Genomic DNA, 288358 nt, shown 5'->3' with positions numbered 1-288358 from the left:
ACATGTTCTTACATTAGTTACCAAGTTATATTAATGATAAAACTGGTTGCATGGCTTCTACATTGCTAATTATGCATCAATTTGAAAATAAGCTTTCTGTTGACTTTTTAGGATTAACTTTGACCCGACAATTGACCTAGTTAGAGTGGGAATCAGAGGGTACCCTTTTAAGGGTTTATTACCCACATAATTACCAACTCATAGGTATTTTTAATTCGAGATTTGACTGGACAAGTTATGAGTAATCTCGAAGTCAAATCTTAATTACGACGGTTTGACTTTAAGCTAATTATCTAAGCTAAACTGAATTAGAGAAGGTTAAGGACACTTACAATAGTCCTAATTACGACTAGTGACTTGTGGGAAGAGTGCTTGAGCTCCAAAATACTCCAGAAGTGAGTTTGTGAAGTTTTGCAAATGAATGAACAAAGTGTTGCAACAAGAGGGTTGCTTATATAGCAAAATTGATGCAACAAGATGATGCCAAATAACTCTATGTATGGATTTAGATCATCACAACTGTCCCTAGTGCATGAAAATCCATTTGCACAGCCCCTGGTCTGACATCTGCAGGTATAATCTGTCGCTGCCATGCCCACGCGGGCCGCGTAGCCCCATAGGACCATCTTACGCGGGCCGCCTGGCTCTCCAGAACCAGCCAAACAAGTTTCATTAATTGCAATTCAGCCCCTGGTCCTTTTAAGCGTTGTTTTAAGTCCTGTTCTTGCGTTTTTGGCCCTCTAACCTTACTTTTAAGGGTTCCAAGGGATTATCAAACACCGTTAAGTCATTGGTTAAATTTGTGATCACCCGTAAGGCCTTAAATTTCAACGTTGACGCTTTTAACCCCTCGTTTACGAATATTGCCATAACTTTCTCATACTTTATCGAAACCTTGTGAAATTTTTATCACTTATTCTCGTGAGTATAATTAATCATTACAAATCTTCGGGTTTGCTAAAAGGTCACTCAGAGGTATAATTTAAACATGTTGACACATTTAACCCCTGTAGTTTGTAATTCCTCACTTTCTTTCACAATTAGCTTCGTATGATCCATGATTTATTCGTTTAAGGGTATAAACATCATGTAGGGTTATTTTAAAGTATATTTATCCATTGTTGACATTTTGAACCCTCTTATTCACATAGTTTCCTTGTTTGTCAACTTTAGTCCCTCCAAAGTAATCTTTTACACGTTTAAAGCTCATGACATGTGTCGATACTTTATTGGACATAAATTTACGAGGTGTTACATCCTCACCCCCTTAAAAGAAATCTCGAACTCGAGATTTACTGAAATAACTGAGGGTACTTTTCTTTCATTGTGGATTCTACCTCCCATGTGTACTCGGGACCTCTGTGGGCATCCCATTTAACCTTTACAATAGGCACATGCTTCCTCCGAAGCTTTTTAACCTGTCGATCCTCGATCAACAAAGGTTTTTCCACGAATTTCAAGCTCTCATCTATGTGCAAATCTGTATGTGGTATGACTAGCGATTCATCGGCTAGACATTTCTTCAGATTGCAGATGTGGAATACGTTGTGAATACCTTTGAGCTCTTCAGGTAAGTTTAACTTATAAGCCACTGTTCCTACACATTCGATGATCTCGAATGGTCTTATATACCTTGGGCTTAACTTACCTTTGTTACCAAATCGCATCACCCCCTTCTAGGGTGATACTTTAAGCAAGACTTTATCACCAACCTCAAACTTTAGAGGTTTTCGCCTTTTATCAGCATAACTTTTCTGCCTATCTCTTGCAGCTTTCAGGTGGTCACGAATCTGGACAATCTTGTCCATCGTTTCAAAGACTATTCCAGGTCCTGATAGTTGAGCTTCTCCTACTTCTGCCCAACAAATAGACGTTCTGCACTTTCTACCATATAATGCCTCAAAAGGTGCAGCCTGAATGCTCGTATGGTAGCTATTGTTATAGGAGAACTGTCACACCCCGATATTTCCACGTATTACCGGTGTGCCTGGTGGGGAGTATCATGACGTACTTGATATCATCATAGTCAAACAACACAAATTATAAATGCACAGCGGAAGCAAAAAGATAGATTCATTTCAACCAAATAGAATGTAATATTAAGTATCACAAAGTGGCTGAAACAGATCCACAGGCGGAACAAATAAAAAGGAAAACTATTCAACAGACTTTGACATCTAGAGCTTGCGAGACTTGATTATTGATGCCTGGAGTAGCCAGCCTATTACGTATAGTACCTGCACTTAGCCTTTTTGGAAAATACGTCAGTTTACATTGGTAAATACAACTTATCTGGCTCATTTTGAAAATGTTTAGAAAATTGATTTGAATGCACTTAGGCAATAATATCTTTTATAACTTGGGACAATTATTTAAAAATAATCTTGTATACAGTTTTACTTATTTATCGTCCATCAGGGCCGGTTGGTAGGGCCGATCTAGATTAACTGACACGCCACAGGTATAATACCCACAAGACTGATTCCTTTAAGTGGGCTACCATTTTTTACATATGCAGCTGTCAGGTGTACGCCTACACCCCGTACTTAGGTCGTGGCCATTTCTTTGAATGATGCCAAGGATATCCGGGACATGGTCATTTAACCCCCAAAGGCCATACACCATAAAATACATATTAAATGGGTCACGCAAATACATTAATCACAATCTGATTTAAATGACTACACACACCCGACCAAGCGGTACTTTTATAGTACCGTATCCCAAGCCCGTATAGGGAAAATAAGTTAAGAGTATTTACCTGAGCAAAGTATAAATCAAATACACCAAGTGCACGTAGCTTTTACTGGGCTCCTAATCTGGAACAAAGGTTTTTAATAACCTATTAGAATCCTAACGGGTCTCTAATTAAGCCTAGACTTACACCGGTTAGTTTTAAAAAAAGGAAGACACGGTTCAAACGCATGATAAAGCGAAGATCGGTTTAGAATGTGGTTTTGACCCGACAAGCTTGCATGCTTGTTTAATATGGGTAACTTAAACACATTCTGGATTTTGAGACAAAAACGATATGGTTTGACCCGTTTCGGCTAATATATGCAAACTAGTTACATAAGCCGATCCGAATGCGAAAAGTGCGTAACGAGTAACCATAAGAGTCATATACAAGTTTCCTAAGTTAATATGCCTTAAATATGTTGTGATATCAGTAAGATATCTTCTATTATGCCCCATATGAATTTTAACTCAAATTATGCCCCGTAAGGGCATTTTGGTCATTTAAAAGGTTATAAAAGAGTTTAAATATAATTCTGAGTTTTGGATCTGACGTACTCAGTAAAATACTTAATTTACTTAGTTATATCAGTAGGGTATAACCTATATGTGCAATTTATCATTTCTAACCATTCTATGCACCGAAATGGCATTTTGGTAATTTCACTTAAGGTTTAAAGGACAAATCTGGAAATCTGAGTTTTAAACTTTTACTTACTGTTAGAATATAAAATTTTACTTAAAATATCAGTAGGTATCAAGTCTTTTGTATCCATAATATGGTTTTAGTACATACTATGCGTTAAAAATACTTAAAAACGCTTAAAAGGCGGTTTGAGTTATTTCCGGGTTCTTAAAGGAAAGCTGATATTTTTACTATTCCAGAAGGCTTAAAATATTCTATTTATCATATTAGATTAGTATAAAAAGGTTTGGTATCAAAAGGTTTGGTAAAAGTCATTTTATAACCTAAAAGGGTAAAACCGACAACTACTGAATTAAGCATAGAACTCTAGGTTATGATCAGCCTAAAAATAAATAAAAATCTCCAAAAATCCCAAAATATTATTTTATATCAGTGGGTAAAAAGTTTGGTATAAAAATTTGGGTTTAGATAGGCTATATGCTAATTACGCCATTTAATTACTAAAAAGCTTTTTAATTACGCTATTGAGCGTAACTCTTAATCTAGACCTCAAACTGATGTCAAATTCTAGGTACAAGTTTATAAATCAGTACTTAAGGTTTCTACTCTTTTACATTTTCAAAATTCACGTTTTAAGGTCATAAGGGCATAATAGTCAACATTTAGGCATTTAACGGAAATATGCATATAAATCGGATAACTAATGAACCAAGTTGTATAATCACAGAGGGTTATACTTATAGGTAACTTGGTCCTATTAAGGCTCTAAGGCATTCCTAAATCATGCTTAAACGGGCCAGAACTGAAAGTCAAAGCAGAACTCAAACTATGCGACTTTCGGTCCCGAACCGAGCCTAAACTGAAAATTGTCGAGTTGAACATGTTTAGACATGTTCTTACATTAGTTACCAAGTTATATTAATGATAAAACAGGTTGCATAGCTTCTACATTGCTAATTATGCATTAATTTGAAAATAAGCTTTCTGTTGACTTTTTAAGATTAACTTTGACTCGACAATTGACCTAGTTAGAACGGGAATCAGAGGGTGCCCTTTTAAGGGTTTATTGCCCACATAATTACCAACTCATAGGTACTTTCAATTTGAATTTTGACTGGAGAATTTAAGATTAATGACGAAATCAAATCTTAATTATGACGGTTTGACTTTACGCTAATAAACTAAGCAAAACTGAATTAAAGGAGGTTAATGATACTTACTGAAGTCCCAAGCACGACTAGAGATCACTAGGAAGGGTGCTTGAGCTCCGGGAACCTCCAAGAAGTGAGTTATGAAACTTTCAAGTGAATGCGCAAATGAAGAACCCAACTCATGGCCTTTATATAGGTGTTTTGATGCAAGAAGATCATGCCAAGCAAGTCTATAGATGTTATGGGATCATTCCAAGTGTCCCTAGGCCCTATAAAACCATCAAACAAGCCCCTTGAATCGAAAAATGGTAAGTTAAGTCGGTTAAACTGGCTGTAACAGGCAACTGTGATGAAATTCTGTATCTGGCAGTGCCAGGCGGCCCGCGTAAGGGTCCTGCCTGGGCTTACGCGGCCCGTGTGAGGCCTGGGTCCAGGTAAACAACTTTCAAATATTGCACATTTGGTCCCTGGTCCTTCCAAACTTGATTTCCACATGGTTTCTTGCACTTTTAACCCCCAAACTTGACTTTTAAGGACCCCAAGTCATAAACCAACTTTGTTAAGTCCCCGGTTATTCATACGATCACCGAAAAGTCTCAAATTTCAACGTTGACGCTTTTAACCCCTCGCATACGAATATTGTCATAACTTTCTCATACGATAACGAAACTTTGTGAAATTTTTATCACACATTCTCATGAGTATAATTAATCATTACAAAGCTTCGGGTTTGTTAAAAGGTCACTCAGAGGTATACTTTAAACTTTTGACACATTTAACCCCTGTAGTTTGTAATTCCTCACTTTCTTTCACAATTAGCTTCGTATGATCCATGATTTATTCGTTTAAGGGTATAAACATCATGTAGGTTTATTGTGAATTATATTTATCCATTGTTGACATTTTGAACCCTTTTTATACACACAGATTCCCTGTTTGTCAACTTTAGTCCCTCTAAATCAATCCTTTACACGTTTTAAGTCCATGACACGTGTCAATACATTATTGGACATAAATTTTAGAGGTGTTACATCCTTGCCCCCTTAAAAGAAATCTCGACCTCGAGATTTACTGAAACAAATGAGGGTACTTTTCTTTCATTGTGGATTCTACCTCCCACGTGTACTCGGGACCTCTGCGGGCATCCCACTTAACGTTTACAATAGGCACATGCTTCCTTCGAAGCTTCTTTACCTGTCGATCCTCATATGACACAGGTTTCTCCACAAATTTCAAGCTCTCATCTATGTGCACATCAGTATGCGACATGACTAGCGATTCATCTGCTAGACATTTCTTCAGAATGCAGATGTGGAATACATTGTGAATACCACTGAGCTCTTCAGGTAAGTTTAACTTGTAAGCCACTGATCCAACACATTCGATGATCTCGAATGGACCTATATACCTCAAGCTTAACCTACCTTTCTTAGCAAATCACATCACTCCCTTCCAGGGTGACACTTTGAGTAGAACCTTATCTCCGACCTCAAACTTTAGAGGTTTTCGCCTTTTATCAGCATAACTTTTCTGCCTATCCCTGGCAGCTTTCAGGCGGTCACGAATCTGGACAATCTTTTCTGTCATTTCAAGGACGATGTCAGGTCCTGATAATTGAGTTTCCCCTACTTCTGCCCAACAAATAGGCGTTCTGCATTTCCTACCATATAATGCCTCAAAAGGCGCAGCCTGAATACTTGTATGGTAGCTATTGTTATAGGAGAACTCAATCAATGGCAGGTGGTTATCCCAATTACCACCTAAGTCAATCACACATGCACGAAACATGTCTTCCAAGTTTGGATGGTATGCTCACTCTGTCCATCTGTCTGAGGATGGTAAGCCGTACTAAAATTTAAGCGCGTGCCCAAAGACTGTTGGAAACTTTTCCAAAAATGTGATGTGTATCTAGTATCTCTGTCCGAGATAATTGACACTGGTACGCCATGTAGAGATACAATCTTATCTACGTACAATTGGGCTAACATGTCGGAGCTATAAGTCTCCTTAATGGGTAGGAAATGTGCTGACTTAGTCAGTCTATCTAGTATTACCCATATAGTGTCATTTCCTTTCTTTGTCTTTGGCAACTTGGTGATTAAATCCATTGTTACCATCTCCCACTTCCAGGTGGGGAGCTCAGGCTGTTGTAGCAAACCTAAAGGCTTCTGATGTTCAGCTTTGACTTGCGCGCATGTCAAACATTTAGCTACATAGGCAGCTAAAGACTTCTTCAAGCCTATCCACCAATAATTTGCCTTCAGATCCTGGTACATCTTATCAGCTCCAGGATGAACGGACTATTTAGAACTGTTGGCTTCCTGGAGGATGACATCCCGAAGTCCTCCATAAACTGGAACCCATATACGTCCATTTAACCTTAGAATTTCGTCCTTTCCATAGGATAACTGTTCTTCAGTTACTCCTAGCTTTTCCTCAGGATAGTTAGCTTCTAGCACAGCTTGCTTCTGCGCAACTAACAACCTTTCATTCAAACTGTTCTTTATCTCAATGCTCTTGGCATTGATTCTTATAGGCTTCACTCTTTCCTTCCTACCTAGGGCATCAGCAACCACATTTGCCTTGCCTGGATGGTATCTTATCTCACAGTCATAATCATTTAGAGTTTCCATCCACCTTCGCTGCCTCATGTTCAAGTCCTTCTGATTGAACAAATGTTGAAGGCTTTTGTGATCAGAAAACGTCAGCACAGGAGCGTTGCTTAACTTCTGCTTCAGAATGTCGAAAGACTCTTGCTGCTTAGGCCCCCAATCAAACTTACTATTCTTGCGGGTGAGAAGAGTCAGGGGTGCTGCATTTCTTGAGAAGTTTTCGATAAATCGCCTATAGTATCCTGCCAGTCCTAGAAAGCTGCGAATCTCCGTAGGCGTCTTCGGCTCTTGCCAGTTCATGACAGCTTCAACCTTAGCGGGATCTACTTGGATACCACGCTCACTAACCACATGTCCAAGAAATTGGACTTCACGAAGCCAAAATTCACACTTCGAGACCTTGGCATAAAGCTTCTCCTGCTGAAGTAGTTTCAGAATACATCGAAGGTGCTTCTCGTGGTCATCTTGATTCTTTGAATAAATCAGAATGTCGTCGATGAAGATGATGACAAATTTATCTAGATAAGGCTTGCAGACGCGATTCATGAGATCCATGAACGTTGCTGGTGCATTAGTGAGCCCAAAAGGCATGACTAGGAACTCGTAATGACCATAGCGAGTCCTAAATGCAGTCTTGTGTACATCTTCATCTCTAACCTTCAACTGATGATAGCCTGACCTCAAGTCGATCTTAGAGAAATAAGTTGCTCCTTGCAGTTGATCGAACAGATCGTCGATCCTGGGCAAAGGATACCTATTCTTGATAGTGACCTTATTAAGCTCATGGTAATCGATACATAAACGCATCGATCCATCCTTTTTCTTGACAAACAAGATTGGCACTCCCCAAGGAGACAAACTAGTTCTAATAAAACCTTTGGCTAACAAATCATCTAGTTGCGTCCTCAATTCCTTCATCTCTGTTGGTGCCAACCTATAAGGCGCTCTTGCGACGGGCGCTGCTCCAGCGATGATGTCGATTCTGAATTCTACTTGCCTATCTGGTGGTAAACCAGGTAGTTCTTCAGGAACTACTTCAGGGTATTCAGAAATGACTGGAATATCTTCAACCTTGGGCTTCTGCTCATCAATAGTCACTTGTGCCATATAAATGACACAACCCTTCTTCAGACACCTAGATGCCTTGAGCATAGACACTTGCTCAGGTAGTCCATACTGGGTATCTCCCTGAATGGTAAGTGACTGACAAGATGGAGTCTTGACCACCACTTGCTTCTTGTTGCAGACGATCTGTGCTTGGTTATTAGATAACCAATCCATGCCTATAACTATATCGAAACCGGCTAACTTCAAACGAAGCAAGGACAAAGGAAAAGAGTGGTTCCTAATGGATATAACACATCCATCTAACACGGTCGAGGCGGTTTCTATGGTACCGTCAGCTAATTCAGCCTCATATTTCACACTTAAGGTTCTAACAGGTAGGTTTAACAACTTACAGAACTTATCATCAACAAAAGACTTATCTGCTCCAGAATCAAATAGCACTCTTGCATAAACATCATTAATGAGGAAGGTACCTGTGATCACGTTGTCATCCTGGATAGCCTCCTGTGCGTTCATCTGGAAGACCCTAGCATTGGTCTTCTTGGCTTCCTCAGGCTTCTTGGCGTATTTAGGGCAATTGGTCTTAATGTGCCCTTTCTCATTGCAGTTGTAACATGTGGCATCTTTAATCTTTTTGCAATCAATAGTCTTATGCTCCTTAGACTTGCATAACCCACATGCAGGTGATCCTAATTGAGACTTGGTCTCAAGCTTGCATTTTCCAAAGTGGCGTTTTTGGCAAGTTGAGCACTTTGGCTTTTCCTCTGATCGCTGATTGCCTTTGTTAGACCCAGACTTTTTCTTGTGGTCCGGATTACCTTTGTGCTTCTTCTCAGATCTTCGTGAGGTATCATCCTCACGCTTCCTCTTACTCTCTTCAGAGTTCTTGAGCGATCTTAGCCTGACCGCATCTAAAGTGAGGGATAAAGATAGATCAGCTGCTGATCTAAAAGTAGCAGGTCTTGAAGCCTTAACACTGGCTTTGATTTCTGGGGCTAAACCCCCAATGAAGCAAGCAATCCTCTTGGGTTCTAGTGTCACAAGGTAAGGAACCAGTCTAGACATGGTGTTGAAGCTTGTAAGATAGGCTTGGCAATCTAGGTTTTTCATGACCAACGATAGGAAATCAGACTCAATCCTTTCAACCTCATGCTGCGGGCAATAATTCTCTTTAATGAGAGCAACGAACTGATCCCATGACATATTGTAGAGTGGGATCTTCCCAGCAGCTTGAATAAGAGACTTTCACCAAGCTAATGCCTCTCCCTTGAATGATTGGGACACAAACTTCACTATATCCCTTTCAGCACAACCGCTGATATCAACAACAGTGTCCACTTCATCTAACCAAGTCATACAATCAATTGCCCCTTTCTCCCCAGTGAAATCCCGGGGTTTGCAGGAAATAAAGTACTTATAAGTACAGGACTTGGTACGCGGTCCATCATCAAACACTATCCTTTTAGATGGAACACTGTGTTGGTTTGAGGAATGTTGAACATCCTCTTTCTTGGGTTCATCTTTCTTAGAGGGTGGCTTGCTGTGAGCTGCAGAATGAGTTTTAGGGACAGACTTAGAGTGGGGTACTGAAGAGGTCCTACTATGCGTCCCACTAATCTCCCTAAATTACTTATCTACAGCTTTAGATACAGTTATATCAATCAGTGTACGCAGCTCTCCTCTGGTTATATTAATCCTATCATCATCGTGGTTTTCCAGGGAATGACTGTTTACTTCTTTTGACCTAGCCATGTAGCTCTAATTGCTACATAAAATCAAACAAGGACAAGGTTTATACAGAAGCTTATACAGCAATTTGATGATTTATTAACCATCGTTTTAAGAACCATTTTAGTTAAATATATAATTATTCAGGATCTTTATCATAAATCCTAAGTTATAAGTTAGTAATAGCACAAAATGCCTAGTCACGTAGACAGATTTAATTTATAAACCAGGATTTTACAGAATCGAGGTATTAAGGTGTGAATCAAAGTTCATTAACTTTTCTTGACAGGGAGTTGTAGGCTACCACTGTCTTTAGTCCTAGAGGACATTAATTATAGCCCGTGGGCACTTCATCCTTAAGGGATGATTATATAAATAAGGGAATTTAGAATAACTTAATTTAAGAATGACTTATGTGATTTTATCAAATCACATTTGTCAAGCATGTTAACATATCAGATGTTAATAAGGGTTCGAATCTTTCGAATAGGTTTTTCCTTCTTAGCCATGTCTGCAACGACATTTAGGCTAGGTTTTACCTTTAAGATTCTTTTTAATATTTAACGCAGAACAATCCTAAATTGAGATGTTAACAAGGATCTGAAACTAATTGAGGAACTACCATCTTGGCCCTGTCTTTAGGTGACACATGGCTAGGTCTTGTCCTTTTTAGATTTTGCCATTTTATTATAATGGTAGATATTATAATAGGAATGTTATTTTAAATATAACTGTTCCATTAAAATTTAGACAAGTATATGGTTGCCCTAAACGGGACTTCTAACAGAAATGACTCGCCCATGCAAGGGCTAATCAGAAAAATAACAAAGGAAGCAAATAAAGGACAAAAACGAATCAGGAGTAGTCCTAAGTTCTCTGTCTAGACTCAAGAATGTGTAATTGTGTAACTGAGATTAAACACAAAAGGCTAATGTTTAATTCACTCAGTGTTGGCTCTGATACCAACCTGTCACACCCCGATATTTCACGTATTACCGGTAGGCCCGGTGGGGAGTATCGTGACGTAGTTGATATCATCATAGTCAAACAACACAAATTATAAATGCACAGCGGAAGCAAAAAGATAGATAGATTCATTTCAACCAAATAGAATGTAATATTAAGTATCACAAAGTGGCTGAAACAGATCCACAGGCGGATCAAATAAAAAGGAAAACTATTCAACAGACTTTGACATCTAGAGCTTGCGAGACTTGATTATTGATGCCTGGAGTAGCCAGCCTATTACGTATAGTACCTGCACTTAGCCTTTTTGGAAAATACGTCAGTTTACACTGGTAAATACAACTTAACTGACTCATTTTGAAAATGTTTAGAAAATTGATTTGAATGCACTTAGGCAATAATATCATTCATAACTTGGGACAATTATTTAAAAATAATCTTGTATACAGTTTTACTTATTTGTCGTCCATCAGGGCCGGTTGGTAGGGCCGGTCTAGATTAACTGACACGCCACAGGTATAATACCCACAAGGCTGATTCCTTTAAGTGGGCTACCAGTTTTTACATATGCAGCTGTCAGGTGTACGCCTACACCCCGTGCTTAGGTCGTGGCCATTTCTTTGAATGATGCCAAGGATATCCGGGACATGGTCATTTAACCCCCAAAGGCCATACACCAAATAATACATATTAAACGGGTCACGCAAATACATTAATCACAATCTGATTTAAATGACTACACACACCCGACCAAGCGGTACTTTTATAGTACCGTATCCCAAGCCCGTATAGGGAAAATAAGTTAAGAGTATTTACCTGAGCAAAGTATAAATCAAATACAGCAAGTGCACACAACTTTTACTGGGCTCCTAATCTGGAACGAATGTTTTTAATAACCTATTAGAATCCTAACAGGTCTTTAATTAAGCCTAGACTTAGACCGGTTAGTTTTCAAAAGGAAGACACGGTTCAAACGCATGATAAAGCGAAGACCGGTTTAGAATGTGGTTTTGACCCGACAAGCTTGCATGCTTGTTTAATATGGGTAACTTAAACACATTCTGGATTTTGAGACAAAAACGATATGGTTTGACCCGTTTCGGCTAATATATGCAAACTAGTTACATAAGCCGATCCGAACGCGAAAAGTGCGTAACGAGTGACCATAAGAGTCATATGCAAGTTTCCTAAGTTAATATGCCTTAAATATGTTGTGATATCAGTAAGATATCTTCTATTATGCCCCATATGAATTTAAACTCAAATTATGCCCCGTAAGGGCATTTTGGTCATTTAAAAGGTTATAAAAGAGTTTAAATATCATTCTGAGTTTCGGATCTGACGTACTCAGTAAAAATACTTGATTTACAAAGTTATATTAGTAGGGTATAACCTATATGTGCAATTTATTATTTGTAACCATTCTATGCACCGAAAGGGCATTTTGTTAATTTCACCTAAGGTTTAAAGGTCAAATCTTGAAATCTGAGTTTTAAACTTTTATTACTGTTAGAATATAAAAGTTTACTTAAAATATCAGTAGGTATCAAGTCTTACATATCAAATATGGTTTTAGTACATACTATGCGTTAAAAATGCTTAAAAACGCTTAAAAAGGCAGTTTGAGCTATTTCCGGGTTCTTAAAGGAAAGCTGATATTTTTACTATTCCAGAAGGCTTAAAATATTCTATTTATCATATTAGATCAGTAGAAAAAGGTTTGGTAAAACTTATTTTATAGCCTAAAAGGGTAAAATCGACAATTACCGAATTAAGCTTAGAACTCTAGGTTATGATCAGCCTAAAAATAAATAAAAATCTCCAAAAATCCCAAAATATTATTTTTTATCAGTGGGTAAAAAGTTTGGTATAAAAATTTGGGTTTAGATAGGCTATATGCTAATTACGCCATTTAATTACTAAAAAGCTTTTTAATTACGCTATTGAGCGTAACTCTTAATCTAGACCTCAAACTGATGTCAAATTCTAGGTACAAGTTTATAAATCAGTACTTAAGGTTTCTACTCTTTTACATTTTCAAAATTCATGTTTTAAGGTCATAAGGGCATAATAGTCAACATTTAGGCATTTAACGGAAATATGCATATAAATCGGATAACTAATGAACCAAGTTGTATAATCACAGAGGGTTATACTTATAGGTAACTTGGTCCTATTAAGGCTCTAAGGCATTCATAAATCATGCTTAAACGGGTCAGAACTGAAAGTCAAAGCAGAAGTCAAACTATGCGACTTTCGGTCCCGAACCAAGCCTAAACTGAAAATTGTCGAGTTGAACATGTTTAGACATGTTCTTACATTAATTACCAAGTTATATTAATGATAAAACCGGTTTCATAGCTTCTACATTGCTAATTATGCATTAATTTGAAAATAAGCTTTCTGTTGACTTTTTAAGATTAACTTTGACTCGACAATTGACCTAGTTAGAGTGGGAATCAGAGGGTGCCCTTTTAAGGGTTTATTGCCCACATAATTACCAACTCATAGGTACTTTCAATTTAAATTTTGACTGGAGAATTTAAGATTAATGACGAAGTCAAATCTTAATTACGACGGTTTGACTTTACGCTAATAAACTAAGCAAAACTGAATTAAAGGAGGTTAATGATACTTACTGAAGTCCTAAGCACGACTACAGATCACTAGGAAGGGTGCTTGAGCTCCAGGAACCTCCAAGAAGTGAGTTATGAAACTTTCAAGTGAATGAGCAAATGAAGAACCCAACTCATGGCCTTTATATAGGTGTTTTGATGCAAGAAGATCATGCCAAGCAAGTCTATAGATGTTATGGGATCATTCCAAGTGTCCCTAGGCCCTTTAAAATAGGCACATGCTTCCTTCGAAGCTTCTTTACCTGTCGATCCTCAATTGACACAGGTTTCTCCACAAATTTCAAGCTCTCATCTATGTGCACATCAGTATGCGGTATGACTAGCGATTCATCTACTAGACATTTCTTCAGATTGTAGATGTGGAAAACATTGTGAATACCACTGAGCTCTTTAGGTAAGTTTAACTTGTAAGCCACTGATCCAACACATTCGATGATCTCGAATGGACCTATATACCTTGGGCTTAACTTACCTTTCTTACCAAATCGCATCACTCCCTTCCAGGGTGACACTTTGAGCAGAACCTTATCTCCGACTTCAAACTTTAGAGGTTTTCGCCTTTTATCAGCATAACTTTTTTGCCTATTCCTGGCAGCTTTCAGGCGGTCACGAATCTGGACAATCTTGTCCGTCGTTTCAAAGACGATGTCAGGTCCTGATAATTGAGTTTCCTCTACTTCTGCCCAACAAATAGGCGTTCTGCATTTCCTACCATATAATGCCTCAAAAGGCGTAGCCTGAATGCTTGTATGGTAGCTATTGTTATAGGAAAACTCGATCAATGGCAGGTGGTTATCCCAATTACCACCTAAGTCAATCACACATGCACGAAGCATGTCTTCCAAAGTTTGGATGGTACGCTCACTCTGCCCATCCGTCTGAGGATGGTAAGCCGTACTAAAATTTAAGCGCGTCCCAAAGACTGTTGGAAACTTTTCCAAAAATGTGATGTGTATCTAGTATCTCTGTCCGAGATAATTGACACTGGTATGCCATGCAGACATACAATCTTATCTACGTACAATTGGGCTAACATGTCGGAGCTATAAGTCTCCTTAATGGGTTGGAAATGTGCTGACTTAGTCAGTCTATCTACTATTACCCATATAGTATCATTTCCTTTCTTTGTCTTTGGCAACTTGGTGATGAAATCCATTGTTACCATCTCCCACTTCCAGGTGGGGAGCTCAGGCTGTTGTAGCAAACTTGACGGCTTCTGATGTTCAGCTTTGACTTGCGCACATGTCAAACATTTAGCTACATAGGCAGCTATAGACTTCTTCAAGCCTATCCACCAATAATTTGTCTTCAGATCTTGGTACAACTTATCAGCTCCAGGATGAACAGAATATTTAGAACTGTGGGCTTCCTGGAGGATAACAGCCCGAAGTCCTCCATAAACTGGAACCCATATTCGTCCATTTAACCTTAGGATTCCGTCCTTGCCATAGGATAACTGTTCTTCAGTTACTCATAGCTTTTCATCAGGATAGTTAGCTTCCAATACAGCTTCCTTCTGCGCAGCTAACAACCTTTCATTCAAACTATTCTTTATCGCAATGCTCTTGGCGTTGATTCTTATAGGCTTCACTCTCTCTTTTCTACTTAAGGCATCGGCGACTACATTCGCCTTGCCTGGATGGTATCTATAACAACCCTCGGTAAAACCGACATCCTCATAATATTTCTGACACCCTAATATATCTTAAAATATATCAATATGTCTTTATATGCACCCCGTATGTGAAAAACCGAGCCCAAAGTAGATTATATATATATAGTAAATTAAAAACAATAAAAATTAAGTTGAGGCGGGCCGCATGGGACCTCACCTCAATATAACGCGGGCCGCGCAAGGATGTAACCAGACTTCTCTTAAACCATAAGTTCATGCGGGCCGCGTACAAGTTTGGTTAAGTTTAAGCGGGCCGCGAGTGTCCAGAATTGTGGCATAGCCCGGTGCGGCCACGTGTCCGATGCGTGTCGAGCCTATATGGTGACCGGACCAAGCTACGCCGTTGACCCAGGTTGACGCGGGCCGCGTAAGAGTTAGCCTGTTCTTTACGCGGGCCGCGTGGAGACGCGATTACAGCCCTATATAAGAAGGCAACGGGCTTTCAGTTTCCGTCGTTCATTTCCTTTCTTTCTTTCTTAAATTTCTATAGTGGCGTTACTATACCCGGGCATTATACCCCCTAAAATAGCGAGATTCTGCTACGATGTAAGTATTATAACCCCTGGAGACGTATTAGATACGCTGCCCGATTGATCTAGGGTTCCGTAACGGCTGTCGTGGTTCTGCCCGACGTAGTCGTTGGAATGCCGTCTCGGGGAGAGTATTACTAATGTTAAAATGGGTTATTATACTAACACACGTGCATTTGTGTAATTTATAGATTATCTCCAGGAAACCCTTAAGAAAAACCTAAAACAGCAATGTGAGTTGATTCACTTTTTGTAAACCTTTTTGTTTACTGTTTTTAACAAAACCTCACTTAATTAAATATATACAAAGCAGTTATTGAGTATTTGTAAAGAATACAATTATAGTGGGTATGTTGGGGTTTTGTATACAAAATTGGTTACTGGCGTGGTAACATCCCATAAGTTGAGTATGACCGTACCACTGATGTTAATTGTGATGTCTTGGATACAAATGTAATTGCGGATGTGCCCTCAATACTGCAAATTGGTTTTTACTTAAACTTGATTAAACTGGGAATCACTCACCAGTATTTTCCACTGACAAAATGTTTTAAAAACGCGTTTCAGGTAACAATATGTGAAAGCCAAATGGAAGCCAGCTGGACAGCACTGGAGGCTTGGAAAAGTGGCAAATAAAGTTACCTGAAAATAAAACAGATGTTTTTATTAAATAAATAGGATTTATTCCTATGAAATGTGTGTATTGAAAACTTGGGTTTTACCCATATGTTTAATGTTATAAATCATGGTGGTTTACTCTGATTAAAATATTTCCCAACTACGGTCCTGATGAAAATTTCCGCTGCCAAATTGGATAAATAAATGTGATACCACCGAAACTGGCTCACGGCCGCCCGTTCCCGGGAGATAGGGATCGGGGGCTGTGACAGAAGGTGGTATCAGAGCTATGCCACTGATTCAGCCACAGAAGTGTTCTGCTGACATCAAAATTCAAAGTGTTAGGAAATAAATTATGGAAATACGTGTATGATTGTATTTCTTGCTCCGTGTTATCTGACTATTTGTTAGTTTACAGTATGAGTGACCAAGGACCTTCTGACGCTTATCGTCAACTATCTGGTTCGCCTAGGAGCGAAGGCACCTCCTCTTCTCAGCCTGCCCTCTCAGGGTATTCTACTGACACAGAAGAAGGAATCTTTGTGTTTAAGGCTCAGTCTGAAGAGCCATTTCCTCAGAAAAAGAGGGGATGGTTCAGTAGGGGAGCGCACGAGCGTAGGAAAATAATGAAAAAGTTGCAGGAACAGCGAGTGTTAGCCGCAGCAAAAAGAGAGACTGATGCTTATAATCAGGATATGCTCAATAGGGGTATCGCTATTATCCATATTTTAGCAACCACTGCTGCTGACCCAAACCTGGAACAAATGCTAGCACCACAACCACAAAATCCTGACCAACCCATGGAAGTAGAAGACCAGATAGAAATGCCTGATTTCAACCCGGAGGAGATACCTAGGGTACCTGCACCTGATCCTCTAGACCCAAACAACTACGACCCCTGGTGGGACGATGTTAGGGACTACGTGCAACAAAACCCAATACAGGAAAATGTGCCAATGCCCAACTTAGGAGCTTACCCAGGGTTAGATCCTCAAGATCCCTATAACATTAGTGATGCATATGTTAGGGAAATTTTAGAGAATCCATACCCGTACCAGGCCCCTATGCCTCCGTATCAGGAACCCGTACCCCAGTTTCCAAACCCGGTCCTAGAACCTGCACCCCCAATGAGTGCAGAAAATGTCCAAGAACTTAGGACTTTTGGGGAGGAAATTTTAGAAAGCAGTGATCGTATGCGACAGGTGGGAGAACGCCTCGTATGGAAATACGATGAGCGTAATATGGATTTTTGGATGAATCCATATCAGTGAAGGTGATGGCAGGAACGGTAGTAGTAATAATAATAATAATAATAAAATATATGTGTGTATGTGTTAGAAAAAAAAACAATACGGATGCCTACTATTAATATTGTAGCTTTACATTCCAGTCAGTATTGTAATTTAAATTTCAGTACTAGTGTGTAATGATGCATACTATATAAATAGAGTAAAAGTCGCAATGCTCGACGCTTTTGGTCAAAAGTGCGTGACATGTGATTGGCTATATTCAAATATTTTTGTGATATTAATATTTGGTAAATTGTTTAAAATTCAGATGGCCGACGAGGGAAATCAAGATAATCTGAATAACGATAACCAGAGTAACATTAACGTGGTTAATGAGAATCCGGACAACACTAACAATGGAAACCAAATGGATAATAGTGCCGTTCAACATATAGTGGCACAAGGAATTATAGATGCAATGCCATTTATTATTCAAACGGTTCAAGAAGCGAATAATAAAAGTAAGCATAGCAGTAAGCGACCAAGTGAACCGGAACACAGCGTGAACAATGGACCCGTACTTCAAGCGCCCATTCCCAAAAGAAGAAGAACCATGCCATATGGTTGTTCTTACAAAGAATTCTGGTCCTGTAAACCAATAGAATTCTCGGGCAATGAAGGACCTATTGCAGCCTTACGCTGGATAGAGAAAACTGAGGCTGTTCTAAAAATAAGCAAATGTGCTGAAGAAGATAAGATAATGTTTGCTTCAAATCTGTTTAAAAATGCAGCCTTAGAATGGTGGAACAGTATCCTCCAGACAAAAGGAAGTGATAGGATTTATAACATGGAATGGGAGGAATTTAAGAACATGGTAGAAAGGAAATTCTGCCCTCCCAATGAAAAGGAACAGATAGCAAATAAGTTTCTAAATCTTAGAATGACCGGGGTAGACAGTAAGGGTTACACTACCACATTCTTTGAATATGCTAGGATAGTACCTACCCTTGCATCACCTGAACCGGTATTAATCTCCCGTTATATCTGGGGATTAATTGGAGAGATTAGACATGTAGTCAAGGCAGCTAGACCCCAAACTATAGAAGAAGCTGTAGAACTAGCCAATACCTTGACAGATGAGTTAATCCGTACTAGAGAAGAAGACCAGAGGAGAAACCTAACCCAAAGGCTTACTCAAGAATTCCGTTCTGGGAATTCCAATCGTAGGAATGTAGGTTCTACCTCTGTACCATACTGCAAAGCCTGCAGAAAGAAGCATTCTGGAAGATGCTCTACTTACTGTAATTTTTGCAAGGCCCCAGGACACAAGGAAGAGAATTGCAAGAAGAAATCCAGTAATGGAATGTGTTTCAATTGTGGAGAAAAAGGTCACATTAGGACAAACTGTCCGAAATTGGCTCCAGCTGCAACCAACAAAAATCCTAAAAATGCTAGAGCATTCGTGCTAACTGTAGACGAAGCTAGACTAATTCCGGACGTCATTGCTGGTACGTTTTTAGTTAATGATATTTTTGCTAAAGTATTATTTGACTCTGGTGCCAACCAAAGTTTTATTAATACATCATTTTGCAAACTCCTAAATCAATCATTAACTAAACTACCACAAGAATGTCTAGTAGAAATCGCAAATGGAGAAACCGTTAGAATTTCTGAAATCTTGCAGGGAGCAAGAATAGAAATTGTTAATCAAAAATTTATTGCAAACCTTTACCCAATGAATCTGGTAGGATTTGATGTCGTGTTAGGAATGGATTGGTTAATAGCCAATAAAGCAAATATCTTATGTGATCAAAAGGTAATACAGATAAAATCACCAAGAGGTGAAAAGATCATAATCAAAGGAGATAAGCCATCTAGATCCACTAAATTCAACTCTGTGATGAAAACTGCAAGTTATATAAGGAAAGGATCTATAGTGTATTTGATTTCTATAATCACTAACACTAAAGGAAAAGAGTTAAAAGACATTCCAGTAGTGTCCCAATTTTCAGATGTCTTTCCAGAAGAATTGCCAGGACTACCATCGGACAGGGAAGTTGAATTCAAAATTCACCTATTACCAGGGACAGCACCGATTGCCAAAGCACCTTACCGTTTGGCACCCGCTGAAATGCAAGAACTGAAGAAACAACTAGACGAATTGTTGGAGAAAGGATTCATACAGCCAAGCTCATCGCCATGGGGAGCACCGATTTTATTTGTTAAAAAGAAGGACGGATCAATGCGTATGTGCATTGACTACCGTGAATTGAACAAAGTCACGATTAAGAATCGGTATCCATTACCGAGGATCGATGATTTGTTTGATCAACTTCAAGGAGCTCGATTTTTCTCTAAAATCGATTTAAGATCAGGATATCATCAACTAAAGGTACAGGAAGAGGACATTCCTAAAACCGCATTCAGAACAAGGTATGGTCATTATGAATTTACGGTCATGTCATTTGGTTTAACCAATGCCCCAGCCGCATTTATGGACATGATGAACCAAATATGTAAGCCATATTTGGATAAATTCATAATTGTCTTCATAGATGATATTCTAATTTACTCTAAAAGTAAAGAAGAGCATGCAAAGCATTTGCAATTACTTTTAAGTTTATTGAGAAAAGAAAAGCTTTATGCTAAATTTTCAAAGTGTGAGTTTTGGTTAGAACAAGTACAATTCCTCGGACATTTAGTTAACCATGAAGGAATTCATGTAGATCCAACAAAGATCGAGGCAATTACCAAATGGAAAACCCCAGAGTCACCAACTGAAGTTAGAAGTTTCTTAGGATTGGCCGGTTATTATAGAAGATTTATCCAAGATTTTTCTAGAATAGCCATTCCTTTAACTAAGTTAACCTGTAAATCTGTTAAGTTTGAATGGGGACCAAAACAAGAAGAAGCATTTAGAATCCTTAAGCAAAGATTAACCCATACACCCATACTAGCGTTACCAGAAGGAACTGAAGACTTTGTAGTCTTTTGTGACGCTTCTAAGTTAGGTAATGGATGCGTATTAATGCAACGCCAAAAGGTTATAGCTTATGCATCTAGACAGCTTAAGAGTCATGAAGAAAATTACTCGACCCATGATTTGGAATTAGGAGCCATAATTTTTGCCCTTAAGATTTGGAGACATTATCTATATGGTAGTAAGTTTACCATATTCACGGATCATAAGAGTTTAAGATATGTCTTTGAGCAAAAAGAGTTGAATATGAGACAGAGACTCTGGATGGAATTACTTAGTGATTATGATTGTGATATCCAGTATCATGCAGGAAAAGCCAATGTGGTGGCTGATGCTTTAAGTCGAAAGTATCACGAAAAGCCAAAAAGGGTACGTTCTCTTAAATTAAATCTACAAGTAGATTTAAACAATCAGATTAGAAAAGCACAAGAATCAGTAATCAAGGAGGATACTGAAAAATTAAAAGGAATGATTAAGGAATTAGAACAAGGAACAGATGGAATTTGGAGGTTCCATCAAAAGAGAATGTGGATACCTAAATTAGGAAATTTACATCACCGTATATTAGAAGAAGCTCATAAGTCTAAATATACGATGCATCCAGGAAGTGATAAAATGTACCAGGATTTAAGGAAAAATTTTTGGTGGATAGGAATGAAAAAGGATGTAGCAGCTTATGTTTCTAAATGTTTAACTTGCTCACAAGTTAAAGCTGAACATCAGAAACCCTCAGGATTGTTACAACAATTAGAAATACCAGTTTGGAAATGGGAATTGATAACAATGGATTTTGTTACCAAATTGCCTAAAACAAAGAAAGGTAATGATACAATCTGGGTGATTGTAGATAGGTTAACCAAGTCAGCTCATTTCTTACCAATGAAGGAAACCTTTAGTATGGAACAATTAGCCAAATTATATGTAAATGAAATCGTTTCTTTACATGGCATTCCTTTATCAATTGTTTCTGATAGGGATAGCCGTTTTACCTCTCATTTTTGGTCAAGTTTCCAAAAAGCAATGGGAACTAGGTTAAATCTAAGCACAGCTTATCATCCTCAAACAGACGGGCAAAGCGAAAGAATAATTCAGACAATGGAGGACATGCTTAGAGCTTGTGTAATTGATTTTGGAGGTAACTGGGACGAACACTTACCTTTAATAGAATTTTCTTATAATAACAGGACATGCTCTGCACCATTCGAAGCACTTTATGGACGAAAGTGCAGAACCCCAGTCTGTTGGGCAGAAATTGGGGAAAAACAATTATCTGGACCCGAGATAGTACAAGAAACAACTGATAAAATCATTCAAGTCAAGGAACGACTGAAAACAGCACGTGATCGACAGAAGAGTTATGCCGATAACAGACGCAAACCATTAGAATTTCAAGTAGGAGATAAAGTATTATTGAAAGTCTCTCCCTGGAAAGGAGTGGTAAGATTCATCAAAAGAGGAAAGCTAAGTCCCAGGTATATTGGACCTTTCAAAATTCTTAAAAGAATAGGACCTGTAGCCTATCAGCTACAACTGCCAGAGGAAATGGTAGGAATACATGATGTATTTCATGTATCTAATCTCAAAAAGTGCCTAACTGATAAATCACTCGTAGTACCTCTCAAGGATATAGAGGTTAATGAACAACTCAAATTTGTAGAGAAGCCTCTACAGATTGAAGATAGAAAAATTAAAAATCTCAAGCATAAGAGATTAGTTCTGGTCAAAGTGAAATGGGACTCCAAAAGAGGACCTGAATACACGTGGGAACTTGAATCAGAAATGCAAAAGAAATATCCACACTTGTTCCAGTAGATCTCGAGGACGAGCTCTAAAACAAGGTGGGGAAGATATAACAACCCTCGCTAAAACCGACATCCTCATAATATTTCTGACACCCTAATATATCTTAAAATATATCAGTATGTCTTTATATGCACCCCGTATGTGAAAAACCGAGCCCAAAGTAGATTATATATATATATAGTAAATTAAAAACAATAAAAATTAAGTTGAGGCGGGCCGCATGGGACCTCACCTCAATATAACGCGGGCCGCGCAAGGATGTAACCAGACTTCTCTTAAACGATAAGTTCATGCGGGCCGCGTACAAGTTTGGTTAAGTTTAAGCGGGCCGCAAGTGTCCAGAATTGTGGCATAGCCCGGTGCGGCCACGTGTCCGATGCGTGTCGAGCCTATATGGTGACCGGACCAAGCTACGCCGTTGACCCAAGTTGACGCGGGCCGCGTAAGGGTTGGCCTGTTCTTTACGCGGGCCGCGTGGAGACGCGATTACAGCCCTATATAAGAAGGCAACGGGCTTTCAGTTTCTGTCGTTCATTTCCTTTCTTTCTTTCTTAAATTTCTATAGTGGCGTTACTATACCCGGGCATTATACCCCCTAAAATAGCGAGATTCTGCTACGATGTAAGTATTATAACCCCTGGAGACGTATTAGATACGCTGCTCGATTGATCTAGGGTTCCGTAACGGCTGTCGTGGTTCTGCCCGACGTAGTCGTTGGAATGCCGTCTCGGGGAGAGTATTACTAATGTTAAAATGGGTTATTATACTAACACACGTGCATTTGTGTAATTTATAGATTATCTCCAGGAAACCCTTACGAAAAACCTAAAATAGCAATGTGAGTTGATTCACTTTTTGTAAACCTTTTTGTTTACTGTTTTTAACAAAACCTCACTTAATTAAATATATACAAAGCAGTTATTGAGTATTTGTAAAGAATACAATTATAGTGGGTATGTTGGGGTTTTGTATACAAAATTGGTTACTGGCGTGGTAACATCCCATAAGTTGAGTATGACCGTACCACTGATGTTAATTGTGATGTCTTGGATACAAATATAATTGCGGATGTGCCCTCAATACTGCAAATTGGTTTTTACTTAAACTTGATTAAACTGGGAATCACTCACCAGTATTTTCCACTGACAAAATGTTTTAAAAACGCGTTTCAGGTAACAATATGTGAAAGCCAAATGGAAGCCAGCTGGACAGCACTGGAGGCTTGGAAAAGTGGCAAATAAAGTTACCTGAAAATAAAACAGATGTTTTTATTAAATAAATAGGATTTATTCCTATGAAATGTGTGTATTGAAAACTTGGGTTTTACCCATATGTTTAATGTTATAAATCATGGTGGTTTACTCTGACTAATATTTCCTAACTACGGTCCTGATGAAAATTTCCGCTGCCAAATTGGATAAATAAATGTGATACCACCGAAACTGGCTCACGGCCGCCCGTTCCCGGGAGATAGGGATTGGGGGTTGTGACAGTATCTTATCTCACAATCATAATCGTTCAAAGTTTCCATCCATCGTCGCTGCCTCATGTTGAAGTCCTTCTGATTAAACAAGTGTTGAAGGCTCTTGTGATCAGAATAGATCACACACTTGGTTCCATACAAATAATGCCTCCATAGTTTTAGTGCAAATACAACGGCACCCAGCTCCAACTCATGGGTGGTGTAATTCTCCTCGTGCACCTTTAACTGACGTGAAGCATAGGCAATAACTTTGCCTTTCTGCATAAGCACACAACCCAAACCGGTGTGTGATGCATCACAATATACTACAAACTCATAAATCCCATCTGGCAAAGTCAATACAGGAGCATTGCTCAACTTCTGCTTCAAAATATCGAAGGATTCTTGCTGCTTAGCCCCCAGTCAAATTTGCTATTCTTGCGAGTGAGTAAAGTCAGGGGTGCTGCAATTCTTGAGAAGTTTTCAATAAATCGCCTGTAGTATCCTGCCAGTCCCAGAAAACTGCGAATCTCCGTAGGCGTCTTTGGCTCTTGCCAGTTCATAACAGCTTCAACCTTAGCGGGATCTACTTGGATACCACGCTCACTAACAACATGTCCAAGAAATTGGACTTCACGAAGCCAAAATTCACACTTTGAAAATTTGGCATAGAGCTTTTCTTGATGAAGCAGTTTCAGAATGCAACGGAGATGCTTCTCGTGGTCAGCTTGGCTCTTCGAGTAAATGAGAATGTCATCGATGAAGACAATGACAAATTTATCCTAATAAGGCTTGCAGACGCGATTCATGAGATCCATGAATGCGGCATGTGCATTAGTGAGCCCAAAAGGCATCACTAGGAACTCGTAATGACCATAACGAGTCCTAAATGCAGTCTTGTGTACATCTTCGTATTTAGCCTTCAATTGATGATAGCCTAACCTCAAGTCGATCTTAGAAAAGTAACTTGCCCCTTGTAGCTGATCAAACAGATCGTCGATCCTGGGCAAAGGATACCTATTCTTGATAGTAACCTTATTAAGCTCACGGTAATCGATGCACAGACGCATCGACCCATCTTTCTTCTTGATAAATAGGATTGGCGCTCCCCAAGGAGACGAACTGGGTCTAATGAAACCTTTGGCTAGAAAATCATCTAGTTGTGTCCTCAATTCCTTCATCTCTGTTGGTGCCAACCTATAAGGTGCTCTCGCAACAGGCGCTGCTCCAGGGATGATGTCAATTCTGAATTCTACTTGCCTATCTGGTGGTAAACCAGGTAGTTCTTCAGGAAATACTTCAGGGTATTCAGAAATGACTGGAATATCTTCAACCTTGGGCTTCTGCTCATCAATAGTCACCTGTGCCATATAAATGACACAACCCTTCTTCAGACACCTAGATGCCTTGAGCATAGACACTTGCTCAGGTAATCCATACCGGGTATCTCCTTGAATGGTAAGTGACTCACCAGATGGAGTCTTGACCACCACTTGATTTTTGTTGCAAACGATCTGGGCTTGGTTATTAGATAACCAATCCATGCCTAAAACTATGTCAAAACCGGCTAGCTTCAAAGGAAGTAAGGACAAAGGAAAAGATTGGTTCCTAATGGATATCACACATCCATGTAACACGATTGATGCGTTTTCTATGGTTCCATCGGCTAATTCAACCTCATACTTCACACTTAAGGCATTAACAGGCAATTTCAACAGTTCACAAAACTTATTATCTACAAAAGACTTATCTGCTCCAGAATCAAATAACACTCTTGCATAGACGTCATTAATTAGGAAGGTACCTGTTATCACATTGTCGTTCTGGATAGCCTCCTGTGCGTTCATCTGAAAGACCCTGGAATTGGTCTTTTTCCCTTCCTCCGTCTTCTTCGCAAACTTCGGGCAATTGGACTTAATGTGCCCTTTCTCGTTGCAATTGTAGCACGTTGCATCTTTTATCTTCTTGCAATCGAGAATCTTGTGTTCAGAAGATTTGCAAATCCCACATGTCCTTGGCTGCGACTGGGATTTCAACTCATATCTGCACTTCCCGAAATGGTGTTTCTTGCAGATTTTACACTTGGGCTTATCACCTGACTGATGCCCATCTTTCTTAGATCCAGAACCCTTTTTGTGCTCAGAATTTCCCTTGTGTTTCTTATTCGAATGCCGTGAGTTGTCATCCTCACGCTTTCTCTTTTCAGCATCTGTGTTCCTCAGCGATCACTGCCTGACCGCGTCCAGTGTGAGGGACAATGATATATCTCCTACAGACCGAAAAGTAGTTGGTCTTGAGGCCTTCACACTTGCCTTAATTTCTGGGGCTAAACCCCCAATGAAACGAGCTATCCTCTTGTGTTCCGGTGTTACAAGATAAGGAACCAATCTTGACATTGTATTGAAACTCGTAAGGTAAGCTTGGCAATCCAGGTTTTTCATAACCAACGACAGGAAATCGGACTCAATCTTTTCAACCTCATGCTGAGGGCAGTAGTTCTCCTTGATGAGAGTAACAAATTGATCCCATGTCATATTGTACAATGGAATCTTCCCGGTAGCTTGAATCAACGACCTCCACCAGGCTAGGGCCTCACCCTTGAAAGACTGAGATACAAACTTTACAATATCTCTTTCAGCACAACCACTAATATCTACCATAGTGTCCATCTCATCCAACCATGTCATGCAATCCACTACCCCTTTCTCCCCAGTGAAATCCCGGGGTTTGCAAGAAACAAAGTATTTATAGGTACAGGACTTGGCACGTGGTTCATTATCAAACACTATTCTTTTGGATGGAACACTGTGTTGGTTTGAGGAATGTTGAACATCCTCTTTCTTAGGCTTAGGTTGGGTAGAGGGTGGTTTGCTGTGGGCTTCATAATGAGTTTTAGGAACAGATTTAGAGGGCGGTCTGGATAGAGTCCTACTTTGAGTCCCACTAGATTCACTATACTGCCGCTCCATAGCTTTTGTAACAGCATTATCTATTAATGCTTGCAGTTCTGCTTCGGTCACATGTATTTTAGTGTTTTCATGGTTTTCCACCGGATAACTGTTTACCTCTTCTGACCTAGTCATGTAGCTTTAATTGCTACATAAAAGCAATAATTGACAAAGTTTATTTAGAAGGTTTTACAGCATTTTATAATTTTATTAACCATGGTTTTTAATAGCCATTTTGGTTAATTTATTAATTATTTATATAGATTTCATGACCTTTATTACAATTCTTTATTACAATTTAATAATAGCACAAAAGCCTAGTCACTTAGACAGTTTTAATTTATAACCAGGATTTTCACAGAATCGAGGTATTAAGGTTTGAATCAAAGTTCATTACCTTTTCTCGACAGGGAGTTGTAGGCTACTACTGTCTTTAGACCAAAAGGACATTAATTATAGCCCGTGGGCACTTCATCCTTAAGGGATGGTTATATAATAAGGGAAATTGAAATATCCCAATTTAAAGATGACTTATGTGATTTTATCGAATCACAGTTTGCCAAGAACGTTAACATGCTTTCAGATGTTAACAAGAATTGAAATCTTTTGTGTAGGTTTTACCATCTTGGCCATGTCTGCAATGACATATAGACTAGGTTTTACCTTTAAGATTCTTTTAATATTTAACGCAGAACAGTCCTAAATTGAGATGTTAGTATGGATCTGAATCTAATAATGGAACTACCACCTTGGCCCTGTCTTAAGATGACACATGGTTAGGTCTTGTCCTTTTTAGATTTTGCCATTTTATTATAATGGTAGATCTTTTAATAGGAATGTTACTTTCCTTTATTTTATGTTTATGCATATAATTAACAACAAATATGAAAATTTAAATTAAACCATTCCATTAATAAAATTTAAACAAGTACAAATTTTGCCCTAAACGGGACTTCTACTAAAATAACATTCCCACATAGGGGCTGAGTACAGAAACAAATGTCCACGCAGGGACATGATTACAACAAATTAAAATAAACAAGGATTTTCAATAATCCCTCTTCTTGGACTTCCCCTTGATTAGGCTTGCTAAACCTTTGAAGAAGCCTTGACGTTCCCTGCGGTCTCTTTGAACCTCTCGCTCAACTTGGTCCAATCTATCGAGAATCTCTTGTTGGCGTTCCAGCGGGATCAGTTGCGGCTGCGGCGGCTGCTGATGCAGAGGTTGAGGAGGTGGCGGGTGCTGGTACACATAAGGTGGGTACCCAGTGGTCCAAGGACCACCATAGGGCCCTTCAGGATGAAGAGCGTTGTAGTCCGACGCTGCCTGATAAGGATCAACATCCGCATAGTTGTAGTTGGTGTGGGCCGGCTTCTCAAATGGGTTATACGCCGCTGATCCGGCGTATACAGGGATTGGGTTACCAAAACCCGATGGTGGCGCTACAGGTGCAGAGTTTACCTCCGAGATTGGGTTTAAAGGTCCCCCCATCTGTGGTTCTTCTTCTTGGAGTGGCAGGTAGTGGCTGCCACTTGATGGTTGAGGAGTGCTGATACGCACTCCTCCTCGCACGAACATCCGTGCGTTTGATCTTCGTTGCCTCGGTGGCTCCTGAGGCGGCTGATGTACTGGTGGTGGTGGCGGTGGAGTAACTTCCACAAAGCGAGAATCCTCAGAAGGATCCTGCTGCTGCTGTTGTTGGTGGTACGGAGACGAGTGCTCGGGGGGGGGGGGGGGGGGGGGGTAAAATACCATTCAATCTGGTTGAACCTCGCCTGATAGCTATCCGGACCGCGGTAAGGCGATCCATGAAAGGAGGACCCATCAGAGATCTCGATGGGATGGTTTGGGGTCCCGATTGCAAGCTCGACGGGATCCGTGTCCTCGTCCATATGCATGGCATGATCTCCCGAGAAGTGGTCTTCGGGTCCTAGTGGGTTAAAACCCACGGGTTCTTCAATACAATTTTCCGGGTTGAACCGGCTCTGAAAGACAGGAGTGGGGTCATTGAATGAATGGTGCGAATTCGATCGCTGAAGAGGTATGCATGAAGGTTGGGGGTTGTTGGGCTCATTTTCTGATTGTGGCCCAAAGGAGTGGTGGTAAGAAGGCGATGAGCTTAGAGAGACGGATCGCCTCCATGGTTCAATGTAAGTCCTCCAAGGTTCTTGGGGACTGGTGCTCATGGTAATTCATGGTGTGCGTCGGTGGGAAGGTCCGGCCTCGCGATCATGGCACGTCATTGGGGCCTTGCCTCTACCTCTTCTGAATCGTGGCGGCATGTTGAACCTGTCAATATAAATAAAGATAACAGCAAGAAATATATATAAAATGAAAGGCAAAAATAAAACAAAACAGAATTTGTCCTATGTTATTTGTCTAGACTCGAGGATCGAGGAATGTGCAATTTGTGTAACGGAGATTAAACACAAAAGGCTAGTGTTTAATTCACTCAGTGTTGGCTCTGATACCAACCTGTCACACCCCGATAATTCCACATATTACCGGTTGGCCTGGTGGGGAGTATCGTGACGTAGTTGATATCATCATAGTCAAATAGCACAATTTAAAATGCACAGCGGAAGCAAAGGATAAATTTATTTCAACTGAATAAATTGTAATATTAAGTATCACAAGATAATTGAAACAGATCCACATGCGGATCGAATAAAAAGGAAACTTTTTCACAGACTTTAGGCATCTAAGCTTGCGAGACTTCTATTTGATGCTAGGAGAGACCGGCCTATTCCGATTAGTACCTGCACTTAGCCTTTTTGGGAAAATACGTCAGTTTACACTAGTAAATACAATTTAACTGACTCATTTTGAAAATGTTTAAAATTGATTTGAATGCACATGGCACAAAAGATTTTTATAACTTGAGATAATTATTTATATATAAACTTGTAAAAGAATTACATGTTTCTTATACGTTCAATAGCCCGGGCTGAACACCGGGTTAAAGATTAATTGACACACCACATGATATAGTCCCGCGGCGAGTTATTCTCGAAACCGTCGGTTATATCTTTTTATTTATAAATGCACTGGCGGGTGTACGCCTACACCCGCGTGCTAAGGTCGTGGCTATTTCTGTGAATGATGTCAAGGATATCCGGGACATGGTCATTAACCCCCCCCCCCCAAAGGCTTTAAGCAACAAAACAATTTAAACGGGTCATTTCAATAAATTAACCATCATACGATTAAAGATTCAATGCCCGACCAAGCGGTATTTTATATACCGTACCCCAAGCCCGTATAAGGGAAAACAAGTTAAAAGTATTTACCTTTGCAAGTAATAATCACAATAAGCAAGTGCACGTAGCTTTTACCGGGTCTCCTATTCTGGAACGAAGGCTTATAATAACCTATGAGATTCCTAACGGGTCTTTAAATAAGCCTAAACTTAGACCAGTTAGTTTTAAAGAAAGATACGGTTCAAACGCATGATTAAGCGAAGACCGGAATAGAATGTGATTTACACCCGACAAGTTTGGAGACTTGTATAATATGGGTAAACTAAACACATTCTGGATTTTGAGACAAAAACGATAAGGTTTGACCCGTTTTGGTCAATTTACGCAAACTAGTTACATAAACTGAACCGAACGCGAATAATGCGTAACGGGTAACCAAAAGAGTCATATACATGTTTCCTAAGTTAATATGACTTAAATATGTTGTGACATCAGTAAGATATCTTCTATTATGCCCAAAATGGTTTTAAACTCAAACTATTCCCCGTAAGGATATTTTGGTCATTTTAAAGGTTATAAAAGAGTTTAAATAGTAATCTGAATTACAGGTCTGATTTAATCAGTAAATATACTTAATTTAATAAGTTATAACAGTAGGGTATCATATATATGTGAAATTTATTAATTATAACCATACAATGCACCATAGGGGCATTTTGGTAATTTCACATAAGCCTAAAAGGTCAAAACTGGAAATCTGAGTTTAAAACTTTTGTTTACTGTTAAAATATAACAATTTACTGAAAATACCAGTAGGCATCAAACCTTATATGTTTAAAATAGTTTTAATACATACTATGCCTTAAAAACGCTTAAAAAGGTGATTTGGAGGCATTTCCAGGTTTTTAAAGGAAAGCTGATATTTTTATTATTCCAGAAGGCTCAAAATATTTTATTTATCATATTAGATCAGTAGAAAAAGGTTTGGTATCATAAGGATTTGTAAAACTCATTTTATAGGCTAAAAGGGCAAAACCGACAATAACCGAATTAAGCTTAGAACTCTATGTTATGCTCAGCCTAAAAATAAATAAAAATCTTCAAAAATCCCAAAATATTATTTTATATCAATAGGTAAAAAGATTGATATTAAAAATTGGGTTTAGATAAGTTATATGCTAATTATGCCATTTAATTACTAAAAAAGCTTCTTATTTACGCTAATGAGCATAACTCCTAATCTAGACCTCAAACTGATGTCAAATTTTAGGGACAAATCTATAAATCAGAAATGAAGGTTTCTACTCCTTTACTTTTTCAAAAATCACATTTTAAGGTGAAAAGGGCATAATAGTCAACATTTAAGTAATTAACGGAAACATGCATATGAATCGAATAACTAATGAACCAAGTTGTATAATCATAGAGGGTTATACTAACATGTAACCTGGTCCTAGTAAGGCTCTAAGGCATTTCTAAACTATGCTTAAACGGATCAGAACTGAAAGTCAAAGCAGAAGTCAAATTATGCGACTTTCGGTTCCGAACCGGGCCTAAACTGAAAATTTTCGGGGTGATCATGTTTAGACATGTTCTTACATTAATTACCAAGTAATATTAATGATAAAACAGGTTGCATGGCTTCTACATTGCTAATTATGCATCAATTTGAAAATAAGCTTTCTGTTGACTTTTTAGGATTAACTTTAACCCGACAATTGACCTAGTTAGAGTGGGAATCAGAGGGTACCCTTTTAAGGGTTTGTTACCCACATAATTACCAACTCATAGGTATTTTTAATTCGAGATTTGACTGGACAAATTATGAGTAATCTCGAAGTCAAACCTTAATTATGACGGTTTGACTTTAAGCTAATTATCTAAGCTAAACTGAATTAGAGAAGGTTAAGGACACTTACAATAGTCCTAATTACGACTAGTGACTTGTGGGAAGAGTGCTTAAGCTCCAAAATACTCCATAAGTGAGTTTGTGAAGTTTTGCAAATGAATGAACAAAGTGTTGCAACAAGAGGGTTGCTTATATAGCAAAATTGATGCAACAAGATGATGCCAAATAACTCCATGCATTGATTCAGATTATCACAACTGTCCCTAGTGCATGAAAATCCATTTGCACAGCCCCTGGTATCATTTTACAGGCTCCAAAGTCGGTTATAGACCTGAAAATGACATCTGCCGGTATAATTTGTCACTGGCATGCCCACGCGGGCCGCGTAGCCCCATAGGACCATCTTACGCGGGCAGCCTGGCTCTCCAGAACCAGCCAAACAAGTTTCATTAATTGCAATTCAGCCCCTGGTCCTTTTAAGCGTGGTTTTAAGTCTTGTTCTTGCATTTTTGGCCCTCTAACCTTACTTTTAAGGGTTCCAAGGGATTATCAAACACCGTTAAGTCCTTGGTTAACTTTGTGATCACCCGTAAGGCCTTAAATTTAAACGTTGACGCTTTTAACCCCTCGTATACGAATATTGCCATAACTTTCTCATACTTTATCGAAACCTTGTGAAATTTTTATCACTTATTCTCGTGAGTATAATTAATCATTAGAAAGCTTCGGGTTTGCTAAAAGGTCACTCAGAGGTATACTTTAAACATGTTGACACATTTAACCCCTGTAGTTTGTAATTCCTCACTTTCTTTCACAATTAGCTTCGTATGATCCATGATTTATTCGTTTAAGGGCATAAACATCATGTAGGGTTATTTTAAAGTATATTTATCCATTGTTGACATTTTGAACCCTCTTATTCACATAGTTTCCTTGTTTGTCAACTTTAGTCCCTCCAAAGTAATCTTTTACACGTTTAAAGCTCATGAAATGTGTCGATACTTTATTGGACATAAATTTACGAGGTGTTACAATATCTATAAAATCCTCATAAAGCAAGCTCAGCATGTTAGCATTCAAAACGGTAGTACAACAATTTCTAGGAAGTCAACCAAGCAATCACTTACAGCAACATCATCAATTCATGCTGAATTAATAGCCCTATATGATACTGGTCGAGAATGCGTGTGGTTGAGATCAATGATTAATCATATACAAGAAGTATGTGGATTAGAACAAATGAAGATGGACCCCACGACTATCTCTGAAGACAATGCTGCTTGCATAGCTCAAATCAGAGAAGGCTACATCAAAGGCGACAAAACAAAGCATGTCTCACCAAAGTACTTCTCAACATATGACTTGCAAAAAGAAGGAGGAATCGATGTTTGTCAGATCAAGTCAAGTGAAAATCTAGCAGACCTGTTCACAAAATCTTTACCTAGAAGCAATTTCGAGCAGTTAACACATAAGATCAGGCTTTGTAGATTAAAAGATGTTAGTTAAATTGGGGGGGGGATTGTGTACGCTATACTCTTTTCCTTAACTAACTTTTGTCCAGCTAAGCTTTCTTAGCCAGGTTTTTAACAAGGTAGCATAATTGGTCTAACAATATCAGCTTAACTCATAGGCCCTGAAGTATTGATTTAACATCATCCTAAAGCATGTTGTTAATAGTGTATAATGAACAATAATTTATATGTAAGGGGGAGTGTTATAAAACAGATATACAAATCTCCTTCTGAAGAAACACAGTACTAATCTTAGAGTTAATTAGTTTGGTTTATGTTTCTACCATTGTAACACCTCGAAAATGCATGTCCAATGAGATAAAGACAGGTGTCATGTAAGTCAAACGCGTCAGGAACCCGGATCAGATAAGGAAGTATGATAGGATTTCAAAAGGGTGTCATGTTATTAAAATACCTCTGAACGACCCGAGGGCGACATGTTATTAAAACACCTCTGAGCGATCCAAATTATAAATCCCAAGATCCTTAAATCATTTTGATAAACATCTGATATATTTGCCGGTTGTTTCTAAATAAATACAATTCCATCTTTTATATGGGAATTGGGTCATTAGGAATGTTACTACAAAATCCTGATTTAATTCTTGTTCAAAAGAAGTGGAAAATAGTTATCAAGGCATGTCCAACCTTTATGAGAATCCAAGATGAATTCTTGAGAATTCCGTCATTTCAAACCTTGCCATAAGGATCCAAAGTGAGAATGTTCATGCAAGGCATGCAAAAGCCTGCCCATATGGTCCCCTACAGCAGTAAAAGCCTGAAGATTCGACACTACACTTTTGCATGGTCAAGATTTGGAAGTTTGCAAGATTTTGGCTTCTGGCCATCGGTTACGGACCGTATGGCTTTAAGCTTACGGTCCACAAGGTGCACACCTGGGCGCATCAGACCAGGGTCAGTTACAGACTGTATCCGTATAAGCTTACGGTCCGCAAGGGGTGAATACGGACCACAAGACATTTTGCTTACGGTCCGTAAGGCTGTCGCTGGCAGCAAGTTTTGGACAGCTGCCTGTCTTTCAGGTTGCACCGCCTTATTAGCATGGTTTTCGAAATCAGGGGCATGATAGGCAGTATATAGCATCTTAGGGACACCTGGGTTGATCTTGTAACCATCATAGACTACTTTGGCATGATCATAAGCAATGGGGTTCACTATATAAGGAGTAGAAGTGGTGAATATTGGACTTGCTCACTTGCAAAATATTTCAAGCACTCTCTGGAGCTCTCTTGACAGCAACCACCTTCTCCTAGGATCTCTAAGCATAATTAGGACTCTTGTAAGTGTCCTTAATCCCTTATTAGTTCAGTTTAGCTTAGTATTTAGCTAAAAGTCAAACCATCGTAATTAAGGTTTGACTTCGAGATTAAACAATAATTACTCAGTCAAATCTCTAATTAAAAATACCATTGAGTAGGTAATTATGGGGGTAATAAACCCTTAAAAGGGTATTTGCAGATTCCCACTCTAACTATGTTAATTGTCGAGTCAAAGCTTACCTTAAAAAGTCAACAGAATGCTTAATTCCAAATTAATACATAATTAGCAATGTAGGATACATGCAACCTGTTTGATCATTAATATAACTTGGTAATTAATGTAAGAACATGTCCCAACATGTTCAACTCGACAATTTTCAGTTTAGGCTCGGTTTGGAACCGAAAGTCGCAGCATAGTTTGACTTCTGCTTTAACTTTCAATTATGACCCGTTTAAGCCAAATTTAGGATTGCCTTAGAGCTTCTTTTGGACCTATTGACATGTTAGTATAACCCTCTGTGATTATACAATTTGGTTCATTAGATATCCTATTCACATGCATGTTTCCGTTAAATGCTTATATGTTGACCATTATGCCCAAATGACCATAAAATATGATTTTTGAAAATGTAAAAGGGTAGACACCTTAGCTAGTGATTTATAAGCTTGCACCTAAAATTTGAGATCAGTTTGGGGTATAGATTAAGAGTTATGCTCATTAGCGTAATTAGAAGCTTCTTTAGTAATTAAATAGCGTAAATTGCATATAGCCTATCTAAACCCAAATTTTTATACAAAGCTTTGTACCTACTGATATAAAATAATATTTTGGGATTTTTAAAGATTTTTATTCAATTTTTGGCTGAGCATAACTTAGTGTTCTAAGCTTAATTCGGCTAATGCCGGTTTTGCCTTTTGGGCTATAAAATGAGTTTTATAAATCCTATTGACCCCAAACCGTTTTCTACTGATCTAATATATTAAATAAAGTATTTTGAGCCTTCTGGAATTTTAAAAATATCAACTTTCTATACCAATCCCGGAAATGGCTCCAAATCGCCTTCTTAAGCGTTTTTAACGCATAAGTATGTACTAGAACCTTTTTAAGCATATAGGGTTGAAACCTACTGATGTATTCAGTAAATTTTTATATTCTAACAGTAGGCAAATATTTTAAACTCAGAATTCCAGTTTTGACCTTTTAGGCCTATGTGAAATTACCAAAATGCCCCTACGGAGCATAGTATGGTTATAAGTAATAAATTTCACATATGTATGATACCCTACTGTTATAACTTATTAAATTAAGTATATTTACTGATTTAATCAGACCTGTAACCCAGGTTATTATGTAAACTCTTTTACACCCTTTAAAATGAACAAAATGCCCTTATGAGGCATAGTTTGGGTTTAAAACCATTTGGGGCATAATGGAAGGTATCTTACTGATATCACAACATGTTTAATGCATATTAACTTAGGAAACTTGTATATGACTCTTATGGTTACTCGTTACGCACTTTACGCGTTCGGATCGGCTTAGGTAACTAGTTTACCCATTTTAGCCGAAACAAGTCAAACCATATCATTTCTGCCTCAAACTCCAGAATGTGATTAAGTTACCCATATTAAACAAGTATGCAAGCTTGTCGGGTCAAAACCACATTCTAAAACGGTCTTCACCTTATCATGCGTTTAAACCGTAATCTCCATTTAAAACTAACCGGTCTAAGCTTAGGCTATATTAAAGGACCCGTTAGGATTCTAATAGGTTATTAAAAACCTTCATTTCCAGATATAGGAGCCCAGTAAAAGCTATCTGTACTTGCTGATTTGATACGACTGGGATTAAATTTATATTTAGCTCAAGTAAATACTTTTAACTTATTTTCCCTTATACGAGCTTGGGGTACGGTATATAAAATACCGCTTGGTCGGGGAATTGACCTTAACCAGTTGGTGGTTAAGTGTTGTCAAAATGACCCGTTTGAAAATGTTGTTTTGTTTGTTTAACGCCTTTGGGAGTTTAATGACCATGTCCCGGATATCCTTGGCATCATTCAAAGAATGGCCACGACCTTAGCACACGGGTGTAGGCGTACACCCGTAGTGCTTTCAAATCAATAAGGTATAATCATCGGTACGAGAGAAGTCTCACGACGGAATTATACCAAGTGGTGTGTCTGTTAATCTTTAACCCGGCACGACCCGAACAACTGAACGCATACAAACATGTAATTCTTTTACAAGATTATAAGCAAATAATTATTCCAAGTTATAAAAAGTTTTGTGCCGCGAGCATTCAAATCAATTTTTAAACCTTTTCAAAATGAGTCAGTTAAATTGTATTTACCAGTGTAAACTGACGTATTTTCCAAAAAGGCTAAGTGCAGGTACTACCCGTAATAGGCTGGCCACTTCTTTGCATCAGTAAAAGTCTCGCAAGCTTCGGATGCATGAAGTTTGTTGAATAAAAGTTTCCTCTTTGTTTTGATCCGCCTATGGATCTATTTCAAGTGTTTGTGATACTTGATATTACAATTTTATTCGGTTCAAATAAATCTATCTTTTGCTTCCGCTGTGCATTTATATTTTGTATTGTTTGACTATGACGATATCAACTACGTCACGGAACCCCCACTGGGCCCACCGGTGTCACACCACCAAAATCCCACACGCGGAGTACTACCGCTTGGGAGCGTGACTGACCAGGATCAAGCCATCAATCATATCAAACATAGTATTTAATAATAAAAGTAGATAAAGTAAATCATCACGACATGATTGATGTTCAAAACCAAGCTTTGTTTAAGTAGCGGAAGCATAATAATGAAAACCCAAAATAAGTTCAAATATCATAAGTGTTCAATTAGCATTCACGATCCATATGCCCACAACGACCTGCTCCTCCTTGTGCAAGCTCCGTTAGTACCTAAGGTCCTGCAAAGCATGCAGCAGAGAGTCAACAACTAGTTGAGCGAGTTCACAGAAAGTAAATGCGTAACAGTAAGTTCATGAGTATCAAGTGGCTCTACTGGGCCAATATAGGTTTCTATTGGTGGGGGCTTCCCAAATATTAATCAACTAGACTATGCGTAACCATATGTGTTCTTCACAACCGAGAACAGTAATACGTACAAGTTCACGCAGGATTTACGTAAGTATCCTTCACAACCGAGGATAGGGTACGTGGGGGTTTACGTAGGTTTTACGTAAGTGCCTGACACAACCGAGGCAGTAGTAATTATCTGTTCACGCAGGCTTTACGTGAGTATCCTCCACAACCGAGGATAGCGAGTAACTTAGTTATACGTAGGTTTTACGTATGTGTCCTGCACAACCGAGGACGATGGTTTGGTTGTCTAGTAACAGTGTCCGTATGAATCTATTCAACCTTATCCTTATCCATCCCATTCCCAACACCCCGGGAATCCCATGCCTTGGTAAGAGTGTGAACTCACCTTGGGTTGCTCGGCAGATACACACTAAAGGGTTCTTGAACTAAAGTGGTCAACCACGTCCTATCAGGGTTACCATACAAGTCAGGTTTTGACTCAAGTAATGCACATTGGTTTCACATATGTTAACACAGTACGAACACGTGAATATCATGGTAAACACATAACAGTCAAACAACGTATTCAATTTGTGCGAGTAAAATAGCCTAATAGAAATCGACCCAACATGTTGTGCGATCCACAACATGTTGTGCGATCCGCATAGTCCCGGCCCAACTAGCATAAGTGAACGATACAACATATTCGGCCCAAATGTTAAGTTAACACTTCTTGTGCGATCCGACTAATACCCAGCCCAATATCTCATTCGGCCCAGACAGGTTTGGCCCAAAAGTGTGATCCGTCAATGGTGAGCCTTGTGCGACCAGGCTGCGCTTGTGCGACTGAAAGCAAGTCCGCGGCCCAGACAGTACTCAAGCCCAACAGATGATACGACTGGGCCTTTGCTTGTGCGATTCACACAAGCCCATCCAGACTTGTGCGACTAGAACGGCTTGTGCGAGCAGACTTCCTTGTGCGAACTGACTTCTTGTACAATCAAGAAGTCTTGTGCGATCCAGCTCGTGGTCCAATTAATCACTCCGTAAAACAAGCAATCAGTTACAATTTTAAATGAATTCCTTTTGACCAATACCACTAGTTTCCATAATCATGATTATAACTCCACAACATTAACAGTTTCTAATTCTATCATGATCGATCAAACATGGCTCTTACACATAATCCCTATGAACCCTAATCAAAGCATGAGCACAAATCTAATGAATCACATGAACAAGCACCCGATTATTTCCTCATAACCCAATTTACTAGCACCACAGTAAGTTAATCAACACGAATCCATCGAACAAAATAATGAACCAACATCCAAATCAACCCGATTCATACCATAGCCGATTACATGCATCTATTCGATTTTTATATTAACATATATCCGATTACATAAGTATACTATCGATTACTTTTACCCGATCACAAGCATCATACAACAAATTGGTCATGATAGCCTATGATGTCTAATCGGTTTTTAGATTATCATCATGCAACTCAATTCACAAGAACATCATCACATAAACACATCGATCATAGCATCATCAACAATGAACCACAACATAATACTAACCGATTACAAGAAGCTTGATCCGATCAAGGGAATGTCTTCGAGAGGTGAAGATGATGGCCGTCGAGTTTGAGAGGGATGAGGGAACTAGGGTTTGCAAACTTGTGTGTAGAGTGTATTTGGTAACAAATGGGATATGGTTACAATTCCCTAATGTTAATCGGTTAAGGAAGGATGGGCCGAACCCACCACTTGGGCCGCCCCATGGTTCAATTACAAGTGTACAAGTGGTGTAGCCCGAACGGCTTGTGCGATCGGGTGTAGTGTTGTGCGATCGGATCAAGTTGTGCGTTTAATACAAACATGCAATACATACACACATGCACATAAAAGCATCTAATAAATCAAGATTCACATAAATCACAACACGTTCAAATTCGTTATATACAATACAAAGACGGGTTCGAAATACGAGTTGTCACATTATCCCCAACTAAAAAGAAATTTCGTCCCGAAATTTGGTATGCACTCACTGAGGAAGCTAGGTAAGTGTCACACCCCGACCACGTAAAACATCAAATCGTGGCGGAAACGTCGGGGAGTGTTGTAACAGAATTATTGTTTCACAACCATGGCATTTAAAGTTATATTTTATTTATCAATAAAAGAGGTACATTGTCTTGAAATAACTGAAACATAGAGTACATAACATGTTTTAATTAGACTAGCTTCATTTTAAAGTCACTAAGGCCCAAGTCCACCCTAGCGTATCACGATCAAGCTATGCATTAGCTCCTGAAACACATGTGAAAATAAAGTACGTTAGCATAAAAATGCCAGTGAGTAACATAGGTTTTGTGAAAATAGGATTCATGACTTAGGTTTTAGAAAAGGGTTGTTTAACAAAGTCAGTCATGATCCTTGTAACATGTTTTGTTTTATAAACTATTTGAAAAGCGATGATAAAGTAGATGATATGTGAAAAAGTAATGTAAGGTTTAAATGAATAACTAAGTAAAATGAGTTTGTATATATATATCGAACAGTGTTGTAAAACAATGTCTTGTGAAAAATATGTTATTTGTAAGAACAATGATTAAGTCCAAGTTGAATGACTTAAATAAACCACCCAATGAAAGTTGCCCATGTCTAAACCATTTGCCCAATGTTATTGTGAAAACCATGTCAAAATGTATATATATCAATATCAACATTGTCTATGTCAAATATCAATCATGTAATGTGTAATCAAAATGTCAATGTATGGTTAGTGAAATATGTATCAACTAAACCATAGGAAAAATGCACAAAACAGTGTATTGAAGTAAAACATGGTGTAAATCAACGCTATGTTTTGTGGAAAAATGCATGCTATAATGAATACAGACATTTATGCGGTATTGTGAAAATGCATACATCCAAGCCTTGCAACTGTGGTGATAAACCTTTAAACAAATTAAAGGTCTATCTGTCTAAATGTTTTAATCGAATTCGGTCATTCCTTCCAATCCAAACATACCCAGGATTTCAGGAATGGGAGTTGTCAATTCCTATGGTACCATTACCTACTAACGAGCGGCGTGATCAATGTTAATGAATGTATATTGTCCCACTTAAACAAACCAAATGTCATACCCAAAATGTAAGCATGAAAATGTCATGTAAAACAAATGCACTAAGTATGATGAACATACATAGCGTGAAAATGTCATGTAAAATAAATGCACTAAGTATGATGAACATACATAGCGTGAAAATGTCATGTAAAATAAATGCACTAAGTATGCGCTAAACGAACATACGTAGCATAAAATGTCATGTAAATCGAAGTATTTAATGAACATAGCAAGTGTATGATGAGAAAACATGAAAGCACGAAAGTAACAAGTAGGCACATGTGTTTCACCCCAAAATGTTTGAAAAACAGTAAAAGAGGGGACTATGTACTCACTTGAGATTGCTTAGAAGTCGTAGAACAACCACCAAGCAATGCTAGAAGATCACGGAATCAAACAGCACCTATAAAGGCACCTACATTAATAAACGGACCTATCGGAGGATCGGGTAGTACGAGGGTTCGCAAACCAAATAAGTGTGGGAACTTATGTAATATGGTTTGACAAAGCCTACATACTAAAACGAAACTTATCCTAAGTGCTTTTGACCCGTTACGACCCGCTTAGGTAGCTTATGCTACTTTAACGCGTCGTTTGCGTAAAACGCGCTTGAAACGCCTAACTAGCCCTATGACAAGCAAGATATGCCTTAACACACTTAATATTGTTGCTAAATCAGTTTAGGTGTCAAAATTTATGTTACATAAGTTTAAAATGAATTTTAGTGTAAAAAGGGCATTTTGGTAATTTACCTAAAGCATAAGAACCACTTGTCATACAACTACCCAAATGGCGTGACCATAAGGTATAACCTTGAAAGGTTATTCCCTATACACTATGGTCACCTAATGTGTTTGGTCGGATCCTAATGATCGACCAAATGGGTCGGGTTCGTAAGTATAAGCGATTGATTAGATCGCTTACCCTTACGACCCTAAACAAGCACAAAACTAAAAGCGACGAGCTAAACATGCTAGAACATGTTTAGAAAACAGGTTTTGGTATTAAAACAAACGGTTTTAATACCCTAAAGTAGTTTGGTTACAAAATGCGCAAGAAAACGCATTTTGACCGAAACTACGACTCGTCCCTAAGCCTAGATAACGTGGTAATCAGTAGGTATAGTCGCTAGGGACTATAACCAACGTGATTACGCTCACGTTATGAAGTTCAAACGAACTTCGCATTGACCATAAACTGGTCAATGCAGAAAGTCAAACAAAGTTTGACTTTCGGACTCGAAAAGCAATAAAAGAACGAAAGAATACTTACAACGGGTCCCCGCAAGATTGAATTCCGAGTACTCTCAGGTATGAAGTGTCAAAGCACCCCAACTTAGAGAGCAACCTCAGAATTCAAGTGTGAGGGAAATGGGCAAGACATGGAGGGGTATATATAGGATTTGGTGAACCGTTAAGATTGTTCCTCGCAAAGCGTGCTTCGATCTTGGCCATCCATGTGTACCCATAGTTTTTAAAAACCATTTGAGCCCATTATTTCAGTCCCCTGATTTGAAAATACCATTTGCAATGGGTTTAGAGGTGCAAGACAGCTGCATATTGTAACACCCCGTGTTTTCCAAAAGTCAAAGTCAAAGTCAAGTGTTGACTGTTATTGGAATTAAAGATTAATAAAGATTAATTTCATTTTAGTTTCATTTTGATTTTCGTATTATTTGGAGTAAGTGTTGTATAATTAAACTAATCGACCGATAATCGAACTGTGAATCAACGGCCGACTGTGAATGGTAGGAAGTAACAACGCAATAAAGCTAGTCAATCAATAATCAAGCTAATCAAATCAATCATCAAACTCAAGTGTGGGGATTTTAGTACTTTTATACGTGTGTGTGTGCCTTATGTGTTATTTGTGCATGTTTACTTTTATGTTAAAATGTATGGTGAATCAATCAAATCAATCAAGACTCGAAGGTGAATCAAACTCAATCGAAACCGACTTTGGAAACAAGTTGTAAGGATGCTTGTATGTTAGATATAGTAGTTGGGACTAAAAGTAATTTGATTAGGAATTCTATCATCCTCAGATTATCATTCATCGAACTCGAAATATCGAAAATCGTCGCGAAACACTCAAAATCAGGCAAGCCGTTCGAACAGGGCAACCTGATCGAACAGGCTAGCCGATCGAACAGGGCAACCTGATCGAACAGGCTAGCCGATCGAACAGGACTGTTCGATCGGACAGCTACTCGATCAGGAATGCTGTTCGATCAGCTGACCTTTCCTCTTTTGGAAGCCTATAAATAGGGCTGTCTTTGTCATACTTTCCACTTTTGGAAAAGCTCTGACCGACCAGCCTCTTCTTCTCACTAAATCCAAGATTTCTCTCAAACCTGTAAGTATTTCACTCTAATCTTTGTACGTTTTTGTTCATTAATCGATTCTCCATCTTTCTATCTTTCAAAATCTGGATTTCATCCATGAAATCACCAAGATCTAGGCGTTCTTGAGTGATGTCATCATGGTGTTCTTGGTGTTCATCAAGAACATCATGTTTTTGACTTCATTCAGCCATGAATAAGCTAGATCTAACCGATTTCCACATCAATAACCTAAAATCTTCCAAGGATCTTAACATTTCACGGTGGAAAAGGATTGGAAGATGGGTTTTCATCTATCTTTCAACTCTTTTACACTCAAGCCGGTGAAAACGAGCTTGAACCGATTCATAAATCAATCTAAACAAACACAGAGTTCAAGATTCGGGTTCTACCGAGAGATGTACCGATTCCGGGTTAAACGTTAAGCTTAGGTTCCAAACCGTCTCTGACCGGGTTTGGGTGATTCCTGCTCGAGTCAGTAGGCCAAGTAGGGACTTCAGCTTTGTGGTTCAACTCGTAGTCAAAATATCTCTAAAACATCAACAATTAACGGGAATAACCAAGTGTCAGGTGAAAGGTTAACCAAATCGAGAAGCTGGCCGAACGGCTAGGCTGTTCGATCGAACAGCCCAACCGAACGACTATGCCAGCCGATCGGCTAGGCTAACCGATCGACCAGCACTTAGTCCCACAAACTCATAAAGTGTAGTATTGACAAGGGTCCTGTTCGATCGATCGAGCCACTCGATTGTAAACATTACTGCTCGAATCATGAGATACTATACTTCAACACTTAGACTTTTCAAAACATTGGAATGTCACCCGATCGAACATGCCAGCCGATCGAGTGACATACTTGAAAACAACGAAGTGCTAACCGATCGGTTGGGCTAACCGATCGAATAGCTGTTCGATCGGCCAACTTGAAAGGTAGTACAAACCATCATACACAAACACATCCTTCACATCAAAGGAAGAAACAATCCACTTGAAAGAACCAGCCGATCGAGCCAGCCGGCCGATCGAATGGATGTTCGAACGGATTTTCAAACCAATCGAACAGCCCACTCGATCGAACTGCTGTCCGATCGAATGGCCTACTCGATCCAAGTAACATTGTTTACCTTTTTCGCGTTACTCATCGTTGTGTTATCGAACTATTCAGGCTAATCTGTTCTCAGTGCTCCCTTCAATCCATAATCAATCACTGTGAGTATACTCGATCCCTTTTTGCTTTCAGCACTTTTGGGTGTTACATACGTAATCTACCAAATTCACAAACAACTCAAACTATTTGAACGCTAACCTACTTGCATGTATTACTTGTCTAAATGATTGCTGTTTATTATGTTTACACGTGGAGTGCTATCTACCTGCTTTAGCAACGTAGTACTATAGTTTGGACTCAGCACCCGTTCACACGGGGGTTGCTAAGGACAATTACCTGCATGGATTACGGTGGTAATCATGTATTGCGAACTGTCTCGGACAGTCAACCCGAAGTCATTGGTATCGATGGTCCCATGTTGATAATTTACATGCATCGTTTGCCCTTGTGTACGTGCTTGGTTATGCGTAAACTATTCGAACTCTATATGCTATATCAAACTTGTGTACTCACCTTTACATTATATGTATTGACTTTTATTTTAACGTATGTGACAGGTGTTTAAGCTACTAGCGTGCTAGGGAAGCGAGGCAATAATAAACTTCTAGGAGCCTGTGACCTTAGGACAGTGTCCACGTACCTGTTCCAGGGCCATAATTATCTGTAGATCTTGCACTGGCACCTGTAGTCAGTAAGATCCGCAGTAGTCGTCTAGGGGTCTTAAAACAATATTTACATTTGGTCTGTAATAATTAAGAATTTGAGTTGTCGGAACAGTTCCCATATTGTTTGGTTGATTTCTATGATAACTTGTTGTTATTTGGGACACGGTATGGGACGTGTTATATAACTGAATTGTATGATAGTTGTTGTGGAAACTTCTGAACAATCTGTTTCGCTCAGTGCCGCGCCCCGATGATTCCGCCATCGGTTGGGGTGTGACAGATTGGTATCAGAGCCATAACTATAGGGAATTAGGTTAGACACGATCTAGTCCGGATCGTTGTCTTAGAGACCTAGACTATAGTTAGGAACCAAGAGACCAAGTTTATGTGCTTATTTTATGTTGTTTCCTTCTATTCTATCATTACATCCGAACTCCGAGCCAAATTTTGTAATTTGGACGGGATTAGGAGTGAAATCCGCAAATTCCTGCCTGAAAATACAAAATTTTGCCAATTATTTTGTGCGATTTTCTAACAAAACGGGGGAAAGATATACCAAATTCGGGGCTGAAACCCATGAATTGATGAAAACTTCCTCTAAATTTTCTTAAAACAAGGAAGAAATTGCTAAGCTAGGGGTGAAACCCTAACCTTGGCAGTTTTTCCAATTTTATTTTATCTCGCCAAGGCAATTGACGGACTCCAACGACCTGAACTCATGAATATGGCCTAGAATGCGCATGCATAATGCCCAAGAATCGAGGCAGAAACATGTCCCCTAGAGTCAAAAGTGACGACAAGTCAACTGCGAATAGTTAAATTGCCATGGTTAGTCAAAGTCTAGTAGCCGCAGACAATCCATTTTCCGATTTGAGTGTTGCTTTGTTGATTTTATATGATCTACCTGTTTACGTGCTTTAAGATTTGTTGATTGCTCCATTTGCTATCAATCAGCGTGACTTTTGTTGCTACCCTATCTTGATTCAAATCTCTGGAGATGTGATCTCAACGAAACCAGTGTGCTAGACTACGCTATACGACTAAGTTAGACGATACAGTGTGATACTATCCGATATGCAAACAAACGACACTCGACATGTGGACATAGGTCTCTGTTTTCTGACTGCTTCTGTGATAAAATTTCGTACGTGTTTAGGAAATTAAGTGCTCTAATTGCTTAATTGCTTAGGTGCTCTAATTGCTTCTGTGCTTATGTGTCTCTGTGATTATGTGTTTATGTGTTTATATGTGTTACGTGACGTGAGATGCGACGTGATTCTAAGCTTTAGTAAACTAAGACGTGCGAGATTCGAATTCGTTATGTTGAGCCCTATGGCGATGTCTATTGCAGACCATGTCGTCATCATCAAGGCCTCGTCAACGTCTTACTCGTCGGGAGAAGAGAGATCGTCGTCTTGCTGCTATCCTCTCTAAAACAGTAGCAAAGGCTGTGAGTGAAGTATTCGAGAACGCAAGCAAGTCATCTGAGGAATCCCGAACCCTCACGCCCAAAGACTCCAACAAAGCTACTTTTAGCTTCAAACAATTCAAGGCATGTGGGCCAAAAGAGTTTACCGGTGAAGATGGCCCTACGGCTCTGTTTCATTGGTTTGACTCTGTGGAAGTTACCCTTCGTCAAAGCGGATGCCCAGATCACCTCCGTACTCTCAATGCTACCGGTGTCTTCCAGTCACGAGCTTTGGACTGGTGGACCGCAGAAAGGAACAAGCGCGGGAACGACGCTGCATACGAGCTGACGTGGAAGGAGTTGAAATCGATCATGATGGACGAGTTCTGTCCTCCCCACGAACGCCAAAAGTTGGAGGATGAGTTCTGGAGTATCAAGCAAAAGGAGGGAGACAATGCTGGTCTCACTGCCCGTTTCAAGCAGTTGAGCATTATCTGCCCAGACCAGGTCAAGACTCCTGACATGACCATCAAGAAATACATCCGTGCTCTTCCGGATTGTGTTGCAGATTTTGTTCACGCCGCCAAACCCGCAACGATCGAGGAAACCTACCTACTCGCTGCTGAGATTAACGACAAGCGAGTTAAGGCTGGTGTCTGGGATAAACAAACCAAGTCCTTGCATCAAGTTACTGCCGCATCAACCGATAACACCACTGCCCAAGCCTCCAAGTCCTCGAGAAGAAGAAAGAAGAACAAGAGTTGTGCTGCTGCAACCAATGCTACTCCTCTTCAGTCAGTACCGCCACAACAGCAACAACCACAGCGCACTGCGCCAGTGATCAATGCGCCGCCAGCAAAGCGTGCGTACACCGGCCCCCACCCACTCTGTGCTACATGTTCTTATCATCACCCGGTGGGTGTGGCCTGCCGATTCTGCGCTCACTGTAACGTCTACGGGCATTTCACTGCGAGTTGTCGCTATGGTCCCCGTCAAGCTCAAGCTCAAGCTGCTGTTAACCAGGCTCTACTCCCTGCTCCTCAAGCTCCTCAAGCTGCACAGGCCCCAACAAACAATGTTCGGACCTGCTTCGCATGTGGTGACCCTAACCACTTCGCAAACCGGTGCCCGAACAGGGTGGTGAAACAAGAAGCTCAACAACCCCAGCAACAACAACAACAGCCTCAACAACAAGCCGCTCACGCCAGAACTTTCAACATCAACGCACGTCAGGCTCAAGCTGACAACAACGTGGTCAATGGTACGTTCCTTGTGAATGGTATATATGCATCATGTTTGTTTGATACTGGAGCCGATAACTGCTTTGTGTCATTTGAATTTGAGAAGCTCCTTAGACGTAAGCGCTCTTATCTTTCGACACCCTTCGAAGTAGAAGTCGCTACCGGAAGAACCATTGCTGTCAATTCTGTGCTCCGTGATTGTACTCTCAAGCTCAACAATCATATATTCCCGATTAACCTCATTCCAATGCAGCTCGGAAGTTTCGATGTTATAGTAGGCATGGACTTTCTTCGTGAAAACCATGCTGAAGTTGTGTGTGCTGATAAGATGATTCGTTTTGTGCTAGCTAGTGGTGATATTCTATGTGTTTATGGTGAAACTACTGCGAAAGATCTCAAACTCATGTCCTGTCTTCAAGCTCGCAAATATCTCCGCAAGGAATATCGAGCCTTCCTGGCCAACATTGTTGTTGCAGAGACGGACAAGAAAAAGAAAGTTGAAGTCAAAGATGTCCCTGTTGTCCGAGAATTTCCTCAGGTGTTCCCTGATGATCTTCCTGGATTACCTCCAAGTCGTGATATCGACTTTCGAATCGACCTTATTCCAGGAGCCAACCCAGTGGCAAAAGCTCCGTATCGACTCGCTCCATCTGAGATGCGAGAACTCTCGAACCAACTCCAAGAGTTACTTGAAAAAGGCTTCATTCGCCCGAGCACTTCTCCATGGGGCGCGCCAGTCCTTTTCGTCAAAAAGAAGGACGGGTCGTTCCGAATGTGCATCGATTACCGAGAATTGAACAAGCTGACCATCAAGAACCGATACCCCTTACCCAGAATCGATGACCTGTTTGACCAACTACAAGGTGCTCAGTGTTTCTCCAAGATTGATCTACGTTCAGGCTACCATCAGTTGCGGATTCAAGAGGAAGATATACCCAAAACCGCCTTTCGAACCAGATACGGCCACTACGAATTTGTTGTCATGCCTTTTGGTTTGACCAACGCACCCGCGGTCTTTATGGATCTGATGAATCGCGTGTGTAAACCGTTCTTAGACCGTTTTGTCATTGTATTTATCGACGATGTCCTGATCTATTCCAGATCGAGGGCCGAACATGCGCAGCATTTGCGATTGGTTCTCGAGTTGCTTCAGGGAAACCAACTCTACGCCAAATTCTCCAAGTGTGAGTTCTGGTTGGAGGAGGTCCAATTTCTGGGTCATATCGTGAATAGTCGGGGTATACACGTTGATCCTGCAAAGATTGAGGCAGTCAAGGGATGGGTTACGCCAAAGAATCCGTCAGAAGTTCGCTCCTTTCTCGGATTAGCTGGTTACTACCGGCGATTCATCGAAGGATTCTCAAAGATTGCTGTACCGCTTACCTCCCTTACTCATAAAGACAAGCCTTTTGTGTGGGGAACCGCACAGGAGACTGCCTTCCAAACCCTCAAACACATGCTGTGCCATGCACCAGTTCTTACACTGCCGGACGGAAGCGATGACTTCGTTGTCTATTGTGATGCTTCAAACCTTGGACTTGGCTGTGTTCTCATGCAACGAGACAAGGTTATAGCTTACGCATCTCGACAGCTCAAAATCCACGAGAAGAACTATACAACCCATGACCTTGAGCTAGGCGCAGTTGTCTTTGCCTTAAAGATTTGGCGACACTACCTGTATGGTACAAAGTGTACGATCTTCACCGATCACAAGAGCCTACAACATATCTTTAACCAGAGGGAACTCAATATGCGTCAACGCCGATGGTTAGAACTCCTCAACGATTACGACTGTGAGATCCGTTATCACCCAGGCAAGGCGAATGTAGTTGCAGACGCCCTCAGCAGAAAGAATTACGTGATAGGTGTTCGAAACATCCAGGCTCAGTATAACCTCGAAGCTCTCATCCGCGAAGCACAACACGCATGCTTCAACGAGCGTACGTTGAAGAAAGAACGAATCTATCACGATGGAACTCAGCTCGTGAGCAAAGCCAACGGGATATTTTATTATCTGGACCGAATCTGGGTTCCGAGGAGGACAGATTTGCGAAAGATTATCATGAACGAAGCCCACAAATCCCGATATTCCATTCATCCCGGTGCGGACAAAATGTACCAGGACCTTCGCTACAAGTACTGGTGGCCTGGGATGAAAAGGGATATTGCTCTATATGTTGGTAGCTGTTTAACTTGTGCAAGAGTCAAGGCTGAACACCAAAGACCTTCAGGCTTACTCGAACAACCGCCGATACCCGTATGGAAGTGGGAAAGTATAGCTATGGATTTCATAACTAAGCTTCCGACCACGCCATCAGGTCACGACAGTATTTGGGTTATAGTCGACCGTCTAACCAAATCAGCCCACTTTCTGCCAATACGAGAAGACTATAAGGTGGCCAAACTAGCCCAAATCTACACCGACGAGATCATTAAGAATCATGGTACGCCTCGAGACATCATTTCGGATCGCGATGCTCGGTTTACATCGAGATTGTGGGAAACTTTTCAAGCAGCTCTAGGTACGACGCTGAATTTGAGTATCGCATTCCACCCGCAAACCGACGGGCAGACTGAAAGAACGATTCGTACTATTGAAGACATGCTCCGTGCGTGTGTTATTGATTTTGGTGGTAGTTGGAGCAAACACCTACCGTTGGTCGAATTTTCGTACAATAATAGCTATCACTCCAGCATCGAAATGGCACCTTTCGAAGCCTTGTATGGTAGGAGATGTCGCTCGCCTATTGTATGGCACGAGGTCGGTCATTCACAATTGACTGGGCCCGAGATTCTACAAGAAACGACTGACAAGATCCACCAAATAAGGGAAAATTTGGTAAAGGCCCGGGACAGACAAAAGATGTACGCCGATAAACGACGCAGGCCCCGCGAATTTGCAGTTGGCGACTACGTGCTCCTAAAGGTATCGCCTTGGAAGGGAGTAGTCCGATTCGGCAAAAGAGGGAAACTTGCGCCTCGATTTGTTGGACCTTTTAAGATTCTGGAAAGGATCGGTAAAGTTGCCTACAAACTCGAATTACCGGAGGAACTCAGCAATGTCCACCCGACTTTCCATATATCAAACCTTCGAAAATGTGTAGCCGACCACGACTCTATAATACCACTCGACGATCTTCAGGTCAATGAGACTCTACACTTCGTGGAAAAGCCTGTCGAAATCATGGACCGACAGACCAAGCAACTCAGACGCTCTCGCATTCCTATTGTAAAAGTACGATGGGAAGGCAAACGAGGCGCGGAGTTCACTTGGGAACTCGAAAGTGACATGAAGGCCAAGTACCCGCAGTTGTTCAGATAGATCTGAAGCATCAAATAGGTAAAATCACACGGCGATGTACGGTTCTCGGCCTAATTTCGGGACGAAATTCCCTAAAGGAGGGGAGACTGTAACACCCCGTGTTTTCCAAAAGTCAAAGTCAAAGTCAAGTGTTGACTGTTATTGGAATTAAAGATTAATAAAGATTAATTTCATTTTAGTTTCATTTTGATTTTCGTATTATTTGGAGTAAGTGTTGTATAATTAAACTAATCGACCGATAATCGAACTGTGAATCAACGGCCGACTGTGAATGGTAGGAAGTAACAACGCAATAAAGCTAGTCAATCAATAATCAAGCTAATCAAATCAATCATCAAACTCAACTGTGGGGATTTTAGTACTTTTATACGTGTGTGTGTGCCTTATGTGTTATTTGTGCATGTTTACTTTTATGTTAAAATGTATGGTGAATCAATCAAATCAATCAAGACTCGAAGGTGAATCAAACTCAATCGAAACCGACTTTGGAAACAAGTTGTAAGGATGCTTGTATGTTAGATATAGTAGTTGGGACTAAAAGTAATTTGATTAGGAATTCTATCATCCTCAGATTATCATTCATCGAACTCGAAATATCGAAAATCGTCGCGAAACACTCAAAATCAGGCAAGCCGTTCGAACAGGGCAACCTGATCGAACAGGCTAGCCGATCGAACAGGGCAACCTGATCGAACAGGCTAGCCGATCGAACAGGACTGTTCGATCGGACAGCTACTCGATCAGGAATGCTGTTCGATCAGCTGACCTTTCCTCTTTTGGAAGCCTATAAATAGGGCTGTCTTTGTCATACTTTCCACTTTTGGAAAAGATCTGACCGACCAGCCTCTTCTTCTCACTAAATCCAAGATTTCTCTCAAACCTGTAAGTATTTCACTCTAATCTTTGTACGTTTTTGTTCATTAATCGATTCTCCATCTTTCTATCTTTCAAAATCTGGATTTCATCCATGAAATCACCAAGATCTAGGCGTTCTTGAGTGATGTCATCATGGTGTTCATCAAGAACATCATGTTTTTGACTTCATTCAGCCATGAATAAGCTAGATCTAACCGATTTCCACATCAATAACCTAAAATCTTCCAAGGATCTTAACATTTCACGGTGGAAAAGGATTGGAAGATGGGTTTTCATCTATCTTTCAACTCTTTTACACTCAAGCCGGTGAAAACGAGCTTGAACCGATTCATAAATCAATCTAAACAAACACAGAGTTCAAGATTCGGGTTCTACCGAGAGATGTACCGATTCCGGGTTAAACGTTAAGCTTAGGTTCCAAACCGTCTCTGACCGGGTTTGGGTGATTCCTGCTCGAGTCAGTAGGCCAAGTAGGGACTTCAGCTTTGTGGTTCAACTCGTAGTCAAAATATCTCTAAAACATCAACAATTAACGGGAATAACCAAGTGTCAGGTGAAAGGTTAACCAAATCGAGAAGCTGGCCGAACGGCTAGGCTGTTCGATCGAACAGCCCAACCGAACGACTATGCCAGCCGATCGGCTAGGCTAACCGATCGACCAGCACTTAGTCCCACAAACTCATAAAGTGTAGTATTGACAAGGGTCCTGTTCGATCGATCGAGCCACTCGATTGTAAACATTACTGCTCGAATCATGAGATACTATACTTCAACACTTAGACTTTTCAAAACATTGGAATGTCACCCGATCGAACATGCCAGCCGATCGAGTGACATACTTGAAAACAACGAAGTGCTAACCGATCGGTTGGGCTAACCGATCGAATAGCTGTTCGATCGGCCAACTTGAAAGGTAGTACAAACCATCATACACAAACACATCCTTCACATCAAAGGAAGAAACAATCCACTTGAAAGAACCAGCCGATCGAGCCAGCCGGCCGATCGAATGGATGTTCGAACGGATTTTCAAACCAATCGAACAGCCCACTCGATCGAACTGCTGTCCGATCGAATGGCCTACTCGATCCAAGTAACATTGTTTACCTTTTTCGCGTTACTCATCGTTGTGTTATCGAACTATTCAGGCTAATCTGTTCTCAGTGCTCCCTTCAATCCATAATCAATCACTGTGAGTATACTCGATCCCTTTTTGCTTTCAGCACTTTTGGGTGTTACATACGTAATCTACCAAATTCACAAACAACTCAAACTATTTGAACGCTAACCTACTTGCATGTATTACTTGTCTAAATGATTGCTGTTTATTATGTTTACACGTGGAGTGCTATCTACCTGCTTTAGCAACGTAGTACTATAGTTTGGACTCAGCACCCGTTCACACGGGGGTTGCTAAGGACAATTACCTGCATGGATTACGGTGGTAATCATGTATTGCGAACTGTCTCGGACAGTCAACCCGAAGTCATTGGTATCGATGGTCCCATGTTGATAATTTACATGCATCGTTTGCCCTTGTGTACGTGCTTGGTTATGCGTAAACTATTCGAACTCTATATGCTATATCAAACTTGTGTACTCACCTTTACATTATATGTATTGACTTTTATTTTAACGTATGTGACAGGTGTTTAAGCTACTAGCGTGCTAGGGAAGCGAGGCAATAATAAACTTCTAGGAGCCTGTGACCTTAGGACAGTGTCCACGTACCTATTCCAGGGCCATAATTATCTGTAGATCTTGCACTGGCACCTGTAGTCAGTAAGATCCGCAGTAGTCGTCTAGGGGTCTTAAAACAATATTTACATTTGGTCTGTAATAATTAAGAATTTGAGTTGTCGGAACAGTTCCCATATTGTTTGGTTGATTTCTATGATAACTTGTTGTTATTTGGGACACGGTATGGGACGTGTTATATAACTGAATTGTATGATAGTTGTTGTGGAAACTTCTGAACAATCTGTTTCGCTCAGTGCCGCGCCCCGATGATTCCGCCATCGGTTGGGGTGTGACACATATAGCTGTTTTCAACAATTTTTCGTATCTGGGGACCTCACGCGGCCCGCCTAAAGTTTGGGGGAATCCTTACGCGCCCCGCCTGAGCAAACTTTGACAGATTTGTCAGTTTTGGTCCCTGCAGCTTAGAAACATGCGTTTTGGCCCATTTTTGACACGTTTAAGCCCCGTTAACCTCATTTCAAGGCTCTAAAATGAAGTTAAAGTATAGGGGACTCAAAACATGCTCAAAAATATCTCGGATGTCAGTTCGTTTGGTCGTACGATCGCGATGTTCGCTTAATTACGACGGAATGCGCATAAGCGCGAAAAACGATCCAAATTGTGCGACGAATGGATTTTTCTCATGCCAAACATTAAAACATAATATTTTAATGCTTACATAAATTTTTGGTTGTCCGGAAGTAATCAGAACGTAAGATATGCGCGAAAGTGCAAACTTATGCACTTTTTGACACTTTTAGTCCCTGAATGAGCATAAAGTTTATTTTAGCACACCGAACCCCTCAAAGCCTATTTCTAAGCTATGTATAGGATATTTAAGGTGTGTTTAACTTATGATCATGTTCCGGAATGTTCGTTACAGTTCAAATCGGCATACTTTCGCAGTTTGTCAATTTTAGTCCCTGTAAGCGAATTAACTGAATTTTGCCATACCAAAGCCTTCGAAACTTATTTCTAAGTTATGTAAAGGTTATTTAAGGTATGTTAAGCATAAATTGATGTTCCGGAGTATTTGTTGCATATAACTGATTACGTTTTCGTACCAGTTTGCATATAATCCTCCAGAAAGCAATATAGAGTTTGAAATCGAATAAAAGCCAAAACATGAAAAACATTAAACATGAATAAACAAATATTGGGATCAAATAACTTTATTTCATTGATAACTGAACTGTTTACAATGATTACAAGCACAAATGTCACAGTCTCCCCTACTTGTGGGAATTTCGTCCCGAAATTCGTTTAGAGGAAACTCGTGGGAATAGATGTGGATACTTCGCCTTCATTTGATCTTCACGTTCCCAAGTAAACTCAGGTCCACGTTTAGATTCCCAGCGAACTTTAACCAACGGAATGCGCTTGCGTTTAAGCCATTTGACTTCACGATCCATAATTTCCACAGGTTTCTCAACAAAATGTAGTGTTTTATCAACACGAATTTCGTCAAGTGGTATGTGGAGGTTCTCATCAGCTAAACACTTTTTGAGGTTGGATACGTGAAAGGTTGGATGAACATTTCCAAGTTCAGGAGGCAATTGAAGTCTGTAGGCTACCTTACCGATTCTTTCGACGATCTGGAATGGTCCAACGTATCTAGGTGCAAGTTTTCCTTTCTTTCCAAATCTGATCACACCTTTCCAAGGTGAGACCTTAAGTAATACTCGATCACCGACTTGAAAATCCAAGGGCTTGCGTTTTCGGTCCGCGTAACTCTTTTGACGGCTTCGAGCTGCCTGTAAGTTATCACGACTTTTCTTAACCTTATCAGTTGTCTCCAGAATGAGGTCAGGTCCAGTAATCTGAGCCTCACCTATCTCATTCCAGCAGACTGGTGAACGACATTTTCGACCATAGAGAGCCTCGAAAGGAGCCATGTTGATGCTGGAGTGATAACTGTTGTTGTAGGAGAATTCAATCAATGGAAGATGTGAATCCCAACTACCACCGAAGTCGATCACACAAGCTCTAAGCATATCCTCCAAAGTCTGGATTGTTCTTTCAGTTTGGCCATCAGTTTGTGGATGATAGGCTGTGCTCAGATTGAGTTGGGTCCCCATAGCAGATTGCATGGTTCTCCAAAATCGAGAAGAGAAACGAGCATCCCTGTCCGAAATAATGTTCAAAGGAACACCATGTCGAGATACAATTTCATCCACGTAGATTTTAGCCAAATCATCAGCAGAAAAATCCTCACGGATTGGCAAGAAATGCGCTGATTTAGTAAGACGATCAACAATTACCCAGATGGCGTCATGTCCTTTCTTAGTGCGCGGAAGTTTAGTAATGAGATCCATAGTGATGTTTTCCCATTTCCAAACTGGAATCTCTGGTTGCTCCAAAAGACCATAAGGATGCTGGTGTTCGGCCTTAACCTTAAGACAAGTAAGGCATTTTGAAACGTATAAGGCAATGTCTTTCTTCATACCAGGCCACCAATACTGAGTACGAAGATCCTTATACATTTTGTCTCAGCCAGGATGGATAGAATAACGAGATTTATGGGCCTCATCCATAAGCAAAGTACGAAGATCATCTTGGCTTGGGACCCACAAACGGTCCATGAAATAATACGACCCATCTTCCTTTAGAACAAGATCAGGCTTAATGTGATAGGGTAATTCCTTACCCATCAAGTCTTGTGAAACACAAGCATGCTGAGCCTGAGAAATGCGCGCTTGGATATCGGATCGAGCTTGGATAGCAGTTTGATCACGAATACAATGAAGCATAGTACGTTCCTTATGACTTAATGCGTCAGCCACGACATTCGCTTTACCAGGATGGTAGCGAATTTCGCAATCATAGTCGTTTAGGAGTTCGACCCATCGTCTTTGCCTCATGTTGAGTTCTTTTTGATTAAAGATGTGCTGGAGACTTTTGTGGTCAGTGAAAACCACGCATTTTGTACCGTACAAATAGTGTCTCCATATTTTGAGAGCAAAGACAACTGCACCCAACTCAAGATCATGAGTGGTGTAGTTTCTCTCATGTACCTTCAATTGTCTAGATGCGTAGGCTATGACTTTCTTCCTTTGCATTAGAACACAGCCAAGACCCAATTTCGATGCATCACAGTAGACAACAAAATCATCGTTGCCTTCAGGCAAAGTCAGAATAGGTGCATTACAAAGCTTCTGCTTCAAGGTCTGAAACGCTTCTTCTTGCTTAGAACCCCATTCAAAGGGTTTGTTTTTCTGAGTTAGAGCAGTTAGGGGAACTGCAATCTTCGAGAAGTTTTTAATGAAGCGGCGGTAGTAACCCGCAAGACCAAGAAAAGAACGAACCTCAGTAGGAGTAGTTGGCGTATCCCAATCCTTAATCGCACTGATCTTGGAGGGATCTACATGTATACCTTGTTCGTTGACAATATGTCCCAAAAATTGAACTTCCTTAAGCCAAAATTCGCACTTGGAGAATTTGGCAAAAAGTTGTTCTTTCTTTAGGAGTTCCAGAGTAAGACGAAGATGTTGCTCGTGATCAGCTCGCGTCTTAGAATAAATCAAGATATCATCAATGAAAACGATGATGAACTTATCTAAATAAGGCTTGCAGACCCTATTCATCAAGTCCATGAAAACAGCAGGAGCATTGGTCAAACCGAATGGCATGACTGTGAACTCATAATGCCCATATCGAGTGCGGAATGCTGTTTTGGGAATATCCTCTTCATGCACACGAAGTTGATGATACCCAGAACGAAGATCAATCTTCGAAAAGCAAGTAGCACCCTGTAATTGGTCAAAGAGATCATCAATGCGAGGTAGCGGATATCGATTCTTGATGGTAAGCTTATTCAGCTCACGATAATCGATACACATTCTGAAGGATCCATCCTTCTTCTTGACAAAGAGAACGGGAGCACCCCAAGGAGAAAAGCTAGGACGGATAAAACCTTTGTCAGAAAGCTCCTGAAGCTGCTTAGATAGCTCTTGCATCTCAGATGGTGCAAGGCGATACGGAGCTTTGGCAATAGGATTTGCACCAGGTACGAGATCGATATGGAACTCGACTTGGCGTGCTGGGGGTAGACCAGGTAATTCTTCAGGAAACAGCTCCGGATAATCCCGAACAACAGGGATATCTTGAATAGACTTACCTTGGTCTTTATCTGCCGTAACATGTGCCAAGAAGGCCACATAGTTCTTTCACAGATACTTTCGAGCTTGAGAACAAGACATAAGCTTGAGGCTACTAACAGGTTTGTCACCACGAACCTGAAGGATCTCACCTGACGGGAGCGGCACACGAACGATCTTCTCAAAACAAACCACCTCTGCGCGATGCTTGGCTAACCAATCCATACCCACAATAATGTCGAAACTCCCAAGACGCATAGGCGTGAGGTCGATAGGAAAAAGATGGTTGCTAAGGTTTAATTGACAGTTGCGAAGAATGGAATTAAGAACAATGGGTTCACCATTCGCAACTTCAACAGTTAAAGGCTTACCTAGTTTTGTTCTAGACACGCGAAGCAATGGTTCGAAAGATAAAGACACAAAACTTTTATCGGCCCCTGAATCAAAAAGAATAGACGCAGGTTGATTATTAACTAAGAACGTACCGTTCACCACCTCGTTGTCTGCCTGCGCCTCAACAGCATTCATATTGAAAGCTCGTCCACGAGCCTGAGCCTGAACTGGATTTGCATTAACCAGCCTTGGACACTGGTTTCGATAATGAGTCAGGTCTCCACAATTAAAGCATGAGCCGGGAGGGTAGTGAGGTCGTGCAGCTTGCTGTTGAACAGGTGGTTGAGCTACCTGATTTCGAGCAAAACGACAAACTTCTGCAAGATGACCCGACTTCCCACAGCTGGTACAGAAACGACACGGGAGTTGTTGCTGATGATGACTATTGCACCTATTGCACAAAGGTGCATTCCCTTCATACCGCTTCTTCGCGGGAGGCTGCGCTGGCTGATTGGGAGCTGCCTGGTTCTGTTGGGCAGTGATGGCAAAATTTTGGGAAGCCTTTCGCTTCCTAGAGCCCCTTGATGAGCCAGAATCCTTCCCCTTCTTACCTTTCTTGCTATCCTTCTTGTCAGAATCCTGCTTCTTACCCTTGTCACCCTTCATATGCAATTTACCCTTTCTGACCTGCGATTCTGTCAATGTCGCAGCTAACTCAATGGCCTGACGGACAGTGGTAGGCTTACTCCCAGTAACGATGTCTTGCACAGAATCAGGTAGACCATCGATGTATCTTTCGATAGCCTTGTCAAGTGGGGTGACCATTGTTGGGCATAGCAAACTCAACTCTTCATATCTATCAGTATACGCCCGGTGCTCACCACTAACCTGTTTCAGATCGTCAAACTCCCTTTCCAACTTTCGCAATTCATGACGAGGACAGAACTCACTCATCATGAGAGTCCTTAACTCAGCCCACGTTTGTGCTAAAGCGACTTCAGCACCACGATCTCTCATAACCCCGTTCCACCATGTCAACGCCCTCTTCTGAAAGACACTTGAAGCAAACTCGACCTTGCGATTATCAGGACACTGAACATGACGAAAAGTATTCTCAATGCTCTCAAACCATTGAAGAAGCCCAGTTGCTCCTTCGGTACCACTGAACTTAAGTGGTTTAGCCGAATTGAAACTCTTAAACTTACAAGGAGCGTTCTGATTGACGTTTGCTTGGTTAAACTGAGCAATAAGATTCGGGAACGCCGCAGCCATATGTTGTGCGATGATTTCCGCCAGTTCGGCATTGGGTAGCTGATTTTCGCGTCGAGGAGGCATGCTAAAGAAAAGAGGAAAACACGAGAGGAAACGAGTGAGATGATTAGATGAAAAGAACGAGATGAAACAAAATCAACAAAGCAAGGATGGTGGTCATTTGTCTGTATCACAAAGCAAACAAATGACGCACAGTGACTAATCAAAGTAAATGGGTCCATAAACAATGCTTAACGAAGACATGCTCGCCTATAAGTGAACACTCACCCCAAGAGTTCCCAGGTAAGAGTGACTGGTCCGATTATGTGGATTTGTACGAACACTCTAGCCTTAGACAGAAAACCCAGGGTACAGGCATTCACCCTTCCAGTTTGCACGTGTTCACATCATTTAGACCCAAACTTTGACGGGATTTTGAAAACTCGAAAGGCACAAGGCCAAAAGAATCATTAAAGCAAATGATAAATTTCAAAAATCAATTTGAAAAGTCAAAAGGGTTCAAAACAATAAAATAGATCATTTGAAAAATAGAGGATTGTTTTTCAAAAATCGTTTTAGAAATCTGGGTTCTTGTTTTGATGATCACCTAAGGATAGGTGAAGTGCATGTTTTAAAATCTAAACACAAGACAACTTGTGTTGGGGTCCTAGAAAGGTTATAGTCTAGGTCAAAGCATTACTAATAACCTAATTCCCTATAACCATTGGCTCTGATACCAACTCTTCTGTCACACCCCGACCACGTAAAACATCAAATCGTGGCGGAAACGTCGGGGAGTGTTGTAACAGAATTATTGTTTCACAACCATGGCATTTAAAGTTATATTTTATTTATCAATAAAAGAGGTACATTGTCTTGAAATAACTGAAACATAGAGTACATAACATGTTTTAATTAGACTAGCTTCATTTTAAAGTCACTAAGGCCCAAGTCCACCCTAGCGTATCACGATCAAGCTATGCATTAGCTCCTGAAACACATGTGAAAATAAAGTACGTTAGCATAAAAATGCCAGTGAGTAACATAGGTTTTGTGAAAATAGGATTCATGACTTAGGTTTTAGAAAAGGGTTGTTTAACAAAGTCAGTCATGATCCTTGTAACATGTTTTGTTTTATAAACTATTTGAAAAGCGATGATAAAGTAGATGATATGTGAAAAAGTAATGTAAGGTTTAAATGAATAACTAAGTAAAATGAGTTTGTATATATATATCGAACAGTGTTGTAAAACAATGTCTTGTGAAAAATATGTTATTTGTAAGAACAATGATTAAGTCCAAGTTGAATGACTTAAATAAACCACCCAATGAAAGTTGCCCATGTCTAAACCATTTGCCCAATGTTATTGTGAAAACCATGTCAAAATGTATATATATCAATATCAACATTGTCTATGTCAAATATCAATCATGTAATGTGTAATCAAAATGTCAATGTATGGTTAGTGAAATATGTATCAACTAAACCATAGGAAAAATGCACAAAACAGTGTATTGAAGTAAAACATGGTGTAAATCAACGCTATGTTTTGTGGAAAAATGCATGCTATAATGAATACAGACATTTATGCGGTATTGTGAAAATGCATACATCCAAGCCTTGCAACTGTGGTGATAAACCTTTAAACAAATTAAAGGTCTATCTGTCTAAATGTTTTAATCGAATTCGGTCATTCCTTCCAATCCAAACATACCCAGGATTTCAGGAATGGGAGTTGTCAATTCCTATGGTACCATTACCTACTAACGAGCGGCGTGATCAATGTTAATGAATGTATATTGTCCCACTTAAACAAACCAAATGTCATACCCAAAATGTAAGCATGAAAATGTCATGTAAAACAAATGCACTAAGTATGATGAACATACATAGCGTGAAAATGTCATGTAAAATAAATGCACTAAGTATGATGAACATACATAGCGGGAAAATGTCATGTAAAATAAATGCACTAAGTATGCGCTAAACGAACATACGTAGCATAAAATGTCATGTAAATCGAAGTATTTAATGAACATAGCAAGTGTATGATGAGAAAACATGAAAGCACGAAAGTAACAAGTAGGCACATGTGTTTCACCCCAAAATGTTTGAAAAACAGTAAAAGAGGGGACTATGTACTCACTTGAGATTGCTTAGAAGTCGTAGAACAACCACCAAGCAATGCTAGAAGATCACGGAATCAAACAGCACCTATAAAGGCACCTACATTAATAAACGGACCTATCGGAGGATCGGGTAGTACGAGGGTTCGCAAACCAAATAAGTGTGGGAACTTATGTAATATGGTTTGACAAAGCCTACATACTAAAACGAAACTTATCCTAAGTGCTTTTGACCCGTTACGACCCGCTTAGGTAGCTTATGCTACTTTAACGCGTCGTTTGCGTAAAACGCGCTTGAAACGCCTAACTAGCCCTATGACAAGCAAGATATGCCTTAACACACTTAATATTGTTGCTAAATCAGTTTAGGTGTCAAAATTTATGTTACATAAGTTTAAAATGAATTTTAGTGTAAAAAGGGCATTTTGGTAATTTACCTAAAGCATAAGAACCACTTGTCATACAACTACCCAAATGGCGTGACCATAAGGTATAACCTTGAAAGGTTATTCCCTATACACTATGGTCACCTAATGTGTTTGGTCGGATCCTAATGATCGACCAAATGGGTCGGGTTCGTAAGTATAAGCGATTGATTAGATCGCTTACCCTTACGACCCTAAACAAGCACAAAACTAAAAGCGACGAGCTAAACATGCTAGAACATGTTTAGAAAACAGGTTTTGGTATTAAAACAAACGGTTTTAATACCCTAAAGTAGTTTGGTTACAAAATGCGCAAGAAAACGCATTTTGACCGAAACTACGACTCGTCCCTAAGCCTAGATAACGTGGTAATCAGTAGGTATAGTCGCTAGGGACTATAACCAACGTGATTACGCTCACGTTATGAAGTTCAAACGAACTTCGCATTGACCATAAACTGGTCAATGCAGAAAGTCAAACAAAGTTTGACTTTCGGACTCGAAAAGCAATAAAAGAACGAAAGAATACTTACAACGGGTCCCCGCAAGATTGAATTCCGAGTACTCTCAGGTATGAAGTGTCAAAGCACCCCAACTTAGAGAGCAACCTCAGAATTCAAGTGTGAGGGAAATGGGCAAGACATGGAGGGGTATATATAGGATTTGGTGAACCGTTAAGATTGTTCCTCGCAAAGCGTGCTTCGATCTTGGCCATCCATGTGTACCCATAGTTTTTAAAAACCATTTGAGCCCATTATTTCAGTCCCCTGATTTGAAAATACCATTTGCAATGGGTTTAGAGGTGCAAGACAGCTGCATATAGCTGTTTTCAACAATTTTTCGTATCTGGGGACCTCACGCGGCCCGCCTAAAGTTTGGGGGAATCCTTACGCGCCCCGCCTGAGCAAACTTTGACAGATTTGTCAGTTTTGGTCCCTGCAGCTTAGAAACATGCGTTTTGGCCCATTTTTGACACGTTTAAGCCCCGTTAACCTCATTTCAAGGCTCTAAAATGAAGTTAAAGTATAGGGGACTCAAAACATGCTCAAAAATATCTCGGATGTCAGTTCGTTTGGTCGTACGATCGCGATGTTCGCTTAATTACGACGGAATGCGCATAAGCGCGAAAAACGATCCAAATTGTGCGACGAATGGATTTTTCTCATGCCAAACATTAAAACATAATATTTTAATGCTTACATAAATTTTTGGATGTCCGGAAGTAATCAGAACGTAAGATATGCGCGAAAGTGCAAACTTATGCACTTTTTGACACTTTTAGTCCCTGAATGAGCATAAAGTTTATTTTAGCACACCGAACCCCTCAAAGCCTATTTCTAAGCTATGTATAGGATATTTAAGGTGTGTTTAACTTATGATCATGTTCCGGAATGTTCGTTACAGTTCAAATCGGCATACTTTCGCAGTTTGTCAATTTTAGTCCCTGTAAGCGAATTAACTGAATTTTGCCATACCAAAGCCTTCGAAACTTATTTCTAAGTTATGTAAAGGTTATTTAAGGTATGTTAAGCATAAATTGATGTTCCGGAGTATTTGTTGCATATAACTGATTACGTTTTCGTACCAGTTTGCATATAATCCTCCAGAAAGCAATATAGAGTTTGAAATCGAATAAAAGCCAAAACATGAAAAACATTAAACATGAATAAACAAATATTGGGATCAAATAACTTTATTTCATTGATAACTGAACTGTTTACAATGATTACAAGCACAAATGTCACAGTAAGTTCAATCGTTCACTGGTTTTCCTGGGGTGTCACATCCTCCCCCCGTTGATCTGGAATTTCGTCCCGAAATTCCGAAGTAGTAGCTTCAGCCTCAGTAGTGGTTGCATTGGTTCCGAATAACCGGGGGTACTTTTCTGTCATCCTGTCTTCGCGTTCCCAGGTGTACTCTGGGCCACGTTTGGAGTTCCAACGTACTCGAACAAGAGGGATTCTCTTGTTTTTGAGAACCTTCACATCCCGGTCCGTAATTTCAACTGGTTCCTCGACGAACTGCAACCGCTCGTCGATAGTGAGTTCTTTGAAAGGAATGATAAGGGTCTCATCTGATAGGCACTTCTTCAGATTCGACACGTGAAAGACGTTGTGAACTGCACCGAGTTCAGCTGGTAGGTTCAACTTGTAGGCTACTTTGCCAATCTTTTCTATGATTTCAAATGGTCCGACGTACCGCGGATTTAGTTTGCCCCGTTTGCCAAAACGAACCACACCCTTCCAGGGTGAGACTTTTAGTAAAACCCGGTCCCCGACCTGAAATTCCAATGGCTTTCTACGCTTATCCGCGTAGGCTTTCTGACGGTCGCGTGCTGCCGCCATGCGTTGTCGTATCTGTGATATCTTTTCTGTGGCGTCCACTACAATCTCTGGACCCGTGATCTGACTATCCCCCACCTCTGCCCAACAGAGAGGTGACCGGCATTTACGCCCGTACAATGCCTCGAATGGAGCGGCTTGAATGCTGGTGTGATAACTATTATTGTATGAGAACTCCACCAAAGGGAGGTGCTTTTCCCAGCCGTTGCCGAAATCAATAACGCATGCCCGAAGCATGTCTTCAAGTGTTTGAATCGTTCGCTCAGACTGTCCATCCGTCTGAGGATGATACGCTGTGCTCATATCTAATCGTGAGCCGAAAGATTTGTGCATCGCTTGCCATAGTTCTGACGTGAATCGTGCATCGCGATCCGAAATGATGGATGTGGGCACCTCGTGCCTCGAAACAACTTCTTTAAGATATACGTCTGCGAGAGTGGAGAACTTATCCTTTTCCTTTATGGCCAGGAAGTGTGCACACTTGGTGAGTCGATCCACGATCACCCATATCGTATCATTTCCCCGCTGGGATCTAGGTAGGCCTGTAACAAAATCCATGGAAATTTCTTCCCATTTCCATTGCGGTATCTTGGGTTGCTGAAGTAGGCTCGCTGGTTTCTGGTATTCAACCTTGACTCTTGCACAGGTCAAGCACTTGCCGACATAAGTAGCGATGTGGGCCTTCATGCTAGGCCACCAGTATGTAGTCCTGATATCGTGGTACATTTTATCCGACCCTGGGTGTACCGAGTAGCGAGACTTGTGTGCTTCGTCCATTACAAGTTCGCGTAGGCCGCCATAAAGTGGAACCCAAATACGCCCCGTTACATAGTAGGCGCCGTCTGTATTCTGTTCCATTCGTTGTCGTGAGCCGCGTAAGGCTTCAGCTTTGACATTTTCGGGTTTCAATGCTTCTACCTGAGCATCTCGTATTTGTGCAGGAAGACTAGACTGAATCGTAAGCTGTAGCGCTCGCACGCGCCGTGGTAGAGTGTCTTTCCGACTGAGGGCATCAGCCACAACATTGGCCTTGCCTGGATGGTACTTGATAGCGCATTCGTAATCATTCAGTAATTCAACCCATCGCCGTTGACGCATGTTCAAATCCTTCTGCTTAAGGATATGCTCGAGACTCCTGTGATCGGTGTAAATCGTGCACCTGGTACCGTACAGGTAGTGTCGCCATATCTTAAGCGCGAAAACAACAGCTCCCAGCTCTAAATCGTGCGTCGTGTAGTTCCGTTCGTGAATCTTGAGTTGACGTGAAGCGTAAGCAATAACCTTGTCGCGCTGCATTAACACACATCCAAGACCCTGAATGGATGCATCACAATATACTACGAAATCGTCCGTGCCCTCTGGCAATGAGAGGATAGGTGCACTGCAAAGTCTATCCTTTAAGTGCTGAAAAGCAGTCTCCTGGGCTCCCCCCAGCGATAGGTGACACCCTTCTGGGTCAGTAGCGTAAGCGGCTGAGCAATCTTTGAAAAGTCTTTAATAAACCGTCTGTAGTAACCCGCCAAACCCAAAAATTGGCGTATTTCCGTTGGCGTACGTGGTGCATGCCAGTTTCTGATCGAGTCTACCTTGGATGGATCGACATGGATCCCATCCTTGTTCACTACATGGCCTAGAAAGTGGACTTCACGAAGCCAGAAGTCGCATTTCGAAAACTTAGCGTACAGCTGTTCCTTCCGTAGGAGTTCCAAAATAAGACGTAAGTGCTGCTCGTGTTCCTCCTGACTCTTGGAGTAAATCAGAATGTCGTCGATGAAGACAATGACAAAGTTGTCAAGATAGGGTTTGCACACCCTGTTCATGAGGTCCATAAATACGGCAGGTGCGTTCGTTAACCCGAACAGCATGACAAGAAATTCGTAGTGGCCATAACGAGTTCTGAATGCAGTTTTGGAGACGTCCTCCTCCCGGACTCTCAGCTGATGATAACCAGACCTCAAGTCTATCTTGGAATAGTAGCACGACCCTATGGGTGCTGTCCAGATCTATAGGCAATGAGGCCGGTAGGGAACGCCTGACCAGCGTGGATAAGGTTACAATCCTGAACTAAGTACAGCTTCTAGACCTTACCATTAACTAACACTACGACACGTTGGGTGTTTAAGGGAGTTGGTGTATGTTTTATCATTCGACTAACTTCAAGGACATATGATTGGTATTCACACCCGAATCAAACAATATAGTAACATAGAAGTCGACAAGAAGGAACTTACTCATTATTACGTTAAGATCGTCCCTTGCATCACCCTGACCCATCCCGATCACACGGCCATGGGCGTCACTGTTGCCATTGATTCCCCCGTTGCTAACCCCATTGTCGTTCCTGCTTCCCTGGTCGTGGTTCTGATTCTGGTTCAACTGAGGACAATCGCGTTTAAAATGACCTTCAGTCCCACACTGGAAACATCCCCCGTTTCCACGCTATGGATGCTGCTGTGTGTTCTGTGGAGCTGGTAGTTGCAGTTGCTGGTTCTGTGAGGATTGAGGCGGTCGTTGTGGTTCTTGAGTTACAGGACGTGAGCTTCGACAATCCTTAGCTTCATGACCAATCTTGAGACATCTCTGACATCGTTCCTTGCGACACCGTCCACTGTGGTGTCTGTTGCACCTGTTACATAGCGGGTGAATTCCCCGATATCCACCCTGCCCCTGGTTGTCTGAAGAGTGCTGACTGGGACTCTGATAACTGTCAGTCTTTCGCTGCTGAACCTGTGACTGAACTGAAGCTGATCCCTTGCTGAAATCCCCATCCCATTTTCTTTTGTTGTCACTGGGAGTAGCAGAAGCAGTGACAGCAGTAGTGGTAGCACTGATGCGTTTTGGCAGCTTGTTCTGATCCACTGCCTGATCTGTGAGACGATGAGCAAGACGAGTGACTTGCTGGATAGTACCAAGGTTGACTGCGGTCAAATGACTCTGAATTTCGGGCACCAGACCCCTGAGATACAGTTCGATGCGTTTGGTGGGAGGGTCTACCATAGTAGGACAAAATGTGGCTAATTCATTCGATCTCTTCGTATAAGCTTCAATTTCAGACCCCACCATCTGTAGGTTGAGGAACTCTACCTCTAGTTTGTGGATGTCCTCTTGACTGCAAAACTCTTCCTTAATTAGTTCCTTGAACTCGTTCCAGGGAGTGGCGTTAGCAGCTGCCAGCCCTAACATCTGAACCTGTGCTTCCCACCAGGTTAATGCAGCACCTTCGAGTGTTCTAGTAGCAAACTTTACTCTACGAGACTCAGGGCAATCATGCACCTCGAAGTCAGTTTCGAGCCTTTCGAACCAATGGAGGAGTCCAACCGCTCCCTCCGTGCCGCTGAAGGTTCTTGGAAGGCAGTCCATGAAATTCTTGAAAGTGTAGGCAGGTGGCTGCGCGTGTTGACCTCCTGCTTGTGCGGCTGCAAGTGCCGCAGCAACTTGAGCTTGAACGAGAGCCTCTAGCTGGGCTTGAGTCATGTTAATATGTCCAGCCATGATCTTCATAGCAGATGTAACGTAAGTGAGAGTGGTTCGCGAATAGGATGATGACAGAAAAGCGTAAGCACGTAGGTGTTCTCATGTAATAAAGTCATGTGTATCTAAACGTAATGCGAGCAAAGTTCTATATAGTTCTAGCATACAGGCAATAAACATAAACCTTATTACCTAGGATGTCGAGTCTTGCACGTGGAGCGAAGCGTCGTTGTGGATCGTTGAGAGCACTGTTCTGGTTATAGTCTGGTTTTAATAAAAACGTTTCCCCATATTAAAACAAAGTTCTCTATAACCAACGGCTCTGATACCAATCTGTCACACCACCAAAATCCCACACGCGGAGTACTACCGCTTGGGAGCGTGACTGACCAGGATCAAGCCATCAATCATATCAAACATAGTATTTAATAATAAAAGTAGATAAAGTAAATCATCACGACAAGATTGATGTTCAAAACCAAGCTTTGTTTAAGTAGCGGAAGCATAATAATGAAAACCCAAAATAAGTTCAAATATCATAAGTGTTCAATTAGCATTCACGATCCATATGCCCACAACGACCTGCTCCTCCTTGTGTAAGCTCCGTTAGTACCTAAGGTCCTGCAAGGCATGCAGCAGAGAGTCAACAACTAGTTGAGCGAGTTCACAGAAAGTAAATGCGTAACAGTAAGTTCATGAGTATCAAGTGGCTCTACTAGGCTAATATAGGTTTCTATTGGTGGGGGCTTCCCAAATATTAATCCACTAGACTATGCGTAACCATATGTGTTCTTCACAACCGAGAACAGTAATACGTACAAGTTCACGCTGGATTTACGTAAGTATCCTTCACAACCGAGGATAGGGTACGTGGGGGTTTACGTAGATTTTACGTAAGTGCCTGACACAACCGAGGCAGTAGTAATTATCCGTTCACGCAGGCTTTACGTGAGTATCCTCCACAACCGAGGATATCGAGTAACTTAGTTATACGTAGGTTTTACGTATGTGTCCTGCACAACCGAGGACGATGGTTTGGTAGTCTAGTAACAGTGTCCGTATGAATCTATTCAACCTTATCCTTATCGATCCCATTCCAAACACCCCGGGAATCCCATGCCTTGGTAAGAGTGTGAACTCACCTTGGGTTGCTCGGCAGATACACACTAAAGGGTTCTTGAACTAAAGTGGTCAACCACGTCCTATCAGGGTTACCATACAAGTCAGGTTTTGACTCAAGTAATGCACATTGGTTTCACATATGTTAACACAGTACGAACATGTGAATATCATGGTAAACACATAACAGTCAAACAACGTATTCAATTTGTGCGAGTAAAATAGCCTAATACAAATCGACCCAACATGTTGTGCGATCCACAACATGTTGTGCGATCCGCATAGTCCCGACCCAACTAGCATAAGTGAACGATACAACATATTCGGCCCAAATGTTAAGTTAACACTTCTTGTGCGATCCGACTAATACCCAGCCCAATATCTCATTCGGCCCAGACAGGTTTGGCCCAAAAGTGTGATCCGTCAATGGTGAGCCTTGTGCGACCAGGCTGCGCTTGTGCGACTGAAAGCAAGTCCGTGGCCCAGACAGTACTCAAGCCCAACAGATGATACGACTGGGCCTTTGCTTGTGCGATTCACACAAGCCCATCCAGACTTGTGCGACTAGAACGGCTTGTGCGAGCAGACTTCCTTGTGCGAACTGACTTCTTGTACAATCAAGAAGTCTTGTGCGATCCAGCTCGTGGTCCAATTAATCACTCCGTAAAACAAGCAATCAGTTACAATTTTAAATGAATTCCTTTTGACCAATACCACTAGTTTCCATAATCATGATTATAACTCCACAACATTAACAGTTTCTAATTCTATCATGATCGATCAAACATGGCTCTTACACATAATCCCTATGAACCCTAATCAAAGCATGATCACAAATCTAATGAATCACATGAACAAGCACCCGATTATTTCCTCATAACCCAATTTACTAGCACCACAGTAAGTTAATCAACACGAATCCATCGAACAAAATAATGAACCAACATCCAAATCAACCCGATTCATACCATAGCCGATTACATGCATCTATTCGATTTTTATATTAACATATATCCGATTACATAAGTATACTATCGATTACTTTTACCCGATCACAAGCATCATACAACAAATTGGTCATGATAGCCTATGATGTCTAATCGGTTTTTAGATTATCATCATGCAACTCAATTCACAAGAACATCATCACATAAACACATCGATCATAGCATCATCAACAATGAACCACAACATAATACTAACCGATTACAAGAAGCTTGATCCGATCAAGGGAATGTCTTCGAGAGGTGAAGATGATGGCCGTCGAGTTTTAGAGGGATGAGGGAACTAGGGTTTGCAAACTTGTGTGTAGAGTGTATTTGGTAACAAATGGGATATGGTTACAATTCCCTAATGTTAATCGGTTAAGGAAGGATGGGCCGAACCCACCACTTGGGCCGCCCCATGGTTCAATTACAAGTGTACAAGTGGTGCAGCCCGAACGGCTTGTGCGATCGGGTGTAGTGTTGTGCGATCGGATCAAGTTGTGCGTTTAATACAAACATGCATACACACATGCACATAAAAGCATCTAATAAATCAAGATTCACATAAATCACAACACGTTCACATTCGTTATATACAATACAAAGACGGGTTCGAAATACGAGTTGTCACAACCGGTGACACGTGGAAAATAGGGGTGTGACAGGTTGGTATTAAAGCCAACACTGAGTGAATTAAACACTAGCCTTCTATGTTTAATCTCAGTTAAATAAATGCACATTCCTCGAGTTCCGAGTCTAGACAAAGAACATAGGACAAACTCTGTTTCGTTTTGTCTTTTTGGTCTTTATATTATTATATATTTGTTGTTGTATCTTTGCTTATGTTTGCAGGTTAAGAATGCCGCCAAGGTTTTTGAGAGGAAGAGGCAAGGGCCCAGTAACGGGCCATGACCATGAAGCCGGGCCTTCTCACCGGCGTACCCCATGTATCACCATGATCACTAGCCCTCAGGAGCCGTTGAGGGTTTACGTTGAACCCGGGAGGCGATCAGTCTCCTTAAGTTACTCATCGTCCTATTTACATTCTTTCGGGCCACAATCCGAAAACGAGCCCGACAACCCTCCGCATTCCTTCTGTTGGTGCATATTTGTAACAACAGCTGAGATTTGGTCTTTGGATATCTTGTAATTAGTTAAACGATAAACGGTTAGCGGGTTTAGCTTTGTATTAGTGAAATTATAGAGTTTGGGCTAAACTAAACCCAATTGGATGTAGGGGGGACGATTTGGGACTTGCCCATGTAGGAAACCCTAGTCCAACTTGTAAACCTTGTGTTATATAAATAAGGTTAGGCTTTAGGGTTTAGGTTAATCAGTTAATCAGCCAAAACAGTTACTAGAGAGAATTCGTGAGAGCTTATACTGCTTGGACGAAATTAGGGTTTGTTAGGGTTTGGATTGATTGTAATACCTTGTGATTGATAATCAATAGAAACCCAGTTTGAAAGTGATTGCTGATTTCTGTTCCTACACGTTTTCTGCTTATTCTGATCAAGAGGATTCCGCACTCTTGATTGGAAAGACGATTCTGTGAAGATCCATACACATCAAGGGGACCTACAATTGGTATCAGAGCATTAGGCTCTTGAAAAGGCTCGGTTCAGAATTGTGATTGACAAAAACCTGAAGAATTTCGAAAATTGTGAAAGTGAAAAATTAGGGTTTTCGATTTTATTGAGTTTTGATAATATTTCTGCAAAATTTGTGGCTGTTTTGAACTTACTGTGTTCTTAGTTATGCTGATTTGCAGGTTTTCAGGATTGTTCGGGTTGTTTGGTTGACAAATTCGGCTGAACAGATTTGAAGATTCGAAGATTGTTCTTCGTGTTCTTCATAATTTTCGAAAAAAATGGACTGATTTGCTGTTTCGATTTTGTAGGAAATTGTTACAAAATCTTGGAAAATCTCAGAAATTTGAAACAGATTAAGTTTCCATTTTTTTTCTGGACCAGCGAATTTGCAGCATCAGCAAATTTAACAAAATTTGCTGACTGATCAGCGAATTTGAGACCCTATATCTCGGTGACCGGTGAACTTAAATCCAAAGGCGACTTTGGTAGCCGTATAATTTTCCACAGCGCAATTATAACAGTTTTCAGCGACTTTACAGTCGTCGTAATAGCGAAATTGACTGATCAGCGAAGTTGAACTTTTCAGCGAAATAGGCTAGCAAAATTAACCATTTTGACCAGCGAAATTAATCTGCTCCCAGCGAATTTAGGGCAGCGAAATTAATAGCATACCCAGCGAATTTATCAGCAAACTTAAAAGTGGTGGAATTTTTTCTGGCAAGCGTCGATAAAATTTCAGTGTTTTGCAAATAGAATTTGATCCGTAGCTCGTTTGACAGAACCGTTTGCGCCGTTAGATTCGTTGCATTTTTAGGACAAAAAAAAAATCCCGAAATCGGTTTTTGATATTATATATCATTGGATTCGTCTTTTCGAGACGATTCTAACGGTGTAATTTGGTAATCACAGTTTTCGGAAAATTTTGTACGGTTTTCTCAGTCTGCAACGTTAAAATGTCGAACATGGCCAACTTGAATGCTCCTAAGATGATGAAGGTGGAGAACTATCTTACTTGGAAGAACAGCTTCAAATCCTTTATTAAATCTCAGGATGCACGCATGTGGATATGTATTGAAGATGGGTACATAAACCCAGTACATGATTTTGAGGGCAGACCACGTAGAACAGACTACGTAAACATGCAAGAGGCTGATAAAAAGATGTATGAGGCTGAAAAGAGAGCCTTAGCTGCTATCAAGATGTCCTTACCTGATGGCATCAAGCATACCTTTAATAAGTACACTAACTCAAAGGATATGTGGGATGCATTACAAAGGCGATATCAGGGAAATGAGAGTGCTACTCAGGCATTCATGGCAGAGATAGTGCCAGTAGATGTGGCTGAAACTACTGTGAGTGATGCTGAATCTGAAGTGAATAATGCTGAGGCAAAAGTGGACGCTGAAGTAGAGAAGGAGAGTGAAGCTGAAAAGGTTGTTGCTGATGAAACTACAGAATTTCATGAGGAAGAGGTAAAATCTAATTCTGTGTGTTTGAGGTGTCGTGAACTACAGGGTGAGGTTGACAGATTGTCTACACAAAATCAAAGTCTGGTAAGCGAAATGTTGAGCATAAAAGAGTCAAATTTTTTCGCTAAAAGAAACGAAACTTCATACTTGAAGAAGATAAAAGGGTATGAAAGTGAAATTGAAGCTTTAACATGCAAATTAAATGAAAAGCTTCAAGTAATAGACTTAGCTCATGAAATGATGGCTGAGAAAACAAAAGAGATTTCTGATAAATGCAAAGAGTTGTCAGATGCACAACTCAAAATTGTTGAACTTGAACAGAAATTAAGTCAATTCAGAGATTCGTCTTTTGTTATTAAACACATGATGGGTAGGTTAAAGAAAAGTAATGACAAGACCACTGTGGGCTTCCAGGGATTTAATGAAGTCCCACCTCCTCTTAGTCATGACTATTCTTTCCTCCCTGATGAAGATGAGCTAGCAGACTATATGTCAACCGCACCAAGTAGTTTCGCATCTACATCAAGTCAAGGTGAGGGGTCTGAGAGTGATGATGCTAAGAAGAACAATAACAAGGAATCTTTGAAAAAGAAAAATTCACCTCCTAAGAGCAAAAATCAAACTTTTGTTAAAAAGATTAGTTTTGTTCAAGGAAGTGATATGAAAAATGAAACCGCTGTTATTGAAAAAGAATCAAATGTAGAGTTTGCAAAAAAATAAGAGCATAGAAAAATCTGAAATTAAGCAAACTGAACAAAATTCTTCCAAGGCATCATCACCATCTGACAAGGGATCTACCTCAGAGACTCCTGCTAAGAAGTCTTTGAAAAGAAGATCGTGCTTCAGGTGTCACATAAAGGGACATGTAGCTAGCTGCTGTCCTAACAAAAATAGTGAAGCACAAATGAGTGACAAACAGAGAGGGAAATTACCAGAGAAGAGTGGTGATAGTGAGGAGAAAGGTTCAAATTCTCCAAAGAAATCTGCTCATAAGCAACCAGAGAAAGTTGTTGTTGGTGTAGATAAGGCTGGAACAGGAACTCCACAAGTTCCACGTTTTCAAAGAAATCAACAAAGATTTCAGCCTAGATCTCCACTAGGCAGATACCAGAGACCTAGAAGCAGTTCACCTAGAATGAACATTATTAATTCAAATAATTTCAGAGGTCAAAGTCAATATCAAAATCGATACCAAAATTATGGTGGTCGAAATTTTTATAACAATGGCTTTAGAAATTACCACAATAATGCTTCTTGGAATCAAAATTCAAGGTTTCAAAATCAGAATTTCCAAAGGTCAAATAATCCAAATGTACATAGGAACCCTCAGGACCAAAGACCTAGTGGAAATCAAAATCAAATTCCAACAGGTCTGAGATCCAAGACTCCAATTAGGAGTAATGGATATTGGATGGATGTTCAAATAGTTGGTGAATTTGGACGACCCAAGACGATTAAGGCTTGGGTCCCCCAATCTAACTAATTTCTTAAGTTAGTGTGTGCAGGAGCTGCTAAGGAGGATTATCAACTTATGTTGATAGTGGCTGCTTCAGGCACATGACGGGGGGTGTGAGATTGATGATTTATATATATATTAAATGATTTAATTTGAAGTTCAAAGTGTTGAGTCGACACAGAAGATAACCTGCCAGATCTTTATACTAAAGCATTTGACAGGGCTCGCTTTGAACACTTAGTCTAACTCAACGGGATGAGGAATCCTGAATAACTGGTTTTTCATAAGAATTTTTGTAAATAGTTTATTGCTTTTTCTAAAAAAAAATCAAAAATAAAAAAAAAATTGAAAAATCAAAAACATAAAAAAATAGAAAATCCAAAATGAGTTATCACTGTGTGAAAAAGGAGAAATGATAGTTTATCAGCAAGTTAGACTGTCACACTGAACTTGAACCTCAATTGCTTAAGTGTGATAGCAGCTTCATTATATGATGTACCAGTAGGCAAAAAGCATGAAATAATCAACTTACCAATGTGATATAAACTTAAATGAACTGAATATGAGTGGGGAACACATCAGTGGTGTATGGTTTAAGGACCTTAATTCTTGCGTTGATAGATTGCCAAAATCTGAAGTTTTGGGTCTTTATACTGTTATTTCATCTGGGATATCTTGGATGTCTGTCTGTTAAGAACTAAAATTGTACATGACCCCAGGAAAGAAAGTCACTTGGAATTAGCTCATTTCTATTTGAATGTCTGTATGTGTCCCGATACACACAATTTTGATCTGATTCTGAAATCTTCTCTGAAAAAAGTCGTGTACCTCCTCTGCTGCATCCAGATATATGCTGACCTGGAGGTGCTAGGCAACGACAGCTTCTGCTGCATCCAGATACATGCTGACCTAGCTGTACGTTGTCGCGCTATAGATCTAATACACCCGAAAGAGGCCCTCAAGTGCCCAAAAGAAACCCAAGAAACCTATATCAAACTGAGAAAATCTCATTTGATCTGTATATTATACCATCCCTACTAAAGATCTATTCTGTTCTCTTCTCAACCTATTCCCAGTTAAGATTTCAGAACTCTGGATTGGACTTGTGAAATATGTGGTAGGGAAGATACTTGCATGATAGAGTGTGTTGTTTATATTTCCAGGATTTGATTTGTATTTATTTGGGTGTTCATAGTTAAGCAATCAAAACATGATAAAACAGATTATATGCAGACCTAGACACAGTAAGGATATCATAAAGTATGACATCAGTATACTCACCTACTACGATGAATCTTTGTGCATACCTTGATCGTGGGGGTATATCCTGAAGTGGGACACGCTCGTATTTTAGAAAATAAAATTACCTTAACGTATCATATGGTAATGGTACTTGAAATGTTCATGCATTTTGTTTAAGAGGACAAACATATTGGTAATCGTCTTGAACTGTTTTTCACGAGAAATTACATAAAGAATTATCTAATAGTGTGAAACAGTTTGATTGTGCTGATATGATCTTCTTACCAGTGATTCTCACAAAAATAGAGTGTTTATTGTTTTCGTTATTTACTTGCTTTCAGAAAAATATAAAAATCCAAAAATAGTGTCATTTTCTGTTTCAAATTCTTAATGTACGGAAAACTGTTATTATTGAAGGAATTGTTACTGATAGGGGGAGACGGTGTTAGAAAGTGAGTTCAAAATTTTCAATCAGGCAGGTTCTTATGTGTTGGATAAAAAGTTTTGCGTGTTGGTGAATTTGAAAATGATTAATCTGTTATACAGTTTAACTAATCTCTTGAAAAATAATAATTTATTTAACTTATGTTGAAAAATTCTTATGGTTTCTCGAGATGTTTGTTTTATAGTATACAGATTGAAGCGGTATGTTGCTGAGAAGTTGCTGTGAAGTGTGAAGATGAGAGTTTGATTGGATGCGTGGTAGAACCTCCTTTCTATATTGCAGACAAAGTTGAAGAGTTTGAAGATTGCTGTGCAAATGCTAAACTAGAGTTTACTCGAGTGCTAACGTGTTGAAGATTTGGTGATTGGATGCATCAGCTTAGGGGGAGTCTGTTGCTGACAGAAGCTATTGAAGCTGAAGCTATCCAAAGACCAAAGACAGTGCAAGATTACTTGAAGATTGCAAGAAGACTGAAGACAAAGTTTTGACTGAAGACAAAGTTTTTATGAAGCTATTGTCAAGGGGGAGTTTGTTGGTGCATATTTGTGACAATAGCTTAGATTTGGTCTTTGGATATCTTGTAATTAGTTAAATGATAAACGGTTAGCGGGTTTAGCTTTGTATTAGTGAAATTATAGAGTTTGGGCTAAACTAAACCCAATTGGATGTAGGGGGACGATTGGGGACTTGCCCATGTAGGAAACCCTAGTCCAACTTGTAAACCTTGTGTTATATAAACAAGGTTAGGCTTTAGGGTTTAGGTTAATCAGTTGATTAGCCAAAACAATATTTAAGAGAGTATTTTCGTGAGAGACTAGGTCTTGGACGAAATTAGGGTTGTTAGGGATCTTGATTGATTGTAATCAGTTTGATAGATAATCAATAAAGATCCGGATTGAAAGTGATTTCTGTTTCTACACGATTTCTGCTATAATCTGATCTAGAGGATTCCGCACTCTAGGTTAGATTGAAAATTCTGTGAAGATCCATACACATCAAGGGGACCTACACCTTCATACCGTTGCAGCGGTCAAACTCACACCATTCTTTTGGTGACCCTACCCCCGCATTCCAAAGCCGGTTCAACCCGGATAATTTTATTCAAGAACCCGTGGGTTTTAACCCACTAGGACCCGAGGATCACTTCTCGGGTGAAAATGACATGGATGAAGATGCGGATCCCATGGAACCTGCAGCCAGGACCCCGAACCACCCCATCGAAATCTCCGATGGGTCATCTTTTCATGGATCACCTTACCGTGGTCCTGACAGCTACGAGGTGAGGTTCAGGCAGATTGACTGGTATTTTACTCCCTCTCACCACTCGTCTGCATACCAGCAGCAGCAGCAGCAGGATACTTCCGAGGATTCTCGATTTGTGGCAGTCACTCCGCCACCACCACCACCAGTGGAACAGCAACTGCTTCCGGAACCACCGAGGCGGAGAAGGTCAAACGCACGGATGTCCGTGCGAGGAGGAGTCCGCATCAGCACTCCTCAGCCCTCGAGTGACAGTCATTATCTGCCACTCCAAGAAGAAGAAGACCCGCAGATGGGGTGTCACACCCCGACCACGTAAAACATCAAATCGTGGCGTTATTTAAATCACTTCAGTATAGACATATTACATTTTACACAAATAACATATTCTTTACAAGACATTGTTTTACAAAACAGTTTATTTTATCCAACTCATTTTATTTGGTTATTTCTTTAACCATACTCCTTTCTTTTATATAAATCTGATTTCTTATCGAGTTTTCATATGATTTATAACAGAAAACACTTAACAAGATTCATGACTAATTTTTATTAAACCTTTCTTCTAAAACCCCAGTCATGAATCCTATTTTCACAAAACCTATGTATCTCACAGGCATTTTTATGCTGACGTACCTATTTTCACATGTGTTTTCAGGAGCTGTCGCTTAGGATGATGATCGTGACACTAGGGCGGACCTGTGCCTTAGAGACTTAAAATAAAGATAGAACTAGTTTAATTATGTTCTGAACTCTTTATTTCCTGTTTTGAGACAATGTAACACTCTTGTTTGATAAATAAAATGTAACTTTAATTTCCATGGTTGTGAAACAATAATTATGTTACAACACTCCCCGACGTTTCCGCCACGATTTGATGTTTTACGTGGTCGGGGTGTGACATGGGGGGTCCATCAAACCCCATCCCAGAGATCAACTCTGCGCCTATGGCGCCACCATTGGGTTTTGATAACCCAATTCCTGCTTACGCCGGTTCGGCGGCGTATAACCCTTTTGAGCAACCGGCTCATACCCGGTACGACTATGCCAATGTGGACCCATACTAGGAGGCATGGGACTACAATGCTCGTCACCGAGAGGGACCCTATGGTGGTCTTTGGACCACTGGTTACCCAACTTATGGGTACCAGCATCCACCACCTCCTCAACCTCTGTATCAGCCGCCGCAGCCGCAGCTAATCCCGCCGGAACGTCAACAAGAGGTCCTCGATAGATTGGACCAATGTGAACGGGAGATTCAAACCGAGCGCAGTAACACTTGAGGGTTCTTCAAGGGGTTGTCAGACCTGATCAAAGGGAAGTCCAAGAGAAGGGGTCATTGAAGACCTTTGTTGTTTATTTTATTTAATTGCAATCAAGTCCCTGCGCGGACTTTTTGTTTCTGTACTCAGCCCCTGCGTGGGCTTGTCTTTTAGTATTCTGACCCTGCGAGGGTACGTCTTTTAGTTAACCCCTGCGTGGGTTTGTTTTGTTGTTGTTTCGCCCCTGCGTGGGCATGGTATTTTTGTAGAAGTCCCGTTTAGGGCAAAAATGTACTTGTTGAATTAATTATGAGATGTTAAATTTTATTCTTTTCATTTTACTTGTTATTAATTATGTGCATAAAACATAAAAAATAAATGAAAATAAATTTATAATTAAAAGATCTACCATTATATATTAAAGTGGCAAAATCTAAAAAGGACAAGACCTAGCCATGTGTCATTTTAGGACAAGGCCAAGATGGTATCTCCATAACTAGATTTAGATATAGAATTAGCATCTCAACTTAGGATTGTTCTGCGTTTATTATTAAAAGAGAATCTTAGGGGTAATACCTAGCCACGTGTCATTGTAGACATGGCTAAAATGGTAGAACCTGTCCAAAAGATTCCAAATTTTGTTAACATCTGTAAGTATGTTACCATGCTGGGCAAATTGTGATGCAGTAAAAAATCACACAGGCCATCTTTAAAATGGGTTAATTTATTTTCCCTGAAATTAATGACCATCCCTTAAGGATGAAGTGTCTACGGGTAATAATTAACGTCTTCTGGGACTAAGAGACAGTAGAAGTCTGCAACTCACTGTCTAGAAGGGGTTTTGAACCGCGATTCAGACCCAAATACCTCGATTCTGTGAAAATCCTGGTTATAAATTAAAACCGTCCTTGGGACTAGACTTTTATGCTAATATTAAAACGTGATATAGGATTATAATAAAGGTCCTGCATAAATAAATGAATAGCAAATTGACCAGAAATGGCTAATTAAAACCATGGTTAATAAAATTATAAAACACTGTAAAAGCTACTAAATAAAACCTTGCCCATTATTTCTATATGTAGCATTTGAAGCTACATGGCTGGGTCGGACGAGGTGAACAGTCGTCCGGTGGAAAACCACGAGAATGCTAAAATACAGGTTACTGGCGCGAAACTGCAAGCATTAGTTGACAATGTTGTTGCAAAGGCTAAGGAACGCCAGTATAGTGATTATAGTGAGACCCGAAGTAGGACCCTATCTACCCCGCATTCCAAGCCTAAGACCCATTCTGAGGCTCACAGCAAACCACCACCTACCCCACCTAAGTCTAAGAAAAATGAGTCTAAGAAAGATGATGACAGACATTCCTCCAACGAAAACAACATTCCATCCAAAAGGATTGTATTTGATGATAAGCCTCGTGCCAAAGGTTGCACATACAAGTACTTTGTTTCATGTAAACCCCGAGATTTTACTGAGGAGAAAGAGGCGGTCGATTGCATGACTTGGTTGGATGAGATTGACACAGTGGTAGATATAAGTGGTTGTGCTGAAAAAGACATTGTGAAGTTTGTGTCACAGTCTTTCAAGGGTGAAGCCCTAGCATGGTGGAGATCGTTGATTCAAGCCACCGGAAAGGTACATTTGTGCAACATGTCTTGGGAACAATTTGTTACCCTTATCAAGGAAAACTACTGCCCTCAGCATGAGGTTGAAAAGATAGAGTCTGATTTTCTATTGCTGGTTATGAAGAACCTGGATTGCCAGGCTTATCTCACGAGCTTCAATACTATGTCAAGGTTAGTTCCTTACCTTGTGACACCTGAACCTAAGAGGATAGCCCGTTTTATTGGGGGTCTGGCCCCAGAAATAAAAGCAAGTGTCAAGGCCTCTCGACCCGCTACATTCAGATTAGCAGCTGACATATCTCTGTCCCTCACGCTGGACGTAGTTAGATAGAAATCGCTGAGAATTGCGGATGCCGAGTAAAGGAAACGCGAAGATGACGGTTCACGACGCTCAGATAAGAAGCACAAGGGAAACAACGACCACAAGAAAGGGTCGGGATCCAAGAAAGGTGATCAACAGACGGGTGATAAACCCAAATGTAAGGTTTGCAAGAAGCACCATTTTGGGAGGTGCATGTATGAGTCGAAGTCCCAGTCCCAGCCGAAAGCGTGTGGGATTTGCAAGTCATTAGACCACAAGGCATTGGATTGTAAGAATATCAAGGATGCTACGTGCTATAACTGTAATGAAAAGGGGCATCTTAGGACCAACTGCCCAAAGCTTGCAAAGAAGGCTGAGGAGGGAAAGAAGACCAATGCTAGGGTCTTCCGTATGGATGCAAAGGAAGCTGTTCAGGATGATAATGTCAAAACAGGTACCTTCCTCGTAAACGATATCTATGCAAGGATACTTTTTGATTCTGGAGCAGATAAATCCTTTGTAGATAATAAGTTTTGTGAGTTGCTGAAACTGCCTGTCAAAACTTTAAGTGTGAAATATGAAGTTGAATTAGCTAATGGAACCATAGAAATCGTTTCGACTGTATTAGATGGATGTGTCATATCCATTAGGAACCACTCTGTTCCTTTGTCCTTCTTACCTTTTAAGCTAGCAGGCTTTGATATAGTGATAGGTATGGATTGGTTGTCATATAACCAAGCCCAGATTGTGTGCAACAAGAGGCAAGTAGTAATCAAGACTCCATCTGGTGAGCCACTCACCATTCAGGGAGATACTCAACATGGATTGCCTGAGCAAGTGGCTATACTCAAGGCATCCAGATGTCTGAAAAAGGGTTGTGTCATTTATATGGCACAGGTAACCATTGACGAGAAGAAGCCCAGGATAGAAGATATTCCCATCATTTCTGAATACCCTAAAGTTTTCCCGGAGGAACTACCCGGTTTGCCACCAGATAGGCAAGTGGAATTCAGAATTGACATCATCCCCGGAGCTGCACCTGTTGCAAGAGCGCCTTATAGATTAGCACCAACAGAGATGAAGGAATTGAGGACGCAGCTAGATGATTTGCTAGCCAAAGGTTTTATTAGACCTAGTTCGTCTCCATGGGGAGCGCCAATCTTGTTCGTCAAGAAGAAAGATGGTTCGATGCGTTTATGCATCGATTACCGTGAGCTCAATAAAGTCACTATCAAGAATAGGTATCATTTGCCCAGGATCGACGATCTATTTCATCAGCTTCAAGGAACAAGCTACTTTTCCAAGATTGATCTAAGGTCAGGCTATCATCAATTGAAGGTCAAGGATGAAGATGTACACAAAACTGCGTTTAGGACTCGTTATGGTCATTACGAGTTCCTAGTGATGCCTTTTGGGCTCACTAACGCACCTGCCGCATTCATGGACCTCATGAATCGCGTCTGTAAGCCTTATCTAGACAAATTTGTCATCGTCTTCATTGACGACATTCTCATCTACTCGAAGAACCAAGCTGACCACAAGAAGCATCTCCGTTGCATTCTGAAACTGCTTCATCAAGAAAAGCTCTATGCCAAATTTTCTAAGTGTGAGTTCTGGCTTCGTGAAGTCCAGTTCCTTGGGCATGTTGTTAGTGAGCGTGGTATCTAAGTAGATCCCGCTAAGATTGAAGCTATCATGAACTGGCAAGAGCCGAAGACGCCTACGGAGATTCGCAGTTTCTTAGGATTGGCAGGATACTACAGACGCTTTATCGAGAACTTCTCAAGAATTGCAGCACCCCTGACTCTCCTCACTCGCAAGAATAGCAAATTTGATTGGGGACCTAAGCAGCAAGAATCCTTCGATATTTTGATGCAGAAGTTGGGCAACGCTCCAGTGCTGACGTTACCTGAAGGAATTGATGAGTTTGTAGTTTATTGTGATGCATCACACACCGGGATGGAGTGTGTACTTATGCAAAGAGGCAAGGTCATTGCCTATGCTTCATGCCAGTTAAAGGTGCACGAGAAGAACTACACCACTCATGACTTGGAGCTGGGTGCCGTTGTATTTGCACTAAAACTGTGGAGGCATTATCTGTATGGAACTAAGTGTGTGATCTATTCTGATCACAAAAGCCTTCAGCATCTGTTCAATCAGAAGGATTTGAACATGAGGCAGCGACGCTGGATGGAAACTTTGAATGATTATGATTGTGAGATAAGATATCATCCAGGCAAGGCCAACGTAGTCGCAGATGCCTTAAGTAGAAAAGAAAGAGTAAAGCCGATAAGAATCAATGCCAAGAGCATTTAGATCAAGAATAGTTTGAATGAAAGATTGTTAGCTGCACAGAAAGAAGTCGTTTTAGAAGCTAACTACCCTGACGAAAAGTTATGAGTAACTGAAGAACAGTTATCCTATGGCCAGGACGGAATCCTAAGATTAAATGGAAGAATATGGGTCCCTGTTTATGGGGGACTTCGGGATGTCATCCATCAGGAAGCCCACAGTTCCAAATATTCCGTTCATCCTGGAGCTGATAAGATGTACCAGGATTTAAAGGCCAACTATTGGTGGATAGGCTTGAAGAAGTCTATAGCTGCTTATGTAGCTAAATGTTTGACGTGCGCACAAGTTAAAGCTGAACATCAAAAGCCGTCAGGTTTGCTACAACAGCCTGAAATTCCCACTTGGAAATGGGAAATGGTGACGGTGGATTTCATCACCAAGCTGCCAAAGACAAAGAAGGGAAATGATACTATATGGGTGATAGTAGATAGACTGACTAAGTCAGCACATTTCCTACCCGTTAAGGAAACTTACAGTTCTGACATGTTAGCCCAATTGTACGTTGATAAGATTGTGTCTCTACATGGAGTACCAGTGGCTATTATCTCAAACAGAGATACCATATACACGTCACACTTTTGGAAAAGTTTCCAACAGCCTTTGGGCACGTGCTTAAACTTCAGTACGGCTTACCATCCTCAGACGGATGGGCAGAATGAGCGTACCATACAAACTTTGGAAGACATGCTTCGTGCATGTGTAATTGATTTAGGTGGTAGTTGGGATAAGCATCTGCCATTGGTCGAGTTCTCCTATAATAATAGCTATCATACCAGCATTCAGGCTGCGCCTTTTGAGGCATTATATGGTAGGAAGTGCAGAATGCCCATCTGTTGGGCAGAAGTAGGAGACGCTCAATTATCAGGTCCTGATATAGTCTTTGAGACAACGGACAAGATTGTCCAGATCCGTGACCGCCTAAAAGCTGCCCAGGATAGGCAGAAGAGCTATGCTCATAAAAGGAGAAAACCTCTCAAGTTTGAGGTTGGTGATAAAGTTCTGCTAAAGGTATCACCCTGGAAAGGGGTGATGCGATTTGGTAAAAAAAGGTAAGTTAAGCCCGAGGTATATAGGACCATTTGAGATGATCGAATGTGTAGGAGCAGTAGCTTATAAGTTAAACTTACCTGAAGAGCTCAGTGGTATTCACAACGTATTCCACATCTGCAATCTGAAGAAATGTCTAGCTGATGAATCACTAGTCATACCACACACGGATGTGCACATAGATGAGAGCTTGAAATTTGTGGAAAAACTTGTTTCAATTGAGGATCGGCAGGTGAAGAAGCTTCGAAGGAAGCATGTGCCTATTGTCAAGGTAAAATGGGATGCCCGCAGAGGTCCTGAATATACGTGGGAGTTAGAATCCACCATGAAGGAGAAATACCCTCATTTGTTCTAGAAAATCTCGAGGTCGAGATTTCTTTTAAGGGGGTGAGGATGTAACACCTCAAAAGTTCATGTCCAATGAGATAAGACACGTGTCATGTAAGTCAAACGTGTCAGGAACCCGGATCAGATAAGGAAGTACGGTATGATTTGAAAAGGGCGTCATGTTATTAAAATACCTCTGAACGACCCAAGGGCGACATGTTATTAAAACACCTCTGAGCGACCCAAATTATAAATCCCAAGATCCTTAAATCATTTTGATAAACATCTGATATATTAGCCGGTTGTTTCTAAATAAATAAAATTCCATCTTTTATATGGGAATTGGGTCATTGGGAATGTTACTACAAAATCCTGATTTAATTCTTGTTCAAAAGAAGTGGAAAATAGTTATCAAGGCATGTCCAACCTTTATGAGAATCCAAGATGAATTCTTGAGAATTCCGTCATTTCAAACCTTGCCATAAGGTTCCAAAGTGAGAATGTTCATGCAAGGCATGCAAAAGCCTGCCCATATGGTCCCCTATAGCAGTAAAAGCCTGAGGATTCGACACTACACTTTTGCATGGTCAAGATTTGGAAGTTTGCAAGATTTTTGGCTTCTGGCCATCGGTTACGGACCGTATGCCTTTAAGCTTACGGTCCGCAAGGTGCATACCTGGGTGCATCAGACCAGGGTCGGTTACGGACCGTATCCGTATAAGCTTACGGTCCGCAAGGGGTGAATACGGACCGCAAGGCATTTTGCATACGGTCCGTAAGGCTGTCGCTGGCAGCAAGTTTTGGACAGCTGCCTGTCTTTCAGGTTGCACCGCCTTATTAGCATGGTTTTCGAAATCAGGGGCATGATAGGCAGTATATAGCATCTTAGGGACAACTAGGTTGATCTTGTAACCATCATAGACTACTTTGGCATGATCATAAGCAATGCGGTTCACTATATAAAGAGTAGAAGTGGTGAACATTGGACTTGCTCACTTGAAAAATATTTCAAGCACTCTTTGGAGCTCTCTGGACAGCAACCACCTTCTCCTAGGATCCCTAAGCATAATTAGGACTCTTGTAAGTGTCCTTAATCCCTTATTAATTCAGTTTAGCTTAGTATTTAGCTAAAAGTCAAACCATCGTAATTAAGGTTTGACTTCGAGATTAAATAATAATTACTTAGTCAAATCTCTAATTAAAAATACCTTTGATTAGGTAATTATGGGGGTAATAAACCCTTAAAAGGGTATTTGTAGATTCCCACTCTAACTATGTTAATTGTCAAGTCAAAGCTTACCTTAAAAAGTCAATAGAATGCTTAATTCCAAATTAATACATAATTAGCAATGTAGGATACATGCAACCTGTTTGATCATTAAAATAACTTGGTAATTAATGTAAGAACATGTCCCAACATGTTCAACTTGACAATTTTCAGTTTAGGCTCGGTTTGGAACCGAAAGTCGCATAGTTTGACTTCTGCTTTGACTTTCAGTTCTGACCCGTTTAAGCCAAGTTTAGGATTTCCTTAGAGCTTCTTTTGGACCTATTGACATGTTAGTATAACCCTCTGTGATTATACAATTTGGTTCATTAGATATCCTATTCACATGCATGTTTCCGTTAAATGCTTATATGTTGACCATTATGCCCAAATGACCTTAAAATATGATTTTTGAAAATGTAAAAGGGTAGACACCTTAGCTACTGATTTATAAGCTTGCACCTAAAATTTGAGATCAGTTTGAGGTATAGACTAAGAGTTATGCTCATTAGCGTAATTAGAAGCTTCTTTAGTAATTAAATAGCGTAAATTGCATATAGCCTATCTAAACCCAAATTTTTATACAAAGCTTTGTACCTACTAATATAAAATAATATTTTAGGATTTTTAAAGATTTTTATTCAATTTTAGGCTGAGCATAACTTAGTGTTCTAAGCTTAATTCGGCTAATGTCGGTTTTGCCTTTTGGGCTATAAAATGAGTTTTATAAATCCTATTGACCCCAAACCTTTTTCTACTGATCTAATATATTAAATAAAGTATTTTGAGCCTTCTAGAATTTTAAAAATATCAGCTTTCTATACCAAACCCGGAAATGGCTCTAAATCGCCTTTTTAAGCGTTTTTAACACATAAGTATGTACTAGAACCTTTTTAAGCATATAGGGTTGAAACCTACTGATGTATTTAGTAAAATTTTATATTCTAACAGTAGGCAAATATTTTAAACTCAGAATTCCAGTTTTGACCTTTTAGGCCCATGTGAAATTACCAAAATGCCCCTACGGAGCATAGTATGGTTATAAGTAATAAATTTCACATATGTATGATACCCTACTGTTATAACTTATTAATTTAAGTATATTTACTGATTTAATCAGAACTGTAACCCAGGTTATTATGTAAACTCTTTTACACCCTTTAAAATGAACAAAATGCCCTTATGAGGCATAGTTTGGGTTTAAAACCATTTGGGGCATAATGGAAGGTATCTTGCTCATATAACAACATGTTTAAGGCATATTAACTTAGGAAACTTGTATATGACTCTTATGGTTACTCGTTACGCACTTTACGCGTTCGGATCGGCTTAGGTAACTAATTTACCCATTTTAGCCGAAACAAGTCAAACCATATCATTTCTGTCTCAAACTCCAGAATGTGATTAAGTTACCCATATTAAACAAGTATGCAAGCTTGTCGGGTCAAAACCACATTCTAAAATGGTCTTCGCCTTATCATGCGTTTAAACCGTAATCTCCATTTAAAACTAACCGGTCTAAGCTTAGGCTAAATTAAAGGACCCGTTAGGATTCTAATAGGTTATTAAAAACCTTCATTTCCAGATATAGGAGCCCAGTAAAAGCTATCTGTACTTGCTGATTTGATACGGCTGGGATTAAATTTATATTTAGCTCAGGTAAATACTTTTAACTTATTTTCCCTTATACGGGCTTGGGGTACGGTATATAAAATACCGCTTGGTCGGGGAATTGACCTTAACTACTTGGTGGTTAAGTGTTGTCAAAATGACCCGTTTGAAAATGTTGTTTTGTTTGTTTAACGCCTTTGGGAGTTTAATGACCATGTCCCGGATATCATTGGCATCATTCAAAGAATGGCCACGACCTTTGCACACGGGTGTAGGCGTACACCCATAGTGCATTCAAATCAATAAGGTATAATCATCGGTACGAGAGAAGTCTCGCGGCGGAATTATACTAAGTGGTGTGTCTATTAATCTTTAACCCGGCACAACCCGGACAACTGAACGCATACAAACATGTAATTCTTTTACAAGATTATAAGCAAATATATTCCAAGTTATAAAAAGTTTTGTGCCGCGGGCATTCAAATCAATTTTTAAACCCTTTCAAAATGAGTCAGTTAAACTGTATTTACCAGTGTAAACTGACGTATTTTCCAAAAAGGCTAAGTGCAGGTACTACGCGTAATAGGCTGGCCACTTCTTTGAATCAGTAAAAGTCTCGCAAGCTTAGGATGCATGAAGTCTGTTGAATAAAAGTTTCCTCTTTGTTTTGATCCGCCTGTGGATCTATTTCAAGTGTTTATGATACTTGATATTACAATTTTATTCGGTTGAAATAAATCTATCTTTTGCTTCCGCTGTGCATTTATATTTTGTATTGTTTGACTATGACGATATCAACTACGTCAGGGAATCCCCACCGGGCCCACCAGTGACACGTGGAAAATAGGGGTGTGACGACCATGAAGGTTAATCTTCTTATAACTTCCTGAGCTCCTTAATGATCCGATAATCCTGCAAAACAGAACACCATTAGCTCGTTAAGAGGGGAATATAGGGGTTTCCCTCTTAACCAGACTCCGGCGTGAGAATAAGTAACTGTTTTAAGGAGATAATTATGTGTTAAGAGTGAGAGTAGAGTGAATTGAATGGTTTAACCTGTGAATGAAGGTTCCTATTTAAAGCCGGAGAGGTGTAAGAGGAGATGGGTTGATGGGCCTTGGGCCGAAAGGCGACAACTTAGAGGATATGCTCTTTGTCTCACTGGTGTCGACCGTTAGTGTCTTCTAGAAGTTCTCCGGTGCTAGCGCACCATGATTGGAGCCACGTGTCACTGTTGTCGACCTTGTTGTCCCTCTGCCATCAGCAGGTAAGTGGAGATCGTAGGACAGGTGTCGCCGTCCCCTGATTGGTACCACATAGGCGTTCTTATGTACTCTCAGTCTCCTGCACGTCAGACGATCGTGGAGCACGATTGAGCACAGCCTGGAGGACGCGGATTGGCCCTTTGCTTCTGTCACTTGTACCTTGTGTACCCTCTGAAGTGTCCTGCGCCATAGCCCTACGCGACCCTTGCTGAACACGTAACTAGACCGCGTAGGGTATGGATGGTTGAAGGCTCTTATTCAGAATGTTAAGTATAAAATTGATGCTCTTTCTTATTTAGACTTCGGGCGAGGTCAGTCCTTGTTGAAGTAACCCGCGCGAGCCTAGGATTGAACATCTTGCTGAGTAAGGAGTATGGTCTCCCGCGTGACCTGTAGGGAGGTTCGCGCGGCTTTTTGGGACCATACCCCTTCAAGTCCCCCCAGTCCAGTGCTGCACCACGTGCGAAGTAAGTGGTTGCAGCTCTAGACTTAGAAAAACGAAAGTGCTAGTTATGAAAAATCCTTGCTTGGTCCTGTTAGACGGTGCGCGTGTAATTGTTTGTCCGTTACTACGGCGCGACTACCAGATTTGGCTGATGATGACTCACTGCTTTTAAGGGTAGGCGCACATGGATATTGAGTAATTATCAATGCCGCGTGGACTGGCTAACTTCTGCATGAAGTTTGTAGTAACTTTGAGCGGGAAAAACCTCGAATTTTGAATTCTGACAGGTTGGTGCAAATGTCGTTGAGGGCGACGTTTGAGTTGACTGCTGACACGGTTATGATGATGCTGTTCCTGACGGTTCGGCTTTCCGTCAGGCGAGTGAGGCCCACACGCGCGTGGTAACCGTCACTCCGGGATTCTCGCCTTACGTGGCGTCTTCTGATAGGCTACGCGTGCGGTGAATTCGGCACGTTTACCCATCGCATTAAATGTGTTGGTGCAGTTGTCTGTCGACTACATCTTAGTTCGAGTCTTTGGTTAGGGCTGTTTGTATCATGCACGGAAATCGAGAAATCATGTGTTAGAAAAGGTTTCGCTTATGTGTCATAGATCTAGATTCGCTTATGTGTCAGTGTCTTAGATCCGCTTATTCGTACAGATGTAGGTTCGCTTATATGGACATGTCCATATAAGCGAACCACCCAACCCTATATATAGGGTCACATAAGCGAAACTGGTAGGTGTGAAGTTGTGTAACGGCGAAGCCCTGCCGAATCGTCTCCAGAGCTTGTAAATTGTTATCTAGTGCAATAAACAGAGACAAATTAGTGAAATCAAGCTAAACAAAGACATAATCAATGAATTCCGCCTCTGATTCTGTCTGAGCACTCTTCTGATCGACTCGTCAGGTCGTCTAACGATCCTACATGTGGTATCAGAGCTTAGGAGGAAGAGTTCTTACCGTTTAGCTCGTTTTTCGCTCAAAATTCTGATTTCTACACCTTCTTTTATCAGTTCAAGAAGTTTTACTAGTTAAAATTGGACCAAAATTTCACAGATTGTGCGTTAGTGGACATAGACAAACCCTGGAAAGTTTTGGACTTAAATTCGGACTAAAAATGGATCAAATCAGCTTCGGACTTGGTTTCGCTTATTCGAACACCTGATAGTTTCGCTTATTTGACCATATAGTTTCGCTTCTGTGTCAAGAAATTGAGAGGTTCCGCTCCAAATTACCTGATTGTTCCGCTTTTGTATCAACAAAATCCAGGGGTTTCGCTTGTAAAGTTTCGCTTCAAGGGTCAATTTGGGAGTTTCGCTCGAGTGGTTCCGCTCATAAGATCATTAAGTGCTTTCGCTTATTTGAACAAGGAAACGGTTCCGCTTTAGTGAACATCCAAGATCACAGTTTCGCTTGTAGTGACATCTGAAGTTTCGCTCTTGTGACAACTCACAGTTCCGCTTATTTGAACATTACTAGATCCGCTCCAAGTGCACATCTTGCAGTTTCGCTTTTAAGACACTTGTTGATTTTTTTAAAAAAAAAAAGTTGTTGGATTGATAAAAAATGGAAATGGTATTTGATGAACAAGTGAACAATGATCTTAAAAGGTTAAACGATTGGTATCGAGGATATCTCAGTAATTCTTATCAGAAATTGCCCAAAGAGGTTTGGAGTAAACGTTTCAAATGTTTTCTTAGTAAGAAAGATGAAAAATTGGATGATTTGGAAAAACGTTTTGATCGTTTGATTGACTATTTGAAGGAAAATCAAATAGTCGTAAAAGAAGCTGATATGGTATCAAAGTTTGCTAATGGATTATCAGCTGAATGGGATGATTGTTTGAAAAATTTTGAGAGAAGATTGTAGTTTTTCAAAATTATCTCTGAATAAATTCATTAGAAAACTTAAAAATTACGATTATGAAAATTATCAAAAGAAGAGAGATGTGTTGGATAAGATAAAAATGAATTTGGAAGATTTGAATTTAGATGTAATAAATGAAATAAACAAAAGAATCAATGTTTGTTGGGCAGCAAAAAGAAATTTGATATATGATATGAAAAGAGGTTGTTATATTGATAATAATGAAAATCCTATTGATTTCGTTACAATCTTTGGTGCAGGTACATATAAGATAGAGAAAGAACAAGTTCCAAAGGTTGAAGAATCTGTGAAGAATGAAATTTCAAATTTTGAATCAGTGTGCTTCAAATGTGACAACTTTAAGACTAACAATGACAAACTCGTGAAAGATGCGGAAAGTTTGGCATTGGAGATCAAGAATTTGAACAATGAGAAGCAAACTGATGAAAAACAGATTCTGGTTTTGCAGGGAAATTGTGAGATACTGAAAGTTGAAAATGACAAACTGTTAAGGAATTTGAACAGTTTGACATTGGAAAACCAAAAATTGAAAGAAAATACAAAAGTTTTTGAAGAGAAGATTGATGTGTGCGAGGTGTTATATATTTTTGATGTATATTTTAAGCCCTTTTTACACTTTTAGCCAAGTTTTAAATTTATAAAACACGATATTTACTAACACTAAACACACATATGGACAAGTGCACCCATCGTGGACGTAGTATAGTGTTGGTAAGATACCGAGGTCGTCCAAAGACACAAGAGCTTTTAGTACCGGTTTATCCTCAACGTCTAATCAAATGAAAATGTTAGAAAAGGTTTTTAAACTAAAAAAAATAAAAACTAACTAAATGCTGAAAAATAAAATAAAATAAAAACAGATAGACAAGATGAATCACTTGGATCCGACTCGTGTATTAGTATAACCTTTGATTATTTTCGCACTTTTGCACTTGTTTAAGAGATTATCTTAGTTATTGTAGTAGGCCCCTCTTTTGAAGGCGACGTTACCCTCAACCCAGTAGTTTGAGTCAGCAAGGATACAATCCTAAAGGGTTGGATTATTGGAAGATAATGAATTAAGTTATTAATGCAAATTATGGTAGGCCCCGTTTTTGGCGGTGACGTTACCCTCGACTAAGTAGTCTGAGTCAGCAGGGATACAGTCCTAAATAGCCGGGTTATAGTATTAATAGTAGTTAACTTATGAGGGGGTCAAAGATTTGGATCCCCGCCATCCAATACCTATGGGCATTGAAGGAGATCCTACTAAATTTGACCCAGGTCCCTTGCAGGACCTCTAAACGCTGAACAAGGGCAAGACCCTTACCAAACAGTTCCCTTAACCCCCGACCAGGTAGCCAACATACCTCCATATAGACCGTGGAGATATGAATGGTGAAAATCTTTTATTTTATATAGACAGTAAAATAATGCCAAGACACCACGGACGAACGATAAGGAAAGATCACCTTCAACATAAGCAACTAGTTATTAAAGTCATTAATACAAAACCAAATAAAAAGTGCAAAAGATTGAAAATAAAAAGTATTAAACTAAACACTTGTCTTCACCAAGTGATGTAAGAGACTTAGGCAAACATGGCCTTGATTGTCAAGAACTCTTACGATCAATCTTGGATCCCGAGACGACTCACACACTCTATGATGGACAATGGATGATGGTGGTGGATGATGGTTTGTGATGGTGGTGGGTGGTGGATGAAGTGTGAGAGAGGTGGTGTGCCAAGGGATCAGTTGCAATGAAACCAAGCACTCCTATTTATAGGCTGAACAGAAGGCTGGGCATGGCCCCGTGTCCGCTGGACACGCCCCCGTGCCTGTCTGACACTCTCTCTCTTCATTAATTGTAATTCGCAATTACAATTAATGCGCCTGTTGTACTTTCGCCACGCCCCCGTGTCCGCTGGACACGGCCCCGTGGTGGGCAATAGAAGCTTCTACATGTTTGTCTTTTCTGCTGCTTCTTGGGCACGGCCCCGTGCTGGCTGAGCACGGGGCGTGTTCAGTCTTCTGCCTTCTCTATTTTGCTTGGGAGGATGTTGTTGAGGGGTCGGGCAATCCACTTATGTTCCTTTTCTTGTATTTATGTTAGATTTAGCTGTCTTTTTGCTTCTTTTGTGAATTTGAGCTCATTTAATCCTGAAAATACAAAAGGAAGACAAAAACACTCTTTTTCCAACATTAGCACTTAAGAAGGGTTAGTTTTATGCCTCATTTGATGTAATTTATATGTTGCATTTTACACACATCAAAGATTAAAAGCCTTGAAATTGAAAAATTAAAAACTGAGAAAGAATTTCAAAGTCAATTAAAAATTCTTGAAGATGGGAGAGATGTGTTTAGCAAAAATAACATCGAAAAGCAAAAATTGATAAATTCCCATCTTCAGGAAATTATTAAACTTGAAAAAGAAGGTGAAAGTGCTCAAAAGAAAATCAAAGAGTTAGAAAAAGACTTTGAAAGCAACAAGAAATCCTCAGAAAATGAAGATTTCTGGATAAAGCTTGAGAACAAAAACTTGAAAGCAAATGAAACGAAATTTCAAGAACAGATAAAAGTTTTGGAAAATGAAAAGTCTGTTCTTGAAAACATGAGAAATGAGAATGAAAAATCAATCAAGTCTCATCTTGAAAGAATATCTCAGCTTGAAAATGAAGCTGAAAATTCAAGAAACAAGATCGATGAACTTGAGAAGAAATTGATAGGTTTTGTGACTGCATCAGACAGTTTGAATTTTCCATGTCCGGAACCAATCAATTCTGTTCCAATAAGTGACGATGTCACAAACTTTAACAACGTCAAAGTTGAAGATTGCGATGAGAAATCTGATGATGAAAAAGAAAAATTTCAGAAAACTGTTCTACAATCGACTGAAAAGGGAGAATGTTCTAAGCAAAAACCTTTGAAGAAGAAAGTGGAACAGAAACAAAAATTAAAAAATGAGAAAAATGGCTCAAAAAGATAATAAAAGTTCATCAGATCGATTATCCAAGCGCAATGAAAAATTACAAAAAGTAAAAAATGAAAACTCAAAAATTGTTGGCAATAAGTGGTGCAGGTCGGACCACAGTGCTCAAAAGCCAAATCCAGCAAACATGAGGAAGGAATATCACCAAGCCAGACAATGCTATAATCTGAGCGTTTGGTATGAAGGTGGTACATGGTACGATAACAGAGTGTGTTACGGATGCGGTTATCAAGGACACATTGTTAATTACTGCCAGAGACGGAATTATGAGACAGGAAGATGCTTTAATTGTCAAAATAAAGGTCACATTGCCAGAGATTGCCCAAGGAGATCGAATGAAAGATTGAGGGCTAAGTCTCATAAATTGGCAAAGATTCCAGTCAAAGTCAAGCCCCATGAACAGAAGGTTTTAAAACCTAAAGTTCAAGAACAGACAATTCAAGAAAAGAAAGTTAAACTTTCACAGGGGCAGAAAGACAGACTGAGGAAAAAGAGGAAGAAGGCGAGAGAGTATCTCGAGAAGATTTTGTCCTCGGGTTCATCTGGTGGATCAAATAAGAGTTCTGATGAATCGACTCCCTCAAATGCAAAGTCAAGCCAGGCGAATTCATCGGATACAAATCTGAGGACGAAAGAGGAAAAGAAGAAGATGAAATGTGTCGGCGATGAATCTGGCTCATTTAAGTCAGATAAGCCACACTCAGGCAATGATTCTGGTTCGTCAAAGCCAGAGGAGCCATTGGTTGAGGTAAAAAAGGAGAATTCAGGTTTAGCAATGGATGATGTAAACTTTCCACCATTGTTGAACAAGAATTCGAAATCACCCAAGGACCGTCAGGCTTGGGTGAATCTGTTTAAATAGAAAAACCTGACTTGCCGGAGTTCCCAGGTTGGTAAAAGTGGAACATGAATCGGCACATTTCTTGAGAAATTTCACTCTGGTGATTTTTCGCCTTACATGTGGTAAATCTGGGACATTAAGTTGTACTTGATTTTCTACAAATGTTGTTTGAGATTTAAAACTGGAATTGTAAAATCTGTCATGTGGATGAAGAAAACAATATGATGAAGTGACCCCGAACCTACAAATGTTTGGTAAACAAACTAATTTTTCTGGAAAAACCATTTTGATTAAAATAAACTTAAGTGTTTTGAAATCATTATGGGAAAATAGTTTGTTGTGAGGGGGAGTTCTGATTGTTTACGCCAAGTGGATGGCGAATTGAAGCGATTCGATATCATGTTTGTTTCAAATTTTCCTAGAAAATCAAAATTGAAACATATTTTGATTTTAGGGGGAGTAAAAATTTTAAAAAAATTAGAAAATTTGAAAATGTCAAAAACATTGAAAAATTAAAAAAATGAGTTTTAGTGCGAATAAGGGGAAATGATAGTACATCAGCTAGACTGGCACAGTACGCTAAAGATTTGTAATGTATAAATGCAATTAAGCAGTCTTGCTAAAGATGTGTCGGTAGGTTTTCACAGAATTAGTAGATCAGTCTGGGATATAAACATAAATTTCACTTTCGTCTACGTGGGGAACATCTCAAGGATATATAGGTAACCCCTGAAATCCTGTTTGAAGGGTCCCGTATTCTGAGATACTAGGTCTTTATGCTTAGTGATATCTGGGGTATTATCCCGGGACTTCTGCTGTATGGAAGTACTGACCTAGTCCCCGGATAATGCTTTCCGTAGAAAGCTTGAAATATAGCTTCGCCCTCAGCATGCTGATGAAACAATAAAATTGATAGTCGCTGCTTTTGAAATCAAAAAGATCCTCTAAAGGGGACCCACCAAAAGTCGAAGCCGTCATCTCTCTGCGTATACGGAAGTATCGATCTGAGCTCTCACGGCCCTCGCATTTATCCCCTTAACAGATATCAGTTGTGGTATACTCACCTGTAAGACTGAATACTGGGGTCTGGATACGGGAGTATATACTGAGGTGGGACACATGTAGAGGTTTAAGTTCTAAAACACTAATTTTGTATCCCGAACAGGTTGAACATTTTGTGAGAATTCAAGTGGATCAATATATCGACAATCAATGCGAACTGTTTAAAAGCTTAAAATGAAATAACAGCTTAACGGTGCTAGTGTCTTGTCAACAGCTGATATGATCCTCTTGCACGAACTCACAAAAATATGTTTGTATATATTTCATTCCTGCATTTTAATTGTTGTTATTGCTTTCATGTTTCATATTTTGAAAAATCCAAAAAGATTTTCGACAACTGATGTTGGAGAACTGATATTCAAGATCTCAAAGGTTAAACATGATGAACAGAGGTTTGGTTAAATTGGTTTGAAATAGTTAATCAGATTTTGGAAAGTTTAATAGGTTTTAAATGTGAAAAATTCTTGAATATTCTTAAATGATTAGTTGATTCATTAAGTTGAATCATAATTCTGTTTGTTTGTGATAGAGTGTTTGAGTTGTGCAGGTTTCTGATCCTGTTGCTACGAAAAGCCAGGAGATACTTCAGAACCTGAGAAGAAGTTTAAACTGATAAAGCCAGGAGTTGATTTCAATGGTGATAACGAATTCCAGACGGTGATCCCAGCATGATGATAGGGGGAGTCTGATGAAAGTTAGAGCCAAAGAAAGATTCAAGTACATAATTCCAGGAAGAGTTCCTGAAGAAGACCGATTAAGAGTGAAGAGCTGTCATGATTGAAGACTCTCACTGAAGATTCCGTCAACATTCAAGGGGGAGTATGTTGGTGCAGTTGTCTGTCGACTACATCTTAGATCGAGTCTTAGGTTAGGGTTGTTTGTATCATGCACGGAAATCGAGAAATCATGTGTTAGAAAAGGTTTCGCTTATGTGTCATAGATCTAGATTCGCTTATGTGTCAATGTCTTAGGTCCGCTTATTCGTACACATGTAGGTCCGCTTATATGGACATGTCCATATAAGCGAACCACCCAACCCAATATATAGGGTCACATAAGCGAAACTGGTAGGTGTGAAGTTGTGTAACGGCGAAGCCCTGCCGAATCGTCTCCAGAGCTTGTAAATTGTTATCTAGTGCAATAAACAGAGACAAATTAGTGAAATCAAGCTAAACAAAGACAGAATCAATGAATTCCGCCTCTGATTCTGTCTGAGCACTCTTCTGATCGATTCGTGAGGTCGTCTAACGATCCTACAAAATGCGATGGGTATATATATCCGATGGGGGGGTAAGAGAAGATCACATTCCTTCTTCTGTTGCTATCTTCTCTTTATTTGTCTTCGAATTTCATTTGAATCTTCAAATCTTTGAAGAACACAGTAGCAGATCTTCCAAGTTCGAAGATCTTCAAGCTTTTCATAAAATATTTCAAGTTCCTAGTTGAATATCAATGGCTGAAGAGAATCCTCAAGAAGAAAACCCAGGTGAGGAAGGTCCCCTTCGTGTCCTGAAGTGGGATCTGGGTTTATTTGAGCAGATTACGAGGGGATTCCGGTTTCCACTGGAGTGGGACGCTCGATACCCCGGCCAGAACCAGACGGCCGCCGATGCACCGCCGGGGTATATTACCCTCTTTGAGGACTTCTTCTTACAGGGCAACTTCCGGTTGCCGGCGACGAACTTCATGGCCCATATACTTCAGTATTATGGGTTTCATATTTCACGGATGAGTCCACCTGGAATGGTGAGGGTGCGACACTTTGAATTTTTATGTCGGGCCCATGATATAGAGCTCACAGTGGAGAAATTCCGGGTGTTATATCAGCTTATCAGAAACAAGGGGTTCTATTCCTTCGGTAATCGGGGAGCTGCTAAAAAAATCTTGTTAAATCCACCCAAGAGTTTCCATGACTGGAAACAAAAGTTCTTCTTCATTCGCGAGGAGGTGATGCCCATTGCAATGATCTTTCGTGAGCCGGACACGATTGAGAAGGTTGAACTGGCGATTCCGAAGAAAGAAAACTGGTATGTGAAGCTTACTCCCACGCCCAATCGCGTCTTTGGTGAAAATGTTCTGATGGCGGCGCAAATGAGTGATCAATGGCCAGAGGATAGCATTGAAGTGCCAGTGTTGAAGTTTCAAGATAGAGGTTAGTTACTTCTCTGATTATTTTCCTTTTTGTAATTTTCTGTGCTTAAGTTGATAATTTCGATTGTAGAAGCGCATCTTTGGCAAGCTGCTTTCCTCACCTTCGGTGGGTCTATGAGCTCGCGCCCGCTGGAGTCAGGGGAGCCATTTTGATATAAACGAATCAAAGGGAACTTCTTGAATCCTCCTGCTGGATCTTTTGCCAATCCACCAACGGCAACCGAAGGTGCGCATATACCTAACCCCAGGCCCTTGCAAGCTGTGACTTCTGCTGGGAAAGAGATTCTTTATCTTTCAGCGAGGAGTCCGTTGGGTCTTCAAATGGGGAGCTAAGTTCCTGGTCTAACATCTTTCCAGGTGTGTTGGGCGACTTTGGGATTGATCTAGAGGAGAAGAAGAAAAAGCCAAAGAAGAAGAAAATCATTACCATCGATGCTGAGGTGACCAGCAAGAAAGGTGGGAGTAGTCGCGCGGCTGCTGGTGCTGCTGATAAAGGTACTCTACGCTTTTGTCAGAGTAACTTAGAAGATTACGTTGTCCTCAGTGATTCACTTGAAGGTTTGTCATGTATAGGCGAGAAGAAAACTATTGCCGCTAGTTCGAAGAGTTCAGGTAGCGCAGGTTCTCGGAACCCAGATGCTGGCGCTACTCCCTCTTCCATCGCGGTTGATAACGACGAGGAGGAAGAAGAAGAGGAGGAAGAGCCTGTTGAAAAGTTGATAAGCATGAAGAGAAGTAGAGATGAGACCACAGCTGGTGCTTCCGTGGCGCAGAAGGCTAGTGGAGTCCCCATAATCGGGAAGCAGAGCAATCTGCGCGCCTTCTATAAATTTTCTCCCGGTTAGTTTCTTGACTACCTTGTTCTTTGTTGCCACCTCTTTTTAACACTTGGTTTCTGCAGAGGCCAAAAAGAAGACCCCTGAAAAGAAGGGTGTTGTATTTAAAGACCCTCAAAAGCCGGTGCTGAAAAAGATAAAGGTTACAATCAAGCCTTTCAAGACTGCTGGGTTGGAGGCTGAGAAGGAGAAAAAGAAGGCTGGTGAGAAGCCTGTTGACAAGGTTGTAGAGACGGAGAAGGAGAAAAAGAAGGCTGCTGAAAAGCCTGCTGACGATCCTAAGGAGAGCGGGGCCGCTGCTACAACTACTCATGAGAAAGCGCTGGGTCCGGAGGTCGTCCATATCACGGGGCTTGACCAACCCCTTCATGAGAAAAGGAAAGAACCTGAGGTTGAGAAACCGACCAAGCCTGCGCAGGCTGATGCCCCTGTTCAGACTGTTCAAGTAACTTCCACTACTGGGGGATCAGGCTCTACTGTTCATAAGGAAAAAACCGCTGCTGCAGGTGGTGCGAGCTCTGGTGGCGCTGGAGGGTCTATGCCACAATCTCCCATCGGCCCTAATGATACTGTGGGCGACATTTATTATAAGACTTATACCGAGGCTCGCGGCGATGCTCCCCACCGAGCTCCATGGGGTTTGATGCAGAAGGACACTTTCTTTGAGTTCGCTCCTTGCCGCGACTGGTTCTTGAATTCCTTCCCTCCAGGGGAAGTTAACCGGCAAAGGGAACGAACTCATGATGCCTTGTACCATGCTTATGTGGTCGGGGAAGCCAACACCCGCGCCGCTAACCATCAAATTGTGCGCGAGTAGCGTACGATGGTGAAAGAGCAGGCGGACTGGGAAAAGTATCGTGAGCGCCTGGTGAGGCAAGTTAAAGATTATGAGAAGGCTAAGGCTGCATTTGCCGAAGAGAAGGCTAAGTTTGAGTCTGATAAGAAGTCAGAGGAGTGGGGCCGTGAAGGCCTTAGTAGTAAACTTCGAGATGCTGAAGATCTTTTGGCGAAGGAGCGCGCGGAGTAGAAGAAGATATGTGAAAAAGACAATCAACGCATGTATGCCGCGCGCTCTAAAATCACGGATCTTGAGGCTCAAGTTACTGAACTGATAGCAAGGGTTGACGAGGTTCAAGCTGATAGAGAACGTGTTGAGGTTTGATCAGTGTTAACACTTCTTCCCTTTATGCTTTTTGCATGTTAAATTATATAGGTCTGTCTTTTCCTCTGCAGGCGGAGTTGAAGGCGCAGGTATCCAGTAAGGATAAGGACCTGGCGACTAAAGACGTTGAGATTGCAGAGTTGAAACGTCGTTTGGAAGAGCAAACCGACAAGAGTGAGTCCTTAGAAATTGATCTTGAGGCCGAACGAGTGAAAGCTGCTACTGCTGAGGAGGCTAAGCAGAAAGCTAAGGAGGCACGAGACATAAGTACATCTGCCCTCAATGTAGCGCTGTAACACCTCGAAATTTTCGTCAAATAAATAACGACACGTGTCACATACGACAAAAGCATTATAAACTCGGATTTTAGTTAAAGATGTATGGAAGGATTTTTGAACATGTCGACATATTAATTTATACCTCTGAACGACTTCGTTATAAATCCCAAGACCCTAACATGATTAATAAACATCTGAATATACCTTTAAATCCGGTGATTTTCTATTTAATAATGGATTCCAAATTGCAAGAATGGATCCTCTGAAATAATGCTCGATAAAACTTTCGTGTAAGATTTCCATCATTGTGCAAACCAGTAATATTGCAAGATAGGGTAACACAACTGATCAAGCATGGGTTAAAGGCCTCATACTGACAAATTCTGGCTCAAAATCATACTATGCAAGTTGATTGTTCAAAGATTGAAAGGTTAAATTTTTTTGCCTTCTGGTAAAGGCTTACGGACCGTAAAGGTCCTGCCTTATGGTCCGTAAGGAGTGCCCAGCGACAGCAAGTTGGCTGTTGGCAGTTATAAACGTTTAACCGACTTAGTAAGATATTTTCAGCAGCATGGGCGACCCCTAACAATTCCTAGGCACTAGGAAACACTTGTAATGATCTGGGATCCATACTAGACTTGCTTGTCATGATCATGATGGATTAAGAAAGCTATAAAAGGCCCTTGAGTTGCAACATTGTGTTCACTCATTTCTTCTGCATTTCTGGAGCTTCCTGGAGCTTAAGAGCAGACCCTAAGCCTTCCTAAATGTGCATAGGACTTCAGTAAGTATGCTTAACCTTTCTTAGTTAAGTTTTTACTTAGTTTTAGCTTAAAAGTCAAACCGTCGTAATTAACGGTTGACTTAACGATTAATCTTTAATGGTCCAGTGATTAATTGAATCAAAGGTAGTTATAAGTTGGTAATCACGTGGGCATTAAACCCTCAAAAGGGCACCCTCTGATTCCCACTCTAACTAGATCAAATGTCGGGTCAAAGTTGTTTAGAAAAAAGTCAACAGAATGCTAATTTATGAATAAACACATAAGTAACAATGTAGAAGGCATGCAACCTATTTTATCATTCATTTAACTTGGTAATAAGTATAAGAACTGGTCTAAGCTTGTTTGATCCGACAATTTTCTGTTTTGACCCGGTTCGGAACCGTTTTCGTAGAGTATAGAAATGCCTTAGGACTCCCTTAGGACCAGGTTACATGATACTATAACCCTCTGTGACTGGTTCGTTGATTGTCCGAGTCGTTTGCACATTTCCGTTAAATGCTTAAAAGTTGACCATAATGCCCTTTTGATCATAAAACGAGAATTTTGGGAATGTGAGAGGACAGTAATCTTTGCTACTGATTTATAAACATGTCCCTGAAATTTTGTGTCAATTAGAGGTCTAGAATAGGAGTTATGCTAAATAGCGCATTTAAGAAATCTTTTGTTAATTAAACGGCGCACTAGCGTAAAGCCTATCTAAAGCCCAATTTCGACACCAAGACTTTTACAAACTGATGTAATATAATATTTTGAGATTTTTAAAGATTTTTAATTATTTTTAACCAGCTCATAACCTGAGGTTATGACCTTGATTCGGTAAATACCGATTATACCCTTTTTGGTTAAAAAAAGAGTTCTACATAGTATTTTGACACCAAACCAATTGCTACTGATTTTATATAATAAATAAAGTATTTTGAACTTTATAACCTGATCAGAAAACTCAGATTTCCTGTATAACCCGGAAATCGCTTAAAACGACTTTATACGCGTATTAAACGTTTAGTTTGGGTCTGTAACCATTTTGTCACATGAGACTTAACACCAACTGATTTACCCTGATAAAATAAGTTATTTTACTGGTTTATTCAGACCCGAATCACAAGAGTTTAATTAATCTCTTTTATAATCTTTAAAATGACCAAAATACCCCTACAGGGCGTATTATGAGATTAAACTCGTTTTGGGCATAATGGAAGGTATCCTACTGATATCACAACATATTTAGGGTATATTAACTTAGGAAACCTGTAAGTAACTCTCATGGTTACCCGTTACGCTTCCTACGCGTTCGGTTAGGTTTATGTAACTAGTTTACATAAATTAGCCGAAACGGGTCAAACCTTATCGTTTTTATCTCAAAATCCAGAAGGTGTTTAGTTCACCCATATTATTCAAGTCTTTAAACTTGTCGGGACTACAACACATTCTATTCCGGTCTTCGCCTAATCGTGCGTTTGAACCGTATCTTTCGTTAAAACTAACCGGTCTAAGCTTAGGCTTAATTAAAGACCCGTTAGGATTCTAATAGGTTATTATAAACCTTCGTTCCAGAATAGGAGACACGGTAAAAGCTACACGCACTTGCTATTTGTGATTGATACTTGCAAAGGTAAATACTTTTAACTTAATTTCCCTTATACGGGCTTGGGGTATGGTATATAAAATACCGCTTGGTCCGGCATTGAATCTTTAATCAATTAGAGATTAAATCATTGATATGCTCTGTCTTGAAATGTTTTGTTTGCTTAAAGCCTTTGGGGGGTTAATGACCATGTCCCGGATATCCTTGGCATCATCTTACGAGATGGCCACGACCCGAGCGTGGGGTGTAGGTGTACACCCATCAGTGCATAAATGAATAAATAAAGTTGCGTGTCTATTGATCTTTAACCCGGTCTACGGATCGGGCTATTGAACGCATGAGAAACATGTAATTCGTTTACATTATTATATTCAAATAATTATCCCATGTTATAAAAGTTTGTGCCACGTGCATTCAAATCAATTTTATTAAACCTTTCAAACTGAGTCGGTTGAATGTATTTACCAGTGTAAACTGACGTATTTTTTTAAAAAGGTTAAGTGCAGGTACTACGCGAACTAGGCTGGCTTTCTCCTAGCATCCACAATAAGTCTCGCTAGCTTGGATGTCAAAACTGTTGAACAATGTTTCATATTTATTTTTGATCCCCTGCGGATTACTTTCAACTGTTGTGATACTTGATATTACAATTCATTAAAGTTGAAATATATCTATCTTTTGCTTCTGCTATGCATTTAAATATTGTGTTGTTTGACTATAATGTTACCAACTACATCACGGTAATCCCCCACCGGGCCCACCGGTGAAACGTGTAAATATCGGGGCGTGACAGGTTGGTATCAGAGCCAACGTTGAGTGAATTAAACACTATCCTTACGTGTTTAATCTCAATGACACAATTGCACATACTCGAGTCTAGACAAGAACTTAGGACGAATTCAAATTGTTGTTTTAGTTTGTCCTTTATTGTTTGTTATTTATCTCAATTGTTTAAGCAGGAAATATGCCACCGAGAATCAGAAGAGGAGGAAGAGGCAAAGGGCCAATCACTACCCACAACGATCACGAGGCCGGGCCTTCTCACCTGCGAGCTCCTTCCACTATGATGAGTGCCGAACCTCAGAGAAACAGGAGGAACCTTTTTGAGCCCGCTAGACGGTCTATCTCACACAGTTCAACACCTTCTTACCGTCACTCTTTTGGGCCGCACTCGGAAAACAAGCCCGATAACCCTCAACCTTCGTACATACCTCTTCAGGGTCGCACCGTTCCTTTGGCGACCCTACTCCTGTCTTTCAGGGCCGGTTTAACCCAGCAAACTTTATCCAAGAACCAGTGGGTTTTAACCCTCTTGGACCAGAGGACCATTTCTCAGAAGACAATGCAATGGACATGGACGAGGACACGGATCTCGTCGAGCCTGCAAGAGGTACCCCCAACCATCCCATCGAGATCTCTGACGGATCATCCTTCCACGGAACACCCTATCAGGGTCCAGATAGTTACCAAGCAAGGTTCAACCAGTATGAGTGGTACTTTACACCCTCTCACCAGTTATCGCCTCATGAGCAGCAACAACAGCAGTAGCAGGATCCCTCCGAGGATTCGCGTTTCATGGCAGTCACGCCACCGCCTCCACCGCCGCCAGTTCATCAAGCACCTCCAGATCCTCCAAGGCGTAGGAGAACAGGTGCGCGGATATCCGCACGAAGAGGGGATTTTCACTTTAGCACCCCTCGACACTCCAGTGGCAGTCATTACCCGCCACTGCATGAAGACCCACAAATGGGTGGACCTTCGAACCCAACTGCAGAGGTGAATTCTGCACCAGTTGCACCACCACCACCACCATTTGGTTATGATAATCCGATACCTACATATGCCGGTTCCACAACATACAACCCGTTTGAGCTGCCAGCTCACACTCACTACAACTTTATTGATGACGACCCATACCTAGAAGCGGCGGCAAACTACAACGCCCTTCATCCCGAAGGACCTTATGGAACTCCTTGGGGAATGGGATACTCAACTCATGGGTATCCAGTACCTGCTAGACCTCCGGCTCAGCACCTTTCGCAGCCGCCACGTTTTTCCCCACCGGAGCAGGAAGAAATCCTCCACCGTTTAAACAGGGTGGAACGAGATTTTGAAGAAGAACGTAAGAACAACCGTGGATTCCTCAAAGGCCTGGCAAACCTGTTAAAAGGAAAGAAGAAGCGAGATCATTAATCTCTATATGTATTATTGTGTTTCCTATTGCAATCAAGTCCCTGCGTGGACATTTATATGTGTATTTAGTCCCTGCGTGGACTTGTCTTTTTAGTCCCTGCGTGGACTTGTCTTTTAGTCCCTGCGTGGACTTGTCTTTTAGTCCCTGTGAGGACATCTATCCTAGTATTGGTCCCTGCGTGGACTTGTTTTCTAGTTCAACCTCTGTATGGGTAATTAGTCTATTTAAAAAGTCCCGTTTAGGGCAATGTGTAATCCTTTTTAATATATATTGGAATGTTAAGTTTATAAATCTCATTTTTTTCATTATATGCATAAATATATGAAATAAATAATTAAAACTCATTCCTTTTAAAATAGATCTGCTTATTCAAATATTAATTAAGAATCTTAACGGTATAACCTAGCCTTCGTGTCATTATAAGACCTGGCCAAGATGGTAAGACCTGATTAAAATATTCAAATCTTTGTTAACATCTGCAAACATGTTAACACTCTTGGCAGACGTGGTTCGTTAAAATCATACGCGTCATTCTTATGAAAGGATCTTTCAAAAGATTCCTAAACCTAACTTGATGATTTATAAATCAGGGGTTTAAATCATCAATTAAGATGATCATATGTCAGTAGTATAGTGCCTACGGGCCATACTCATTGTCATATAAGACAAAGGACAGTAGTAGTCTATGACTCCCTGTCAGAAAAGGTAAAGAACTATGTTCAAGCCTTAATGCTTTGATTCTCTGAAATCATGGCTTATGGTTTAAAAATGTCCCTGTGACATGGCTTTTGTGCTAATAATACTTTTACCGTTGTGTAATTAAGATATTATATATAAAAATCCTAAATAAATATGAGTAATAAATTAACCAAATATGGCATATGTTTACCATGGTTAATGAATTGCCCAAAAAGGCAAATTCCATAATAAACTCCCAAATAAAAATTTTTGCCAATATCTTATGTAACAGTTCAAGATACAATGGCTGATCCGGATGAAATAAATAGTCACCCAATGGAGAACCAGAATGATGCTCGGATTAATATAGTGGGTGCCGAACTGCAAGCATTAATTGACAATGTTGTTGCAAAAGCCTTGGACAGGGAGTATAGCGAATCGAGCGGTACTAGGAGTAGGACCCTATCCGCACCGCATTCTAAACCCAAGACTCATTCTGAGGCGCATAGCAAGCCTCCCTCCAAGAAGGAAGAACCAAAGAAAGATGATGACGATCGTCACTCTTCAAACCATCATAGTGTCCCATCTCAAGGTATCGTGCTGAAACAAGGACCCCGTGATAAGGGTTGCTCCTACAAATACTTTGTTTCATGCAAGCCCCGGGATTTTACTGGGGAGAAAGGAGCAATAGACTGCATGACTTGGTTGGATGAGATGGACACAGTGGTTGATATCAGCGAGTGCGCTGAAAAGGATGTTGTAAAGTTTGTGTCTCAATCGTTCAAAGGTGAGGCCTTAGCCTGGTGGAGATCGTTGATTCAAGCTACTGGGAAGGTTCCACTGTACAGTATGTCATGGGAACAATTCGTTGCCCTCATCCGAGAGAACTACTGCCCTCAGCATGAGGTAGAGAAGATTGAGTCAGATTTTCTGTCATTAGTTATGAAGAATCTGGATTGCCAAGCTTACCTTACGAGCTTTAATACAATGTCAAGGTTGGTTCCTAATCTGGTGACCCCGGAACCCAAAAGAATAGCTCGTTTCATCAGGGGTTTAGCACCAGAGATAAAGGCAAGTGTAAAAGCCTCTCGGCCAGCTACTTTCAGGTCTGTAGCTGATATATCCTTATCCCTCACACTGGACGCGGTCAGGCAAAGATCGCTGAGGAACTCGGATGCCGAGATAAGGAAGCATGATGATGACAATTCACGTCGATCAAATAAGAAGCACCGAGGAAACAATGACCACAGGAAGGGATTTAGTTCAAAGAAGGATGGGCATCAATATGGAGATAAGCCCAAGTGTAAGACTTGTCAGAATACCACTTTGGGAAGTGCAGACTTGACTCAAAATCCCAATCTCAGTCGAGACCTTGTGGGATTTGCAAATCTTCGGAACATAAAACCCTAGAGTGCAAGAAGCTGAAAGACGCAACATGCTACAGTTGCAACGAAAAGGGGCACATCAAGACAAATTGCCCAAAGTATGCAAAGAAAGCTGAAGAAGGAAAGAAGACCAATGCTAGGGTCTTCAGGATGGATGCAAAGGAAGCTGTGCAGGACGACAATGTGATCACATGTACCTTCCTTATAAATGATGTTTATGCGAGAGTACTATTTGATTCAGGAGCTGATAAATCATTTGTAGATAATAAGTTTTGCAAATTTCTGAATTTACCTGTTAAAACCTTAAGTGTGAAGTATGAGGTGGAATTAGCAGATGACACATCAGAACCGCCTCAACCATATTAGATGGATGTTTCATATCCATTAAGAACCACTCTTTTCCGTTGTCCCTACTTCCTTTGAAGTTAGCCGGTTCGACATAGTTTTGGGTATGGACTGGTTATCTCATAACCAGGCCCAGATTGTCTGTAATAAGAAGCAAGTAGTGCTCAAGACTCCGTCTGGTGAGTCACTTACCATTCAGGGAGATACCCGGTATGGACTGCTGAAGCAAGTATCTATGCTTAAGGCCTCTCAATGTCTGAAGAAGGGTTGTGTCATCTATATGGCACAAGTAACTATTGATGAGCCGAAACCCAAGATTGAGGATATCCCCGTCATTTCTGAATACCCTGAAGTTTTTCCTGAAGAACTACCTGGTTTACCACCAGATAGGCAAGTAGAATTCAGAATTGACATTATCCCTGGAGCAGCACCTGTTGCTAGAGCACCTTATAGGTTGGCACCAACAGAGATGAAGGAATTGAGAACACAACTGGATGAATTACTAGTCAAAGGTTTCATTAGACCCAGTTCGTCTCCTTGGGGAGCACCAATCTTATTTGTCAAGAAGAAGGATGGATCCATGCGTCTGTGCATCGATTACCGTGAGCTTAACAAGGTCACTATCAAGAATAGGTATCCATTACCCAGGATCGACGATCTGTTTGATCAACTTCAAGGGGCAAGCTACTTCTCTAAGATTGACTTGAGGTCAGGTTATCACCAACTGAAGGTTAGAGATGAAGACGTACACAAGACTGCATTTAGGACCCGTTATGGTCACTACGAGTTCCTAGTGATGCCTTCCGGGCTCACTAATGCACCAGCAACATTCATGGATCTCATGAACCGTGTCTGCAAACCATACTTGGACAAATTTGTTATCGTCTTCATAGACGACATTCTGATTTATTCAAAGAACCAAGCTGATCATGAGAAGCATCTTCGATGTATTCTTTCACTACTTCAACAGGAGAAGCTTTACGCCAAATTTTCGAAGTGTGAATTCTGGCTTCGAGAAGTCCAATTCCTTGGACATATGGTTAGTGAGTGTGGTATTCAAGTGGATCCCGCTAAGGTGGAAGCTGTCATGAATTGGCAAGAGCCGAAGACGCCCACAGAAATTCGCAGCTTCTTGGGATTGGCAGGTTATTACAGACGCTTTATTGAAAATTTTTCAAGGATTGCTGCACCCTTAACTTCTCTAACTAGGAAGAAAATTAAGTTCGACTGGGGACCGAAGCAACAAGAAGCCTTTGATATCCTTAAACAGAAGCTAAGCAATGCGCCGGTATTGACATTGCCTGATGGAATAGAAGAGTTTGTGGTATACTGTGATGCATCACACACCGGGATGGGATGTGTGCTTATGCAGAAAGGCAAGGTTATTGCCTATGCTTCTCGACAGTTAAAGGTGCATGAAAAGAATTACACCACCCATGACTTGGAGTTGGGTGCCATTGTATTCGCACTGAAGCTATGGAGGCACTATTTATATGGCATCAACTGTGTGATCTACTCTGATCATAAGAGCCTCCAGCATCTGTTCAACCAAGAGGACTTAAACATGAGGCAGCGGCGATGGATGGAAACTTTGAATGATTATGATTGTGAGATAAGATACCATCCTGGCAAGGCGAATGTAGTCGCTGATGCCTTGAGTCGAAAGGAAAAGGTGAAGCCTATAAGAATCAATGCCAAAAGCATTGAGATAAAGAATAGTTTGAATGAAAGGTTGTTAGCTGAACAGAAGGAAGCTGTGCTAGAATCTAACTACCCTAATGAAAAGCTGGGAGTAACTGAAGAACAGTTATCCCATGGAAAGGACGGAATTCTAAGGTTAAATGGACGAATATGGGTTCCAGTTTATGGAGGACTTCGAGATGTTATCCTCCAGGAAGCTCACAGTTCCAAATACTCCGTTCATCCTAGAGCTGACAAGATGTACCAGGATTTGAAGGCAAACTTTTGGTGGATAGGCTTGAAGAAGTCTATAGCTACCTATGTAGCTAAATGTTTGACATGTGCGCAAGTCAAAGCTGAACATCAGAAGCCGTCAGGTTTGCTGCAACAGCCTGAACTTCCCAAGTGGAAGTGGGAAATGGTGACAATAGATTTCATCACCAAGTTGCCGAAGACAAGGAAAGGAAATGATATAATATGGGTGATAGTTGATAGGTTGACTAAGTCAGCACATTTCCTACCCATTAAGGAGACTTATAGCTCCGACATGTTAGCCCAATTGTACGTAGATAAGATTGTATCTTTACATGGCGTACCTGTGTCTATTATCTCTGACAGAGATACTAGGTACACATCTCATTTTTGGAAAAGCTTCCAACAATCTTTGGGCACGCGCTTAAATTTCAGTACGGCTTACCATCCTCAGACAGACGGCCAGAGTGAGCGTACTATCCAAACTTTGGAAGACATGCTTCGAACATGTGTGATTGATTTAGGTGGTAGCTGGGATAACCACCTGCCATTGATCGAGTTCTCGTATAACAATAGCTACCATACCAGCACTAAGGTTGCGCCTTTTGAGGCCTTGTACGGTAGGAAGTGCAGAACGCCCATTTGTTGGGCGGAAGTTGGAGATGTCCAACTGACAGGACCGAAAATAGTCTTTGAAATGACGGACAAGATTGTCTAGATTCGGGAACGTCTGAAAGCTGCCAGGGATAGGCAGAAAAGCTACGCGGACCTAAAGCGTAAACCTCTGAAATTTGAGGTAGGGGATAAAGTATTGCTTAAAGTATCACCCTGGAAGGGAGTGATGCAATTTGGAAAGAGAGGTAAGTTAAGCCCGAGATACATAGGACCATTCGAGGTCATTGAATGTGTCGGATCAGTTGCTTATAAGTTAAAATTACCGGAAGAGCTCAGTGGTATTCACAATGTGTTCCACATCTGCAATCTGAAGAAGTGTTTCGCTGATGAATCACTAGTCATACCACACATAGATGTGCACATAGAAGAGAGCTTGAAGTTTGTTGAAAAACCTGTGTCGATCGAAGATCGACAGGTTAAGAAGCTTCGAAGGAAGCATGTGCCTATTGTAAAGGTAAAATGGGATGTCCGTAGAGGTCCCGAGTATACATGGGAGGTAGAGTCCACAATGAAGGAGAAGTACCCTCATTTGTTTCAGTAAATCTCGGGGACGAGATTTCTTTTAAGGGGGTGAGGATGTAACACCTCGAAATTTTCGTCAAATAAATAACGACACGTGTCACATACGACAAAAGCATTATAAACTCGGATTTTAGTTAAAGATGTATGGCAGGATTTTTGAACATGTCGACATGTTAATTTATACCTCTGAACGACTTCGTTATAAATCCCAAGACCCTAATATGATTAATAAACATTTGAGTATACCTTTAAATCCGGTGATTTTCTATTTAATAATGGATTCCAAATTGCAAGAATGGATCCTGTGAAATAATGCTCGATAAAACTTTCGTGTAAGATTTCCATCATTGTGCAAACCAATAATATTGCAAGATAGGGTAACACAACTGATCAAACATGGGTTAAAGGCCTCATACTGACAAATTCTGGCTCAAAATCATACTATGCAAGTTGACTGTTCAAAGCTTGAAAGGTTAAATTTTTTTGCCTTCTGGTAAAGGCTTACGGACCGTAAAGGTCCTGCCTTACGGTCCGTAAGGAGTGCCCAGCGACAGCAAGTTGGCTGTTGGCAGTTATAAATGTTTAACCGACTTAGTAAGATATTTTCAGCAGCATGGGCGACCCCTAACAATTCCTAGGCACTAGGAAACACTTGTGATGATCTGGGATCCATACTAGACTTGCTTGTCATGATCATGATGGATTAAGAACACTATAAAAGGCCCTTGAGTTGCAACATTGTGTTCACTCATTTCTTGTTGATGCATATTTTGTCTATCGCCTTCGTCAATCCGAGTCGTAGTGAAAAGCCGGAAGGAATCAAGTGCATAACGTCATATTTAGTTAGAAATGGCAAGGTGGCAAACTTGTAATTAATGTGAACTTTCATTAAAAGCCTTGACCATATAAATAGGGTGTTATGTCATAGTTTTAGTAAGTTCTTGATAGAGATTTTGGAGAAGACTTGGAGAAGACTTTCTAGAGAGAGAAAGTAGAGAGAGAAAGTAGTGTAAACGTGAGATCTTGTACCGGATTGTCAAATCTATCAATGAAATCACGTTAGTAGTACGTTATCATGTGTTCGGTCACGTTCGTTCACGGATTCCGCACGTGAAACGTTCGTTACGCAATCGAACGGTATCAAAACCGGTCCTACAAGTGGTATCAGAGCTCAGGAAGAGGTTCTCTGCAGAAATTAGCCGGATTTCGTCACTTTTTCTTACTTCTACACCTTCTTCATCACGTCAGACCAAGATTTCACGGTCCGTTTTGGCTGATTTTTGAGTATGTTGTGCGAAATGTGTTGATTAAAAACCCTACCAAGTTTCAGCTCGAAATTCCAAGCCGTTTGGGAGATATCGAGGTTTTTCGGTTCGAAATCGCGAATTTATCAGGCCTGGATCGCTCCAAATTACCCCTGGACCGCTTATTGGACCATCTTGGATCGCTCATAAGTTGGATCGCTCGAAAAACTGGCTGGATCGCTCGAAAAACTGGTTGGATCGCTCGAAAATAATGTTCTGGATCGCTCATGTAACACTAACGGACCGCTCGAGTGACATCTTTGGACCGCTCGAGTGACATTTGTGGATCGCTCGACTGACACATACGAATCGCTCTTCTGGACCGCTCAACTGGACTCGCTCGAAAGACTGATTTAGGACCGCTCGTCCGAACAGTCTGGTCCGCTCGAAACAAACTGTTTGGTCCGCTCGAATAGTTTATTCTGGTCCGCTCGATTGAAATAGCTGGCCCGCTCGAATTTACTTGTTGGTCCATTTTTGCCAATTCCATTGGATCACGTTTAAGTCCAATTTCAGTTCTTTCGATTAATCGTCAGGGTTTGCTCGGTTTGAGTTATCTGATCCGATTTTTGATTTCGGATTTACGTACAGACCGATTTTTTCCGGACATCACAGTTCCACTTATCTCTCACAGTGTTTGAAAAACGTGTTATCGAATCATGGGTTTTAATATCTTTAACATGACTCAAGAAATAGTTGATAAAAGAAGAGTATTAACGAAAGAGTTTGATTCATTTTCAGGTTTTCCAGGAGAAAGCACAAGATGTGTCATTGAGAGATACAAACATCTTGTTAGTTCAATGTCCGAAGTTGGTTTAACCAAAGCACCAGAAGAGTGGGTTGAAAAATTTATCAGTGCTTTACCGAAAGAAGAATGGAAAGATTATGTCTTGAAGTTGAAAAGTTCTAGAGAATTTTCTCAACTGACAATTTCTCCACTCATTGGTAAGATTGAAGAACAGATGGTGATCAAAGATGAGAAAAAGAAAAAGGAAGTTTTAAAAGTCAAAGAATCTGTGAAGAATGAATCGTCAAGGTCTGCATCAGTATGCTCAAATTGTCACAACTTCAAGACAGTCAATGCCAAACTTGTGAAGGATGCAGAAAGTTTAGCATTGGAGATCAAGAAATTGAACAATAAGAAGAAAGCTGATGAAAAACAGATTCTAGACTTACAGGGTATTTGTGAGAAGTTGAAAGTCGAAAATGGCAAACTGTTGAGTAGTGTGAACAGTTTGACATTAGAGACCAAAGGTTTGAAAGAAAATGAAAAGGTTTTTGAAAGCAAACAGAAATCATCTGAAAATGAAGATTTCTGGATAAAATTGGAGAACAAAAATCTTAAAGCTAATGAAGTGAAACTTCAAGAACAGATAAATGTTTTGGAAAATGAAAAATCTGTTCTTGAAAATTTGAAAAATGATAATGAAAATTCAATCAAGTCTCATCTTGAAAGAATATCTAAGCTTGAAGACGAAGCTAAGAGTTCAAGGATCAAGATTGATGAACTTGAAAAGAAATTGATCAGTTTTGCGACCAAATCTGACAAGTTGAATATTCCTTGTCCAAAACCGATCAATTCAGTTCCAATAAGTGACTGTGTCACAAACTTTGACTCTGTCAAAGTTGAAGATTGTGATGATGCATCCGATGATGAAAATGTTAAAAAAGAAAAACAAAAATCGTTTTTAAATTTGAAAGGAAAATCTCAGAAAACTGTTTTGCAATCGACCAAAAAAGGTGAATGTTCTAAGCAAAAGCCTTTGAAGAAGAAAGCAGAACAGAAACAAAAAGATAATAAAAGTTCATCGGATCGATCATCCAATCAAAAACAAAATTTACAAAAAATAAAAAATGAAAATTCAAAATTTGTTGGTAATAAGTGGTGCAGGTCAGACCACAGTGCTAAAACATCAAATCCATCAAAGTTGAGGAAGGAATATCACCAGGCCAAACAGTGTTACGACTTGAGTGTTTGGTACAACGGTGATAACTGGTACGATAACAGAATGTGTTACAGCTGCGGCTATCATGGACACATTGCTGTTAATTGCCAGTACTGGAGATATGAGACCAGGAGGTGCTATAACTGCAATATCAAAGGTCACATTGCCCGAGATTGCCCGAGGAGATCAATGGGAAGATCAAGGGTTATGTCTCAGAAAGTGGCAAGAATTCCAGTCAAGGTCAAGCCCGAAGAACTAAAAGTTTGAGAACCAAAAGTTCAACAACCGAAAGTTCTAGAGACGAAAGTTAAACTTTCTCAGGGGCAGAAAGACCGACTGAGGAAGAAGAGAAAGAAAGCGAGAGAATATCTCGAGAAGATTTTGTCCTCGGGTTCACGGGACAAACAGATTAATAGTTCTGATGAATCTACTCCTTCATCTGCAAAGTTGAGCAAAAAGAATTCATCAGATACAAATCTGAGGACAAAAGAGGAGAAGAAAAAGGAGAAGGTCGGCGATGAATCTGACAGATCAAAGTCGGACAAGCCACCTGCAGGCAATGATTCTGGTATGGTAAAACCAGAGGAGCCATTGGTTAAGGTAAAAGTTGAGAATTCTAGTTTAGCAATGGATGATGCAAATTTTCCACCATTGTTGAGCAAGAATTCAAAATCACCCAAGGTCAGTCAGGCTTGGGTGAAATTGTTTAAATAGAAAAACCTGACTTGCCGGAGATCCCAAGATGGTATCGTGGATCATGAATCGGCACATTTCTTGAGAAATTTCACTTTGGTGATTTTTCGATTTACATGTGGTAAATCAGGGACATTAATTTGTACTTGATTTTCTACTGATGGTTTATGATAAAACTGGAAATGTTAAATCTTTAAAAGGTTTGAAGAAAACAAGATGATGAGATAACCCCGAACCTACAAATAGTTGGAATACAAACTAATTTTCCGGAAAAACCATTTTGATTAAAACAAACTTCAGTGTTTTGAAATCATAATGGGAAAATAGTTTGTTGTGAGGGGGAGTTCTGATTGTTTTTGCACGAGAATGGTGAATTGAGGTAATTCACATAATGTTGTCAAATTTTTGTATAGATTGTTTTTCAATTTTTCCTCAGAAAATCAAAATTGAAACATATTTTGATTTTAGGGGGAGTAAGAAAATTTTGAAAAATTTAAAAAAATTGAAAAATGAAAATGAGTTTTGTTGCAAAAAGAGGAGATGATAGTACATCGGTGGACTATCACAGCATGCTAGAGATTTGTAAAGACAAAATTGTTTTTAAACAAGTCTTACTAATGATGTGTCAGTAGGCTTCACACAGTTAGTAAATTGTATTCGAGATATAAACATAAAATCAAAACTTACTTATTTTGTGGGGAACACTACTTGGATATATAGGTAACCCCTGAAATCTCGTTTGAAAGGTTTCTTATTCTGGAATACTAGGTTCTTGTACTCAATTGATGTCTGGGGTATTATTCCGGGACTTCTGCTGAACGGTAGTTCTGACCTAGTCCCTGGCTAATACTTTCTTCATATGCTTGAAACATAGCATAAAGCCCTCAGCTGATTAGACAATAAAATTGATGATCAGTTGTTGTAGCTGAAAAGATCCTCTAAAGGGGACCCACTGCTAAGTCGAAGCTGATATCTCTCTGCTGAACGGAAGTTCTGACCTGAGATCCCTCAGTTCTCGCATTTTTCCCCTAATTTATATACAGATATCATTTGTAGTTATACTTACCTGTAAATCAGAATATTGGGATCTGGATACGGGAGTATATTCAAGAGGTGGGACACTCAAATAAGTTTAAGTGCTAATACATTAAATACGTATCTTGAATCAATTGAAAATTTGTGTAGAGGTTTAAGTGGACAACAATACTGACAATCAGAAGTAAATTTGTTTTTAACATTTGCTGATTAATCAAGATCAACGGTGTTAGTGATATGTCTCAAAAACCGATATGATCCTCTTGCACAATCTCTCAAAAATAGTGTTCATTTTTGTATTTCATTAAATTCAAAAATCCAAAAATATTGTATTTTTGTTTGATATTTGAAAACTACAAAAAGATTTTTGACAACAGAGTGTGAAGAGCTGATTTTCAACATTTCATGTGCTAAACATGTTGAACTTGTGGTTTGGGAGAGAGTGTTAAATTGTGAAGATTTGAAATGCAAAATTGGTTCATTAACTTGATGACTAAGTTGAATGGTAACCTACAATTTGATCTTCATAGTTTTTCTTATACGATTAGTTAATTCATTAAGTTGAATTACAAATTGTGTTGTTTTGTGATAGTGTATTTGAGTATTGCAGGTTTCTGATCCTGTTGCTACGAATAGCCAGGAGATACATCAGAACCAGAGGAGAGCTTAAACAGAGAAAGCCAGGAGTTGATTTCAATGGTGATAACGATTTCCAGACAGAGATCCCAGCATGATGATAGGGGGAGTCTGATGAAAGTTAGAGCCAGAGAATGATCCAGGCATATGATTCCAGGAAGGAATTCCTGAAGAAGATATTATTCCAGGCTGAGTTCCTGAAGAAGTTCGAACAAGATTGAGGTGCTGTGAATGATTGAAGACTCTCACTAAAGATTCCGTCAACATTCAAGGGGGAGTTTGTTAGTGCAGTTGTCTGTCGACTACATCTTAGTTCGAGTCTTAGAGAGAGAGAGAAAGACAAGTCGTTACGAGTTTCACTACGAGATTGACTACGGCAATATCCAAGGGGGAGATTGTTGATGCATATTTTGTCTATCGCCTTCGTCAATCCGAGTCGTAGTGAAAAGCCGGAAGGAATCAAGTGCATAACGTCATATTTAGTTAGAAATGGCAAGGTGGCAAACTTGTAATTAATGTGAACTTTCATTAAAAGCCTTGACCATATAAATAGGGTGTTATGTCATAGTTTTAGTAAGTTCTTGATAGAGATTTTGGAGAAGACTTGGAGAAGACTTTCTAGAGAGAGAAAGTAGAGAGAGAAAGTAGTGTAAACGTGAGATCTTGTACCGGATTGTCAAATCTATCAATGAAATCACGTTAGTAGTACGTTATCATGTGTTCGGTCACGTTCGTTCACGGATTCCGCACGTGAAACGTTCGTTACGCAATCGAACGGTATCAAAACCGGTCCTACATTTCTTCTGCATTTCTGGAGCTTCCTGGAGCTTAAGAGCAGACCCTAAGCCTTCCTAAACGTGTATAGGACTTCAGTAAGTATGCTTAACCTTTCTTAGTTAAGTTTTTACTTAGTTTTAGCTTAAAAGTCAAACCGTCGTAATTAATGGTTGACTTAACGATTAATCTTTAATGGTCCAGTGATTAATCGAATCAAAGGTAGTTATAAGTTGGTAATCACGTGGGCATTAAACCCTCAAAAGGGCACCCTCTGATTCCCACTCTAACTAGATCAAATGTCGGGTCAAAGTTGTTTAGAAAAAAGTCAACAGAATGCTAATTTATGAATAAACACATAATTAACAATGCAGAAGGCATGTAACCTATTTTATCATTCATTTAACTTGGTAATAAGTATAAGAACTGGTCTAAGCTTGTTTGATCCGACAGTTTTCTGTTTTGACCCGGTTCGGAACCGAAAGTCGCAAAACTTTGACTTTTGCTTTGACTTCAGTTCTGATCCGTTTTAGTAGAGTTTAGAAATGCCTTAGGACTCCCTTAGGACCAGGTTACATGATACTATAACCCTCTGTGACTGGTTCGTTGATTGTCCGAGTCGTTTGCACATTTCCGTTAAATGCTTAAAAGTTGACCATAATGCCCTTTTGATTATAAAACGAGAATTTTGGGAATGTGAGAGGACAGTAATCTTTGCTACTGATTTATAAACATGTCCTTGAAATTTTATGTCAGTTAGAGGTCTAGAATAGGAGTTATGCTAAATAGCGCATTTAAGAAATCTTTTGTTAATTAAACGGCGCACTAGCGTAAAGCCTATCTAAAACCCAATTTCGACACCAAACCTTTTACACACTGATGTAATATAATATTTTGAGATTTTTTAAAGATTTTATTTATTTTTAACCTGCTCATAACCTGAGGTTATGACCTTGATTCGGTAAATACCGATTATACCCTTTTTGGTTATAAAAAGAGTTCTACATAGTATTTTGACACCAAACCAATTGCTACTGATTTTATATAATAAATAAAGTATTTTGAACTTTATAACCTAATAGAAAACTCAGATTTCCTCTATAGCCCGGAAATCGCTTAAAACGACTTTATACGCGTATTAAACGCTTAGTTTGGGTCTGTAACCATTTTGTCACATGAGACTTAACACCAACTGATTTACCCTGATAAAATAAGTTATTTTACTGATTTATTCAGACCCGAATCATAGGAGTTTAATTAATCTCTTTTATAATCTTTAAAATGACCAAAATACCCCTACAGGGCGTATTATGAGATTAAACTCGTTTTGGGCATAATGGAAGCTATCCTACTGATATCACAACATATTTAGGGCATATTAACTTAGGAAACCTGTAAGTAACTCTCATGGTTACCCGTTACGCTTCCTACGCGTTCGGTTAGGTTTATGTAACTAGTTTACATAAATTAGCCGAAACGGGTCAAACCTTATCGTTTTTATCTCAAAATCCAGAAGGTGTTTAGTTCACCCATATTATACAAGTCTTTAAACTTGTCGGGACTACAACACATTCTATTCCGGTCTTCGCCTAATCGTGCGTTCAAACCGTATCTTTCGTTAAAACTAACCGGTCTAAGCTTAGGCTTAATTAAAGACCCGTTAGGATTCTAATAGGTTATTATAAACCTTCGTTCCAGAATAGGAGACCTGGTAAAAGCTACACGAACTTGCTATTTGTGATTGATACTTGCAAAGGTAAATACTTTTAACTTAATTTCCCTTATACGGGCTTGGGGTACGGTATATAAAATACCGCTTGTTACGGCATTGAATCTTTAATCAATTAGAGATTAAATCATTGATATGCTCTGTTTTGAAATGTTTTGTTTGCTTAAAGCCTTTGGGGGGTTAATGACCATGTCCCGGATATCCTTGGCATCATCTTACGAGATGGGCACGACCCGAGCACGGGGTGTAGGCGTACACCCGTCAGTGCATAAATGAATAAATAAAGTGGTGTGTCTATTGATCTTTAACCCGGTCTACGGATCGGGCTACTGAACGCATGAGAAACATGTAATTCGTTTACAAGTATTATATTCAAATAATTATCCCAAGTTATAAAAGTTTGTGCCACGTGCATTCAAATCAATTTTATTAAACTTTTCAAACTGATTCGGTTGAATTTATTTACCAGTGTAAACTGACGTATTTTTTTTAAAAAGGTTAAGTGCAGGTACTACGCGAACTAGGCTGGCTATCTCCTAGCATCCACAATAAGTCTCGCTAGCTTGGATGTTAAAACTGTTGAACAATGTTTCTTATTTATTTTTGATCCCCTGTGGATTACTTTCAACTGTTGTGATACTTGATATTACAATTCATTAAAGTTGAAATATATCTATCTTTTGCTTCCGCTGTGCATTTAAATATTGTGTTGTTTGACTGTAATGTTACCAATACGTCACGGTAATCCCCCATCGGGCCCACCGGTGAAACGTGTAAATATCGGGGTGTGACAAGCGCAGAATAATTACTCTAAGGCCCAAGGCATTGTTGACACGCTGGTTGCCGAGGCTGAATGGATGCGCTGCAGAGGAGTAGTTCTGGTATGGCTCTCTTTTTGACTTGGGCTTTATTTGTTAAAGACTTATTTCTTATCCATTGCCTTTACTGTAGATGGCCAACTCTATCCTAAACGCTTCCGAATTGGATGTAGTTGTCGCTACTCTCATAGATGCCTCACGCGCGGTTGGTCACCGTGGAGGTTATCTAGAGTGTGCGCAGCATGTTGAAGAGGCGATAGGACAAGAGTTTGATGTTAGTCATTGTTCAGTGACCGATCAGGCTGATGCTGCATTGGCCCACGCTGAAAAGGCTTATGACCATCTATCACTGCCTGTGATGGATTTGGTCGCAAAGGCACTGTAGCATGACGAATGGTGCCAACGGTTAAAGCAGATTCTCGATCCTCCAGAGACCGTGGAGTTGTCTGATGAAGAACCAGCCGGTGGCAATGGTGATGGTGATGGCGATAGCGATGGCGATAGGGATGGGGATGGTTATATCTACTTTTGTATGGAAAGAACACATTATTTCTAAATAAACTTACTATTTCTTCTAGTAAATAATTTTGTATTCTTTTATGACAAGTTTTAAAACGTGTTTTCGTAAAAAAGAAAAGTTTTAAAGTTTAAAATAATAATAAGTACAAAGTTGGATAAGTTTTGAGTCCTCCATATAAATTCCCAATTTAATTTGTGTAAAATATGATTGAAGTTGACCAAACAAATTCAACTTGCTATATATGTCGTTCAAAGTTGATATTCAACATTTATAAATAGTGGGTAGTGGTTTTTTTATAAAAATAATGATAATAAATAATGGCCGTTCTTAATAAATAAATAAATAAATATTAATGACATAGCAGTATATACCACATATCCGAACTTAAAGGTTAACTCAAGCTATAAATTGTTAATCAACGTCATTGCATGTGAAACAAGATAATTCTTACCTATGCGTTTTCGTTTTTTGATATATGCTTATTATGAAGCTTATGGTTGATCGACGAGACTTCAATCTATCATATTAGTAAGACAACCTTAATCATTTGTTTGATATGAAAATTGTTTATTTTTTTTAATATAATGAGTAATTTTGTTAAATAGCAAAGCACCTATTATTATATTTTAATTTGTGTCAATTTAGTCAATAAAATGCCAACAAACGCGATCAAAAGGTTTCACATTAGATGTTGTAAAATAATGAAATTGAAATCTATTGTTAGGTCCTATGACTATTATAGAATCAACAAAATAACCAAGGGAACATATTAAAATAAGTATATTTGTATTTTATAGCATTGTCCTCATTTGATTCTACCAACTACCAACCGTCAACTATCAACGTACTAGTAATTTTGTGAAATATTTAATTGTTTATCAAGTTAGATAGCTCACTTAAAATTACTTTATATTTAGTCATTGCTACCAAGTTTGACAATCTCGGCAATAGTTACAAAACGGGCCGTGTTTTGCCCTTAAATTCACAAATTTAAAAAAAATGTTAGGATACACTAGAAAGTTTGTTTGAGCAGAAGGATAGAAAATAATTTTGGCAATCAATTGAGCAATTAATAGCTTGGATTAAATAGATAGAATTGAACAAAAACAAGGAGACGCATGAGATTTCTAAAGGTTTCCAGTCCATCCGAGTCAATAGTTTTTCTCACCTCCAATTCCTCCTCGTTTTTAAAACGTTAATAACTTTTTCATACGACATTATTTTTTTTATAAAAATTGTACAAAACGAGCGTTTTTTATCTTTAAAACGGGAACACTATTGCTGAACTTTTGAAAAAAAATGTTTTTGATAACCCAGATGCGTAAAACGCAATGGAGAAAAAACACAAAAAGATGATTTTTTTTTAAAAACGCAATGGACTAAAAACATAAAAGAAATTGTTCTTTTTATAACGCAATAGACCAAAAACACAAAAAAAAATGTCTTTTCTAAAATGCAATGAATCAAAAACACAAAACAAAGTGTTTTTCTAGAACGCAGTAGACTAAAAATACAAAAGAAAATATTTATTCTAAAACGCAATTGGCTAAAAACATAAAAGAAAATATTTATTCTAAAACGCAATTGACTAAAAATACAAATAAATGACTTTTTTTCTAAATCGCAATAAACTAAAAGCACAAAAGAAATTTCTTATATATTAACTTTGAAAAGAGGGTGATTATCAAACTAAAAAGAGGTCTTTATCTATAGGAGAACGGGTCACTTTAATCAAAACGGTTTTGAAAAGTTTGCCAATTTATTTTTTCTCTATCTTTAAAGCTCCAGTAAAGGTGTTAGATAAGTTAGAATCTTTGATGAAGAACTTCCTTTGGGGTTGCTCGGATGATAAAGCGAAAATGCATTGGGTGGCATGGGATAATGTGGCGGTACCCAAAAAATTGGGAGGTTTGGGATTGCATAAACTTAAAATGGTGAATGAGGCTCTTTTAGCAAAGTGGATTTGGAGATTTAGGGTGGAAAAAGATAGTTTGTGGAGGAAGGTGGTGGCTATAACAACCCTCCAAAATTATTTCTGACACCTTAATATATTTAGAATGTCTCTAGACGTCTTAAAATACACCCCGTATACGAAAACCGAGCCCAAAATGCCTTATATAATTAAAAATTAAATGAAAACAAAATCCAGATCTCACTCGAGGGCCGCGTAGAAGTAAGTCTGAGCTTACGTGGGCCGCGACAGCTCAAAGTCAGGGCGACACCCTGAGCTGCCACGTGGCAGCAACGTGTTGGAGCTAAGGTTTGAGTCGGACAAGCTAGGGCCTACCCTAGTTGGCCTCGCAGGCCGCGAATCCCTTGGCTGAAGCTTACGCGGGGCGCGACAAAGTGGTCGATCAGGACTATAAATAAATGCATTCGGCCTCAGTCCCAACTCGCTCAAAACCTTTTCTTTCTCTCTCTGTTTTACATAGCAATCACTATACCCGGGCATTATACCCCCCTAATTAACGAAGTTCTGCCTCGTTGTAAGTATCATAACCCCCGGTTACGTATTAGATACGCTGCCCGATTGATCTAGTGCTCCGAAACGGCTGTCGAGGTTCTGCCCGACGTAGTCGTTGGAGTTCTGTCTCGTGGAGGGTATAGCTAATCTAAATATTGGGTTATTATACTAACGCGTGTGCATTGTTTAATTAATAGATTATAACCAGGGAAGTCACAAGAAAAACCCTAAAGTTGCAATTTGAGTAATCTCCTTTTTGTAAATCTTTTACAAACTGTTTTTACAAAACCTTTATTTATTTTAAATTATAATTAGCAGCGATTGAGTCTTTGTAATTCTTCAATTACTGCCGGTATGTTGGGGTGTTGTATACAAAATGTGGAACACGTTACCATTGGACAAAGAGTTAGCCAATGTGTAATATGACCCACCAGTTAGGATTGACAGTACTGAATGAGTAATTGTGTAGATATAAACATTGTAATCGCTCTCAATACTGTGAAATGATAAAACTCTTCTTTATTAAACTGGGATTCACTCACCAGTATTTCCCACTGACAAAATGTTTTTAAACTCGTTTTAGGTAACAAAATGTGAAAGTCAAATAGAAGCCAGCTGGACAGCACTGAAGGCTTGGAAAAGTGGCTATAAAAGTTACCTAAATAAAGAAGATATTTTATTTCAATAAAATAGGGTTTATCCCTATAAATCAGTTTGTAATGAAAACTTGGGTTTTATCCCATTATATTTATTAATATAAAATGTGGTGTTTTACTCTGATAACATATTTCCTAACTATGGTCCTGATGTAATTTCCGCTGCCAAAATTAATAAACACCGATACCACTAGATCTGGTCTCGCGGCCGCCTGTTCCCGGGTAATTAGGGGACGGGGGTTACGACAAAAGGTGGTATTAGAGCTACAACCACTGATTCAGCCACAGAAGTGTTCTGCTGACACCAAAATATTATTCAATATGTTAGGAAATTATCTACGAAACTACGTGCGTATCTGTATATTATTGTTGTGTGTTATTTGACTATTTGTTAGTTTACAGTATGAGCGACCAAGGACCTTCCGACGTTTACCGTCAGTTGTTCAGCTCACCTAGGGACGAAGGCACCTCTTCACAGCCTACCCTCTCAGGTGGCTGACAACGAAGATGGGGTTTTCGTGTTCAAGGCACAATCTGAAGAGCCATTCCCTCCTAAGAAGAGAGGATGGTTCAGCAGAGGAGCTCATGAACGTAGAAAGAGGATGAAAAAGTTACAGCAACAACGAGCTTTAGCAGCCGCTAATAGAGAAATGAACTCTCAGGATATGATCAATAGGAGACTGGCAAACTTCCACATACTAGCAACCACAGCCACCGACCCAAACCTAGAACAACTCATAGCACCCCAGCCCTTACCACTGTTTCCTACACAACCTATGGAAATTGAAGCCAACCCAGAAAACCAAATCCCAGCACCAGCTTTTGACCCAGCCGAAATACCTAGAGTACCAACACCCCATCCCTCAGACCCAGACTATGACCCCTGGTTTGACGACCATAGGGATTACCAACAACGCTACCCGATACCAGATGAACCCATGCCAAACCTAGCAGCCTACCCAGACCTGGACCCTCTAGACCCCTATTATGATAACGACCAATACATCAGGGAGATCCTAGAGAACCCTTACCCTTACGAAGAACCCATGCCCCAGTTCCCAGACCCAATACCAGCACCTGCACCACCCATGAGCACTGAGAATGTGCAAGAACTCCGAACCTTTGGTGAGGAGATTTTAGAAGGAAGTGAAAGGATGAGGCAGATAGGTGAAAGGCTCGTCTGGAAATATGACGAGCGTAACATGGAATTTTGGATGAACCCGTACCATTAATAGTAATAATAATAATAAAATAATAATATATAATATGTGTATGTTTGAAAAAAATATATAATATCTAGACAACAACTACGGATGCATAATAGTATTGTAATTTTAGATTTCAGTTCCAGTTCCAGTTTGTACTAAAAGCATAATATATAAAATAGAGTAAAAGGTCGCAATGTTCGTCGATTTTGATCAATATGCGTGTTGTGTGATTGTTTGCATTAAATATTGTTTTGTAATATTAATATGTGGCAAATGTTTAAAAATTCAGATGGACAATGAAGTGAACCAGGAAAACCAGAATAACGGTAACCTGAATAACAATAATAATGGAAACCAAGTGGATAACAGTGCCATCCAACACATAGTGGCACAAGGGATTATAGACACAATGCCATATATTATCAAAACGGTTAAGGAAGCGGATAATAAAAGCAATAATGGCAGTAAACCACCTACTAAACTTGAACAGAGCGTAAACAATGGACTTATACTTCAAGTGCCCATTCCAAAAAGAAGAAGAACCATGTCTTATGGTTGTTCCTATAAAGAATTCTGGTCCTGTAAACCAATAAAATTCTCGGGCAATGAAGGGGCCATTGCAGCTCTACGCTGGATAGAAAAGACTGAGGCAGTCTTAAAAATAAGCAAGTGCGCGGAAGAGGATAAGATACTGTTTGCCTCCAATTTGTTTAAGAACTCAGCCTTAGAATGGTGGAACACTATCCTCTAGTCTAGGGGAAGTGACAGGGTTTACAATATGGAATGGGAGGAATTTTAAAACATGGTGGAAAGGAAATTATGCCCTCCCAATGAAAAAGAACAGATAGCAAATAAGTTCTTAAACCTTAGAATGACTGGAGTGGATAGTAAAGGTTACACTACTTTATTCTTTGAATATGCTAGAATAGAGCCGACCCTTGCATCACCATAACCAGTATTAATCTCCCATTACATCTGGGGATTAATCAGTGAGATTAGGCATGTAGTCAAGGTGACTAGACCTCAAACTATAGAAGAAGCTGTAGAACTAGCAAACACCTTGACTGATGAATTAGCGCGTACGCAAAAAGAGAACCAGAGGAGGAACCTAGCTCAGAAACTTACCCAAGAATTTCACTATGGAAATTCCAGCCGTGGGAAAAATGTAGGTTCTACTTCTACTCCTTACTGCAAATATTGCAAAATAAAGCATTCTGGAAAATGCTCTATATATTGCAATTTTTGCAAAATATCTGGACACAAGGAAGAAGACTGCAGGAAGAAACCTAACAACAGGATATGCTACAACTGTGGAGAACAAGGTCATATCAAGCCAAACTGTCCAAAGTTAGCTCCGGCCACAAACAACAAGAATATTAAAAATGCCAGAGCATTTGTTTTGACTGCAGAAGAAGCAAACATGATCCCGGACGTGATTGCCGGTACGTTTTTAGTTAATGATGTTTTTGCTAAAGTATTATTTGACTCTGGTGCAAACCAAAGTTTTATTAATACTTCATTGTGCAAACTTCTCAATCAACCATTAACTAAACTCTCACAAGAATGTCTAGTAGAGACAGCAAATGGGGAAACCATTAAGATCGCTGAAATCTTGCAGGGAGCAATAATAGAAATTTTGAATCAACAGTTTATTGCAAACCTTTACCCAATGAATCTGGCAGGATTTGATCTTGTATTAGGAATGGATTGGTTAATAGCCAATAAAGCCAGTATTCTATGTGATCAAAAGTCAATCCAAGTAAATTCACCAAGGGGTAAAAAGATCACAATTAAAGGAGATAAACCTGTTGGTGCATATTCTGTGACAACAGCTTAGATTTGGTCTTTGGATATCTTGTACTTAGTTAAACGATAAACGGTTAGAGGGTTTAGCTTTGTATTAGTGAGGTAATAGAGTTTGGGCTAAACTAAACCCAGTTTGGGTCATAGGGGACGAATTGGGCTTGCCCATGTAGTAAACCCTAGCCCAAGTTGTAAACCTTGTGTTATATAAACAAGGTTAGGCATTAGGGTTTAGGTTGATCAGTTAATCAGCCAAAACAGAGTTTGAGAGACATTGAAATTCGTGAGAACTAGGGTTTGGACGAATTTGAGTGTGTGAGGATCTTGATTGATTGTAATCAGTCAGATAGTTAATCAATAAAGATCCGGTTTGAAAGTGATTGCTGATTTCTTGTTCCTACACGTTTTCTGCTAATTCTGATCAAGAGGATTCCGCACTCTTGATTGGAAAGACGATTCTGTGAAGATCCATAACATCAAGGGGGACCTACAAGACCATCTAGATCCACAAAATTCATCTCTGTGATGAAAACAACAAGTTATGTAAGAAAAGGATCATTAAAAGATATTCCTGTAGTATCTCAATTCTCAAACGTGTTTCCCGAAGAGCTACCAGGACTACCTCCAGACAGGCAAGTTGAATTTAGAATCCATCTGCTACCAGGGACAGCACCAATTGCCAAAGCACCCTACCGCTTGGCACCAGCAGAAATGAAAGAGTTAAAGAAGCAGTTAGACGAACTCTTGGAGAAAGGTGTCACACACCCAACCGATGGTGGAATCATCAGGGCATGGCACTTAGCGAAATAGATTGTCCAGAAGTTTCCATAACAATTATCATTACCAACCAATTTAAAGTAACATGTCCCATACCATGTCTCAAAAGGTAAACAAATTATTACAGACAATTTCTAGGCAAATAGTTCTATTCCGACAACTCAGATTTTCAAATGGAGCAATTGTTTATCTGCTTCTGGAGACTCTTCATTACATTAGTATAGACAACTATTTGTTGGCCTCTAGAAACTCATTATAGCCTCGCTTTCCTAGCAGCTAAGCATCCTAAATACCTGTCACATACGTTAAAATAAAAGTCAATACACATAGTGTAAAGGTGAGCATACAAGTTTGATAGTAGCATATAGAGTTCGGAATAGTTTACGCATAACCAACACGTACACAGAGGAAAACGAAGCATGTTAATTATCGACATGGACCTATCGATACCAATGACTGCGGGTTGACTGCCCAAGGCAGTTCGTAATACATGATTACCACCGTAATCCATGCAAATAATTGTCCTTAACAACCCCCGTGTGAACGGGTGCTGAGTCCAAACTATAGTACTATCGTCATTAAGACAGGTAGACAGCATTCCACGTGTAAACATAACAACAAGCATTCATTTAGTCACGTAATACATGCGGTAACGATTAGCGTTTAAAGTATTGTGTAGTGTGTTCGATTGTGATTTTGTATAAGTAACGTATGTAACACCCAAAAGTGCATAAAACAAAAAGGGATCGAGTATACTCACAGCGGTGGATGGATTGAAGGGAGCGCTTGAGAGTAAGGTTAGCCTGAATAGTTCGATAGCATAACGATAAGTAATGCGTAAAACGGAAACAAGTGTTGGTGGGTCGAACAGCTGGTCGATTGGATGCCAGTCCAATCGGTCAGCTGACCGTGCGAGTGACTGTCCATTCGGACGGCTGTCAGATCGGATGGTCGTTCGAGTGGATTGTTTCTTCCCTCAGGAAGGATGTGTTTGTGTATGATGGTTTGACTTTTGAAGTTTTTGTTGTAGCATTTGAAAACATTGAAGTGTTTCTACTTTTCAGGTCGGTTGATCGGACAGTCGTTCAATCGGCCGGCAATCTGATCGGTTGGGCACTTCAAGTGAGAACATGTTCACAGCAGAATGTCACTCGAGCGGACAGCAATTCGATTGGGTGGCATTCCTAGTGCATTTAACATGTTGAAAAATCGATTAAGTGTTAAAGTTCAAGTATCTCATGATCCGAAGAGTAATTCGATCGGACGGCAGTTCGTTCAATACTCAAACTTCAAGAAAAAGTAATTAAGTGTGGGACCCATAGTGCAAGCCGTTCGGCTGACCGGTCGATCGGGTGGCTGTCCGTTCGGACAGTAGTCCGATCGGGCAGCACCTCGTCCTGGTCGTCCTGTACGTCTCACACTTTGGTTGTTTTGATTGTTTCTCATTTTATCGAGGCACTTTGATAACGTGTAAAACAACAGTAACTTTGTCACTACTTGGTGCTCCTGATCGGATAGGAATCACCTAGACCCGGTCAGTTAACTTTTTGTGACGGTGTTCCATGTTTAACCCAAAATCGGTAAACCTCATGGCTAGAAACCAGATCTTGAGCCACACAATCACAAGAATGAGTAGTATGTCGACACAAGGTCCGATTCCACCAGTTTTGAGTGCATTGAGTGTAAAAGAGTTGAAAGAACGTTGGAAAACCATCTTTCATTCATTTTCCTTGTGAAAATGTTTAGATCTACAAGCAATCTTTGTTTGTTTATGTGGAAATCGGATACATCTAAGTTGTTCTTGGTGGATTGAGGTCAAAACATGAAGTTCTTCAAGAACACATGATGACATCATCCTAGAACACCTCAAATCGGGTGATTTCACGGTTACAAGTTAAGATTTAAAAGATAGAAAGGTGTAGGAGTGCGTGTAGATCAAGAAAGTACAAGATTTAGGGAGAGATCTTACCAGAATCGAGAGAAATCTGAGAAAAGGTGAGGAGGGTGTGTTGTTCGGTCAGAGAGTTTCCAAAAATGGAAAGTGTGAAAGTGACATGGGTATTTATAGGGTTCCAAAAGAGGAAAGGGCTGGCCGATCGGATGGCAGCTCGATCAGACAGCCTGTCTGATCGGACAGCAGTCCGAACGGACGTCTGGTCGATCGGCTGGTTGCCTGATCGATCGGTCGCCTGTTTCGAGTGTTCGGTGCGACGAGTTTTGCTGTTTCGATTTCGATATGCGAGCGTTGCGATGCGGTAGAGTTTCCCTACTCAAATTACTTTTAATCCCAACTACTCATATCGAGCACTGTCTCTTCTCCACTAATTATCATAATTTGAGTTCGATTGTGATTCGATTACGATTCGACTGATTACCACACATATCATAAATACACATGCACAAGTAACACTTAAGGCACACACACACGTATACTAATCACCAAATTGCATAGTTCGAGTTGCGAGCGCGATGTTGATTAGATTAGTTCGTTTAGCGTTTAGTTAACTTTATCGCATTGTTACTTCCTATTATTCACAGTCGTAAAGCGATTCGTAGCGATAAGTGTACATTGATTACTGCGACTTTTATTGATTGCTCCACATAATACAACTAACGTAAAACGTAAAATAGACTATCTATAGTCAAAGAAGTCAAAACAGGAATTGAGCAAGGAGAGACAGATTGCAATTAGTAATCTTTTCTTCCTTTGACTTCAATATTGACTTTGACTTGACTTTCGAAACACCGGGGTGTTACAGCCTCCCCTTGTTTAGGGAATTTCGTCCCGAAATTAGGTTGAAGCCGTAGACAACTGCGGGTGCTTCGCCTTCATGTCGCTTTCGCGTTCCCAAGTAAACTCTGCGCCTCGTTTGCCTTCCCATCGGACCTTCACAATAGGAATGCGTGAGCGTCTGAGTTGCTTGGTTTGGCGCTCCATGATTTCGACCGGCTTCTCCACGAAGTGTAGTGTTTCGTTTATTTGGAGGTCATCGAGAGGTACAATTAACTCATGCTCAGCCAGGCATTTTCGGAGGTTTGACACATGGAAAGTCGGGTGGACGTTACTAATTTCCTCCGGTAGTTCGAGTCTGTAGGCGACTTTTCCGATCCTTTCCAGAATCATAAAAGGTCCAACATATCGAGGCGCTAGTTTCCTTCTCTTGCCGAATCTGACCACACCCTTCCAAGGTGATACCTTTAGGAGTACGTAGTCGCCAACGTCAAATTCAAGGGGCTTGCGTTTTTTATCATCGTAACTTTTCTGTCTACTTCGAGCTTTCAACAAGTTGTCTCGAATTTGGTGGACTTTGTCAGTCATTTCTTGCAATAGCTCAGGACCGGTTAATTGCGAGTGATCGATCTCGTGCCATACAATAGGCGATCGACATCTTCTTCCATATAGAGCCTCGAATGGTGCCATTTGGATGCTGGTATGATAACTGTTGTTATACGAGAATTCGACTAACGGCAGGTATTTATCCCAAACACCACCGAAGTCTATAACACACGATCGGAGCATGTCTTCAAGAGTACGAATCGTTCTTTCAGTCTGGCCGTCAGTTTGAGGATGGAATGTGGTACTCAGGTTAAGCGTAGTACCAAGAGCAGCTTGAAACGTTTCCCACAATAGCGAGGTAAACCGAGCATCACGGTCAGAGATGATGTCTCGAGGTGTCCCATGATTACAAAAGATCTCGTCGGTGAAGATTCGGGCTAATCGTTCTACCTTGTAGTCTTCCCGTATTCGCAAAAAGTGGGCGGATTTGGTTAAACGATCCACAACAACCCAAATGCTGTCGTGACCTGATGACGTGTGTGGAAGTTTGGTTATGAAGTCCATAGCTATACTCTCCCACTTCCACACAGGGATTGGGGGTTGCTCGAGTAAGCCAGAGGGCCTTTGATGTTCAGCCTTGACCCATGCACAGGTCAGGCACTTCCCAACGTAGAGAGCGATATCCCTTTTCATACCCGGCCACCAGTACTTGTAACGAAGATCCTGGTACATTTTGTCGGCACCGGTATGAATAGAATACCGGGATTTGTGGACTTCGTCCATCAAAATCTGTCACAAATCGGTCTGCTTAGGGATCCAAATTCGGTCCAGGAAGTGGAATATCCCATTCGATTTACTCACTAACTGAGCTCCATCGTGATACATTCGCTCCTTCTTCAGAGTGCGCTCATTAAAACAGGCATGCTGGGCTTCGCGGATGAGAGTTTCGAGTTCGTATTGGGCTCGGGTATTGCGAATGCTGAGCAGATAACTTCGTCTGTTGAGCGCGTCGGCAACGACATTTTCTTTGCCTGGGTGATAACGAATCTCACAGTTGTAATCGTTAAGAAGTTCTACCCATCGGCGTTGACGCATATTAAGTTCCTTCTTATCAAATATATGTTGTAGACTCCTATGATCGGTGAAGATCGTACACTTGGTACCATATAGGTAGTGTGTCCAAATCTTTAACGCAAAAACAACCGCGCCTAGCTCGAGATCATGGGTTGTATAGTTCTTCTCGTGGATTTTGAGCTGACGAGATGCGTAAGCTATAACCTTGTCCCGTTGCATAAGAACACAACCAAGACCAAGGTTGGAAGCATCACAATAGACAATGAAGCCATCATTTCCGTCGGGCAAGCAAAGCATGTGCTTGAGGGTTTGGAAGGCAGACTCTTGTTCGGTTGCCCAAACAACAGGCTTGTCTTTATGCGTAAGAGCGGTAAGCGGCACAGCGATCTTTGAGAATCCTTCGATAAATCGGCGATAATAGCCCGCTAGTCCGAGAAAAGAACGGACTTCAGACGGATTCTTAGGCGTAATCCAGCTCTTAACTGCTTCAATCTTCGCAGGATCGATATGAATACCTCGACTATTTACAATGTGACCCAGAAATTGAACTTCTTCCAGCCAAAATTCGCACATGGAGAACTTGGCATAGAGTTGATTCCCCTGGAGTAACTCGAGAACCAAACGTAGATGTTGTGCGTGTTCGGCTTTCGACTTGGAATAGATCAAGACATCGTCGATGAATATGATGACGAAACGGTCTAGAAATGGCTTACACACGCGATTCATCGGATCCATGAAAACCGCGGGTGCGTTGGTTAAACCAAAAGGCATAACAACGAACTCATAGTGGCCGTAGCGAGTGCGAAAAGCAGTTTTGGGTATATCTTCCTCTTGAATGCACAACTGATGGTAGCCTGAGCATAGATCGATCTTTGAGAAACACGTAGCACCTTGTAGCTGATCAAACAAATCGTCGATGCGAGGCAGGGGATAGCGGTTCTTGATGGTTAGCTTATTCAATTCCCGATAGTCGATGCACATTTGGAACGACCCATCCTTCTTTTTAACGAAAAGGACTGGCGCGCCCCAAGGAGAGGTGCTCGTGCGAATGAAGCCTTTCTCAAGTAATTCCTGGAGTTGGTTCGAGAGTTCACGCATTTTGGACGGTGCAAGTCGGTAAGGAGCTTTGGCAACAAGGTTGGCTCCAGGAATGAGGTCAATACGAAAGTCGATATCATGACTTGGAGGTAAACTAGGAAAATCATCAGGGAACACTTGAGGAAATTCGCAGACCACAGGGACGTCTTTTACTTCAATCTTCTTTTTCTTTTCCTCCTCCGCTACTACAATGTTCGCCAAGAAAGCCCTGTATTTCTTGCGGAGATACTTGCTAGCTTGGACACATGAGCTTGAGACCTTTCGAAGCAGTTTCGCCATAGATTCACAATACATCACCATTCAGCGAGAATCAAATCATCTTGTCGAAACACACAACTTCAGCATGGTTTTCGCGAAGAAAGTCCATGCCTACTATGATGTCAAAACTTCCTAGTTGCATCGGGATAAGGTCGATTGGGAAGATGTAATTGTTGAGCTCAAGAGTACAATCACGAAGAACAGAATTTACGGCGACAGTTCTTCCGGTAGCGACTTCAACATCGAATGTCGAGGAGAGATAGGAGCGCTTTCGACTAAGGAGCTTCTCAAATTCGAACGACACAAAGCAATTATCGGCTCCAGTATCAAACAAACATGAGGCATAAATACCATTCACAAGGAACATACCATTGACCACGTTGTTGTCGGTCTGGGCTTGGCGCACGTTGATGTTGAAAGTTCTGGCGCGTGCGGCTTGTTGCTGCTGCTGAGGCTGCTGCTGCTGGTGAAGCTGCTGCTGCTGCTGGGGCTCCTGCTTCACGACCCTGTTGGGACACATGTTTGCAAAGTGGTTAGGATCACCACATGCGAAGCAAACTCGGGCGTTGATCGTGGGTGCCTGAACCGCTTGATGGCCTTGCGGGGCTGGGAGCAGAGCTTGATGAGCAGTGGCAGGAGCTGCGGTGTTGCAGGGACCAGTACGGCAGTTGGCAGTAAAGTGGCCGTACATGTTGTAGTGGGCGCAGAAATGACAGGCAAGACCCACCGGATGGTGATAAGAGCATGTTGGGCAAACCGGGTGGGGACCTGTGTAAGCACGCTTTGCTGGTGGTGCATAAGTAGTTGGTGCTGGACGGTGATGGTGCTGATGCTGGGCTGGTATGGCCTGGAGAGGAGCAGCAGTGGTAGTCACAGCACAATTCTTGTTGCTGGAGCTGCTATTGTTGTTCTTCTTCTTTCGGCGTGAGGACTTTGATGGTTGAGCGGCGGCGACTTCGGCAGTTGGAGCGGCGGTGGTAGCTTGATGCAGGGACCTTGAAGCTTTATCCCAAAAACCAGCTTTTACCCGCTTGTCGTTGATCTCGGCGGCAAGCAGATAAGTTTCTTCGATCGTTACTGTCTTTGCGGCATGAACAAAATCAGCAACACAGTCGGGTAGAGCTCGGATGTACTTCTTGATTGCCATATCAGATGTCTTGACTTGATCGGGGCAGATGGTGCTGAGCTGTTTAAAGCGAGCAGTCAAGGCAGCGTTATCTCCATCCTTCTGCTTAATGTTCCAAAACTCGTCCTCCAGCTTTTGGCGTTCATGGGGAGGGCAGAATTTGTCCATCATGATGGCTTTCAACTCTTCCCAAGTCAGCTCATAAGCTGCATCATTCCCGCGTTTGTTTCGTTCAGCCGTCCACCAGTCTAGAGCGCAGGACTGGAAGACGCCGGTTGCGTTTAGGGTACGGAGATTTTCAGGACAGCCGCTTTGGTGCAGAGTGACTTCGATGGAATCAAACCATTGAAACATAGCTGTTGGGCCATCTTCTCTGGTGAATTCCTTTGGACCACAAGCCTTCAACTGCTTGAAACTAAAAGCCGCTTTGGGAGTAGCCTTAGGAGCTTCGTTTCTCGACTCCTCAGATGATTTGCTGATGTTCTCATAGACATCACTCATAGCTTTTGCTACTTGTTTGGGGATGATAGCAGCAAGACGTCTGTCTCCCTTTTCTTGACGAGTAAGTGGGTGACGGGATCCTGATGACGGTCCAGTTGACATTGTCTGCAATAGAAATTGTCATAGGTCTCATACACGTCATAACCGAATCTCACCTCACACGTCTAATACTTACTAAGGCTTAGGTACACAGGCGCATAATCACATAAACACATAGGTATGAAATCACAGATTCACATAACCACAGTAGCACATAGGCATGTAAGCATGTAGGTCACAGAAGCACAGAAACACAGAAGCACAAACGCATTTAGTCATCAGATGCAGTCAGAATACAGAAACATGTCATTCAAAGCTCGCGATTGTTCGAATATAGCGATCGCGTTTAATCATAGTGATTAGTATGGTATAAGCGTATAGTATAGCGAGCATTATAGCGTACAAAGTTTCCTCATGGTAGTAGCGATTTGTTACCATTTTGGGATAGGAGAGCATTGCGACTTGTGTGTGTCGATCGTAGTGTGAGCAAAAATAGAATAAGTTTCCAAAATTTTAAACACGTAAGCAGGTAATTTCATATAAAACACATAAAATCAACGAATCATCAGAGTCAGCAGTTGCGGCCTCAGAACCGAAACACATAAAAATCAAGAAGTAGATTGTCTGCGGCTAGTAGACATTGACTATCCAAAGCGATTCGACTATTCTCAAGGACTTGGCGTACACATTTCGACCTTCAGGATTGGGCCTCTGCCTCGATTCTTGGGCATCCGGCGCACATCCCTCTATTCATACTGTGAGTTCGGGTCGTTGGAGTCCGTCGAGGCTTTGGCGAGAGTTTTGTAGAACCTTGGACAAGCTGTCAAGGTTAGGGTTTCACCCCTGGCTTGACAACTTCCCTTTGATTCTAATAAAATAGAGGAGATTATAATTCTCCCCGTTGATAGGTAAAAATGCAGGTTGATCAAGCAGATTTTAGTCGAGAGTTTGCGGTTTTCACACCTAATCTCGACTTAATCGCTTCTTCATTATTAAAAATTCGAGTGTAGTGATAGTGTAGCGTAGGCGAGAGTGGCGAAGTATAGCAGTAAGCCCATACATAGTCCCTACTGGACATGCACGTGTTCGGTCTGTTGGGTCCTAACTATAGACTAGGTCTCTAAGACTTTGGCCCGGACTAGGTCAAGTCTTGCCTAATTCCCTATAGTTATGACTCTGATACCAATCTGTCACACCCCAACCGATGGCGGAATCATCAGGGCATGGCACTAAGCGAAACAGATGGTCCAGAAGTTTCCATAACAGTTATCATTACCAATCAATTTAAAGTAACATGTCCCATACCATGTCTCAAAAGGTAAACAAATTATTACAGACAATTTCTAGGCAAATAGTTCTATTCCGACAACTCAAATTTTCAAATGGAGCAATTGTTTATCTGCTTCTAGAGACTCTTGATTACATTAGTACAGACAACTATTTGTTGGCCTCTAGAAACTTATTATAGCCTCTCTTTCCTAGCAGCTAAGCATCCTAAATACCTGTCACATACGTTAAAGTAAAAGTCAATACACATAGTGTACAGGTGAGCATACAAGTTTGATAGTAGCATATAGAGTTCGGAATAGTTTACGCGTAACCAGCACGTACACAGAGGAAAACGAAGCATGTTAATTATCGACATGGACCTATTGATACCAATGACTGCGGGTTGACTGCCCAAGGCAGTTCGTAATACATGATCACCACCGTAATCCATGCAAATAATTGTCCTTAATAACCCCCGTGTGAACGGGTGTTGAGTCCAAACTATAGTACTATCGTCGTTAAGGAAGGTAGACAACATTCCACATGTAAACATAACAACAAGCATTCATTTAGTCACGTAATACATGCGGTAACAGTTAGCGTTTAAAGTATTGAGTAGTGTGTTCGATTGTGATTTTGTATAAGTAACGTATGTAACACCCAAAAGTGCATAAAGCAAAAAGGGATCAAGTATACTCACAGCGGTGGATGGATTGAAGGGAGCGCTTGAGAGTAAGGTTAGCTGACCGTGCGAGTGACTGTCCGTTCGGACGGCTATCCGATCAGATGGTCGTTCGAATGGATTGTTTCTTCCCTCAGGAGGGATGTGTTTGTGTATGATGGTTTGACTTTTGAAGTTTTTGTTGTAACATTTGAAAACACTGAAGTGTTTCTACCTTTCAGGTCGGTCGATCGGACAGTCGTTCGATCGGCCGGCAATCCGATTGGTTGGGCACTTCAAGTGAGAACATGTTCACAGCAGAATGTCACTCGAGCGGACAGCAGTTCGATCGGGTGGCATTCCTAGTGCATTTAACATGTTGAAAAATCGATTAAGTGTTAAAGTTCAAGTATCTCATGATCCGAAGAGTAATCCAATCGAACGGCAGTTCCTTCAATACTCAAACTTCAAGAAAAAGTAATTAAGTTTGGGACCCATAGTGCAAGCCGTTCGGCTGACCGGTCGATCGGGTGGCGGTCCGTTCGGACAGCAGTCCGATCGGGCAACACCTCATCCTGGTCGTCCTGTACGTCTCACACTTTGGTTGTTTTGATTGTTTGTCGTTTTATCGAGGCATTTTGATAACGTGTAAAACAACAGTAACTTTGTCACTACTTGGTGCTCCTGATCGGACAGGAATCACCCAGACCCGGTCAGTTAACTTTTTGTGATGGTGTTCCATTTTTAACCCGAAATCGGTAAACCTCATGGCTAGAAACCAGATCTTGAGGCACACAATCACAAGAATGAGTAGTATGTCGACACAAGGTCCGATTCCACCGGTTTTGAGTGCATTGAGTGTAAAAGAGTTGAAAGAAAGTTGGAAAACCATCTTTCATTCCTTTTCCTTGTGAAAATGTTTAGATCTACAAGCGATCTTTGTTTGTTTATGTGGAAATCGGCTAGATCTAAGTTGTTCTTGGTGGATTGAGGTCAAAACATGAAGTTCTTCAAGAACACATGATGACATCATCCTAGAACACCTCAAATCGGGTAATTTCACGGTTACAAGTTAAGATTTAAAAGATAGAAAGGTGTAGGAGTGCGTGTAGATCAAGAAAGTACAAGATTTAGGGAGAGATCTTACCGGAATCGAGAGAAATCTGAGAAAAGGTGAGGAGGGCGTGCTGTTCGGTCAGAGAGTTTCCAGAAATGGAAAGTGTGAAAGTGACATGGGTATTTATTGGGTTCCAAAAGAGGAAAGGGCTGGCCGATCGGATGGCAGCTCGATCGGACAGCCTGTCCGATCGGACAGCAGTCCGAACGGACGGCTGGTCGATCGGCTGGTTGCCTGATCGATCGGTCGCCTGTTTCGAGTGTTTGGTGCGACGAGTTTTGCTGTTTCGATTTCAATTTGCGAGCGTTGCGATGCGGTAGAGTTTCCCTAGTCAAATTACTTTTAATCCCAACTACTCATATCGACCACTGTCTCTTCTCCACTAATTATCATAATTTGAGTTCGATTGCGATTCGATTGCGATTCGATTGATTACCACACATATCATAAATACACATGCACAAGTAACACATAAGGCACACACACACGTATAATAATCACCAAATTGCATAGTTCGAGTTGCGAGCGCGATGTTGATTAGATTAATTCGTTTAGCGTTTAGTTAACTTTATCGCATTGTTACTTCCTATTATTCACAGTCGTAAAGCGATTCGTAGCGATAAGTGTACATTGATTACTGTGTCTTTTATTGATTACTCCACATAATACAACTAACGTTAAACGTAAAATAGACTATCTACAGTCAAAGAAGTCAAAACAGGAATTGAGCAAGGAGAGACAGATTGCAATTAGCAATCTTTTCTTCCTTTGACTTCAATCTTGACTTTGACTTGACTTTCGAAACACTGGGCTGTTACAAAAGGATTTATACAGCCAAGTTCATCGACATGGGGAGTGCCGATCTTATTCGTCAAGAAGAAAGACGGATCGATGCGTATGTGCATTGATTACCGTGAATTGAACAAAGTCACGATTAAAAATCGGCACCCATTATCGAGAATCGATGATCTGTTCGATCAACTGCATGGAGCACGATTTTTCTCTAAGATCGATTTACGCTCAGGATATCATCAATTAAAGGTACAGGAAGAAGACATTCCTAAGACCGCTTTTAGAACAAGGTATGGACATTATGAATTTACTGTCATGCCATTTGGTTTAACCAATGCCCCAGCCGCCTTTATGGACATGACGAACCGAATATGTAAGCCATATTTGGACAAATTCTTAATTGTCTTTATGGATGATATTCTCATTTACTCTAAAACCAAAGAGGAACACGCAGCGCATCTGCATGCACTCCTAAATTTGCTGAGAAAAGAAAAGCTCCATGCTAAATTTTCAAAATGCGAATTTTGGTTAGAACAGGTACAGTTTCTTGGACATTTAGTTAACCATGAAGGAATTCATGTGGATCCCACAAAGATTGAGGCAATTACTAAATGGAAAACCCTCGAGTTACCAACCGATGTTAGAAGTTTCCTAGGATTGGCCGGTTATTATAGAAGATTTATTCGAGATTTTTCTAGAATAGCCATTCCCTTAACTAAGTTAACCTGTAAATCTGTTAAGTTTGAATGGGGACCAAAACAAGAAGAAGCCTTTAGAATTCTTAAGCAGAGATTAACCAACGCACCCATACTAGCGTTACCAGAAGGAACTGAAGACTTTGTAGTCTATTGTGACGCCTCTAAATTAGGTTATGGATGTGTATTGATGCAACGTCAAAAGGTTATAGCTTACGCCTCTAGACAACTTAAGAATCACGAAGAAAATTATTCAACCCATGATTTGGAATTAGGAGCCATAATTTTTGCCCTTAAGATTTGGAGACATTACCTTTGTGGTAGTAAGTTTACCATTTACAATGATCACAAGAGTTTAAGGTATGTTTTCGGGCAAAAGGAGTTAAACATGAGACAAAGACGCTGGATGGAAATTCTTAGTGATTATAAAATCCAGTATCATGCAGGAAAGGCAAATATAGTTGCTGATGCTTTAAGTCAAAAGTATCATGAAAAGCCAAAAAGAGTGCGTTCTCTTAAATTAAATCTGCAAAGATTTAAATGAACAGATTAGAAAGGCACAAGAATCAGTAATCAAAGGCGATACTGAGAAACTGAAAGGAATGATTAAGGAATTAGAACAAGGAACAGATGGAATATGGAGATTCCATAAGAAAAGGATGTGGATACCTAAATTAGGAAACCTACGCCACCATATATTAAAAGAAGCCCATAAGTCTAAGTATACAATACATCCTGGAAATGATAAAATATATCAGGAATTAAGAAAGAATTTTTGGTGGATAGAAATGAAAAAGGATATAGCAGCTTATGTTGCCCAGTGTCTAACCTGTTCACAGGTTAAAGCTGAACATCAGAAACCCTCAGGTTTGTTGCAGCAGTTAGAAATGCCAGTATGGAAATGGGAATTAATAGCAATGGATTTTGTAACCAAACTACCCAAAACAAGAAAAGGTAATGATACAATCTGGGTGATTGTAGACATGTTAACTAAGTCAGCTCATTTCCTACCAATGAAGGAAACCTTCAGTATGGAACAATTAGCTAAGTTATATGTAAATGAAATAGTTTCATTACATGGAATTTCTTTATCAATTGTTTCTGATAGAGATAACCGTTTTACTTCTCATTTTTGGACAAGTTTCCAAAAAGCCATGGGAACCAAGTTGAATCTAAGCACAGCTTATCATCCTTAAACGGACGGACAAAGCGAAAGGACAATTCAGACAATGGAAGATATGCTTAGAGCTTGTGTGATTGATTTCAGAGGTAATTGGGATGATCATCTACCATTAATAGAATTTTCTTACAACAACAGCTCTCATACCAACATAAATGTTGCACCATTCGAAGCACTTTATGGACGAAAGTGCCGAACTCCAGTCCGTTGGGCAGAAATTGGAGAAAAGCAACTAGCTGGACAAGAAATCGTACAAGAAACAACAGACAAGATTATCCAAGTCAAGGAACGACTGAAAGCAGCACGCGATCGACAGAAAAGTTATGCTGATAACAGGCGAAAGCCATTGGAATTTCAAGTAGGTGACAAAGTATTATTGAAAGTCTCTTGTTGGAAAGGAGTAGTCAGATTCATCAAAACGGGAAAGCTAAGCCCCAGGTATGTTGGGCCTTTTGAGATTATTAGAAGAATAGGACATGTAGCCTATCAGCTACAACTGCCAGAGGAAATGGCAGGAATACATGATGTATTTCATGTATGCAATCTCAAAAAGTGCTTAGCTGATGAATCACTAGTAGTACCTCTTAAGGATATAGAGGTAAATGAGCAGTTAAATTTGTAGAGAAGCCTCTACAAATTGAAGACAGGAAAGTCAAGAATCTCAAATACAAAAGATTGGTATTAGTCAAAGTAAAATGGGATTCCAAGAGAGGACCAGAATACACATGGGAGCTTGAATTAGAGATGCAAAGGAAATATCCACACTTATTCTAGTAGACCACGAGAATGAGTTCTAAAACAAGGTGGGGAGGATATAACAACCCTCCAAAATTATTTCTGACAACCTAATATATTTAGAATGTCTCTAGACGTCTTAAAATACACACCGTATACGAAAACCGGGCCCAAAATGCCTTATATAATTAAAAATTAAATGAAAACAAAATCCAGATCTCGCTCGCGGGCCGCGTAGAAGTAAGCCTGAGCTTACACGGGCCGTGACAACTCAAAGTCAGGGCGACACCCTGAGCTGCCACGTGGCAGCAACGTGTTGGAGCTAGGGTTTGAGTCGGACAAGCTAGGGCCTACCCTAGCTGGCCTCCCGGGCCGCGAAGCCCTTGGCTGAAGCTTACGGGGGCGCGACAAAGTGGTCGATTAGGACTATAAATAGATGCATTCGGCCTCAGTCCCAACTCGCTCAAAACCTTTTCTTTCTCTCTCAATTTTACATAGAAATCACTATACCCGAGCATTATACCCCCTAATTAACGAAGTTCTGCCTCGTTGTAAGTATCATAACCCCCGGTTACGTATTAGATATGCTGCCCGATTGATCTAGTTCTCCGTAACGGCTGTCGAGGTTCTGCCCGACGTAGTCGTTGGAGTTCTGTCTCGGGGAGGATATAGCTAATGTAAATATTGGGTTATTATACTAACGCGTGTGCATTGTTTAATTAATAGATTATAACCAGGGAAATCACAGGAAAAACACTAAAGTTGCAATGTGAGTAATCTCCTTTTTGTAAATCTTTTACAAACTGTTTTTACAAAACCTTTATTTATTTTAAATTATAATTAACAGTGATTGAGTCTTTGTAATTCTTCAATTACTGCCGGTATGTTGGGGTTTTGTATACAAAATGTGGAACACGTTACCATTGAACAACGAGTTAGCCAATGTGTAATATGACCCACCAGTCAGGATTGACAGTACTGAATGAGTAAATTTGTAGATATAAACATTGTAATCACTCTCAATACTGTGAAATGATAAAACTCTTCTTGATTAAAATGGGATTCACTCACCAGTATTTCCCACTGACAAAATGTTTTTAAACGTGTTTCAGGTAACAAAATGTGAAAGCCAAATAGAAGCTAGCTGGAAACATTGGTTTTATCCCATTATATTTATTAATATAAAATGTGGTTTTTACTCTGATAACATATTTCCTAACTACGGTCCTGATGTAATTTCTGTTGCCAAAATTGATAAATACCGATACCACTAGATCTGGTCTCGCGGCCGCCCGTTCCCGGGTAATTAGGGGACGGCGGTTGCGACAGTGGCGATGTGTCATGGGAGGAGGATGAGATGGTCGGTTTTACCTTCAAACCTTGCGCTAACAGGGGTTTGGAATAATATAATTAGATTAGAGGCTAATGTGAATTTAAGTGGCCTAATCTCTTTGTGCTTGAATCGGATAAAACATGTAAGGTTAGTGATCGTTCTACATAAGATTGTAATGTGTTGGATTGGAATTGGAGCTGGGGAGACCCCCGTCGGATATAATTGAGATTGAAGAATGGGAAGACTGTGTAGTGGAGATGTCAAAGGTACGTATTTCAAACCGAAAAGATAAATGGAGCTGGATCGCAGATGACTCTGGAGTATATCCCACTGCACTTTTAAGCAGTTAAAACTCGAGGACTTGGGTGAAGGTCAAAGGTTTGTGATAAAAAGATGTAAATGGGTTTCGGCTAAATGTTTGATTTTTGCGTGGAGGGCTGAATTAAATAGAATACCTACTAGAGAAGCTTTGATAAGGCAAAACATACAAATAGATAATGATGTATGTGCGTTGTGTGAGGAGGATCAAAAGACGGTAGAACACATGTTTACGGCTTGCAATGTGGCGATTCAGGTTTGGATTCAGTTCAATAATTGGGTGAAATTGCCACCCATTTATGCCTTTGGTTTTCAGGACCTTATGAAGATATACAAGAATTGTGAGATGGGAAGAAAACATAAATATGTGGTTCATGGGTTGGTGATTATCACTTGTTGGTGTATTTGGAGATCGAGAAACGAAAAGATTTTTTCAAATGGGTGTGGAAGGAGTGAAGACATCTTTGGAGAAATTAAAACATTGGGATTCCTATAGTTAAAATGTAGATCAAAACATAGGGATATAGATTGGAAAGAGTGATGTAAATACCCATTGTATATAGTATAAGCGGTTGTGGTTGGCCGGCTCATAGTTTTTACGGGTCTGCTTTGTTTTAATGAAATTTTCCTATAAAAAAAGTCCACATGTGAGAAAGGATGGGCTTGAGTCCTGCCAAGTAATAAGCAATAGATTGTAACAGTTCATTAAAGTTTTGTTGTAAATTTATATAAACTAGAATTACGACCCGCCGCAATGCGGCGGGGATTCTTTAGTTATAACTAAGTCGATTTAGGATGCGCACGTTATGTTGAACCTTTCAAACGGGAAAAAAATAGACGATGTAAAAACGTTCACCCACACACGTACATTGCGTCGTGTTGACTCGCAAAATTTAGAACGAAACGTAAAAACATTAAACCAAAGACGCACGTTTCGACGTGTTTAGTCACAAAATTTAGAACGAAGCATAAAACAAAAAAAAATGCGGAAAATGAAAATTATAAAGGACCAAAGTTGAAAGTAAAAAAAGTTGTGAGGATATATTGCAAAAAATAAAAAGTTTTATGTTAAAAGTAAAAAACAATTAGTTTTGCGTTAAAGGTAATTTATGAAATACATTTGAGTGAAAAGTAAAAAAATCAATTTTTTTTTAAAAACCCTCAAAGCCAATGTTACAACAACCATATGCATAACCATTTTTTCTTTGGAAAACTCTCAAATCCAAGATTACAACACATAAGTAAAAAAATCAAAGTGGTTAAATCGCAAAAGATGGAAACTTTTGAATTAGAAGTGAAAAATCAAATTCATCAAAGGGGTTAAATTGTATAAGATGAAAACTTATGAATTAGAAGTGAAAAATCAAATTAATCAAAGGGGTTAAATTTACAAAGATTAAAACTATAAACTTAATTTGTCAAAGATTAAAACTTTAAGGTTAAAAATGAAACAAAGATTAAAACTTTAAACTTAAATTGTCAAAGATTAAAACTTTAGGGGTGAAAAGGAAAATTCCAATTTTTTTTTTTAAAAAACTCCCAAAGCCAATTGTACAACTATCATATGCATAAATTAGTTGCTTTTTAATAAGGTTATAATAACATATATTTTTTTTTGAACGGCTAACTGCTTTCCACGTGTAAACCCACCCTTTCGAAGCTATATTCAAAGGCCGACTACTCGACCACCGCTACAAAGCGTAGCACACGCCTGATAATAAATAACATATTTATTATCGTTTATTAATCCAACAATGTCCAAAGTCAACGATTAACTAATGATAATGAATTAATCAATCAACTTTTTTTTATCAATTTTTAACCTGTAATCGAAATAAACCTACTCTTGCTTACATTTTGATAGTGTTTGGTATGTAGGAATTACCCACTTATGTGGAGTTCCTGCCCGGGAGGTCTGACCGTCTCAGGGTCGAATCTTGCAGGGGGCGAACTGTGATACCGGTTCAAATTGATAATAATATGCCAACTGCGGGATTCTTACTCGTGACCTGGGTGATCAAAGGCCAAGGGCCTAATCGGGTGATCTAGCCGACCAAAAAAATGTAGGAATTAAAGACAAGACGTAAGGAATCATTTATAGGGAACGTAAGAAAACATGTTTGGTTATTATGCATTAATGAAATGGATCATTTTATAAGGAATGTGATTCCCCTCACCTCAAATATTTACATTCCTTAAGAATGGATTTTTTTTCATTCCTTTAAAGAACGGAATTATTATTAGTAGCAGCAGTAGTAGCAACAGCAACAACAACAGCAATAGTAGTAGTGGTAATAGTAGCAATAGAAGAAATTGTGGTAGTAGTAACAGCAGCAACTGCCAGCACCACTGCCAACACACCAGTATTATATAGGTGACACGTAAGCTCACTCTTTCTCACCCTAAAATCCCCAAAAGATGTGTAATAGGGGGAATTGGTTGGTAATTGAGATGACAAGATATGATTAGGTGTGTATATATTTAATATTGAAAAAAAACTAAGTATAACCAAATAACACAATAGATTGGTAATGGTCCATTTCTTTCTATTATTCACTTCATTCTCTTATCAATTTCGTTTACTTATCTATTTATTATCTTATACCCAATAGACACTTACTCTTACGTATAAAATTTAATACGTATTTTTTTTATTACTTTTGATATAAGTTTTTTTTTATTCTTGATAATTATATTAGATCTGAAATAGATGAAGCAAACAATTAATTATAGTATGGGTTTCTTGCAAGTCGTAACTATTCATCAATAAGATAGGGGTAGAGTAGGTGGTGACTTGTGAGGGGTTTATCGACATTTCACAGCATTAGCCAGTTTTCCGAACAACAAAAACGATGTCCTTTGAATTCAATTTAAAATGACGTACCTGACATCTCGATGCTTCCAAACATAAGTATATGTCTTTGACTTCTAGAAGAACTTTTCTAGCTGATATCTTTTTTATTGAAAAAAATAAATAAATAAAAGCCAAATCCAACCATAGTCACTTTTTTAACGTGGCATTCAAAAATACTAAACGTTAATGGAACAAAATTTGTCATGAATCATTAAATTACTAATCTGAACTATTGAAATTACTATAAATAACTCAACTTTTATCATTTGGTCGGTAACACTTTCAACTTACAAATTTTATCACGTCACTCCCAACTTTCAACTTATTTTCCTATGCATTTTCAAACTAACCGAACTATAACGTAGTTAGTTTTTTTGCTGAGGTGGCACTTGTGTAGTGACGTGTCATCTGATGTGACACTTATTTAGTGACTTGACATCTGACGTGGCTTTTTTGATGACGTGGAATTTGATGTCAGCTAACTATGTTAGAGTTCAGCTAGCTTAGGAGTGCCAATAGAAAAATAAGTTGAGAGTTCGGAGTGACGTGGTATTTGTAAGTTAGGAGTGCTATTGGCAAAATGACGAAAATTTCTGTTATGTTAATCCAACATCCATATATATAAAGGGTAAAATAAGAATAACCTTGAGTTATGAGAACCATAAGAGCTAGGCTTTCCGAAATTTTTTTTTCTAAAAAAATCTTAAAAATTTTAAATTAAATCACCTGTTCTAGCAAAAAAAAAATGCCGAATGCAGAAATTTACTTTGATGTAAAAAAAAATTATTGGTGATGTTATTGTTCCGTAAACAAAGTTTACAACAAGCATATCTACCGGCTCGACATTTTTTACAGATGTCTTTATAACATTTTCATCTACGTTGGTGTAAAAAATTGTAGCCCAACTCGTGCGGAAAGTAAGAGTTCTCTTAGTTCTCACAACTCGTGGTGATTCTTAATGGAACCGAATCATCTCTCTCTCTCTTTCTCTCTCTCTCTCTCTCTCTCTCTCTCTCTATATATATATATATATATATATATATATATATATATATATATATATATATATATTGTAAAAAGTGATTTTTTGTGAGAAATGTAAGAAGCGTTTTAAACACTTAGATAATAGTTGAGATAAAAAATGGCTTATAATGTAAATTATGTTTTTTTTACTAATTTGGCTAGATTAGGGGTAATAGTATCTTTTTGTTGAAATAAAGAAAACTGTCATCAACTTCCATGTACATGCAAGTTCCCCCGTCTTTTTTATACGTCAATAACTTTTTATACGTAATTTAAAAAACATACACCATAATAACGAACGTTTTTTTATCTTTAATATGAGTACTATATGTTGTACTTATACTTATATAGACAAAAAAATTACGTTTTAATCGAATGTTTTAGTCCATGGTGTTTTGTCTATCTTCATACAATAGTGTTTTTATTCTATTGTGATTCAATGCGTGATGTTTTAAACATCTGGAAAACATTGTATTCTGATTCAAGTCATGGTGTTTTAACATCGGGAATAACAATACAATCATCACCAGATGGTGTTAAAACACCACGATTTGAATAGCAATACAATCATTCCAGAAGTTAAAAAACCATTACTGTATTACGATTCAAGTCGTGGTGTTTTTAGAATTTGTATGGTGTTATATACATGTGAAATAACAAAAAAAAAAAAAAAAAAACATTCCAGATGCTAATACACCATGATCAGTTATTAATACCTTGATACGTAAAAAAAAGTAAAATACCCCCTAAAGTGGTTACAGTTTACTTTATAATTAAATTTGTTTTTGAAGTTAATTGCCTTATCACCCTTAATCCATAAAATTAAATGATGTCGCGTGTCATCTCTATAATATTTCTCACACTTCTTACAAACTTCACCGTATATATATATATATATATATATATATATATATATATATATATATATATATAGGGATGGGTTAAAATGAGAACCACCTTAGTTGTGAGAACCGTGAGAAGTAGGCCATCTAAAAGGTTTTTCCAAAAATTTTTTTTTCTCAAAAGTCATAAAAAATATCACTTGTCTCAGCAAAAAAAAATTAAAATAATGTCGCATACCCACATTTACATGAGGCGTAAAAAAAATATTTATCTTCGTACAAAATTTACACTAGCGTGTAAAAAAAAACCTGTATCAGTCAAAACTACCGACTAGACAAATTTTTTTACTTTTTTTTTTTACATATGTGTTTATAATATTTTCATCTACGTTTGTGCAAAAAAATTTTGGTCCAACTCGCGCGGGAACAAAAAGTTCTCACGGTTCTCACAAGTCGTGGTGGTTTTTATTTGAATCGAGCCCTGTATATATATATATATAGAATAAGGATCATTACAGAACACTAATTATTGCGAGAACAAAAAGAACAACTCTAAATCACTAAATTTTGGGATTTAATGTTCATATTTCTTATATTTTATGTTTCTTACATTCATATGTGTATTATATATACATAAAAAAATCATATATTTTCCCCTACACATAATGTACATAGATGTAGGTAATTTAGCCTACACATAACCTACATGTGTGTAGGTTATTTAAAAACTGAAGATTTTTCTTATTTTGTGTTAAATTCTAGTGTGAGAAACAATAAATCTTATATTTATAACATTTTTATTTACTTTTTAGGTTTTTAGGATTGAAAAAATGAGAGATTCATTTTGTTCTGCGTGTTCTCGCAATATTTAGTGTTCTGCATAGAACCTTCCCCTATATATATATATATATATATATATATATATAGGGGATGGATCTTGAGAAAAGTAGTTTAATTGAGAAAACCAAAAAACTAACTAAAAAGCCTAAAAAACATACCAATTTTTTTTAATTTTTTATAAAAAAAATCACTATTTTTTATGTATGAAAAAAAAGTTAAAAAAAAATTTGTTGTACTGCACATGTGCACTAATACGGATATAATGCACATGTGTAGTACACATATAATGCACATGTGCAGTACAAGTTTTTTTTTAAACTTTTTTTCCATACATAAAAAATAGCGATTTTCTAAAAAAAAATTGTAAAAAAAATAAAATTTTTGGTATGTTTTTTAGCTGTTTTTTAGGCTTTTTTAGTTAGATTTCTAGTTTTCTCATTTAGATATAGTTTTCTCATGATCATCTCCCTATATATATATAGGAATTGATCAGGGCGTGAGGGGTTTTTTTTTTTTTTTTTTGCCCTAAAGTGTGAGAACGGTGAGAACGCATCCTGACCCAACACGTGGCGCGGGATATGATCAGGGTGTGAGGGGTTTTTTTGTCTTTTCAATCTTCTTTAATTTCCAAATTTTGCGTAACATGCTGCTTCATTTTTTGGCATCTAAGATTATTTTGCCGTTAATTATATTCATTAACAAATTGGCGTTTTATTTTTTCTTAGATCTGTCACGTTGAATTAATTGTTTGTGGCACATAGATAATTTTTTTGGCGTTATAGCATTTCCCTGGTGAATTTTTTTGGCGTTTTGTGGCGTTGTATAATAATTCACTACGAGTCCTTAATATTTTCATAAGATTACAAAAGACCAAATGTCTTTTATGGCGTTTAGTCAATTTTTTGGCGTTTAATACATTGACAAGGTGCTTTACCAGCACTCGTTCTCATAGTTTTCATACTATTAGCGTTTGGTGTTTGTAGTTTTTGGCGTTTTATATAATAATATATTTTATTAGCAGAGAATTAGATAACAAACAACAGATAATTATATAACAAAACAATAGAAAATGAAAAAGAAAAAAATAAAAAAATGGTAATCTAAATTCTCATCCAAATCTTCACTGTCATTAGCCTCTTCTTCTTGAATTTGTTTTGGCGTTTTGAACCTTTGAATACCTTAGCTAGATGCCAACTTTCCTACATGAACCCCGTCTTTCTTAGACGAAGCTTCTTAGTGGTATCCTGTTTTTTGGTGTGATATTCTTGTTTGGTGGCATGTCATTGAAGATTAACTCTTGCTTGATGCTATTTATAATAATGGAGTCCAAAATAGCATTTTACACTTGTATTGATCCCTTTATGCCATGCATATAGTCATCAAGAACAAAACTCACATGATGACATATCACTGTCATCAGTCTCTTTTTCTTGAATATTTGTCCATCTCATTCAGCAAAAGATTATAGAGATACCCACCTCAGAGAAGAATCCATTCATCGAAAGCTTTGCCATTTGTGGTTTTTTTAACTATTTTTTTAGTGTTTAAAGTAAGTGGTTTCTAGGGAACATGGCGTTTGTTTTTCTGGGTGTGATGAATTCATTGTGTAGAGACCCTTCTTTTATAGGAGTTTTTTGGCGCATAGTTTAGGCGAGATTTTTATTATAATAAATGATAGTAATAAAGTAACTGTCTTTTTCAGTTACTATGTGTATTTACTGTTTTGTTCAACTTCAGTTCTAGGGTGATAGACGTCCCATCTTACAAGTTTTACGTTTTTTTTAAATGGCGTTATACAGAACAAGATGACAAAATACAATAACAGAGAAAATATTAAGCAGGAAAAACTTTTTTTTCTTATTTTTGGCGTTTTGTAAGCAATAACTTTTTGTAGTATTTTTTGGCGTTTGCAACTAAATAGAGAAATATAGCATTTAATTGTCTTAAGAAAAAAAAAAGAAGATTACACAGAAGAAAACTAACAAAAAAAAAATTAAAACTCCTCGTCAGAAGGTGCTTTATCCGAGAAGTATCCATCACTCCCGTCGTCTTCTTCCTCGGAGTCTTCATCTAGACCTTCATCCATGTCATCACCTTCATTTTCATCGGCTTCTTGTTCCTGAAGATTCTGAAGCCTCCATTTGAACATGTCCTGCATTAACGCCATTTTTGAGTCCATGTCTGTGTTCAAACAAGTGGCGTTGTGCAATTCTTCCATGAACCCAAGCCCCTACTTTGTCATGATGTTTTCAAGCAGGTAGTCTTCCTGCTCTCCGCTGTCTTATATAACGGTGAAGACACACTGGTTTAATTGACCGGAATCAATTGAACCATGGGGTTTGAATCTGCATAAAAGGGTTAGGTCTTCTCGTTCGATTCAGGGGTGAATGATCTTCTTCCTCGAATAACAACTGCAAAACCAACAGCCGTTAGACTCGCCACGGGGAGAATGGAAGTTCTCTCCGTGACCACCCTCCGGCGTGAGAATAAGTACAGGTTTGATGAAGAAGAAGAAGTGAAAGTAAAGTGAAGTGTGTGTAACTTGAGGAATTATACCTGAATTATCCTTTATATATAGCCGAAGTTTGGGCGGGAAAATCTGTTGATCGAAAAGATGACGGAAAGTAATTTCCGTCAGCGGTTATTTCTGTAAGGACCTTCAAAAATGTCTCTAAACAACCCGTAAATGAAAACCCGGACCCCTGAAACCCTAATCCATATCAAAAATCAAGAAAATCAAAATTCTGAGTTTCAGGCGGCCGCGTAAGGGTCAGCTTAGCCTTACGCGGGCCGCGTCAACTTGAAATCTGACCGGATAAACATCCGGGACCACGTGTTGACCACCTGGTGACCCTACTCGTGACCCATGCAACCTACGCATAGACTAGGTGGCCACGCGGGCCGCGTAGGAGTTAACCATGGGTTTACGCGGGCCGCGTAAAACCCATATTTTTGCTATAAATAGCCTGGACATCAAGCTTTCATTCTGTGTCGAAATTTTCTTTCGAAAACGAATACTCACTGCTAAAAATCGAAATTACAAGTTACAATAGCGAGGCGCTGCTACGATACAGGGTATTAACTCGATCGCTGCTACGATTCAATGTCCGATCGATTGAAACTATCCGATGGATGTTTAAGTGCTGCTCAAATTGGGTTTATACTTTGTCATTCGTCGTGAATTCGATGGATGTTTAAGTATTGCACTTTGTCATTCGTCATGAGGGTTTAATCTCGTGAGTTATCATAAATGCTGTATTAGTTACTGACCTAGTTCGTATGCATTGTTGTTTAAATTAGGTTATCAGGCTTATCAGTAGGCTAAACTCTGCCCGTATAAATCTGCAATGTGAGTCATTCTCTTTTTACCAACTTTGCTTTCAAAATCATGTTTAGTTTTAAAGTTATAATTACAGGGATTAAGTCTTTGTAGTCTTCATTTACAGCCGGTATGTGGGGTTTTGTATACATTACTTGATAACCGTCACCATTGGACAACGAGATAACCAATAGGTGGTCGAGTGACAAGTATTGTTGGGTAGATGGTTGATATATATAAACATTGTAATCGCTCTTAATACTGTAATTTATAACAATGCGTCATTTTAGACAAAAAGAATGATTCACCAGTATTTCCCCGCTGACAAAACCTTTTTCAAACATGTTTCAGGGGATCTGTTGTGATCAAGGAAAAGTGCCGTGAAGCACTACAAGCTTAAGGAAGTGGCTCAATATAAATAAAGAAACATGTTTTGTAAAATAAGGATTTCCCAGTGAAATCACTTTATTGTAAATTACGGAGTTTATCCCGAATTATGAAATAAAATAAACGGGCATTTCAAGTTTTAAAAGATCCTGTTAAGAGCTTCCGCTGTCGCATCAATTAACTACCACAGGTTCCTGTCCTGCGGCTCCTGACCGGGTCAAACCGGGGCTGGGGCCGTGACAGGAAAATGTGGTATCAGAGCCACTGATTTAAGCCAATTTAGTATTTAGAAAATACTTAATTTTACTGATTGCCATTTTTGTGATCATATGTTTTATTATTTGAATATTTGTTTACAGTATGGGTAAGCAAAAACTTTCAGACATCTATCGTCAATTAGATAGTGCGCCAAAAGATAAGGGATCATCATCCTCAAAACACTCAGTAAATACTGAGGAAGGAATATTTGTTCGTAAAGCACAGTTTGAAAAACCACTTTCTCCTAATAAAAGAAGTTTGATTATTAGGAAAAGTCAAGAGAAAATAAAGAAGCCACAACCAAAAGAAGTAAGGATGCCTAAGGAGACACAGGAAATAGGCAATAACCCACCCTGGGAAGACGAATTAGATGAAAAATGGGCAGATCTCTATATGTTAGCCACTGTAGCAGTAAATGCAAAATTTTAAATACCCTGACTCAGTATTAGCACCCATACCATCTACAATCCAGAAACCCTAAAGAAAATTTTACCCAGTAAATAAATAAGTTACAATAAACCCTAGTATGTTTTAATTTTCAGTTGTCCTTTGTATTAAATTAGTCACACAGTCTGCAATAATACTTGAATGTTTATCTTTGAAATTTTATTATAAAATTTTAACTTAGCATTTTGTGTGCATTTTTGCATATATGCTAAACAGCATGAATGAGTTATCTGAAGCCCTTCAGAATCTCAATCTTTATCCTGTGAAAGTAGAAGTTTCCAAAGACTTTACTGGTAACCTCGCCGATGTGGAGGAACCTATGGAATTTCAAGCTCCACCTCCGGAGAAACCAAAGCCTAAGAAAAGGAGAAGATTTGTAGGCTGGAGGAGAGTACGTAGGAGAAAACCAGCAATTAGAAAAATTCCCAAAATTGAAAATCCCATTGATAAAGGAAAAGGGATCGAGATTGAGGAAAATGCTAGGCAAGTAGAAATGGAAATTGGGGAAAGTTCTAGGCAAGTCGAGGAATTGCCACTCCAGGAGGAATTGGATCGCGTATTGGCAAGCTGCGATATTCTCAGGCCTATCAATAATAACCTCTTTCCTTATCCTGCTGAAACCCAACTTCCAATAAATTTGGAACCAGCCATCCCAGAACCTTTGATCCACACCCAACCTTTAGGAGAAATGGACGAGTGGTGGACTAACGACTGGCAGTTTCAAAACCTCCTCAATAACCCTTATACCTTTTTCCCTCACTTCGACCCAGAACCTATACCAAACCCACCAATGAGCAATGAAAACCTAGCTGAACTCCGCCATTTTGGCGAAGAGCTGGTGGATGCTGGAAATAGGATCCGGGAGGTGGGAGCACAGATCTCCTGGAAATACGACGAGAGGGAACGTCGTTTCTGAAATATTAGCAGAAGGGATGGTGTGAGAAAGTAGTTGTGATTGTATAGTAATAATAATAATAGTAATAAAAATATAATCTTGTAAAATAAATTAAAAATAAAACTTTTGTAAAATAACAGTGTGTACGGATGCCTAATATAATGGAAGTCGAGAAATCGACAATTTTGGCTATACGTGTGTTGTAAAATTTGTGTGATTATGTGCAATTGTTTTGTTATATTTGGTTTTTGATTATTTTATGCTAATAATTTATATATATATATATATATATATATATATACATAGGGTAGGGTTCTAGAATGAACATTAGTGTATTTGCGAACTGAGTGAACAAATCCTGGCCATTGATCTACACATGTGTATGGCCAGGATCTCATCATCAAATCGTAAAATACACTAGTGTATTTCAACACATCAAATCATGTCCATTGATCTACACACGTGTATGGCCAGGATTAGTTCACTCAGTTCGCAAGCTACACTAGTGTTCTGTAACGCCCTGCGTTTTCAAACTTCCTACATTTGGAAACCTTACGTGAAATTCTAACTTTGGAAATCTTGTGTTCTTATAACCATTCTTTCATTGTAATCGTTGTAAAATACGGAACTTGCTTCGTAAATAAAACTTGTACGTTACACTTTTTACCTAGTTAAATCATGTTTTATTTCATATTTCACCTTGTTACAAGTTAGGGGAAACATTGTTGCATATTATTACACAACTTAACTAACAAAATTACTCATTATAATGTTTTAAAAAAATAAAAAAATAAAGAAATATGGCAGCCCAAATTCAGCCAAATTCAGCCCCATATAGTTGGGTTTTGTGGGCTAGTTTCAAGGTGTAACCCCTTCTAAACACTTCCAAAGCCCAACCCATTGAAACCCTAATCCTTCCCCCTATAAATACCCCTTATAACCAGCCTCCCTACCACTTTTACAACCCTAAAAACTCACAAAACATCCACCAAACCGTAGCTGAAAGCAAGGGTTCGAGTAGATTGACACCCCTTCACGAAAATGAGCATAACTCACTCAATTCTTATCCGATTCACTCGATTCTTTTTCCTACTTGCTTGTATAATCATGGGGTTCGATTCCTAGACTTCTCCTTGGAGAAATCAGACCTGGAAATGCCCCGAAATAGTCCATAAACTTTCTGTTTGTTTTTATGTTCATCAAAAACTTGTTTAAACCTATGCAACTTGTGTCCAACACATCTCATACCTATGTCCTAATGCTTACAACTTATCCCATGGTTGGTTAAGCTTAAAAACAAGGTTGAGACATTTAAAATCAGAGGATTAAACCTCATAAACTTAGTGTTTTGTTTAGGGTTTTTAACCCACAAGTCATGTCAAACTTTGTCTTTGATACATGAGTGATTATGGAACAACTTGGGTTGTCCAAACATACAATCCTCACATGATTTGATGATTTCTCTTAGTTAGTATGTATATTTCTTATTCTTTATTGTATGTTCATGACCCTCCTTGGTTGTTTTTTTTACATCAAGTGTAGTGGTGAACACATAGAGGTGCCTAAATGGAAGACTTGATCTTCCTACCTCCTACATGACTTCTATGACATTTAGAGGTACCAAAATGAAGATTTTAATCTTCTACCTCATGCTTGAACTATTGGACATATATTATATAACCTAAATATATTATTCGAATAATCGAATCTTTGATGATGAACTAGTGTTCATATGTCGGGGTACTAGATTACATCATCCTAGACTATGATAACTTGTCACGATTCTAATGGAACCTTGTTCCATGAAAACATCTAAACTCCTTCGAGTTTCCTAGTGTCAAGAACAAGCATCATATGTACTAAATGATTATTTTCCATGTTATTCTCATATCTTATTTTTATGTTGTTTTAAACACCGAATCTCGACTCTAAACATACTTGAACTTTAACCCTTATACATTCGGACTCTAAATCTCTACTCGTCAACAATTGGATAATCGGAAAACATATGCAAACTTTGTGAGTATACTCGTATTTCCCCCTTTTTACTTTTACCACTTTTGGGGTGTAACATGTTTACCTATTAACTTACACATGAACACTTTGTTAAACACATGAACGTTCCTATAACATGCTTGTATGCGTGATGACTTGATACGTTAAACTTGGGTTATTCTTATGTGTTGAACTTATCATTAACTTCGTACGAGCCAAACCTTGACATATGTAGCGCTATAGGATTAACGACCCGCCCGTAAACTTGAGGTTATGTCTTGAGCATATTGCGTTTTCTTGGTTTGATATGTTAGACACATGCCATGTTTAAATGTTTATCTTGAATCACATGCTTGCTATGAGGAATTGTTCAAACTTATCTTTTGCTATGTACGTATCAAACTTGTATACTCGCCTTTGCTTTTGCATTGAACTTTATTTTAAACATGTTACAGGTTGAGGACGATGATGCTATGAAATGAAGTAGCGTTGATGCCTAGATACACATATAGACGTTAGGGTTTAAAATGTTGTATCAAAATTTTGTTATGTTATCATGTTGTTATGTTAAACTTGTCGTATTTGAATTTCTTGTAATGTTGACTATTTGAAGTTATGAAATGAAATGAAATTTGGATTTTCTAAATATTGTCACAAATAGCGTTATGATGTCTCTAGCAATCTTCACACTTCGTCTCATCCCGATGTTTCCGCCATTGGTTGGGGTGTGACAGATTGGTATCAGAGCCATAGCTATAGGGAATTAGGAAAAGTAGGAATGCTTTAGCCTAGTCTATAGTTTTAGAACCTTATTCGTATGCTTTGCTTGGACTACTACATGATACTTTATTTGTTACTTATTTATGCTCTTTTAAACATGTATGTTACTCATGTGTAATATTCGACATGTTATTCTTACGCATTAATGCTTGTTTTATTATGTGTTAACACTTGTTTCGTTGTTCGATTCTTTATGTGTTATTCTTGACATATTTCTCTATGTGTTAATACTTGTTTTATTTCGTTATTTAAGTATCATCCTTGATATGCTTTCTTATGTGTTTATACTTGTTTGTGTATCTCCTTCGACATACACTTCCCTCATGCATTTTACTCGATTACTCTAAATCCGACAACACTCATATTGTACAAATGAGACGAATTCACCAAAATAGGCGTGAAACCCACAATTTGGTGAACGACTCTCAATCTACCTATTCTTTTTTTTTTTACACGAGATATCGCGATTAAGCTAGGAGTGAAATCCACATCTTAATGGTAAATCTCAAATTTCAAGTTCTAGTGGACCCTCGTCAACACGTCGAAATTAAATTTTGACCTGACGAGTACCAACCACACTTAGGATACGAAATCGTCAAGTTAGGGGTGAAACCCGCACCTTGTCGACTAGTTCCACTCCTTGGCTTTTTTTTCATAAATCCCGCCAAGTCTCGAAATTTCGATTGATTTGGGACATGTAGTAACCGGAAGGGTAAATACCGTTAACCGACTTGTCGGCGAGAGTATTTTACCTATTAGGCCAAAGCATGCTCCTCAAATTCAAAAGACTTTTCGACCACTTTGGTTAGTCAAAGTTCCGTTTTGGAACACTCCAAACTTTGGTCAAACATGTGTTTCTATTGTTCATTTTATACGATGCAATCTTTCAACCTCGAGTTTACCTTTGATTTCTCTTTTCACACGCACAACATATCGAACCTTGTCGATACATTTATATATGCATGATTTTCATATAATTTAAATTCATATTCCTTGTAACAACTAGTGGAGAGGTATCATCGAGATTGGAGTGACTTCCTTAGCTTGACGATTGACTCCACCCCTCTTCCCTTAAAACGACCTCACCAACGAGTTAGGGGTGATTCCCTTACTTAGGTGACCGTTACCCAAAACTTCTCTTTCAAAATATTTTATTATGCAAACCCGATCATGTTTTATACCTAAATCATTTATCATTATTCAAAATACCTACTTATACCGATTTCAAAATACATTGTTTATCAAACGTACTTCTTATTCTACCATCCATTTTCACTCAAATCATATACACAAGATTCTTAATCATGTCTTTACCGTTTTACTACATGAATTTCCAAACCTTATGAAATGCTACCTATCAATTTAATCGGTCTAATGAATCTCTTGCCCATGAACTTCACATCTGATTTATTAACTGAAACACGTTCACATTATATCATCATACTAGAGACTTCCACTCTTAATCGAAATCAAACTAACCTTTCTCAATTACTTATAAGACCTCATAGATGTTATATGACCGTTTACCAAATACTCTTTCCAACATCAATAAATCCTTTGTTAAAATTATTTTTAAACAATCACTAAGTTCTTTTACTAAATTTCTTTTCTTTTCTAAGGGTCGACGTTTTCACAAGAACTTTCAAAGTCCAAAATTTTCATGTTTTGATGCAAATGAAACAAACCCGTTATTTAAAAAAAAAAAAAAAAAAAAAAAAAAAAAAAAAAACCTTCTCTACAACGCTTAACTCGTCATCCAAATTTCAAAACACGTGGGCTAGAAGACTTCATGGGGACCGACAATTTTCAACATACGTGAACTCCTTTTTTTTAAACAAAAGTAGCATTTCAATCATTACAAAATACGTTAAGCATGACCAATGAGTACTTTATGTTCCTTTGCATATACAAACTATATTCTACCTTTCAAACCAAGCTCAATCTAATTTTGATTCGACAAACTCAACGTTTTGTTTAAACAACTATACATGCACATCATCATACACATTTTAGTCGATATCTCGCGATAACATCATTTATATCGTTCGTATCTACATACTTAACCTTTTTTTTTCTCTACAATGTCTCAACGTACACCATATACGCAATATTTATTTTTCATACCTACACCTATGTTCATACCTTTTATGCTTGTACTCATACACATACTACTTATACGTTTTACGCTTCTGCTTATACACATACTACTTACACGTTTTATGTTTATGCTCATACATACATGCGTATTCATACTTAAACTTATGCTCATACTTTCATCCTTACTCATGATTCGTACATTCGTACCTATACGCGAGCGTAATCCGAGGGATTCGCTTACGTGGGTCCCATACATGCTTAAACATAAACATGCTTACACACGACATTCTTCTACGTACACATTCTTATTTTCAAATTCATGTATACCTTGATTCATACATAACTAGTACAAGCTATGTGGATCATGCGAAAATCAGTATAATCGCGGGTGCACACGGGATTATAGTGATAGGCGTATGAGAACCATAGAGTGTACTACTGTGTATGGTAAGACACGGAACGTAACATGACCCCGAGTAACGAAACGGACGTAATGTGGTTAAAACATGGTGGATACGCCGCTGGTACTTCCTATATATAAGTGTTTTCACCATGTTACCAAACTTTCGTAAAACGTGCCATGAGAATTCAGTGTGTTGCAGACCTTTTGGACCTAATACAACTTCACGCAACTCACAAACGCATTATATCCGATTATTCATGACGAGACTTCATCCTTAACACACTACGTTCATCTATCCAACACTTATGCTATTCACATACTTGTACTCTTTAAGAGCCATTCGTTCATTCTATACTCGTATTATTTTATACAAAACTCGTTCGCAATCCAGCTTGTTTAAACATTTGAGTCCTAACTTACCTCATTACCTATAAAATAGCCTCCCTATTCTTGATTCTTGTGTAACTATACTTAGTATCTCTCTATTGCTTTATTTAAAGTAACAAACCTTTTCGTCCCTCTCAATAAACAGGTTTTACGAAAGTATGATTTTTTTATACTATCCTTAAAAACTTCCCCTTGCAAATCTACCTTGATGTTCTCCAAAATTTGGTACTTTTCAAAACTTTCAAACTTCCCAAGTTTCAATTCTTAATGATCACCTTTATGCCAAAAACTCTTTCAAGCCTTCCTCTTGAATAAATTTCGGGACGAAATTTCCTAAAGGAGGGGAGACTGTAACGCCCTGCGTTTTCAAACTTCCTACATTTGGAAACCTTACGTGAAATTCTAACTTTGGAAATCTTGTGTTCTTATAACCATTCTTTCATTGTAATCGTTGTAAAATACGGAACTTGCTTCGTAAATAAAACTTGTACGTTACACTTTTTACCTAGTTAAATCATGTTTTATTTCATATTTCACCTTGTTACAAGTTAGGGGAAACATTGTTGCATATTATTACACAACTTAACTAACAAAATTACTCATTATAATGTTTTAAAAAAATAAAAAAATAAAGAAATATGGCAGCCCAAATTCAGCCAAATTCAGCCCCATATAGTTGGGTTTTGTGGGCTAGTTTCAAGGTGTAACCCCTTCTAAACACTTCCAAAGCCCAACCCATTGAAACCCTAATCCTTCCCCCTATAAATACCCCTTATAACCAGCCTCCCTACCACTTTTACAACCCTAAAAACTCACAAAACATCCACCAAACCGTAGCTGAAAGCAAGGGTTCGAGTAGATTGACACCCCTTCACGAAAATGAGCATAACTCACTCAATTCTTATCCGATTCACTCGATTCTTTTTCCTACTTGCTTGTATAATCATGGGGTTCGATTCCTAGACTTCTCCTTGGAGAAATCAGACCTGGAAATGCCCCGAAATAGTCCATAAACTTTCTGTTTGTTTTTATGTTCATCAAAAACTTGTTTAAACCTATGCAACTTGTGTCCAACACATCTCATACCTATGTCCTAATGCTTACAACTTATCCCATGGTTGGTTAAGCTTAAAAACAAGGTTGAGACATTTAAAATCAGAGGATTAAACCTCATAAACTTAGTGTTTTGTTTAGGGTTTTTAACCCACAAGTCATGTCAAACTTTGTCTTTGATACATGAGTGATTATGGAACAACTTGGGTTGTCCAAACATACAATCCTCACATGATTTGATGATTTCTCTTAGTTAGTATGTATATTTCTTATTCTTTATTGTATGTTCATGACCCTCCTTGGTTGTTTTTTTTACATCAAGTGTAGTGGTGAACACATAGAGGTGCCTAAATGGAAGACTTGATCTTCCTACCTCCTACATGACTTCTATGACATTTAGAGGTACCAAAATGAAGATTTTAATCTTCTACCTCATGCTTGAACTATTGGACATATATTATATAACCTAAATATATTATTCGAATAATCGAATCTTTGATGATGAACTAGTGTTCATATGTCGGGGTACTAGATTACATCATCCTAGACTATGATAACTTGTCACGATTCTAATGGAACCTTGTTCCATGAAAACATCTAAACTCCTTCGAGTTTCCTAGTGTCAAGAACAAGCATCATATGTACTAAATGATTATTTTCCATGTTATTCTCATATCTTATTTTTATGTTGTTTTAAACACCGAATCTCGACTCTAAACATACTTGAACTTTAACCCTTATACATTCGGACTCTAAATCTCTACTCGTCAACAATTGGATAATCGGAAAACATATGCAAACTTTGTGAGTATACTCGTATTTCCCCCTTTTTACTTTTACCACTTTTGGGGTGTAACATGTTTACCTATTAACTTACACATGAACACTTTGTTAAACACATGAACGTTCCTATAACATGCTTGTATGCGTGATGACTTGATACGTTAAACTTGGGTTATTCTTATGTGTTGAACTTATCATTAACTTCGTACGAGCCAAACCTTGACATATGTAGCGCTATAGGATTAACGACCCGCCCGTAAACTTGAGGTTATGTCTTGAGCATATTGCGTTTTCTTGGTTTGATATGTTAGACACATGCCATGTTTAAATGTTTATCTTGAATCACATGCTTGCTATGAGGAATTGTTCAAACTTATCTTTTGCTATGTACGTATCAAACTTGTATACTCGCCTTTGCTTTTGCATTGAACTTTATTTTAAACATGTTACAGGTTGAGGACGATGATGCTATGAAATGAAGTAGCGTTGATGCCTAGATACACATATAGACGTTAGGGTTTAAAATGTTGTATCAAAATTTTGTTATGTTATCATGTTGTTATGTTAAACTTGTCGTATTTGAATTTCTTGTAATGTTGACTATTTGAAGTTATGAAATGAAATGAAATTTGGATTTTCTAAATATTGTCACAAATAGCGTTATGATGTCTCTAGCAATCTTCACACTTCGTCTCATCCCGATGTTTCCGCCATTGGTTGGGGTGTGACATGTTCACTCTTGAACCTAATCCTATATATATATATATATATGGAATCGCTAAAATGAAAACCACCTTTAGTTGTAAGAACCATAGGAACCACTTTCTAGCCTTTAGATCAACAAGATTAATGAATGAGATTAAAAGTAAGAAAAATTAATATTAAATACAATTTGTCTTATTATGTCTTTAATTTTTTAATCCAAAAGGGTAGTTTAGTAAAATAACACTTTTTTGTCTTTTTCTCTTTATTATTTTTTAATTACTTTTTTGTTTTATTATATTACTTTTTAGTTTTATTATATTACTTTTTATTTTTTTAAAGATTTTTTTTATTAAAAACAATTTTAAATTCTGATTTTTTGACAAAAACAATTAATTTTGCAAGCCGGTTTTTTACACGCCATTTTTTACGTCCGACTTTTTTATGCGTCGTTTTTTTGACGCGCCGTTTTTAACGCCGTTTTTTACCGCGCCGTTTTTTACGCGCCGTTTTTTTAACGCCGTTTTTTACGAGCGTTTTTTTACGAGCTTTTTTTTACGAAACGTAAAAAAGTTTTACGTTAACGTTTTTTTTACGTTTTACGCGCCGGTTTTTTACGTTTTACGCGCCGGTTTTTTTCATTTTACGTGCCGGTTTTTTACGTTTTACGCGCCGGTTTTTTTACGTTAACCTTTTTTTACGTTTTTTTACGGAACGTAAAAAAGTTTTACGTTAACGTTTTTACGTTTTACGCGCCGGTTTTTTACGTTTTACGCGCCGGTTTTTTACCTTTTACGCGCCGGTTTTTTTACGTTAACGTTTTTTTACGTTTTACGCGCCGGTTTTTTACGTTTTACGTAAAACTTTTTACGTTTTACTAAAAAAAAATTACGTTTTACGTTTTACGTAAAACTTTTTACGTTTTACGTAAAGCTTTTTACACTTCACGTTTTTACGTTTTACGTTAAAAAAGTTTACGGATTGCGTTAAAAAGTTTACGGTTTAATCTTTTTTTTTTACAAAATTTTTTTACGCAAAAACGAACGCACTCAGAAATCGCAAACCCGGGGGGTGTCTCAGATATATTGTTATCGTCATCGACGCCTCAAAAAAATATAAAAACCCAACAAACAAAAATTAAAAAAAACGAGTGGAATCTTAAAAAAAAACGATGTTTTGGCTCAGATTTTCCGATAATCAGAGGCTGCAAAAGTAGGGTTGCAGGTTCAAAAACCTACCCTCCACCATCCTTGCCGCGCCCTCGTCATCAAAATATACAGTTTTTTTTTTTCTTTTTATTTTTTGCATCATCATCGCCCCAAATCCAAAACGGATCAAAACCCACATATTCAAACATTCGTAATCACCTGATGAACATGCTGTACATACCCAAAATCACAAATCAAAAGAAAACCCAGCAATAACAACCATACATGTTGTACATACCCAAAAGCAAATCAAATGAAACCCCAGCAACAATAATGAACATCATTCAACAGAATCAAACACATGATTGTAGCAGATAAAATTATTCAACCGGGTTCAAACCCAAAAAGGAACATGAACATGAACAGACCACTAAACCCATCGCCACAACACCAAACCCACTACCACACCACCGCACCCACTGTCACACCACCAAAATAATCAAAACCCACCAAATTTTTACAAACCCACCAAAATAATGAAACCTATCAAAATAAATAAAACCCACCAAATTTCAAAACATAAACAGAAACAGAAACAAATCGAACCTTTGGGCAAATCATCAAGAATCACAAATGACCCAATCGGTTCGTTTTCAGGCGATGGTGGCCGACCAACCACCTCGCACAACCGTCTTCCGTACACCGATCAACCACCGCCCCACACCTACATGTAACGCCCCAAAAAAACCGAATTATTAAATTTGTTAGTAAGGCCCCATGTCTAATAAAATAGAATGTAGTAACTAGGATATTGAACCTAGTTAAATGCTTAGTCAAAACAAACAAGGACATGAAAGTGGGTTAATTATGAGTAAGTGTCAAACATGAGGGGGTGGTTTTGAATAAATGGAAAGAGTTAATATAAAACAAAAAAAAAAAAACACACACACACCTGGACGTGTATGTGTGTGTGTGTTCGACCAGAGAGGAGAAAGAAAGGGGGAAACCCCTCATGAGCCCTAATCAACAAATTGGATGCGAATTGGGTTGAATTCAAACCTGCATGAGCCCTAAAAGTGGTTATCTAAGCAAGCTTTAGTCAAGGTATGCCTTAATTTCTAGTTTTGATGAACACCCATGAAGTGGGTGTTGATGAATATGTGAGTTTGATCCAAATTAGAATGAAAGTTTACTATTGCTATCATGTTTAAGTAGAATCATGGCTAAATTTCGATTGTCATAGTAAAATTGGAATGAAACCTATGTTAATGAGTATGAGAATAGTCATGATGAAATGTGTATGTTGATAATTATGTTGATTCATAGGATATGTGGTAGGTTTTGATGATAACATGATGTAGAATTGATGACAATGTGATATTGCTTGAATAAATTAGTTCAAGAGATGAATTTGGGAAGAACATGCTTAAACTACTTGTGCTATGTGCTTAGGAAGTTGTACGCACACCAAGTGTATGATGAAATGTCTAAATGAAGTTAAGATGTGAGATTGTATGAAATGGCGTGATATATGCGAATGAGAATAGGATAATGATATGATTAGTAGTTACTAACTTGAAGAATGTGCTCAAAATGGAACTTGTATAAGGATTCGGGTTGAATGTATGAGTGAGTCAAGTTTATGCATTAGGAGCTTGTACATTATGTGTTATGTGTGATAACGAATTTGGATTTTGAAAATATTGAACAATGTGGTTGACAAGTCATGTCGTGTGCGTGTTAGTAAAAGTCTATGTAGATAAGAGTTGAAAAATGTGTATTAATATGAATGAGTATGAATGCTAACATTATTATGGCATGACGACATGAAAGAATAGGAACCACACTAGCATGGACCAAGCATGGAAGGCTAACGGGTCAAGATGAGGCAAGGTAGCGGTTACGAACACGGGTGCACAAGGTAAGTAATTTCTATAATTACTTCTTAGTTGTTTATGTAAAGTTATGTGCAAACTAATTAGTATGATATTTGAGGTCAAAAAGGAATGAAATTGTATGGTAGCAATGAAGCATTAAACGGATCTTAGCTTTGATCCGAGTGAGGTATGTGTGATTAAGAATTGTAGCTAAGTAGTAGGATTGGTTACTTAGGCAAGGAAGTCCTTTGTTGTTAAGGATAGGGCTAAATTGACAGAAAACGCCCTTGATGGGTATTTCGGCCAAATGACCTTAAAAGTCGTTTGGAAACGAACTATTTGATTAGAGTAATGTCTCGGTCAGGTATAAAAGCAAAGTATAGAGTTTTGTATGTCATAGACCATTTAATGCGCAAATACCCATAACGGGTCAAAATAAACCTTTGAGCGAAAATGGGTTAAAAGGATGCAAGGCAACCGAGAATTTAACTTTTCATGATAGTCGAAAGTAGAATGATTAAGTTCATATGGCATTGGGGTCAAATAATCAGATTATGTTGGTAAAAGCGCGAACGGGTCAAATAGTTAGGAAATAGTAATAAGTCGAATGCATGTAAGTTAAGAATTTCCTTAATCCGGAGGTAGGATTTTAAGTTCATATGGTAGAATGTGAATTTACAAGCATGTGGGAAGAAACGGGAGGTTAAACGGGTAAACGGTTCAAAAGTTACGCAAGTTTTAGCGTTTTCGGACATTGAAACGGATCTGCAGCGAAATGCGCATGGTCATGCGCTTGGCCGCATGGTCGTGCGCTTGGCCGCATGGTCGTGCGCTTGGCTGCATGGTCGTGCGATTTCGAGAAAATCATTGCACTAGCTAGTGCACTGCCAGTGCCCCCAACGTCGTAGGAACTGCATGGTCGTGCGGTTGGACGCATGGCCATGCATCAGTTGCCACTGCACGGTCGTGCGACTGGACGCATGGCCGTGCATCAGCTGCCAGATCAGTATGATGTGCAGAATTCGTCCAAATCAGTCCCGTAGTCCATAGGGTGCCCCAAAATGTAATCTAACTCATTGTAAAGTGTTCATGAGCTGCAATAAGCGTGTGCGCAAGCATGAAATTGAGCGAGATAAGTATAGAGGCATGTGTAAGTTTATGTAGGTACGTTTATGATTAGGCATGTATGAGTTAGGTATATTACTAACAGGAATGTATATTCGTATATATGTATGTATGTATGTATGTATGTATGTATGTATGTATGTATGTATGTATGTATGTGAGTATGTATGTTGTATGTAGTTATGTATGTACGTAAGTATGCGAGAAGGTAGTTTATACGTAGTTATGTACGTATGATTGTTAAGTGAGTAGGAATGTATGTACACAGTCAGGTATGTATTCCATACGTGGTTTCAATACACATATGTATTGATATTATTAACAGTGTGCCTCGAGAATGTATGTAGTGCAGGTACTATATTAAAGTTTCGTCAAGGATTAGACACCCGAATGGAATTAATGATTCTAGAAGGATGTCATGTTGGAAAGTAAATGGGGATAGAACGTAACGAGGTTACATGAATAAGAAATCTCGCTTGAATTTAATGTATACTAATGTTGTCAATATTGTGGTGGGTGCAGGATGTACGAATCATAGATTATCACCATGAGGAGTAGCGATCAAAGACCGAGTCACAAGATAGATTGTACGGGAATGCTTGATATGTAAAATGATAGTTATAAGTTATGATTTTGTTTTGTAAATGAGTTCAAAAGATGCATATATTGTAAGAAGGTATTTTATAATGAACTTGCAAGTAGGTCAAAACGTTTTTAACGAAAGAAATTTTTATGGTACGAATTTCCGCTGCGTCTTTTCAGTTAAAGCATGTTAGGGTGTTACAAGTTGGTATCAGAGCCCTGGTTTGAGAGAATCAAGTAGGAGGAGGTAAATGCTTGAACTCAAACCGGTGTGCTCTCGTGACTAAGAACCCGTACAATCTAAGACTCGATCAAGATCTAGGGGCAGAAGGCAAGGTAAGTATGTGCTTAAGTATGTGTTCGAAGATAACTAACAGTATGTTATGTGTAAGGTCAGCATGATTGCTTGGAAAGGATGAATTGTAAATGTGACAACTCGAAATTTAGAACCTTTCGTTGTAACTTGCTTGTACGTTATGTGACTAGTTAAAATGATAACGTGAACCTTTTTACATGATATGTGCTTGTTATGTGTGCATTATATATATTTATATGTATTATAAGTGAACCGAGAACCCAACCCGAGAACCAAGAACCCGACTCGAGACCATGAGGTCTCGAGTGAATAGTGACCGAAGGGGCCTTTGGGCCGAGAACCTTTGGCCGGTTGGGCCATTGGGCCGTGACCCCCTTAACCGATTTACAAGCCCTTGGGGCACACACTTGGAACTTGACTATAAATACACCACCTTAGTCATTTGTTACCACTTTGTTGAACATTACACACACACACTCTCCTACTTCTCTCTCTAAGCCTTAAGAACACAAACACACCTCCAAGACTCTCGGATCCAATCGGTTGGCACAAGAAACTCTCGGATTTGGACCTTGGATCGGCACACACACACACCTCACCAAACCGGTTAGTATTTCTTGTTGGTTATTGTTGAATGCTTAGTGTTAAAATGTTCATATTATGTTTGTATGATGAGATTATGTGACAATATGTTAAGTTGTTGAGTTATACATAATGTTTTGAAAGAGAAATCGGTTCATGAATGTTTCTTGTTATGAGTTGAACTATACATATTTGATGTTGAAAATGGGTTCATGGTATGACAAAAAGGTGAATGATGATATTGGTTGCACTTGGGTTTGATCCGAAAAGTTTGGGTGTTTATACTAAGAAAAATCGGCTAATAAATATGGTTGTCAAGTAGGATGCATGCTAGTAAATTGTATCTTGATAGTTGTTCATGATTTTGGGTGAATGAGTGTTGTTTATGTTATGAAGAACTTGAATATATGCTTTGAATGTATGAAGAACACTTTGAATGATAGTTAAGAATGTGAAAACCCTTGTGATTTTGATCCATCTTTGACCAATAACCTGATTAGGAAAACATGTTAGTGAAATTCTATTGGTAGTTTCCTGATTTGGGCCTGATTATATTGTACCATTAATCTGACTATCTGCATCAGCACCTGAACGTGAAAATGACAGCTTACCGACTCGCAATCACCCGTTGCGACTCGCAACCACAGCGTGATGACTCGAGACCACGCGGTTGCGACTCGCAACCATAACAGGACAAGCCGAAACCACAGGTTACGAGTCCCGTTGCGACTCGAGACCTTAGCATGATGAACCGAGACTACGGTTGCGACACCGGTTGCGACTCGCAACCATCCATGATCAACACACAGCATGACTCGAGACCATGCTTGCGAGTCCGGTTGCGACTCGAGACCACACTTTTGGGCCTTAGTTAATGGGTCAGACTGATGGGCTTCTGTGTTAACTGCTTTTACGTGTTTGGGCCTAAGTAGTTGGGCTGAACTTGTGAACCGTATGTGTTACTGTTGACTATTAACTGTTACTGCTAAACGTGCTTGCCAAACGTGTTGAACATTTGTGCACTACTTGGTTCGAATCTGATTATACGTGATATCCGTGTTAGGACGTTATTGACTACTTGCGACTTGATTGACTTTCTGTGATTAACTGCCGAGCAAACCAAGGTGAGTTCACACCCTTTACAAAGCATGGGATTCCCTGGGTTGGGAACGGGATTCAGGAACGTGGGTTCCTCGTCTACCTTGGGTAGGACGTCAATGGTTCAGGAATGTGATTCCTCGTCCGGATGGACGGATAAACGTACTAGACTAAAACTCTATCACGAAGTCCCTCCTTTTTGTATCGACTAATCGCCGGGCCAATGGCGAGCGGGTCATTAGTTAGATAGCGCTATTTAGGTCTGACAAGCCTCACACCGTGCCGCAGAGGACGGGCGTGAACTAATGGATCTGGGGCACGTCAATGATGATAGACATTGATGTTTTCAGGGCACATAAACATGACTACAGTCAGCAATCGATACGGTAACGAGTCTAGTATACACATGGGGTAGCCCCCACGGCTGGAGAGCCAGATGATGTACATGGGGTAGCCCCCACGGCCGGAGTGCCGGAGTAACTGGGAATGAACTGGTCACGTCTTTTTAAAATTATGGGGTAACCCCCACGGCAGGATGCCAGATAAAGTAAACTGTTTTCGAAACAACTAAAACGAACGCCCACCCGTGAACTCACTCAACTAGTTTGTTGACTCGTTACTACATGCTTTGCAGGACCATAGGTACTCAGTGGGAGCTTGCATGGAGGAGGATCGTTGTGGGACAGGGATTGTTACAAGACTATGTTAAATTTGAAACTTTTGGAACTTATGTTATAATTTTAAACTTATGCTTCCGCTTGCAACTAAAACTTGTTTGCTTTGAAACACCAATCGTGATGGCTAAACTTTTATAACTACTTATATGCTTGTTCAGTATGATTGGTGGCTGGATCCTGGTCAGTCACGCCTCCAAGCGGTAGTACTCCGCAGGTGGGATTTTGGGGGTGTGACATTTACATAAACAACTAAGAAGTAATTATAGAAATTACTTACCTTGTGCACCCGTGTTCGTAACCGCTACCTTACCTCATCTTGACCCGTTAGCCTTCCATGCTTGGTCCATGCTAGTGTGGTTCCTATTCTTTCATGTCGTCATGCCATAATAATGTTAGCATTCATACTCATTCATATTAATACACATTTTTCAACTCTTATCTACATAGACTTTTACTAACACGCACACGACATGACTTGTCAACCACATTGTTCAATATTTTCAAAATCCAAATTCGTTATCACACATAACACATAATGTACAAGCTCCTAATGCATAAACTTGACTCACTCATACATTCAACCCGAATCCTTATACAAGTTCCATTTTGAGCACATTCTTCAAGTTAGTAACTACTAATCATATCATTATCCTATTCTCATTCGCATATATCACGCCATTTCATACAATCTCACATCTTAACTTCATTTAGACATTTCATCATACACTTGGTGTGCGTACAACTTCCTAAGCACATAGCACAAGTAGTTTAAGCATGTTCTTCCCAAATTCATCTCTTGAACTAATTTATTCAAGCAATATCACATTGTCATCAATTCTACATCATGTTATCATCAAAACCTACCACATATCCTATGAATCAACATAATTATCAACATACACATTTCATCATGACTATTCTCATACTCATTAACATAGGTTTCATTCCAATTTTACTATGACAATCGAAATTTAGCCATGATTCTACTTAAACATGATAGCAATAGTAAACTTTCATTCTAATTTGGATCAAACTCACATATTCATCAACACCCACTTCATGGGTGTTCATCAAAACTAGAAATTAAGGCATACCTTGACTAAAGCTTGCTTAGATAACCACTTTTAGGGCTCATGCAGGTTTGAATTCAACCCAATTCGCATCCAATTTGTTGATTAGGGCTCATGAGGGGTTTCCCCCTTTCTTTCTCCTCTCTGGTCGAACACACACACACATACACGTCCAGGTGTGTGTGTGTTTTTTTTTTATTTTTATTTTTGTTTTATATTAACTCTTTCCATTTATTCAAAACCACCCCCTCATGTTTGACACTTACTCATAATTAACCCACTTTCATGTCCTTGTTTGTTTTGACTAAGCATTTAACTAGGTTCAATATCCTAGTTACTACATTCTATTTTATTAGACATGGGGCCTTACTAACAAATTTAATAATTCGGTTTTTTTGGGGCGTTACAAATCTCCCCTCCTTAAAAGAGGTTTCGTCCCCGAAACCTTTCTCATTTCTATTAGACACTAATAGCGCTAGCTTCCAACCCATTTCTTAGCTATTGGTTCATTCATCATTCTAATACCCATATATATCATGTGCATTATATATCTTTTTGTTTACCACAACATTCTTATTATTTTCATCAACTACACAATCCTTATTTCGAAATCTATACATACCCATATATGTCTAACTTTGACTGGTACTTTATCATGATAGGTAACTACCCGTCCTTGTTTCATAAATCATTCATATAACTGACTTATTCCTAATAAGCTCTTACTGTCCATACTATACTTTCACATAACATTCTCATTTCCATGACCGTTTGCAACAGGTCAATATTCATATTTACACAAACTTGTACTAACACTTTCATTCATATGATCCGTTTATGACGGGTCTAATACCTTCATTTCATTTCTTAAAATCACATTCTATTCGTATATCCTATTACGTTTAGTTCTTGTTTTGTTATCGCCACAAAACTATTAAGTCGTAGTCACCTTTACATATTTTAGCTACCCGCTTGACATCATTTATATTTCTATAGTTACTTGTATCATACGTACCTTTACGTTACCTTCAAATTACCCCATTCATCTGACATTACAACTACCCTTAATTCTTACATTACTTATTCTACTTAATTAAACATGTCATGCAATTTCATACATCGTTGACTTTTGAGAAAGTCCATCATCTTACCTACATACTTTCATCATATGATCATGTACTCATCTAAACCTAGTCGGCCACACCAATGATACATTTTACATTTCATAATCATGGTGGAAGGCACACATGCACACAAGTACATGATCAACTAATTACATATATGCATATGTATCACCAGTTCGACTCATACTAACATATATGAAATACTATAATTGACAATCATATTTAAAAACTAGAAATTTGACATAATCTCAACACCATTCCTTACTAGTAAGTCCATATTTCTCATGCTTTACCTTCAACTTACCTCAATTTCATTCCATACTACAACGATCCGTAAATCGGATCTGTCCACATTCTTCACGAGTACTAGTCATACCAGGCTAGATTCCATTCATCCATGTAATGTGCCTCCATTCGAACGCATCCTTTCACCAATTTTGTTGGTTTCATCACATCAAAGATTCTAACATTATCATCAAGAAATTTAACAGTTAGTACTTTTCATTTCTCACACGAAACTTCTTCATTTTAGTTAATTAATTCGCCAAACTTCATAATTTGATCTTTCAAGGCCAACTAACATTTCTTATTTATCGTATATGCTTCGAGGTATACATTCGTACTTCTTTCCATTCATGCTTACTTGCAAAATCATTCATTACGTTATTTTGGTACTCATGACCAAGCTTACCCTTCTCATTCATACTTAAATCATTGTCCGGGTAGTAACCCGCCTTACATTATAACTCCTACGAATCGATTACTAACACATTTACACATAATGGGTTGTAAAACTTCTTTCTTTCATCTTAAAACTTAGGTTTGTGTGTGTCCATTACAGTCATTTTCTTGTTCATTTACTTCGCATCATTCATAGAATTCGTTTGACATAACTGCGGTCAATTATTGACACAATTCTGATGTGGGTAAATTTTATATTTTATATGTTTTAAACCCATCTTGCGGATTCAAATGTAACATCCATACCCTTTTGCTACTTCTATATTTTGAATCCCTCTAGCGAACCTTCTAACCTACCATTCATACGTTTTCTTCCTTCTACGATTTGAATCCATCTCGCAGATTCAAGTATATCATTTCTGCATTTCATTCCTTGAATCCGTCTTGCGGGTTCATACATTCCATTCATATCTTTCATTCCTTACACGTGTTGACTCCGTCTCGCGGATTCAACAGATCATTCATACTTCATTCCTGAAAGTCTTACATTTCCTTTCATCTCCCCCCCACGTCCACCTACTACCTAATTCTAACGGACATACCTGTGACAATTATCACGGTCTCACGAACGTCATACGTTTCTTATGTACTGGCCAGGTACACAATCCACATACTAGTTTCGTGCCTTCGCGTAATCGCCACCTTATGTCCGCAGAATTAAGTTTCGGCACGTGTAATATTTTCAAAACTTCCTTACTCTGTCATTATTATATTTCATTTGAAATTTTCTTTTACTTGCTTAAACATACCATTTCATGCACCAATAAGTTAAATCTACGTACCTCGGTCAATATGTCATATTATATACCTTGGTGCCATTGCTAGACCGCATTTACTGTCACACCCCCAAAATCCCACCTGCGGAGTACTACCGCTTGGAGGCGTGACTGACCAGGATCCAGCCACCAATCATACTGAACAAGCATATAAGTAGTTATAAAAGTTTAGCCATCACGATTGGTGTTTCAAAGCAAACAAGTTTTAGTTGCAAGCGGAAGCATAAGTTTAAAATTATAACATAAGTTCCAAAAGTTTCAAATTTAACATAGTCTTGTAACAATCCCTGTCCCACAACGATCCTCCTCCATGCAAGCTCCCACTGAGTACCTATGGTCCTGCAAAGCATGTAGTAACGAGTCAACAAACTAGTTGAGTGAGTTCACGGGTGGGCGTTCGTTTTAGTTGTTTCGAAAACAGTTTACTTTATCTGGCATCCTGCCGTGGGGGTTACCCCATAATTTTAAAAAGACGTGACCAGTTCATTCCCAGTTACTCCGGCACTCCGGCCGTGGGGGCTACCCCATGTACATCATCTGGCTCTCCAGCCGTGGGGGCTACCCCATGTGTATACTAGACTCGTTACCGTATCGATTGCTGACTGTAGTCATGTTTATGTGCCCTGAAAACATCAATGTCTATCATCATTGACGTGCCCCAGATCCATTAGTTCACGCCCGTCCTCTGCGGCACGGTGTGAGGCTTGTCAGACCTAAATAGCGCTATCTAACTAATGACCCGCTCGCCATTGGCCCGGCGATTAGTCGATACAAAAAGGAGGGACTTCGTGATAGAGTTTTAGTCTAGTACGTTTATCCGTCCATCCGGACGAGGAATCACATTCCTGAACCATTGACGTCCTACCCAAGGTAGACGAGGAACCCACGTTCCTGAATCCCGTTCCCAACCCAGGGAATCCCATGCTTTGTAAAGGGTGTGAACTCACCTTGGTTTGCTCGGCAGTTAATCACAGAAAGTCAATCAAGTCGCAAGTAGTCAATAACGTCCTAACACGGATATCACGTATAATCAGATTCGAACCAAGTAGTGCACAAATGTTCAACACGTTTGGCAAGCACGTTTAGCAGTAACAGTTAATAGTCAACAGTAACACATACGGTTCACAAGTTCAGCCCAACTACTTAGGCCCAAACACGTAAAAGCAGTTAACACAGAAGCCCATCAGTCTGACCCATTAACTAAGGCCCAAAAGTGTGGTCTCGAGTCGCAACCGGACTCGCAAGCATGGTCTCGAGTCATGCTGTGTGTTGATCATGGATGGTTGCGAGTCGCAACCGGTGTCGCAACCGTAGTCTCGGTTCATCATGCTAAGGTCTCGAGTCGCAACGGGACTCGTAACCTGTGGTTTCGGCTTGTCCTGTTATGGTTGCGAGTCGCAACCGCGTGGTCTCGAGTCATCACGCTGTGGTTGCGAGTCGCAACGGGTGATTGCGAGTCGGTAAGCTGTCATTTTCACGTTCAGGTGCTGATGCAGATAGTCAGATTAATGGTACAATATAATCAGGCCCAAATCAGGAAACTACCAATAGAATTTCACTAACATGTTTTCCTAATCAGGTTATTGGTCAAAGATGGATCAAAATCACAAGGGTTTTCACATTCTTAACTATCATTCAAAGTGTTCTTCATACATTCAAAGCATATATTCAAGTTCTTCATAACATAAACAACACTCATTCACCCAAAATCATGAACAACTATCAAGATACAATTTACTAGCATGCATCCTACTTGACAACCATATTTATTAGCCGATTTTTCTTAGTATAAACACCCAAACTTTTCGGATCAAACCCAAGTGCAACCAATATCATCATTCACCTTTTTGTCATACCATGAACCCATTTTCAACATCAAATATGTATAGTTCAACTCATAACAAGAAACATTCATGAACCGATTTCTCTTTCAAAACATTATGTATAACTCAACAACTTAACATATTGTCACATAATCTCATCATACAAACATAATATGAACATTTTAACACTAAGCATTCAACAATAACCAACAAGAAATACTAACCGGTTTGGTGAGGTGTGTGTGTGTGCCGATCCAAGGTCCAAATCCGAGAGTTTCTTGTGCCAACCGATTGGATCCGAGAGTCTTGGAGGTGTGTTTGTGTTCTTAAGGCTTAGAGAGAGAAGTAGGAGAGTGTGTGTGTGTAATGTTCAACAAAGTGGTAACAAATGACTAAGGTGGTGTATTTATAGTCAAGTTCCAAGTGTGTGCCCCAAGGGCTTGTAAATCGGTTAAGGGGGTCACGGCCCAATGGCCCAACCGGCCAAAGGTTCTCGGCCCAAAGGCCCCTTCGGTCACTATTCACTCGAGACCTCATGGTCTCGAGTCGGGTTCTTGGTTCTCGGGTTGGGTTCTCGGTTCACTTATAATACATATAAATATATATAATGCACACATAACAAGCACATATCATGTAAAAAGGTTCACGTTATCATTTTAACTAGTCACATAACGTACAAGCAAGTTACAACGAAAGGTTCTAAATTTCGAGTTGTCACATCATCCCCAAGTTGAAAGAAATTTCGTCCCGAAATTTGATGGCACTCACTGAGGAAGCTAGTCAAGTTGCATGGTTTTCCCGGTTATCCTGGGGTGTCACATCCACCCCCCGTTGATCTGGAATTTCGTCCCGAAATTCCGTAGCTTCAGCCTCAGTAGCGTTTGTACTGTTCTCAAACAGTTGGGGATACTTTTGTTTCATCCGATCTTCGCGCTCCCAGGTGAACTCTGGGCCGCGACGTGAGTTCCAACGAACTCGAACAAGAGGTATTCTAGTGCTCTTGAGGACCTTAACATCCCGGTCCGTGATCTCGACAGGTTCTTCGACGAATTTCAACTGTTCGTCGATCGTAAGTTCCTTCAGAGGAACTACGTGCGTCTCATCTGACAGACACTTCTTCAGATTTGACACATGGAAAACGTTGTGAACTGCACCGAGTTCTGCTGGTAACTTCAGTCTGTAGGCCACCTTGCCTATTTTCTCAAGGATTTCAAAAGGTCCAACGTATCGTGGGTTAAGTTTGCCTCGTTTACCAAAACGAACCACACCCTTCCAGGGTGAAACTTTGAGTAAAACCCGCTCCCCAACCTGGAGCTCAAGTGGTTTCCTGCCCTTATCGGCGTAAGCCTTCTGACGGTCACGAGCGGCCGCCATGCGTTGTCGTATTTGAGCAATCCGCTCAGTAGTGTCTACCACATGTTCTGGACCAGTGATTTGACTATCCCCCACCTCTGCCCAACAGAGGGGTGACCGGCATTTACGTCCGTACAATGCCTCAAACGGAGCAGCTTTAATGCTGGTGTGGTAGCTGTTATTATACGAAAATTCCACAAGTGGCAGATGCCTTTCCCAGCTGTTGCCAAAGTCGATTACACAAGCGCGAAGCATGTCTTCTAGTGTTTGGATAGTACGCTCGGACTGCCCGTCCGTCTGCGGGTGATACGCTGTGCTCATATCAAGACGTGAGCCAAAAGACTTGTGCATTGCCTGCCACAGTTCCGAAGTAAAACGTGCATCTCGATCAGAGATAATAGAGGTGGGCACCCCGTGCCTCGAAACAACTTCCTTGAGGTATATTTCCGCTAGAGTGGAGAACTTATCCGTTTCCTTGATTGCCAAAAAGTGTGCGGATTTTGTGAGTCGATCCACGATCACCCATATAGTATCGTTTCCGCGCTGTGATCTAGGTAGGCCAGTAACGAAATCCATGGAAATTTGCTCCCATTTCCATTGTGGTATCTCTGGTTGCTGAAGTAGGCCTGAAGGTTTCTGATATTCCGTCTTTACTCGCGCACAAGTCAAACACTTGCTGACGTAAGTTGCTATGTGGGCCTTCATGCTAGGCCACCAATACGTGGTTTTAATATCGTGGTACATCTTGTCCGAACCAGGGTGTACCGAGTAGCGAGATTTGTGCGCTTCATCCATCACAAGTTCTCGTAAATCGCCATAGAGTGGGACCCAAATGCGTCCTGTTACATAATAAGCACCGTCTTCCTTCTGTTCTAAACGTTGCCTTGACCCGCGTAGAGCTTCTGCTCTAACGTTTTCTGGTTTCAGTGCTTCTATCTGAGCAGCTCGTATTTGCGAAGGTAGACTAGAATGGATCGTGAGTTGTAAAGCTCTTACGCGCTTAGGCGTAGTGTCCTTTCGACTGAGGGCGTCTGCCACAACATTGGCCTTGCCCGGGTGATACCTGATAGAGCACTCGTAATCATTCAGCAGCTCGACCCATCGTCGCTGCCGCATATTCAGTTCCTTCTGCTTGAATATGTGTTCTAGACTTCTGTGGTCGGTGTAGATGGCGCACTTAGTTCCGTATAGGTAATGCCGCCATAGTTTAAGTGCGAAAACAACAGCTCCCAGCTCTAAATCATGTGTCGTGTAGTTCTTCTCGTGAACTTTAAGTTGTCGTGAGGCGTAAGCTATGACTTTATCTCGTTGCATCAATACACAACCAAGACCTTGAATTGATGCATCACAGTAAACCACAAAATCTTCTGTGCCCTCTGGCAGTGAAAGGATAGGTGCACTACAAAGTCTATCCTTTAGATGCTGAAAAGCCAACTCTTGTGCATTTCCCCAATGATAAACAACGCCTTTCTGTGTTAGTAAGGTGAGAGGCTGCGCGATCTTAGAAAAATCCTTAATGAATCTCCTGTAGTAACCTGCCAATCCCAAAAATTGGCGAATTTCCTTTGGTGTACGAGGTGCAGGCCAGTTCTTAATAGATTCCACTTTGGATGGATCAACGTGAATCCCATCCTTGTTCACCACATGCCCTAGGAAATGGACTTCACGAAGCCAGAAGTCGCATTTCGAGAACTTTGCGTAAAGCTGTTCCTTCCGAAGGAGTTCCAAAATAAGTCGTAGATGTTGCTCGTGCTCTTCTTTGCTCTTCGAATAGATCAGGATGTCGTCGATGAAGACTATAACAAACTTGTCCAGATACGGTTTGCACACTCGATTCATCAAATCCATAAAAACTGCCGGTGCGTTCGTCAGCCCAAACGGCATGACCAGAAACTCATAGTGCCCATATCGAGTCCTAAAGGCCGTCTTAGAGACATCCTCTTCCCGAACTCTCAGCTGGTGATATCCCGATCTCAGATCGATCTTCGAGTAGTAACTCGACCCCTGCAACTGGTCGAACAAGTCGTCAATACGCGGTAGAGGATAACGATTCTTCACAGTCACCTTGTTGAGTTCGCGATAGTCGATACACATTCTGAAGGTACCATCCTTCTTTTTCACAAATAACACTGGAGCTCCCCAAGGCGATGAGCTAGGACGAATAAAACCCTTATCCAGGAGTTCTTGTAGTTGCGTGGAGAGTTCTTCCAACTCTGATGGCGCTAAACGATAAGGTGCACGGGCTACAGGCGCGGCTCCAGGAGCTAGATCAATCTGAAACTCGACTTGGCGATGGGGCGGAAGACCAGGTAATTCCTCAGGGAATACCTCAGGATAGTCGCGTACAACGGGAAAATCTTCTAACTTCTTCTCTTTCTCTGTGGTATCAGTAACTAGAGCCAAAATCGCAGTGTGGCCCTTTCGTAAGCATTTCTGGGCCTTAAGAAGAGAGATGATGTTCTCAACAGCACTTCTCTTGTCGCCACGAATCATGAGAGGTTCACTACCTAAACCAGGAATACGAACGATCTTCTCGTTGCAAAGAATCTCTGCTCGGTGTTGAGATAACCAATCCATCCCAATGACAACGTCGAAACTACCCAAGACAATAGGAATAAGATCAATAGAGAAGGTCTGGTTAGCGAGAATAAGCTGACAACCCTTGACTACGTGTGAGGCTTCCAAACTCTTACCATTAGCTAGCTCTACAGTGTGCTTGTCGCTCAGGGGTGTAGGAATACGCTTAAGCATCTTACTAACTTCTAGTGACACATAGCTAGTATCGGCACCCGAATCAAATAAGACTGTAACATAAAAGTCGTCGAGAAGGAACTTACCCGTCACCACGTTGGGATCATTCCTTGCTTCACCTTGACCAATCACGAACACTCGTCCCCTAGCACCATTGTTGTTGTTGTTGTTCCCATTGTTACCATTCCCCTGATTGTTGTTGTTGTTCTGGTTCAGTTGGGGACAATCTTTCTTGAAGTGGCCTTCAGCTCCACACTGAAAGCACCCTTTGTTGTTACCCTGCTGCTGTCGCTGGTTCTGCTGAGGTTGCTGACGATTCTGATTGACGGGGTATGCGCTCCTGCAATCCTTCGCAACATGACCAGGCTTGTTGCACCGATGACAGTTGCCCCTGGTGCATGGCCCACTGTGATGTAAGCTGCAACGGTTGCATTTGGGGTGATTTCCTTTGTACCCACCATGACTTTGACCACCGGATGACTGCTGACTGGGGCTCTTGTGATCATCCGTCTTTCTCTGCTGAGACTGAGTTTGCACTGAAGTTGAACCCCTGCTTGAAGTTCCATCCCATTTCCGTTTATCCCCACTAGAAGCACCAGAAGTAGTTGCAGCACCTATACGCTTCGGTAACTTGTTTTGCTCCACCGCTTGGTCAGTGAGACGGTGAGCCAACTGTACAACCTGCTGGATAGTAGTCAACCTTGCTGAAGTCACATGACTTTGGATCTCTGGCACCAAGCCCTTGAGATAGAGTTCAATTCGCTTATACGGAGGATCCACCATAGTAGGACACAACAAGGCAAGCTCATGCGATCTCTTAGTGTATGCCTCAATCTCCGATCCCGACATCTTAAGATTGTAAAACTCATCTTCCAGTTTGTGAATGTCGTCACGACTGCAGTATTCCTCCCTGATCATTTCCTTGAAGTTTTCCCATGGGGTGGCGTTGGCAGCAACCAACCCTAACATTTGCACTTGAGCATTCCACCACGTGAGAGCCAAACCCTCGAGAGTACCAGTAGCATACTTTACCCTGCGCGCTTCAGGGCATTCACACATTTCGAACACAGACTCCAGTTTCTCAAACCAATGTAGGAGACCTACTGCTCCTTCAGTGCCGCTAAAAGTTGTGGGTCGACAGTCCATAAAGGTCTTAAAAGTGCACACCGGTGCCTGAGCATATTGACCTAAGGTAGGTGAAAGAAAAGACAGAGTTTAACACAAAGGTTGGTTCACGAGAGTAGGATCCAAACGATCCTAGAACAATTTCGGACTGCAGGATATACCTCCTGCGTGTGCAGCTGCGAGCGCTGCGGCAACTCGCTCGTTGATCAAAGCCGTCAACTGGGCTTGTGTCATGTTAACGCGTCCAGACATGGTTCTTCATAATAAGAGTAATACGTGTGAGAGAGGTTCGCGAAAGTACGATAGTAGGACAGAGTAAGCACGCACGTGTTCAAACAACAGTAGATATACTAATCAAGCATACCATGAGTAATGTACTATGTAACTAACAAGTAGGCAATATACACAAATCATATTACCTAAAATGTCGAGCCTTGCATGAGGAGCGAAGTGTCGTTGTGGACCGTTGAACACTAAACCGGTTATAGTCTGGTTTTAACAAAAATGTTTCTCCTTTATTAAAACCAAGTTCACTATAACCAATGGCTCTGATACCAATCTGTCACACCCCCAAAATCCCACCTGCGGAGTACTACCGCTTGGAGGCGTGACTGACCAGGATCCAGCCACCAATCATACTGAACAAGCATATAAGTAGTTATAAAAGTTTAGCCATCACGATTGGTGTTTCAAAGCAAACAAGTTTTAGTTGCAAGCGGAAGCATAAGTTTAAAATTATAACATAAGTTCCAAAAGTTTCAAATTTAACATAGTCTTGTAACAATCCCTGTCCCACAACGATCCTCCTCCATGCAAGCTCCCACTGAGTACCTATGGTCCTGCAAAGCATGTAGTAACGAGTCAACAAACTAGTTGAGTGAGTTCACGGGTGGGCGTTCGTTTTAGTTGTTTCGAAAACAGTTTACTTTATCTGGCATCCTGCCGTGGGGGTTACCCCATAATTTTAAAAAGACGTGACCAGTTCATTCCCAGTTACTCCGGCACTCCGGCCGTGGGGGCTACCCCATGTACATCATCTGGCTCTCCAGCCGTGGGGGCTACCCCATGTGTATACTAGACTCGTTACCGTATCGATTGCTGACTGTAGTCATGTTTATGTGCCCTGAAAACATCAATGTCTATCATCATTGACGTGCCCCAGATCCATTAGTTCACGCCCGTCCTCTGCGGCACGGTGTGAGGCTTGTCAGACCTAAATAGCGCTATCTAACTAATGACCCGCTCGCCATTGGCCCGGCGATTAGTCGATACAAAAAGGAGGGACTTCGTGATAGAGTTTTAGTCTAGTACGTTTATCCGTCCATCCGGACGAGGAATCACATTCCTGAACCATTGACGTCCTACCCAAGGTAGACGAGGAACCCACGTTCCTGAATCCCGTTCCCAACCCAGGGAATCCCATGCTTTGTAAAGGGTGTGAACTCACCTTGGTTTGCTCGGCAGTTAATCACAGAAAGTCAATCAAGTCGCAAGTAGTCAATAACGTCCTAACACGGATATCACGTATAATCAGATTCGAACCAAGTAGTGCACAAATGTTCAACACGTTTGGCAAGCACGTTTAGCAGTAACAGTTAATAGTCAACAGTAACACATACGGTTCACAAGTTCAGCCCAACTACTTAGGCCCAAACACGTAAAAGCAGTTAACACAGAAGCCCATCAGTCTGACCCATTAACTAAGGCCCAAAAGTGTGGTCTCGAGTCGCAACCGGACTCGCAAGCATGGTCTCGAGTCATGCTGTGTGTTGATCATGGATGGTTGCGAGTCGCAACCGGTGTCGCAACCGTAGTCTCGGTTCATCATGCTAAGGTCTCGAGTCGCAACGGGACTCGTAACCTGTGGTTTCGGCTTGTCCTGTTATGGTTGCGAGTCGCAACCGCGTGGTCTCGAGTCATCACGCTGTGGTTGCGAGTCGCAACGGGTGATTGCGAGTCGGTAAGCTGTCATTTTCACGTTCAGGTGCTGATGCAGATAGTCAGATTAATGGTACAATATAATCAGGCCCAAATCAGGAAACTACCAATAGAATTTCACTAACATGTTTTCCTAATCAGGTTATTGGTCAAAGATGGATCAAAATCACAAGGGTTTTCACATTCTTAACTATCATTCAAAGTGTTCTTCATACATTCAAAGCATATATTCAAGTTCTTCATAACATAAACAACACTCATTCACCCAAAATCATGAACAACTATCAAGATACAATTTACTAGCATGCATCCTACTTGACAACCATATTTATTAGCCGATTTTTCTTAGTATAAACACCCAAACTTTTCGGATCAAACCCAAGTGCAACCAATATCATCATTCACCTTTTTGTCATACCATGAACCCATTTTCAACATCAAATATGTATAGTTCAACTCATAACAAGAAACATTCATGAACCGATTTCTCTTTCAAAACATTATGTATAACTCAACAACTTAACATATTGTCACATAATCTCATCATACAAACATAATATGAACATTTTAACACTAAGCATTCAACAATAACCAACAAGAAATACTAACCGGTTTGGTGAGGTGTGTGTGTGTGCCGATCCAAGGTCCAAATCCGAGAGTTTCTTGTGCCAACCGATTGGATCCGAGAGTCTTGGAGGTGTGTTTGTGTTCTTAAGGCTTAGAGAGAGAAGTAGGAGAGTGTGTGTGTGTAATGTTCAACAAAGTGGTAACAAATGACTAAGGTGGTGTATTTATAGTCAAGTTCCAAGTGTGTGCCCCAAGGGCTTGTAAATCGGTTAAGGGGGTCACGGCCCAATGGCCCAACCGGCCAAAGGTTCTCGGCCCAAAGGCCCCTTCGGTCACTATTCACTCGAGACCTCATGGTCTCGAGTCGGGTTCTTGGTTCTCGGGTTGGGTTCTCGGTTCACTTATAATACATATAAATATATATAATGCACACATAACAAGCACATATCATGTAAAAAGGTTCACGTTATCATTTTAACTAGTCACATAACGTACAAGCAAGTTACAACGAAAGGTTCTAAATTTCGAGTTGTCACAGTAAAGTTATGTGCAAACTAATTAGTATGATATTTGAGGTCAAAAAGGAATGAAATTGTATGGTAGCAATGAAGCATTAAACGGATCTTAGCTTTGATCCGAGTGAGGTATGTGTGATTAAGAATTGTAGCTAAGTAGTAGGATTGGTTACTTAGGCAAGGAAGTCCTTTGTTGTTAAGGATAGGGCTAAATTGACAGAAAACGCCCTTGATGGGTATTTCGGCCAAATGACCTTAAAAGTCGTTTGGAAACGAACTATTTGATTAGAGTAATGTCTCGGTCAGGTATAAAAGCAAAGTATAGAGTTTTGTATGTCATAGACCATTTAATGCGCAAATACCCATAACGGGTCAAAATAAGCCTTTGAGCGAAAATGGGTTAAAAGGATGCAAGGCAACCGAGAATTTAACTTTTCATGATAGTCGAAAGTAGAATGATTAAGTTCATATGGCATTGGGGTCAAATAATCAGATTATGTTGGTAAAAGCGCGAACGGGTCAAATAGTTAGGAAATAGTAATAAGTCGAATGCATGTAAGTTAAGAATTTCCTTAATCCGGAGGTAGGATTTTAAGTTCATATGGTAGAATGTGAATTTACAAGCATGTGGGAAGAAACGGGAGGTTAAACGGGTAAACGGTTCAAAAGTTACGCAAGTTTTAGCGTTTTCGGACATTGAAACGGATCTGCAGCGAAATGCGCATGGTCATGCGCTTGGCCGCATGGTCGTGCGCTTGGCCGCATGGTCGTGCGCTTGGCTGCATGGTCGTGCGATTTCGAGAAAATCATTGCACTAGCTAGTGCACTGCCAGTGCCCCCAACGTCGTAGGAACTGCATGGTCGTGCGACTGGACGCATGGCCGTGCATCAGCTGCCAGATCAGTATGATGTGCAGAATTCGTCCAAATCAGTCCCGTAGTCCATAGGGTGCCCCAAAATGTAATCTAACTCATTGTAAAGTGTTCATGAGCTGCAATAAGCGTGTGCGCAAGCATGAAATTGAGCGAGATAAGTATAGAGGCATGTGTAAGTTTATGTAGGTACGTTTATGATTAGGCATGTATGAGTTAGGTATATTACTAACAGGAATGTATATTCGTATATATGTATGTATGTATGTATGTATGTATGTGAGTATGTATGTTGTATGTAGTTATGTATGTACGTAAGTATGCGAGAAGGTAGTTTATACGTAGTTATGTACGTATGATTGTTAAGTGAGTAGGAATGTATGTACACAGTCAGGTATGTATTCCATACGTGGTTTCAATACACATATGTATTGATATTATTAACAGTGTGCCTCGAGAATGTATGTAGTGCAGGTACTATATTAAAGTTTCGTCAAGGATTAGACACCCGAATGGAATTAATGATTCTAGAAGGATGTCATGTTGGAAAGTAAATGGGGATAGAACGTAACGAGGTTACATGAATAAGAAATCTCGCTTGAATTTAATGTATACTAATGTTGTCAATATTGTGGTGGGTGCAGGAGGTACGAATCATAGATTATCACCATGAGGAGTAGCGATCAAAGACCGAGTCACAAGATAGATTGTACGGGAATGCTTGATATGTAAAATGATAGTTATAAGTTATGATTTTGTTTTGTAAATGAGTTCAAAAGATGCATATATTGTAAGAAGGTATTTTATAATGAACTTGCAAGTAGGTCAAAACGTTTTTAACGAAAGAAATTTTTATGGTACGAATTTCCGCTGCGTCTTTTCAGTTAAAGCGTGTTAGGGTGTTACACTACAAACCATCAACTCGTCGGGAGGAGACCAGGGCCTCCGCCGCTCACGGCGGCGCTGCTGCCGGCCCACCACCTGGGTGTTTGCCGCACTCCGGCAGCCTTCAAAATGGCACAAAAATCGGTGGCTGAGGTGGTTGTTCTCACTGATGGCGACGCAAAATTCATCAACTCCAGGGGTCGGCTGCGAGTGAATCTCCCACTAGCGGGTGACGGTAGTCTACCGGACAACTACCTGAAACACCTGTGACTTCCCCACCTCCCGCCACCGTCTTCCGCCACTGTCTTCCCCACCAACCACCTCCCGCCACCGTCACCGCCGCTGGGCTGCCGGGACACCATCACTTTTTGAGGAAGATGGTTAAAACTACAAAGTGAATAATTCGGTAGTTATATTGTTGTAATATATGGAAGAGATGACAGATGATATTAAGAGAGAGAGAGAGGGATTTCAATTTTTTGGGGAAGATGGGTTAAAAGTCTGTGATAAAGACTTTAAAGAAAGAGGGTAGAAAAAGTGGAGAGAGAGAGTGATTAGACATAATAAATGAGGAGAGATATAGTGAAATGACATTTGGTAGTAAATGACTAAATTACCCTTTTGTGTGGCTGAATCTAATTGGTTGAGAGTGGTTCTCGCGGTTCTTACAACTGGGGGTGGTTCCTATTTTAGCGGCTCCCTATATTATATGTGTATATATATATATATATATATATATATTAATTACCAGATGGAACTTGCTAATAATGAACCAGTTAATGAAGTGAACCAGTCTGAGCAAAATCAGGAAGATCAATTTATGACTAGGCAAGATATCGAGAATATCGTTGCTCAAGGAATAGCCAATGCTATTCCAGCAATCCTGGCTGCTGCCCAGAAACCTGTTGAACCTTAACAAATTATTCCCAGTAAACGTACTCAAGAAGATAATTTCAGTAATAGCGTAAACGGAGGCGGCAACCATACTAATCATGATAATGATCCACGGCAGGCCCCACACCCTAAGAAAATGAAAGCTGCAACGCCTGGTTGCACTTACAAAGAATTTCTTGCTTGTAAACCAGCTGAATTTGCAGGCAATGAAGGGGCGACTGCGGTACTGCGTTGGTTGGAGAAAACCGAAGCAGTAATTATGATAAGTAAATGTGCTGAAGAAGACAGGGTTATGTATGCGTCGCATCTTTTTAAAAAAGGGGCGCTAGAATGGTGGAATACGGTACTTCAAGCCAAAGGAAGAAATATGGCCTATGCCATGAGTTGGGAAGAATTTAAACAACTAATAGAAAGAAAATTATGTCCCGAATACGAAAAAGAACAAATGGCAAATAAATTCCTGAACCATCGGATGGTGGGTGTAGACTGTCGAGGATATACTTCGACATTCTTCGAATATGCTAGAGTGGTACCAACGTTGGCTTCGCCAGAACCGGTACTCATTTCTTGCTATATTTGGGGATTGATTGGCGAAATCCGTAATATCGTTAAAGCTGCGAGACCTCGCACTATTGACGATGCGGTAGAATTAGCTAACACCCTAACTGACGAGCTGGTACGCACAAGAGAAGAAAACCGGAAGAAGGAATTGGCTCAGAAAATTACCCAAGGATTTCGTGTGGGTAATAATAGCAAATTCAAGAAGAGGGGAACCGGGCAATCTTCCACTCCGCCTTTCTACAAGAATTGCAGAAAGAAACATTTTGGAAAATGCAATGAAACCTGCAACTTTTGCAAAGTTGTAGGACATCGTGAGGAAGATTGTAGAAAAAAGACCAGGATCTGCTATAACCAATGTTGTAGAAGGCGCTAGGCGCTAGTCGGGCAGTGAGGTACAGCCTAGGGATTAATCGGGATTAATCAGGATTAATCGGGATTAATCGGAATGGGATTTTTATATGTATTTTTTCAAAATTATATATATATACCCAATAATATAAAAATAATACTTCAAAATTCACATAAATACTTCAAGTTTCAGATAGTATGGTTCGATTTTTACCGATTTTGACCAATTTTGACCGTCTAGGACCGCCTAGGACCGCCTAGAACCGACTAGGACCGATTTTTATCGATTTTGACCGACTAATATTGTCCGATTAATCCGATTTTTGACCGCCTAGGACCGATTTTGACCGCCTAGGACCGATATTGACCGATTTTTGACCATGACCGATTAATTGACCGCCTAGCTCAAAATTAGGCAGTAGATGACCGCCTAGCGCCTAGGCGCCGATTAATCGGCCGCCTAGGCCGATTTCTGCAACCATGGCTATAACTGTGGAGAAGCTGGGCAGACCCGAATGCCCCAAATTGGTTAAACCAGCAGACAACAAAGCCAAGACGGCCGACGGAGCTACTAAGAAGAATGCCAGAGCATTCCAGCTAACCACTCAAGAAGCAGAACTCATTCCAGATGTGATAGCTGGTACGTTCCTAGTTCACCACGTGTATGCAAAAGTATTATTTGACTCTGGTGCAAACCAAAGTTTTATCAATACTTCATTCTGCCAAGCTCTTAATTTACCTTTGACCAATCTTAGGCAGATTTTTACAGTCGAAACGGCAGATGGAAATTCTGTTAACATAGATAAGGTTTTGCGAGAAGGAAAGATAGAACTCTTAGGCCATAAATTTTCTGCAAACTTGTTACCTATGAATTTAGCCGGATTCGATGTCGTGTTAGGAATGGATTGGTTAGTAGCCAACCATGCTCGAATCCTTTGTGATAAAAATTCCATAGAAATCCATACACCCACAGGAGAAGTAATTTTAATTACAGGAGATAAACCACGAAAGCCACAGAAATTCATTTCAGTAATGAAGTTGGCCAGTTATTCAAGAAAACAAGAAGTAGTGTATATGATTTCAGTAATCATTAACACGAAAAGTAAGGAACTTAAGAAAATCCCAGTAGTCTCAGAATACCCCGATGTATTCCCAGAAGAACTACCTGGATTACCACCCGACAGGGAAGTAGAATTTAGGATTCATCTAATTCCTGGAATTTCACCGATAGCCAAGGCACCTTATCGGTTAGCACCCACAGAAATGCTAGAACTGAAAAAGCAATTAGATGAATTACTAAGTAAAGGTTTTATACAACCTAGTTCATCCCCATGGGGAGCACCAGTGTTGTTTGTGAAAAAGAAAGATGGGTCAATGAGAATGTGTATTGATTATAGAGAATTGAATAAGGTTACAATTAAGAATCGATACCCATTACCTAGGATTGATGACCTCTTTGATCAACTTCAAGGAGCTAGATATTTTTCTAAGATTGACTTACGCTCCGGATACCATCAGTTAAAAGTACAAGAAGAAGACATACCTAAAACTGCTTTCAGAATTAGGTATGGTCATTACGAGTTTACAGTCATGCCCTTCGGACTAACGAATGCACCTGTAGCATTCATGGACATGATGAATAGAATCTGTAAACCGTATTTGGATAAATTTGTAATTGTTTTTATCGACGATATACTTATTTATTCAAAAAGTCAGGACGAGCATTGTCAGCACCTGCATGCACTCTTAACTTTGTTAAGAAAAGAAAAACTTTACGCCAAATTTTCGAAATGTGGATTTTGGCTACAGGAGGTGCAATTTTTAGGACACATGGTGAACCACGAAGGTATTCATGTAGATCCCTCCAAAATAGAAGCAATCACCAAATGGAAGGTTCCACAATCAGCTATGGAAGTTAGAAGCTTTATAGGATTAGCTGGATACTATAGGCGCATTATTAAGGATTTTTCTAAACTAACGGTGCCATTAACTAAGCTAACCTGTAAAGCAGTTAAGTTTGAATGGGGACCTAAGCAAGAAGAGGCTTTTAGGATTTTAAAGCAAAAGTTAACAAATGCTCCAATTCTAGCCTTGCCAGAAGGAATGGAAGATTTTGAAGTATACTGTGATGCTTCAAAGCTAGGATTAGGATGTGTGCTAATGCAACGCAAAAAGGTAATTGCGTATGCCTCAAGGCAATTGAAAAAGCATGATGAAAACTATACAACTCATGACCTAGAGTTAGGAGCCATAATTTTTGCCCTTAAGATTTGGAGACATTATCTGTATGGAAGTAAGTTTACTGTCTATACGGATCACAAGAGTTTAAGATACATATTTGGGCAAAAAGAATTAAACATAAGGCAAAGAAGATGGTTGGAAATCCTAAGTGACTACGACTGTGATATTCAATATCACGAAGGAAAAGCAAACGTAGTTGCAGATGCTTTAAGTCGTAAGTATCATGAGAAACAACGACGAGTTCGTGCTCTTAGATTAAATCTGCAATTGGATTTAATGGAACAATTAAAGAAAGTCCAGGAAACAGCAATCAAGGATGATGCTGAAGGAATGAAAGGAAGAATAAAGGAATTAGAGCAAGGAAATGATGGAATTTGGAGATTTCATAAGAAAAGGATTTGGGTACCTAAGCACGGAGAATTAAGAAATAAGATTTTAGAAGAAGCTCATAAATCTAGGTATACCATGCATCCTTGTAATAATAAAATGTACCAAGGTTTAAGAAATAATTTCTGGTGGATAGGAATGAAAAAGGACATTGCTAGATATGTTTCTAAGTGTCTTACTTGTTCACAAGTTAAGGCAGAACACCAGAAACCTTCGGGACTACTACAACAATTAGAAATGCCTGTATGGAAATGGGAACTCATAACAATGGACTTTGTTACTAAGTTACCCAAAACCAAAAAAGGTAATGATGCGATTTGGGTAATTGTAGATCGATTAACCAAATCAGTTCATTTTCTACCCATAAAAGAAACCTTTAGTATGGAAAGGTTAGCCAAGTTGTATGTAGATGAAGTAGTATCCTTACATGGAGTTCCACTCTCCATTGTATCGGATAGGGATAGTCGTTTCACTTCCCATTTCTGGACTAGTTTCCAGGAAGCAATGGGAACCCGACTAAATTTAAGTACGGCATATCATCCTCAAACAGACGGGCAAAGTGAAAGGACGATGCAAACCCTGGAAGACATGCTCTGAGCATGTGTGATAGATTTTGGTGGAAACTGGGATGATCACCTACCTTTGATCGAATTCTCCTATAATAATAGTTATCATACAAGCATCGAAGCTGCCCCATTCGAAGCTGCCCCATTCGAAGCACTGTATGGACGAAAGTGCAGAACTCCAGTTTGCTGGGCAGAAATAGGAGAAAGTCAATTATCAGGTCCTGAAATCGTGCAAGAGACCACCAACAAGATCACTCAGATCAAGGAAAGACTGAAGACTGCTCGAGATCGCCAAAAGAGCTATGCCGACAATCGACGTAAGCCACTAGAATTTCGAGTCGGAGATAGAGTACTCTTGAAAGTTTCTCCTTGGAAAGGAGTAGTTCGGTTTGGTAAGAAAGGAAAGCTAAGTCCAAGATACGTAGGACCATTTCCAGTGATTCAACGTATAGGACCAGTTGCCTATCGTTTACAACTACCAGAGGAGTTAGCCGGAGTACATGATGTGTTTCATGTATCTAACCTCAAGAAATGTCTATCTGACGAATCCCTGGTAGTACCTCTTCAAGATATAGAGGTAAATGAAAAGCCTAAAATTCGTGGAGAAACCACTGCAGATAGAGGACAGAAAGATCAAGTTTCTCAAGCACAAACGACTCGTGCTAGTCAAAGTCAAGTGGGATTCGAAAAGAGGACCCGAATACACCTGGGAGCTGGAATCAGATATAAAGCGAAAATATCCTCACTTATTTCAATAAATCTCGAGGATGAGATTTTAATTAAGGTGGGGAGGATGTAAGGACCTTCAAAAATGTCTCTAAACAACCCATAAATGAAAACCCGGACCCCTGAAACCCTAATCCATATCAAAAAACAAGAAAATCAAAATTCTGAGTTTCAGGCGGGCCGCGTAAGGGTTAGCTTAGCCTTACGCGGGCCGTGTCAACTTGAAATCTGACTGGATAAACATCCGGGACCACGTGTTGACCACCTGGTGACCCTACTCGTGACCCATGCAACCTACGCGTAGACTAGGTGGCCACGCGGGCCGCGTAGGAGTTAACCATGGGTTTACGTGGGCCGCGTAAAACCCATATTTTTGCTATAAATAGCCTGGACATCAAGCTTTCATTCTGTGTCGAAATTTTCTTTCGAAAACGAATACTCACTGCTCAAAATCGAAATTACAAGTTACAATAGCGAGGCGCTGCTACGATACAGGGTATTAACTCGATCGCTGCTACGATTCAATGTCCGATCGATTGAAACTATCCGATGGATGTTTAAGTGCTGCTTAAATTGGGTTTATACTTTGTCATTCGTCGTGAATTCGATGGATGTTTAAGTATTGCACTTTGTCATTCGTCGTGAGGGTTTAATCTTGTGAGTTATCGTAAATGCTGTATTAGTTACTGACCTAGTTCGTATGCATTGTTGTCTAAATTAGGTTATCAGGCTTATCAGTAGGCTAAACTCTGCCCGTATAAATCTGCAATGTGAGTCATTCTCTTTTTACCAACTTTGCTTTCAAAATCATGTTCAGTTTTAAAGTTATAATTACAGGGATTAAGTCTTTGTAGTCTTCATTTACAGCCGGTATGTGGGGTTTTGTATACATTACTTGATAACCGTCACCATTGGACAACGGGTTAGCCAAGGGGTGATATGACCATAGTCACAGACACCATTGGACAACGAGATAGCCAATAGGTGGTCGAGTGACAAATACCGTTGGGTAGATGGTTGATATATATAAACATTGTAATCGCTCTTAATACTGTAATTTATAACAATGCGTCATTTTAGACAAAAAGAATGATTCACCAGTATTTCCCCGCTGACAAGACGTTTTTCAAACATGTTTCAGGTGATCTGTTGTGATCCAGGAAAAGTGCCGTGAAGCACTACAAGCTTAAGGAAGTGGCTCAATATAAATAAAGAAACATGTTTTGTAAAATAAGGATTTCCCAGTGAAATCACTTTATTGTAAATTACGGGGTTTATCCCGAATTATGAAATAAAATAAACGGGCATTTCAAGTTTTAAAAGATCCTGGTAAAATCTTCCACTGTCGCATCAATTAACTACCACGAGTTCCTGTCCCGCATCAATTAACGGATGTGTATACACAGGCATCGCGATTATGATCGACGGTTGGGGAGATGCCACGTGGAAAGTGGGCAAGTGTGGATCTTCCTTCAATTTTGGTGCTATCATCGTGACTTTGGGGAATGTCCAGGATGATGCCACGTGGCCATTCGATTATAACCGAATGGTGATGCACGATAATGCCTTCTAGAAGGATTACAGTTGTAATCCTATGTGGCTCTCCCTCATGGTAATTCTGTTATGACAGAAAGGTTTTATTTTTGTCCAATTCTGGGTGACTTCTGCACGAAGATGTCGTTAGCTTTTTATCCTATCTGCTGTATGAGGGCTTGCGCAAGGATTTATTAGTTCCTTTTGGCGCGCGGATGTTGAATACTGTTTTTTCTTTCTAAGTTCTCTTTTAGAATCAGTGCGCGGCCGCGCAAAGTTCATTCTAAATAGAGCTTATTGATGAGGTTGTGGTATGGTCTTAAGCACCTGTGCAAGGTTTTTGGGACCTTACCCCTTCAAGTCCCCCCAGTCTAGTGTTGCTCTTATGCAAATAAGTGGAGCACCGGACTATGAGAGATGGGGGATTTTTGCTGTAGAGTTTTTGGCGCGAAAAATGTTGGGAATCTTCTTGGAGAAGATTGTCTTGGTCATGATTTTGATTTTGAAAATCTTGACTTTTGGCAGGTGAAAAGGTGCAGTGATGACTATGGACATGTGACAGGCTATCGCTGTCAGTTGTTCGTCATTGATCGTGGCTTTCACGCACGCGTGGACTCGCGCCATTGTTATTCCTACTCGCCCTTGCTGCTTAGATAACCGTGTCTATCCCGAAAAGGTGTTATTGCAGTTATCTAGGTTATTTATGGCGGTGGGTATATAAATCCCTGGATTGCCTATTTTTGCCAACATTGCCATTTGAAAACCCCTTCTTCTTCGTCTTCCCTGTCAGTTCTTTGAAAAAATTTGTAATTTTCTCCTCTATCTTAACCGGAGAACATCACGAAGATTCTTCTGAAGAAATGGCTTCTGGTCTTCCACCATTGAAGTGGTCTAAAGAAACCTTCGATGGTATGGTTCGAAACTTCAAGTTCCCTGATAGTTGGGAAGCTCGATACCCTAACGAGGGTCAAACGGCGGCGGACGCTCCGGCTGGATACATCACTCTTTTTTGGGATTTTTTCTCTGCAGGCAATTTTAGATTGCCTGTAACGAAGTTTTTCCTTGAAATTCTTTCGTTTTACAAATTTCACCTGTCTCAAATGCACCCTATTGGGATGGTTAGGGTTCGTCATTTTGAGTTTGTCTGCCGTACAATTCATATTGAGCCGTCGGTTACCCGTTTCCGGGTGTTTCTCCAGATGCACTATTCCCAGGGGTTCTACTCGTTTATGCAACGGGCTTCTGCAAAAAAGATCTTGCTGCAACCCCCGAAACCTTTTCATGATTGGAAGCAAAAATTCTTCTTTATTAAAGTCGGAGTGATTCCGATGAAGATGATCTTTAGGGGTAAGGAAGACGTTCCGACCGAAACCATACAAACTCCTTTCTCAAAGAAATGGTACCAAGATCTAAAGGATGTTCCTTCGATTGCTCTGCCAGAGAAAGCCCTGGTTGGTGCTAGTATAAGCCTTTGCTGGCGGATGAATCGAGACGATAAGCCAGTGTACACGAAAAACGGTTAAGGTGAGTTTTGGGTTTCCCATATACTGTTTGTTGCCCTCTTCCCCCCCCCCTTTTTTTGAACTTGCCGTTGTTTTCTGCAGTTGTCTCTATTTATGTTGTTGCATTCGAGAGAGAAGGTGCGAAGATGGGTACCGTTCCAAAAAGGGCTGATGAGGAACTTTGGTATTTTCAAATTGTCAAGAATTTTGTTCTTCCGTGCGATGAAGATTTGGCCGCGTAACCCCCAAGTGGTGCTGGTAAGTATTTATTTTTGTTTTTATGTTGCGGTACCATTCTTTTGCGCGTGGGTAATATTGCGGTGTTCTTATTTGGGTAGGTGAGCTGACTAACCTGGGCATAGGCCCTGAGAAGAAAAAACGTGTGCCAACTGCTACTATTGCGCCGTGAAAAAATGATGCAGAGAAAGCTCAATCATCCAAGGTCAAAAATGTTAGAGGAGAGAAGAAAGGTATGCGCAATTCCTCTGACTCCTGGTGTGATTATGTGGTGGTATCTGACTTGTTGGAGGGTCTTGCGCCTGTAGTTGTGAAGAAGCCGAAGACGGAGCCTAGGGATAGTTTTGACATCCCTCCGTAAAATCCTGATGACCCTATTGACTTAGAGTCAAGTACGGAGCGTTTGTTGAAGACAAAGGCGGGAAAAGAAAACAGACTGATGCTGAGGCTGAAGGGCAGCCCACCAAGAAGGTTCAAAGGAAGAAAATCGCCAGAAGGGGCAATCTTGATGCCTTTATTGCTAAACCTCCTCTAGGTAAGCCTTTTCTTTATTTTCTTTCTACGCGCATTGCATGTTTGTAATCTGTTTTTCATCTTCATAGAAAAACCAAGTTCCTTTGTGTACGTGGAGCCATCATTCGTGGCTAATGAGGATCTTCCGCCTTCACCTCCTCATGCACCGATTAGCGAGCAGCCAGAAAGTACTAAAGCTGCTGGTGGTGATGAGGCGGAGAAGACTGCTGAGGTAGGGAAACCTGAGGTTGAAAAACCTGTTGAAGTTGTGGTGGAGATGGAGAAGGTTATTAGCCCGGAGGCTACGGGTGTTGATGCTGGGTATCCAAAATCTCCCGAAGTTGTGGTGCGAGACCCAGAAAAAGAGAAATCTGCTCAAGAAGACCCTGTGGCAACTTCCTCTTCCGCGGGTTTTGCCTCTGCGCCTGTAAATGTTGAGAAGATCCCTGTTGAGGTCCAAGGTTCTTTTTCTTACGCTGATAAAAATTCCCCTATCCAACCGGATGAAACTCTGGGGGATTATTATTACAGAACTTACTCAGAGAAGAACGCCTCTGAAGTTCATGCGCCAGTTTGGAATTTGAAGAAAGGTGATACCTTTTCACACTGGCGTGTGTGCCGAGACTGGTTGCAGGGAACCTTTCCTTCTGGGGAAATTAAATTTCAAGAGGGACGTCTTCATGAGCAGACCTATCACGCTTATCTTGAAGAGGCTGCTACTTACACGTCTACTACGCATCGCATAGTGCGCGAGTGGCGTAGTATGCACAAAGAATGGGCTGCCTATGAGGAGTCCAAGAAAAAATTTTCTGAAGATGAGTCCCGAGTAGCCCAGTTGAAAGCTACATTGGAGGCTGACCGGGCCAAGTTTGGTCATGACCAAAAAACTGAAGAATGGTCAGTTGCGGGGTGAAAGAGAAAAGCAGAGGCTGAGGCTGCCCTTTTTTCGAAGGAGCGCAAAAGTTGGAGAGAGATTTGTGATAAAGATAATGCTAAAAAGATGAGTCTCCGCAATGTTATCAACAATCTTAAAGCTGAAGTTGAAAAGTTGAAAAAACAAGATGTGGAGATTGAGAAATTGAAGCAGGAAAAAGCTGAGGCTGAAGCAGCACGTGATGAGGCGCGCTCTCATAGGGAAAGAAGTTAACAGAGAGAGGTACATACCTGCGCTGCCCTTTCCTTAAAGATAAGGAGATAGAAGAACTTATTTCTTTATTATCTGAGCAGGCACAACTTATGGTGGAAGTTGAGTCTGCTAAAAAGGATTTGGAGCTTGAACGGACTAAACAGGCTGAAACTTCCCGCCGCCTTACCGAGACTGAAAATAAGTTGGAGAATTCTGAGACTGCGCGGGCAACGGCGGAGAGTGAGCTTGAACCGTTGAAGAGTGATATGTTGTGGTTGAAAGAGCACGGGATTGCAAACGTAAGTTTATCTATCTCTGATAATATTTGGTGATGTTTGTGCGTCTTTTTACTCTTCTTTTACTTTTTGTGCAGGTTGCTGAGTCAGTTCTTAATTATGAAGAACTAGATAAGACAGTTGCGCATCTTCTGGTTGCTGCGCGGAATGATGGGTACGCCCAAGGGTATGCAGAGTGTTCTCACCATGTGGTTAACGCTTTAAAGGTTGATTGGGACACTAGTAAGTCTGCTACTCATGGTGTTGATACTGAAGCTGCCCTTGCTGCTGCAAAGACGCAATTTAATACTTTACAGCTTCCAGTTATGGATCGTATTAATGCTGCGCTACACTCTGAAGAGTTCATGACGTGATTAAGAGAAATTTTTCCAGATAGGGAAGAAGGTGAAGATGAAGACCTAGCTTAGGTTTTCCTTTCTTTGTATGAACAATTGATAGTTAACTGTAGGTTTTGGGATGTGGATCCCGCTTGTTAATGCGCTGTGGCGCAGGTAACTTTATTTAATACACTGCCGTGTATGTTTATAATTTCTTGTTAAGGCGTGTGATGCGCCAGTAACTAGTATGAATTATGTTTGACTTACAATATTTTGCATGAGTACAATTGCTTTGATTAGGTAAGGCGAATAAAGGTGGTATAAAGCTCATGTGTGAACGTAAGGTTGGGCCTTGCGCGATGCGTGTGATCGCTGACCGTTCATGAGACTTGTGTTTCAGTTACCATAATGTTTTTGCGCTTACCAAAAGGAATTGCATGCACTTTGTAATAAACACAGAAATAATATAACTAAGTTTGCTTTGATTAATGATAAGGCTCAGAGGCCGTAGTACAAAGTCGTCTGTTTAGGATAATTAAATGGAACTTAACTTACTCATACTATAGTTCTATGCCATGGATTAGTAAGTTAAAGAACTTGACCAACATGTGAAGACGCTATTGTATGCTACTTGCTTCGTGCGCCGCTTAGTTTTTTGCTTTCTTACTCAGGCCTTCATCGTCGCGAGTAATTTGCATTATATCCTTCCGCACGTTCTGTAGTAAGTGGGTGAGTTCACCACTTTTGAGCGCTTTTTCAATCTCGGTGCGGAGAGATATACAATTGTTTGTAGTGTGACCATTATCCTTGTGGTAGTCACAATACTGATTTGGATCTTGACCCCCCTTGTTCTTCATTGGCGGAGGGGTTTTAAACTGATAGTCTTCTGTGCTGAGCACCTCCGCCGGAGATTTCGTTAAGGGAGTCCACTGTCGTTCTCTATTCTCTTGCTTTGTTTCCCTCTACGCTGCAAGCTTGTTTACGGTTGCTTACGTGTCTTCAGATGAGTACGTTCCAGAGGTTGAGTCACGCCAATTCTTCTTGAATTTCTTTCCACCACTACCACTCATGTCTTGTGGGCGATTGTGCGGTGGTGGTGGCCTATTGGTGCTGAGGTTTCGTTCTGTCTGGGCGTACACTTTGGCCGCAGCCATCAACTTCTCCCAACTCTTGGGTAACCCCTCCGTTCCTGACAGAACCTTGATCATGTCATCGCAGCGGACAACATACTTGAACTGCGCTCTTACTAGATGTTCTTGAACATCACCGATCTCTAGTACTTCCTTGTTGTAACGCGTTATGAAGTCCTCTAAGCTCTCATCGGCACGCCTCCAAATATTCATCACGTCAGCAATGTCTCTGATAGACCATTGCTATTGGCTAAAATGCACTAGGAATTTTTCTCTTAGATCCACCCACGACGTTATCTTCCCAACTGGTAGGTTATTGAACCATAGTCGCGCTGCACCTGTGAGAGTTTGGATGAATAGATGGCACCACATTGGCAAGGTCCATCCACCTACCAGACCTGCGCTGGTGAAAACACGAAGATGATCGTCCGGATCTGTCATGCCATTGAATTTATCGACATTTGATGACAGTTTCGCTTTTTCCAAGGGAGCTAAGGAGATCTCCCTGATAAACTTCGAATTCTCCGCTGCCTCTGCTGAGCAGTAGATTAAGTTATAATCGTGCTCTGCTTCTTGATTATAAACCACACGAGGTTTATAATGTTTGTGATCCCATTGCAACCGACTGAACACACTTGTGTTATCTCCCTCCTGGTATGTTCTGTCATATTCGTCGGTGTGGGTGTCCCGCTTCTGGTAGGAATGCGGGCCCAACCAAGAATGGATCGATTGCCTTTGATGGAATGGGATTCATCATGATATTCTCTTCGTCGATTCTCGGAATGAGTAGACTCATACCTTGTAGGAGATCTAGAGTAAACTTTTGTGTCTTCCACGTGAACTCGTGATGGTGCTTCATCGTGTGAAGCACGAGGTGCAGATGGTGCTCGTGTACGAGATGCAGGTCGTCGTGACTGAGTGGAGGAGCAGTCTGTGCACAAATTTGTGCGTATATGGCGTTTATTGCTCCGTGGGATCTGACATACCACTAGATAGGGGTTTCCCTGGGAGGTAAAATTGAACTTATCGGGATCTCGGGTTGTACTCCTGGAGTAACAGGGTCATTTGGATGATTATCGTTGTACTGGACTTCGTTATCATCCGAAGTGTTGGTGCATCCGTCTGTCGCCTAGGTCTTGTATCGAGTCTTACGTTGTATAGGATAGAACCGGGCACGAAATCGAAGAGACTTGTATTAGAAGTGATTTCGCCCCAAATGACATGTGGTCATTTGGAGCGAAATCTCATTTATCCTGATTTTGCCCGAAGTTGCCTGATAGACTGATTTCGCTTGTAACTGTATAAGCTTGATTTCGCTCCTGGTGACATGGCTTATTGGGGCGAAATCAGAATGCTATATATAGGGGTATGTAGAAGCGAAATCAGATATATAGTTCTAGGTGTTGTCTTCCGGTGAGCCACGAAGTGCTGCGGAAGTGTTGTCAGAACGTGTAATTGCATTATTGATCAATACAACAACAGTTTAAAGTGAATACGGCTGAATTTGCACCAAGACATTAGTTTCCGCCTCTTGTTTTGGACACGAATTCTTCGGATCGACTCATTCAGGGCCGAGAACGATCCTACAAGTGGTATCAGAGCTCAGGAGGAAGAGTTCTTGCCATTTCAGCTGCATATTCTGATTTTCTACACCTTCTTTCAAAATTTTAAAAATTTTTCTCGGTAAAATCGGCTCAAATTCACACACAGCACTCGTAATCATGTATTAGTAAACCCTTGAAAGTTTCAAAGGTAAAATCAATCTAGAATCTAAGTTTTTCTTAATTTCGCTCCAAATTGATCGTGCATAAGATGACATCAGCAGCACTTTGGGTTGATTTCGCTCGAAATCATAGTTCTTAGTTGATTTCGCTCCAAAGTTTCCTTCTGATTTCGCTCAATATAGGGATTTCGCTCCAGGTTAAAAGCTGATTTCGCTCTTGTTGACAATAAAGTCTGATTTCGCTCAAGGCTAAAGTGTAATTTTGCTCCAAAACCTTGATTTCGCTCCAGTGTTAAGAAGTTAATTTCGCTTCAAGAGATTCAAGGCTGATTATCGCTTCTGTTAAGCAAACTTTGGGATTTCGCTCAAACTAAAATTAGTTGTTTCCGCTCCAAGATCCTGATTTCGCCTAAAACTGAAATCTTGTGAACTTTGGAAAATTGAACACGGACAACGAATTTTACAATGCCTTTGCTAGTCCGATTACGATCACTTAAAATGCTTTACTTGAAAATGAAACCGGGACATCTCAGAAACCGCCTAAGCTCATGGATATTGATTATTACAATGCATGGTCTGAACGGTTTCGAAATTGGGTTGAAGCTTATCACTTAGATGCGTGGGAACACACTAAAGAACCATATGTTAGACCTACAACAAATGGTGTTCAGCAAACAATCAGAGAAATGAGTACTGAAGAGAAAAAGAAATATAGAGATGAAAAACTGATGGTGAGTCTGCTTCAGGAAGCGATAAAAGAGGACATTTTGATACTGCTTCAACATGATGGAACTGCGTATTCAATTTGGACAGAATTAGATGCAAAATTTGTTGGAAGTGATGATATGCTCAAAAACAAAATGTCTCTCATGAAGAAAGAATTTGATCTATTTCGTGGTTTGAAATCTGAGAACACCAAGCAAATTATCGAGAGATATTGTAACTTGGTGAGAAATATGTCGAAACTTGGTATTAAAAAGGACACTGATGAATTGATTGAAAAACTTGCAGATGCGCTACCACATGAAGTCTGGGGAACTTTTCTAATGATGCTGAGATCCAACAGAAAAGATTATAAAAAGATGACACTGGGAGATTTCATCAAACACCTGGAAGCTCAAGAGATGGAGCAGAGGAAGATCGCCAGGATGAAGAATTATGATGGAGAATAAGACATCAGCTTGTATTACAAGAGTGGTGTTACTGGATCAACAAATCTTTCTCCGAAAGTTGAAACTGCTTTCAGTGCAAAAGACTCTTCTGAAAAGAAATCCCAGGGATCAAGCAGCACAAGATTTTCATCATTCGATCCAAACATTTCTGCAACAAATAATGGAAGAAAACTTCAGTGCAATATTGTATTAAATCTTGAGAGAGATCAAGATTATTCTGAGGAAGTTGCTAAAAATCAAATGTCTTTGTTGGGAATGGTATTGGAATCCTATAGTAGTTTTGTGGCCGGAAAGATTGGTAATCCAATGCTCACGAAAGAGGATTACGATCAAATCGATGCCGAGGAAATGGAACTTATGGATATTAAATGGTGCATGGCCAGTGTGTTGAGACGGGCTGAAAAGTTCAAACAAATTACAGGCAGAGATGATTTTCGTGAGGCTCATGTGTCAACATTAGGTTTTGATAAGTCTAAAGTTACTTGTTTTCGTTGCAGGGAAAAGGGGCATTTCAAGAGGGAGTGCACAAATCGAGAAGCGAGTGGAGCTCAGAACCCTTTCGGAAACAACGATTATCACAAAAAGGTGATTTATCATCAAATCACACCACAAGCATCACATCAGGCACAAACTGCACACGGGAGAGGTGTGATTGAAGATTCAAAAAGAGCGTGTCTAGTTAATCAGGGCAAATATGATAAGTTTAGCTGGGATAAATATCTTCCAACAAACAGCAAAGTGTGTTTGGCAGAACAAGATGAAAAATTGGCTGAAGGTTTCTGTTGGGACAATTTTTGCCCAGATCAAGAATACATGGCCAAAGAGATGTCCAAAGACACTTCAAATGTTAAAGCTTTCATTGCAAATGCCTACGATCTGAAATGGGCAGAAAAGTGCAGAAAAGTCATGGAAGCTGCAGAAGAAAAACGGAGAAAGTTTGAAGAAGAAGAGGAAAGGTTAAAAGCTGAAGCTGAAGCCGAAAGAAAGAGAAGAAATGAGTTTTTCCAATCAAACAGAACAGTCAAAGTTGTTCCTGAATTTGAAGTCAAAGTTGATGCAGAACCTGTCAAAGTGTCTGAAAAGTGCATGAACTGTGATTCTTTAATCAAGCAGAACAATGAGTTGTTGCACAACATAAACAGATTGAAAGAATCATATGATACAATGAACAGAGAGATCAACAAGTACACTGATTCAAACTGCGAACAAGCTGTAGCTATGAACACACTCAAAGGAGCATATATCAGACAGCTTGATAATGTCAACTTTCACATAAAGAAGTGTGCTGAGCTGGATTAAAGCTGGAAACACAAAGAATCGAAACTGAAAGAGTCAACAAGTTATTAGAAAGTTACTCATGTTCTACTTTTGTTGTTGATAGGATCTATCCGATTGTGGAAGAATTGAAGACATTTGAAGAAGCAAAGACTTCAGAAGAAAAGAAATCTGTAACAGAAGACGAAGATGAAGTGAAGATTTCTGGTAAGAAACCAAGTGTGGTCTACAATAGATGTCCGCCCCCGGTCGAAAGTGGATATTCACCTCGAAATTCAAATTCAGAAAGAGTAAAAAAGGCAATTAACTTACAATGGGAGTCTGGGCCATCAGATAACTTGCCAGAAAATATTGATGTCACGTACACGTCATCCGACACTGATCATTAGTAAAAGTTGATAAAAAGTATGGTCGATCAGGTGTTGGATAAAGATGACATAGAAGAGTCAAAACCGGAGTCCAAACCAGAGTCAAAGTCTAAGTCTGATACGTCAAAGCCGACAATCAAAAAGGACAAACGGGTTTATGATAAAGAGTTTTTGCTATCATAATCTAATTTGAATGATGAACCATTCAAAGTGGCATATACTTTGAAAGATTCTGACAAATTATATTCTGATGAAGCCTTTCCAATAAGAAGTGTCAGATTTGAAATGATTCAAAAGGTTTTCAAAATTACAGAAATTAATATTTCTGAAATAAAAGATTTAAATCTTATCGGAAAACCTAAACAATACACTTCAAGAGAACAACAAAGAATTAACAAGAAAAATGGGTTACAATTGTGGTTATAGTTTCCAAAAGAAACCAAACCATAATCATAATTTCAAAAAGAAAGGTCTTGGTTTTCATCAAACAAAAAATTATAAAAATGAAAAAGTTTATAAACCAAAAACTGTGTTTGTTTCAGGAAAAACATCAGAGGCTGAGAAATAACAAGCATTCAGAAAGCAGACGAATCAAGAATTCCTTGCCAAGAAGCAAGAAGAGTTGAAGAAGAATGTTGTTCAAAAGAAGATTGAAAAGAGAACCTGTTTTCAGTGTAAAACTGTTGGTCATGTTGCTAGGAATTGTCCGAAGACATTCAAACCAAAACATGAAGTCTGTGGTAAACTAAAAGAGAAAGTAGTCGAGAAAACTGAACTTTCAACCCGAAAATTTACAGGCTTTGAAAATTCAATCTTTGAGGTGGGTGAATGTTCGAAGAATGTTTTAAAAAGAAAAAAAAATTGAAAAATCAAAAATGGGTTGTGAAAGGGTCAGGTAACAGTTCTGGTGATGAATCTGATTCCACAAAATCAGAGGAGCCACGTGTTGACAGAAAGGTTGAAAGACCAGTTCCAACTATGAATGATGAAAATTTTCCACCTTTGCGTGCTGAAAATTTTATGAAGAAAGTTGGAAAACTAGAAATTTCAAATCAATTTTATTCTAACAAGAAGAAATTTGATGTTGAAAAGACTTTCAACGGAAATGTGAAACACATTTTTGGACAAATGGTCAATGGTAAGGCCAAAAGTGTCAAAGATTTTTATGCTTCTAAACGACGTGTTCACAAGTCTGTTGAAAGAAAAGATGATGAGATAGTTACACCCAAGGAAGGTCAGGCTTGGGTGGACATATTTTTCAAAGAATAGAAACCTGACTTGCCGGAGCTCCCAAGTTGGTAATCGCGGAGCATGAATCGGCATCATTCTTTAAAAAATGCTTATAAAATTTGTTTTGAAAAGCAGGAATTGCCGGAACTCCCAGGTTTGTAAGCGTGGAGTAGGAATCGGCACCTTGAGAATTCAACCAATAGATGGTAATTGGTTGAAAAACAGGTTTGAAATGTTTAATTGTTAATCCTACAAGTGGTCCAATCATTGTTTTTACAAGTGGTTAATCAAGGTCATTAAATTGGACTTGATTTAACTATTATTCATAAGATTGGTAAACAAGGTGATGAAATGACCCCAAAACCTACAAATGGTTGGTAAACGAACTTATTTTCCGGAAAAACCATTCTGATTAAAATAAACTTAAGTGTTTTGAAATCTTAATGGGAAAATAGTTTGTTGTAAGGGGGAGTTCTAATTGTTTATGCAAAACGGATGGAGAATTGAGGCGATTCATATTAGTTGTCATGTTCTGTACAGTTTGTTTTCAATTTTCTTTAGATGTTTTTGAATTTTTGGGGGAGTAAGAAATTTTCAGAAAATCCAAAAACAATAGAAAATTCGAAAAAGCCAAAAACATGATAAAACTGAAAAATGAGTTTTTGTTGCATAAAAGAGGAAATGATAGTACATCAGTGAACTATCACAGCACGCTAAAGAAATGTAAAGTTAAAACGTGAAAAACAATCTCACTGTGGATGTGTCAGTAGGTTTTTACACATTTAGTAAACTGTAACGAGATATAAACCTAAACACAAACTTGCTTATTCTGTGGGTAACAACTTCTTGGATATATAGGTAACCCCTGAAATCTTGTTTGAAAGGTCCTGTATTCTGAGATACTAGGTCTTTATGCTCAGTGATATCTGGGGTATTATCCCGGGACTTCTGCTGTATGGAAATACTGACCTAGTCCCCGGATAATACTTTCTGCAAAAGATTTGAAATATAAGCTCGCCCTCAGCAAGTTGATGAAACAATAAAATTGATAGTCACTGCTGTTGTAATTAAAAGACCCTCTAAAGGGGACACACCGGAAGTCGAAGCCGTCATCTCTTTGCGTATACGGAAGTATCGACCTGAGCTCTCACGGCCCTCGCAATTTACCCCTTTACAGATATCATCTGTGGTATACTCACCTGTAAGAGTGAATATTGGGATCTGGATACGGGAGTATATTCAAGTGGTGGGACACACGAATAAGTTTAAGTAATTAAGACACTAATTGCGTATCTCGAAACAGTTGAACTTTGTGTGAAAATTTAAGTGGACAAATATACTGACAATCTAAGTGAATTGTTTAGAGCTTAAAATGGAATCAAGCTTAACGGTGTTGGTGATATGTCTCAAAAACTGATATGATCCTCTTGAATGAACTCACAAAAAATATTGTCTGTAAATATTTCGTTTCTGCATTTACTTTCTTTCAGAAAATCCAAAAAGATTTTAGTGTGTTTTAGCATAAATTTTTGTAAAAGTCAAAAAGATTTTCGACAACTGGTGTTGAAAAGCTGATTTTCGAAATTCCAAGTGCTAAACATGAAGAACAGGTTTGGGAGAGAGTGAATGAAAGTGTTGTATTTTCAAGTAATGTGTAAAGATCAAATCATTATTTTCTGACACAGTTTCTAAATTTAAAAAGTTTTTAGTTTTTAAGAAACTTATGTGTTGGGTAAAGATTGTGCAGGTGTAAATTTGAGTCAGGTAACGATCCTGAACTAGATGAGAGCCTGATCATGATCCTAGAATGAATGAGAAAATTCCAAACTACGATCCCAGCAGATAGAGAGGGGGAGTCTGAAGACAATGTTAATGAAGCAGTAAGAGCCAGTACTGATTCTTGAATTGCATTTAAGAGAGAGATAGAGAATGAGGATTCTTGCAATGACAAATACTTCAGAGGAAGATCAAAGACTGATAAAGACTGAAGGTTGACAACCGAAGACTCGACACTAAAGACTCCGTCAACATCCGAGGGGGAGTTTGTTGGTGCATCCGTCTGTCGCCTACGTCTTGTATCGAGTCTTACGTTGTATAGGATAGAACCGGGCACGAAATCCAAGAGACTTGTATCAGAAGTGATTTCGCCCCAAATGACATGTGGTCATTTGGAGCGAAATCTCATTTATCCTGATTTCGCCCGAAGTTGCCTGATAGACTGATTTCGCTTGTAACTGTATAAGCTTGATTTCGCTCCTGGTGACATGGCTTATTGGGGCGAAATCAGAATGCTATATATAGGGGTATGTAGAAGCGAAATCGGATATATAGTTCTAGGTGTTGTCTTCCGGTGAGCCACGAAGTGCTGCCGAAGTGTTGTCAGAACGTGTAATTGCATTATTGATCAATACAACAACAGTTTAAAGTGAATACGGCTGAAATTGCACCAAGACATTAGTTTCCGCCTCTTATTTTGGACCAAAATTCTTCTGATCGACTCATTCAGGGCCGGGAACGATCCTACACGAAGCTTCTTCCACAATCCCTTCAACTTGGGGTATTGTGTGCGAAATTTGGCCGAGGGCCGTATTGACGGTTTTTCGGAGTTTCTTCCATTGAAAAACAGAGATGGAAGAGTAAATTGAAACGAGAAGATACGAATAGAAACTGAGAAATCAATGGGCGCCAATGAAGAAACACTGGTTTAATCGACCGAAATCAATTGAACCAGGGGTTTGAATCTACATAAAATGGTTAGGTCTTCTCGTTCGATTCAGGGGTGAATGATCTTCTTCCTCGAATAACAACTGCAAAATCAACAGCCGTTAGACTCGCCATGAGGAGAACGGAGGTTCTCTCCGTGACCACCCTCCGGCGTGAGAATAAGTACAGACTTGATGGAGAAGAAGAAGTGAAAGTAAAGTGAAGTGTGTGTAACTTGAGGAATTATACTTGAATTATCCTTTATTTATAGCTGAAGTTTGGGCGGGAAAATCTGTTGATCGAAAAGATGACGGAAAGTAATTTCCGTCAGCGGTTATTTCTTCTACCGTTAATCACTAACGGATGTGTATACACATGGATCGCGATTATGATCGACAGTTGGGGAGATGCCAGGTGGAAAGTGGGCAAGTGTGGATCTTCCTTCAATTTTGGTGCCATCATCGTGACTTTGGGGAATGTTCAGGATGATGCCACGTGGCCATTCGGTTATAACCGAATGGTGATGCACGATAATGCCTTCTAGACGGATTACAGCTGTAATCCTATGTGGCTCTCCCTCATGGTAATTCTGTTATGATAGAAAGGTTTTATTTTTATCCAAGTCTGGGTGACTTCTGCGCGGAGATGTCGTTAGGATCTTATCCTATCTGTTATATGAGGGCTTGCGCAAGGATTTATTAGTTCCTTTTGGTGCGCGGATGTTGATACTGTTTTTTTCTTTCTAAGTTCTCTTTTAGAACTAGTGCGCGGCCGCGCAAAGTTCATTCTAAAAAGACCTTATTGATGAGGTTGTGTTATGGTCTCAAGCACCTGTGCAAGGTTTTTGGGACCTTACCCCTTCAAACGGTCACCATGTCCGTTTCATCCTCAAAACGCCATGATGTCATGACAGGGTCCGATTTTCCATGTACTTTGATTGGTCCAAATTTCCTTGTTAATGTTTTCATAAGCTTATGTGTTTCATGACATTCGTTATCCAGAGCAATGCCAAGAGATAGGATACCCCTCTGTACCTCTTATTCCATCTTCGAAATTGCCTTGATCGTCCTAACATACACCCTCCTTCTGTTGTCAAAACGTAGGACGAATCGCCTGATTGCCAGAGTGTATCTCCACCAAACGATGGTTGCCATTTTTGGCGTTTTGGTTAAACTTGGCGTTTTTGGTAAAAGATGTTTTTGTAGAATGATAGATTGAAGTGATTATGGAAGCGATGTTTAACGTCGTTTATATAATGATGTTTTTGGCGCGTAATTTAGGAGGGAATTTCTTCTAATAAATGTTAAAAACTAAATTTCAGTTACTGTGTTGTTTCCTCTTCCTGTAATTTCCAACACGTTTTATCACTAATTTTTGGCGTTTTGGATTTAATGGCGTTTTATTTTTTTGAATGGCGTGTTATCATTTTTTGTTGGCGTTTTGAATTGAGCGATAAAAGATCCTTTTACCCTTTGTGAAGCGCGTCCACTTAATAAAATTCGTGTTATTTACGATAACGCCACCGCGCCAATCTAGTCCATAGATTGTTTTGATCTGACGATCCATAACCGTTCTCACACTTTCCTCCATTTTCTCTAAATCCTAAACCTATATAGGTATATATATATATATATATAGAGAGAGAGAGAGAGAGAGAGAGAATTGCGCTAAAATAAGAACCACCTCGAGTTGTAAGAACCGTGAGAACTTTTTGATCCGGGGCGAGTTGGACCAGATTTTTTTTTCATAAACGTAGATGCGTGTATTATAAACACATTTATAAAAAAAATTCAAAAAAAATGTCGTGTGTGTAGTTTTGAGCACCACAAGTTTGTGTTTACGATACCCGTAAATTTTCCGGTTAGATTTACGGTACCCGTAAACACAAACTTGTGGTGCTGAAAACTACACACACGACATTTTTTTTTGAATTTTTTTTACAAATGTGTTTATAATACACGCAACTACAAATGTGGTTCTCATTTTAGCGGTCCCCTATATATATATATATATATATATATATATATATATATATATATATATATATATATATATATATATATATATATATATATATATATATGTACGTTTTTTTTTGCATTATCACCGCCTAAATCCAAACGGATCAAAACCCACATAGTTCACTGTTTGAAATCTACCAAAAAGCACCTGATTCAAAACATTCAAAAAGCACCAGATTCAACAGATTCAAACATTCAAAAGCACCATATTCAAACATTCAAAAGCACCGAGATTGAAAAACATTCAAAAAAGCACCAGCAAACATTCAAAAGCACCAGCAAAAACAGCCAGATTCAAACATTCAAAATCATCAGCAAAAACCCTTACCAACAAACGCATGAACATCATCAGCCGTAAAACAAACCGACGAGGAACAAACGCAGTAACATCATCAGCCACCGCCGCTCACACATAAGTGAAACCCCCCTATGCGGCGGCGACATCCACCGGAGACTGTTACAACACCTTTCCCCAACCCCACCGTCACCCCTTCACCCACCGTCGGCGTCAAAACCCACCACCATCACACTGTTACAACACCTTTCCCCAACCCCACCGCTGCCCCTTCACCCACCGTCAACATCAACCCCACCACCACAAACCGCCTTCATCCATCGTCGACATCAACCCACCACCACAAACCGCCTTCATCCACCTTCGCCATCAACCCCACCACCATAAACGCCCTTCACCCACCGTTCACCACCACACCGCCGCAAAAACACAACCACCGAGAGAGAGAGAGAGAGAGAGAGAGAGAGAGAGAGAGCATATCTGAGTTATGTGTGCGTGTGACGATGGAGGTGGGGTGTGTGGCGGCGGTAGGGTGACAGTGGAGGTGGAATCAACATAGATCCAAATGGTGGAAAGAAGAAGAGTAGGGGATTCAAGGGTGGCGGTGGAGGTGGAATCAAACTCGAGAGAGAGAGTTGAAGATAGATCTATGATTCAAATGGATATAAAGAGAAAGATATAGAAGTAGATGAGAGAGGAGAGAGGTATTTAAAGTCAGGTGACTTTAATGAAGAGAGAGGGGAGATTTGACATTTGGGGTAAATGACTAAAATACCCTTTAGGTTGGCATAATCTGATTGGTTGAGAGTGGTTCTCAGGGTTCTTACAACTGGGGGTGGTTTTCATTTTAGCGGCTCCATATATATATATATATATATATATATATATATATATATATATATAGGGAGCACTAAAATGAAAACCACCTCCAGTTGTAAGAACCGCGAGAACCACTCTCAACCAATCAGAAAAAGGGGTAGTTTGGTCATTTCCTTTAAATGTCCAATCTCTCATCTCTCCTTTCTCCTTTGTCTGTCTTTAAAGTTGCAGACCTTTCTCTCTCCTATCTCTCTCTCTCTATTGAAATCCTTCACCATCATCTCTCATCCTGTGCGAAATCTTCAACACAAGGAAAAAATCCCGAATCAAAACTCAAACCAACCACCACCTCCTTTTCGTTTCCAGCACCCCCACTTCCTCCCATTTCTCGGGTAAAACGGCCGGCCACCACCGTTTGGTGGTGGCGTACGGCGACACCGCCATGGGAGGAGCCGACGACGACAGAAACAACAGCAGCGGCGGTGGTGCTTCACTTTCTGACGAAACGTTACGGTAAACCCCCTAACTCCTCATTTCTTTAAACCTTCTCAGATTTTGTTTTTCTCCGGTTAGTACCTTTAGTTTAAGGTGGTTGGGTGCTGGTCCGACGTCGATGAAGACGTGGTGGTGGTCCGAAGGCGGCACTGCCGCCGGAGCCATGGCTACGGACGTGGTGGTGGACTTGGTTCAGTTTTGTCCGGCTCGGTTCGGCCAACAGAAGATCGGATTACGGGTTCACATCAGACTAGTTCGTGTGCGGCACATATATGGTTCGATTCAGTGGGTCTCGATTCAGTCTCAGGTCCGACGTGGTTCGGGTTGGGTTAACAACAATGGTGGCGGTGTTATACAACTCAGATTAGGTTTGTTCGACACCGGGTTTTGTTCGAGTTCAGATTTGGTTTGGGTTTAACTCACTCAGTTCAAGTTTCGGTTCGGGGAAACTCACCACAAAACGGGTTCGGTCAACTCGGTGAACAGAAGAGTCAAACTCGGGCAGTGGCAGCCAAAACAGTCGACTCAAAGACCCGGTAACATTTAACGGCGCGAAAATTTCTAGTTATATAGTTTTAGATTTTAGTTAGTTACGCGACAGAGCTCAACTCGATTCGACTAGATACTAGCTTACGTTTAGATATATTTAACGAGAAATTTTATATATAGTGGTTATATTGTTGAAAATTGATTGAGTTTTTTGAAAATATATCGACACTTAGTTGTCGGGATCGTCCAAAAAACAGAGGAAACGTAAAAAGTTTAACGTGAACTGTTTTACGTAAAACGTAAATTTTTTAACGTAGAACGTAAACTTTTTAACGTAAAACTTAAATTTTTTAATGTAAAACGTTAAATTTTTAATGTAAAAACGTAAAGTTTTTAACGTAAAACGTAAAATGTAAAACGTAAACTTTTTAACATAAAACGTAAACTTTTTAACGTAAAACGTAAACTTTTTAACGTAAAACGTAAACTTTTTAACGTAACGTAAATTTTTTAACGTAGAACGTAAATTTTTTAACGTAGAACGTTAATTTTTAACGTAAAACGTAAACATTTTAATGTAAAAACGTAAAGTTTTTAACGTAAAACGTAATTTTTTTAACGTAAAACGTAAAAAGTTTAACGTAAAACGTAAACTTTTTAACGTAAAACATAAACATTTTAACGTACAACGTAAACTTTTTAGCGTAAAACGTAAACTTTTTAACGTAAAACGTAAACTTTTTAACCTAAAATGTAAACTTTTTAACTAAAACGAAAAACTTTTTTTATGTAAATTGTAAAACGTAAAAAACGGGGGGTAAAAAACGGCACGTTAAAAAAACGGCGCGTGAAAAAGCCGGGCGTAAAAATGACGCGTGAAAAATCCTGGCGTAAAAACGGCGTGTAAAAAACGGCGCGCAAAAAAAATTTGTTCTGTTAAAAAATCTGAATTTAAAATGGTTTTTTAATAGAAAATTATGTTTAAAGAATAACAATTAATATAATAATACAAAAATAGCAATAAAGACAAAAAGACAAAATTGAGTAAATTTACTAAACTAACCTTTTGGATTAAAATATTAAACACATAATAAGACAAAAAATATTTAATAATACTTTTTAATTACTTTTAATCTAATGGTTAAAAAGTGGTTCTCTCGGTTCTTACAACTGGGGGTGGTTTTCATTTTAGCACTCCCATATATATATATATATGTATGTACTAGTCGTTTACCCGCGCGATGCGGCGGGAAACATATCACTTAGGTTGGTGATTTTAGAGCTATGTACGGAGCGGTTCGGTTTTGAGCCATAACAAAACCAAATTCACGATGCACCGGAAAATACAACACTTGTTAGTAATTCTAAGGGTGTGCATGAGAAGTTTCAATTCAGTTGGGTAATAACTAAAATCTAAATTTTCGGTCAAGGTACTTCAAAACCGGTCATGGGACGTTTGTGCATCTACCTATTAATCACATTCACATTTAGACATCATTAATAACTATATAAAGTAGGAAACCCGCGCATTGTCGTGAAATCGACAACATAGGGCGTGAACATATCACCAACTTACCATTAACTATACCCGTAAAGTAGATTAATGTTTTGTTCTATCACCAACTTAGATATTAAATTCACATCTAGCAATTTTGAAGATATAATAAGTGAATTCCATTTGTGCTTTTAACAAGACAACTGATCGAATCCATGCATAATTTTGGTTTTTCTTTAGTTTTACCGGTCTCTTCAAAATAGAACTATTGGAAATGTCCGCGGCAACCCACGGGTATTTATGTTGTTTGGCTCAAAGCAACAAACCATATTGATCATTTCCATCCCAGACTCAAACTAACACATTTGAATTACATATAATTTCAAAAAGAAACATAACTAAAATACAGCCGTTCGGGTCAGTTTAGGTTCTTGGTTGGATCATAATAGGTTGGTTCATATATCTCAAATCATGCCGCCGTCTTTTGTCAGCATGTTATAGACCCAAAATTCCATATGCATCCCTAAAAACATATTCATGTAAATGTTATTAGTAACAATACAGTTGATACATCAACCATTGTGTAAGATTAAAATGAACTTTTTATGTTGATATTAAGAAAAAACTCACTTGGTTATCCAACCCCAATATCACTAACGTAAGCATCAATATTTCCTTTGTAAAGGTTTGAACTCTATTCATTAAAAGCAAAAATTAATAATTAGCAAAATCCCAATAACTTTAGTTATTTTATTTCATGTCTAAGCCTTGCAAGACCATATAAAAACCTGCGTTCTTTTAGTTCGTTGGGGTGGACGTCCATTTGGAAATAGAACTATAACCATAAAACTATTAAAATTAAATCTAAAACATGAAAAAACCATGCCAAATATTCCGGTGAGCTCGGGGTTCTCAGGTTCTCCGTGAGTGTAAGCACACACTTTGCAATTAAAGATGGCCATCGTTTAATCATTTTCACAAGTGATCGCCCAGCAAGATTCACATTGTCTGAAGGAGATACGTTTTTACTTGTACGATACAAATGATACGACGATTGTGAAGTTATCCATGTATTTTGCATGTATGCTTTGTCAATAAGAGCCCACCTTGGCCTAAAATAATAATATAAACAAATCAAAACCATTTATTCAAAAAGTAAATATATGTAAGGAACTTTACCTTTTCTTTCCTATAGATTGAGCTGGCACAATAAAGTTAACTGGAGGTTCCATAATGGCAACTGATTCTAATTTCCATGCCTGCCTATGGTGGTCCACTCTTAATATTCAGAACTTCTTGTACAACAAGTTCGTCAATAAGTATACAAAAAATAGATGATATAAAATGGAGGTTGCAAATGAGCAGGTTGGGTAACGGATCAGGTCAAAACATGTGAATATTTGAGCAGGTCATACGTCAATTTTTTTTTATTTTTCTTTTAATTATTAGTGTCAAGTATGAGCATAAAAATATTTAGTTTCACTGATAATGTAATGTTTTGAGTAAAATGCCATTTTCGTCCCTGAGATATGGCGAGTTTTGCGACTTTCGTCCAAAGGTTTGTTTTTTCGCATATGGATCCAAAATGATTGAAAAACTGACCAAACCTCAGGGACGAAAAGGGCATTTTACTCTAATGTTTTAATGAAATGATTTATGAGGTCAAAATGATTGCAGTAATGCAATCTACATTACCATAGTCCCCAAAGCCTCAATAACACGAATAAGGAGCAACAAAAGAATGCTGTCATCTGATTTTTTCTCAAGCAAGTATCTGCAATTCCAGTGGACAAATAATTATGTGGGAAAAAATAAATACGGAAACACGATGAAAGGTAAGCTGAGAAAGTAACTATTTACTTGCAGGCGACGTGGATAATATTAGCAGCCTTTTCACGCAATCCAGTGTTACCAACAATTGAACCTGTTGCTCCAGCAATCAAAAAAGGCGGATTTTCCACTTTCCCATTTTTAAAAGACGGTATAAAAATAGGCAAACATGACAAAACACCTTGTAATGAAGAATCGAGCCTCTCTGGACACGAATGCAGCTCCGAAATGAGTTTCTGAACTGAAATTTAGTTGAACTCGTGCGTGCCCGCACGTCCCGCGGACACGAATGCAGCTCCGAAAAACTGGGCCCCCGTGAGGTCTGTTTTTGCACTCGTTTTTAGTGAATCTGCCCTTGTTTTTTTCTGGTCGTTTTTGCTTGTTTTTTTCACTGCGCCCCTCGCCTAGGCGCACGCCTTTTGCGCCTGACCACCGTTTTTACAGAAAAAGCCCATTTTTGCGCCTAGGCTACCACCAGGCGCTATTGGCTCGCTTTGCTACGCCCGAGCGCCTAGGCGCGCGCCTTTTGCGCTTTTGACAACTACGTCACGATTAATTCTTCCATGTGCCCGGTATGTACGACGTCTCTGTTTCTGGGCTTGGTTCAACTGAATGTGAGAGATGTGAAGGGCGTCCACATCCAACCCTTTGACCTACACAATATATAAAAACAAACATAAATTCAGCAGTTTAATAATTTCAAAATAACAACAATATTTTCAAATGAATGTACTCACCTCTGCGTTATTCTCAGCATTTTTGTGCAAATCAAGGATAAACTTCGCAGACTTTGCAGGCCAACGTGCTTGACCATTAGAATGATGGTTTTTTGCATGTGCAGTACGCCCAACTCCGCGACAAAAACAGGTAAATGGGATGGCTTGCTTATGAGCCAAAACATCTTCCAAGTATCTCTTATCCTTGATTAAAGGCAACTTACGGATAGCATGGGCTGTTTCACGGGTATTCTGAAAAACACAATAACTATATCTCAGACAAACAAACATACCAAGATCAATATGTTCTTGAATACCGGATCAAAACTGGTCATATGGTGTGACACAAAACAAAAGTAATGTTATTGAGTTCTAAATAAAGTGATTTAAGAGGTTATATGAGTTATTAGAGACCAACTCATACGTAAATGAACTGAAAATTCCACCTTTTAATAATAAATATAAGAATTTCCTCAACTCATATGTCTTCATTTGAAAAAAATAAACCAAAATAGATTACACCAAACAGTAAACAAAGTACAACATTTAACTTCTTGATAAAAAAAAAGGATACCAACCATTTCTAGACAACAAGCTTATCAATAACTTAATGATATAGCAACTCATCTAGCAAGAACAATGCAACATTTAACTTCTTGATAAAAAAAACAAAAAGAATGATTTCTAATATACAAACAAGAACAAAATTAAGTGTAAAATGGATCTTACCCTTGGAAAAAACAGGGGACTGGCCACTCAAGTGCTCCAAAACCTAATAACAAACAATTAATCAAAACAACAACAATAATTAGTCGTTATTCGTAACAATCACACCTAATTACATTACAAATAAAAATAACACAATCAGAGAGTGAGAGAATAGACCTTGAGAAGACATTTTAAAAGGCCGAATCTCACCAGACAGGGGTTGTTTGTGGACGTATTGTCTTGGTATTCTTCATCACCGGAGTCAATTGCTTGTTGTTGCTATGAAAGTATGAACAAACAGATTCGTTCAACACTGATAAATGTAAATCAACACAGAATTAGAAGAATACCTTATGTCGTCGTCGCCTGAGGTTCTAGCGGAACCCTAATTTTTCACATTTCCTACGCCGTTAAGTTCAAATCAACAATTTACACATCAAACACCACAAGCAGCCGCTGCCAGAGTCATGATGGTGGCGGTTCTTACCAAAACCCTAATCGTTGGCATGTGATTGAGTCGCCAGAGAGAGAGAGAGAAGGTTGATGAAAAGATCTGGTGAGATGTGAGTTGTGAGAGAGATGAGAGAGAAGGAAGGGGAAAGGTGGATCCGTGTGAAAACAAAATCATCCGTCAGATCACGATCCGTGTGAAGAATTGGAAAGAAAATGGACGGCTAATGATGGATCCGGGTGAAGGGTAAAAGTTTTGTGTTTGTTGGTGCTTTAAGTCTTGTACATTGTGCTTTGAGTATGTTTTAAGTACATTTTCTATTACCAATCTTATCCTTCGGATATGCTTTTTAAAGTATTATAGATATATATATGTATGTTTATATATAAGTGTATATATATATATATATATATATATATATATATATATATATATATATATATATATATATATATATATATATATATATATATATATATATATATATGGGGAAGGTTCAAGTGAAAACTACTTTTATCGCGAAAACTCGAAAACTAACTAAAAAAACTTAAAAAACATACCAATTTTTTTACAATTTTTTTTATTAAAAATCGTTATATATAAAAAAATATTTTTTCAAAAAAAAAAAATTTGTAATGCACGTGTGTAATAATACACATGTGCACTACAATTTTTTTTTTTGAAAACAAGTTTTTGATACACAAAAACTAGCAAAAATTGGTAAAAAAAATTTTGGTATGTTTTTAGGCTTTTTTAGTTAGTTTTCGGGTTTTCACTTTAACTAGTGGTTTTTAATTGAACCTTCCCCATATATATATATATAGGATAATGATCGGTTAGGAGCCACTCTTTATTGCGAGAACCACGAGAACCAATGTGAACACAACCAAAAATACCTAAAAACACACAATTTTTTATTTTTTAAATAAAAATCTCTACTTTTCGTTTAAAAAAAATCGAGTAACAATTATGGATGCACATGTGCATATGTATCAATTCTTTGACAAATTTCGTAATACATTACCAGTATTAGACAATTGCACTTTCAATTACACTACCATCCGTAATACAATACTTTTTACGTTACCAATATTATAAATGCACATGCACATCTATATGTATGAACATGATATAACGTGTTTTTGGTACACTACTTTGAATACACTTTCCTTTTCATCTATCATATCATCCATAATACACTACCATTACCTCCTACTATCCATAATAAACTACCATTACCTCCTACTATCCATAATACACTACCATTACCAATATGTATAATATTTTTCACTTTATGCACATGTGTATCAACACCCTTCATACCATACCAAACAACATATTACATTATAAAGTGACAAATATAACCAAACCATCAACCACTAGATACAATTAACCAAAAACATGTATTGACCTACTTCATCATTCAAGATCACAAACTTTTTGTAACAAAACATGTTATATCATGTTCATACATATAGATGCACATGTGCATTTTATATATTACTAATGTAAAAAGTAGTGTTTTACGGATGATAGTGTAAATGAAAGTGCAACTGTCTAATACTGGTAATTCATTACAGAATATGTCAAAGAAATGATACATATGCACATGTACATTGATAATTGTTACTCAAATTTTTTTTGGTAACGAAAAATAGTGATTTTTATTTATAAATTAATAAAAAAAATTTTGTGTTTTTTAGGTATTTTAAGTTTTTTTTTGTGTTCACATTGTTTCTCATGGTTGTCACACCCCGATATTTCCACGTATTACCAGTGGGCCCGGTGGGGAGTATCGTTACGTAGTTGATATCATCATAGTCAAACAACACAAATTATAAATGCACAGCGGAAACAAAAGATAGATTTATTTCAACTAAATAAATTGTAATATTAAGTATCACAAAACAGTTGAAACAGATCCACAGGCGGATCAAATAAAAAGAAAACTGTTCAACAGACTTTGACATCTAGAGCTTGCGAGACTTGATTATTGATGCCTGGAGTAGCCAGCCTATTACGTATAGTACCTGCACTTAGCCTTTTTGGAACAATACGTCAGTTTACACTGGTAAATACAACTTAACTGACTCATTTTGAAAAGAGTTTGAAAATTAATTTGAATGCACTTAGGCAAAAATATTTTTATAACTTGGGACAATTATTTAAAATAATCTTGTATACAGTTTTACTTATTTGTCGTCCGTCAGGGCCGGTTTGTAGGGCCGGACAAGATTAACTGACACGCCACAGGTATAATGCCCACAAGGTTATTTCCTTTAAGTGGATTACCAGTTTTTACATAATGCATCTGTTAGGTGTACGCCTACACCACGTGCTCAGGTCGTGGCCATTTCTTAGAATGATGCCAAGGATATCCGGGACATGGTCATTTAACCCCCAAGGGCCATACACGAAATAATACATATTAAACGGGTCATGAAAATACATTAATCACAATCCGATTTAAATGACTACACACCCGACCAAGCGGTACTTGTATAGTACCGTATCCCAAGCCCGTATAGGGAAAATAAGTTAAGAGTATTTACCTGAGCAAAGTATAAATCAAATACAGCAAGTGCATGTAGCTTTTACTAGGCTCCTAATCTGGAACGAAGGTTTTTAATAACCTATTAGAATCCTAATGGGTCTTTAATTAAGCTTAGACTTAGACCGGTTAGTTTTTAAAAGGAAGATATGGTTCAAACGCATGATTAAGCGAAGACCGGTTTAGAATGTGGTTTTGACCCAACAAGCTTGTATACTTGTTTAATGTGGGTAAACTAAACACATTCTGGATTTTGAGATGAAAATGATATGGTTTGACCCGTTTCGGCTATTATATGCAAACTAGTTACATAAGCCGATCCGAACGCGAAAAGTGCGTAACGGGTAACCAAAAGAGTCATATACAGGTTTCCCAAGTTAATATGCCTTAAATATGTTGTGACATCAGTAAGATATCTTCTATTATTCCCCATATGAATTTAAACTCAAATTATGTCCCGAAAGGGCATTTTGGTCATTTAAAAAGGTTATAAAAGAGTTTAAATATAATTATGAGTTTCGGGTCTGATGTAATCAGTAAAAATACTTAATTTACTAAGTTATATCAGTAGGGTATAACCTATATGTGAATTTTTATCATTTCTAACCATACTATGCACCGAAGGGGCATTTTGGTAATTTCACCTTAGGTTTAAAGGTCAAATTTTGAAATTTGAGTTTAAAACTTTTTGCTTACTACTAAAGTATAAAAATTTACTCAAAACATCAGTAGGTATCAAGCCTTATATATCTAGAATGGTCTTAATACATACTATGCGCTTAAAGTGCGTAAAAAGGCGATTTTAGGCGATTTTCGGGTTTTATAAGAAAAGCTGATATTTTTATTATTGTAGAAGGCTTAAAATATTCTATTTATCATATTGGATTAGTAGAAAAAGGTTTGGTATCAAAAGGATTGGTAAAACTCATTTTATAGCCTAAAAGGGTAAAACCGACAACTATCGAATTAAGCTTAGAACTCTAGGTTATGGTCAGCCTAAAAATAAATAAAAATCTCTAAAAATCCCAAAATATTATTGTACATCAGTGGGTAAAAAGTTTGGTATTAAAATTTGGGTTTAGATAGGCTATATGCTAATTACGCCATTTAATTACTAAAAAGTTTTCTAATTACGCTATTGAACGTAACTCTTAATCTAGACCTCAAACTGATGTCAAATTCTAGGTACAAGTTTATAAATCAGTACCTAAGGTTTCTACTCTTTTACATTTTCAAACTTCACGTTTTAAGGTCATAAGGGCATAATAGTCGACATTTAGGCATTTAACGGAAATATACATATGAATCGGATAACTAATGAACCAAGTTGTATAATCACAGAGGGTTATACTTATATGAAACCTGGTCCTAATAAGGCTCTAAGACATTTCTAAACTATGCTCTAACGGGTCAGAACTGAAAGTCAAAGCAAAAGTCTACTTTTGCGACTTTCGGTTCCGAACCGAGCTTAAACTGAAAATTGTCGAGTTGAACATGTTTAGACATGTTCTTACATTAATTACCAAGTTATATTAATGACAAAACAGGTTGCATAGCTTCTACATTGCTAATTATACATTAATTTGAAAATTAGCTTTCTGTTGACTTTTTAATATTAACATTGACTCGACAATTGACCTAGTTAGAATGGGAATCAGAGGGTGCCCTTTTAAGGGTTTATTACCCACATAATTACCAACTCATAGGTACTTTCAATTTGAAATTTGACTGGACAAATTAAGATTAATGAGGAAGTCAAATCTTAATTACGACGGTTTGACTTTAGGCTAATTAACTAAGCAAAACTAAATTAAGTAAGGTTAATGACACTTACCAAGGTCCTATGCACGACTAAAGATCACTAGGAAGGGTGCTTGAGCTCCAGGTACCTCCAGAAACCAAGTTGTGAAGTTTCAAGTGAATGAGTAATTGAACAAGTGAGCTCATGGCCCTTTATATAGGTTTTCTAGAGTTCTAAGATCATTCCAACCAAGTCTATGAATGTTCCCTGATCATTACAAGTGTCCCTAGGCCCTTAAAAACCATCTGGGCACCTTAGGCAACTAATAGGTTTTCTAAATCTGTGCAACTTGCTGGAACAGGCACCTGCCAAGTTTTTCTGCAACTGGGCACCTTCGGCGCCCCGCGTAAGGATCCCTTGAGGGCTTACGCGCCCGGTATGGCTCCTCCATCCGGTTTCCAAGTTTTCCATAATTGCACTTTTGGCCCCTGGTCCTTCCAAACTTGATTTTAACATGGTTTCTTGCACTTTTAACCCCCAAACTTGAATTTTAAGGCCCCAAGTCATAAACCAACTTTGTTAAGTCCCCGATTATTCATACGATCACCGAAAAGTCTTAAATTTCAACGTTGATGCTTTTAAACCCTCGTATACGAATTTTGTCATAACTTTCTCATACTTTATCGAAACCTTGTGAAATTTTTATCACTTATTCTTGTGAGTATAATTAATCATTACAAAGCTTCGGCTTTGCTAAAAGGTCACTCAGAGGTATACTTTAAACATGTTGACACCTTTAACCCCTGTAGTTTGTAATTCCTCACTTTCTTTCACAATTAGCTTCGTATGCTCCATGATTTATTCGTTTAAGGGTATAAACATCATGTAGGGTTATTGAAAGATATATTTATTCATTGTTGACACTTTGAATCCTTTTACACACATAGATTCCTTGTTTGTCAACATTAGTCCCTCTAGATCAATCCTTTACACGTTTTAAGTCCATGACACGTGTTAATATAATATTGAACATGAATTTTCGAGGTTTTACATCCTCACCCCCTTAAAAGAAATCTCGCCCTCGAGATTTACTGAAATAAATGAGGGTACTTTTCTTTCATTGTGGTTTCTACCTCCCACGTGTACTCGGGACCTCTGTGGGCATCCCATTTAACTTTTACAATAGGCACATGCTTCCTTCAAATCTTCTTTACCTGTCGATCCTAAATCGACAAAGGTTTTTCCACAAATTTCAAGCTCTCATCTATGTGCACATTTGTATGTGGTATGACTAGCGATTCATCTGCTAGACATTTCTTTAGATTGCAGATGTGGAATACATTGTGAATACCACTAAGCTCTTCAGGTAAGTTTAACTTATAAGCCACTGTTCCTACACATTCGATGATCTCGAATGGTCCTATATACCTTGGGCTTAACTTACCTTTCTTACCAAATCGCATCACTCCCTTCCAGGGTGATACTTTAAGACGAACTTTATCACCAACCTCAAACTTTAGAGGTTTTCGCCTTTTATCAGCATAACTCTTCTGCCTATTCCTGGCAGCTTTCAGGCGATCACGAATCTGGATAATCTTGTCCGTCGTTTCAAGGACTATATTCGGTCCTAATAACTGAGCTTCTCCTACTTATGCCCAACAAATAGGCGTTCTACACTTCCTACCATATAATGCCTCAAAAGGCGCAGCCTGAATGCTTGTATGTTAGCTGTTATTATAGGAGAACTCGATCAATGGCAGGTGGTTATCCCAATTACCACCTAAGTCAATCACACATGCACGAAGCATGTCTTCCAAAGTTTGGATGGTACGCTCACTCTGCCCGTCCGTCTGAGGATGGTAAGCCGTACTAAAATTTAAGTGCGTGCCCAAAGATTGTTGGAAACTTTTCCAAAAATGTGATGTGTATCTGGTATCTTTGTCCAAGATAATAGATACTGGTACGCCATGAAGAGCTACAATCTTATCTACATACAATTGGGCTAACATGTCGGAGCTATAAGTCTCCTTAATGGGTAGGAAATGTGCTGACTTAGTCAGTCTATCTACTATCACCCATATAGTATCATTTCCTTTCTTTGTCTTTGGCAACTTGGTGATGAAATCCATTGTCACCATCTCCTACTTCCATGTGGGAAGTTCAGGCTGTTGTAGCAAACCTGACGGCTTTTGATGTTCAGCTTTAACTTGCGCGCACGTCAAACATTTAGCTACATAGGCAACTATAGACTTCTTCAAGCCTATCCACCAATAATTTGCCTTCAGATCCTGGTACATCTTATCAGCTCCAGGATGAACGGAATATTTAGAACTGTGGGCTTCCTGGAGGATAACATCCCGAAGTCCTCCATAAACTGGAACCCATATTCGTCCATTTTACCTTAGGATTCCGTCCTTGCCAAAGGTTAGCTGTTCTTCAGTTACTCCTAACTTTTCATCAGGATAGTTAGCTTCTAGTACAGCTTCCTTCTGCGCAGCTAACAACCTTTCATTCAAACTATTCCTTATCTCAATGCTCTTGGCATAGATTCTTATAGGCTTCACTCTCTCCTTCCTACTTAAGGCATCGGCGACTACAGTCGCCTTGCCTGGATGGTATCTTATCTCACAATCATAATCATTCAAAGTTTCCATCCATCGTCTTTGCCTCATGTTTAAGTCCTTCTGATTGAACAGATGTTGAAGGCTCTTGTAATCAGAATAGATCACGCACTTGGTTCCATACAAGTAATGCCTCCACAGTTTCAGTGCAAATACAACGGCACCCAGCTCCAAGTCATGGGTGGTGTAGTTCTTCTCGTGCACTTTTAACTGGCGTGAAGCATAGGCAATGACCTTGCCTTTCTGAATAAGCACACATCCCATCCCGGTATGTGATGCATCACAATATACTACAAACTCATCAATTCCATCTGGCAATGTCAATACAGGAGCATTGCTCAGCTTCTGCTTCAAAATATTGAAAGATTCTTGCTGCTTAGGCCCCCATTCAAACCTGCTATTCTTGCGGGTGAGTAAAGTCAGGGGTGCCGCAATTCTTGAGAAGTTTTCAATAAATCGCCTATAATATCCTGCCAGTCCTAGAAAGCTGCGAATCTCCGTAGGCGTCTTCGGCTCTTGCCAGTTCATGACAGCTTCAACCTTAGCGGGATCTACTTGGATACCACGCTCACTGACAACATGTCCAAGAAATTGGACTTCACGAAGCCAAAATTCACATTTTGAAAATTTGGTATAAAGCTTTTCTTGGTGAAGCAGTTTCAGAATGCAACGGAGGTGCTTCTCATGGTCAGCTTGACTCTTTGAGTAAATGAGAATGTCATCGATGAAGACGATAGAAAATTTGTCCAAGTAAGGCTTGCATACATGATTCATGAGATCCATGAACGCTGCTGGTGCATTAGTGAGCCCAAAAGGCATCACTAGGAACTCGTAATGACCATAACGAGTCCTAAACGCAGTCTTGTGCACATCTTCATCTTTAACCTTCAATTGATGATAACCTGACCTCAAGTCAATCTTAGAAAAGTAGCTTGCCCCATGCAATTGATCGAACAAATTGTCGATCCTGGGCAAAGGATATCTATTCTTGATAGAGACCTTATTAAGCTCACGGTAATCAATGCATAGACGCATTGATCCATCCTTCTTCTTCACAAACAAGATTGGTGCTCCCCAAGGAGACGAACTAGGTCTAATAAAACCTTTGGCTAACAAATCATCTAGCTGTGTCCTCAACTCCTTCATCTCTGTTGGTGCCAACCTGTAAGGCGCTCTCGCAACAGGCGCTGCTCCAGGGATGATGTCAATTCTGAATTCTACCTGCCTATCTGGTGGCAAACCAGGTAGCTCTTCAGGGAATACTTCGGGATATTTAGAAATGACTGGAATATCTTCAATCTTGGGCTTCTACTCATCAATAGTTACCTGTGCCATATAAATGACACATCCCTTCTTCAAACACCTAGATGCCTTGAGCATAGACACTTGCTCAGGTAATCCATACTGGGTATCTCCCTGAATGGTAAGTCGCTCACCAGACGGAGTCTTGATCACAACTTGCTTCTTATTGCAGACGATCTGGGCTTGGTTATGGGATAACCAGTCCATGCCTATAACTATGTCAAAACTGGCTAACTTCAAGGGAAGCAAGGACAAAGGAAAAGAGTGGTTCCTAATGGATATAACACATCCATCTAATACAGTTGAGGCGGTTTCTATGATTACATCGGCTAACTCCACCTCATATTTCACACTTAAGGTTTTAACAGGTAATTTTAACAACTCACAAAACTTATAATCTACGAACGACTTATCAGCACCTGAATCAAACAACACTCTTACATAGACATCATTTATGAGGAAGGTACCTGTGATCACATTGTCGTTCTGAATCGCCTCCTGTGCGTTCATCTGGAAGACCCTAGCATTGGTCTTCTTGGCTTCCTCAGGCTTCTTGGCGTATTTAGGGCAGTTGGTTTTGATGTGCCCTTTCTCATTGTAGTTGTAGCATGTGGCATCTTTAATCTTCTTGCAATCAACAGTCTTATGCTCTTTAGACTTGCATAACCCACATGCAGGTGATCCTGATTGAGACTTGGTCTCAAGCCTGCATTTTCCAAAGTGGCGTTTTTGACAAGTCATGCACTTTGGCTTCTCCTCTGTTCGCTGATTACCTTTGTTGGACCCAAACTCTTTCTTGTGGTTCGTATTACCTTTGTGCTTCTTCTCAGATCTTCATGAGGTATCATCCTCACGCTTCCTCTTACTCTCTTTAGAGTTCTTGAGCGATCTTAGCCTGACCGCATCTAAGGTAAGAGACAGAGATAGATCAGCTGCTGATCTAAAAGTAGCAGGTCTTGAAGCCTTAACACTGCCTTTGATTTCTGGGGCTATACCCCCAATGAAGCGAGCAATCCTTTTGGATTCTGGTGTCACAAGGTAAGGAACCAATCTTGACATCGTGTTGAAGCTTGTAAGATAAGCTTGGCAATCTAGGTTTTTCATAACCAACGATAAGAAATCAGACTCAATCCTTTCAACCTCATGCTGAGGGCAGTAGTTCTCTTTAATGAGAGCAACGAACTAATCCCATGATAGGTTATAGAGTGGGATCTTCCCAGCAGCTTGAATAAGAGACTTCCACCAAGCTAATGCCTCTCCCTTGAATGATTGGGATACATACTACACTATATCCCTTTCAGCACAACCGCTGATATCAACAACAGTGTCCATTTCACCTAACCAAGTCATACAATCAATTGCCCCTATCTCCCCAGTGAAATCCCGGGGTTTGCAGGAAACAAAGTACTTATAGGTACAAGACTTGGTACGCGGTTCATTATCGAACACTATCCTCTTGGATGGAACACTGTGTTGGTTTGAGGAATGTTGAACGTCCTCTTTCTTGGGTTCATCTTTCTTACAGGGTGGCTTGCTGTGAGCTTCAGAATGAGTTTTAGAGACAGATTTAGAGTGGGGTACAGATGAGGTCCTACTATGTGTCCCACTAGATTCATTATACTGTCACTCCATAGCTTTCGCAACTGCATTATCTATCAATGCTTGCAGTTCTGCCCCGGTCACATGTATCTTAGTATTTTCATGATTTTCCACCGGCTGCCTGTTTACTTCCTCCGACCTAGCCATGTAGCTTTAATTGCTACATAAAGAAATAAGGACAAGGTTTATATAGAAGCTTATTCAGCATTTGATGATTTATTAACCATGGTTTTAAGAACCATTTTAGTTAATTTGTTAAGTATATAATTACTCAGGATCTTTATCACAACCCTAAATTATAAGTTAATAATAGCACAAAAGGCCTAGTCACGTAGACAAGTTTAATTTATAAGCCCGGATTTTATGGAATCGAGGCATTGAGGTTTGAATCAAAGTTCATTACCTTTTTTTTTGACAGGGAGTTGTAGGCTACCACTGTCTTTAGTCTCAAAGGACGTTAATTATAGCCCGTAGGCTCTTCATCTTTAGAGGGATGATTATTTTAATAAGGAAAATTGGAGTAATCCAATTTAAGGGTGACTTATGTGATTTTATCGAATCACATTTTTTGCCACTAATGTTAACATGTCTTCAGATGTTAACAAGGATCTGAATCTTTTGAATAGGTTCTACCATCTTGGCCAGGTCTGCGACGACATATAGACTAGGTTTTACCTTTAAGATTCTTTTAATATTTAACGCAGAACAATCCAAAATTGAGATGTTAACAAGGATCTGAATCTAATTGAGGAACTACCATGTTGGCCCTGTCTTAAGGTGACACATGGCTAGGTCTTGTCCTTTTTAGATTTTGCCATTTTATTATAATGGTAGATCTTATAATAGGAATGTTATTTTAAATCTAACTGTTCCATTAAAATTTAGACAAGTACATGGTTACCCTAAATGGGACTTCTAACTGAAACGACTTGCCCATGCAGGGGCTAATTGGAAAAATAATAAAGGAAACAAATAAAGACAAAATAAAACGAATTAAGATTAGTCCTAAGTTCTTTGTCTAGACTCGAGAATCAAAGGATGTGCAATTTGTGTAACTGAGATTAAACACAAAAGGCTAGTGTTTAATTCACTCAGTGTTGGCTCTGATACCAACCTGTCACACCCCGATATTTCCACGTATTACCGATGGGCCCGGTGGGGAGTATCGTGACGTAGCATCATAGTCAAACAACACAAATTATAAATGCACAGCGGAAAGCTAAAGATAGATTTATTTCAACTGAATAAATTGTAATATTAAGTATCATAAAACAGTTGAAACAGATCCACAGGCGGATCAAATAAAAAGAAAACTGTTAAACAGACTTTGACATCTAGAGCTTGCGAGACTTGATTATTGATGCTTGGAGTAGCCAGCCTATTACGTATAGTACCTGCACTTAGCCTTTTTGGAACAATACGTCAGTTTACACTGGTAAATACAACTTAACTGACTCATTTTGAAAAGAGTTTGAAAATTAATTTGAATGCACTTAGGCAAAAATATTTTTATAACTTGGGACAATTATTTAAAATAATCTTGTATACAGTTTTACTTATTTGTCGTCCGTCAGGGCCGGTTTGTAGGGCCGGACAAGATTAACTGACACGCCACAGGTATAATGCCCACAAGGTTATTTCCTTTAAGTGGATTACCAGTTTTTACATAATGCATCTGTTAGGTGTACGCCTACACCACGTGCTCAGGTCGTGGCCATTTCTTAGAATGATGCCAAGGATATCCGGGACATGGTCATTTAACCCCCAAGGGCCATACACGAAATAATACATATTAAACGGGTCATGAAAATACATTAATCACAATCCGATTTAAATGACTACACACCCGACCAAGCGGTACTTTTATAGTACCGTATCCCAAGCCCGTATAGGGAAAATAAGTTAAGAGTATTTACCTGAGCAAAGTATAAATCAAATACAGCAAGTGCATGTAGCTTTTACTAGGCTCCTAATCTGGAACGAAGGTTTTTAATAACCTATTAGAATCCTAATGGGTCTTTAATTAAGCTTAGACTTAGACCGGTTAGTTTTCAAAAGGAAGATACGGTTCAAACGCATGATTAAGCGAAGACCGGTTTAGAATGTGGTTTTGACCCAACAAGCTTGTATACTTGTTTAATGTGGGTAAACTAAACACATTCTGGATTTTGAGATGAAAATGATATGGTTTGACCCGTTTCGGCTATTATATGCAAACTAGTTACATAAGCCGATCCGAATGCGAAAAGTGCGTAACGGGTAACCAAAAGAGTCATATACAGGTTTCCCAAGTTAATATGCCTTAAATATGTTGTGACATTAGTAAGATATCTTCTATTATGCCCCATATGAATTTAAACTCAAATTATGCCCCGTAAGGGCATTTTGGTCATTTAAAAGGTTATAAAAGAGTTTAAATATAATTCTGAGTTTTGGGTCTGATGTAATCAGTAAAAATACTTAATTGACTAAGTTATATCAGTAGGGTATAACCTATATGTGAATTTTATCATTTCTAACCATACTATGCATTGAAGGGGCATTTTGGTAATTTCACCTTGGGTTTAAAGGTCAAATTTGGAAATCTGAGTTTAAAACTTTTTCTTACTGCTAAAGTATAAAAATTTACTTAAAACATCAGTAGATATCAAGCCTTATATATCTAGAATGGTCTTAATACATACTATGCGCTTAAAACGCGTAAAAAGGCGATTTTAGGCGATTTTCGGGTTTTTTAAGAAAATCTGATATTTTTATTATTCCAGAAGGCTTAAAATATTCTATTTATCATATTGGATCAGTAGAAAAAGGTTTGGTATCAAAAGGATTGGTAAAACTCATTTTATAGCCTAAAAGGGTAAAACCGACAACTACCAAATTAAGCTTAGAACTCTAGGTTATAGTCAGCCTAAAAATAAATAAGAATATCCAAAAATCCCAAAATATTATTTTACATCAGTGGGTAAAAAGTTTGGTATTAAAATTTGGGTTTAGATAGGCTATATGCTAATTACGCAATTTAATTACTAAAAAGTTTTCTAATTACGCTATTGAGCGTAACTCTTAATCTAGACCTCAAACTGATGTCAAATTCTAGGTACAAGTTTATAAATCAGTACCTAAGGTTTCTACTCTTTTACATTTTCAAAATTCACGTTTTAAGGTCATAAGGGCATAATAGTCGACATTTAGGCATTTAACGGAAATATGCATATGAATCGGATAACTAATGAACCAAGTTGTATAATCACAGAGGGTTATACTTATATGAAACCTGGTCCTAATAAGGCTCTAAGACATTTCTAAACTATGCTCAAATGGGTCAGAACTGAAAGTCAAAGCAAAAGTCTACTTTTGCGACTTTCGGTTCCGAACCGAGCTTAAACTGAAAATTGTCGAGTTGAACGTATTTAGACATGTTCTTACATTAATTACCAAGTTATATTAATGACAAAACAGGTTGCATAGCTTCTACATTGCTAATTTTGCATTAATTTGAAAATTAGCTTTCTGTTGACTTCTTAAGATTAACATTGACTCGACAATTGACCTAGTTAGAGTGGGAATCAGAGGGTGCCCTTTTAAGGGTTTATTACCCACATAATTACCGACTCATAGGTACTTTCAATTTGAAATTTGACTGGACAAATTAAGATTAATGACGAAGTCAAATCTTAATTACGACGGTTTGACTTTAGGCTAATTAACTAAGCAAAACTAAATTAAGTAAGGTTAATGACACTTACCAAGGTCCTATGCAGGACTAAAGATCACTCGGAAGGGTGCTTGAGCTCCAGGTACCTCCAGAAACCAAGTTGTGAAGTTTCAAGTGAATGAGCAATTGAACAAATGAACTTATGGCCCTTATATAGGTTTTCTAGAGCTCTAAGATCATTCCAACCAAGTCTATGAATGTTCCCTGATCATTCCAAGTGTCCCTAGGCCCTTAAAAACCATCAAACAAGCCCATAGAATCGAGAAACAAGCTTCTAAGTCGGTGCAACTTCCTGGAACAGGCAGCTGCCAAGTTTTTCTGCATCTGGGCACCTTTGGCGCCCCGCGTAAGGATCCCTTGAGGGCTTACGCGCCCGGTATGGCTCCTCCATCCGGTTTCCAAGTTTTCCATAATTGCATTTTTGGCCCCTGGTCCTTCCAAACTTGATTTTAACATGGTTTCTTGCACTTTTAACCCCCAAACTTGACTTTTAAGGCCCCAAGTCATAAACCAACTTTGTTAAGTCCCCGGTTATTCATACGATCACCGAAAAGTCTTAAATTTCAACGTTGATGCTTTTAAACCCTCGTATACGAATTTTGTCATAACTTTCTCATGCTTTATCGAAACCTTGTGAAATTTTTATCACCTATTCTCGTGAGTATAGTTAATCATTACAAAGCTTCGGGTTCGCTAAAAGGTCACTCAGATGTATACTTTAAACATGTTGACACATTTAACCCCTGTAGTTTGTAATTCCTCACTTTCTTTCACAATTAGCTTCGTATGATCCATGATTTATTCGTTTAAGGGTATAAACATCATATAGGGTTATTGAAAGATATATTTTTTCGTTGTTGACACTTTGAATCCTTTTACACACATAGATTCCTTGTTTGTCAACTTTAGTCCCTCTAGATCAATCCTTTACACGTTTTAAGTCCATGACACGTGTTGATATAATATTGGACATGAATTTTCGAGGTGTTACATCCTCACCCCCTTAAAAGAAATCTCGCCCTCGAGATTTACTGAAATAAATGAGGGTACTTTTCTTTCATTGTGGTTTCTACCTCCCACGTGTACTCGGGACCTCTGTGGGCATCCCATTTAACTTTTACAATAGGCACATGCTTCCTTCAAATCTTCTTTACCTGTCGATCCTAAATCGACAAAGGTTTTTCCACAAATTTCAAGCTCTCATCTATGTGCACATTTGTATGTGGTATGACTAGCGATTCATCTGCTAGACATTTCTTTAGATTGCAGATGTGGAATACATTGTGAATACCACTGAGCTCTTCAGGTAAGTTTAACTTATAAGCCACTGTTCCTACACATTCGATGATCTCGAATGGTCCTATATACCTTGGGCTTAACTTACCTTTCTTACCAAATCGCATCACTCCCTTCCAGGGTGATACTTTAAGACGAACTTTATCACCAACCTCAAACTTTAAAGGTTTTCGCCTTTTATCAGCATAACTCTTCTGCCTATTCCTGGCAGCTTTCAGGCGATCACGAATCTGGATAATCTTGTCCGTCGTTTCAAGGACTATATTCGGTCCTAATAACTGAGCTTCTCCTACTTATGCCCAACAAATAGGCGTTCTGCACTTCCTACCATATAATGCCTCAAAAGGCGCAGCCTGAATGCTTGTATGTTAGCTGTTATTATAGGAGAACTCGATCAATGGCAGGTGGTTATCCCAATTACCACCTAAGTCAATCACACATGCACGAAGCATGTCTTCCAAAGTTTGGATGGTACGCTCACTCTGCCCGTCCGTCTGAGGATGGTAAGCCGTACTAAAATTTAAGTGCGTGCCCAAAGATTGTTGGAAACTTTTCCAAAAATGTGATGTGTATCTGGTATCTTTGTCCAAGATAATAGATACTGGTACGCCATGAAGAGCTACAATCTTATCTACATACAATTGGGCTAACATGTCGGAGCTATAAGTCTCCTTAATGGGTAGGAAATGTGCTGACTTAGTCAGTCTATCTACTATCACCCATATAGTATCATTTCCTTTCTTTGTCTTTGGCAACTTGGTGATGAAATCCATTGTCACCATCTCCTACTTCCATGTGGGAAGTTCAGGCTGTTGTAGCAAACCTGACGGCTTTTGATGTTCAGCTTTAACTTGCGCGCACGTCAAACATTTAGCTACATAGGCAGCTATAGACTTCTTCAAGCCTATCCACCAATAATTTGCCTTCAGATCCTGGTACATCTTATCAGCTCCAGGATGAACGGAATATTTAGAACTGTGGGCTTCCTGGAGGATAACATCCCGAAGTCCTCCATAAACTGAAACCCATATTCGTCCATTTCACCTTAGGATTCCGTCCTTGCCAAAGGTTTGCTGTTCTTCAGTTACTCCTAACTTTTCATCAGGATAGTTAGCTTCTAGTACAGCTTCCTTCTGCGTAGCTAACAACCTTTCATTCAAACTATTCCTTATCTCAATGCTCTTGGCATAGATTCTTATAGGCTTCACTCTCTCCTAACTTTTTCATTGTTGACACTTTGAATCCTTTTACACACATAGATTCCTTGTTTGTCAACTTTAGTCCCTCTAGATCAATCCTTTACACGTTTTAAGTCCATGACACGTGTTGATATAATATTGGACATGAATTTTCGAGGTGTTACAATGGTTCTCGCAATAAGAGTAGTTCTCAAATGAACCGTACTTTATATATATATATATATATATATATATATATATATATATATATATATATATATATATATATATATATATATATATATATATGTGGGCCGCTAAAATGAAAACCACCCCTAGCTGTGAGAACCGAGAGAACCACTTTACAACAATTAGATTTTCAAGATGAATGGACGAGATTAAAAGTAGTTAAAAATAATATTAAATACTTTTTGTCTTATTATATTTTTAATATTTTAATGCAAACGGGTTTAGTAAATTTACTCCTTTTATTCGTTTTGTCTTTATAATTTTTTATTACTTTTTTTGTATTATTATATTAGTTGTTTTTTTAAACAAAATCTTTTTATTAAAAAACCATTTTAAATTCAGATTTTTTAACAATACAAAGTTTACGTTTTACGTTAAGAAGTTTACGGTTTACGTTACAAAGTTTACGTTTTACGTTAAAAAGTTTACGTTTTACGTTACAAAGTTTACGTTTTATGTTAAAAAGTTTACGTTTTACGTTACAAAGTTTACGTTAAAAAGTTTACGTTTTACGTTAAAAAACTTACATTTTACGTTAAAAACTTTACGTTTTACGTTTTACGTTAAAAAGTTTACAGTTTTAACTTTTATTTTTATAAAAACTTTTTTACACAAAACGAACGCACCCAGAAATCGCAACTCGGTAGGTGTCTCAGATAGATTGTTATCATCATCGACTGAGAAAAAAATATAAAAAACCAACGACAAAAATCAAAACAATGAGTGGATTCTTGAAAAAAACGGGGTTTGGCTTAGATTTTCCGATAATCAAAGGCTGCAAAGTGGGGTTGCAGGTTCAAAAACCTACCCTTCACCATCCTTGTCACGCCATCGTCGTCAAAATATACGTTTTTTTTGCATCATCACCGCCCAATCCAACAGATCAAACCCACATAGTTCACTGTTCAATCTTCCAAAAAGACACCCAAACTCCTTCGAATCCATACCAAACATAAAAATCATAAAAAAAATCAAGAAACCCCCATCAACCAAGAAACTCAAAACACAGAGAATCTCTCCAAGTAGATCACCTTCATTTAACCAACAAAAAACACAGAGAATCCCCACCAACAAACTGGTTAAGAATCAAAAAAACAAATCACCTTCATTTAACCAACAAAAAAAACATGAACTTTTACAAAATTCAAGATTCTCACCAAGAAACTCAAAACACAGAGAATATATTGCTCCAAGCAGTGAATCATGATGCAAGATTCTAAACCCCCATTTAACCAACAAACCCCCATCTCCTTTCACTGGAAACCCCCCAAACTCGCATAAACGACCACCGTAGACCACTCTCCACCACCCCCTACTACCATATGAAACACTCCCAAACCCACCATCTCCACCATTACAACCCCCCCATTTTTTTCTCTGGCTACAAGACCTTCGCCTACCAATAAACACCGTCACCCACCTCTCTCTCTCTCTCTTCTTTGCCTATTTTCACCAGATGAAAGATGAGGGGGGGGGGGGGGCGCCGGAGAAACGAGGGGTCATCGGTCTTGTCTTCGGAGAAGGAGGGGGTCGCCGGAGAAGGAGGGGGTCGCCGGAGAAACGAGGGGGTCATCGGTCTTGTCGCCGGAGAAGGAGGGGGTCGCCGGAGAAACGAGGGGGTCGTCGGAGGAGGGGTCGCCAGAGAAACGATGTGGGTGTGGTCTCTTAAAACAAAAAGCCTGACTTTTTGAAAGATGAGCGTTTTGAAGAGAGGAGAAAGAGATGGGAGAGAGACTTAAAGTTATAAAAAACTGAAAGTGATGGAGAGAGTGACTGAAAGTTATAAAAGACATATAGATTAGACATACGGAGTAAATGACCAAACTACCCTTTGGGGTGGCAGAATTTAATTGGTGGAGATTGGTTCTCACGGTTCTCGCAACTGGGGATGGTTTTCATTATAGTGTGTGTGTGTGAGGTTTATTGTGGGAACACTAAAAAACTGGGAAACCGGGGAACTGTGCATTTAATATGTTAAATAAATCATAAAAAATCACTTTAAAATTTAAAAATTATTCTTTTCAAAAAAAAACTTTCGGAGATTTTGCTTAAATATGTTAAATAAATCACAAAAATTTAGTTTTAAATCATTTTTATAACTTTTTTTACGTTTTAAAACATTATTTTTATAATTTTAGTTTAGAATGTTTTAATTAAAAAATGCTTGTACATGTATTTATAACTATATACAAAAGATTTTTTTAAATGATTTTTAATATGTTAACTTGAATTTTTAACATGTTAGATGAATGGTTCCATAGTTCCCCACTTTTTAAGTGTTCCACAATGAACCCACCCCTATATATATAGGAAGCTTCAAATGAATAATTCTTTGTAAAAAGAGAAAATAAGAAATTTCAAGCAACAAGAATCCTTCAGATGCTTCATTTAATATTTGTATTTAACGAGTTAACGCTGACCCGCGCGTTGTGGCGGGATTTTGAATGAAAATGTCCTTGGTGTCAATACATGATATGTGTCCCTGCTTGCGCTTTGCGGCGGAGGCTTAATTATGTTATTTTTAGGTTTTGACTTTTTTTTATTCTGCGTTATACGCTTTTTGCATGATGTGAAATAGTTGTAATGTTACATGAATAACAATAAAAAAGATCACCAAGAAAAATAAACCAAACTCTAAAAGCTTACGATTCACACGATTAACATCAACCCCAATAATAAATATATATTAAATAAATGATTACACAATATTTAAAACGTAAATTATTGGTTGATGATGACAGAATGTCATGAAAAACTAATATAACTAATATTTAAATTTAAGTAAAATATGAAAAATAAAAAAACAATTTAAAATTAAGTAAAATATTAAAAATAAACTACCTTTAATATTATGTGGATTACCTTTAATATATTAGTTATTTAGCTGTCTTTTTTACGGTAGTATATAACTTTTTATATGTGTAAAAACTAAAATAGTTCAGTAACATAGATTATATTACATAGTTCTTATATTTTGCATTTATTTCTAAACTTTGTCTATCCATTATTCCCTTATGGTAGAGAGAAACCATGGTCGCTTGAGTGAAACGCCCCAATGTTGTCCATCTGCATATCTCTCACTCTCTTCTCCACCATCAAAACACACACCATCACCATCACCGTCACCACCACCATCGGAACACCGCAACTCCACCAAAACCATTCGTCTCTGGGTACCGCATCTATACCATCGCCATCAACACCACTCTCGTTGCCACTACATGCTACAGCCACACTCTTCTGGGCCGCCGCAACATTGACCACACGGTGTCACACCCCGACCGCGTATAACATGCAACCGCGGCGGAAACGTCGGGGAGTGTTGAGACAGAATTAATTGTTTCACAACTATGGCATACAAAGTTATATTTTATTTATTAAACACGAGTGCTACATTGTTTCAAAACAGGAAATAAAGTGTTCAGAACATATTCAAACTAAGTCTATCTTCGTTTTATGTCTCTAAGGCACAGGTCTGCCCTAGTATCACAATCATCATCCTAAGCAACAGCTCCTGAAAACACATGTGAAAGTAGGTACGTCAGCATAAAAATGCCTGTGAGATACATAGGTTTTGTGAAAATAGAATTCATGACTTATGTTTGTGAAAATGTTTAGTCATGAACCTTGTAATTTGCTTTGTTTTGTAAATCATTTGAAAAACGATAAGATCAGATGATATGTATAATTAAATGTAAGGTTAAATGAATAACCTAGTAAAATGAGTTTGTATAAGATAAGTTGTTTGTAAAAATAATGTCTTGTGAAGAATATGTTATTTGTGTAAAACGTAATATGTCTAAACTGAAATGATTTAAATAATGCTACGATAGGTAATATTATACAAACACTTATATATAGGAAGTACCAGCGGCGTATCCACCATGTTTGTATCATATTACACACGCCTCGTTACTCAAATCATTTACCCAAACCAACCACCAATGTATATTGTTCATGTACAAATCAATTGTCAAGTGTTGTTGTGTAAATCATGTCAAAATGTCCATGTCTAATGTAAACCACCAAATGTGTATATCAATGTCAAATTGTTTATGTTTAATGTAAATCATTGTAATGTGTATCCAAAATATCATGTATGGCATGTGAAAATATATCAATTGGGCCATAGGTAAAAATGCACAAAAACAGGGTATTGAATTAAACATAGTTTAAGTCAAAGTTATGTTTTGTGGAACAATTGCATGCTATACTGATACAAACATTTATGCGGTATTGTGAAAATTCATACATTCAAGCCTTTGTGACTGTGATGATAGACCTTTAAACAAATTAAAAGTCTATATGTGTTATTGTTTATCGAATTCGGTCATTCCTTCCAATCCAAACAAACCCGAGATTTCAGGAATGGGAGTTGTCAAGTCCTATGGTACCATTACCTACTAACGAGTGGCGTAGCTAATGTTAATGAATGTACATTGTATCATTTGAACAAACCAAATGTCATACCAAAATGTAAGCATGTGATGAATAATGGTACTAAGTATGCACACAATGGGCATACATAGCATAAAATGTAATGTGAAACCATGTACTAAGTACGCACACAATGGGTATACATAGCATAAAATGTAATGTAAAGCAATGTACTAAGCATGCACACAATGGGCATACATAGCATGAAAATGTATTGTAAATCGATTGTACTAAGTATGCACACAATGGACATACATAGCATAAACACAATGAAATCATGTACTATAAGTGTACTATTGAACATAACAAGCATATGATATGAAAACATTGAAAGCATAAAAGTAACAAGTAGGCACATGTGTTCCAGCCCAAAATAGTTTGGAAAACAATAAAAGAGGGGTATATGTACTCACATAGACTCCTTGAAAGCATTTGAAAGATGGGGTTCTATGTACTCACCTGAGATTGCTTTGAAGTTCTTGTATAACAACCAAATAACGCTAGAGATCACGGATATCAACGGCATCTAATATAGGTAACTATTTTAATATACCGGACCTAAATCGGAGGATCGGATAGTATGCGGGTTCGTAAACCAAACGAGTATGGAGACTCATGTAATATGGTTTAACAAAGCCTACATACTAACATGAAACCTAGCCTAAGTGCTTACGACCCACTACGACCCGTTTAGGTAGCTTATGCTACCTTAACGCGTCGTTCGCGTAGAACGCGTTTGGAACGCCTAACATCGTGACCATAAGGTATAACCTCGGAAGGTTATTCCCTATACAGCTATGGTCACCTAATGTGTTTGGTCGGATCCTAATGATCGACCAAATGGGTCGGGTTCGAAAGTATAAGCGATTGTTTAGATCGCTTACCTTACGACCCTATATAAGCATTATACTAAAAGTGACGAGCTAAGCATGTTAACACATGCTTAACTAAGTTTAGAATAGAGGTTTGGTATCAAAACAACCGGTTTTGACACCCACTAGTAGTTTGGTTACAAAATACGCAAGAATACGCATTTTGGCCGAAACTACGACTCGTCACTGAGTCTAGATAATGTGGTAATCAGTAGGTATAGTCACTACGGACTATAACCATCGTGATCACGCTCACGTTATGAAGTTCCAACGAACTTCGTGTTGACCATAAGTTGGTCAACACAGAGTCAAACAAAGTTTGACTTTAGCACTAGAAAGCGATTAAAAGAACGAAAGAACACTTACGAAGGGTCCCCGAAAGTTAAACTTGATCCAGGAGCTCAGGTATGAAGCAATGGCATCAACTTAGAGCTCTTTGATCAGTTTTGTGGGTTTTACACCAAATTGGGGGGGGGGGTATTTATAGGAAAAGCAAAACCGTTAGGATCGTTTCTTAAATTTCGTGCCATGATCTCATTCGTACACTTGTCAAGGCCAAAAACAGCAAAAAACAGCAAAAAACGAGTTTCTGAAGGGGCATTTCCCTTTGGAGTGATTGAAAGGCCAAAAAAATAGCAAAAAACAGCAAAAAAACAGCAGAGATTGTGAAGGGGCATTGCCCTTTGGAGTCATTGAAAGGCCAAAAACAGCAAAAAAACGAGTTTCTGCATCTGCAGGGCTGACGCGGCCCGCGTGAGGATTTAGTCAGGGCTTACGCGCCCCGCCTGGGAGTCCAGATCAGAAAATAAGTTTCATAAATGATAGTTTAGGTCCCTGTTGTGGTTTAAGGCCATTTCCGACACGTTCAAGGCCCGTTAAGCCATCTTTAAGGCCCTAAGATGATGCCTAAACATTGAGGACATGATACATGCTCAAAAAATATGTCGGATGTTGGTTCGTTTGGCCGTACGATCGCGATGTTCGGTTAATTACGACGGAATGCGCATAAGCGCGAAAAACGATCAAAAATGCGTGACGAATGGATTTTTCTCATGCCAAACACTAAGGCATAATATTAGGATGCTTACATAAATTTTTGGATGTCCGGATGTATTCAGAACGTAAGTTATGCACGAAAGTGCAAACTTGTGCACTTTTTGACACTTTTAGTCCCTGAATGACCCAAAAGTTTATTTTAGCACACCGAACCTCTCAAAGCCTATTTCTAAGCTATGTAAAGGATATTTAAGGTGCGTTTAACTTATGGTCATGTTCCGGAATGTTTGTTGGCATACTTTCGCAGTTTGTCAAGTTTAGTCCCTGTAAGCGAATTAACTTGTTTTTGCCATACCAAAGCCTTCAAAACTTATTTCTAAGTTATGTAAAGGTTATTTAAGGTATGTTGAGTATATGTTGATGTTCCGGAGTATTTGTCGCATTAAACTGAGTACGTTTACGCACCAGTTTGCGTATAATTCTCCAGAAAGCGATGTAGAGTTTGAAATTGAACAAAAGTCAAAACATGAAAAATGTAAAGCACAACCAAACAAACATTGTGATCAAATAACATTGTTTTATTGATAATTGAACTGTTCATAATGATTTCAAGCACAAATGTTACAGTCTCCCCTACTTGTGGATATTTCGTCCCGAAATTTATTTAGAGGAAACTCGTGGAAAAAGATGCGGATATTTTGCCTTCATTTGATCTTCGCGCTCCCAAGTAAACTCAGGTCCACGTTTAGATTCCCAGTGAACCTTGACCAAAGGAATGCGCTTGCGTTTAAGCCACTTGACTTCACGTTCCATGATTTCCACCGGTTTCTCAACAAATTTCAGTGTTTTATCAACACGAATTTCGTCAAGCGGTATGTGGAGGTTCTCATCAGCTAAACACCTCTTGAGATTGGACATGTGAAAGGTTGGATGAACATTTCCAAGTTCCGGAGGTAACTCAAGTCTGTAGGCTACCTTACCGATTCTTTCGACGATCTTGAATGGTCCAACATATCTAGGTGCAAGTTTTCCTTTCTTTCCAAATCTGATCACACCTTTCCAAGGTGAGACCTTAAGTAATACACGATCACCGACTTGAAAATCCAAGGGCTCGCGTTTTAGGTCCGCGTAACTCTTTTGACGGCTTCTAGCTGTCTGAAGGTTATCACGAACTTTCTTTACCTTATCAGTTGTCTCTAAAATGAGGGCAGGTCCAGTAAGCTGAGCCTCACCGATCTCATTCCAGCAGACTAGTGAACGACATTTTCGACCATAGAGAGCCTCGAAAGGAGCCATGTTGATGCTGGAGTGATAACTGTTGTTGTAGGAGAATTCAATCAATGGAAGATGTGAATCCCAACTACCACCAAAATCGATCACACAGGCTCTAAGCATATCCTCCAGTGTCTGGATTGTTCTTTCAGACTGACCATCCGTTTGCGGATGATAAGCTGTGATCAGATTAAGTTGGGACACCATAGCAGATTGCATGGTTCTCCAAAAATGAGAAGTGAGACGAGCATCTCTGTCAGAAATGATGTTCAAAGGAACACCATTTCGAGCTACAATTTCATCCACATAGATTTTTGCAAGTTTGTCAGCAGAAAAATCCTCGCGGATTGGCAAGAAATGCGCTGATTTAGTAAGACGATCAACAACTACCCAGATGGCATCGTGACCTTTCTTTGTGCGCAGGAGTTTAGTAATGAGATCCATAGTAATGTTTTCCCACTTCCAAACTGGGATCTCTGGTTGCTCCAATAAACCAGAAGGACGCTGATGTTCAGCCTTAACCTTAAGACAAGTAAGGCATTTTGATACATATAAGGAAATGTCTTTCTTCATACCAGGCCACCAATACTGAATACGAAGATCCTTATAATTCTTATCTGAGCCAGGATGAATAGAATAACGAGACTTATGGGCTTCATCCATAAGCAAGGTACGAAGATTATCTTGGCTCGGGACCCACAAACGGTCCATGAAGTAATACGATCCATTGTCCTTTAGTTCCAAATCAGGTGTTATGTGATAGGGAAATTCCTTATCCATCAGACCTTGTGAAACACAAGCTTGTTGAGCCTGAGAAATACGTGCTTGGTTATCGGATTGAGCTTGAATAACAGATTGGACACGAACACAATGAAGCTTAGTACGTTCCTTGCGACTCAAAGCATCGGCTACTACGTTCGCCTTACCAGGATGGTACCGAATCTCGCAGTCATAGTCGTTTAGAAGCTCTACCCAACGTCGCTGCCTCATGTTGAGTTCTTTCTGACTGAAGATATGCTGAAGACTTTTGTGGTCCGTGAAAACCACACATTTTGTACCGTACAAATAGTGTCTCCAGATCTTAAGAGCGAAGACAACTGCACCCAACTCAAGATCATGAGTGGTGTAGTTCTTCTCATGTATCTTCAACTGCCTCGATGCGTATGCTATGACTTTGTTTCTTTGCATCAGGACGCAGCCAAGACCTAATTTAGATGCGTCACAATAAACGACGAAATCATCATTGCCCTCGGGCAAAGTTAGGACAGGCGCATCGCAAAGTTTTTGTTTTAAAGTCAGAAATGCTTCCTCTTGCTTGAATCCCCAATCAAAGGGTTTGTTCTTCTGAGTTAGAGCAGTTAGAGGAACTGCAATCTTTGAGAAGTTTTCAATGAAGCGGCGATAATAACCAGCAAGACCAAGAAAAGAACGAACTTCAGTAGGAGTAGTAGGCGTATCCCAATCCTTAATCGCACTGATCTTGGAGGGATCTACATGAATACCTTGTTCGTTGACAATGTCTCCTAAGAATTGAACCTCTTTAAGCCAGAATTCACACTTGGAGAATTTGGCGAAAATTTGCTCTTTCTTTAGGAGTTCCAAAGTAAGACGAAGATGTTGCTCATGATCAGCTCGCGTCTTAGAATATATCAAGATGTCATCAATGAAAACGGTGATGAACTTATCCAAATAAGGCTTGCAGACGCTATTCATCAAGTCCATGAAAACAACATGAGCATTAGTCAAACCGAATGGCATGATTATGAACTCATAATGCCCATAACGAGTGTGGAACGCTGGCTTGGGAATATCTTCTTCATGCACATGAAGTTGATGATATCCAGATCACAGATCAATCTTTGAAAAATAAGAAGCGCCTTGTAATTGATCAAAGAGATCATCGATGCGAGGTAGGGGATATCGATTCTTGATGGTAAGCTTGTTAAGCTCACGATAATCGATACACATCCTAAAAGATCCATCCTGCTTTTTGACAAAAAGAACGGGAGCACCCCAAGGTGAAAAGCTAGGACGGATAAAACCTTTGTCGGAGAGCTCCTGCAGCTGTTTAGACAATTCTTGCATCTCAGACGGTGCAAGATGGTATGGAGCTCTGGCAATGGGATTTGCACCAGGTATGAGATCAATACGGAACTCGACTTGGCGTGCTGGGGGTAGACCAGGTAAATCCTCAGGGAATACCTCAGAATAATCCCGAACAACAGGAATATCTTGAATAGATTTACCTTTACCCTTATCTGCTATGACATGTGCCAAAAATGCCACGTAGTTCTTCCGCAGATACTTTCGAGCTTTAAAACAAGACATGAGTTTGAGACCACCAGCAGGTTTCTCACCACGAACCTATAGGATCTCACCTGACGAAAGCGGCATGCGAATGATCTTCTCAAAACAAACTATCTCTGTGTGATGCTTGGCTAACCAATCCATACCCACAATAACGTCGAAGCTTCCAAGTTGCATAGGCGTCAGGTCAATAGGAAAAAGATGGTTGTTAAGGTTCAACTGGCAGTTGCGGAGAACAGAATCAAGAACAATGGGTTCACCGCTTGCCACTTCTACTGTCAATGGTTACCTAGTTTTGTTCTAGACACGCGAAGCAATGGTTCAAAAGATAACGACACAAAACTCTTATCGGCACCTGAATCAAAAAGAACAGATGCTGGCTGATTATTAATAAAGAACGTACCGTTCACCACATTATCATCTGCTTGTGCCTCTTGTGCGTTCATGTTGAAGACTCGACCTCGAGCCTGAGGCTGATTCTGATTGGCATTCTGATTCTGGTTGGCTAGCCTTGGGCACCGATTTCTGTAGTGGGTCAGATCCCCACAATTGTAGCACGAACCAGGAGGAAAATGAGGTCGTGCAGCTTGACCTTGTTGCTGAGCAAGAGGCTGAGCAACTTGTTGAACCGGGTTCTGAACTGCCTGATTCTGAGCAAAACGACAAACACCAGCAAGATGACCTGGCTTCCCACAGTTAGTACAGATACGGCACGGAAATTGCGGTTGATGGTGACTGTTGCATCTATTGCACAAAGATGCATTCCCTGCATAAGGTTTCTTCGCTGGAGGCTGTGCGGGTTAGTTGGGAGCTGCCTGGTTAACCTGAGCAGTGACCGTAAAATTTTGCGAAGCCTTACGCTTCCTTGACCCCCTTGTAGAACCAGAATCCTTTCCCTTCTTGTTTTGACCTTTCTTGCTATCTTCTTGGTCAGCCGCCTGCTTCTTACCCTTGTCACCCTTTTTGTGAAGCTTTCCCTTTCGAATCTGCGACTCAGTCAGTGTCGCTGATAACTCGATCGCCTGACGGAGTGTGGTAGGGTTACTACCAGTAATGATGTCTTGTACCGAGTCAGGTAGGCCGTCGATGTACCTTTTGATGGCCTTGTCGAGTGGGGCAACCATTGTCGGGCAAAGCAGACTCGACTCCTCAAACCTATCTGTATTGCTTTAAGTTGTCAAACTCTTTCTCCAAAGCTCACTGTTCATGACGAGGACAAAACTCCCTCATCATTAGTGCCCTAAGTTCAGCCCATGTCTGAGCTAGAGCAACTTCTGCACCGCGATCCCTCATAACCCCGTTCCACCACGTAAGAGCCCTCTTCTGAAACACACTCGAAGAAACCTCGACCTTGCGATTGTCAGGACACTGCACGTGACGGAATGTATTCTCAATGCTCTCGAACCATTGAAGAAGCCCCGTTGCTCCCTCAGAACCACTAAACTTGAGTGGTTTAGCCGAGTTAAAATTCTTGAAATTGCATGGAGCATTGTTGTTGTTGTTGGCTTGGTTCCATTGAGCAAAGAGATTTGGGAGTGCAACAGCCATTTGCTGTGCAATGATTTCTGCCAGTTCGGCATTTGCTACTTGATTGTCGCGTCGAGGAGGCATTCTAGAAGAGGAAAACATGAAAGGAAACGAGTGAGATGATTGGATGAAGAGAATGAGATGAAACAAAATCAAAAAAAGCAAAGATGATGGTTATGCATCGCTAAGCAAACAAGCGATACACAACGTCTAATCAAAGTAAATGGGTCAAAAATAATGTATCGCGAAGACATGTTCGCCTATAGGTGAACACTCACCCCAAGAGTTCCCAGGTAAGAGTGACTGGTCCGATTATGTGGATTTGTACGAACACTCTAGCCTTAGACAGAAAACTCAGGGTACAGGCATTCACTCTTCCAGTTCGCACGTGTTCACACTATTAAAACCCGAAAACCTTGACGAGACTTTTGAAAATTCAAAGGGGTTCAAAACCTTATAACAGAGGGTTCAAAACCTAGTAATCAATCATCCTAGAACAGATGATTAATTTTCAAAGTGGGTTCGGAATCGATGTTCTCGTTGTGGTTATCACCTAAGGATAGGTGAAGTGCACGTTTTAAAATCTAAACACACGCTAACTTGTGTTAGGGTCCTAGAAAGTTATAGTCTAGGTCAAAGCATTACTAATAACCTAATTCCCTATAACCATTGGCTCTGATACCAACTCTTCTGTCACACCCCGACCGCGTATAACATGCAACCGCGGCAAAAACGTCGGGGAGTGTTGAGACAGAACTAATTGTTTCACAACTATGGCATACAAAGTTATATTTTATTTATTAAACACGAGTGTTACATTGTTTCAAAACAGGAAATAAAGTGTTCAGAACATATTCAAACTAAGTCTATCTTCGTTTTATGTCTCTAAGGCACAGGTCCGCCCTAGTATCACAATCATCATCCTAAGCAACAGCTCCTGAAAACACATGTGAAAGTAGGTACGTCAGCATAAAAATGCCTGTGAGGTACATAGGTTTTGTGAAAATAGAATTCATGACTTATGTTTGTGAAAATGTTTAGTCATGAACCTTGTAATTTGCTTTGTTTTGTAAATCATTTGAAAAACGATAAGATCAGATGATATGTATAATTAAATGTAAGGTTAAATGAATAACCTAGTGAAATGAGTTTGTATAAGATAAGTTGTTTGTAAAAATAATGTCTTGTGAAGAATATGTTATTTGTGTAAAACGTAATATGTCTAAACTGAAATGATTTAAATAATGCTACGATAGGTAATATTATACAAACACTTATATATAGGAAGTACCAGCGGCGTATCCACCATGTTTGTATCATATTACACATGCCTCGTTACTCAAATCATTTACCCAAACCAACCACCAATGTATATTGTTCATGTACAAATCAATTGTCAAGTGTTGTTGTGTAAATCATGTCAAAATGTCCATGTCTAATGTAAACCACCAAATGTGTATATCAATGTCAAATTGTTTATGTTTAATGTAAATCATTGTAATGTGTATCCAAAATATCATGTATGGCATGTGAAAATATATCAATTGGGCCATAGGTAAAAATGCACAAAAACAGGGTATTGAATTAAACATAGTTTAAGTGAAAGTTATGTTTTGTGGAACAATTGCATGCTATACTGATACAAACATTTATGCGGTATTGTGAAAATTCATACATTCAAGCCTTTGTGACTGTGATGATAGACCTTTAAACAAATTAGAAGTCTATATGTGTTATTGTTTATCGAATTCGGTCATTCCTTCCAATCCAAACAAACCCGAGATTTCAGGAATGGGAGTTGTCAAGTCCTATGGTACCATTACCTACTAACGAGTGGTGTAGGTAATGTTAATGAATGTACATTGTATCATTTGAACAAACCAAATGTCATACCAAAATGTAAGCATGTGATGAATAATTGTACTAAGTATGCACACAATGGGCATACATAGCATAAAATGTAATGTGAAACCATGTACTAAGTACGCACACAATGGGCATACATAGCATAAAATGTAATGTAAAGCAATGTACTAAGCATGCACACAATGGGCATACATAGCATGAAAATGTATTGTAAATCGATTGTACTAAGTATGCACACAATGGACATACATAGCATAAACACAATGAAATCATGTACTATAAGTGTATTATTGAACGCAACAAGCATATGATATGAAAACATTGAAAGCATAAAAGTAACAAGTAGGCACATGTGTTCCACCCCAAAACAGTTTGGAAAACAGTAAAAGAGGGGTATATCTACTCAGATAGACTCCTTGAAAGCATTTGAAAGATGGGGTTCTATGTACTCACCCGAGATTGCTTTGAAGTTCTTGTATAACAACCAAATAACGCTAGAGATCACGAATATTAACGGCACCTAATATAGGTAACTATGTTAATATACCAGACCTAAATCGGAGGATCTGATAGTATGCGGGTTCGTAAACCAAACGAGTATGGAGACTCGTGTAATATGGTTTAACAAAGCCTACCTACTAACATGAAACCTAGCCTAAGTGCTTACGACCCACTACGACCCGTTTAGGTAGCTTATGCTACCTTAACGCGTCGTTCGCTTAGAACGCGTTTGTAACGCCTAACATCGTGACCATAAGGTATAACCTCGGAAGGTTATTCCCTATACAGCTATGGTCACCTAATGTGTTTGGTCGGATCCTAATGATCGACTAAATGGGTCGGGTTCGAAAGTATAAGCGATTGTTTAGATCGCTTACCTTACGACCCTATATAAGCACTATACTAAAAGTGACGAGCTAAGCATGTTAACACATGCTTAACTAAGTTTAGAAAACAGGTTTGGTATCAAAACAACTGGTTTTGATACCCACAAGTAGTTTGGTTACAAAATACGCAAGAATGCGCATTTTGGCCGAAACTACGACTCGTCACTGAGCCTAGATAACGTGGTAATCAGTAGGTATAGTCACTACGGACTATAACCATCGTGATCACGCTCACGTTATGAAGTTCCAACAAACTTCATGTTGACCATAAGCTGGTCAACGCAGAAAGTCAAACAAAGTTTGACTTTAGCACTAGAAAGCGATCAAAAGAACGAAAGAACACTTACGAAGGGTCCCCGAAAGCTAAACTTGATCCAGGAGCTCAGGTATGAAGCAATGGCATCAACTTAGGGCTCTTTGATCAGTTTTGTGGGTTTTACACCAAATGGGGGGGGGGGTATTTATCGGAAAAGCAAAACCATTAGGATCGTTTCTTGAATTTCGTGCCATGATCTCATTCGTACACTTGTCAAGATGTTGTGGTATCACATTATGACCCTAACTCCAGAGATTGTGAAGGGGCATTGCCCTTTGGAGTGATTGAAAGGCCAAAAACAGCAAAAAAACGAGTTTCTGCATCTGCAGGGCTAACGCGGCCCGCGTGAGGATTTAGTCAGGGCTTACGCGCCCCGCCTGGGAGTCCAGATCAGAAAATAAGTTTCATAAATGATAGTTTAGGTCCCTGTTGTGGTTTAAGGCCATTTCCGACACGTTCAAGGCCCGTTAAGCCATCTTTAAGGCCCTAAGATGATGCCTAAACATTGAGGACATGAAACATGCTCAAAAAATATGTCGGATTTGGTTCGTTTGGCCGTACGATCGCGATGTTCGGTTAATTACAACGGAATGCGCATAAGCGCGAAAAACGATCCAAAATGCGTGACGAATGGATTTTTCTCATGCCAAACACTGAGGCATAATATTAGGATGCTTACATAAATTTTTGGATGTCCGGATGTATTCAGAACGTAAGTTATGCACGAAAGTGCAAACTTGTGCACTTTTTGACACTTTTAGTCCCTGAATGACCCAAAAGTTTATTTTAGCACACCGAACCTATCAAAGCCTATTTCTAAGCTATGTAAAGGATATTTAAGGTGCGTTTAACTTATGCTCATGTTCCGGAATGTTTGTTACAGTTCAAATTGGCATACTTTCGCAGTTTGTCAAGTTTAGTCCCTGTAAGTGAATTAACTTGTTTTTGCCATACCAAAGCCTTCAAAACTTATTTCTAAGTTATGTAAAGGTTATTTAAGGTTTGTTGAGTATATGTTGATGTTCCGGAGTATTTGTCGCATTAAACTGAGTATGTTTACGCACCAGTTTGCGTATAATTCTCCAGAAAGCGATGTAGAGTTTGAAATTGAACAAAAGTCAAAACATGAAAAATGTAAAGCACAACCAAACAAACATTAGGATCAAATAACATTGTTTTATTGATAATTGAACTGTTCATAATGATTTCAAGCACAAATGTTACACACGGAATCGGTCATCGTACTCCATGGCAGCCACATCCACAATGTATCCAACTAAAAAACCCGACGAGCGACCGGACGATTGTCGGTCATAGAGAACCCAAACAACTTGCTAACACCGGTGGCCTGCGTTTCCTAAACCCACCCTCGTCGGAGTCGTAATATTCGTTAGAAGGTTCTTCTTGATACATAACCATGGAGGATCAGTAATGTACATGGACTGAAAGTAGGGAACAATAAAGTAACTTACATGAGAGACGCCAACCATGGTAGATCAACGATGATACTGACTTGCGGCTTCTTGATCACTCGTGGACGATTGTTTATTGACCAGTTTAGTTTTAAGAACATCTCTACTTCCAAACATGCGTATAGAATGATGTTTCTATGACTACCCATTTTAATTTCATACGAAGATTGTTTATTCAAGGACCAAAACAATATATACAAACAATATTCAAATTGCTAACTTATACTTTGATAATAAAAACAGTTAAGAAATAATATCTTCAAAGAATGAGCAAGATCGTCCTTTAAGTTGACTTTCAAAAATCAAACTAACCAAAAATAAAACTGCTCTAGATCATCCCTTTTGATCTTCCAACGATTTCTTTCAATTCTTTTGTTTTTGAATCCTTTGATGATCAGATTCACTTATGAGTCTAGTTTGTTAATCTAATACGTGTTTAAAAAATGAAACTTGATTTTGTTTTCGTTCTATTATTCAAAATTCTTTGAACCGAATTTTATTCTCTAAAACTTCGCTTCATTTGAAATCAAAGTTTTGATGTTGTTTCAAATCAGAAAAAACCTTCAACGTGAAGGGATTGTGACTGAACCATTATTCTCGATTTCGTTTCTGACTTGCCGGAGATCTTTGTCGGGAAACTATTTTCCAATCGTTCTTTCGATGACGGTTTTTGGGTTTCAATTGATCCTTTCTTTGATCAATTGATGAGGGCAGTTCTCTCTCAAAACAAAAATAGTTATTTGTTGTTGACTTTGGGTTTCCGGAAAAGGTGCGTAGGGTTAGTTATTTTGTTTTAAGGCTATAGGGTGTGGTCATGACCACCATGACCCTCCATATAGGCACCACATCATCCATCTTTAATCCATTATTCAAAACCACTACCCTAAGGGTGTGGTCATGACCCAAAAAACTATCCCCTTTATTTTTGTTAATTTGTTTTTGTCTTAAAATTATCAAATGGGAGGGTCATGGTAATCGTGGTTTAATCCATGGGAACCACCATCAATCAAGTAGGGGGGTATACCATTTAATTAATGATCCTATGTGGAAATAATGTTCCAATCCATGACCCCCACATCCCATAGCCTAAAAGGCACGTTGGTTTTCTTATTTCCATGCTAAACAACCGTAAAAGGTGCGCCGGTTTGGTTATCTCTTTTCAAATGGCACATTAGTTGGTTATTTCTTTTCAAACGTTGCGTTGTAAACTCACGACTCAAGTTAGTTTTTGTATTGTTATATAATTTTATTGTAAGTGTATATCGATAAACTTACTTAGATAATTAATTTGTAGTCTTTCTTTTTAAAAGCTAACTATGTTAAATTTGTATCTTATTTTCAAAAATACATATTTTTTTCAAAAAAGAAAAAAATAATTTTGAGTATAGGATAAATTACGAATTGTGTAAGATAAAGTGTATGATAAATTTTCAATATGCGTAGGATAAATTTCAGAATGTGTAGTATAAATTTTAATCTGTGTAGGCAAAAAAGTTTAGCGTGGAGGATAATAGTTTTAAAACTAATTAAATAGTTAAAGGTAAAAATACATGAGATAAAAGAAAAACTATTTAATATTATACAATTGTACCTTTTGTTTTTTTTTACTTTTCAATTAAAATTTCTTCTTAAGTGATCCCCATATATATATATAGGGGAGACTTCATTGGCGAACATTAAAAAGTGGGGAATCGTGCATTTAACATCTTCAAAATTCAACTTAACAGGTTAAAAATCATTTTTTTAAATTAAGGTGCTTTTTTATAAATACATGTAGAAGCATTTTTAGTAAAAAATCAAAAACTAAAAATATTTTTTTTAAAAAATAGTTAAAAAGGTAAAATAATTTTTATACAAAAAATGTTATTTTATTGAAATAGCTTCTACACATTTTTATAAGGAAAAGCGTCCAAAGACATTTAAAAAAAAAGTGATTTTTAACATGTTAAGTTGAATTTTTAAGATATATTTTTTTTTTACAAAAATTGTTGTTTTATTGGAATAGCTTATACATATTTTTATAAGGAAAAACGCCGAAAAACATTTAAAAATTGATTTTTAACATTTTACGTTGAATTTTTAAGATGTTAAATGCATGGTTCCCTGGTTCCGTACTTTTTTAGTGTTCTTTAATAAACCCCACACTAAATATATAGGATGAGAATCATTTCAGAATCCTATATATTTTCAAAACTTTGAGATAGCCACTCATTTTATTTAATCAATTTTCTTATTTTATTAATAAAGGGAATCCCAAATTATTAAATGTTTTTAAATCTCCTTAGTTCTCTCAAATTCAATTAGTATTTTGCAACCCCTCGGAATTTTATATCGAATCAAATGGCAACACGTGTCCAATCAACTCTCAAATATGCCAAGTTATTTGGACGAGAGGGACTAAATGTTCAAAATTGTGGAAGATTGGATGTGGAGAGACTAAATATGTCAGCATGCCAAAGATTTGGCCTCTAAGTGACCCTTACAGACCGTAAGGCCTAAAGCCTTACGGACCGTAAGGTAAATATAATATTGTTACTGGAAGTCGGTTACGAACTATAAGGATTAATACCTTACGGACCGTAAGTATCTGAAAACCATGTGCGCCAAGGGTCCTTACGGACTGTAAGCTGCCAACCCTTACAGTCCCCAAGGGGTTGCAACTGGAAGAATGGCAGTCTGCCATGGCAGCATGCATGTTAAGCCAAGTATACTCAAATTGCCACATTCATTTTGGTCTCAACACCTCACTAGATACTTGTTATCATCTGAATAACCATGGGAACGCTTGGCATGATCATATGATCAAGCTTCAAGTATAAATAGCAACCAAATTCATCCATGGTTCCTTGCTCATTCTCACTTCTTTTTCTCTACTGCTCTTGGAGTTGTTTCCTGATCAAAAGAAAGCCTCCCACTGAGTTCATATTCCTCCTAGAACACTTGTAAGTGTTCCTTCTTAGTTCTTTTATTTTGTAGGCTAAGATTATTAGCCGAAAGTTAAGCAAATTGACTTTTGCTTTGACTTTTGGTTATGATCATTACGGTCAAGCCAATGTTCGAATCGAACATGGCTACGTGATCGTAATAAGGTAGGTGATAATCCCCTGTGAGGGCACCTCCTAAACATCACGTTAAGTTGGTCAAATGATGGGTCAAAATTATGTTAAAATGAAAGTCAAGACGTAGTTTTACAGAAAATGTACAAAATAAACTTATAAATTTCTAAACACAGATTTTTTGACATTATAACAGTTGGTATATCATATTAGAACATGTTAAAGCATGTTCCACCTGTCATTTCCAGTTTATAGTTCAGTTTGCAACCGAAAGTCAAGCAGTTTGACTTCTCCTTTGACTTTCGATTCTGACTCGTTTTAGTTAAGTTACCTACTGATTTGAAGTTGCATTATGATCATATTAATGTATGGGATAACCCTCTCAGGTTATACCATTTGATCATAATCAGTTGTCGGGTTTTATGCAAGTTCTTATATTATGCCATAAAAATATCGTTTGCCCTTTTGTGCATAAATTGGTTGTAAATCATAATGAACATATAAATTTTAAAACCTACTGATATGGTAAATTAATAATCATGTTTTGGCATAGTGAACTTGACATTGACTTATCCGATCACCCGATACCGCCTATGCGCGTACGGTTGACTTATGTAACTTAATTATATAAGTTAACCGAATTGGGTCAAATCCCTTCAAATTCATTCATAATCCGAATGTATTATTGTTTGCCCCATATTATACAAGTCATAGTACTTGTGAGGGTTCAAACCACATTCTATCCAGTCACCGCCTAATCTAGCGAACCATACCGTTTTCTTTATATTATAGTTAACCGGTCCAAGTCACATGACTTGAATAAAACCCCTTAACATTCTAATGGATAATAATTCCATTCATTCCAGACTAAGGGCATCCAGTAAATTGCAAACTTGCTAGTTGTTTTTTTATCAGTTGTGCTTATAATTATATTTGGATTGTAAAGATTTAAGCCAGGTAAACACTCTTAACCTATTTTCCCTATACGGTCTTGGGATACAGTAAATTATTACTGCTTGGTCGGGTATGAGATCAATGACCTATGTGTTCAAGAATCTAAATAACCCGTTTTAATTCGTGTTGCTTGATAACTTAAACATTGGGGGTTAATGCGATCGTATCCTGGATATCCTCGGCTCATTTAATTGCAAATGGCCACGACCTAAGCACGGGGTGTAGGCATACACCTGAAACATGCTAATGCTATGATAAAATATTTTTATAACCCCATATGGGTTTACCTAATAAGGGTATTAAAGTGGTGTGTCGGTTAATCATGATCTCGGCATAGTTTCCAGGCCCCATATGTATTTACAAGCATGTAATACTAATAACAAGAGAAATAGTTTATCCCAAGTTAATTATAAAAATATATGTACCATATTGTACATAAAAATGATTTTGAAATGTGTTCAAAATCTGTCGGTTATTTGTATTTACCAGTGAAAACTGACGTATCTTCAAAAGACTAAGCGCAGGTTGCAAAGGACGTAAATAGGCTGGAAGCTGCCCGGTAATTGCTTAAGTGGAATTTGCAACTCCATGTAAGAAGCCTAATGGTCTTACATAATCTTTTATTATTCGATTCGCCTGTGGATCTTTTATAGACTTTGGTCTGTATATTATTTTATGAAAACTTTCGGACAATTGTAAGTTATAATAATTATTTTATACTCTCAAGACTTCTGATGTGTTATTGTGAATATCTATATCAATTTGTCACGCATAAACCCCAAGTCCAGGCCCACCGGAAAATCAGGGTGTGACAGGTTGGTATCAGAGCCAACGTTTGAGTGAGTTAAACACTAGCCTTTTGTGTTTAATCTCAAATATCACATTAGCGTAATCCTTAGACTTTTCCGAGTCTAGACATTGACCTAGGATCACTCATATCTATTTAAGTTATATTGTTATTGATTTTGATATTTAACAGGTAATATGCCACCAAGAATTAGAGGATGAGGAAAAGGTCCCATGAGGGGAGGACCATCAAAGCAAATACCATCACAATCCCATAGTTCAAATACCAGCGAGACACTCTGTCTCACACCATTCCTCCTACTCTCATCGTTGACACCATTCTCATCACTCACGTTCACATTCTCACCATGACTCTTTTAACCCTAACCAGTTGATAAACAAACCACCTGTTAGCCAAAACCAGATGGACGATGATTCTGATCCGGAGATATTGCTTTCTAGATCCAACTTGCATCCAATTGAACTGTCAAGCGATACAACATCTTATGTAGGATCTCCTTATCAGGGTCCCGATGAGTGGGACCAATATTTTAATCAGTTTACTTTTGTTAACACCCCTCCTTATCCTCCTCCGCAAACACCGCCACCTCCATAGGAGGATGAACCAATGGAGCCTGCGAAGCAGCAGCCTTAACCACCAACATAATCGAGGAAGACTTGTGGTGCACGCATGTCGGTGTGTGCAGGGTAATGGTCGGGATCGCTTTCACCTTTGCCTCCAACTTATCCCACTATCCTAGAGGACCCACAAATGGGTGGACCCTCTAACACTGAACCAGTTGTTGAGCCACCTCAACAACCACCTTTGAGTTTTGATAACCCTATTCCTACATATCCAGATATGACTAGATATGATACTTCTTTTTCGGTAGCCCCAATGGATTATAATTATCCGGCTCCTTCATACGACCCTTATCTTCAGGCGGTTGTACATAACGCTCTTTATCCATCACAATTTCCTCTCGCTTATCCAAATACTGGATATCCTAGTTATGGGTACCAGTATCTGGTAACCACCACAACAAATTGAGGCTATTAATCAAGCCTTGGAACGGGCGGAACAGATTCAGCGACAGGCTGAAAAGAATGATAGAAGAACAAGCAAGATCTTCAAGAAGCTTTCCAAGATCATTAAAGGAAAGAAGGATGAATGAAGAATTTTTTTTTTTATCTTTATCTTTTATTGTAATTTAAATTTCAAAAGTCCATGTTGGACATGTTATTGTATTTCCTTTCAAAAGTCCCTATGTGGACTACCATTGTAGTTTCATTTCAAAAGTCCCTATGAGGACAAGTACTGTAATTTTTCTATTTCAAATGATAATTTTGAAATTATCTTACATTTTAATTTTATCATATTCAAGCGATCGTCTCGATTTTAATTCGAACTTTATCGATCTGCTCAAAATTTCAACAAGATCTTCTTAATGGTTTGATCAGCCATATGGCAAGCCTACATGATTGGCAATGATAAATGGTAGTGTGATAATGAGGAATCACACTGACCAAAGAGGTGGAGGGCATATGCCCAAACCTTATTCCTATGGTCCAATGAGACTACGGATAATGATATATATATATATATATACACACACACACACATATATATATATATATAGAGCGGTTAACATACATTATGAGTAATCATACTTCACGTACGGGACAATCCTGACCGTCAGATCTGTTTTGGTCAAAAATTACAGAAGTAATTAAGTGATCAAATTAGTTAAGTGAGGTAGTGTGCTAGAAATGTATGTTGAAAAATATATTAGCCAAGTTAATTACAAAAACAGTTTACGGATACGGCTTAGGATATAGAGCTGTATCTATGATCAAACAATGAGCAAAAAAGTAAAGGTTGACACGTGATATACGAGGAAAGCCCTTGATCAATCTAGATCACCGGCACAAAACCTCGGGAGCTGACAATCGCAGCTGCCTAGTTCTTCTATTGCTTCAAATATCAGGATACAGTGCAGGATGTGGTGCGGATCAACTAGGTGTTACAAGGTAATTGAATACAAGTGTTTGTGTATAGTGTTTGCAGTGAGCTAGAGAGCAAAAGTGTTCGAAAGTGTGTGTGCAAGATTGCGTGCCTTAATCTGATCCGCCCCCATCTATTTATAGTAAAATAAATGCAACAAACTATCCTAAATAACCGGGATCTGGCGAATATTCCCCACTCGAACGTTGTAGACATGGTCTTTCGTGTTCAACGTCTCTCACATAATAGATATGCCCGAGTCTTGAGGAGAAGAGGTCCATCTGACCGTTAGTAACCCACAGCCTCTAACCCGCACGTGGTTAATTTAGTTAACACCAGGATATCGCACAGGATATTAGCAGTATCCCGATCCAGTATCCTGATCACAAACAAACAGTCAAAAGCAAGATATTAGTCAGGATATGTATGCTCAGAAAATGACCCATAACAATTGTCCCCAAATATATCTATTAGTATACCAATCCAACGGATATATTTCAAAAACTTTATCTCGTGAATCAAGGCAATTAAATCGAGACGACGGTCAAGATCACATCATAACTTCCAACACGCTTTTTACTCGATGGAGATCTATAATGCTCCTATATCTTCTCTCTTCTTGTTTGAAAAACATATATCTTCATCGAAGTCTCCAGGTAATTCCCTACTTCTCATTCATCTTTCAACAATCTTTTCCTCTATATCCGCAATGGCCACCAGAACTTGTTCCCAAACCGGTGAATCCTCCGAGATCTTCATTCAGCAGAATCTTCTAAAAAAACCCGAGAAAGAAGTTTGTGCCTTCGATAATGCAGATATTGCGGCTTTGAGAACCTCCGGTGCTTTTCCTGATAGCACGGTCTTTAGACCGTTCGATCGATCAATTCCATCGGATGTTTCTTCTACTGATTGGGTCTGTTTCCCAGCATACCCTTTCTCGCTAGGTCTTCGATACCCTTTTCCCGAATTTATGATGCAATTCTTTCGGACCACCGGTATCTCCTTTGCACAGACCATGCCCATGGTCTAGAGGGTATTAATCGTACTCAACCAAATCAAAAATCTTCATTGTCCTGACCTTTGTATCGAAGATTTACCGATCGCTTACCGTCTTCGATCTCATGGTTCTAGTCGGTTTTTGCTTCTTTCGACCTCCAACAAACCCCTTATTCGTAAAGCCACCAAAAATGAAGATGGATGGCAACGCAAGTTCTTCTTCGTCAAACGAAACTCCATTGATGAGGGTGCTAGCCTTCCGGTGGAGTGGTTAACCACCGGTAGGACCATGAATGTTCCCATATATCTTTAGGCTTCTGTCTCCTGCTAATATTCTCCTTTTTGATCCTTTTGCAGTAAATTTCAAGGAAGTAGCTCCCCCTACTGCGGAATTAGAGAAAAGAATCAAGGTTGTCTACCAATTACCTGCAAGTGACAGGACTTTTACCACTCATATCCCGAGCTCCAGTCAATACTCATCATCTGAAATGTCTGGTAAGGATTACTTTGAAAATAATTAATTAACACAATATAATATGGTAAAGAATAATAAGGATGTAAGACTTTTTCCTTTGGGCAGCACCAGCCAAGATCCCTGAAGTCTTTGACCTTGACGAGCTGGACAGTTATTCTGATCAGGTTCAAGTCAAAAAGGAACCTAGTCCTAAGGCCACGACCTCATCCAAACCTAGCAGTTCTAAGGCCATTGTTGTTTTGGTCAAAAATCACATAAGGATAATGCAACCAAACTCTTTGTAAACGGGGAATGATGCTTGGTATGATGAACAAAGATAAGGATCACTATAATGAAAATTGCACAAGTGACACAAGGATTTATACGAGGAAAAAGCCCTTGATCAATGAATGATCTCCGGCATAAAAAACCTCGGGTGATGGAAACTACCGATCACCAAACTTCAATATAATAAACAATGTTTACAACTTCGGATGGTAACGAGCTAGGTACAAGGATCACTATAGTATCGTATGCTAAAGCGTGTGAGAAATGTGTTATGTCTTCCGAATGTTCAAGAGTGCCATTTATACAAGTGTGTGTGGTTCTATTTTAGGCAAATCACCTAACTACTAGCTCGTTACCCCTTTAGAAATAGAAGTAAATTTAGCCTAATTAATTTCCCTTGAATTGTGCTGAGTTTCCATATTATGCATAACGTCCATCTTTGATTATGCATGTGCGAAATTAGCGTGACAGATTCCTTGTTTACGTTGCTAAGACCAGGTCCAACTCGTAATTCCTGCAAAACAACATTAAATCCAAAAAGAACAATCGTTAGTATGAGGATCCTTAGCATGATCCGTGATCCTGATCCTGGAGCTCTTCTGAGGATCACTATCTGCCAAAGAAACAAGGATCACTTGTTAGGATATCAAGTAAGGATCATAGGTCATAAAAATCCTGCCCTAACAATTGTCATTCCCAAACCTTCACCAGCTACCAGGCCCCGGAGTTCAAGCTCCCGTAAAAGGAAAGAGCCCGATTCTCCCGTCATTCTGACACATTTCCCTATGACAATTACGGGTTCATTGAATTGAGCGGATTCATGACTTCTCTTCTCAACCAGGTCAGTACCCTTGAACTATATCCCGCAACTTATATCCTTATAAACATTCTCTAAAATCAATACCTGTCTTCTTAATTTGCAGCGTCTTGAACGCCTGGTTCACTTGTATCAAGAATCCTATGGGCTCAACAAGACGCTTGAATCCAAATTGAAGAAAGCTAAAGTCACCATCTCTGATCAGGGCATGATTGCAGCCGCCAAATCCCGGCACTACGAGGAAAAATACAAGGCTATGACTCAAGAACACCAGTCCGCTCTTAATGAAGCTGCTCTTCAAGCTCAGAGCGATCTTGACGCTGCCCATGCTCAACATAAACAGGACATGGTCAACTACCGGGAAAGCCTCAAAAGTTCCGTCGTCATCTCTCTTCTCCAGGCCAGGCTAAAGATGGCCCACGAAGCCAAAGCACTAGGTTTCGAATTCCCTTCTTGGGACATCAGTGCTTGGGAAACAAAGCTAAAGAATCTTGGCAGTACCTCTACCAAACCTGCTGCTGAAGAATCTTCAAAAGCAGTTGAAAAACCAACCAGTGCTGAGAAGGATGCTGAGGCGGATCCCGAGACGGATGCTGCCGAAACTACCGTGAACGAAGAAGGCGTTGCTTCTTAAAACTTATTTTCTTTAAATCTCAGCATTGTGCTTTCGTTTGAACAATTTTATTTCTTATCTTATGAACAGTTTCTATTTTGGTATTAAGACAATGTGATAGCCGGAGGTGGATAGGTCCTAGGTTTAAGGACGAAACCTTCGGTTTTTATCAACTGGTATTGCTTATCTCCAATAAATTCGTCTTTCAACTGACTTGTTATTGTTTTCTGTATTTCTCAGTATAGATCTTAACTTTGCAAAATTTTACACAAACCATCTTTCGAAAATATCCTGATCAATATAATTAGTAGTATCCTATAAAGTCTTCCGTCAAATAGGACTTCTCAAAATCTAAACAATTTCGACAGGGTTTCTAAAAAATAGTTCACTTTCCAAAATCTCAAGTAATTAAAAAAGATAATTTACTTAGAATTTATAAACAAATTCAATTCTGATTCTTGAACCCAAGTACCGTTTCCCGAACATACCAACCAAATATCCTGAATCATATTTCGAGGATATATCTCAAGAATATACCCTAAAATATATCCTAATCAGGATACTTAAACTTTAAATATGGTTTCAAAAGATCAAGCAAATTGTGTAAGATTCACATAAGAAAGATCATACCAGGAATTGAGTGTAACCTTAGTATCAAACTCCAATCCCTTTTGCAACTTTTCCCACTAAAATGTCCCCAGTCCGAGACACTTAGCCCCACCTTGATTCTATGAGCTTCACATAATTTTTTTAGAAGGAATGTCCCCTGTGCATGAAGTCTCTAAACACTTAGAATAATTTAGAACATTAGTTCCAACTGTATAGACAATTCTTGTATTACAGGGGTAAAACCCAAAGATATACTGGGGATAACTCCTTAGTATCCTGGGGAAAACCCCATATTTTCATGCGCTACAGGCGGGAGTGTATAACTCCAAGACTTAGAAAGGTGAAAACCTTTAAACCTTAGAAAGTATGAAAATACCCTTTCGCGAGAGAGGGTGATCAATCCTCATATACCTTAAGGATCCAGGGCATAGCCAACATTAACGAAATTGTCAGCCACTTTTACATGAACTGGTCCCGCCACCTTGAACTATCCCTGGATAACTTGCGCTCCAGGCGGGGTGTTTAAACCCAATTAGTGAGAAAGGTGAATACATTTAAACCTGTGAAGGGATCAGGATCCCTTATACGTGAGTGAGGGGGCCAATCCTCTAATCTTCCGAAATATCCTGCGTGTGTATCCGGGAGCTACATCCTGAATCATATTCTGCAAAACAACCTTAAACTAAGGTGGGTGTTAGCATGGCTAACACCCCTTCGATGCTTAAGTCAGTATTGAGTTCAAATAAAATAAATTATATTTAAAAGAGACAGAATTCATACCATTTTGAGTTAGAAATTAAGTTCTAAACTCACTTGAAATAGGCTTTGAGATGTATAGCATTCTAGGATCTTGGTAGTATATCCCCCTCCATATTCTTAAGTCGGTATGCTCCTTTCCCTGATTCTGATTCAATCTCATAGGGTCCTTCCCATTTTGTAGCTAACTTTCCATCGGCAGGATTGGTAGTATTCTGAAAAGCTTTTCTTAACACCCAATCTCCGACTTGAAACCTCCTAGTTCTTATATTTTTGTTGTATGCTTTGGATATCCTCTGTTGATATGCTGCCATCCTTAACTTTGCTGCATCCCTTGTTTCATCAATAGTATCCAATTCCTGGCATAGGATTTCAGGATTCTGCTCAGGATCCTGGAGGCTGGATCTTGCTGTAGGTATTACCATTTCCGTCGGGATCACCGCTTCTGCTCCAAACACCAAGGAAAACGGGGTTTGGCCAGTTGCATTTTTCACCGTTGTCCTATCAGCCCATAAAACAAAGGGTAATTTTTCTGTCCATCTTCCTTTTTTGGCTCCTAGTCTCTTTTTCAGGTTGTTGACAATTATCTTGTTTGAGGATTCTGCTTGTCCATTCGCTTGAGGATGTACTGGTGTGGATGTGATCATTTTGATTCCCCAACTTTTGCAAAAATCAGTAGTCCTCTTGCTTATAAACTGGGATCCATTATCGCAAATGATTTCAGCTAGTACTCCAAATCTGGTCAGGATATTTCTCTTTATAAAGGATACTACTTCCTGGTCCCTGACTTGCACAAATGCTTCAACTTCCACCCACTTAGAGAAATAATCAGTCATTGCCAACATAAAGACTTTTCCTCCTGGAGCTTTTGGTAATTTCCCTACTATGTCCATTCCCCATTTCATGAATGGCCAAGGGGAAACTATATGATACAATGGTTTAGCTGGTTGGTGCAGAATGTTGCTATGCCTCTGACATGCATCACATCTTTGAGCATATTCAACAGCATCTTTCTTCATTGTCGGCCAATAGTATCCTGTCCTCAATACTTTCAAAAACAATGACCTGCCCCCAATATGGTTACCACAATCCCCTTCATGTATATCCTGAAGCACTTCCATAGCCTCAGGATCCTTTAAGCATATTAGGTATGGACCTGCAAGAGATTTCTTATACAAAATATTATTTATAATGGTGAATCGTGATACCTTCATCCTAAACGCCTTAGGATTTTTGTCTTCAGGAATGCGTCCTTCCTTGAGATATCTTATGATTGGAGTCATCCAGGATCCAGTATCCTTTTCAGGATCATGACCAGAATCCTGATGCTTGTTACCTCTTTATCCTGAGCTTTGAAGGGATTCATAGCAGGATACAGGATATGAAGTATCGGTATTTGGGTTCCCTCCGGTATCCTGACTGACGATCCTAAGTTTGCCAAGGCATCCGCTTCAGCATTATCCTCTCTTGGTACCTGTTCAAGTGTAAAAACATCGAAATATCCTGCTAATTTTTTGAGAATATCGAGGTATTCGATTAATTTCTCACCTTTAACTGCATAGGATCCATTAAAATGATTAGTAATTAACAAGGAGTCAACATATACTTGCAAACTTTTAATATTCATGTTCTTAGCCAATTCTAATCCTGCAATCAAAGCCTCATATTCTGCTTCATTATTAGTGGCATGAAATTCGCATCTAATAGCCTGGGGTAATATATCCCCCTGTGGCGATTTTAGTAGTATACCTAGACCTACACCTCTTACATTAGATGCACCATCAGTATATAATATCCAGGATTCTAAGTTTTCTCCTAGCTGTTGTACTTCTAAATCTACTTCTTTTTGGATGTCACTACTGAAATCAGCCACAAAGTCAGCTAAAGCCTGAGACTTTATGGCATTTCTAGGTTCATATACTAAGTCATAAGCACTTAATTTCACCGACCACTTAGCCATTCTACCGGACATCTCTGGTTTCCTAAGCACATTTTTAATAGGATAATTAGTTTTAACATGAATCCTATGCGTCTCAAAGTAATGTCTAAGTTTTGTTGATGCCATAACTAGGGCTAATATTAGCTTTTCTAGATGAGAATACCTAGTTTCAGCATCTAATAAACGTTTGCTAACATAATAAACAGGATACTGCTGACCTTCATGATCCCTTACAAAGACAACACTTACTGCATTCCCCGATACTGCAAGATACAGGGATAATGGTTCTCCATCCTCGGGCTTCATCAGTAGAGGTGTCACACCCCGACCGCGTATAACATGCAACCGCGGCGGAAAACGTCGGGGAGTGTTGTGGACAGAATTAATTGTTTCATAACCATGGCATACAAAGTTGTATTTTATTTATAAACAAGAGTGCTACATTGTTCCAAAACAAGAAATACAAAGTTCATATCATATTTAAACTAGCCTATCTTCATTTTTAGGCTCTAAGGCACAGGTCCGCCCTAGAATCATGATATTCGTCCTATGGAATAGCTCCTGAAAACACATGTGAAAGTAGGTACGTCAGCATAAAAATGCCTGTGAGATACATAGGTTTTGTGAAAATGGGATTCATGACTTGAGTTTAAAGAATGTCTAATAACAGTCAGTCATGAACCTTGTAATTTGTCTTGCTTTGTAAACCATTTGAAAAACGATAACATCAGATGATATGTATAGATAAGTGCAAGGTTAAACGAGTAACCAAGTAAAATGAGTTGAATATAATAAGTTGTTTTGTAAGACAATGTTTTATGAAAAGTATGTTATTTGTATAAAATGTTATATGTCTAAACTGAAATGATTTAGATAACGCCAAGATATGTAATATTATACAAACATTTATATATAGGAAGTACCAGCGGCGTATCCACCATGTTTGCATCATATTACATACTCCACGTTACTCAAACCATTTACCCAAACCAATCCACCATGTAAATTGTTCATGTATAAACCAAACGTCAAGTGTTATTGTGTAAACCATGTCAAATGTTTATGTTCAATGTAAACCACCAAATGTGTATGTCAATGTCAACGTGTTTATGTTCAATGTAAATCATGTAATGTGCATCCCAAATGTATCATGTATGGTAAGCGAAATGTATCAACTTAAACCATATGTAAAATGCACAAAACAAGTCGTTGAAGTAAAACGTGGTTTAAATCAACGTTATGTTCTGTGGAAAAATGCATGCTCTATTGATATTAACATTTATGCGGTATTGTGAAATATGCATACATCTAAGCCTTGAGACTGCAGCGATGAAACCCTTAAACAAATTAAAGGTTTATCTAAGTTATGTATATCGAATTCGGTCATTCCTTCCAATCCTATCAAACCCAGGATTTCAGAAACGGGAGTTGTCAATTCCTATGGTACCACTACCTACTAACGAACGGCGTGATCAATGTTAATGAATGTATTGTCCCATGTTAAACAAACCAAATGTCATAACAAAATGAAGGCATGTGATGTAAACAATTGTACTAAGTATGCTAAGTAAACATACGAAGCAGAAGTGCTCATGTAAATCAATGTGCCCATATGCTGAGTAAACATATGCAGCAGAAATGTTCATGTAAATCAATGTGTCCATATGCTGAGTAAACATATGCAACAGAAATGTTCATGTAAATCAATGTGTCCATATGCTGAGTAAACATATGCAACAGAAATGTTCATGTAAATCAATGTGTCCATATGCTGAGTAAACATATGCAACAGAAATGTTCATGTAAATCGATGTGTCCATATGCTGAGTAAACATATGCAACAGAAATGTAATGTAAATCAATGTACTATAATGTACTAATGAGCATAGCAGATATACGATGTGAAAACATGGAAAGCATGAAAGTAACAGATAGGCACATGTGTTTCACCCCAAAACAGATTGGAAAACAGTAAAAGATGGGGTTCTATGTACTCACCTGAGATTGCTTTGGAGTTCTTGTATAATAACCAGATAATGCTAAAGATCACGGGATATCAAACGGCACCTAATAGGTAGCTATGTTAATATACCGGACCAAATCGGAAGGATCGGATAGTACGCAGGTTCGTAAACCAAACGAGTATGGAGACTCGTGTAATATGGTTTAACAAAGCCTACATACTAAAATGAAACCTAACCTAAGTGCTTGCGGCCCATCACGACCCGTTTAGGTAGCTTATGCTACCCTAACGCGTCGTTCGCGTAGAACGCGTTCGGAACGCCTAACATTGCGACCACAAGGTATAACCTCGGAAGGTTATAGCTATGGTCACCTAATGTGTTTGGTCGGATCCTAATGATCGACCAAATGGGTCGGGTTTGAAAGCATAAGCGATGGTTTAGATCGCTTACCTTACGACCCTATATATGCACTAAACTAAAAGTGACGAGCTAAGCATGTTAGAACATGCTTAACTAAGTTTAGAAAACAAGTTTGGCATCAAAACAACCGGCTTTGATGCTCACGAGTAGTTTGGTTATAAAATACGCAAGAATGCGCATTTTGGCCGAAACTAAGACTCGTCACTGAGCCTAGATAACGTGGTGACCAGTAGGTATAGTCACTACGGACTATAACCATCGTGATCACGCTCACGTTATGAAGTTCCATGAACTTCGCATCGACCATAAGCTGGTCAATGCAAAAAGTCAACAAAACGTTGACTTTCGGACTCGAAAAGCGATAAAACAACGAAAGAATACTTACGGAGGGTCCCCGAATGCTAATCTAGATCAGAGAAACTCAGGTATGAAGCAATACTTCAACTTAGAGCTTTTAGATCTGATTCTTGTGATTTTTACACAAAAAAGGGGGGGGGTATTTATAGGAAAAGTGGAACCGTTAGGATCGTTTCCTGGATTTCGTGCCACGATCTTGTCCGTCCACTTGTCACAATGTTGTGGTAAGTCAGAGGTTGCCCCTCATTTGCTGGAAGAGGCAAGGGCCATTTGGTCTTTCGAAACTTGAAGAGCCAATCAGCATTTAATGTGGGTTCTGCTGTATTGGGGACTCCTTACGGACCGTATGGCTTATGGCTTACGGTCCGTAAGCCCCTAGTTTGGCAGAATTGCAGTTTTGGTCCCTGCAGCACCAAAACTTGGTATTTAATGCGTTTTTGGCACGTTTAAGCCCCGTTAACCTCATTTCAAAGCTCTAAAATGATGTTAAAGTATAGGGAACTGAAAATGTGCTCAAAAATATGTCGGATGTCGGTTCGTTTGGCCGTACGGTCGCGATGTTCGGTTAATTACGACGGAATGCGCATAAGCGCGAAAGACGATCCAAATTGCGCGACGAATGGATTTTTCTCATGCCATACACTAAGGCATAATATAAGGATGCTTGCATAAATTTTTGGATGTCCGGATGTATTCAGAACGTAAGTTATGCGCGAAAGTGCAAACTTGTGCACTTTTTGACATTTTTAGCCCCTGAATGATCCAAAAGTTTGTTTTAGCATACCAAACCCCTCAAAGCCTATTTCTAAGCTATGTAAAGGATATTTATGGTATGTTTAACTTATGGACATGTTCCGGAATGTTCGTTACAGTTCGAATTGGCATACTTTCGCAGTTTTTCAATTTTAGTCCCTGTAAGCGAATTAACTTGTTTTTGATATATCAAAGCCTTCAAAACTTATTTCTAAGTTATGTAAAGGTTATTTAAGGTATGTTGAGTATATGTTGATGTTCCAGAGTATTTTTCGCATTAAACTGAGTACGTTTAAGTACCAGTTAGCGTATAACTCTCTAGAAAGCGATGTAGAGTTTGAAATTGAACAAAAGTCAAAACATGAAAAATGTAAAACACAACCAAACAAACATTGAGGTCAAATAACATTGTTTTATTGATAACTGAAGTGTTCACAATGATTACAAGCACAAATGTTACAGTCTCCCCTACTTGTGGAAATTTCGTCCCGAAATTTATTTAGAGGAAACTCGAGGAAACAGATGCGGATATTTCGCCTTCATTTGATCTTCACGTTCCCAAGTAAACTCGGGTCCACGCTTAGATTCCCAACGAACCTTGACCAAAGGAATGCGCTTGCGTTTAAGCCACTTGACTTCACGTTCCATGATTTCTACCGGTTTCTCAACAAATTTCAGTGTTTTATCAACACGAATCTCGTCAAGCGGTATGTGGAGGTTCTCATCAGCTAAACACCTCTTGAGATTGGACACGTGAAAAGTTGGATGAACATTTCCAAGTTCAGGAGGTAACTCAAGTCTGTAGGCTACCTTACCGATTCTTTCGACGATCTTGAATGGTCCAACGTATCTAGGTGCAAGTTTTCCTTTCTTTCCAAATCTGATCACACCTTTCCAAGGTGAGACCTTAAGTAATACACGATCACCGACTTGAAAATCCAAGGGTTTGCGTTTTAGGTCCGCGTAACTCTTCTGACGGCTTCTAGCTGTCTGAATGTTATCACGAACTTTCTTTACCTTATCTGTTGTCTTTAAAATGAGGGCAGGTCCAGTAAGTTGAGCCTCGCCGATCTCATTCCAGCAGACTGGTGAACGACATTTTCGACCATAGAGAGCCTCGAAAGGAGCCATGTTGATGCTGGAGTGATAACTGTTGTTGTAGGAGAATTCAACCAACGGAAGATGTGAATCCCAACTACCACCAAAATCGATCACACAAGCTCTAAGCATATCTCCAGTGTCTGGATTGTTCTTTCAGATTGACCATCCATTTGCGGATGATAGGCTGTGCTCAGATTAAGTTGGGACCCCATAGCAGATTGCATGGTTTTCCAAAAATGAGAAATGAAACGAGCATCTCTGTCAGAAATGATGTTCAAAGGAACACCATGTCGAGCTACAATTTCATCCACGTAGATTTGAGCAAGTTTGTCAGCCGAAAAATCCTCACGGATTGGCAAGAAATGCGCTGACTTGGTAAGACGATCAATGACTACCCAGATGGCATCGTGACCTTTCTTTGTGCGCGGGAGTTTAGTAATGAGATCCATGGTAACGTTTTCCCATTTCCAAACTGGGATCTCTGGTTGCTCCAATAATCCGGAAGGACGCTGATGTTCAGCCTTAACCTTAAGACAAGTAAGGCATTTTGATACGTATAAGGCAATGTCTTTCTTCATATCAGGCCACCAATACTGAATACGCAGATCCTTATACATCTTATCTGAGCCAGGATGAATAGAATAACGAGACTTATGGGCTTCATCCATAAGCAAGGTACGAAGATTATCTTGGCTTGGGACCCACAAACGGTCCATGAAGTAATATGATCCATTGTCCTTCAGTTCCAGAGCAGGTGTTATGTGATAAGGAAATTCCTTATCCATCAAACCTTGTGAAACACAAGCTTGTTGAGCTTAAGAAATACGAGCTTGGATATCGGTTTGAATAACAGATTGGACACGTACACAATGAAGCTTAGTACGTTCCTTGCGACTCAATGCATCGGCTACGACATTCGCCTTACCGGGATGGTAGCGGATCTCGCAGTCGTAGTCGTTTAGAAGTTCAACCCAACGTCGTTGTCTCATGTTGAGCTCTTTCTGATTGAAGATATGTTGAAGACTTTTGTGGTCTGTGAAAACCACACATTTTGTACCATATAAATAGTGTCTCCAGATTTTAAGGGCGAAGACAACTGCACCCAACTCCAGATCATGAATGGTGTAGTTCTTCTCATGTATCTTCAACTGCCTTGATGCGTATGCTATGACTTTGTTTCTTTGCATCAGGACGCAGCCAAGACCTAATTTAGATGCATCACAATAAACGACGAAATCATCATTGCCCTCGGGCAAAGTTAGGACAGGCGCGTCGCAAAGTTTTTGCTTCAAGTGTTGAAAAGCTTCCTTTTGCTTGAATCCCCAATCAAAGGGCTTTTTCTTCTGTGTTAGAGCAGTTAGAGGAACTGCAATCTTTGAGAAGTTTTCTATGAAGCGGCGGTAATAACCCGCCAGACCAAGAAAAGAACGAACCTCAGTAGGGGTAGTAGGTGTATCCCAATCCTTGATCGCACTGATCTTGGAGGGATCTACATGAATACCTTGTTCGTTGACAATATGTCCTAAGAATTGAACTTCTTTAAGCCAAAATTCACACTTGGAGAATTTGGCGAAAAGTTGCTCTTTCTTTAGGAGTTCCAATGTAAGACGAAGATGTTGCTCATGATCAGCTCGCGTCTTAGAATATATTAAAATGTCATCAATGAAAACGATGATGAACTTATCCAAATAAGGCTTGCAGACCCTATTCATCAAGTCCATGAAAACAGCAGGAGCATTAGTCAAACCGAATGGCATGACTGTGAACTCATAATGTCCATAACGAGTACGGAACGCTGTCTTGGGAATGTCTTCTTCATGCACACAAAGCTGATGATATCCAGATCGTAGATCAATCTTTGAAAAATAAGAAGCGCGTTGCAATTGATCAAAAAGATCATCAATGCGAGGTAGGGGATATCGATTCTTGATGGTAAGCTTGTTAAGCTCACGATAATCGATACACATCCTAAAAGATCCATCCTTCTTCTTTACAAAGAGAACGGGAGCACCCCAAGGTGAAAAGCTAGGACGGATAAAACCTTTGTCGGAGAGCTCCTGAAGCTGCTTAGATAATTCTTGCATCTCTGATGGTGCAAGACGGTATGGAGCTCTGGCAATGGGATTTGCACCAGGTACGAGATCAATACGGAACTCGACTTGGCGTGCTGGAGGTAGACCGGGTAACTCTTCAGGGAAAACTTCAGAATAATCCCGAACGACAGGAATATCTGAAATAGTCTTACCCTTGCCTTTATCTGCTGTAACATGTGCTAAGAAAGCCACATATTTCTTCCGTAGATATTTCCGTGCTTTAAAACAAGACATAAGCATGAGACCACCGGCAGGCTTCTCACCACGAACCTGTAGGATCTCGCCTGTCGACAACGGCACACGAACAATCTTCTCAGAACAAACTATCTCTGCGTGATGCTTAGATAACCAATCCATACCTATTATAACGTCGAAGCTTCCAAGTTGCATTGGCGTGAGGTCAATAGGAAAAATATGGTCATTAAAGTTCAACTGGCAGTTGCGTAGAACAGAATTAAGAACAATGGGTTCACCACTGGCAACCTCTACTGTCAAAGGTTTACCTAGTTTCGTTCTAGACACGCGAAGCATTGTCTCAAAAGGCAATGACACAAAGCTCTTGTCGGCACCCGAATCAAAAAGAACAGATGCTGGCTGATTATTAATAAAGAACGTACCGTTCACCACCTCGTTGTCTGCTTGTGCTTCTTGTGCATTCATGTTGAAGACTCGACCTCGAGCCTGTGCCTGATTCTGTTTTGCATTATGGTTCTGGTTGGCTAGCCTTGGACACCGATTTCTGTAGTGGGTCAGATCCCCACAGTTATAACAAGCACCTGGTGGGTAGTTTGGTCGTGCAGCCTGACCCTGTTGCTGAGCAACTTGTTGAGCAGGGTTCTGAACTGCGCGATTCTGAGCAAACCGACAAACATCGGCAAGATGACCCGACTTCCCACAGTTAGTACAAAAACGGCACTCATATTGCGGCTGATGGTGACTGTTGCATTGATTGCACAAAGGTGCACTCCCTGAATAGGGCTTCTTTGCTGGAGGCTGGTTGGGAGCTGCCTGGTTAGCTTGGGCAGTGACAGCATAGTTTTGGGAAGCCTTACGCTTCCTTGACCCCCTTGAGGAACCAGAATCCTTTCCCTTCTTGTTTTGACCTTTCTTGCTATCTTCCTTGTCAGCCGACTGCTTCTTGCCCTTGTCACCCTTCCTGTGTAGCTTATTCTTCCGAATCTGCGACTCAGTCAGTGTCGCTGATAACTCGATTGCCTGACGGAGTGTGGTAGGGTTGCTACCAGTGAGGATGTCTTGTACTAAGTCAGGTAGGCCGTCGATGTACCTTTCGATGGCCTTATCGAGTGGGGTAACCATAGTTGGGCAAAGCAGACTCAACTCCTCAAACCTAGCAGTATAAGCCCTGTGCTCGCCACTATCTTGCTTCAAAACATCAAATTCTTTCTCCAACGCTCGTTGTTCATGACGAGGACAAAACTCCCTCATCATAAGAGCTCTCAGTTCAGCCCATGTCTGAGCTTGAGCAACTTCTGCACCTTGATCTCTCATAACCCCATTCCACCATGTAAGAGCCCTCTTCTGAAACACACTCGAAGAAAACTCGACCTTGCGATTGTCAGGACACTACACATGACGGAAAGTGTTCTCGATGCTTTCGAACCACTGAAGAAGCCCAGTTGCTCCCTCAGAACCACTAAACTTGAGTGGCTTAGCCGAGTTAAAATCCTTGTATTTGCATGTACCATTGTTGTTGTTATTGGCCTGGTTTCATTGAGCAAAGAGATTTGGGAATTGAGCAGCCATCTGCTGCGCAATAATCTCCGCCAGCTCGGCAGTAGCTATCTGGTTGTCGCTTCGAGGAGGCATTCTAGAAGAGAAAAACATGAAATGAAACGAGTGAGATGATTGGATGAAGAGAATGAGATGAAGCAAAATAAAAAAAAGCAAAGATGGCGGTTGTGCATCGCAAAGCAAACAAGCGACATGAAATGTCTAGTCAAAGTAAATGGGTCAGAATTAGTGTATCGCGAAGACATGCTCGCCTATAAGTGAACACTCACCCCAAGAATTCCCAGGTAAGAGTGACTGGTCCGATTATGTGGATTTGTACGAACACTCTAGCCTTAGACAGAAAACCCAGGGTACAGGCATTCACTCTTCCAGTTCGCACGTGTTCACACTATTAACCCAAAACTTTGACGGTATTTTTGAAATCCAAAGAGGTTCAAAACCATATAACAGAGGGTTCAAAACCTTATAACAGAGGGTTCAAAACCTAGTAATCAATCATCCTAGAACAGATGATTAATTTTCAAAGCGGATTCGGAACCGAAGTTCCCGTTGTGGTTATCACCTAAGGATAAGTGATGTGCATGTTTTAAACTCTAAACACAAGATAACTTGTGTTAGGGTCCTAGAAAGTTATAGTCTAGGTCAAAGCATTACTAATAACCTAATTCCCTATAACCAATGGCTCTGATACCAACTCTTCTGTCACACCCCGACCGCGTATAACATGCAACCGTGGCGGAAAACGTCGGGGAGTGTTGTGGACAGAATTAATTGTTTCATAACCATGGCATACAAAGTTGTATTTTGTTTATAAACAAGAGTGCTACATTGTTCCAAAACAAGAAATACAAAGTTCATATCATATTTAAACTAGCCTATCTTCATTTTTAGGCTCTAAGGCACAGGTCCGCCCTAGAATCATGATCATCGTCCTATGGAATAGCTCCTGAAAACACATGTGAAAGTAGGTACGTCAGCATAAAAATGCCTGTGAGATACATAGGTTTTGTGAAAATGGGATTCATGACTTGAGTTTAAAGAATGTTTAATAACAGTCAGTCATGAACCTTGTAATTTGTCTTGCTTTGTAAACCATTTGAAAAACGATAACATCAGATGATATGTATAGATAAGTGTAAGGTTAAACGAGTAACCAAGTAAAATGAGTTGAATATAATAAGTTGTTTTGTAAGACAATGTTTTATGAAAAGTATGTTATTTGTATAAAATGTTATATGTCTAAACTGAAATGATTTAGATAACGCCAAGATATGTAATATTATACAAACATTTATATATAGGAAGTACCAGCGGCGTATCCACCATGTTTGCATCATATTACATACTCCACGTTACTCAAACCATTTACCCAAACCAATCCACCATGTAAATTGTTCATGTATAAACCAAACGTCAAGTGTTATTGTGTAAACCATGTCAAATGTTTATGTTCAATGTAAACCACCAAATGTGTATGTCAATGTCAACGTGTTTATGTTCAATGTAAATCATGTAATGTGCATCCCAAATGTATCATGTATGGTAAGCGAAATGTATCAACTTAAACCATATGTAAAATGCACAAAACAAGTCGTTGAAGTAAAAGGTGGTTTAAATCAACGTTATGTTCTGTGGAAAAATGCATGCTCTATTGATATTAACATTTATGCGGTATTGTGAAATATGCATACATCCAAGCCTTGAGACTGCAGCGATGAAACCCTTAAAAAAATTAAAGGTTTATCTAAGTTATGTATATCGAATTTGGTCATTCCTTCCAATCCTATCAAACCCAGGATTTCAGAAACGGGAGTTGTCAATTCCTATGGTACCACTACCTACTAACGAACGGCGTGATCAATGTTAATGAATTTATTGTCCCATGTTAAACAAACCAAATGTCATAACAAAATGAAGGCATGTGATGTAAACAATTGTACTAAGTATGCTAAGTAAACATACGAAGCAGAAGTGCTCATGTAAATCAATGTGCCCATATGCTGAGTAAACATATGCAGCAGAAATGTTCATGTAAATCAATGTGTCCATATGCTGAGTAAACATATGCAACAGAAATGTTCATGTAAATCAATGTGTCCATATGCTGAGTAAACATATGCAACAGAAATGTTCATGTAAATCAATGTGTCCATATGCTGAGTAAACATATGCAACAGAAATGTTCATGTAAATCAATGTGTCCATATGCTGAGTAAACATATGCAACAGAAATGTAATGTAAATCAATGTACTATAATGTACTAATGAGCATAGCAGATATACGATGTGAAAACATGGAAAGCATGAAAGTAACAGATAGGCACATGTGTTTCACCCCAAAACAGATTGGAAAACAGTAAAAGATGGGGTTCTATGTACTCACCTGAGATTGCTTTGGAGTTCTTGTATAATAACCAGATAATGCTAAAGATCACGGGATATCAAACGGCACCTAATAGGTAGCTATGTTAATATACCGGACCAAATCGGAAGGATCGGATAGTACGCGGGTTCGTAAACCAAACGAGTATGGAGACTCGTGTAATATGGTTTAACAAAGCCTACATACTAAAATGAAACCTAACCTAAGTGCTTGCGGCCCATCACGACCCGTTTAGGTAGCTTATGCTACCCTAACGCGTCGTTCGCGTAGAACGCGTTCGGAACGCCTAACATTGCGACCACAAGGTATAACCTCGGAAGGTTATAGCTTTGGTCACCTAATGTGTTTGGTCGGATCCTAATGATCGACCAAATGGGTCGGGTTCGAAAGTATAAGCGATGGTTTAGATCGCTTACCTTACGACCCTATATATGCACTAAACTAAAAGTGACGAGCTAAGCATGTTAGAACATGCTTAACTAAGTTTAGAAAACAGGTTTGGCATCAAAACAACCGGCTTTGATACTCACGAGTAGTTTGGTTATAAAATACGCAAGAATGCGCATTTTGGCCGAAACTACGACTCGTCACTGAGCCTAGATAACGTGGTGACCAGTAGGTATAGTCACTACGGACTATAACCATCGTGATCATGCTCACGTTATGAAGTTCCATGAACTTCGCATCGACCATAAGCTGGTCAATGCAGAAAGTCAACAAAACGTTGACTTTCGGACTCGAAAAGCGATAAAACAACGAAAGAATACTTACGGAGGGTCCCCGAATGCTAATCTAGATCAGAGAAACTCAGGTATGAAGCAATACTTCAACTTAGAGCTTTTAGATCTGATTCTTGTGATTTTTACACAAAAAAAGGGGGGGTATTTATAGGAAAAGTGGAACCGTTAGGATCGTTTCTTGGATTTCGTGCCACGATCTTGTCCGTCCACTTGTCACAATGTTGTGGTAAGTCAGAGGTTGCCCCTCATTTGCTGGAAGAGGCAAGGGCCATTTGGTCTTTCGAAACTTGAAGAGCCAATCAGCATTTAATGTGGGTTCTGCTGTACTGGGGACTCCTTACGGACCGTATGGCTTATGGCTTACGGTCCGTAAGCCCCTAGTTTGGCAGAATTGCAGTTTTGGTCCCTGCAACACCAAAACTTGGTATTTGATGCGTTTTTGGCATGTTTAAGCCCCGTTAACCTCATTTCAAAGCTCTAAAATGATGTTAAAGTATAGGGAACTGAAAATGTGCTCAAAAATATGTCGGATGTCAGTTCGTTTGGCCGTACGGTCGCGATGTTCGGTTAATTACGACGGAATGAGCATAAGCACGAAAGACGATCCAAATTGCGCGACGAATGGATTTTTCTCATGCCATACACTAAGGCATAATATAAGGATGCTTACATAAATTTTTGGATGATGTATTCAGAACGTAAGTTATGCGCGAAAGTGCAAACTTGTGCACTTTTTGACATTTTTAGCCCCTGAATGATCCAAAAGTTTGTTTTAGCATACCAAACCCCTCAAAGCCTATTTCTAAGCTATGTAAAGGATATTTATGGTATGTTTAACTTATGGACATGTTCCAGAATGTTCTTTACAGTTCGAATTGGCATACTTTCGCAGTTTGTCAATTTTAGTCCCTGTAAGCGAATTAACTTGTTTTTGCTATACCAAAGCCTTCAAAACTTATTTCTAAGTTATGTAAAGGTTATTTAAGGTATGTTGAGTATATGTTGATGTTCCAGAGTATTTGTCGCATTAAACTGAGTACGTTTAAGTACCAGTTAGCGTATAACTCTCCAGAAAGCGATGTAGAGTTTGAAATTGAACAAAAGTCAAAACATGAAAAATGTGAAACACAACCAAACAAACATTGGGGTCAAATAACATTGTTTTATTGATAACTGAACTGTTCACAATGATTACAAGCACAAATGTTACAAGAGGTGCGGTTGATAGATACTGCTTCAAATCCTGCAAGGCTGCTTCATGCTTCTCCCCCCATTCAAACTTCTTATTTTTCTTAAGAATATCATAAAATTCCTTGCATTTTTCTGAGGATCTTGAGATAAATCTATTTAACGCCGCTACTCGTCCTGTTAACTGTTGAACATCCTTCATATTTGAAGGTGATTTGATATCCAAGATGGCTATTATCTGCTCCGGGCTTGCCTCTATTCCTCTTTTGGTTACCATATATCCTAGAAACTTTCCTGCCCCCACTCCGAAATGGCACTTAGCAGGATTCACCTTCATGTTATACTAATCCAGGATATCAAATGCTCCCTTAATATCCTGGAGGTGATCCTCAGCTTTTTTAGATTTCACCACCATATCATCGATGTATACCTCCATTGTGTCTCCCAGCTTATCTTTGAACATCATGTTCACCAATCTTTGGTATGTTGCACCTGCATTTTTCAAACCGAAAGGCATAGCAGTATAACAATACAAACCTGTTGGTGTCACGAAGGCAGTATCCTCCTGGTTCGAAGGTTCCATCTGGATCTATTGAAATCCTGAGGATGCATCCATGAAGGTTAACATTTCATGGCCGGCAGTGGCATCTACCATTGAGTCGATATGAGGGAGAGGAAATGGGTCCTTTGGACAAGCCTTGTTCAAGTCTATATAATCCACGCAAACTCTTCATTTCCCTTTTTTCTTCTGTACCACTACTACATTTGCTAGCCACCTTGGAAATTTGACTTCTCTGATCTTTTTTGACTTCAACAATCTCTCTACTTCCTCTTGAATAATTGCATTTCATTCCGGAGCAAATTTCCTTCTTTTCTACTGGACAGGCTTAAATGACCTGTCAATGCCAAGCTTGTGTGTTATAACATCCTTGGAAATACCTGTCATATCCTCGTGTTTCCATGCGAATGTTAACATCCTGCATTTCAAAAAGTTAGTCAATTGATGCTCAATATCCTGCGGGATATTGGCCCCTACGAGCACCGAGATATCTGGATTATCTTGATCCAGGATAACTTTTTTTCACATGTTGCTCCGAAGCTTCTGCGATATCCTGGGCCCATATCTTTAATTGCTATGCTGCATTAGGCTTTGCAGAGGATTTCATGGAGGATGAGTAACACTCCTTTGCTTCCTGCTGATCACTGTCTACTTTGACAACTCCCCAAGGTGTAGGGATTTTGATGCATTGATGGTAAGTCGATGGCACAGCTTTCATATCATGGATCCATGGCCTGCCCAATATAATATTATAGCAGGATAGGGAGTCCATTACACAGAAGCGTTGTATCGAATTGACTCCTTCAACATATACTGGTAACTTAATCTCCCCCACGGTATTCCTAGCTTTTCCACTGAAGCCAACGAGTACAGTGGATTTTGAAGTGATATCCATTGGGGATACATTCATCCTCTTCAATGTCTCTAATTGAAGTATGTTGACGGAGCTTCCATTGTCCACCAATATCCTGCGTACAAAATGGTTAGCCACATATAATGTTACTACTAGAGCATCATGGTGAGGATCCTGCACAGTATCCCTGTCATCGCTACCAAAAGTGATCACTTTATCAGCTGTGAGGGTTGTCATCCTGGTCGGTCTCTCCCCTCTTTCAGCTTTAGCCTCCTTTGCATGCCTCTTGGCTACTGAATATGAAGTTCCACAAATGTCGGATCCTCCTGAAATAAAGTTGATTATCTTGGCATCCGCAGGAGGTGATGCTGCACGTTCAGGATCCTTCTCAGTATCCTGACCCTTGTTTTTCTTTCTTCCCAGGAGATCCTTCAGATAACCTTTGCTCAAGAGATAGCTTATTTCCTTCCTTAGAGCAATGCAATCCACTATAATATGTCCAAAATCTTCATGGAAGGCACACCATTTGGACTTATCCTTCCAATCAGCCTTTTGTTGATTCTTCCGAGGCCACCTGGCTTTGTCTCCTAAACCCTGCCTAGCATACATTAGTTCAGGTATATTAACAGAAAAACAATATTCAGATAACTCAGGATACTCCTCAGGATCCTCGTCTTCAACAGTATTCACTTTCTTGTTATCATTTCTACCATACGACTTAGAGCGGTACAACTTGTACGAGGATTCTGACTTCCTGTTAGTTGACTCATATGTTGAGGATGTATTCATCCTCTCTTGCATTTTCTTGTCATCCTCCAGCCTGATATATCTCAATGCCCTGTTACGAGCTTCATCCAGGTTTCTGCAGGGATTCATAACAAGATCCTGGTAAAACTGGGAATCTTTCTGCAATCCCATCTTGAAAGCCTGCACAGTTGTTGCGACATCAAGGTGCGGGATATCCAAGGATTCCCGGCTAAACTTATTCACATAATCCCTCAAGGATTCCTGAGGTCCTTGAGTTATCCTGTAAAGGTCACTGGTTAATTTCTCAAAACTCCGCCTGCAAGAAAATTGACTATTAAATAAGTTAACCAAATGAGCAAAAGAAGTAATTGAGTGAGGAGGAACGTTTAGCAGCCATTTTAAGGCTGGTCCTGTTAGAGTAGAGCCGAAACCCTTGCATAAGCATGCTTCCTTAAGTTCTGGAGGGATAGGGTTGATTTCCATCCGTTCCCTATACTGGGCAATATGCTCCTCAGGATCCGTGGTTCCATCATAAAGCTTCATGTTGGGAGTTTGGAATCTTTTCGGGATTTCAGCATCACAAATGGGATGCACAAACCGAGATATCCTGTGGCTATCCTGAGATACTTCAGGGATCGGCTGAACCACTCCAGGTACACTGGATATCATATCCTTTAGCTTTTGGAGATCCCTAGATAATGCCGATGTCACACCTGTATCCTGCAAAGATCCAACACTGTTAGTGGCAAGAGTATTATTATTATTAGACACATTACCGATCTGAGGATTTTGGCCATATCCTGAAGCATATCCTGAGCTCCTCATAGTCGACACTCTAACCGAAGAGGACATCTCAGGAGTAGGATTCTGGGGATGGCTAGGCATAATATTTCCTCGATTATCCTCAGTGTAAACTGCAGAGCTGAAGTTCAAAGCCCTAGGCTGTAGAGGAGTGAGGATATCTTCAGTGGATCTGCTTGAACCAAATTTCAAGAGTTGTATTTCCCTTAACAACATTTGGTTTGTTTCCTGTTGCTGCCTCATTTGTTCCTACACACTTCCGAATAAGGTTAGAATTTCATCATTAGAAGCTAAAACGGGAGCAAATCCCTGAATACTCCGAGTAGGGATAACATCCTGAGGTTGTGAAGGAGCGGGCATCCTTGGAGGAGGTGGTGGAAGCACCAAGCCAGTAGTAGCAGAAGCCGTAGCAGACACAGTGGAGGAGCTCATGCTTGATCTTGTGGCCATTGCAAATAATGTGGCAAAAAGCTTTCAAAACAGAAAACCAATAAATGATTTTACAAAGATTTTGAGTAAAGATAGCACCACTTGCCCCACGGTGGGCGCCAAATTGTTTTGGTCAAAAATTACCGAAGTAATTAAGTGATCAAATTAGTTAAGTGAGGTAGTGTGCTAGAAATGTATGTTGAAAAATATATTAGCCAAGTTAATTACAAAAACAGTTTAAGGATACGGCTCAGGATATAGAGCTGTATCTATGATCAAACAATGAGCAAAAAAGTAAAGGTTGACACGTGATATACGAGGAAAGCCCTTGATCAATCTAGATTACCGGCACAAAACCTCGGGAGCTGACAATCGCAGCTGCCTAGTTCTTCTATTGCTTCAAATATCAGGATACAGTGCAGGATGTGGTGCGGATCAACTAGGTGTTGCAAGGTAATTCGAATACAAGTGTTTGTGTATAGTGTTTGCAGTGAGCTTGAGAGCAAAAGTGTTCGAAAGTGTGTGTGCAAGATTGTGTGCCTTAATCTGATCTGCCCCCATCTATTTATAGTAAAATAAATGCAACAAACTATCCTAAATAACCGGGATCCGGCGAATATTCCCCACTCGAACGTTGTAGACCTGGTCTTTCAGGTTCAACATCTCTCACATAACAGATATGCCCGAGTCTTGAGGAGAAGAAGTCCATCTGACCGTTAGTAACCCACAACCTCTAACCTGCACGTGGTTAATTTAGTTAACACCAGGATACCGCCCAGGATATTAGCAGCATCCCGATCCAGTATCCTGATCACAAACAAACAGTCAAAAGCAAGATATTAGTCAGGATATGTATGCTCAGAAAATGACTCATAACAAGATCCATGCGTGATTATTTTCAGTTTCAGATCCATGCGTGATTATTTTTTCAATGTTTGATACATGAGTCATTGGCGTGATTATTTAATACATGCGTAATTACTTCAGTAGCTTATTATATACATGCGTGATTATTTGATCCATGCGTGATAATCACAAAAAACTGACCCATGCGTGATAATCTGCTCCATGCGTGATAATGACACAAAATCTGACGGTCAGGATAGTCGCCTACGTGAAGTATGATTAGGGCTTTTGTACATTATACTTTCTCTCTCTCTCTCTCTCTCTCTCTCTCTCTCTCTCTATATATATATATATATATATATATATATATTATCAAACCATTAAGACATTCATTCTTTATTAACATTCAATGAAATGTTAGTATTTCTGGCAATGTCGATCACATTGACCAAAAGGTGGAGGACATATGTCAAAGCCTTATAGCCTATATGATCGGATGAGATCTTGGCTAATGATATTATTATCATCAAATTCGATGATCATTCAATTTTAACATTCAATGTAATGTTAAAATGATTTGCCTATGATCTATTGTTATTGTCAAATGAGACAATGACAGTTGTGACTATATGTCACACTGTCCAAATAAGGTGGAGGACATATGTCAAAACCAAATAGCCACATGATCCAATGAGATCGCGGCTTATATTATTATCAAATCATTGAGACATAACTTTAATGATCATTCAATGCAGTGTTTCATTATATTTAGGCAGTTGTGACAATAAGCACACTAACCGAAAAAGGTGGAGGACATATGTCCAAGCCTTATAGCCTTTAAGGTCCAATGAAACTGCAGCTTATATTTGAAATCATTTTACATTAAATGTAATGCTAAGTCATATTTAGGCAGTTGTGACAATGTGTACACTGGCAAATAAGGTGGAGGATATATATCCAAACCTTATAGCCCTTATTATCCAATGAGATCACGGCTGATATCATTATCAAGCCATCAAATTCGATGACCATTTTTATTATATATTCAAATATATTACACTGAGTAATAATCTATTATTGGCTTGTAGCCCAAAGTACTAAATATGGCAAACCAGAATTCTGGTGGAGCCGATGGCGGGTGTGGTAACTTAGAGCACGCAACCCGCGAGGGCGAAATGAATAACCTTCAAGCTCTGATTACGGATGAAGTAGGCAAAGCTATGGAGAATTTCTGACCAATTTTAAAGGATCGGGTTCGACCCATCCAAAGTCCCAATCAATCCCACATTCTTCCACACATAAATCTGAGAGCTCAAATTATTCCTCGAATGAGAGGAATGAGCCCATGCAAGTTGCCAAGGAGAAAGCCCGGTCTATTAAAGACAGGTGTACTTATAAATATTTCGTATCATGCAAACCTGGAGACTTCACTGGGAAGAAGGGAGCCATCGATGCCATGAAGTGGCTTGATGAGATGTAGATTGTTGTAGACATTAGCGGCTGTGCTGGTAAAGACACTATGAAGTATGTATCTCAAACTTTCAAGGGTGATGCCCTAACATGGTGGAAGGCCATGATTCAGTCGACAGGGAAGGTGTCCCTGTATAATATGAAGTGGACCAAATTTGTGGACCTAAACAAGGAGACTTATTGTCCTCTTCATGAAGTTGAGAAGGTGGAGTCTGATTTCTTGACTCTTACCATGCAGAATCTGGACTGTCGGAAATATGTGTCCGACTACAACTCGTTGTCCAAATTAGTTCCCTATTTGATAACTCCCGAGTCTAAGCGCATTGCTAGTTTTATTGGTGGATTAGCACCAGAAATCAAAGGCATGGTTAAAGCCTCTAAACCCACAACATTCAGATCCGTAGTGGATCTATCTCTTTCACTCACTCAGGATGAGGTGAGGTTGAAGTCAGTCAAGACTGAGACTGATGGAAAGAGGAAGCGTGATGATAATCAGTTCCATGATTCCAAGATAGGCAAATTTGGGTTCAATAAGAACCAACAGAGGTCTGATGAAAGACCAGTATGCAAAACTGGGAGACAACATTAGGGACAGTGCCGAACAAACCAACAGTCAAAGCAGTGTGGGATCTGCAAGAAGACTTGTCATCAGTCCCATGAATGCAGAGACTTAAAGAACGCTGTTTGCTTTGGATGTGGTGAAAAAGGCCACATAAAGTCCAACTGCCCTAAGCATACTGCTGAGGGTAATGCTAAGCCTGGGGAGGCAAAGAAACCAAATGCAAGAGCTTTTAAGCTAATTGCAAGAGAAGCGGTTAATGATGCAAATGTCATTACGGGTACGTTTCTCGTTAATGATATATTTGCTAGAGTATTGTTTGATTCTGGAGCTAATAAAAGCTTTGTAAATCATAAGTTTAGTAAACTACTAAACCTACCCCTAAGAGCTCTAGATATAACTTATGAAGTTGAAATGGCTGATGGTAGTATAGAGATAGCCTCCACGATTCTTGATGGATGCGTCATATCCATTAAGAACATTCCCATCCCTGTTAATCTTTTGCCAATGAATTTGGCGGGGTTCGATATAGTTTTAGGAATGGATTGGTTAGCTCATAACGAAGCCTGTATTACCTGCGATAAGAAACTTATCGAGATTAAAACCCCATCCGGTGAAGTACTCACCATTCGTGGAGATCAACACTATGGATTGCCCGAGAAAGTGTCTTTTCTTAAGGCATCCAAGTGTTTGAAAAGAGGATGTGTCATCTACATGGCACATGTGACTATTGATGAACCGAAGCCAAAGATTGAAGATATACCAGTCATTTCGGAATATCCAGATGTGTTCCCAGAAGATTTACCTGGTCTACCCCCGGAGAAGCAAGTCGAGTTTAGGATTGGCATCTTGTCTGGAACCGCTCCTATAGCTAGAGCTCAATACCAATTAGCACTAACTGAAATGAAGAAGTTGAAGGCTCAAATAGATGAGCTATTGGAGAAAGGCTTTATTCAGCCTAGTTCCTCGCCTTAGGGAGCTCCTATCCTATTCGTTAAAAAGAAAGACGTTTCCACCGCGAGCTGAATAAGATAATGATCAAGAATAGTTATCAATTGCCAAGGATCGATGATTAGTTTGACCAGTTGCAAGGAGCTAGTTATTTCTCGAAGATTAATTTGAGATCTGGGTATCATCAACTGAATGTTAGGAGTGAAGATGTTCCAAAGACTGCTTTCAGAACAAGATATGGCCACTATAAATTTCTAGTGATGCCTTTTGGGCTCACGGACGCACCTGCAACATTCATGGATCTCATGAATAGAGTCTACAAGCCGTATTTAGATAAGTTTGTCATTGTCTTTAGAGACGACATACTTATCTATTCTCATAATAAGAATGATCACGAGAAACATCTGAGATGTATTCTTGATTTGCTAAAGCAAGAGAAGCTTTATGTGAAATTCTCTAAGTGCGAGTTTTCGCTTAGAGAGGTCCAGTACTCCAGTTTCTTGGATATGTGATTAGTGAGTGTGGTATCCAAGTGGATCCCGCTAAAATTGAAGCTATAATGAATTGGGAAGCACCCAAGACTCCATCTGAAATTCGTAGTTTCTTAGGACTGGTCGGTTATTATATATGGTTCACTGAGAACTTTTCTCGAATTGCCACTCCTTTGACTAGTCTGACCCGCAAGAATGTCAAGTTTGATTAGGGTCCCAAACAAAAAGAATCTTTTGAGATTCTGAAGCAGAAATTGAGCAATGCTCCTGTCTTAACACTACCTGAAGGGATTGAAGACTTTGTTGTATACTGTGATGCTTTGCACACAGGAATGGGTTGTGTACTCATGCAAAGCGGCAAAGTGATTGCATATGCATCACGATAACTTAAGGTGCACGAAAAGAATTACACCACCCATGATCTGGAATTGGGTGCCGTTGTATTTCCACTAAAGTTATGGAGACATTATCTATATGGCCCAAAGTGTATTATATACACAGACCATAAAGCTCTCTAGCAGCTGTTTAATTAGAAAGATATGAATATGCGACAACGTCATTGGATGGAAACTTTAAATGATTACGAATGTGAGATTCGTTACCATCCCGGTAAGGCAAATGTCGTTGCTGACACCTTGAGTCGCAAGGAATTGTTTAACCTATCAGGGTTAATGCCAAAAGCATTGAGCTACGTACTAGCTTGAATGAGAAGCTGCTAGATGCTCCGAAACAAGCCTTATTATGAGCAAATGCTTCTAATGAAGGATTAGGTGGAACTGTTGAGCAGTTAACACCTGGAAATGATAGAATCCTAAGATTCAATAATCGTGTATGGGTTCCTATCTTTGGAGGACTCAGAGATCTAATAATCGTATATGGGTTCCTATCTAAGTGTATGATGTGTTCGCAAGTTAAAGCCGAACATCAGAAACTGTCAGGTTGCTACAACAACTTGAAATTCCCACATGGAAATGGGAGATGGTAACTATGGATTTGATTACCAACTTACCAAAGACCATACGTGGCAATGACACGATTTGCGTGATTGTCGATAGACTGACTAAGTCTGCCCAATTTTTTGCCAATCAAGGAAACTTATAGTTCTGACAAATTGGCCAAATTATATGTGGACAATATTGTGTCCTTACATGGAGTGCCAGTATCTATTTGTAACACCTCGAATTTTTGCGTCCAATAATGTGTTAACACGTGTCATTTGATTACACGTGGCATTGATATTAAATAAAGGACTAATTTTGACAAACCTTGAAAGTATATAAATTCGAGGGTTATAAATGTCAACAAGGGTAAATATACTGTATAGTAACCCTAAATAATGCTTGAACCTTCAAACGAATGAATCATGAATCGTACGGAAGCGAAACACGAAAGAAAGTGAGAGATTACAAGCTACATGGGGTTAACTGTGTCAACATGTTTAATTATACCTCTGAGTGACCCTTTAACGTTCCCAAGGCTTCGTAACGGTATTATACACTCACTAAAATATAATATATAAATTTCGCGAAGCTTCGTTATGAAACGAGAAAGTTACGATCGAATTCGTAGAAGAAGGGTTAAAAGCGTCAATAATGAAAGTTAAGGCTTTCTGAATAATTAATAAACTAAATAGGGACTTAACAACGCGGGTAAATAACACGAGGCCCCTATCGGTAAATAACCGAGGGCCAAACCGCAAAGTTGCCCCTTCAAAACCGAAAGGTCAGGTAAATCATTACGAAAGATTTCGTTATTAATTACCAGGATTTCGTAATCATAACAAAAGATTTAAATTTTCTGAAATTATAACCTCTCGCGACCCGCGTGAAGGTTAGGGATAAGTTGAGGCGGGTCGCGAGCCTCCTGTTTTGCGCGTCTGATATTTGAATATCAGGCGACCCGCATTATAAACGCATGGAACTCCCATGCGGGTCGCGTAAAGCGCCCAGATGCAGAAAGTTGTAACATTTTGCCTTTTGGAGCCTTTGAACGACCAAACAACCAATTAATGGAGCATGGGTGCCCCCTACTCGACCCATATCACTTAGGGACACCTGCCCATGATCCATGATCAAATGTAGACTGAGTTGTGATGATCTTGAGGGCTTGTGAACACTATAAATAAGCACCTTTGGTTCATAAGTTCACCACACCTCAAACTCTTCTATCTGATCAATCCAAAGGCTCTCTAGCATTCTCTACTGCTCTCTAAGCAAGTTACCACTTCTGTAAGTCGTTCATAACCATTTTGGTCTGCATTTTCATAGTTATAGCTCATAAACACAACCGTCGTAACTAACGGTTGTCATCACAATAACTTGCAAATGGTTCAGTCTTATGACGAATCAAAAGTGGTTTTGAGTTGGTATTTATGTGGGTAATAAACCTCTAAAAGGGTTCCCCCTGATCACCACTCTAACTATGTCAAATATCGAGTCAAACGCGCACTTAAAAAGTCAACAGAAAGCTATTTTAGCGATTTATGCATAATCTGTAATGTACATACTAAGAAACCTGTTTTGACATTCATAAAATATGATATTAAGTATATAAACTTGTTTGCGCTCGTTTGAATCGACCATTTGCTATATTGAACCGGTTCGGAGCCGAATGTCGCAAAAGTTTGACTTTTGCTTTGACTTCAGTTCTGACTCGTTTTAGTGAGGTATAGGCATACCTTAGGACTCTCTTAGGACCAGGTCACATGTTGGTATAAACCTCTGTGATCGGTTCATGAGTTATCCGAGTCTTTTACGCATTTCCGTTAATCGCCTAAAAGTTGACCGTAACGCCATTTTGAAAATAAAACAAGTATTTCGGACACGTGAATGGACCAGAACCTTGCTTATTAAATTATAAGCCTGTCCATAAAGTTTCACGTCAATCCGAGGTCTAGAATGAGAGTTATGCTAAATGGCGCATTTAAAGTAAACTTTAGCAATTAACGGCGCAATTAGCATAACACCTATCTAAACCAAGATTTCGTCACCAAAACTTTTACCCACTGTATTAAAATAATATTTTGGGAATTTTAAAGATTTTTAATAATTTTTACCTCGCTCATAACCTGCGGTTATGGCTACAGTTCGGTAAATACCGAATATGCCCTTTTCGGCCAAAACATGAGTTCTACAAGGTCTTTTGACCCGATTCCAGTTGCTACTGATTTTAAATAATAAATAAAGTATTTTAAGCTGTATAAGCTGTTCGGGAAACTCAGATTTCCTGTAGAACTCGAAAAGCTCTTTTAAAAGTCTTTAAAATAACCGAAAAGTCCCCACGGGGCGTAATATCAACTTAAACTCGTTACGGGCATCACGGGAGGTATCCTACTGATACCACAACCTCTTTAAGGCATATTGACTTAGGAAATGCGTACGACTCTCATGGTTAACCGTTTCGCCTATTGCGCGCACGGTTCGGCTTATGAAACTAGTTTTCATAAATTAGCCGATACGGGTCAAATTATATTATTTGAACCCCAAAATCCAGAGTGTGAACCTTGAACCCATATAAAACAAGTCTCTGAACTTGTTTGGGGCAGAATCACATTCCATTCTCGGTTTTCGCCTTTTCACGCGATTAAACCGCATTCACATATCGGAACCAACTGGTCTAGGCTACAGCCATTATAACGACTCGTTAGGATTCTAAGTGGTTAATTAAAACCTTCGTTCCAGATTAGGAGCCCCAGTAAAAGCTATCGGTGATTTAATCCAAATTAAGGAAATATACTTGCAAAGGTAAATACTTTAACTTATTTCCCCTATATGGGCTTGGGTTACGGTATGTTAATACCGCTTGATTGAGCATTATATTCTTCCATCGCTTAGGTGGTTAATTAAATAATATGATCGGCTCATTTAAACAGTTTTGTTTCTTAAAAGCCTTTGGGGGGGGTTTAATGACCGTTGTCCCGGATATCCTTGGCATCATTTTACGAAATGGCCACGACCATCGACATCCCGGTGTAGGCGTACACCCGGTATATATTGTCGACATTAAATTAAAGACGTAGCCGTTGATTTTTATACTACGGTTTTACGCAATGTGGTGAGTCTATAAATCTTTAACCCGGCACGACCCGGGCTACTTTACGCATAAAAGAACATGTAAAACGTTCACAAGATTTTAATAATTTTCCCAAGTTATAAAAGAGTTTGTGCCTTGTGCATTCAAATCAATTTTAATAAACATTTTCAAATGTGTCAGTTGAATGTATTTACCAGTGTAAACTGACGTATTTTCCCCAAAAAGATTAAGTGCAGGTACTATACGAAATGGGCTGGTATAGGCGTCCTAAGCATCGTACATAGTCTCGCAAACTCGATGCTGCATCTGAATGAACAATATTTATTACTTTTTGATCCGCTGTGGATATATTCAACTTCTGTAATACATTTGATAATTACAACCAGAGGTTGAAGTTTATATATTTATCTTAAGCTTCCGCTGTGCATTATATAATTGTGTGGTTTGACTATATTGTTGCCAACATCGTCACGGTAATCCCCCACCGGGCCCACTGGTGAGACACGTGGAAATCGGGGTGTGACAGGTTGGTATCAGAGCCAACATTGAGCGAGTTAAACACTATCCTAATGTGTTTAATCTCAATGACACAATTGCACATACTTGAGTCTAGACAAGAACTTAGGACAAATTCGGATTAATACTCCTTTTTGTCTTTATTTTCAATTCAATTTTTAATAAGTTTTGGAGCAGGAAAATGCCACCTGTTATATTCCGAGGAAGAGGAAGGGGAAGAAGAGGCAGAGGAGAAGTCGTGACACATCACGATAATGAAGCTGGACCATCTGGTACGAGACATCCTTCGATGACACGGAGCGAAGAGCCACAAAGACGAAGAGATCTTTACGAACCCGCGAGGCATTCCACCTCGCACAGCTCGACGCCATCCTATCGGCACTCCTTTGGGCCAAACTCAGAGAATGATCCCAACAACCCACAACCTTCCTTCATACCTCTACAACGTTCGGTATCGACCCGGAATTATGACGACCCTACTCCATACTACATAGGTCAGTTTAATCCGGCTGACTACATACAGGAACCATCAGGTTTTGTTCCACTAGGGCCACAAGACCACTTTTCTGAAGATCCCATGGAGGAAGATGAGGATCCTACTGAACCAGCTCGTGGTACGCCCACGCATCCGATAGAAGTCTCTGATGGGTCATCCTTCCATGGCACACCCTATCAGGGACCAGACAGTTTCCAAGCGTTGTTTGACCGACATGAGTGGTACTACACGCCACCCCAACAGACATCTCAACAACCGCGACATCCACAGGATCCCTCTGAGGATTCACGCTTTGAGGCAGTTACGCCACCACCTCCGCCACCGGCACAACCAGTAATACCTGATCCGCCAAGGCGTAGGAGGACAAATGCTCGTATGTCTACACGAGGAGGAGGGGTTATCCACTTCAGCACTCCTCGACATTCTAGTAGTAGCCACTATCCGCCACTACAAGAAGAAGGACCTTCAAGTCCTATACAGGAGGCGAACTCCGCACCAGCTGCACAAAATTCGCCACCATTTGGGTATGACCAACCCATACCTGCTTACACAGGTCCAACGGCTTACAACCCGTTCGAACCATCACAAGCACAATACAACTACGGCTATGAGCGCGACCCATATGTGGTGTCGGCAAGATATAATGCGCGCTACCCTGACGGAGCACATGGAAACATGGGACCACCGGACTACTCAGCTCATGGGTATCCAATACCTCCCAGACCTCCAGTTCCGCATCAAGCGCCACAACCACGTTTCTCTCCTCCTGAACAGGAAGAAATACTCCATCGACTAGATCGTGTGGAGAGAGAGTTCGAGGAAGAGAAGAAAAGCCACCGAGGATTTCTCAAAGGCTTGGCGAACCTACTAAAGGGCAAAAAGAAGAAACGTGACCACTAGCCCTTAATAGTTGTACTAATGTAATTTCTACTTTGAAATAAGTCCCTGCGTGGACACTTATCGTATTTCCGTCCCTACGCGGACTTATCTTTTAGTCCCTGCATGGACACCTATCTTGTATTAGTCCCTGCGTGGACTTGTCACTTATTTTATACCTCTAAGGAGGTATGTACTATTTGAAAGACCCGTTTAGGGCAATATGTAATTGTATTTGAGATTATGGAATGTATGTTATGAGTTTTGTTTTAAATATGTATAAAATAAATCAAAACCATTCCTTTTATATTGATCTGCCTAGATAAAGAATCTTAAAAGGTGAAACCTAGCTTGGTGTCTTTTAAGATCCAGTCAAGATGGTACGACCTAATTGAAAAGATTCTGATTCCCTGTTAACCTCTGCACGCATGTTAACAATCATGGCAGATGTGATTCGTTAAAATCACGCACGTCATTCTTATACAATAATCCTTTAAGGATTTCAAAACCCAACTAAATGATTCATAAATCGTGGGTTAAATCACCAATGAAGGTGATCAGTATTATTAAAAACATCCATTAGTGATGTAGCGCCTACGGGCCAACCATATTAAAACATCCATTAGAGATGTAGTGCCTACGGGCCAACCATATTAAAACATCCATTAGAGGTGTAGTGCCTATGGGCCGTAATAATTGTCTTATAACGACAAAAGGCAGTGGTGGTCTATGACTCCCTGTCAGAAAGAGATGAAAGAACTACGGTTCAAATCTCTATGCCTTTGATTCTCTGAAATCTCGGCCAAAATCATAAAACATCCTCGCGATTAGGCTTTATGCCGCCAATACTATTTATATAGCTGAAATAGGATATATTCAAATCCTAATATGTAATGAAATAATAAGTTAACCAAATATGGTCTCTTTACCATGGTTGACAAATTGTCATAAAAGACAATTATATAATAATCTCCTGAATAAAAATTTTGTTATCTTCTGTAACAGATTCAAGTTACATTGGCGGATCCCAACGGAGAGAATAGCCATACTAATGAAGATGACTACGACAATACGCCAGTGCATTTGACAGGCGCACAACTGAAGGCTCTGATTGACAATGCTGTTCAGGCAGCTCTTGATCGTCAATATACTGAGTCCCAAGGCAGAACCGTGTCAAAACCACTCTCTAAACCAAAGACACACTCCAAACCACCCTCTCAACCCAAGAAAGATGACGACAAACACTCGTCCACTGAGAACAGCGTTCATCGCGATAGAGAATATACTGATGCATCAAACGCTAAGGGTTGCACCTACAAGTACTTTGTATCTTGTAAGCCCCGGGAATTTACAGGGGAGAAAGGTGCTGTTGATTGTATCACCTGGCTAGATGAGATGGACACTATAGTGGACATCAGCGGGTGTGCAGCGAGGGATGTGGTGAAGTATGTGTCCCAATCATTCAAGGGCGAGGCCCTGGCGTGGTGGAGAGCGTTGGTGCAGGCATCTGGTAAGTCTGCTTTGTACAAAATGACATGGGAGGAATTTATTGCTCTCATTAAGGAAAACTACTGCCCTCAGCATGAGGTTGAGAAGATCGAGGCTGACTTTGTGTCACTGGTGATGACGAACCTGGACTGCCAGGCGTATTTGACGAGTTTCAATACAATGTCTCGTCTGGTCCCATACCTTGTGACACCAGAACCCCGAAGAATCGCCCGTTTTATTGGGGGCTTGGAGCCCGCAATAAAGGCGAGTGTAAAAGCCTCCCGGCCGACGACCTTCAGGTCAGTTACTGACCTCTCCTTGTCTCTCACTTTAGACGCGGTCCGTCTGAGGACCCTAAGGAACAAGGAGGCTGAGAAAAGGAAACGTGAGGATGATACCTCACGAAGGTCAGGGAAGAAGCACCGTGGAAACGGTGAAGGCAAAAGAGGGTCGGAGACGAAGAAAGATGGGCAAGCTGGTGAAAGGCCCAACTGCAAAATCTGCAAGAAACCCCACTCTGGGAAATGCAGATTTGCATCGAACTCACAGTCACAATCAAAGACTCCTTCCTGTGGACTATGCAAGTCCAAGGATCATAAGACTGTGGAGTGCAAGAAAATCAAGGATGCAACCTGCTATGGTTGTAATGAAAAAGGGCACATCAAGAGTAACTGCCCAAAGTATGCCAAGAAGGCGGAAGAGACAAAGAAGTCAAATGCGAGGGTTTTTCGCATGGATGCAAAGGAAGCGGTCCAGAACGACAATGTGCTTACAGGTACTTTCCTCGTAAATAATATATTTGCAAGAGTACTATTCGATTCTGGCGCTGATAAATCCTTTGTAGACCAGAAATTTTGCCAACTACTAAATATGCCTATCAAAACCCTTGATATGAAATACGAAGTAGAATTAGCAGACGGCACGATAGAAACCGTCTCAACTGTCCTAGAAGGATGTGAAATGTCCATTAGGAACCATTCTTTTCCTTTATCTCTACTTCCCTTCAAATTAGCGGGTTTTGACATTGTGCTAGGCATGGACTGGTTATCCCATAACCAGGCCCAA

At 39.5% G+C, this 288358-nt stretch overlaps 1 protein-coding gene across 1 annotated transcript; it reads right to left on the bottom strand.

Annotated features, from left to right (window-relative positions):
- Positions 1-212573: 212573 nt before the first annotated feature.
- On the bottom strand, positions 212574-213690 carry LOC110929269 (60S ribosomal protein L17-2-like). The gene is made up of 4 exons (XM_035988121.1): positions 213678-213690; positions 213522-213564; positions 212814-213060; positions 212574-212729 (listed from the first exon to the last, which is right to left on the bottom strand). The coding sequence occupies exons 1-4, from the start codon at positions 213688-213690 to the stop codon at positions 212574-212576; spliced, it is 459 nt and encodes a 152-aa protein (XP_035844014.1).
- Positions 213691-288358: the final 74668 nt, after the last annotated feature.

This window comes from Helianthus annuus, chromosome 3 (genome assembly GCF_002127325.2).
Source record: "Helianthus annuus cultivar XRQ/B chromosome 3, HanXRQr2.0-SUNRISE, whole genome shotgun sequence".
Taxonomy (NCBI): Eukaryota; Viridiplantae; Streptophyta; class Magnoliopsida; order Asterales; family Asteraceae; genus Helianthus; species Helianthus annuus.
The sequence above is the reverse complement of the archived record's forward strand: the minus strand, read 5'-3'. Positions and strand labels throughout refer to the sequence as shown.

Excerpts from the sequence above, each read along its gene's own strand:
- LOC110929269 (XM_035988121.1), bottom strand. Across the intron at positions 213,061-213,521 it reads GTCCCCTGTTTTTTCCAAGG|TTATTGTGTTTTTCAGAATA; the intron begins GTAAGATCCATT and ends TCTGAGATATAG. Across the intron at positions 212,730-212,813 it reads ATGCTGAGAATAACGCAGAG|GTCAAAGGGTTGGATGTGGA; the intron begins GTGAGTACATTC and ends TATATTGTGTAG.